This window comes from Strix uralensis, chromosome 3 (assembly GCF_047716275.1).
Source record: "Strix uralensis isolate ZFMK-TIS-50842 chromosome 3, bStrUra1, whole genome shotgun sequence".
NCBI classification, from domain to species: domain Eukaryota; kingdom Metazoa; phylum Chordata; class Aves; order Strigiformes; family Strigidae; genus Strix; species Strix uralensis.
In genome coordinates, this window is record NC_133974.1 from 28526171 (window position 1) to 28814528 (window position 288358).

The following is a 288358-nucleotide window of genomic DNA, read 5'->3' on the forward strand; positions in this document are numbered from 1 at the left end:
GTATTTTGAATAAACAAAAGTTTAAAAAAATCAAGAAGAATATTTTAAGAGGTAAAAACATTATGAAAACAAGTTATGAAGATGATATATATAAAGACTGAGTTACACAAGAATTCAGTCAGCCTGATGATACCACTCAATAAGTAAGATTGTGGGTAAATTAACAATAAGAGCTGAAAAGGAACTGGGAGCAGAGAAGGGACATTTTATAATAATCCCTGCCATCCATAAAGATACAAACATCCCAGACATGATGGATGAATGGGGCAGCTTGAAAGAGAGACTAGATATTGGTATCACCATGTTTATACTCCTATTAGCAGTGGTAATCATGCAAGTAAAGAATAACTGGGCTCCGACGGATTAGCACTGGGCACTCTGCTAGTTGGTATAACAAAAGTGGGAGTAGAAACTGTGCAATGATATACATTCAATGTGAATAAGGAATTTGTTTTGTGTTAATTAGGTAGCAGAACAGGTTGGGGTATGATGGATTGGACTGTGTTTGGATGGGATGATGTGGACAGTTCGACAGCTGACCATATGGATGTTGTTGTAAAACATTTGTGAGGTGGGTTGTTGCAACATCAATGATTCTGCTAAAAAAATACTTTAAAAATCAGTCCCTACTGGTAATGTTACTGTGGAATTGATGAAAATATACATGGAAAAAAGTAATCAAAATGCTACTGAAACTGTCTATAGGTTTCAATAAATAGTAAGGAAGTTTGGGTTATGAAATTGTTTGAATTGTGGTTTTGGGAGTTTTCCACTAAGATGATATCTTTTCACTCTTTGTCTGGTGTGTTTTTTTTTTTTTTTTTTTTTTTTTTTTTTTTTCCCAAGAAAAGGATTTTTGTGTAAAAGGGCTGACAAAGCCCTTGTAAGATTTTGCATTGCAAGATTTATTTGAGTCTAGTAATATAGATGTTAATTTTGCTTATTTTCTGTTGAAGTAATCATATGACTCTTTGCAATAATGTTAGTGTTAATGGTTAATTGAAATAATAATAAAAAAGGAACCAGGTTAGGTCTTCACCTAATTTCAGACAATTAGGGGATCATTACTCAGCATTAGAGAAAAAGAAACTAGCAGTGAAACAAACAAAAAAAGGCAGCTGCAGGCATAACTACTGACCTGTGAAAAATCAGCAGGACACCGTTCAATAGAAGAAACGATGATGGACAGCAAAGTGCACACCACGGTTTCTAAAAGTGTGGAACTACTTATGTGACAAACCCTAAACATTAATTGAAATGAAATGCAAATTGAAAACATTGCTTGTTTCTGTGGAGCGTTCCTCAGCGTTGTTGCACTTCTCCCCCTCCAGTCCAGGCCGGGTACAGCACTCAAAGCAAACGTGCAAACTCTTATCTTACTCCTTGGCTTGCCCCGGAGGGTGCACTGCCAGTCTCATTAAGATCGCTTGGATATTAAGACACTGGTCAGATAAAAGCAAAAGCTCTGCCTTCTTGCAACTACTAGGTGGATTTTGGTGGATTCACTCCTACTCCTGAGCAACTCGTGTAACAGCCAGGTGAAGGGAAGAAACTGTGCATTTATGAGCACTGGCTATTCAAAGAAAGTTGCTTTGGGTTAAAGTTGCTTTAATTATGTAAAGATATAAATTTGCTTTGGGTTAAATATAAAAAAATAAAATAAATATATAAAAATATATCGACAGCATGTTTTTTCCTGGAAAACTACAGAGAAGCCCTGGAGAGTGAAACTTGATTTTCTATCCTGTTAAACTGTTCAAATGGTCCCTTAGTAGAGGTTTGGCCCAGATCAAAGAGCACACTTCGCAGTTGGAGAATTAGCATGAACATAGGCAATTTGGATGTGGACACCTTGTTTTGAAGGGTAACTGGAGTGGGTTATTCCACATCAGTTGAACTCAGCACCATGTTTAATCTGCTAGTAGAGAGGCAGGCTGCAGTTTTAGGCTGGCTCCCAGTGGCAGTATTTGTTAAAGCTGCAATCAGATTACTTGGCAATGTCTTAGGTGTTGCCCAAGAACATGAGACTAGTATGTGTCCTGGTCCATGATCGCTTCATTGTTCTTAAGAACTTGCCAGCTTAATCTACTGATTTTCCTCACTTTGGGGGCATAAACTGTGTATCAGTACTGATTTTCCAACCCTTTATACTCTGAATTTCTGGCAAGATCATTAACCAACCTTTCTGGTTGGGGAAAATTAGCAAGTAAGTGGCATTTTGAGGGAGGGACACAAAAGAGAACATAACCTCATTTGCAGCAAAATGGTCAACTCAGCAGCAAAAATGGCAAATCCTGCCGTTATCTTGGAGAAATGACAAAATTATACAACTGTAGAACAGCGCAGAGTTTATCGGATCATAGAATTAAAAGGAGGTTCACTTTCAAACCAGCTTAACAGCATTGTGAAACTTAGTGATATAGTGAGCCTCGGCTGCGTAAGATTCAGATGATACTGCTGTTGCTAACATTAACAGGGGACAACAGTAGATGACTGATGAAAAACGGTAGTCGTGCCAATCTTGAGGACAGACATCGGGTGCGCGGGAGGACACCTCAGGCAGACCCTTCAGAGACAGCATCATGTGTGCCTCAGCCACAGGGCTTATACACCGTGGTTGTGCGGCCAGGCCCTCCGCAATGGCGGCCACCTGACGCTTGCTGGGGCCTGGTGCTACTGACAGATTTTACTCTGCTTTGGCCCCTGGGGAACCACTTTACTATGCTATCATTCAGTATGCTGAACACAGAAAATGCCAGCAAGCAGGCAGGTGGTGGAAGCGACCACCACCCAGACACCTGCAGCTATCTGGGAGGCTCCCAGGAATTCAAAGGTTGGAGAAAAAAAGAGAGGAAGAGGATTTGTTTCACAGAATCACAGAATCACCTAGGTTGGAAAGGACCTTGAAGATCATCTAGTCCAACCGTTAACCTAGCACTGGCAGATCCCAACTACACCATATCCCTCAGCGCTATGTCAACCCAACTCTTGAACACCTCCAGGGATGGGGACTCCACCACCTCCCTGGGCAGCCCATTCCAACACCTAACAACCCGTTCTGCAAAGAAATGCTTCCTAATATCTAGTCTAAACCTTCCCTGGTTTCACTTGGTGGCAAGTATTTTCAAAGATCTTGAGTTGTGAAAACCACAAACTAACAGAAAGTTAGCTGCGGTGTATCACACGCTGTCAGAAAATCCGGACAAAAAGACCCGTTCGATAAATTCAGGTACCTGGGTACCTGGCCCGGGCACCATAGAGCTCCCTCCAGGGCTAGAGAGGCCGCCGCAAGCAGCCCGCACGTAGCAGCAGCCGCCATGCTGGTTGTGGGCACCTTTCCCTGGGGCTCCGCCCGCTTCGCTGTGGCCAGCCAATTGCCGCACGGGAGGCGTGGCCGGGCGCGCGGGGGATGGCGGGCCGGAAGTAGGCGGGGCTGTCTGTGCGCGGGAAGCTGGGGTGCGGGGCCGGGGGCCGGTAGCAGGTGGGGGCTTTTTGCGTGGTCGCGGCGGGCGGGGGCTGTTGCCGTGGGGACGAGGGGTTTGGTCACTGCGGGAGCGGGCCGGAGGCAGTCCCGGGGCGGCTCGGTGGCGGGCCGGGCCTGTCCGACCTCAGGGCCGGCGGTGGCGGCTGCCTTCCCCCTCCTTGGTCCTGGTAGTGCCTCCCTCGTGGTTGAGCGCCCGTGTCGCCCGCAGGCCCGCCGGCGGGGGAGATGGAGTTCTCCAGCGGCCGAGCGAGGCAGAAGCACTCGCGGCTGGCCGGGGACCGGCGGGAGTTGTACCCTCACAGCCTGCAGTTCTATCTGGAGCCCCCCACGGAAAACGTCTCTCTGTTGGAGTTTGAGAGCTTTGCCATCGACCGTCTGAAGCGTGAGTAGCGGGTCCGGCAGTCCCCCCCCCTCGAAGATTTTGATTTTTCCTGTCACGGCTGTATGTATCTTTGGCGGGCTTAAATGCTCTCTCTGCCTGTTATTAATGTAAACTGGCTGCCTGCTCGTGCTGAAGTGAACCCCCTTTAAAGGAAAACGTGTTGCTTTAGGTATTTCAGAGAGCTGTGACTGATTTCACAACGAGTGTTTAGTGTAGAGCAGTCAGGGCTGTATAGTTTTGGTTTACACTGGTGGCTTTTATGAGTATGTTTCACTTTCTAGGCGTTGGGACCCATTTGATGTCTCTCTGTACAGCGATTCAGGTCTTTGTGGCTGGGAGCAAGGGTTTTCCTGAACTCCTGAAAACCACTGAATCTAAGGTTTCCATTATTACAGTGGAAACCGTTGTCTGAGACTGATCCATCAGAGTCAGCTGTCTCCCTTGTTGGCTCTATGGATCCCAGAGTTGGGCGAGCTGGGACTTTTGGGCCATACCTTATCCTTTGTGCTTCTTACCCCTTTGCTCCCCATACTGCTAAAAGCAATTCCTGTGGCCTTACCCAAGTTTGTGCATTTCCCAAGACATGATACAGTTATATTTCTTTTCAATATGTTGTCTCTAACATGGACTTTTTCTTTTTTTCCCCAGTGCTCAAAGTAGTTGAAAACCTTGGTGTGAGCTATGTAAGAGGTAGTGATTCATACAAAACTAAGCTGGAATCTGAGCTCCGGAAGCTTAAGTTTCCCTACAGAGTAAGTAAAAATCAACAAAGGGAAATATCTTGCACTTTATTTTCTTTACACCATTCAAGAATTCTGAATAAAAGTAGAGGTGATGAAATACTATTCTTAAAGCTTCTGTCATTTTGTCAGAGATGTAGTTTCTCTTTGAGAGTATATATATATATTTCTTTAGGACAACCCCCTTCTTTAATAGTCTTGCATTTATTGTCTTAAAGATGAGTATTAACAGCAATGATAAATTAATTGTGGATTTTTAATCTGGGAGAGATTATTTCTCTGAAATAATAATAATAATACATTCTGTAGGCTTTGGCTGAGGATGATTATGAGGCAAGAAGAAAAGACCATATCTCTCATTTCATACTACGCCTTGCTTACTGTCAGTCGTAAGTACTTTTTGGATTATGCTGTACTCTTATTAATTTTAAACATATACAGATACTACATTGTTTTATTATAGACACTACAGATATTTTAGAGTTGCATGGCTACTAAATAGAAAGGTAGGCTCAGACAGGGTTTTTTTTGCTAGGAACCTGATTTCAACTGTGATGAAAACGGATACTTGGGATCAAAATTGATACCCAGATTTTGTAATGCTAAAAAAAAAAAAGTATAAACTTTTGGGTTTCATGCACAGAATGTTTATTTGAGTCTTTCCTTTTGACATCTTTTTTGAGATTAAAGCACACCAATATTAAGTGTTTATCAGGCATTTGCAATGATTGATAATTTAAATTAACTGCTGCACATGCTTAAACTGTTGATTACTGACCAAAGACCTGACTATGTAAATAGGCTTTATATTATTGTCTAAAGAGAAAGCCTTGTTTCTGGCAAACTGAAAATACCATCTGAGTTTGAGGTTTCCTCTACTGACTTTGCTTTTCTTCCAAAATCATTGCTGTGGATGGCTGCACTGCAATTTTTTCATTATGTGAAATCTCAAGCACAAAGTTGGTCCTTGAAGGAATGCTTCAGCTGTAGGTTTTGGATGAAATTATAGAGGTTGTCAGTGCTTTATATCTTTAGCAGTTTTGTTATGCATCAGTGTGAACTCCTGACTCCTTGCCATTGCAGTCCTTTTTTAGAATTAAAACTGCCAAATATGAAGTGTGTATTGTTTTGTATTGTTAATTCAATTGCACTATAAATTGGAATATAGTTTGTTTAAATTACGTGAGTGTGGTAGAAAACTTATTATGATACTGTGATAGCTGACATGACTGAAGTGCTGCTGTGGATGAATACAGATTTGTAAGCAAAAACAGACCAGGAAGGTGAGTAGGAGGGATTGTGCTCTAAGCCAAGGTATGAAGCTGGAATGAATGCGGCTTTTCCTTGGAATGGGTCATGAGACAGTTGAGAGTTCTGGGGCAAGTGTTGGAGAAGAGACCAAGGCGGCTAACAACATGGTCGGTGCCTGCTACAGACCATCTGATCAGAATGGGGAGTAGCAGAGGCCTCAAAAGCCTCCAGATGGGGGAAACCTTGCCATGACAGCCCTTGGGTGACTTTAAACACCCTGAAATTTCCAGATTTTTCACATCCCACCATGTTGCGCTTTCAAAAGACATCTGGGCTGTGCGAAGGACAGTTTGTTGATGTACATGATCGATGAGCCACCTAGATCTGTGATGCATGTACAATGAGGAACACGTGGATGTGAAGATCAATAGCAGCCTTCACTGCAGTGACTGGTAGTATAGTCTAAAATGCTGAGAGAAGGGACCAAGTTGAGTAACAGAATTGCAACTGAATTTCCTTCTACCCTTCTCTATTCTACATGTATTATTTGTGATTATGAATAACAAATTTATTGGTTTCTTTCTAGTGCTTATGTTTGTTGTGTATATTTTTATAAACTCCCTCAGTCATACTAGTCCTGCTGAAAATATCTTGCTTTTACCTATGTTGTAAGTGTCTACCAAAACACCATAAAAGGTAGTATCCTTAAGTAGCCTGGGACTAAAAGGCCCCTGAAAACTTAGTGTTTCTTATGCAGCTAGGGGCATTTTGAATAGTCAGTTTGGTTTCCATTATTCTCTTGTAAAACTTCAAGTATTTAGTTATTATTTAGATGGGACCATTGCTTTTCTGTTGGAGATGAGACACTTTGAGGGTGTTGGTAGTGACACATTGGAAGAAAGTTGTGCTGTTCTGGAAGGTAGAATTGTCTGGTGGCAAGAATCTAATCTGGAACTCAAGGCATCTATTTTGGTTAGTCTGTGGCTTGAGGAAAAATGAGTTTGGGTCAAATTCACAGAAGGCAATACAAGCCATTTAGCAAAAGCCTGCAGGTTAGGTATTCTGTTCAGGAGTGGAATTCACTAAACTTTGTCCGCTGTGCTGAGAAGGGAGGAAGGTATATGTGAATGACAGTGGCTAGCATGCTGAGTGAAAGGCTGCCTCAGTCAGAAATAATCAAGCAGGGACTTGGCTAGACATTTGCCTTTGTCACTGATGTGGTATCTTTCCCCTCTGCCCTGTATCTCTATAATGGCTCTGGAATCTCCTGTAATTAATGATGGATGCAGATGTCACGTCCCGCTCAGATGAGGGAGACAAGTGACTCAGATTTGTAAATCCCCTACGGAGTGGACAATGGTGAGACAAGTCTCAAAGTCCAAACATTTATTAACTACCCACAATGTACTAATTGGACACACGATAATTGGCTAAGTATATAAAGAGTTGTGGCAAGCAATACAGTATGCCTTGCATTGCTTAATGGTAGTGAAGGGAAAGGAGGAAAAGGAAAGGAGGGAGATGGAGGAAATAGAGGAATAGAGGTCACTGGTCTGGGTTCCTGTGTCGATCCTGCCAGTGAGGGTTCCAGGACGCATCTGTCATCTTTGCTTCACTTCACTCTCTGGGCCCCCCCCTCCCTTTCCCCCCCTCGATTTATACACACTTTCCTTGGGTCCATCCCCTAGGTCGACCCACATACCTACATATCCCATGTACGGGGAGGGGTAAGGTGTTTCATGGATGATGTAATTAACATGATCTTGTTAGTCTTCATTTGCATATTTAGGGGTGTTAACTTTAATATGCATGTAATGGATAATGAAGCAAAGGTCATTCACCAGACAGATGGGGAATTTAAATTTGGCCAGGTGCACCAGAGCAGAGCTGTCCTGTCTCCACAGGGCTCCCTCCTCCAGCTGCATCCTGTGTTATTCTGGCAGCCTTATCAACTTTGACCTCCACACCATCCACCCCATGACTATAGTTTCATTACTTGGAAGTGTTTGGGACATTCCTTAGCTCGGAGGGCCTCCACTCCCCCTGCTAACCATTATGTCTTTCTCAGGCTGTTTTTCTCAGTCTTCGTTTCTCGCAGGCCTGTTTCTTTCAGGACCTGTTTTTACAAGTCATCTCTCACAGCAGATAATTGGACTATTTGCTTTTTCTCTGCAAGCTTCTTTTTAAAAGAACATCCTTGTCTTTTGTATGAGAGCTTATTTGACTGTAGTGCTTGCTTAAGAAATAAGTGGGAGACATGGTTCAGACCCTCTGCTTCAGGGAAGTATCTTAAGAATTAGGCTATAGGCAGGGCAGAGGTGGGCAGCTTGTGAAGGTGAACCACTGTGCGGAAATGAATACAAGCTATATTGGGCCACAGAGTCATCAGGAAAGAGCCTGGCTTTGTAGTCTAGGGGGAAAGACCCCTTCTTAGGGAGGAGGGGCCTTGGATAGAGCTCCAGGGCACTCTTTAAACTACTTGCAAATGTATTTTTGTGTTCCTGGTTATATACAGATAGTTTGATGCAGTGTTTCAATAAAGCAGCTTGATAGTTTCCACTTAAGCTAGCTTTTTTTGTTTCTTTGGAAAGGTAGACTTAGTGCTTACTCATAAAATCGAAAATAGTCTCTTAAGCACTGAGCTGACCTTGTACCCAGCATTCTTCATTCTCTTGAAAAGCAGCTATTTCAGAGATAAGATATTTCTGTGCTCTAAAACTGACATGTTCCCTAGAAGGTAAAATTAGGAGGCAAATAGAATATACTGTTCTCTAAGTTTTTATCATATTAGGTCAGAAAAATAAGCTTGACACAAAACATTAGGTTAGTTGATGAAGCCTGTTAGGGTAGGAGTGTTTGAAAAAGTGTACTTAAATAGTCATAACAGCAAACTAGGTTGAATTCAGTTCTCTGTGGCAGTTGTGTTTACAGGCTTGTTTTCCTATGACACCCGCCTCTTTAAGTTTCCAGTTGGCCAACAGTGCCACCCAGGGGTATGAGTTTACATCAACTTTTTTTTTTCTAGTCTGCATCAGTCCTCACTTACAAATTGGATTGTTTTGGTTTGGGTTTTACATGGTTTGAGGTGGCCAGCTCCACCATCCTTGTCAGTCAAGTCTGTAATGTAGTTATCATCTCTTGGCTGTCCTTCTTCTGCCTTCTGAAGTCCAAGGCTTTAAAGCTTACTCCCATATAATGTTGCTAAGGTAAGGTATATACAGTCTTGAGTGAACAGTCTCATCCATACCCTTCTTTCACACCTCTTGTAATGTCACTTTTATCTGTCAAGACCAGGAAACATAATAAGCTTGTTTCATTCACTTTCATGGCAAACACAGCTCTAAACAGAATTTTACTTTCATGTTGACCGTGACCATGCGTTTCTGCTTCTCTCTATTGCATCTCTTTTCACTTTATCAGGTTAGCTATGAAGAATCTTGAAAGTCACAGGAGCATAGTCTTCACTTAATTAAGATGGAAGAAATAAATCTTGCCTCTGCTCTGACAGCAAAACTCTTCTATCCAGGAAACTTTTAAGCATGCTTTTGAGTTTCTTTTCTTTTTCCCGTGTTGCATAACAAAGACATAAGTTCTTTATCAAGCTTAGCAAGGTTTTTTTCTCTTCTCATGTTTTTTCTGTATGATAAATTAGACTTGTGTGCTGAAATTGCTACCTCTTATGTTGACTAGCATTTATTTTTGTGTGCTTTCTGTACCTGAGTTCCCCTTGCTGTCTACCTTTTGAATCTTAAACTGTGAGGAATCTTCTGGTGTTGGTTGTCTAGTAAAACAGAGCTCTGGCCCATGCCCAGGCTTTTCACAGGTTAACATTAAGTTGTTGGTAACTGAACTCTCATATTTAATTGTGGAATGTGAACTACTAGTCTTAGGTTCCAGGTTTAGGAGCATTTTCATGTCTTTCTAAAGTACTTCAGTGTTGATGCTTCATAACAAATATGCCGGTCTTGCCTACCACTCCTTGGGGGGGTAAGGGGGATTCCTCCCCCCCCCCCCCCCCCCCCGAGTGCTGTTCACTAGTATGAAAGAGAGTGTTCTTTTATATTATTTTTCCAGTTGGGAATCTACTGATGTGATTTAAACTGTTGAGTAGTCAGCACACAAAAAAGGTAAGTGGCAAAAAACATGGAGATCATCTTGAGTGCCATTGCAAGTCATATAATGGACAACCAGGGGATCAGGCCTAGTCAGCATGGGTTTATGAAAGGCAGGTCCTGCCTGACAAACCCGATCTCCTTCTATGACAAGATGACCCGACTATTGGATGAGGGAAAGGCTGTGGATATTGTCTACCTGGATTTTCAAAAAGCATTCGACACAGTTCCCCATAGGATTCTCACAGAAAAACTGGCTGCCCATGGCCCGGATGAGCGAACGGTCTGCTGGGTCAAGCACTGGCTGGATGGACGGTCCCAGAGAGTGGTGGTCAATGGAGCTAAATCCAGCTGGCGGCCGGTCACAAGTGGTGTTCCTCAGGGCTCGGTGTTGGGACCATTTCTGCTCAACATCTTTATTGATGATAAGGACATAGAATGTATCATCAATAAATTCGCGGATGACACCAAGTTAAGCGGGAGTGTCGATCTGCATGAGGATAGGGAGGCACTACAGAGGGACTTGGATAGATTGGATCAGTGGGCCAATGTTAACGGGATGAGCTTCAGCAAGGCCAAGTGCCAGGTCCTGCACTTGGGCCACAACAACCCCATGCATCGCTACAGGCTTGGGGAGGTGTGGCTGGAGAGCTGTGTGGAAGAGAAGGATCTGGGGGTTCTAATTGACAAGCAGCTGAACATGAGCCGGCAGTGTGCCCAGGTGGCCAAGAAAGCCAACGGCATCCTGGCTTGTATTAGAAATAGTGTGACCAGCAGAAGTAGGGAGGTGATAGTCCCCCTGTACTCGGCACTGGTGAGGCCACACCTGGAGTGTTGTGTCCAGTTTTGGGCACCTCAATACAAGAGAGATATCGAGGTGCTGGAGCGAGTGCAGAGGAGGGCAACGGAGCTGGTGAAGGGCCTGGAGAATAAATCCTGCGAGGAGAGATTGAGGGAGCTGGGACTGTTCAGTTTGAGGAAGAGAAGGCTAAGAGGAGACCTCATCGCTCTCTACAACTACCTGAAAGGACACTGTAGAGAGGTTGGTGCTGGTCTCACAGGTAATTAGTGATAGAACAAGAGGGAACGGTTTTAAGCTCCAACAAGGGAGGTTTAGACTGGCATTAGGAAAAAATCTTTCACAGAAAGAGTGGTCAGACAGTAGAATGGGCTGCCTGGGGAGGTGATGGAGTCACCATCCCTGGATGAGTTTAAGGGTAGTTTGGATGTGATGTTGGGGGATATGGTGTGGGGGAGAACTTTGTACAGTAGGGCTAATGGTTGGACTTGATGATCCCAAGGGTCTTTTCCAACCTGAATGATTCTGTGAGACATTCCTAACATCTACGGTTCAACTACCTGCAACTGTCTCATTTTCAGCAGTAGCTTGGGTAGTTATCTAATGAGAGTGACATTGCTTTTCAGTTAAGGTTGTGGTTCTGATAATAAGTATTATTAATAATATCTGTCTGGAATGAGAGTGTACAATTGTAATGAGTATAAGACATGATTTGGGTTTAGAAATAATGTAAAATTTTCCAAAGACACAAGGGAAAAAATGAACATAGATAATGCCCTAATGATGATGTTTCTAGGAAAGTCAGTTTTAAAGTATATGCTGGACATACACAGTAATGTGAGCTAGTTCATCAGCTAGTTTGTCAACTGCAGGAAGAATCCAGGTAGGTGTGTGTTGTATTAGAGATAACAGTAATATTTTCTTGTTTAGGTAACTTAAGTGGGTAGGTGGGATTACAGCCTTTGATCTACTCTCCTGAAGGAAAGGAAGAACAGGAGACTGGCTGGCCTCCAAAGTAACTTTATATGCTTGATACTTTTTTTTTCCTTTGGAAGACAAAGACAGCATAAAGCTGATGAATTAGGAACAGAGTAAAACTGTCACATCCTAGAATTTTGTTACTGTTCAAGATGATCACAGAAGAACTGCAGATCAGAGGCATTAACTTCCATTTTAAGTTGCACAGATGATTAATACATCCCAAGCATGGAGACTGTCCATGGGGTTATACTTCACAGAAGGCCTTAACGCAGTCTTTCCATCTGGAATTATAATTTGAATCATAATTAATTTTCTCCAAACCATATTTCAAGTAGAGATTTTGTCTACAGAATCACAAACAACTCTGTTGTAATTTGCCGGTCACCTCTGGGAAAACATGCTTAAATATTGTAAGGAGAATATGTAAGACTGCAGTATTTCTGTGCTCTGTGAATTGTCATAGCAGTAGCCCACAGCGTAGCTCTCAGAGGACAGTTTAAAAGAATGCCCTGTAATAGCGAGATACAGTATCATCTGCATGCTGTGCTTGTACCTACAGGGTGGCTTTTGTTACTAGTATTCTGGTACCTACTTGCTATAGCTTTGAGAAATGCGCTGATGCCTGGGAGTCTGAGTGCTGGGATGTAAAGAGTAATATGAGTACTTAGAGACTGGCTTCAGTGTTATTTTTCTTTAATGTTGTCTACTGACTTCTGTCCCTGTGTTCTTGTTTGTTCTTGCTCACCTGCTGTTGCTAAACCCCTTTTGCTCTTTTGTCAAGTGTTAGATGTTCTATTTGTGTTCCTCACCCAAGTTCGTTGTCATATATTTTCCTTTTGCTTGCTTCCAGGCTATTTGTTGCCTAGTATAGAGCACCGTTATAATATCTGAGACATGTGCATGTTGCTTCAGCTGGAGATACCCCAAAAGTGAGAATTAAGAAGTAGGCTTCCTAATGTATTTGCCTCATCAGATTGATTGTGACATTAATTGTACAATAAAGAAATGTTGTGTCATGTTGCAAAAAAAAAAACCAAAGCTGTCCTTTAAATACTGAAGGAGAATCTTATCTGCAGTTGGTTATTCTTATCTAAAACAAGTAAGAAATGGTTAGTGCTGTTTAAAAGAGACTAACAGCTTTGATACCTACAGAACAATTTTTAGTGTTGACATTGACTACTCTGTTCTTTCAAAACAAAGAAGCATGACTGTCGATGTGTATTGTCTCTTCACAAGAAGAAAGCTGCCTGCCTTTTTTCCAGGCTCCTCAGTTTGTGGGTCCCATGCCAAAGTCAGTGTTACATTTAACGCTGTGTTCACTAGGTTTGACATCTATCTTATAAAGAAAGGATGCATAATCAGAAAACGTATTATGGTTTTTTTTTATTATTATTTCTTTGCAGTGAGGATCTCAGGCGTTGGTTTCTTCAACAAGAAATGGATCTCTTGCGATATCGCTTCAATGAACTGACTGACAGTTTAAGACAGAAATTCCTGGAACATGTTAACTTATCATTTGAAGCTGTAAGTATGTTACTTTCTGTATTTGTGTTATGTTGCATGTGCCTGTTTTTTTTTTTAAATTGTCATTAAGGTAGTTTTAGTACTTCTATTTAAAAAATAAAAAGTGCAGTTATGGCTTTAAAAAAACAGCCACACAAAACTTCTGAACTTGAAGAATAGTGTGCATGCCACAGAAATGAGGATTAAATTATACATTTTTGTGCTGCAACAAGAGAAGCTCAGTCTGCTTCAGTCAACCAACACTTGACTGAAAACTGTGTAGTTACAAAGGTAAGTTAACAATGTTTATGAAAGCTGATAGGAGGTGTTTTTGAATTAAGATTCTGGATAGGCTAGATCTAGTGTGTGTTCTTCAGATATGGCATTTGTTTGTCTCATCTGTCCATCAGGGCAAATAATACTCAGGTCAGAATTACCTTGTTTTCTTTTATGTGTAAGTGATGAATTGTGTGATAATTCACCTTAAAGGTTTCAGTGATAAGAAACTGATGACTGCGTTTGATTCTAACCTGAAGTGTGTGTGCAATCTATTCTCATCAGATTACTAACTTCAGTTGGAAAACATATGTTTTTATGAATAAACTTTGCTCTAGAACCTTTGCAATCTACTAACTACTTCTAAGATATTGGCTTCTTGCTATAGTAACCAAAGCAAACCACAGTGACCTTGGGGACTTTGTACATCATACCATTTCATGAATACTGATGTCTGGAGAACTATGTGAAAATTAACAAGACATGCATTCAAGGAATACTTCAGATAGATGTTGAGGACATAATTAAACTTTAATAATCAAAGTATGAAAATCCTGTATGGATTGCTCAAGAATGTAACTTACTGTGTAATTGTCACTGTGGGCTAAAAATAATAGGCTTCTACTTTGCAAGTATATTTTTGACACGTGGTTCTATGTACATGCTAAAAATAATTTCTATTCCACTTGTTTGCGCATATTATGCGAGTTACTGAAACTATAAGACTATGATTTAGCTTAAAAAAAAAGTAAATCTGGTATTAGATACCAGATTAAAATTTGCCTACTGTGTTGAGGGATTTATATATAATTTTAAAAGAAATGATCTGCAGTTAAATAACAGTTTTATTGTTACATAGACTTTACACACACACATGCACATAAATTATACTCTTTTCACTTAATAGACCATTTGATTTTGGCCCATTAAGTACATGCTACAGAGAATGCAGGATATAAATTGTGTCCAAAATTCTGTAAATGCTCTTATTCCACAGTTGCTTTCTCATTAGAACTTTAGATTCAAAGCTTTTTTCCTTTTGACTTAAACTCATTCTAGTTCTTTACGAACTTATGAAAAACCTTGAAAATACCAAATCTGTGTAGACAAACAGCTGTTGTTTTTGAGATGCTTTAGGGATATTATAAAAGAGTTCTTGCTGTTATAGACCACTTCATTTGTTTGAGCGGATTAAAGGAAAATGTCTGTCGCAGTTTCTGCGTTAATGATTTCAATAAAATTTTGCACTGCAGCTATGAACTATTTTGTTAGAAAGCTCCAGCTTTGCCTGTAGCTCTCAGTAATCTTACAAAAATTAATGTATAATCATCACTCTACTGAAAAAAAACCCAATAACCACCAACCCATTTTTCTTTTAAAATACTGATTAATTAGAAGAACTTAAAAATTCTAATATGTGGCTGATGTGCATTATATGTTGCTAGATTGAAAGATCAGGCACCAGTGCATGTTGATAATGAAAGATGACTTGTGCAGTGTTGAGAATGAATTTGTCTAGCTAAGTAGTAACTCATGGGCTTTCCTGGGTCTTCAAGAGACTATTAGAAATGTCATTCTTTGGTTCAACAGACCTTTCACTGAATGGTGTGTTTGTGGAGCTGTATTTCCATTGCTTATTCCCTGGTCTCATATTGTCCTGTCACAGTTTCAGCATTCAGGCTTGTGAGAATAAATCAATGTTTACAGGTTGCTGGAAATAGCTAGGAGCATAACTTGGTTCTGTGCTATTGAATGTGCCTTCAGCATGTCAAAATGATTAAAAAGGTATTACTTTCTTATGCCTGTTGAGGCAACAAAGAATCATTTCATTGCAAATCTTCTCTGTTCCTACTTTTTCCCCCCCTTCCAGTTCCAGTGGGAATTTAAGCAAAACTAATCTCTCCTTGCACTATCATATATAAAACATTTGGATATTACTAAGGAATTCCATACCTATCTGAAAGAGGTTTAAACTCTATGGTGCTACATAGGGGCCACTGTAAAAGCAGTATTCTTTTTCTCAGTGTTGTATTTGTAAAAGTCTTTAAAAAGGAAACGAAGACGGACTATCCTCTTCATACTTCTCTGTTAAAAGTTATGTTTTCATGCCTTACTGTGCATAAAACAAGACGGAAATCAAACTTTCTGCTGCACCTGTTAGAATGGTCTTCAGGACCTTCAGGTCAAGGTAATATCAAGTTCTGATACTACAATTCAGCTTCTATATAGGTAAATGGATAGAAATTCTACTATAGGATTTTAATTGCTTAAGCTATGCTGAGAAAGTTAGGTAAATATCCTTAAAGAGAAGACAGGTTCCTTGCATTTTCTAGATAATAATTCTGCATCTCAGAATTGTAAGCTGAGATAGGCCAGAGCTGCTGACGTTCAGATCTCGGCATAGTCTGGCATAGCAATGTCTCAATTTAACAATTCTAAGAACCACTGTAAGAAGCGATTCTCAGTATTTAATAAAAGAGCTGGTCAAACTTTTTGTGGGGAGGAGGAATAAGTGGATAGTCTTGTCTAGTTTTGTCACACTTGTCTTCATTTATAGCACCAACAAAGTGAACCTGACAGTGAGAACTCAGTAACTGTCACTTTTCTCCTTTTCATGTTTGCTTACATGCATGAGAAAGTGAGACATGTATTCATATAATTCTTTGCAGGGGTTTTGCAGAGATTTTGTGAGTTATGGATTGAGAATTACTGCTTTATAGAATCAAGAAGTCTTCAATCCTGCTCAGGGATAATACTTAAGCAGCTGTTAAATCTTCTTTGAAGATTTTAGTGCCAAAGATCTTAATTTAGCAACTTTTTGGAAAGAATGAAGTTGTTAACAACTAGAAGAAAAAATACCAGACTTTTTGAATTTTTATAAGATAGTCAGCTGTGGAGAGTTTGAAATGATAGTAGTTCTGATCTCATGATTAAAGAGAATTTTAATCAAAGGGCAAGAGATTTCTGAAACTAAAAATAGAAATGAAATTTAATGAAAATGAATGTTTTAGTTTTTATAATAGGATTTTTTTATGTCCTGTGACATTTATATTGCTGATGGAGCAAAATACATGGGAAAGGGTTCATTAAAATAAGTAAATACTTGCTCTGTGGTGTTTTACCTGATTATAAAATGCCCTTTACTTGCAAAAGGAAGTCTATAACTGTTCAAAGTATTCAGATTAAAGATGATGACTTCAGTATAATGAATTAGTGTTTGAACATGCATAGGATTATGATAATTCAAAATTTTTACAATGTTTGTGAAAATAAGCTTCTCTACATTTAGTATAAATTAGGGAAATTTGAAGCTTAGGTAAGTTCTTCCTTGAAATGTTTTTACAAAGCTGTCACTGAATTAAGGTAGTCTATCTCTCATATTTCTGTGAGAAGCCTCTGGAACCTGGACTTTCGGAAAAAAATGCAAGTTAGCTTTGAGTTTATCTCTGAGACACTTTTTTGAACTACTAACAGGTAGATTGCATTTTAATTACTTATAGGAAATAGCTTTGGCCAATCTGTTTTCTGGCAAATGTGGAGGATGCCTGGACTGGTGTTGCTCAGCCTACTGGAACATGCTTTTGTTTAAGCATGGATATGTTAGGTTGGATGAGAAGAGGTTGTCATGTCACTGGTGGCAAGGGCTGAGGTTGAGCCCAAGAACAGAGGCTGATGAGGATTATTTGAAATTTTACTATTGTTACTTCTCAGCAGGAAAAACTCCGTGGTCTCTTCTTCTGAGAGGATGTGTTCAACATCTCAGACAGTAACTTGTTTCAGCTTTTGCTTCTTGGCCAGAGTTTGGGACACTAGTGAAAGTATTTCCTTTTTTACTTTTGGTTAAAGCATTCTGTACAGTGTAATGAGTGTCAAGCTCTTAATCAGATCTCAAACCAAACCCCAACTCTTTTTTTTTTTGGGCGGCAGGCGAAAGATGTTTTAATGAAGTGCTACTTTGCCTGAAAATAATAAAAAATACAGACTGGTGTACTTTGTAGTATCTGAGACTAGTTGTCTTAACTAGTTCATTTCCATAATTTATTTTCTAATTTACTTTCTAAACATCTTCAGAGCTGTTTGTATTGCATTAGAAAATACATTGTTGAAGATTTGCACTGTTCAGACACTTTTACACTTTTTTAGGTATCTTTTAAAAAATTAAAACTGATTCAATTTTGAAGATTATTTCTATCTTAACAGTCATTTATACACCTTTCATGAATAGCTTCCCCCTCAAAATTACTGTATCGACATCTTACACAAGCTAAATGCTTAATTGTTTTTTCTCTGAAATAAGTTGTGGTTGAACCACGGTGTCAAAGGTGATGTTTACAATATAGCCTCCTTTCCAGTAAACAGAAAGACACTGAAGAAATGTAACTTTTGAACTCTACCTTTGACAGTATTAGAACTTTTGGAGGCAAACAGAAATAATTTTATATATGCACACACATGCTCACTCACTCTATGATAATTATTTGGTAGAAGTCCCTTCCATGTGTTTTCCTGGGAGTGGTTAGACTTGAATCGGGAGGGGTTAGGCTTGGCCTGGGAGCAGCATTTCTTATGTGATGCTTTTACAATAATAACTTTTAGGAAATAATATTTTGTTAAAATATTGTTATAGGTATTTACTAGCTCATTTAAAATGTAATTTTCTTAGAGCAGTGTCATCTAATTGATAGCCAGTTGTGGGGTCTTTCTCTTGATGTTACCTGTTCCCTGGGAAAATGACTATTTGAGTTGCATTTGCCTCATGTTAGATAAAATCCTGCTGTCTTGCAAAACGCATCTAGTTGTTCAGCTTAAAGCATTGGACTTAGAGCAACATTTGCTAAACTTTTCTGTTCAGTAATTCTGCAGTTCTCTTGTTCAGTAAAGCTTATTGTTATCCTTATTTGACACTTTAATTTCTGGACCTCAGTCTGTAAACTTGTCTGTCTTTATATAATACTTCATAGATGACTTGCTGTCAGGTGTCCACCAAATTTTGGGGAACTGCTTAACGGAGAAGACTGGTTAATAGTCTTGCCTCAAAACTAAGCTTACTTCCCCCCCCCCCCCCCCCAAAAAAAAAAAAAACCCCACTACACATGGATCTATGATTCACTCCTTTTTCACCTGGTCCTATATGTTTATGTTATTTTAGTGTTATGTGGCTTGTCAGCCTTTGAATATGTGAGATGTGAGACTTTCCTGCTTTTGATGTTTCCTTGTCCTGAAAGAGGAGAAGTGCTACATTGCCTTTCTTGACACTTTAATACAGGTCATTCAATATGAAAAGGTTCTGCTGTATAATTGTTTCTTTTTTTTTTTCTTTTTTTAGTGAGCAAGAAATACTTACTAATCCGTTCCCTGTTTCTAAAGCTTGTTTATCTTAATCTATAAGAATTTTTTCCGTTGATATGTTGAATAGTTTTGTATCACAGTAACAGGAGAATCATGGAATGCTTCTGAAGGTATTTCAGAATGTTTTCAGTCCATGCTATATTTTATATACTTAAAAAAAAAAGTAAAAGGCTTTTAAGGGACAGTGCTGTCATCATCCAGATAAATACTGAAGCTTTTTATGTATGGCATGTGATTTTCAGCTCTCAAGGCACATTAAATTGTGTGTAAAGTCAGTCACGTAGGGAGCACAGGAAATTCTTAAGCAGCACTCAAGAGAAGTAAATGCTGACATTTAAGGTGACAGAGCCCATCAAAGAGAATATGCAAACACAGGTGTGCAGTTGAAATTTACATTAATTTAGGAGATTAAAGCATTAAAATCTTACTATAAATGAGTAATTACATCTATGGTGCCTGACAGTTTCTGGCAGTAAAAGCCACTAATACAGATTTTTAAGATATTTAAAGAGAAATATAGTGAATATTTTAAATATTATAGTAATTGAAGAAAATATTTTAATCTCAAAGCAAGGTCTTCAGTATATGAAAGAATGATATAAAGTAAATTGTTCTACAGGTAAGTGACACTTGGGCTTTAACTAGAAAGTCATTTTTTCTTTCTTGCTACGAGTTGTGGGCATCTGTTGTTTTCCTTTAAGTTAGGTATGCCTGATTTTATTTCTGCCAGATTGTGATACAAGACCTGTTTAGAGTCATTTGACGTTGTGCCTATCCTCCATTTTGTCATGTAATCTTATCAGTGAGATTGGTTGTCTGTGTGGTTTTCCACATGCCCTGCTGTGTATACACCCCTTCATTTGTCCCTCTGTTCCCACCCCAACCTTTTCACTGTCCTTTTCCTTGTTTTCTTGTAGCTGGTTATGCATGTCTGTATCAGAAGCCCGTAAGAAATAACCATACTTACTCTTTTTTGTATCAGTGCTTTTGGACCTTCACTGTGTGAGATAAATCCTAGTTTATTGATTTGATATTCTGATAGCCTTTTTGACATAATCAGAGTACTTATGGTGACTGCCACAAGTTATTATTGAAAAGCTTTCAATGTGTCTGTAAGTTTGAGGAAAACTGCAAGTTATCTGCGTCAGTGGTGTTCCTAGAAATTACTGAATTAAGGTGTTGAGTTTCCTGTCATTCACATGTTTGGTCTTACAGGACCTAACACTGGGGAAGTAATCACGATGATGATGATAACCTGAAGCCGTAAAAGTAGAGTAAATTTATTCTTTCCTTCACTCTGTATGCTGCTTTTCTTCTTGCCCTTCAAGGCTGTGTCTTATATATGTCATATTGCATGTTAACTCCTAGATCTTAGGCTGGATTTTTGCATGCTTCTGAAATTTTAATAGGCACCTCTAATATATTCTGGTTTTTTTCAGCAGTTGTTTTAAGATATTTTGGAAGAGTGATGAGAGTATTCTCTTTAGAGTTTTATTTATACTTTTTCTTTCTTCTAATATATAAAACTTGTGCTTGATAGCATTGAAGGGGAAGTTGGGTCAAAAGTTACCTAGTCATTGGTAGCTTACCTTTGCTCTGTAGTTAGAAGTGGAGTCCCTTGGATTGACAACTAACATGCCAGTTACTGTACATTAGTATTTGGAGTAATGTTTCCTTAAAAGGAAACTCTACTAGCAGAAGTCTAAATTTTCTTTATTTTCATTCCTTGTGAATTTAACTTACATGCTAATTTCTGTAATTATTAACACTTTCTTTTTTCCATGAATTTGACTTTTTCTTCAGCTGTTGCTCAGTCCTTCTGTTCCCTAAAATGATAATGAACAGACCTTTCTTCTTCATAGAACTTTTTATATAGGAATTGTCACTTACCTTGTTCATTTTTAGACAACTGCCACATATTCTGGGAACTTTAACTTCTCGTTCCTGGAATAGGTCTGCTATACTCATTTTGCTATTCTCTCTTCTTTCTCAGGTCAGCCTAGTCCTCCTGTTATCACAAAGTAACCCTCTAACTTATCCATCTCAGCATCTCGCATTCCTACTTCCTGTGTACAAACGTCAGCAGAAGCAATGCTTAATTTTGCTCTTAAATTCTGGGACATTCTTCCATGCCATAGTCTGCTTCAGTGAAACTGATAAGGCACTTCAGCTGTTCATAATCTTTCTTTCGATGGGATTTAAACCTTGAAGAAAATTTAACAATTTGCCGTCTGTCTTCAGATAATGAGGTGTCCTGCCAATATCGTACTCAATATTTTATCACTAAATAAATTGCATGTAGCATTTTTAATGCTTGCTTTTTCTTTGTCCTAACTTCAACTGCAGGTTTTTCTGGTGTTTCTCAGCTACAGCTTTTTCTTCCTCTATTGAAACTACTTTCTAGTCTACTCAGTCATGCTTCTCTTCTCTCATTGGCCGTGGATATTTTGATTATTTTCTTTTAGCTTACACTTTCTGTGTTCTGTTTCTGTGGTGACGACAATAGGATTCAGTTCTTCAAATTTTCTTCTTTTTAATGGATGTGTGTGGTATCGCTGTTACTATGGTCTCAAACCTTACCTGATAGTTAAAAATACTTTTTTGCTACTAGCTCTTTGTTTTCAATTAGTTTTGTCTTTCCCACTTTCTCCTTTGGATGTTCTTCTAGTTTATGTCTTAAGTTTAGCAAAGCTGTACTTTTCCTTAGAATGCCATTTTCTACTTGGCACTGTCAGAAGTATTTCCTTTGAAGCCCTCAGTCTGAGTTTCAGCCTTTGTCTGATTTGCCTTGCATACTTTTAAGTGTCCTAAACCTACAACTTGCTCATAGACATCAAATGAAAGATCTGTCCTTTGAGCATCTGCATCTGAAGGTCTCTGTAGGTCAGTGATACATCTTGTGTTGATTTGGAAGATCCAGTGAACTTCTGGTTCCTTTCCACTTGGTTCTTGTGAAGATTGCCACAAAACTTAACTCATTTTAACCAGGCAGACTTCGTCTCTCTCTGGGGACTGTTTAAGGGTCTCTCTTCTGTTCACATGGACCAAAATGTTCTGTGGTTGCTTCCAAAATGCTGTGTGTTTCAGTAACACTCTGAAGATGACAGTTGTTTCATTTGCCTTGTGCATGAAAACTTCACAGCTTTTCTTGCAAAGTCCCTGGTACCTGTATATTCCTGTCTCATAGTGGTGGTCATCATTCTGCTGCTTTAGTTCCCTTATAATTTTTTTCCCTAATGTCAAACCTAACTCTACCTTCCAGTAATATAAGTCTATTTCTTCTTGTTCTGTCCACTAATTGAGAAGGGTGTGTGGGGGGTGTGTGTGTGGGGGGGGTGTGTGTTTGTGGGGGGGTGTGTGTGTTTGCCTTCTACATATAAGATGACTCTACGCTTTCTTGTTGTTTCTTGGTGTTTCTTGTTTTAGCCTTTCTTTGTGTGTGGTGGCTTGTCATTTTGGTGGATGTCCTTTGCCATTTTCTAGGGGGGCAACATCTTTTTTTTTAAGTGCAGTGTCAGCTGGTCAGAATATTCCATCTGAATCATTACCAATTCTAAAGTGACATGGAGATTAAATTCATGTATTCTACACATTTTCCTCCCCGCCCCCTCAGCATGATCTAGTGACTCCCAAGCTGGAGATGGGGAGGTTGTACAACTGCTTTTCTCAGCACTCCTGGTTAGTCAGCTCTTCTTCTGTTTGTACAGAACTGGCTTGGATGTAAAACTTTGAAGCGTCTCTCCTGAAACACATCCTTCAGTTTTAGACCAGAGTCTCTTACTGATCTTGTTCTCGAGAGCCCTTTCAGTGTCCCCAGCCTTAAGGCATTTAAATATATAATCTGCTTCTATGTTAATATGCAGGTTAGTAACTAAAATATTAAATTTTATTTTAAATAATTGTGGAACTTGCCTTAATATGTCCTCCTATTTTTGAGTCAGATTCTTCCATGCATGGCTTTTCCAGTTAGTTTTGCACACAGATTATAGGACACTTAGTGGAACTGTTTGGCCATTTGCTCTTGAACGGGTCTAACGAGAGTGACTTCAGGGGCTTTTGACACAATGTGACACCTGCTTTTTTTCCCTAACCCTGAGGTCTGTTGCACTGTCATAAGGCAGTGAGATTGACTTAACAAAATTTGTCTTTTGACAGATCCACGTGGGCTGTTACTTGTCTCCTGTGTTTTTTTCCTAGTGCTGTCAAATGTTTTGGTTTTTTTTGCCATACCTTTTTAGGAATTTAACTTAATATACTGGAATGTGGAGTGGAATAGAATGTACAGTTTTATCCTAAATTTATTTTTCAGTGATGTTCTGGTCATGATATTGACTGTTCTTATTTCCTGTGACCTTTTCTTCATCTTATCTTCAGACTGTTTGTTCCTTGAAATACATATTTTCTCTTTGTTGCTTCCACAAGAAATGAAAATTAATAGTTATTATCATGTCTTCATCTGTGGTATAAGAATGATGTATAATTGAATTTAGATTCCCTGTAATGCTTCTGTTCTGTGTTATCTTTCTGCAGTGTGCAGAATAAACTTCAAAGTGTAGTGTATTTCTTCTTGAATACATCTTTCTGTCTTGCTGTTTCCTCTCCACAGAGCATAAAAAATCCTGTTTAAATTATCTTAAAACTTCTTCACCTCTGAAAAGCCTCTCGAAATTTAAAAAAATATTATGACTTTTTTTATAACTTCTAGGTTAGATGCCTTATTTTTGGGTAACTGCCAATTGTTGCAAAATTAACCATCTTAACTTTTTTAATGCTGTTATAAAGAACGGTATTTTAATAAAATGCTTTGAATCAAAATAAAGGGGAAGGAACAGTGGATAGGAATAGTCAGTTGGGGGAGCTAGTGCTCTGTAGTGCATCTACCAGCATTTGAGAAAAGAGTAAGAACTGCAAAATAAAAGGGAAGAGCAAGATGCATTAGCGTTAGAGTTGTTTTTTTTTTTTTCCACAGTAGCTCTTTGATGTTGCGGTTGAAGTGCTTTTTTAGCAGCTTTAAGCAGTAGAAATTAAACTTCTTTAATTTCCATTTTTATGATCAGAGCACTCCTATGAGAGACTTTCTGATATCACTATTATGCTGTCTTCAGAAGCATTTATCTCAGTAGTGGGGCAGTTGTATAAATATTTGTAGTTTTAGCTTCTTGAAAAAAATCTTTTATGACTGCCTTTATTGGGTATGGAAGATCCTAAAGTCAGATTTGGATTAATGAGAATGAGACTAGTTTATGTCCTTAGTAAGGACAGATACAGGCAAAAGAAAATACTTAATATTGTGTCTAGCCACTAAAAGGCTGTGACTATAATTATCCATTTTGGTACCAGGTGTATAAACCCAAATGTTCTTCTGGTTGGGTTAATGATTTTGCATTTCGGAGGCATCAAATAGTATTTCTTCCTTTCCCAAACAGTATGGTGAAAAATGCTTAAAAGTGGAAACTGTTGAGAGCCTAATTTTACTGTGTGGAAATTTATGCCAAGCTAAAGCAGTATCTATGTCCAAGTAGGCTGCAGTTTGCATTTGTGAAGGAAATGGTTCTGAATTTTTATCTTCGTTTCCTGCTACTTGAATCTTACATTTGTCTCTTTGCTTGAAAATCAACAATGGTTGTCTTGCAGGTGACAGCAGAGGTCAGAAGTGATGTATGTCTAAGTGGGAAATAGTGCCAAAGTAAGCTGAAAATATGTATTCTGTCACTTAGCTCCATACTTGAAGTCATAATAGAAGCAAAATTGTATGTGGAAAGACTTAAGAGTAGGGTTTTTTTTTTTAAATGCTGGAATTTGTTAATAAGACACCGAAACATGTATATCAGCACTTTAAAAAACTTAACAGGTTACTCTCATCCTAAAGTACTTAATTGCAAGTGAAGTACTAAACTTCTCAATTTAATCATTCAAGTTTCAGAAGATAGATTTAAATGAAACCAAGCGGTGGCTTTCTCACAGAATTTACTGTTCCTTTTTGAAAATTGTTTTTTGTTCCAAATAAAGAAAAAAAAACCCCACCCATTGATATCTAGGTTTATGTCTACCTCTTGTAGTTGACTGTAGTTACATCTTAAGGGAAGAAAATCCTAGGGAGACCTCTTTCCTCAGAAGTATTAGCAGCATGGGAATCCAGTTAAACCAGTATGAACTGCTCTTTAGGCCACTGTACTGCAGTCGGAGGATTTGGTAGGCCAACTGGCAGGTCTGTTTGCAAAGTAATGTCTTTTGCAAAGCAGTCTTACTAACTGGCTGCAACCCAAAATAATTGGGTTGATTGCAAAGCAACCTGAGTATTCTAGTGAGCTAATGTTGTGAGGGATGGGTAGATGAGGTGAGGTTTGATAAAAACATGTAGGCTAAATGTATTGTAGTATTCTCGTACAGAATTTTAAAACAAAATTTGATTTATGGGAGAATCACGTATCTCATAAATCTAAGAGGGAGAAGTGCTTGCTGAAAGAAGGGGAGAATATGTACTTGCTATTTTTTTTTTTTGTGCACTGGAAGGATGGATGAGGAGAGGTCTTAATTTACCCTTCTCTAATGGACCCTTGAATTATAAGCATGTCTTTGTTATTAGTCATGAAGAAAACTAGCATTTTGCTGCAGTAATTCTAGTTGCATGTATTATTTGCACATATGGTGTTGGTGATGTTCTATAAAATTGTGGAATTAAGTAATAAATGTGACTGAAGAATATATAGCTACTGGGGATGTCCCTTTTCACCTTCATAAACATAATGAACAACAGTTTGTAAATGATGCAAAATGCTAATTAAAAGTTTTAATTTGGTAATCATCTCTTTGATTAGAAACAGATGCTGATTATCTGCAGAAATCTGAATGGACCCTTAGAAGATAGCTTTTATTGCTTAAAATTGACTTGTGAAACTAGAGTCAAACTAAAACACAAACTGTACAGTAACTTAGGCCCACTTTAGTGCACTAGAGCACTATGATTCTTACTAAATAGCTTTGTGTGGTTCATCATTTGAGTTAAATAGGACCTTTACAGTGCACTGTAAGGTTTAATCCTTCTGGACTGGGTGCTGTACACGTTCCTTCTGATTTGAAGTACATTCTCTTAGCGCTTTGAAAAAGTTATGTGCTTTGAAACAAAAATTGCAAGAAGGCTGCAATAAAAATGAATTGATGAATAAAACCATTCTTCCTCCTAATCTAGTGGAAAACAACCAGACAACATTTGGAATACAGTCTGAATCCTGAGGCAGTCGTTCCGCTGTAACCCTGGATTTCTGAAGTAATATGAAATGGTAGCTGTATCAGAAACGCAGGGGAGAATAGGTATCTCCTCCGCCATGTTCTTCAGCTTATGATAGAAGAGGTAGGAAGGGTACCCACACTACTTGTGTGATAATGTGCTCTAGCACTCAGTAGTTGACCAAGTCACATTTGACTGCTGTTTATCTAATGGCTTGGAAATGATAAAAGAATAGCAAGTCCTAACCTGATCCTTGTAGATCCTGTTTTTAGCAATTGATGATTTGGGATTCCTGGAAGAAACGTAGTATGGACAAGGAGAATGGTGTCATCAGGTGTCCTCTTTTTCTATAAATATTTTAGACATTCTTTTGGGGCATAAGGGAAGAGAAAATTGGAAAATCAATAGTGTATTTTCTAAAATTATAACCATAGTTATTCAAGAAGAAAATAAATTTCTTGGATAATCAAGGTGTTAAGTTCTTTTATATTGGTTAAGGTTAAGAATGTTTCCGAAATGAATTTACTATTCATATAGCAGTGAATGCAGTAACTTTGGAAATGTTTATATTGTTCCTTAGTTCAGCAGCATAAAAGCTGATAGGATAGTTTGTGCAGGATGTAATTACACTGCAAGTAGAATTTACTAGCTGCTGTTTTGGATGTAAGCTTTGTAAAATGGTCTGCAAACACTGAAATATTCTTCCCTGCTAATCCTGTGATTAAATCTAGAGAAGCATTTGTTAACAAGTTTCTGTGATTTGTAAATGGAAGAAAACTTGTTGCCGTATTTCTTATAAGGGCCTTCCATTAGCTCTTCAGTCATGTGCGACTCTAATATGTATGTGGTGATGCTTCTGATTGTATGTGGTGATGTTTTGTTCAGCTTTCCTTTTCATGGATGTAGGGGAATTGTTTGTCAGGAATGTAAGAAACTGGACCTATGTCACTGAGTTTCTCTGTGATTATGGTAACCACGAATTAACTGCGTTGTTGAGGAAGATCCATAAAATGTCCTTTCCGTGCCCACTCCTGATTTTAAAAAAAGCCCAAACAACATTTCAGCCAATGGATGAGAATACATAACAGTTCCAGGTGCAACCCATTATATTTTTAGGGATGCCAGCAACCTGAACTTGAGCTGAAGTAGTAAGTTGTAATACCACGGAAAATGCAGTTTTCTTCTTAATTCATTTGTGCCTGGCCAAAATGGGATTGATACCTCTTAAGAAATGTCATCGGATTTGTGAACAAGAGGTTTGTAAGCCTCTGGAATGTTTTATTTAAGGCTCTTCATGCTTTTAATTGGTAGGACAGCTGGGAATGATGTCCTTTCCTAATCAAGCTAGTGTTCATTAACTGGCTGAATACACTTTAAATTTACATTCTTAAATTTAATGGTATTTAGGTTAATAATTTTGTATTCTAGTTGTAGCTTAGTTTGTACTGTGATGTGTGGCAATGGACAAGATTGACTAGGAAATGATTGTTTTGACTGTTTCATCCTTAAACTGCAATGTAGTGCAGTATTGAGAGGCTGACTTTTTGAGAGGGGTGTTGTGCCATTTGAGTACCTTGTGGTCAGTGACTAAAAGCAAGTTTTTAAAAGTTCACTTTCTAAGGACACCAGTGAAGTGTGCACATAAAGACCTGAAGCTGAATCTTGGAAAAGGAAAGGTCTTGTGCATTGAGTTCTTGTTCCTTACTGGGAGACTTAGAAACAGCAGAATTAAGTAGTTGTGCATGTATAGTAGTATAATGTGTGCATGCATCTTTATCTCTTCATTAAAACAGAGTGGGGATATCAAATTTATTTGGAAGTTTTTGGACTGCCTCACTGCCAGTATTTGTTTAACCAAGCCTTGCATATTAAATTATTCATATTTTAATCTAAATTTATGTGTCTTTGTGTTTCCAGGACAATTCTGTGATTAAAAATCAATGAATAAGCTGCAGGTGGAAAGCAAGAAAACTAGAAATAATGCAACTTGTCCCAAATCTTTGCTTCCTTCCTTTCCTCTCATGCCTTGTTTTTTTATGTCTTGATTTTTTTCATTTTTCTAAGTCTCAAAAACTAACGATGTAAGATTGAATTGTTTCAAGCTATGATACGTGACCCACTGTCACTGAAAAGGAAAGATCCTTTTCATGATGTTACTGTTCTTTGCTTGTGCAAAGCAAAGACTGACTGATAAGCAGTTTCAGTTTACTAAACTGGCAACAAACTAACAAGGCAAAACTAGTGAATTGTTTTCTGTGAGGTGAGTTGAATCAGTTCAGTGTGGAGGGTCAGATGAACACCAGATAACACCCTCAGAAGAATTCTGTTGATATTTTTTTTAATTCTTTTGAACATCACAGTAACATTAATCTGCCGAACATCGAGTGCTGTCAAAAGTTAAGCAGTCTTGTTTATCTTTCCAATCTTGATTAGAATTCTAAAAGCTGTATTTAATTGTGTCTAATTTTTTACTGATTACCGGAATGTGTTTAGAGAGGGAATTATTAAATGTACAAACTGTAGTGTTCTTATCAAAATAATAAAAAAAAAGGCAAAAAAGAAAGTTTTTCCAGCTTCCATGAACCAAGAAAAATCGGGATACATTTTTCATGATGCTCTGTATACAGAGGTACAGGTATGACCTAACTGAAAGCTTGAGTCTGAGTTTAGACTATAAGGGGCTTATTTTCATTACATTGCATCTTCAGTCAGTTTTTAACAATTTTATGTAAAATGGTGAAATCATTAATGCTAATGCAAGGTTATTTTAAATGTTTCAGTCTTTAGGTAAGCAAGTTGTATTTTTCAATGCATTCTGGAGTCATCTCACAGCTTTAGTTAGGGGCTAGGGATATCCTTGTTTCTTCTTCCTCTCTCTCCATTAGCTGAAAACATGAAGGCAGTGTGAATTTGGTGAAAAGGCAAGGAGCCAAAGGGTTTGTAGGGCTGCTGAAAGTTTGCCTAACCTATAAGATAATTATTTATCAGTTTAAAAAGTATTATTTATTTATACAATAAATATTGTTTGTGTTTATTTTAAAAAAAATACAATTTCTGATGAAACTGTATTTTCTGTAACGCTGTCCACAATCTTTAGTCATGGCCCATTAACCTATTTTTCTGGAGGTTTCACCAGGATCACTTTTACCCCAACAGTGTTAAATTTTTTTGCAAGTGAGATCAAAGATAATCTAAAATCAGTGGTGACTGATATGTATGGGATTGATATGGTCAAATTACTAACAAAGAAGGATCTAAACAGCTTGTGAAGACTGCAGTTAGTATAATTATTTTATGCATATATTAAAAGATAAAAACCCCTTGAAATTAAATGTAATACTGAATATAATGGATTTGTTGATGAGAATGAGCTAATTGATTTTCGAAAAGCAAATAAGCAAGGAATCCTTGCATTTCTCTCTTCTCGTTCTCACCCCCAGTTTTTCAAGCCTGTCTGTAAAACAGTCAGTGGACTGTTTTAATGGCTTTCTGTTAAAAGAAAATCTCCATGGCTCAGTTTGATGTGTTTTTAGTGGGAGATCCTAGAAGAAATAATGCAGTTGTAACCACTATAGCTATACAATATGTTGTACTGTTTTTATTTGAAGACCGTTTCATTGAGGGTTTGGAATGGCAGGGTAGACCGGGCTCTCTTGAGCAGTTTCTACTGAGAAAGCATAAAACTGTTACATTTGAGAAATGGAAGTCACTATTCTGGAACTAAAATTAAAACTTTGGTTTATACTAGGTGAAAGACAAGCTTGAAGGCTGATGTGGTGACTTAGATTTATACTTATTTAAACAAGAAATATATCATCTGGAAGGAGTAGCAGGGTTTTGGTAGCACTGAGTGAAATTTGTATATAGTTCTAGGGTGTCACATTTGAAAATGCAGGAATCTTTCAAAGACTAACAAGAATAAGATTCTTACCGAGAGTATTTTATAGAAAGTGTTTTCTTGTATCATTTACACAAATACATTTAAATATTTTGATACAGCTATTTTCTTAAAAAAAAAAAGTGGTTTCCTTACAGGCTGTTTTTCCCTGGGCATTAGATTTCCACATGCAGAAGCATAACGCTAATGTGTATTTCTTGTGTCTTCAAAGTTACATTCCTCTGCCTTGCTGGCAGCTTCATTATTATTATTTTTTTAAGCTGATTTTCCTGAGAGAGTACTACAAATTACATCAAGAGGTGGACAGGGTAACCATAAACCTTCTAGACATTGCTGCCTTGGCTGTTTCATATGCAACTATCAAATCACTTTCACACAGAGGATTTCCTGAGCTACTCCTCTGTCGTGGGTTAACCCCAGCCAGCAATTAAGCACCAGTGGGATGGGGAGGAGAATTGGGGAAAAAAAAAAAAAGTAAAACTCATGGGTTGAGATAAGGACAGTTTAATAGGTAAAGCAAAAGCCATGCACACAAGCAAAGCAAACCAAGGAATCGATTCACTGCTTCCCACTGGCAGGCAGGTGCTCAGCCATCTCCAGCACAGCCGGGCTCCATCATGCGTAATGGTTACTTGAGAAGACAAACACTGTTGTTCTGAATGTCCCTCCCTTCCTCCTTCTTCCCCAGTTTTATATGCTGAGCATGACATCACATGGTATGGAATAATCCCTTTGGTCAGTTGGGATCAGCTGTCCCAGCTGTGTCTCCTTCCAACTTCGTGTGCACCCCCAGCCCACTTGCTGGTGGGGTGGGGTGAGAAGCATAAAAGGCCTTGACTCTGTGTAACCACTGCTCAGCAATAATGAAAACATCTCTGCATTATCAACACTGCTTCCAGTACAAATTCAAAATATATCCCCATACTAGCTACTATGAAGAAAATGAACTCTATCCTAGCCAAAACCAGTACATCCTCCAAGTTTGAAATTAAAGCGTTCTTCCTGTGACTTCCAAGAAAAGTGTTTTCTTCATTTTCTCAGTTTTTCAACTGAGAAGGAAAAAAGCTTTGTTTAAATGCCCATTTGACTGCATAGAAGTGTTAGTCAACAAATGAGATACTCTGCCTCATTCAGAGAAGAAACTGAACTGCTTGTGTGCATCCCTTTCCATGGAGAGGAAGGACACTGAGTGTCTTATCTTGAGTTTGGAGTCTGGGTATCTACTGCATGTGATATCCTTGGCTTGGTTCCTGATTAGTCTGTAAAAGCTATCTTGACTGCAGCCTTATATCAGCTCTCCATAGGTATTGGAGCACATGTCCAGTTTATGTAGAGCAGTGTCACACAATGTATTAGATGGGCACAGATGTCACCAATATATATGTTTTGGGAAGGTATTCTGTGTGTCTTTCAGTCAGGGACCACTTCCATTATACTTTATCAAGAACTTATTGTGCAAATATTTAAGACAGTTGTTGCATGTAGTTAAGTTACTAGGTATCATTGCTGGATTACCAGCATGTATGATCTTTTTAATCAGAGTGAATTATTTATGATTTAAATTTTTTTATAACTTTTTTCCTGCTTTTAAAGCCTGAGCTTAATCATGGTTTAAAGCAGAACAATTTGATTTCAAATTTTGTTGTTAATCGTTTTCTGTTGAATAAAACCCCCAAATCATTTATTGGCTAGTAAAATCATTACAATATACTAATTTTAAGTGTGGCTTTTCTGCTGTATTTGGTGCGTTATTAAGTAGTCACAAAACATAATTTATATATTTAGGTATATGCAGTATTTAAGTTTTTGTATTAGGAAGTGTAACATTGCCTATGATTTTTCAAGCTAAAAATTTTGGCTTAAATGCTTTAAGTTGTTAAATTAGAGCATTGCTGCTTAACTTACCTGTTTCAAGAACTGGAAGAGCACTAACATTTAGAGAACAGTAAGTATACCATTGTTCTCGCTCCTTGAGAGATAAATCCATGAATTCATATTCATGATGATGATATGTCATTTTTTTAGATGTCTGGATTTAAAAATGAGCAGAAACTTAACGTTTCTGTTAAAATCTGACAAAATTGTTTGAAGTCCTTACTAATTGCCATTGAGTTGTCATGCTTTGTTTTAGTGTGTACAATAAATCTGGATATGAGCAGGGCTTGTCCTAAGTTTTATTTTGAAGAGGTTGACTTCTAAAAAGCATGTTTTATACTTCTTGTGTTAATGTTTATTATATTTTCAAATCTGCACTACTGCTTACTTAACCTTCCTTCTGAAGCAAAACTAGTGTTTTGCTGGTTTATGCTTAATTAATTAGCGATCCCTTGTTGAGCATGTAGTTCTTTTTTTCCCTTGTCAACTAAAGTGATGATATATTTACAGATTAAGTAATATTTTAGCTCACATTCATTAACAAAAAAAGTAGCCTTTATTCTAAAGTATTTCAGCAGTTTTAAAACAAGCTCTTAATTTTAGATTAGTGAAGACCTGAAAAATGAATTGGTAAATGAGCTCTATACATCAACCCCTGGCCTCACCATGACTAAAGTAAAAGAACAAATGTTCTACAAGGTAAGTAGAAATTGCTGAGTTCAACAGATTTGTGTTCATTGTCTTTCAGTTAAACTTGGGAGTTACTAATTTTAAGTTTACATAATACTATTGCTAACAGTTAATCAAAGTATGTAAATTAACTGAGACTAATGAGAGTTTCTCTTCTTCATGTCAGTACAAGGGTAGAGGGAGGGACTGGGAGAATGAAGGGAGCTTTAAACTGCTATTAATGTCTCTGGCCTCTTCTGCCACCCCTTGTCTTTTGCCACAAAAACAGTCTTAAGTTTTATTGTATCCCAGACAGATGACTTAACTTGCCTGGCTGACAGACCGTTTGGAATGGAGATGTTCTCAAACATCTGTTGCTGAAACTAGGTTTAGTCAGATTGTATTAGTCTGAAATTCTTTTTGTAAGAAAGCAAGGGGAGAGAAAAGAAGTATCTAATGTAGTCACTGATTCTTCTTTAGAGCAAAGTTGGTTGGGTTGCAGATCTGTTTCCAAGACCTTTTATATGTAGCTTACACGAATCAAATATTTCAAGATGTCTGAAACAGAAGTCCATTTTCAAATTTCAAATCAGTAAGCAATGCAAAGCTACATAATTGGGTGAATAATCATGAATACAAACTTTACAGTAGCTTATTTTGCCTAGTTGCATGACTTTCTGTAAGTAAACAATATTTTTCCACCAAAATAATAATCAGCTATTCCAAAGCCAACATTTAATTTCCAAATCTTTGCGTTTTGCCTGGATAGAGCTTTGTTAAAAGACAGAAGATGACTTAAAGCTTTACTGGTCCATCCTGAATCTTAGGCATTATTTTGTTATTCCATAATGTGAGTTTTTCTTCTTCCTCAGGTTGGACTTGCGGATGCTGTGGATCTATTTAGAGCCAGAAGAGTGTTCATTAAAGATGGCTTTGCATATGTGCCACTTAAGGACATTGATGCGATTGTTTTGAATAACTATAGAACAAAGTTATCTAAAGCACTGGCGGTAAGTCTCATAAAGTCTGAATTTTAAAACTTTTGTTGAACTGTTTAGTGACACTCTTGGACAGTAGCCTTTTGGATTTTTAAATTTATCTGCTTTCATCTGAAGAATACCAGAAACCCTATCAAAAGTGCTGGTAGCACTAAAAAAAAGTTCATTATGCGCTGAGAGTTCATTAATTTTAAATACAATTTAGCATGTGATGTTCATTGTAAAGAAATTTCTGCTAGAAGATTTTAAAATGGTTTCCCACATAGAGAGTAACATGACTTTTCATTCAAAATGTTAGCCTCACACACAGCTGTTTTCGTATCAATCTTTTCTCCCCCGTTTTGCAACAGCTTTTTGTTGAGACAAGTAAATTAGTGATTTGTGTTTTTTTAATTTTTTCTCTTGTTAGAACTGAAATGAAGGTAGGTCAGAACATGTCAGGCAAAAATAAAGTCTTCATTGTATGAATGTTTGAGGTATCAAATCTAGTTAGGACACCTATGATAAATACTATGGTAAATACTGTATGTGAATGTTGTCCTGTTAGTAATTTGGTGATCAATTTAGGAATTGCTTGTTTTACAATATTACGCTCTTCACGGTGTTTAAATGTTGGTGATCATGTCTAATGCATAGAATTTTAGTCCTAGAAAATACAGCATTGAATAACATAAAGGTAGTTTGGATTGCTTTTTAAAAATGTTTTCAAAGCCTTATATTGCTATGTCACATTAATATCCAGGTTGACCATGAGTGTTTAGTAAACAAACAGTAAAGTAAAAATGCATACCTTTAAGAAGCTGCCAGTATGCTAATTCTTTAATTTCTTAATTTTGAATACAGCTGGAGTCTGTGGAATTATTTAATGTGCAGTGAAAATTGTGATACTCTTATGTGAATGTTTCATTAGAACTCTTTAATACAACTGCAGCTAGAGACATCCTTATTTCAGTTGATGCATAATGTTCTTGCTGAAAGCTGATAACACTTGCGTGGGATTTAAAAACAATGAATGTATTCTATAGAAATGTGGTTAAGTACACAGGTTATTTGCATCTATTTAAAATGCTTTTGAGAAGCTCCATGGAGTTGTGAAATTTGCCTGTTGTGTAAGTAGCTGAAGAAGTCTGAAAAACTGTAGGAACTGTAACGAGTAGGCTACCTGACTTTTCAGTTTGAGGAAAAATCTGCAACTTTTTATTACAAGCACACACTTTTGTATACAACTAATTTAACCCAGATTATGTATTAAAGATAATAGCTGCTTTATAGTAAAGAAGTACTTCTTTATGTTATCCTCTGTAATCATGGTTTGGAAATTTTAACACTCTCACGAGCTTGGAAAACTACCTTCTATAGAACTGCTATGTTTTAAGTTGCTGCAGTATTTCAGGTTTGCATTACTTTTTAGTGTTGAAAGAACGCAGAGGGAGCCCAGCCATCATTTAATGCACAAAGGCTCAACTTTATTAGTACTCACACTTCTTTTATATCCACAATAATTAGTTCATACATATTGCAAAAAGCAAGCTCCTTATAGGTTGCTAAGGTTAGATACATTGGTTGCTAAGGTTAAATACCAATCTCGCCCCTTATGATTTCTGCAAGGCCTTCTACATAGTCCTGCTTCTGTTCTTTGTTCTTCTTTGATACTTTTCGGTATTCTCCCATCACGTCGCCGTTGTCAGCAGTTCCTCGGTGCTGTGCCCTTTCTCACGTAGCCAGTTGTTAGCAAACTGCTCCACATCTCCCCCGTTTTCTTTTTGCACTTGTGCTAAAAATATTGCAGAGGCAGTCTTCTGCAGGGCCCTTTGCAGAAGACTGACAATACATGGCAACATCAAAAGCACAACCACAATTACCAAGATCATGACCCCCACAGACTTGATCAGAGATATTAACCATCCTGAAAGTCCCCATCCTTTAAACATCCTTGTTAACCAATCTAATCCATCATCTTCTGTTAAATGTTTGACACCATCCTTTAGCTGCTGTATGCTTTTGAAAATAGATTCTGAGTGGTCAGACAAATTCATGCAACACATTCCTTCAAAATCTTCACATCCATGTCCTTGCGCTAAGAGCAAAAAATCAATAGCTGCTCTGTTCTGTAAAGTAGCATGTCTAACACTATCAACATCAGTTAAAAGACCACTTAAAGCTAAAGAAGTAGCGTTAGTCTGTTTGCTAAGCCAACATCCCAACTTATTCAAAGTAGTTAAGGCATTTGCAACACCAACTCCTGGTGCCAATATGGAGGCTGTTATGATTTGGCCTGGATTCCAGAATTCAATGTTATCTCGACAAGAACTTTCAAACCGATGAACGGTCCTCGGGACTCGCTTATGTTTTCGAGTCATATTCAGAATCATTGACACATTTGGTGTTAATAACGTGAGACGTCCGAGGCTACACGGGCCTCCATTCAGTTTAGATGGGACGCCTCCCCAGGCACGATCTCCACAGATTAGAAACACACCAGGAGGTAATGCAAGAGGAACAGCAAAAGATCGTGAGATGTTAGTCGAAGTATAATTGCACCAAGCAGTTGAATTACGATAAGCAGCATTAGTTGCATTCACATTTTGCCCTCTCCGTGTGGTGTTATAGGAGTAATTAAAAAACACACAAGCATCCATTATAACAGAGCCTAGCAACTCTAGCTCTTGAGGTTCTTGCGTAACCTGTGGAAGGTGACTGTATACACCATCCCAATTATCTGTACAATTTTTTGGAGAGTTGCAAAGAGAGAAAATCTGAAGGGTTTGTGGGATTGGCCATGTGTCTACTGGCACTCCCACCAAACAGGTGGAGAATGGATTTTCCGGATTCGTAGTAGAAAGGCACAAGGTTTCTTGATGTGTCATGTTTGCCAAAGTTACCCAGACATTTTGTTTAGGTTGTGAAACCATCCAGCCTTCACCCTGATGCAGGTTCCAACACAGGCCGAACACACCGAGCAGGAACCCAGCGAGGGCCGGCATCTGCAGAGACACAAACATAACCCCTGCCCCAGGTTAATCAGTCGCTGTCGATGAGCTTGTCTCTCTTCCGGCGTCATTGGGAGGTGCGGCAGGTTTTGCCCATCTCGCTGGAACCCATACGGTGCCTGTTGGTGTAGAAACACAAAGATATCCCCTTCCCCATATTACTACTTTAGCTGGTCCTTTCCACAATCCATCTTTTGGATCCTTATAATTTACCCATATCTCTTTCCTTCCCTCACTTACTTTTGCCTTCTCATAATGTAACATAGCTGGTGGTTGTTCTGCGTCTCCAAATATACACAAGTGATTCATTACAAATAATGTTTTTGCTAATCTTTCCTGTACATCCTGTATTTCCTGATATTTTGCTACATAACGTTTCAAGGTACCATTTGCTCTCTCAACTATGGCCTGTCCTGTGGGAGAATGCGGTATCCCTGTTACATGCTTCACTCCCCACTTGTTTAAAAATCTTTGCATTCGACTTCCGACATATGCTGGTCCATTGTCTGTCTTTATAGTATTTGGGACTCCCATTATTGCAAAACAACATGTTAAGTGTCTGATTACCTGTGTGGCCTTTTCTCCACTCTGCGCAGAGGCCCATATATATTTGCTATAAGTATCTATAGTAACATGTACATATTTAAGTCTACCAAAACTTTGTATGTGAGTCACATCCATTTGCCATACTTCATTAGATTTCGTCCCTCTAGGATTGACTCCTATTCCAATACCAACCCCTTTATTGTGAAAACTACAAACAGGGCATGTTTTTACTATGGCCGTTGCTTCCGCCATTGTGATGCCAAATTGTGTTTTTAGCCCTTTTGCATTCTGATGGAATATGTCATGTGCTTCTTTTGCCAATTTGTCTTTCGACATGGGAACATGTATAACAGTGGATACCAATTTGTCCGCTCGAGCATTACCTTCCCCAAGTCCTATATCCCATTTATGACTCCTAACATGGATTACAGCATACGGTTGTTCCCTTATTTTTATGGCCCTCTGTAATTGTAAGAACAACTCATAGAGACGCTTATTTTGTACTTCCCTGACTTCTGCATCTTCTATCCTTGCTACTATTCCCGCTACATACATAGAATCAGTTACAATATTCAATGGTTCATTAAACTTAACCATCGCCCAAACTACTGCCAACAGTTCCAAAGTTTGTAGTGTGTCTTGTGCTGTGGCTTTTAATATCTCATGTTTCCATGTATTATCTTCCTGCCACGTTATAGCTGCTGTCTGAGATTTCTTTCCTGCATCTGTATAAACTGTGATGGCATTCGGAATCGGCGCCTGTTGTCTTTTTGGCTGTTCAATCCAATGTAATTGTCCTAACCATCTCAAAGGTTCCATAGATAATTGATCAGTTGACAACATCATTGGCCCATTTAACATGGCTTCCTGCAATGCTGTGCTATTTGCCAGGTACCACTGCATGGTTTCCTTCTGCATTGGACAGTATATGAATTGAGGTTCTCTTCCACTTATTTGAATAACTCGCACACGACCTTTCTTTACTAAATTTGCTAATGCCTCAATTTTTTGAAGTAGAGATTTTGATTGTTGTAATGCTGGCGTGATCCATTCTAGCACCCATGTCTCCCCCGTTTTCTTTTTAAACTGCGTAATAGCTCCGAGCAAATGCTGTGAACCCATCCACACAAGTATGTCCAGGGGGAGCTCAGCGTCTCTCCGACGCACTTGTCCAGAAGTAATACGATCCATAATCTGTTGTAGCACTCGCTTCTGGTCTGCTGATAAAGACACTACCTGTGCAGGATCATTTCCTTTTAACAGTGGTCTTAATTGTTGTAAAAGCTCGTTTGGGATGCCCACTATAGGTTTTAGCCATTGTAAATCTCCTAATAGCTTTTGAGCATCATGCAGTGTTGAGATTTCAGGATTAATTGTCAATTTTTGTGGTGTCACTATTTGTTTCATCAAAGACAATCCCAAATATTTCCATGGAGCTGTTTTTTGTATCTTTTCTGGTGCAATTACCAATCTTTGCTTTGCAAGGGTGTTTACAATGTCTTTTATCTGTGCTTCTGTAAATGGTTCTTTCTGTGCAAATAATATATCATCCATATAGTGATAAATTATAACATTAGTCCATTTTTGACGTAATGGCTGTAAGGCTGCATCTACAAAAATCTGACATAAAGTTGGACTATTTCTCATTCCTTGCGGTAAAACTGTCCATTCAAACCGTTGATCTGGCCCTTCTCTATTTATTGCCGGTAAAGTGAAAGCAAATCGGCGCATGTCCTTTTCATGAAGCGGAATCGTAAAGAAACAATCTTTTAAGTCCACAATCAATATAGGCCATTCATAAGGTAACATAGCTGGATTCGGCATACCTGGTTGTAAAGCCCCCATTGGTTCCATTTGTTTGTTTACTTCTCTAAGGTCATGCAAAAGTCGATATTTGCCTGATTTCTTTTTTATGACAAATATTGGAGTATTCCAAGGACTAGTAGATAGTCTTAAATGTCCTTGCTGATATTGTTCTTGTACTAGCAAGTGTGCTTGCTCAAGACTTTCCCTTTTTAGTGGCCACTGCTTTACCCATATTGGATCGTCAGATGTCCAAGTTATAGGGATCGGGAAAGTCCAAGCAATGGCCATTAGAATAAATGGTGATCATTTGTCAAAACTATTCCCATTTGTGCTAACACATCTCTTCCAATTAAGCAATTTATCCCTGGAGGTAATTGCACTACAGCAAGCACCGCTGTGACTGTTTGTTCTTCAATTGTTAATTGTAGGGGCGGCGTTCGATTAGCTAAAGTTAAACCACCCACGCCAGTGATGGTAGTGGTATGCTCTTGTAATGGCCAGCCTTGTGGCCAAGAAGAAGGCGACAGTATGCTGGAATCTGCGCCTGTGTCTAACAACCCTTCCACAGTTATTGCGTTACCTTGAAATGACAGGTGAACAGTCTTCCTAGGTCTCGTACTCAGATTCAGTGTTAGCAGGGTCAGGCTTCCTGTGGATCCGAAGCCTTTATTTCCGCGACTCTCCTCAGTTACTGGTCGTATTGTTTGAGTCACTTGTGGCAGAGGTACCAGCTGTGCAATCCGTTGTCCCTGTGCAATCTTTACTGGTGGATTCAGTGTATATGCCATAATATAGATTTCACCTTCATAATCTGCATCAATAACTCCCGGTAAAACAAATAGTCCACATTGTGATGCCGATGATCTTCCTAATAATAAAGCTCCCATGGCTCTCCCATTAATGATGATAGGTCCTCGTACATTCGTAGATATTGTTTGAGGATTATTTGTTAACAGAATAACATCTACTGCTGCTGCCAGGTCCAACCCGAGACTTCCCCGGGTGGCGGGTTGAAGGACTGCGCTGCGGCTGCAATTTTGGTCGTTGCGCGGCGGCCGGCGAACGCGCTCCGTGTGGAGTTTCCCGACCGTCTGCAGCAAGCCACCTCATTATGGGAGTTGGATCGGCAAGTTTGACACCATACATTTCTGGCTGTACAACTCTTTCGTACATGCCCTGGAGCTCCACATCGGTAACACCGCAGCTGCCCCTTTTTAGGTGTTTGCACTTTAACTGCTGTTGCTGCTGAAGTCTGGAGAGGCGCAAGGGCTGCCATAACCTGACTTTGAGTAGCCTGAGCCTGTTCTTTCATTCCTTCCCCTAATTTCTTTATTGCCTCTACAAGAAAAGCCTGAGGTCCAGTAGGTATCGAGGACGCTTTTTCAAGTGCCTCCTCTACAGTCCAATGTGCCCTTAATGTATTCAATAAACTCTTTGTAGCAGGATTGCCATTTTGTGAAATACATTGTTTTAAGAGAGCACCCTGCATGTAGAGAGGTACTCTTGCTCTTTCAATTGCATTTACCAACTTATCTACAAAACTGCCCAAAGTCTCTTCTCTCCCTTGCTTAATTCCCATATACATTGGAACTCCGCCTGGCTCTTTCACTTGTTCTATAGCTTCTCTCACTAACCTCATTGCCTCTCTCACCTTATCCGGACCAAGCAATGCTTGAGCTTCTACTCTAGCATAAGGTCCTAACCCCATTAATTCATCCATTGTAACCCCTTGTAATGGATCTCCTGCTTGCCGCTGTACCGCTATCGATTCCAACACTCTCGCTTGCCAATGCGCATTAAACAACAACCACTGACTAGGAGAGAAAATTAACTTTGCTATACCCCGACAATCTGCAGGCAAAAGAAGTTGAGTGCTCCAGAGATAATCTAACATTTGACGAGTCGGTTCACCAGTAACACCATAAGAACTCACTGTAGAGCGCAATTGTGATAAAAGCTTCCAATCTAATGCCGTAACAGTAGCATTTAGTCCACCAGCTGGGTTCGGCTGAAACTGAACTGGAAAAGCCATTGCTGTCGCCATCTGAGTCATCTCCTCATCCCCTTTTTCTAACCCCTCTCGTGCCAATGCATTCCAAGCCCGACACCTTTCTTTAGCGATCTCTATCCCCAGCCCATCTTCTGAGCCAGGAGTAGAATTCTCGCTTTCCGGCGTCACAGTCTGGCTGGACGCGTCAGGGCTACTCAGGGCAGAAGCGAGGGGAGCGGTAGGGAGAACTCGTTCTGAGCTTTCCTGTCCCGTCTCTTCGGAACGTAAAGGTGGTAAAACAAGCTCACGAAACGTAGGCGGTAATGGCCACCTAGTTTCCTCCTCCCCATATCTGGTGTTTTTCTCTTTTGCCGCAATTGCGCCCTGTGCAGCTCTTTTTTCAGCCTGATACCTGAGCAATTCATTATGAACCACCCTCCATAACTTTCCCAACTTTTTTGCTGTCTTATCATCATTCAATGTTAATTCCCATAACTTATCTCCAAATTTTCTCCATTCCGATAACTCATGAACTGTATGTGGATTAATAAAACAACCTTGCTCTACCCCATAAGCTAAAAGCCCCTGAAGATCCTTTTTTACATCTATTCCCTCAACCCGGCGTTGTGTCAGCCAGGATGCAAATAAATCATATGCTGCTTGCCTGTCCATACCTTAATTTTTCCGTTGCAGCCTTTCCAGGTCTCGGCAGCACGTATCAGCAGAGCTCACCTCTTGTGACACCCTGGGCGCGGGCCTTTTTAGTCGCCTTTCGCCGTCCTCGCTGCTTAAGGACCTGAACAACCTTCTCTGGTCTTTATCCTTCGTGGTGCCTTATACGTCCTTTGGCACGTATCACGTCGGGGTCACCATTTGTTGAAAGAACGCAGAGGGAGCCCAGCCATCATTTAATGCACAAAGGCTCAACTTTATTAGTACTCACACTTCTTTTATATCCACAATAATTAGTTCATACATATTGCAAAAAGCAAGCTCCTTATAGGTTGCTAAGGTTAGATACATTGGTTGCTAAGGTTAAATACCAATCTCGCCCCTTATGATTTCTGCAAGGCCTTCTACATAGTCCTGCTTCTGTTCTTTGTTCTTCTTTGATACTTTTCGGTATTCTCCCATCACGTCGCCGTTGTCAGCAGTTCCTCGGTGCTGTGCCCTTTCTCACGTAGCCAGTTGTTAGCAAACTGCTCCACATTTTAGTTTTAATATGTACATTTTATTTAAGTTCACCATTTTTCAGAGTAAGGAATAAATGATTAGTGATTTCTGTTCTATTCCAAAGCTTCTGATTGAAGTTGTGGGGTTTTGATTACTAACTTAGTTTGAGAAACCACATTTAATAAACTGTTTCAGCTAATTGAGGCACTACAGTGTACTGCTGAGAGATACTGGGAATATTATTAAATAGAATCTTTTGGAAATGAAGGTAAAAAATCCAGCATGTTCTACAGAGGTCAATCTAACGTTATTCTGTTATACCAAACAGAGACATAACTGGAGTGTGACACTTGGTAGCTGGAAAATGAGTGGAACAAAACTGTCATCATCAATTACATTTCAGTGAAATGATAAGAATACACTTTTAAAGAAAGGATTGTATATAAGGAATCTTTTTCAAAAGATGGTAGTGGTTGCTGTTCCACAACATACAAATTAGGAGGATAATCTTTAATGATTTTCCTCAGCCTTATCTGGAGTGAAGAGGCACATGTCAATAGACATTATGACACAGTAGCGTACTTGCAGTATTGTTTGTGAAAAGTAGTTCTTGCAATATTATTTGATCTAGGCCTAAGTTCTGCAGTACAGCTGGCTTAGTAGTGCTTGGTAATGCTTTTGTAGCGCGTGGATGTTTGTATGTGTCTGCTGCAAAAGAGAAATCAATCAAGAGAAAAGTGCTGAATTTCAGGCACTATGTTAGTATAGAGGTCTTCATGACTTTGCACAGAAGTTGTCCATCATGGCCAGACTTAATTAAGAAGTAATAGAGCCTTAAACAGCATCACTGATTTGTTAAGTCTCTTAATGAATGTATTTGATAACATTACTACTTTGCTAAGCATTACTTATGTGTGCTTTTGGGAGTATGTTCTAGTGTTTTTGCAGCATCTGGCTATTTATGCTTTGTTCTCAGCACTTTCTAATGGGCAATCATTGTTTTATTAGAATTTGAGAATTAAAGATCTTAATAGTGTGATAATCCAAATGAGCCTTGAATGCTATTTCTAAAGAAGGGGTTTATATCTTCACGGGGTCATAAAATTAGGCTAAATACTTGTATCTTCTATGGGGTGGTTTGACTTCGGCCAATATTTGTGGTTTTGACAGTCTGTTACAAGCTTTTAAGAGACAAAGAACCCTGAATATAGATAGTGGAAAGACAGTCTTTCAGGCACGTAGTTTTGAGGAATCTTTTCTTGTTAGTGGTTCAGTTCTGCAATATTAAAGCAGCGTAGTTTTCCATTGTAGGTTGTTTGTGTGATGTTACTGATTATTTGTACTGTGGTGCATGTTTTGCCTCTCAGAGGTTGTTTGGTGCTAGTCCAAGCAGTTGCCTGTTCAGGAATGATTATGTGATGGCGGCCTGCTCTGTATTTTCCAAGGTGCTCTGAAGCTGTTACACTTTACGGGAGTGTGCTTGTGCTAAAGCTACTCTTCCTAGCTCTCCAAAGCATTGAATAATTTTGGTGGTCGCCTAGCCTTGTTGTGTTGCTCACTACATTGCAGGCTCATGTTGCCACCCTCTGCATGTTACAGGGTGATTTTAGCTGGGGTTATAAAGAAGGTATATAATGAGAGTGAATTGATGTGTTCATACTGAGCTTTGAGAGAACAGTAAATAATTCATAACACTGACTTTTAAAAAAAGTTTTTTTGTTGACACTGGCACAAATTCAGTTTAGTTGGAGTTATGCTTTAATCACTTACTGGTCAAGCTCATGAAGCAGTCATATGTTTTGTTTCATCCTTTAAAAATAAGTTTGGCATCTTGTCTGTGTGGCTATTCCTTGAGGCTCAATAATAGGGGGAGTTAATATTATTCAAGCCTTCTTGACAATTGAAATGCAACTGAAGAAGTTCATTTTATGTGGAAAATCAATACTACAAAGACCTTCTTTCTGTATTCTCTTACTCAATGGTAAATAATATCCTTTGTGCCATTAATGGTGATTAAACTGTAGAAAGTCTAAACGTTTTCTGTAGTTCATGTAAGTTGTAATATTAGCTCTACAATTGTTTTATAACGTAAAGCAAACTTTTATTAATTCAAATTGCCTTATATTTTATTTATGAGCATTTCACTGTGTTTACACTAATGCACAAACATTTCTGCAGTAATGCTACGCTATGTTTTGGTAATTTCAGTTATAGCCATGTAGTGAACTTAAGTTGTGAAATTACTGGCAGTGTTGAATCTCCTTTTTTGAGGCTGGTTGTTTTAATTTTTCATTTCTTGAAATCAGAAGATTTATCTTAGTGTTGCGGTTCAGAGCTGCAGACCTGTATCAGATTTGTGTTACACTCAGTACTGGACAGAGGAGGATTGTTCCAGAGAAATCTGAAATGGGGCAAAAGGAGGAAAGAGGCTGCCAAATCTTGGGCTAGGGCTTGCCTTTATCAGCAGTGTCCTCAAGTAACTGAGAAAATGACTTAATACTACATTAGCAGTTGTCTGACTTTTTGAACTGGAGTTTGCATTGGGCAGCAGTTTGCCTCCACAGTTCCCGCCTTGTGTGTTAACTGCAGCGGGTGTTGGGGTGGACAACGTCCCCCACTTGCTGAAAGTGTTGCGATGTTCAGTGTGAGCTTCCCTGTAATGTCTGATCCCCAGAAATTATGTAATTTCTGAAGACGCGTTTAGGTTTTTTGAACTGCTGCTCTCTTTCATGTCTGATACAAATACTCTTCCTGTGTGATTGATCAGAAAATCTGTTATATAGAGATTATGGTTTTAGGTTGAGCACATAAAATGCTCTTTTTATTATTAAAATAACACTAGTAGTCTTGAGTAAGCATGTGGGTGCCCAGGCACTGGCAGCCTCTGTGAGGAGCAGCCGGGGCTGCCCCATGCTGGACACAGCCGGTTCCAGCCGGCTCCAACCCACCCACAGCAGGGCATGGCTGAGCCCCCCGGCCAATGGGGTGGTGCCTCGGGGAAAATATATTTTAAAAAGGGCAACACACCCGACAGAGAGATGAGGAGGGAACCAGAAGGAGTGAGAAGCAGCAGAGGGAACACCAAGGTCAGAGGAGCAGCTCCATGAGGCGGGAGCAGGTGTTCAGCGTACCCATGAGGATCCCACACTGGAACAGGTTAAGAGTTCCTGAAGAAGCTGCAGTCTGTGGAGAGCCCACGCTGAAGCAATTATTTTTTTTTTTTTTTTTTTCCTGAAGGAGTGCAGCCCATGGGAGAGAGCCTATGCCAAAGCAGAGGGAATATGTGAGCAGGCAGGAACCACAGAGAGGAGCTGTTATGTTTGCCCATAGCTGCCCCTGCCCTTGGCCCCCTGCACTGCTCAGAGTGGGAGGTCGAGGAGTCTGGAGTGAAGGAGTAAACCTTGGCTTGGGAGAGAGGGGAGGAAAGTCCTTGTTTTAATGTTTGTTTCTCACTACCTGAGTCTATTTTAATTGACAGTACATGACATAAATTTTCCCCAAGTTCACAGAATCACCAGAATCACTGCGTCTGATTTGCCTGCAGTGGTAATTAGTAAGCAACCTCCTTGTCTTTATCATGACCCATGAGCTTTTTTCTCATCCTGTTTCCCCCCATGTCCTGTTGAGGAGGGGGAGGGAGTGAGCAAGCAGGGTGGGAGTTTGGCCCTTGGGCTGTGGTGGGTTAACCTTGGCTGTTCTTCTAATTTTCGGTCTCTAGGCTTGTAGATCTGCTGAGGTTGGATATTGGAGGAAAAAGGGGGTTCAGCACTCTGGTTCCAGCTTACATTCCTGTGTTAGCTTCTGTGTTTCCTGGGCTGCTCTTCTGAAAAGCTCTTGAATAAATTCCAGAGGTGGGGGTAATAGATACTGAAAAACCTGACTCTGACTGGGATGCCTCCATAGTGTCAGGTGTTTGCATCAACTAGATTGAATCATTACATCATTCTTATCTTAACAAATGTCACAGTTGAGAAAATGTTTTGTCCTAAAGTGTTAGTGCCTGTTGAACATTACATTTTTAAAGCTATAAGCAAATGCTTGAGAATGTGTAAATATTCCTGTGTAGCATGAGTGCTTTTATTGTGGATTTGAAGAGTTTATTTTACAAAGACTTGTAATTATCAATGATAGCATAACTGAACTTTCCATTCATATTCCAAAGGCAGTTTTTCAGTAGATTTGTCATTCATACTTGCATTTAAATCCAGCCCCTTTTTCTGCCATCTTGAGCCTAGCAATTGAAGTAATAACCTGGGTGGCTTTTGTGTTATAACTTCACTGCAAAAAGCTGCTTTTGTGAAAATACTTTGTCAGAACATCATATAGGATCTAACCATCTGCAAATTAAAATATTAACTGAAAATAGCACACACTGGTGCCATAAGAGTTCAAGATTCCAGTGTTAATATGTACAATCTTGATAGCATGTGTTTTTCTTCCTAATTTAAAGCCTACACTTTTTTACTTTGCAATATGGTCATGTGTAATCTGATAAAATGTCTACAAATCATATTGTTGGGTTTTGAGGACTTAACACAAAAGGAAGACCTCACTGCTGTTTTCTAATTTTTATGGTTTTTTTTTTTAATTCCTTTCCCTATTTGGCACGTAATCTTCAAAATTGTTAGAAATACAGATCAAGTAAGTTGCTTCTAGCTTTACTAGTATTTGTAATGATTTGTCTTTTCAATATTAGTCAAATATGCTATTTTGGTTGATTGATGCTATATGTTCAAAGAAGCTGTGAATTTGGGAAACGTATTAGCATATGTGGCACTACCTGCAAAACATTTTCTTCGTAAAACAGCTATGTTTTCAAGCAGTGAAGCAGAAGGCTTTATGTAGTGGCATTAATGATGAGAAACTATGATTGATGATGGTCTTGTCACTTGAAATTCACTTCAGGTGTTGTGTTCACAGTGTTAACTTAAAGTAATTCACTGTAACATAAATGGATGATTTTTATAATGTGCACGTACAAAGTTAGTAAGGTAATAACTTTGGCAGTGCAGGGTAAAACGTGATTACAGTGACTTTGTCGTCTGCACCTCTCCGATGAAGGTTCACCGTGACAGTTTTGCAGAGAAGCGTCTGGGGTTCATTTCTGAGTAGTATTATATTGTAAGGTCATTGTCTAAGGCACAGATCTACTGAACAAAATGGTGGTATTCTGAGTGGAAGAAGTGAAATCAAGGGAAGTGACTTCACATGTGTGTGTCAGAGGACTGAAGCCTGTTTGCGGAATGGTTACCTGCAAGACAGAGAACCTCATTGGACTTTTCTCTGTGGATCTTCTTTTTGCCATGGCCCCATAATTGTCCCATTATTGGCTGTTTTCTGAAATCCATCCTTCAGTGTTTTATCTCCTCTGTTAATTGAAGTACATGTGGTTTTTTTAGAGACTACATAGATTGCTAGCATAATTATAAATAATATTAGGAGGCTAAATTAAATTTGTCTGTATTCAGTATTTTGTCTATTTCTTCCATCTGCTTCTTACATCTACTACAAAGTATAAGATTTTATTAAGTACTAAATTTGCAGTGTAAACCAGTGCTGTGGTCTCTGCATCATCCTCTTCAGTTTGATTTGCATGGAAATACTTCCATCTTCAAATAGGTGTTTCATGATAGTAAAACTAACAAAGCAAGATGCACAGGATTTAAAGCATGTGGAAGGCTTGATTAACTTTTGAGATGTTCCCCAAGTTTCAGAAAAACTATTGGAATAGAATGTACTAGCAGGAAGTACAATTTTATTTCTATATTGTATGATAGATGCAATAACCTGGAAATGCGTCGGTTAATATAGTACCTGTTTAATGTTATGTGGCAACAATTTATTAGTACGCTAGTAACAGTAATTTGGGAAGGATGTACTACAGTCAGTAAGAAAGAACTGTAATGGCATATGTTGGTTGGTAAGTAAACGGAAGTCAGTATTTCAGGATGACACTGTGTTAGAAATTTGAGTTTTCTCCTGATTATTTTTTTATGGGCTTCTGTGACCCATAGACAATTCTAAGTGATAGCTGTAGTAGTATCTATCTGGAGTTGGTTTACACTGGAGTTAATGACACGATTATTTTGTCAGCTGTGTTCTTTCCTTGGAGAAAACTAGTTAAGTTTCTGGAAGCTAACTGATAAGTTATCTAGCTGATGTTTACCCTGGACCCCCAGTGGAGTGGGACTTGAGTGACAGAGGGAGCCATCCACACTGCCAGTGCAGATGTACCTAGTGTGTTTCTCAGCCTTCCAGTGTTTCACTGTGGAATGAGGCTGATTTGTATCTGCAATTGTTTCCCAGGGAAAGTCGATTCATATATCATAGTAATGCTAGCTGAATCCCTTCTGTGATAGTGGGGACTTGGATTTCCCACCCGTCTATACATTGACAGAGGTTCATTGTTGAGATCCAAGTTTCACCCACTGACTAGTTTTATGTGCGGTTCAAGAGACACAGTTTACCTACCACTGCTATGTACAGTAAATCATAAACTTCCCTTGAAATGAATATATTGAATCTGCCTACAACATTGCAGGATTCTGTAAAGAAGCATAAATCTTAAATGTGCTTTGTCTAAACCAATTCTTCCAAGTGATGTAGTTGCTTTTAGAACAGAACAGTTATTCACTGGGTTTAGTAAATGCATTCTTAAATTCATATTGTTGTTTTAAAGCAATATTGCTGCCTCACTGACACATTTGAACAAATATGGTCAAATCCTGACAGTTACATTTCTATAACATTTCTAAAGAGCATGCCACTTCTGTCCCAACTTTCAAATTGTTTATGACTTAAACTTTGCAAGTATTTATGCTAAATTTGCAATTCCTGTAGAATATAAATAATAGCTTATTCTTGCTTGCCTCTTTGTCTCATTGCTCTGGTAGCTCATCACTTTCTGTTTGAAAGCTCTGTGGAGTACATACCCTTGCCCAGTTCTTAAAATTGGACTTTTTCTTTCTGCTAATCTCAAGCCTTGTGTGTTGAAAGAAATGTGGGGTTTTCGGGTGGTTCTTCCTCCTCCCCCCCAATTTCTTCATTACGCTTTAGAGTGCCTGCCTTGCATTTGCTTTTCAAAGTGATTATTTTTTTACTTTGCTCCCTTGCTAAAAGCTGTTTTGGAAGTAAAGGGGAGAGGAAATTTTTGAAAACTTAGCAATGTAATCCTAGAAAAATTGTATGATGGAAAAATCAAAAACAATGCAAGAGTAAATGCACCTGCATTCACCATAGTGATTTTTCATTATCTCTATTGTCTGTAATCATTGCTTCTCATGATCCTTGGTTAGATGTTAAATTCTGGCTAGCATATTGCACACTTTTATAAACCTACTCTACAGATATCCAAAGAGTTGCCCCTTGTTTATAAGCAGCAAATATTTTATAGCATACCCAGTATAGATGCTCATAGAACTTGATGTTGTGAGTAGTCACAATGAAATGAGTAGGTCTTGTAGCTGTTGAAAGCAACATGTACAGCAGTGAATGTCACACTAAGCATTCAGGAATGAACTGGAATCATACAGGTTATCAATTTACTTCGCAAATTATTTTGAGACCTAAATTAAACTCTACTGTATCTTAAGTTATGGTTACAGTTTGAGTTAACAATTTGGATTAACAGCAGAAAAACCTGCAACAAATATGGAATGTAGAAGGATAGGAGGATATGTTTTAAAATGTTTAATGCAACTCTATGGAGCAGGCAAAAAGAAATAGATTGAATCATTAAAAATTATGATGACTACCTTTCTGATTACACGATTTTTTTTTTTGCATACATTTCTCTGTGAAATACGGAGAGTGACTATTCTCCTGAGTAAAGTTTTATCATATCCCAAGCCAGTGACTGTTCATTGCATATGTGATGTTAACATGTTTTTGCCATTCCTAGTAATGATAAAGATCGGCTGACTATTGTGGAGGAACTAAATCTTAAATCCTTTCTTCAGTCAGAATGAAAAACGAGAAAAGACTGTCAAAGTCAGGTGTGAAATAAATTGAACAACTGATAGTTGTATCGGATGACAGTTAATTATTGTATAGAATATTTCTAGAGGTTGGAGCACTTCTTTAAGCAGCAAATGTGAGAGTTAAATATGCACGAGTCTTATCTCAGAAATGCCTGTGTCAAGACATGTTTAAAAGAAATTCTGCCAACAGACTAATTTAAAAAAACCCACTAATTTTACTCATTACACCAAATGTTTTGAACTCTTAAGAAAAACTGTATCAATGTGCTTTTTGAATTTACTAAATATTTATTTTTAAACTGTTTTAAATATAGATGAAGTGAGTATTTTTAGAAATGCTAGTAACTGTTGCTGCAGCTGATTTCTGGGTGGTCTCATTGCATGACTTTCCATTTTACTGCAATTTCCCAAAGGGACGTTCATCTGTTAATGTATTTCTTCTGCAATTAATTGCTAATCTGCATATTTATGGTAGAGGAGAAGTGGACATTTTTTATAGTTCTTGTAAATGAAGATTATCTGTCAGAATATTTTTTCTTGAAAACAGAGTATGTTTCAGAGGCAGTGTAGTTGAGCAGAACTTTTACAAAAAAACATACCCTGTTGTCTTATGACAGTCTGTACAGGCTGTCACTGAAATCACTGGGGTGTTGTCTTCCTGAAATATTAGAAATGTGATTTAATTAGGCTGCAGGTGTAGAGGTAGTGTAGTTAAACTTTGCTCTAGTAGTATTGGGCCTGTTGGAATACCCTGCCTGGCCCACTCCCTTCCCAGCTGTGACTTCATTTTGCAGTTCTGGGTTGTGAAAAAGCAGATTCTTATTTGAATGATTACTGGTCTCCATGAGATCACCAGGTGCCTCTGCATTGCTTGTACTCAGCTGGCATGCTCCTACTGGATCATCACTGTCTTTCCTCCTAGTAGCTAGTGACTCACCCACCTGAGGAGGGTCCAGCTTTATCCCTAAGTACCTTGACAGCAGGGATCCATTTTTAAAGTTGGTTAATCAGTGTCTTATGCTCAGCTGACTTTTTAGCTGTTTTCTTTTTAAGTTTCTCTTGGGTACTTGACAGGGATTTTGAAAGTATTTTTTGGTTGGCTGTTTTTGTTTTGTTTGGTTGGTTTGTTTTTGTGTGACCTCCTTCTGGATTATCTCTGGTTATTTTATAGTTCACCTCTGGTTTTTTTTAACCAAATTTCAGAATTAGTGATGTCGTCCTGGTTTTGGCTGGGATGGACCTAATTTTTTCTTCTTAGTAACAGGAATAGTGCTGTGTTTTGGATTCAGTATGGGATTTGGTATGAGAAGGATATTGGTAATATACTGACGTTTTTAGTTGTTGCTAAGAAATCAAGGACTTTTCAAGTTCCCATGTCTTGCTAGTGTGCAGATGCACAAGAAGCTGGGAGGGAGTACAGCCAGAGCACCAGACCCAAACTAGCCAATGGAATATTCCATATTATACAATGTCATGCTCAGTATATAGATGAGGGTTATCAGGAAAGCTTGCTCTCTTCCAGGGTTGTGGTTTTGGGATTTTGTTTCCTCTGGGATCGACAGCCAGGAATGGGCATCGGTCAGTGGGTGGTGAGCAGCTGCATTGTGCATCACTTGTTTGTATATTTGATTATTATTGTTTTAATTTTATTCTATTTAAATTATTAAATTGTTTTTATCTCAACCTACCAGTCTCCTTACCTTTACTCCTGTAATTCTCTCCCCATCCCTATCCACTGGGGTAGGGGGAGGGTGAGTGAGGGACCATGTGGTGTTTGGCTGCCAGGTGGATTTAAACCACAACAGACATACAGGGAAGTACTGACCCACTGATGCAAGCTGCCTCCTGTTAGGGAGCATACCTTCTAGTTAATTTTCAATTCTTTATTGAGGAGTGTAGCCTTGCATTTCCATGAGAGGTGTACTATATTGTATCTCCATATCCGTTTATCTCATGTACTCCGTTCAGCCTGAAGAAGGGTGTAGGTCGAGTTAGCTTTTTTTGAGAGGCCTCATTCTGGTGTGTTCTAACTTTACAGGTCTTAATCTGTCAGTGTTTTAAGTCTGCCTGGATTTATAAACACTGGAGTCCTCAAAGGTGACAGGAACTTCATGTGGAACACTTTGACATGGCTATGAACTGAAATTTCTTTGTCTGAAGTGGCTTTCTTCTGAGTTATGTAAGGAGGAGATGGTGTAGTAGGAATAACCTATGTTAGTAGGCATGTCCGTATGGCCTTACCTGGGCTGGTTTTTGTTATTCCTTGGATCTTCTATTACTGCAAAATAGAAAATCAGAAGAGGTTTTCCATAGATTCTATGTGGGTTATGTATGTTTTGTAGTGTGTCAAGTGTAAGTATATACATAAATGTTTTGTATCATCTTGTCTGTCTGATGATGATTCATCTGTCTGAGGGAGGAGGCACAGAAGTACTGTAATGTAGATGTGTTGTAGTAAAAATAGATTTTGAAAGGCAATGATGGATTTATTCAGCATCCAGGGGCACAAGAAAGTCTCCAGCTATAAGTGAAATTTTGTAAAAGCTTGTATGTGCTCTGTAGATTTTAAAAGGACACTGAATTAGCTGTTCATTGTCTGAGTTGTAAAAAGGCAGAAAATAAGATGAAGTATCAGGGAAAAACAGACTTGTGAAAGATCTCTTTAGCTATAAATTTTTTTCTGTATCTATGTAAACAAATTCCTTTAAATGTAAATACTAGTATTTTTCTGCTTGTAAGGATTGATGTTTAATTTAAATAATCTGTAGTCTTGAACAAATATCAGAAAGCAAAGGTTTTTTATCATCTGTTGTGAGTTAAGCAAAATGACATGGTTTATTAATGACTACAGCCTTTGTTTATATATGTACATATGAAAGAAATGGATTAAATTTGGATGTAGTGCTTAGAGCTTCTTAAGTAATAAAAACCCCATGAGTTTTCCCTGTTGTTTTCCTAGTTATGCTGCCAAAATGAGGTGAAGGTTGTTCTGTTACCAGCTTTGTTTATCCCAAAGGATTTGTGGGTTTTTTTTTACTCTTTTTGATGTATAGACGATAAAAATAAATTTTAAAATGTGGAAATCCCAACACCCACTCCCCTACCATGCCCCCCTAAAGCTGAACTGTGAATCAGAAGAATCCTCTCTGGAATACATGAAAATGTTGAATTACTTCTTTAAAAAGTAGAAATAATCCCACCAGTTGTTAAAGTGAATGATTAAAACTATTAATCGGTTCTTATTCCAAATGACAAGCTTTTAAAATAATTTTTGGAAGAGTTGAGTCTCCCAGACACTGTTGTAGAACGCTAGCTGCGTAACACCCTTCATTGTCAGAAAGCAAATACCTGTTTCTCAATAAAAGTTGATGGTATCTCATACTGCATGAACAAATAAGTAAAAGAAGTGTTACAGAGGATGTGGGCTAAAGAATAAGAGCTATGAATTAGTTCAGAATATATTTAAATTTAAAATCAGTATGTTATCTGTCACATACAAAAACATTTTTCCTTGTTTCATATTTTAATAAGTGTATTCAAAGGCAAATTACACTATTTCTTTTGAAATATGCTTCTAGACTATACTGAAATTGTTTCTTTAGATCGTTTTTACTGAACAGATTAAAATCTTGGGGTTAATCTGCTTTTAAATTTGGTATGTTCTCTGATGCCCCTGTGTAAGGAAACAAACGGCACTGCAGAGGAGACATCTTGATGCTGGTAGTTACTTTCTCTTTCCACTCTTACAGTACTTCACCACTCATAGTACAACTAGATAATTTTAGAGTAACCAGTTTTAAATAGTAAGTCCAGCTGGATTTTTGATCTGAAGCTATTTTGGGAGGAATAAAGAGGGGAGTGATATGGATCATCTGACAATGTGCATTTGCCTAAATTTAGGCTGGGGAGTAACTCTTGATTTTCATTATCAGTACACTTCCTAGTGGAAAACTGCTAGGCCCTTATGTCCATCTATGTATTTTTCTTATGGCATAAGATAATGCTGATTGAGCTTGCAATGAAAACAGAGAGATAATGGAAGTAATAGTTAGAGGGGTAATAATAAAAAATTCTTTGAAGCTGCATGCTTTTGAAACCAGCACAGATCTGTGACTTTGGGGAATTCATTATGTTCCAGGATAATGGGCAAGTCTTATGAAGTCCACAGCCTAGTACCTGGTTCTTTATGGAGTTGGATTGTTTCATGAGCAGATGTGGGGATACCTCAGTTCAGTTGATGCAAAGAAGAATAAATACATCAGACTATGCATGAGCATAAACCCGTGCTCTACCTCTGAGGGATTAAAAAGTAGCTGCAGAGTTGTGGAGAACAAAAGCTCCTGGCCTGCCCTGCACAGGGGGCTCTGCCAGCATTGCTAGTAAACCTGTGCAGAAGCAATATGAGCGTCACTGTGAGCACTTCCCTCAAGTGGGAGCCTTTCCTGTTTCTCAGGCATGAATACTATTATGAGTAGTAGAAGAATATGAGATATTTGCAAAAAAGAAAAACATCTTCTTTTATCTTAACCTCCTTTTTCTTTGTGACAGTGTCCAGAAGCCATAGAGAAACCTCCCAGGAATAGGAAAGAAGAGGCTTTTGCTTGTGTGTGTGCATGTTGTGTGTGGTGGTGTGTTTGGTTGTTTTTTTCAAAATATATGGTTCACCATAAAAATATACTACTTCGTAGAGCAGATGGTAACATGCTCTCATCTAATAAGTGATTGCTCCAAACTCAGTATTAGTTCTTCAGATTTCTTCCTTACGTTTTCTTGTGACTGTTGGGTAGGACCATCGAAATCTAAGTCATAGTCACCAAGAAATTCCCTGGCCACTGATCCATGTTCCTTCAGCCACTTAAATGGCATACAGAGACAAAAGCAAACACAATGGGATTGTGTATCAGTTTAATGAGATGCGATTTGACTTACATTTAAGTGATCCTGTTTCTTCAACTTTTACTTAAAAGCATTATAGTTTGGTTTTAGTGTAGTTCACATGTAAGCAAACAGTAGGTTCAACATGAGCCAGGGGAGCACCCTGGCAGCAGAGAAGGTTGACAGTATCTTGGGCTGTATCAAAGGAAGTACAATAGGTAGGTAGAGGAAGGGATCCCCCTTTACGTGGCACTCATTAGACTACATCTAGAATACTGTGTCCAGTTTTGGGGCTCCTGATACAAGAATCACAGAATCGTCTAGGTTGGAAAAGACCTTGAAGATCATCCAGTCCAACCATTAACCTAACAGTTCCCAACTACACCATATCCCTCAGTGCTATGTTGACTCTACTCTGAAACACCTCCAGGGATGGGGACTCCACCACTGCCCTGGGCAGCCCATTCCAACGCCTAACAACCCGTTCTGTAAAGAAATGCTTCCTAATATCCAGTCTAAACCTTCCCTGGCACAACCTGAGGCCATTACATCTTGTCCTATCGCTTATTACTTGGTTAAAGAGACTCATCCCCAGCTGTCTGCAACCTCCTTTCAGGCAGTTGTAGAGGGCAATGAGGTCTCCCCTCAGCCTCCTCTTCTCCAGACTAAACAACCCCAGTTCCCTCAGCCTCTCCTCATACGACATGTGCTCCAGACCCTTCACCAGTTTCGTTGCCCTTCTCTGGACACACTCGAGTAATTCAACGTCCTTTTTGTAGTGAGGGGCCCAAAACTGAACACAGTAATCGAGGTGCGGCCTCACTAGTGCCGAGTACAGGGGTAAGATCCCTTCCCTGTCCCTGCTGGCCACGCTATTTCTGATACAAGCCAGGATACCATTGGCCTTCTTGGCCACCTGGGCACACTGCTGGCTCATGTTCAGCCAGCTGTCAATCAACACCCCCAGGTCCCTCTCTGACTGGCAGCTCTCCAGCCACTCCTCCCCAAGCCTGTAGCGCTGCTGGGGGTTGTTGTGGCCCAAGTGCAGCACCCGGCATTTGGCCTTATTGAAACTCCTACAGTTGGCCTTAGCCCATCGCTCCAGCCTGTCCAGGTCTTTCTGCAGAGCCTCCCTACCCTCAAGCAGATCAACACTCCCACCCAACTTGGTGTCATCTGCAAACTTACTGAGGGTGCACTCGATCCCCTCGTCTAGATCATCCCTAAAGATGTTAAACAGGAGTGACCCCAAAACCAAACCCTGGGGGACACCACTCATGACCGGCCGCCAACCAGATTTAACTCCATTAACCACCACTCTTTGGGCCCGGCCATCCAGCCAGTTTTTTACCCAGCAAAGCGTGTGCCCATCCAAGCCCCGAGCAGCCAGTTTTGCCAGGAGAATGCTATGGGAAACGGTGTCAAAGGCCTTACTAAAGTCCAGGTAAACAACATCCACAGCCTTTCCCTCATCCAATAAGCAGGTCACCCTGTCGTAGAAGGAGATCAGGTTTGTCAAGCAGGACCTGCCTTTCATAAACCCATGCTGACTGGGCCTGATCATGTGGTTGTCCCACATGTGTTGTGTGATGGTACTCTGGATGAGCTGCTCCATCAGCTTCCCGGGCACCGAAGTCAAGCTGACAGGCCTGTAATTTCCTGGATCATCCTTCCGACCCTTCTTATATATGGGCATCACATTGGCCAATTTTCAATCTGTCAGGACCTCCCCGGTCAGCCAGGAGTGCTGGTAAATGATGGAAAGCGGCTTGGCGAGCACCCCAGCCAGCTCCTTCAGCACCCAAGGGTGCTATCTCATCCGGTCCCATAGACTTGTGTATGTCTCTGTGATTGCAGTAGGTCACTGACTGTCTCCTCCTGGAATGCCGGGGGGTCATTCTCCCAGTCTCTGTCTTCTGGCTGAGGAGTCTGGATTCCCTCAATACAACTAGTCTTGTTATTAAAGACTGAGGAAAAGAAGGCATTAAGGACCTCAGCTTTCTCCTCATCACTTGTTACCATGTTTCCTCCTGCGTCTAGCAGGGGATGGAGGCTCTCTCTGGTCTTTCTTTTGCTGCTGACATACTTAGAGAAACATTTCTTGTTGTCCTTGATTTCTGAAGCCAGATTAATTTCCAGCTGGGCTTTAGACCTCCAGATTTCCACCCTGCATAGCCTCACAGCATCTTTGTAATCACTGTGAGTGGCTAGCCCCTTCTTCCAAAGGCTGTAAACTCTCCTTTTCTCCCTGAGTTGCAGCCAAAGCTCCCTGTTTAGCCAGCGGGGTCGTCTTTGTCACTGGCTTCTCTTACAGCACCTGGGGACTGCCTGCTCCTGAGCCATTAAGACTTTCTTCTTAAAGAGTGTCCAGCCTTCCTGGACCCTATACCCTTCAGGACCGTCTCCCAAGGGATCCTGTCAAACAGGTGCCCAAACAAGACAAAGTCAGCACTTTGGAAGTCCAGGATGCCAGTTCTGCTTCCCCTTCTCCTGGCCTGCCTAAGAATAGAGAACTCTATTATTTCATGATCGCTGTGCCCTAGTCGGCCTCCAACCACCACATCATCCACCAGTCCTTCTCTGTTCACAAAGGGCACCTTCTCTGGTTGGTTCACTCACCAGCTGCATCAGGAAGTTGTCTCCCACACATTCCAGGAATCTCTGGGACTGGTCCTGCTCTGCTGTGTTGTATTTCCAGCAGATGTCTGGGAAGTTAGTCTCCCACAAGAACAAGGGCAAGCGATTGTGAGATTTCACCTAAATGCCTATAGAATATTTCATCCACCTCTCTCTCCTGGGTGGGTGGCCTATAGTAGACTCCCACCACAACATCTGCCCTGTTGGCCTTCCCCCTGATTCTAACACAAAGATACTTCACCCTGTCTTCACTACACTTGTACTCAAAGCAATCATAACAGTCCCTGACATACAGCGCCACCCCACCACCTCTCCTTCCTTGTCTATCCCTCCTAAAGAGCTTGTAGCCATCAACAGGCGCACTCCAGTCATGGGAGACATCCCACCATGTTTCTCTTATAGCTACTACATCATAATTTTCCTGTTTCATCACGGCTTCAAGCTCCTCCTGTTTTTTACTCATGCTGTGTGCATTGGTGTGCATGCACTTCAGATGGGCTGATGTTTTGCCCCCTTCCCGCTTCAAATCTAGTTTAAAGCTCTGTCAATGAGCCCAGCTAACTCCTGCCCCGAGATCCTCTCCCCCCTCTGGGACAGGTGCATCCCATCTAATGCCAAGAGGTCCGGCGTCCTGTACACTAACCCATGATTGAAAAATCTGAAGCCCTGATGGTAGCACTAGTCTTGGAGCCACAAGTTCATCCATTGAGTTCTCCTGTATTCTTCTTCATCCATCTCCCCAACTGAAGGGATGGAGGAGAACACAATTTGTGCCCCCGACCCCTTAATCAGTTTCCCCAAGGACCTGAAATCTCTCTTCATTGCTTTAGGACTTCTCCTGGTAATGTCATCACTACCTACCTGAAAAACCAGGAGAGGGTAGTAGTCCTTGGGTCTCACTGGAGTGGGGAGTTTTGCCTTGAGGTCCTTGACCCAGGCCCCAGGGAGGCAGCAGACTTCCCTATGAAGCGGGTCTGGTCTGCATATGGGGCCTTTGACATCCCTCAGAATGGAGTCACCCACTACAATGACTCTTCTGGGCTTCTTTTTAGAACTGCTTTTAATACCTGGTCCAGAACGACCCGGCCTGGTGGACCTTGGTCTTCCTCCTTGTTTGTCTCATTTTCTTCCTCCTTCTTTTCATTCAAAAGTTCCAGGGCCCCGAATCTATTGTGAAGGGACACCATGGAGGGTGAGGGAGGTTGGAAGAGGATTCTCCTGCCTCCATGAGCAGGGACCTGTTTCCAGCCTCCCCCATCTCTTAGGTCCCTTCCTTCTGCCTGGTAGCAAGAGGATGAGGGATCACCTGCCTCATTTGGAGCCTCCATTTGCTCCTGTTGTTTCATGGGTGCCAAGGTGCTACTCCACCAATCAATTTCCCTTTCACACTCCCTAATACTTCTTAATCTTTTGACCTCTTCTTTGAGTTCTGCCACCAGGCTGAGCAGGTCATCCAGCTGATCGCAGCACAGACAGGTGTTGTCACTGCTGCCCTCCAGCAGGATTGACAGGCTCAGGCACTCCCTGCAGCCCGGGACCTGGACCGCTGCATGTTTGCGTGGCAGTTCCGTCTGGGTCGCCACGTTCTTTCTGGTGGTGGTTTTGACACGAGTGGAAACCATAGCTCAGTCTACTTGTGGAGGACGATAAGATGAAACTAGCTCAGATAAGTTCTAGATCCAGGAGAGGGACTGTGCCCTGTCCGCTCGCCCTGCCTGCGCGAACTGCCGCGCAAACTGACGCTCCACAACCTTCTGAGTCAACTCTGAGTCACCGCTGCCCTTGTTCACAGCTCACTCTTCCCGCTCAGGGTGGAGGTGACTTGAGGCTGTCCCTCTTCCCTGGGCTTCTGCCTTCACATCTTGTGGTTTTGCTGTGGGTTTTTGATGCTTTCAGAAGGGTCCCCCGCTGCTATCCTCCTCTTTGGATCCCCTCTCCTCAGCAAGAAAGATGATCAACAGGGGCAAGTTTAGTAGACTTCTACCCTCTATATTTTCTGCCTGTCTTTGCTGACAAAGTTGAGCAGATTACCAGATCTGCAGGTCTTTTCCAGCAGAGCTGTTCCCCAGGCAGTTGTTCACCTGTGCAAGGATCCAATGCAAGGATCTATTTTGTCATAGGTGCAGGACTTTTCAGTTGTGCTCTGTGAGTTTCATGAGGTTCTTGTTAGCCCATTCCTCCACCCTGTTTAGATCCCCCTGAATGGCAGCACTGCTCTTCAGTGCATTGACTGTTTTCCCTGAACTGGTGTTTATGAACCCGATGAAAGTGTATTTTATCTCCTCTAGGTAACTGGTTAAGTTATTAAACAGCATAGCTCTCAGGATAGACACTTGAGGAACTCCATTTGTAACTGGCATCCAGGTAGTGTACGACACATTAACTACTACCCTTTGAGTCTGATGACTGTTTTTCATCAGGAGCTGCTGGTTTGATATCAGGAAGAAAGACAGTCAGACACAGTACAGTGTTGCTTAAAATGACATTTATCGTAGGTAATATGATAAAGAGAGGATAATACTGATAATCTTATTTCCTTTTGGTTCTGGGAGCTCACAGATGTGTGACATCAAATGAGCCACCAACCAGGGCACATCTCACTGTGCAGATCCTGTCTATGAAATGTTAACCCATTTTGGTCTTCTGAGCTATTACAGGATTTTTTTAATGCATCTGTTCATTGTTTCTACATGTTCACATGAGAATTTGTTGCCACACTTTTAAATAAAGACAAGGGCATGCAGGTGGAGCAGTTGCTGGTGGAAGTTGCCCACAGGCTGCTTCATTACAGTTAGCCAGCTACGTTTGTTCTGTAGCCAAGGGATATGTGTGGCACAACACCAGAAGGCCAAGTTACACATGTAGTATAGCACAGCCCAGGCCTGTGCCTACTCAGGTTTAGTTAAGGGAATCCCTAACTCCTTGATGTACAATGATCCAAAGAGTTTTTCAACCATCTAGTAGGTGACTGGACTGTAAAGTTGCAGCTTGGATACAGCATTCTACAGTATCCCTGTATCAAAAGTCTTATTAAAGCCAAGGCAGATGACATCCACCACTCTTTAGTCACAGGTCTACTCATTTAGTCTCAGAAGGCAGCCAGGTTGGTTAAAAATAATAATAATAAAATTATTCACCTTTGGTAAATCCATTCTGGTTGTTCCTGATGACCTTCTCCATTGTGTGCTCAGAAGTACATTCCAAGAAGACCTGCTCTGTGACTTTCCCAGGGTCTGAAATGTGTCTGACTGGCCTGTTCTGCCATCATCCTTATTGCTCTATCAGAAGATGGGGGCAAGGCTTGGGTTCTAGTCATCAGAAGCCTCTCCTGATTGCAGTGGCCTTTCAGCAGTCATAGAGAGCAGGCTCATAATGATGCTTGCTCAGCACCCTCAGGTACATTCCATCAGGTTCCATAGACTTGCATGAGAGGAGATTTCTTGGTAGATCCCTTACTCGATCCTTTTTGACTACTTGGTAGTTCTTTGTTTCCTTGAATAACCTCTATAAGGCATAAATGACTGGAAAACTTAGTCAGTAAAGATGAGCAGAAAATCTAGAGGGTAGAATTTGTCTCTAACTCTCATTTGTATTAAATGATTGTCTCTAATTTATAGCAGTACCCTGAAGCTAAGATACTTAAGATCTAATTTATTTCTATTTACATTTGGAAATTTGAAAAGGAAATATGTAATATTCTTTTTTTGTTTACTGTGTCCTGTCACTTAGCAAATGTAATTAAACTATGCAGTTTTAGTATTGCTTGGAAATGGTACAGCAATTATACTTCATTGACTGTATGACTGGACTCAAACAAAAGTTCCCTGTATTTGCAGGATGCAAAATGCTAAATGTGGAAGTAGCAAAACACATTTAGGTAATTCTGTCAGTTTTTAAGTTAGCTTTTAAAAGTTTGCTAGGGTTCTTTTTGTGTCTGAAGTCTTTATTCAGCTCTTTAAAGTGAGCTCTGTGAAAGCATTGTTTTGTGTTGAGCTTGAATTCAAAGAACCTTTATCTTTCAGAAAATAAAACCCAGACAAGATATTAAAAAACAAATGCTATGTATAAGACTTATGTCCAGGTTGCTGCAGCTCCACATTTTATCTCATGCAGTCTAATTGGACATTTTGCCTGCTGAGTGTGGAGTTGGGAGCAACTTTATTGGTTTCATGTTTTATAAGCTATGCTGTAAGCTTGTATGTAAACTACGCCGGCAGTTTTAGTTCTGGTCAACACAGAGTTAATGGGGTGAAGTTTGGGAGAAGATTCTGGCTTGCTATTGCATCTAGTCTTGCTTAAAATAAAATTGTCAATTAATTTTTCTTATGGTTCTTGGCTGACTCATGATGCTTACAATGTGTGTGCCCAGATGCTTAACTGGACTGAGAGATTGTAGCTGCACCTTGTGGCCATGGCCATCAGAGGGCACGGCAGGAGTGCTGAACGAGGGAACGGTGGAAAGTCGTGCCTGAAATGCAGCTTCTCTGTAGCAGTGCTGTTCCTTTAAGGAGGACTTCAAGACATGGGATTGAGTTAATTCTAAAGAACAGTGTGTTGTATTTGGTCTAATGCAGAAGTTATGTAAATGAGGTTGATTTTATTCTCTTGGTATACACCAAATGCAAATAAGCATTTCACTAAATGTCATTAATTTTTAGTTCTGTGATTAATTTCCCTGTATCTGTCAGTATAAAGTTAAGAAATGGCCAACATTTAAAAATTCTGATGTTGTCTTAACAGTAGCCTCACGAATCTGCTCACATATGTATTTTTATGTATTTGTGATGTGTAGCTTACTCTGTTTTTTAATCAGGTGTAGTAGATATCACCTGGTGCATTTGAAGTTTTCAGTGTCTGAGGTAATAATGTTTTGTCCATGATGTTATGACTGTATAGGCTAATTGGAGTCATTAGACTTCATTTCATAAAGTTTAGCATCAACTAAGCTGAGTGTCTGACCATAAATGAGCAATTATGTTTTTCTCTTTAACTATTGTTGAGACTGCTTAGCATTGATTTTTATGGGCAATTCCTGTTCTTGTTTTCTCTACTTGATGTCTTAGTTTAATTTTGTTCCTAATATTATTGTATTATTAAATGGGCACTTCTTGTTCCTTTTTTTAATAAGCTATGTTAAAAGCCTTGTATCATCTTTAGAAGATCAGTGATTCTTTCAGAGTAGTTTTTTACCAATTAATGGCAGTCTTGGAAAATAATGCTATTTGGATTTACCCATAAAACAGAAAACTGTCTTATTAATCAACTACCTACTCATCCATTTTGAAAACTCTGCTTCTGTTTTCATGTCTTTTTAGCTTTTTAAGATTATGACATTTTGGCGTTTTTCTTCAGCATCCTTTCAGGTTCCCTTAAGTCTTTTATAACCTGAAATACTGCAGATGTATCATCAGTGGACATCTGTCTATAAGAGTCATTCTGTGTTTAGAGCTTTGTTCTTGGCCTTGATGTGGTTATATTCATCACACCTAACCTTAATCTGGCTAGTATTCTAGACATTCTTTGCATGGTTTAAGATCTGTCTGTGTGTTTGATTTTTCCTGCAAATGTAGCTTATTGGATCTTTGCAGACCGGATTTTACCAGTTGGATGGATATTTAGAGGGATCTCCTGCCATCGATATTGTATGAAGAGCACAGACTATTCCTGATGCTCTGGAGTCATGGTGGTACTGTTTCCAGTCCCAGATTTTATTATTGTCAGCAGAGCTATGAAATTGCATGTCAGGTTTCTTATAGAAAAGACATATTTCAGGTTTTAGGTAATATCACAAGTTTATGTCTAAAACTTTTCAAGGAGAGGATGTAACATTCATACCCACAGTTCTGAGCTGTTGAGTTTTTTTTCACTGACCTGTGTCCAGTTCCACCCAGTGGGTTACAGTTACGAGGCGGGTGACTCTTTTGAATTCCCCGAGGGCCTACGTGCTGATGGAAGAGCCTGTCTCTGCTCCAAGTCAGGACAATGACTCAGAGGAACAATCAGATGATAACCTTCAGCTCAAGTGAATAAAGGCACTTTGGAACGATTAACTGATAACAGTCAGGGAACAAATAAAGGCACTATGGTAATGAGACTATTTTCCTAACAACCCATCATTGGGTTTACCCAACCTGATTACAATTCGTACAAAACTTATACACATGAATATATGTAAGAAAGAGAGAGACAGCAGAAAGAGGAAGGAGAAAAGAGAGGAGGAGGGGATAGGATCCCATGTTGTTGCAGAGTAGCCAGCTTGGTCCTTAGGTGGTGGGTCGACAAAGACCCATGTGAAGTGTTGTCTTACATAGTCTTTCTCACATATGCACAATAGGTTTTTCCAGAAGGTTCTTATTTTCTCTGGCTTGTACCTGCACAGTTAGTCAAGTTCTGTCTCTGGACAGCAACAGGAGGGAGCGGGAGAGAAATGGCCCACCACCCCACCTCCGCAGAGCTCGCTCTGCTTCTCCCCCACAGGGCATCCCACTTGAGTTGTTTGAGACATCCTCTTTACAAACAGATTTTTTTACAAACAGTTTGTAACAACTTGACCTCCACAGACCCCTGTTTTCAACCCATCATGGGGGAAGGAGGGGAAAGGATCTTACATGTAGAGTTTTTGAAAGGTCTTAAATTTTAACTATATTATACTGGGTCATGCTGGCAACTGGGAAGTTTTATTAGAGCTTGGGATAGCCTCAAGCTCTGTGTTTTCATAGAAGGGAGAAAGAAATTTACAAATCTTGCTCTTTGTCTAGATTTCTCAAGACTAAATATTCTCTGGTGCCACTTTCTCACACTGATTTTGATTTTGGTATTTTGATGAAACAGGAATCCTCATTACCACATGCAAATCCATCCATGTCTTTCAGAACCAGCAAGCAGAAAGTGTTCATGCATCCTTCTCATCCCTGTCAACTACATGTTTCCTTACAGATAAGTCTGGAGAGGGGTCTTGTACAGTTTCATCTTTTAATGTAGAACTTGTCAAGAAGCTCAACAGTCATGGGTCAGTTCAAGTCGTGAATGTAGCGATGCCAGTGGAAGTTAACTTCAGTCCAGCCTTGTCACTTGAACACGTTACAATCAATACCTTAAATGTGTCTATTCATTTCAAGTGTCCTTAATGCCCTGAATGACCCTCAACTTCATTTCTTTTTTTTTTTTGAGAGTTCAGTATTAAAGCTGATCTGTTTATGTATTTCAGTATTCAGTATGGATGTACATACTTGTATGCAATGATATATTTCAGTGTTCAAATTGAGTGCATACTGATATGGTCACCATTCCTTGCTCTGATACCTGGACACACATGCAAGAATGACATAACTATCTCTGTAGTACTCAAGAGCAATGTTAGAAGTTTTACCTGAATTCACTTAATTTTCAGTTATTTGGCTTTTCTATTAACCTTCCATTGTTCAATCACTTCATATAGCTTCCATGTCTTTTTTAGCAGCAGGCATAGGAGAAAACACAAGGTGCTGGATTATTTGTTGTAGTGGTCTTCCTCATCCTCAGTTTTCCAAGTCATTGCTGTAGTCAGAGTTTGATGTCCTGCATCTTTAACTAAGCTGTCTACTGTTCTAAATACTCTATCACCTTCTCTACATCTATTAGTGAAACCAGATCTTTTTTCTTTCATTGGGCCAGTAGTAAGATCTGGAATCAGCTTACCCAAGGCAGTTTACAAAAGTGTTAATACTACAATTATTTCTCAGAGACTTGTGCTCTATTTGAATTGTTCATTGTCATCTCTGTCTTAGGTTGTGTTGTGTGTTCCCTGCCTGGTGACAAATCCAATTCTGCAGCAAGCTTAAAAAACCAAAACATAACTCTATTACAGAGGTCTACAATAAAAATAAATAAATAAATGAACCACACTGCTTACTCCTGGTAGAGCCACAGCCTTAAAAAAAAGTTATGCTTAGGTGGTAACTGTGCAGCTTTCTGCAGAGATAACAGAATTAGCTACATGTGGCTGTTACCTTCAGCTCCATATCTGTGTTATATCATACTGTGACTGATAAGTCTGAGAAGTGGATGACAGTGGATGAAAGTAGTAACAGATGCAGTTCCATGCTAACATAATGATTTTATCCTTAGGATTTGTGGTGGTATCTCTAGTGAAGGCTGTGTGTGTCTAGCACACATGGAGGCAAGTACGTTCTGAACATGATTGTACATGTTATGACTTTACTGCAGGTCTATGCTGAATGGCAGTGTAAGTTCAGGTTGTCTCACATCAGGAATGGGTTGAAACCCTGTTGCTGCCGATGTTCTAGCTGGTAAACCAGTGAAGAAGTAGAGGCTTGAGTAACTACATCAGTTTGGAATGTGTTTATCTGCTTCTGCAGTTGTCTGCTCTTGTGTCAAGATAAAGCAATAAAATAGCCTTGAAAAATGTTTGACACATTTTTCTGATGTAATTTGACTGTAAGCAGCACTTATATAGCTTAGTTTTGCTGTCTTCTTCCTGTAACAAAGTTTCCTCCTGCAGTTTGCAACAGTCTCAAAGTAGTAAAGTAATAAGAGAAGTAGTACTTCCTCAATAGTAGCGATCTGACTTTATAAATCTTAATCATGTTAGTGATACCTTCGTGATAAAAGTTGTCTTTCCTGTGTTAGCTACTTGCATTTATAAGCCTTGTTTGAGAAGTTTGAGTCAGAATAGCAGCGTGCTTTGTATACTTGTGTACTGCATTGAATTGAAAATATAGTTTAATCAACTCGGTTATGATCCAGTTGGGCAGCATTAGATTAGAAGGCACCGCAGGGGACATCTGTTTAGTAATAGGCAACTCTTTCTAAAAAACAGATATCTGAGGATACTTTGAACACTTGAAAGGATTTTTTCATGCCTCTTGCTGACCATAGACCCATGAAACTGCAAGTCTTTATTGAAGAAGGGCAGTGTCAAATATGTTTATTTAATTGATTGTTATTAGAAAGATAAATTTTATTTATCTGCAAGATGAAAGGTCTTTGGCATACAAAGTGATTCTAAACCAACCCTAGAACTGCACTGTATGAGTTAAAGTGAAGGTATTCTAAATTTTGCAAGCTAGTCCTAATATATTTTTTTGCTTACAAAAAAAGTTAATCGCTATTTTTTGATGTACCTTACAGTGCTTTTAAATGCTTGTAATCGCTAAGAGTGCTATAAATTATATATATTTTAAATGTGTATGTTCAGGCATCTTTTTATTATCTAAAACTTGAATCAAAAGAATACGTTAATTTAGGAAAATGAAACAGACTTGTCAGTGTAGTCACTGAATTTACTATTAATTTAATTAAAGTTGAGGCTATGTATCACTGCTGTGGTCACACATTCATTGTGGAGGAGGCAGATTCATTTAGTGTTTGAATAGTAAAGTTCTGAATGTGTCATTCCTAAAACAAGATTTGCCTCACTAATGAAGAAGGTGAATGGAGAGAATGGTTTAAATTTGTTTGCTTATTATACCTTTTCAAGTTACCTATCAGTCCTGAGTACTTTTCTCAAAAAGGTGAGGACTCACCCAGTTTTCTTTATATCACCTAAGTCATTAAAAATTCTCTGGAACACGTAAGGAAGATTGACAATACAGAGTATCTCAAACAAAGATCTTAGTTTTTTGATAGAGATTCCAGTTTATTCTGAGCATAGTAGGCTGTCATGTAAAGCTCTTTTTTTTGTTTTGTTTTGTTTGGGTGGTGTTTTTTTCTTTTTTTTTGGGGGGGAAGAGTGTTCTTAAGTGTACTTGGTTAACCATTAGAAAACAGATGTAGGAATTAACAGATTTTTGTTTCTGAATATTTGGTAATATGCAAAAATTAAACATGCTATTTTAAAATTCTTTGCTGTATTCTAATTTAAAAAGACCCTGAGATGTCTCAGCTGATCACTTACTAGGTTTTTGAAATGTAATATTTGACTTAAATGACGATGTTTTATGAAGAATACCTTGTGTTTTTTTAATTTTATTGTCTCTAGACTTGACTGATTAGCTTGTATAACTGGTCTTTTATCACGTGTCTGTTTCTACCCAGAAGCCCTGATGGAATTCTATGACTTGCATGTTCTTTTGCTTTTGATCTCTCTGTTGTTTGGTGCAAGGTTGGCATGTCTTACTATCCAGTTGTATTACCACAGTGACATTGCTCTTGAAAGATCCTGATCCAGCAGGAGGTTATTTTACTCTCTTGAAAAGTGCTTTAGAGATTGCCAGCTCAAGAGCAAGGCAAATGCTCCTACAACATCACTTTGTGCTGAAAAGAAAGGGGGTCTAGTTTCTAACCCTTGACTTGTGGGAACTGAACTTTGATATTCACAACTTAAATTTGGGAAGATGATCTGGTTTGTGTTTCTGTCAGTGGTTCAGGAAAGGAGGTGCATTTATATCACTGGCAGGATGCGTACTTTCACATTCCTTGCTCCACTGTGATTGCCTAAACGTGGTTGATGAAGACTGTTATCCTTGTCTTTATCCAAGTTTTGAACTGTCTCAGACAAACTAAGTTGCTATTAACCTGTGTTTGTTCAGGAGTACAGTCCATGTGTACATTACCCTCTTCATCTGGAGTACTTTACAGATGTGACATTCGGTGAAGAATACTGAAATGGCAGAGGATGGCCGGGATGGAGCTGTAGTGCCTCTTTCTGGAAAGAAAAAGTACTGGGCCTTACCTGGCAGAAAACTGCCTCTTGCTAGATGATACAAAAGAGCTGCCTATCTTTAATACTACTTCACTGGTAGGAAGGCTTTTGTACTTTGTGTTTATATATAGATTATTTCATTGAAGCATATAGTAAAAGATAAATTAATTGGTAAAATAGTAAAAAACCTCCCAACAAATAGAAGACCTGCATGACAGTATACCATTAATATGCCTTTCTGAGCACCTAGTTAAAAACATTGCAATTTCTTAATTAAAACACTGCAATCTGATTATTTTTTTTTTTATATTTACTGTCTTTGTTTCCCATCCACCCTGCACAATTGGTAGGGTTGGATAAAGAAATTGGGAATACAGGAGTGAAGCTGAGCTTGGGAAGAAGAGGGCAGTCTCAGGAAGGTGGTGTTTTGGTTTTTATCTGTTTTCTCACCACCCAGATCTGTTTTAATTGTCAATACATTAAATTACTTTTCCCAAAGTTGAGTCTGTTTTGCCCGTAACAGTAACTGGTAAGTGACCCATGAGCTTGTGGCAGGTGCACCTGCCCAGTGAAAGCAGAGCTTCTTGGCTGCTGAAGTGTAGCAGCTCCTGATTGCCTGTTCTCGGGGCTTCACGGTAGTTGGGGCCTTTGACCAATGGGAGCCGCTGTTGACTACAGGTCAGATTCTACCTGGGTGTAAATGGAGTCCCCTGGGGAGCCATTTGGAGCTTGTCCCCTGGAGCAGCATGCTGTGGTCAAGGACTCTCCCCTTGGGTAAGGACACTGCCCAAGGAAACTCCTTGAGGTGACTTGGGTTGGAACACTGCCCTTGAAATGTTGCTGGAGGTTGAGAGTCCTCACTTGTTAGGTGAGTGATAGAGCGTTTTAGGTGGTTGTTAAACCCTGGGAAGTGGTGCTTTGTTCTCCTCTCATGCGCATTTGAACCTGCTGTTGAATGGTTGTGGAGAGCTGGTTAATTGTGTTGACAATAAAATTTTTAATTTTTGGTTGCTGTTTGTTTATTTGAGAACCTCCGTAACAGAGCTTTTTGATCTATTTTCTCCCACCCTCCTGCTGAGGAGGGGGAGTATGTGAATGGCTGGGTGGGAGTTTGGCCCTTAGCCAAGGTCCACCCACCAAACTGTTTTAGGGTTTCTATTTTATGACCTGCTCATGCATTCTGTGAAGAATACAGATCGTCTTCTCTTCTTGTCAAGCTGTGACTGATGCCATGGACTCTGAACAGGGCACTCCAGCTGGTCCAGGGGTTCAGGTCTTGGCTGGTGGCCTGGCTTCCATGCATAGTGCTTGCCCCTTGGGCTCAGCATTTTGCAGTACTGTTCATGTATGTGTCACCTCTGTCTATCCAGGGCTATTATTTTTCACTTATTTATTGTTTTCCAATTTAGACACTTGGCATAAGCTGTCGGTGGCCTCATTGGTGATGTTATCTCTTGACTTCCTCTGTATCTAAAGCCCACTTGCTGTTGTTACCTGAGGTGCTATCATTATTTGGCTTTCTGGCCCAAATGTGTTATAAGAATGTAAAGCTGTTATGAGTTCATCTGTGCTTCTTTGTTTTTGTCCTGTGCATACCCAGACCATTAGAGCAAGGCAAATGTAGTCTACAGGGCAAGCTTACCGCCATAACAATTATCTGTGCTTTTCTCATTTTCCCAGTGTATACTGGAATAAGCTAAAGAGTTAGAGCTGGACAAATGTAATCGAAGTCTTATTTTCTGAGTGATACTTCCAAGCAGGTTTGGACAATATACAGTTGTTTTTATCTGTCACTTTTTAAAGGCAATAGGTGCAGAAAGTTTGAAATAAATAAATAACAGCATTTTGTTGCATGTGCCCTTCTACTTTGACTTACTGAGTTGACCTTAAAGAGCAGAGATAATCTTTTAGACAAATAATTTCCCATTAAACCTTGCTTTCTAAAATAATGTTGTATATGGGCTGTGGGGTGACTGTGATTGCTCTGGCATTTTATTGGAGCTGTTTTCTGTTTTCTGCTAATGTGTAGCACTGTCTCTTGTACATATTTGGAAACAGTTTTATTTTCCCAACATCAGTAACCTTATTGTCCTTGTTCAAGATAATTTTTCTGCTGCTTGATTATTCTGTACAGCCTTAGTCCTAGTGAGGTGAAAAGAAGCTAGTTTTCTTATGCAAAATGGAGAGTGGAGTTTCACATGATTTTCAGTAACCATTAGAGAAAATGTTGTAAAAAGTGAAACTTAAGAACTGTGCAGATTTGGAGTCTGGGTTTTTATGGTCATTGGGATGATGGAATACATTGAGAACATTCCCGGGCCTTGAAGCCCATCAGCTTCAGCTTTACTTTAGCAGTTTGCTGTGTGCACTTCTGCTTTTACTTAAGAGTACCAAGCCACAGGCCTTAATAGGAGGTCAAACAGAGATCACACTGCCATAGTTAAGTTTTAAGGCAACAATATTCTGTTTTATAATTAAGGGTGGTTTGTTTTTTTTTTTTTTGGAAGGCTTGAATTTTCTGCCTCATGAACTTGAGCCTTGGGGAATGTGTTCTTATGTTAGAGTGTATTTTTATTCAGAAGTAAAATATTTGTAATAATTGCAAGCATAAATAATGTTTTAAAAAGGCAAATAAAAAAATTGCATGTTGCTGGAGTTGCTAGTAGTTTTCCTTAATGCAAATGTCCTTTTCTGTTTTGGAAAGAAAATGTTTAAACATTCACTCTTACTTGTATTTGGGAAATGTCATTGCTGTTGCTGGCAATTGAGAGTTGAGATTAAGTAAAATATTTGAAAATGATGATAAGTAGGCTCAGATTAATGCTGGTTTTTAGCAGAATGAAATCTGAGTGCCTGTCATGTTTTTAGCTCTATTCACTAAAGATAAGAAGGTAATCACTGGTACTTGAACATATGGGAAGCTGGGGCTTAATCAAAGGTTGGCAAGATTTGGTTTTGCTTCTTAAAAAAAATAAAACCCAATATTGTAACATATGCATAACTGAGAAAAAGTATTTTAAATCTTTTTACTTTTAGAAGATGGATATTTTCTAAGTTAACAACGAAACAATTCCTAGCAGTACCACATGTTGAGGCAATAAAACACTGAAAATCAAATGCTGCCTTCTGACATTTGAAAGTAAGAGTTTGCCATCATACACACTGTTGTAATAAAATCTTTTCTGTGTTTGTTGTTACTAAAGATCAAGTATGGAATTCTTAAGGATTACTTAAATCTATTTAAAGTTGTAGAGTGACTTTCTCAAGGAAAAAAAGTGAGTATATGAAGATTTGAGAAGCTCATAAAACAGAGAAAATGCTTTGCAATAGGATACTTTTTCCTTAGATGGTAATACCCTAGTGTTTAAAGACTGAATAGGAACATAACCTTGGGCAGTGCTGAGTGTGGTCCTGGTCCCTAACAAGTGTTTCTAAGATTTTTGTTAATTATTTTTCTCTGAAAGCAATCTAAGAGTAAAATGATCTTGTTTCTAAAAAATAATTTCTTTTTGCTGTTATAACTCCTGAAAAGCATTTAACAATCTTGTTAGAATTTGTGTCTAATTGCTAATCACTAGTAATTTTGAAAATTTTACTACATTGCAGATGAAAATGTGGACTTTTGAGGATGCTTAGGGAATGGAAACCAGGAATACTAGTAGTTGTTCAGAAAAATTTGGTACTGGTGGTCTGTATTACGTATTGTGTATTTGGTTTTCAACAACTGTGTTTGTGACCATCTTTGATACTTGGGCAGTTAAGATTCGAAGACTGGCAGGACTTGTGTGATCTCCTGTAGTTTTCACAGAATCACAGAATGGCTGAGGTTGGAAGGGGTCTGGAATGTCTCAATATAGACGAGGCAAGTACTCAAAATGAGTTTTATTCTAATAAAAATTGTTTAGCACTCCAGCAGACATCAGTAAACTACATGGCCGATTTAAGTTTAAGGTTTAGGGATGATGATCTGAAATGTGCGTATCACTCACCCGGCAAGGTGAGAGTTCTCAGCCTTGAGGAATTAATTACGTTGGGCAATGTCCTGATCCAAGGGGAGAGTCCCTGACTGCAGACCCGCTGCTCTGTGGAGGACTGGCTTAAGTTGCCCTCCAGTGGAGCTCCATTTATACCCTAGTTGAATCTGATCTGTGGTCTAGAAACTTCTCTTGACTGAGGCGTTTCATTGGCTGAAGTCCTTGTTGACAGAAGGGCCCTGCCTTTTGTATCCCTCGACTGAGATGTGTGCATGTCAGTCTCCACACAGCTGGGCAGCTTGATTCCCAAACCACAACTTCTAGTTTTAACTCTTTCCTTTCAGTGGTCGAGAAGTTTTGATCTTTATCTGGGTGGGTGCACCTGCCACAGAAGGGACTCTCGGGTCCAACCCCCCTCAGATCAAGCAGGGTCATCTAGACCTGGTTGCCCAGGATTGTCCAGGCAGGTTTTGAATATCTCCAAGGATGGAGACTCTACAACCTGTCTGGGCAACCTGTGCCAGCGCTCAGTCATCCTCACAGTGAAAAGGTGTTTCCTGATGTTCAGAGGGACCCTCCTGTGTTTCAGTTTGTGCCCATTGCCTCTGTTCCTGTCACTTGGCACCACTGAAGAAAGCCTGGCTCTGACTTCTTTGCACCCTCCTTTCAGGTATTTATATGCATTGGTAGGATCCCCCCTGAGCCTTCTCTTCTCTAGGCTGAACAGTCCCAACTGCCTCAGCCTTTCCTCATAGGAGAGATACTCCAGTCCTTTAATCACTGTCATGACCCTTTGCTGGTCTCTCTCCAGTATGTCCATCTGTCTCTTGTACTGGGGAGCCCAGAACTGAACTAATTGATTCCCAGTAGTAAAATTCTGTTAAGAAAATTAAATATCTCCTCTAAAGTTCTATAATAAAACTGATTTATAATAACTGATTTTTGTAAGGTGGCAGACATATTTATTTCCTGTAGTGCCTTCTGAATAGCATAGAGCTCTAGTAATAAGGTTTATCAAGATTAATAACTACATAATGGTTTTTTAACTCCAGATTTTTGTGATGCTCTACATTGTAGAACAATAGATGAAGCCCCACAATATAATGATGACTATGGAAAATGAGGTTTTAATTGAGTGGATTGGGTGGGTATATAGACGCTTGTTTCTTCTCTTTTTGACTGCATATTGTCTTCAGCATTGGAGAAGTTTTACTACTGTGGTTATGGTTGTTCTTAAAGCAGTTTTGGAACATAGCATTAGTGCTAGACTGATGAAGCTTGTGATGGGAAAAACCTACCATGTTTTCTGACAGTGACTTTGAGGGTGCTTAATGAAGCAATAATGAGTCTTTCATGCTTCCTAGCTGATTGCTTCTTGTGTGGTATTGGCTAGTAACTTCTACCAAATTATGCAGAGATGTTGGTTTTCTTAATTTCCTTCTCATGAATGAAGGGAAGAGGTGGGGAAAAACTTCAAAATCATAACATTAAAACCTTGGGGAAATCACCGCTGTCTGAGTGACCCTCTCCCCCTCCAATAATGCTCTGTTGATGCAAGTTAATTATAGCAGCAATGTATACTTGAACTGAAGAACAGATTCCAGGTTACCTTGGAGTACTGGAATCAATATTTAGTCTGTGAATCTGGGAAAAAGACAGCAAAAGGGAGAAGCTTCTGTTCATAAGTATTGCCAGAAAAAGAAACAAAAGATCTGCATGCACCCAAAGAACAGTAAACAGTATTGAAGAGATGGAGAAATATTTGCATGTATCAGAAGTTGATACTGAAATAAAGTAAATTATTTAATTTTCCAGGTTTGCTGTGAAGACAAGTGTTCCAGTACACTATTTACTTACTTTTAAAATTACTAGGTGTCTGGAACTAGATCCAAAAAAGACTGAGGACTAAATTAAAAGTTGAGAAGCTATTGGTAAAGGGTGAAACAGTTGATAAAAATTACTGAACAACCTTCACAATTATGGGAAGCAGTACTATTTAACAGAAGATTTGGATTTTTGCTAACAAGGTAGCTTTCTACGTGGCTACTTCAATCTACATATAGTTAAAGCCTGAAAGTCACTATACACTACTGTGAGAAAGATGGAACAAATAATCTGGTTTTGGGAAAAAAATCTAATGAGCCTCTTGGTAACTGTCAACTTTAGCTTTATGTTAGAATGCAAGAAAGTACAAGAGATGAGTTCATTTGCATGCTTTCACCCTAACATACAAATGAAATGAATACATGCACAAGTGATAATGATGCAAAAACCAGCAACAGTTCATTTACCAATTAAACAAGGTATAATTATTGAAAAATTTTGCTTTAAAGACTAAATATTAATTTTCAACCCAGATGTTATTTATACCTCAATGTGAATATGAAACCTGGACATTTCCAAATGGAAAAAAGAAATCAATTACTTTGAGAAGCAAATGCTTCAGGAAAACATTAATTATTATTCTGAGTGCATTTGACAAATGCTGAGCTGAAATTAGTGGAGTTCAGTTTCTTTAAAGTTCTTGAAGTATTAAGTAAACATCTAGGACAAGCTAACAAGGAAGTTCTTCACAGCTGTTAAATTGTTTCTTCTGTCCTTCGGCAGCTTGAATTAACTGACTTAAATATAAAAAGACATTAATTATATATATATATAAAATATTTATAATTTAGAATATATATTTTATAATATATTTATATATAGTTTTTAAATTGTTAGATATAGCATTTCAGCAACATTTATACTAACTGTTGTGCCCTCCCCTTTAGAGTCAAAAAAAAAAGAAAATTATAGTGCTAAGAATATAACTTAAATTCTTTTCTTTTTAAAATAATTCAGCTGTTGCCTTTGATTTTCTTTCCTTAAAACATAAAAGGCCACTTTGCATTCTCTGTGATTTTCTTTGGGCTGGTTTGTGTTATCATGAAGGGGATGTCTGTGAGAGGTAGTGGTGGGGAGTTTTATTTAATGAAAAAACAAAACAAAACCAAAAAACCAACTTCAGCCTTATATTGACACCTATATCAACCACTGGAGATTCAGGAGGGAAATTTTTTCTTGTCCTTTGAAAATGTCAGAGTTGTTACATTTGTACTAAGAGCCCAGTAATGCCAATCTGTATTATTATTTCCTTTCTTCCATACATTTGGTGGTGCTGTATGAGAGTAATCTCAATGCTTTATGTATTAAATTATATTGGCCCATTGCAAAAAAAACATTTGATAATGTCAAAAACATATTTTCTTAACATTTTTCAAAACTAACAAACTGTCTATCTCCTGTAATATAGATTGTGTGCAAACAATTCATGTGGAATAAATGTAATATTAATTGTTTGCTTTAGTTTTTATTGAGCATATTTCAGTGTAAGTGCTGCTGAAATAACTTTTAATAGCTGAAAAAGCCTTGGCAAAAATTACTTATTAATTTTGTACAACACTTGAGATTTGTAACATGCTGTGAAAGGTTAAACCCCAACTTTTTTCAAAAGAAAATTGATCAGCGCTAAAATGTCAACTGTCTAGGTACAGCAGCACACTGGCACACAAACACGGTTCTCTTATTTCAGGTTCCCCAGCTGCATAGCATTTGCATTGTGACATTTTGATACAACATTAGCAAGATAGCTGATGTTTCAAAATCAATCAGTTTTTGTTGGTATGAGGCAGCCTGCAACTTAGTTGGATGTTGAAGGCGTTTCTCTGAAATGTAATTAAACTGAGTTCTTGGGTTCTGGCAGTATCTGCATCGCATGACTTCTTAGTGGTGGCTGCAGAAGTGTTCAGTTTTGAAGACCGTGTAATGTTATCATTCTGAAATATCTTAAAAAAAAAAGGCAAAAGAAAACAATATGAAGAGTTTCTCAGAAGTACAAAACTTTTCTAGACATTATGGTTTAAGTTTATTTAAGACAGGTATTTTGGTGCCTGCTGCATTAAAACACAAGATAGAAAAATAGGTTGCCTTATTGGAGAGTTCGCATCCTTTAAAACTTCTTTTTAGGGAATTGCTAGCTAAAATTCAGGTTTTGTTGAAAATGAAGTTGTTTTGAAGTTTTAGAATTCTTATTCATTAACAATGTTTCTAATCAGACAGAAATGTATTAAGAAGCCTTGTGTGACTATTCCCCCATTTAGGCTGTATTCTCGAATAAAAGGTACATTGAATCTAGTGTTCATCTCTGAAGACAGGCAGATTGCAGTGGGAAAAAGATTTTACCTGAGCGATTTATGTTTAAAATGTCAGTATATAATAGAGTCTCCTTTTTTAAATAAAAGCATGGTCTTGATTATATGTGTTGAGAAACACTTGTAGTTGGACTCTCAGTATAAGGAAAACTGAGACTTAAAGGCTTGTTATTTACTGTAATCATGCTGGGTATGTGCATGGTTCATGTTGATCCTAAATACTATAAATAAGCAAAGAGTACTTCGATGTGTGTAGTGCATCTATAATGATATAGTGAATGTTATGACACAGTCCTTAAGTAAGTACAACTAAGATGTTTCTACAGCAATATTTTTAACCTGTTCTGTACCTTAAAATGGGGGTGAGGGGAGGAAAGCCTCCCAAATGCTTTTGTAGCATCTCCTGGAGATTATTTTTTCTTTTGGTCAAGCAGAGACTCAAGAAGGATAGCTAAGCTAGGTAGACCAGGGATAAGGAGAAAAATCCTGTATTAAGGTTAAAAACTTCCACAGAAAATATCTTACTGCCTTCTCTCATTTTTCAGATATCCCTGGTGAGGGGGGAAAGCTGGGATCTGTATTTCTGTCTCTGATAGGTCGTGGCTACTGTGCTGTCAATAAAAAAATGTGTATGTCTGGTTTTGGTTACATAAAAGCTGATACTCTGTAAGAGTGGTTACATCTGGAAAACAACTTAAAATGTTGCTGGCCAAACACATTGTTGAATAAAACTTGTCTAGTATGAAGAAGTTAGTTTGAATGAGTGTAGTGCCTAGTAGGGTTAAACAGGTATCTCTAAATGTCGTCTCTCTTTCAAAAAATTCAAGAGGAAGATGTGAATAAGTAGTGTTGGATTACCAGACTAAAACATAATTTCATTTCATTCCACTTGCATACAGTTACTTTGAATGTGTAACTGCTGCAGTTACCACTACAACATTATATTTTACTCATATATTTGTTTCCATTTATCTTTTACCTTATCTCCGTCTTGCACTTCACTACTGTGCAGGCTTATACTCAGTTGAGTGAGGTCTTTAACAGCACCAAATAGATGATAGTCAGAGGTGTAGGAAGGAAGACTTTCTGTTTCAAATAGATGTACCGCATAATGATTTTTAATCATTATCTAAGAATTGAATGGTTTGAGAAGCGATGCAGTTAATATCACTTCTGTTTTCTGCCAAAGCTTGTTTGTTAGATAAATAGATTTTAAATTCCTGAAAACAAGCTTCTTATTTAGTCTTTGATGGAGATGAATTGTTCATATCAGGACCTTTAACAGCAGGTTTGAAGAATTTCAGGAGAAGCTGTAGTTTGTGTGTGTACCACAAGTGAAAGGAGTTTCCCCTTCCTCTGTTGTGCTGGTCACCAGGTCAGATCCTGCTTTAGCTCGAAGCTAAGCTGAGTTTGATTCTGGCTAATCACAGAAACATTCTTGCAAAAAGTCACTGTTTTATTAAAACTCCCAGAAGGATGCAGTGTTAGCACCTTTTGTTGTTAAAATTAGGGTGGTCTTAACATGACTTTACAGAAACATGTTGGCATGATGTCACCCTGAGAAAGCTCTTATGATTCTATTGATGTATACTTCACATTGTCTCTTATTTTTGTCTATTTCATGTACTCATTTTCTACTCACTTGTTAACACTCATTAAGCTATGGTATAATTGCTATTGCCAACAGAAACACAGTTGTCAAGCATCAAGGTTTCTACTTTATTTTGTTCCTCAGATCTCTTGGGGAAAATCAAGTAGAGCTGTAAGTTAATGGTATGTTTAAATCTGCTGGATAATAGGGGTTTTTTTTGTTTGTTTGTTTTAAATGTCCTTTACAGGCCATTTAGAAATAGCTCACAAATTTAATAGCTTTTTCCCTGTCTGCTCCAACCTCAGCCAAAAAATCTCACTTGTATAACTTTGGCAATAAGTTTGTAATACTGCAGCTCATAATAATCAAAATCAGTTATAGCACACAATCTAAACTTTCATGCCCTTGTTTTCCTTTTAGATAACATGCCAGGCTGCTGTAACCCTTTGGGCTAATAACATGCTTTTCTGAACCATCATGTATGTATTGTGTCATTTTCAGAGCAGACAGGAAAGAATTATCTAACTAAATGTTTCAGGGCAACACTGAATAGGAAACTTCTTTTTTAAGGTTTTAAAGATGAGCTAACAAAAAGCAAAGGTCACAATTAAGACATTTTAACAAAAGAACACATTCTATGAAGTAGCATATTGCAAAACAAATGAAATAGAAAACATAAGTTTTAGCTTATTCCTTAGGCAGCAGTGATAGACTGAAATAGATTCTGTCTTTAATATCTGACCTAAGTAGGGGTTTTGTGGTTTGTTTTTTTGTGGGTTTTTTTTTTTTTTTTTTTTAAATCCACACAACGTTATTAAGGAAGCATTTTAGTGATGTGTTCACTCTGAATATGTTGAATTGATGTTACACAGACAATGTTTCTTTTCTCTCTTCATAAAAATATTTGTTAAATTGCATTAAAGCAATAAAGAACCATCTAAAGCTTTCACTTGGAAGGCTGAAATTGAAGTTCTGGTGTCCAAACTAATTTTGGTTTTCTTTATGCTCTCTCCTTTCTTATTGTAACAACTGGGAAGCGCAGGAAGGGGTTGCCTGTAGCGCTAAAGATGCTGAAGTGCATCATAGGAACAAATAGTTGTTGGGAGAATGGACTAAAGAGTACAGAATACAGTAAAAGAATATACTAATCCATAGTTTGTTTCTTTGCTTTCTAAACCGAAATTTCCTCTCTATACCTAACCTTTTAGCTATCTAATCCTTCATTTTTGTGTTCATCAGTACACATAATGGGAAGACACAACAGCATTCACAGAGTAAATTTAATTCTCATAAAAATATCTGTAACCTGTCATGTAAGATTCAAGACATAGAGTTTTGTTTCCCTTCTGATATTATTATTTCTAATTCCTGTGTTCTTATGACTTTCTAAATTTTGCTTCATAGTTATCTAATTGAAACCTAACAAAAGCCTAACAACTTCAGTTATTCTATGCTGCATCAAAATCACTGTTAAAGAAATTTGCTGTAGGTGTTTTTCACTGATGCATTGATGACATTTAGTTGAAGAGTTAGAGCATGGAATATAGGAGCGTTATTTCTGAATTCTTAAAATCAGCATATGGTACACTTGTCATAGAGCTTTTTACTTTGCTTAATCTACTGGGATTGTAATTGCTGCTACAAAGATTTGGAATTTAGTAATGAAATTTTATAAGGTAAACACTTTCCATACTTTTCTGCTTTTCTTTTTCATCTGTGTGCTTTGTTGTCTCCAGTGTCTGTTATTTCTTGCTACTGTTAATGGTATAATTGCTTCAAGTCTACTTCTTTTTTTTAATTTCTATGCGTAGAGAACAGGTTTTATGAACCTTTGTTGACTGATTTTCACCAAGGCTTAGAAACTGTTACACTAATGGTATAAAACATTTGTGGATGGTATTAAAGACCATTTAATTATCTTGTTAATGTTGTCCCTAGTAGCATTTAAAATTAGATTTGGTACTAATTTGTTTAATTAGAGCAATTAAAAATAAAATGGCAAAGCAACTAACCTGGATGTGATCTCTCCAACTTAAAAGTTGAAGCCCAGCAATGGAGTGGTGAAGTGTTAAAATGGTTGAACAGGAAAATTGTAGGGACATGTGCTTGGAGTTGTAGGGAAAAAATAGCTAAGGTGCAATACTACATATTGTAAGCACAAAGTGTTCCTGCATTGTTCTTTGACTTTTTTGGGAGGGTGTAAAAAATGTGCTCTAAATTAGTATATTAAATTTGATAATTAAAAATAGTATAATTTGTTAGTACCATTTCAAGTGGATATGGTGACTATACTTGCTACTTTTGGAGGTGGCTTCCTCAGGTCAGGTCTTTAGATCACTGAGGAAACAAGAGTGGGGGTTGAAGTTCAATTTTTTTTTTCTGTCTAGATGGGATCAACTTTCTGTATTTTAAAGGGGTATAAAAGACTTCATTTATAGTGGATTTTAATCCTTTGTATCATAGTTTCTAGTTAAACACGTCTCTTTAATTTTTCCCCCCCAAGTTTGGAATATAAGTCTTCATTTTTTAAAAAATTTGTCTCTGTTAATAGGGAAGACTTGCTGTTGAGTGTAAAAGGAGGTGGTATAGAACCATCTTCAGTAGATCTTGTGCAAACCATTAGCAACTCTTTTTGGATTCCTGTAAGATAGACAACTAAGCTTTCAAAATACCATGAAATCTTAAGCTGTGAAATCAGCTTAAGCTGAAATTTACCTTCTTTTTGGTGTGAAATGAGTTTATATATATATGTGGTGGATTGACCCTGGCTACTGACCTCCTGCCCCCAACCTTCCCTGAGGGATGGGGAGAGATTCAGGAAGGACAAAAATAAGAAAACTCATCAATTGAGGTAAAGACAGTTTATTAAGAGAAGGGGGAAAAAAAAGGACAAAACCACAAGTGATGCTCACCACCAGCAGACCGATGCTCAGCCAGGCCCTGAGCAATGGCTACTTTGGAAAAACTGCCCCTCAGTTTTATTGCTGAGCATGATGCTGTGTGGTCACAGGTGATGGTAAGCTTTTGCAGATAGCAAAGGTAACTGGATTTTTTCTGTTTGTTGATTTTGGGTGTTAAAGCTTTTTCTTTAGTTTTTAATGGCTGCCTTGATCAATCCATACTTTAACCTTATTTCATTTTTGCATTTGGATTAGAGCCATTCCTTCACACCCTTTGTTAGAGGTGTAACTATCATAGTAGAAATAAACAGAGAAAAACAGTCTAGGAAAATCTCTTCATCTGTGCCGCAGAAGGCTCCCAAACCCATGCCTGGTCTTAATCCAGACCTTGTTACACTGAGTAGTGGAGCATGTATGGAGGTGATGTTTGTTCTGGGATGACCTTCTGGGTGGAGATATAAGTTAAATAATTTAGGTAGCCTCTGTAGAGAAGTGCCTGTATTTCCAAGAACTGCATAGTGCCCGCTAGGAACTGTGGGCTCATCTTTAAAAGTACTATTTATTTCAGAGGTGTGTTTAGCACTTGATAGAGCAGTCCTCTGTTCAGACTCTCTGCAAGCATCCGTCAAGTAAGTATTGTTATAAAGCCTCGAGTTAGGAAGGAAGAATTTATTTGGGGAAAAAGCAAGGTAACTTTCCAGGGGCTGAGCATTCTCTGAGATAGCCTGTCCCTAGACACATTCACAGTGCAGTCACCTTAGCTTTTAAATAGGAGTCCCATATGATGTGAATCCTGCCTGTCTGGGTTTTAAAAAGAACTGAGGAGGCAAAAGCACGATAAGCATGCTTGTGCAGTGTTCATTAAAATATGAAAGAAATAGCATGAATACCAGCACAGGTAGTTCTAGGTTATTAAAAAGGGTTGGGCTTGACAGATTGTGTAGAGGCAAACCAGAGGCTGTTCATGTGCATGTGGACATCATGCCTTCAGATACCCCTTGTTGTTCTAGGAGTAGTTGACAGTTGGTAAGGAAATACTCTTGGTAGTAATTTACATTTTACATTCTCTAATGCACCCTCCTAAAGGAACTTTTTTTTTTCCTCCCTGGTAAATTGTAGAAAGACCCTGGAGTGATTTAGTAGCCTGCCTCAGGTAAAAGTAACTTTTGCCACAAAACCCTTCTTTCTGTGTTTTCCTCCTAAGCCTTCCATGTCATTTTTCTCAATGCCATCCAACTTCATGTGGGTTTTTTTTTTTAAATGTATTCATCAAATTGTCTGACAGCATATTAAAATTTTCTTGTGCAATATATATAATCAGGATATCTCATTTAGAAAGTAAAGTCTGTGAAAATAAAAATTCTCTTTTTTGTACAGAAAAACACTTAGAGCAAATAGGTCTCACATGATAACTTCACAATCAAGAAATTCACACACTTCTAAAAAATTGAGACAAGTTAATTGAGCCATGATAATCGTGTTCTTAATTGCCATGTATAAAAATGTCATTGCCTTCCTGATAGCATGTGGAGCTGCTACTTAGCTTCAGGCTTTGTGTAAGTTAACTTTTTTTTAAAAGATAAATCTTCGGTAACTTGCAATTTCATGTACTGGTCTCATGTTTGGATGGGGGGAAGAAAAACAGACCAATTCTTACGCATCAACCTATAAATTGTCATCCTTTTACCTTCATCATTACTTGAAGTACCACTGCCAAATCTTAAATAATTATAATGTTCATGTAGTTCTCCAATTGTTGTGTGCTTTCTGCGTTCTCAAATTGTTACCCTCTTGCTGCCATATGAAAATGTCATGTTTATTTGCCACAAAAGCAGCATAGTGAATGCTAGAGATGTGATTGTTGCATAGAGCTCAATAGAAAAGAACTCAGCTTCTTGCTCTTCTTTTAGAAGATTGCATAAAAATATTACTGAATTTTGTAAAAACTTTAAAAAGCTTGGTTTTGGAAATTCTGGTTACTTCTAATATATGAAGATTCTGGTTTGATTTTTTTTTCCCTTCCAATGCTTGTGCCTTTTTTTTTTTTTTTTTCCTGTTGCCAATCTGAATTGCAGCAAAGACAGCGGGGTGAGTGGTACTAAAGCTAGTATGAAGTTTGACTGACTATTGTCTCAGATTTGAGTTTAGTCATTCCTTTTCCACATATTAAGTATTCTTCCTCTTTTCTCAATTTAAAATGTTGTGTGATATTGATAACATGGTGCTTAATTTGCCTTAATGAACTACATCACTCACCCCATCTTTCACCATCTCAGCTCACTCTGTGGTATGTTCCATCTGCAGCTCACTCTGCCCGCTCCTCTGATCGTCCAGGCCTTGGGACTGGAAATATCTTAAGTCCGCAGTGTTTTATGTTCTCTGTAAATTAAACTGCTTCAGCATGATTAGAGTTTGGAGCTATGCTCCTTACTTGACATTTTGATGTCTCTCATGTATCTAAAATATTGAATAGTGAGTTTTTGCTTTTTTTTCTGGTAAGATGATCTGTAGAGATGAAGGCAAGGCTGTGCTTGCAGGAATTTGTCTAAATTTCATTTCAGAGTGATTGGAGAAAGTCTTCAGAATCTCAGTTTGGATTCTGTAATTGTGATTAGCTTTTTCTTTTATAAAAATACCATTGAAAATGACATAAAATTCTTAGCTGTTTAAAAACACTAGCATTAATTTACCACCACCTTTGTAAAAGCTAGTTTTATTTACAGTGTAGATCAGCTAGAAGAAATACAGTTGTGAGGAAAGATTTTATACATTAAAATTTTACCTTTTATTTTTATAATCCAGGTAAGTTAAAGGAAAATGTGCTCTTTCAACAAAAATTTTTCAAAAATTTTGATGGGCTCTCCTCAACTGTGTTTAAGGAAAGCTATCTTTAGTTTTAGATAGAAAAGAACAGCATCAAGATCCCATATCTTCCTGAAAATAAACATTTGAACTAAATGTTTGCTGTAAGAGTCAAAAGGTGTATGATCTTTTTTTCACAAGAGCATATTCTGTAGAGAACTTCATCTTGTCCTTCCAGGCGACATAATGGAGGAAAGCAGGGATTCATTTTGCTCCTAAAATTTGCAGATTCCATAATTGTTGGTGAAGCACAAGACAGTAAGAAAAAAAATTAAGGAAAACATTGGCCATGTGGATTCTCCTGTGTCTTTAAAGGATTATGTTTTTTTCCCCTTTAATGGTTCCAGAAACAGCCAGAATAGGCCACTTCTTCCATATTGTTTCATTGCAATATCAAGAAAAAGCTTGGTTAAACACCAAGATCACTACTTCTTAGTTCTACCTCAATTCTTACAAGTCTCCCAGATTAGTTTTAAAATGGTATTTCTGTTCACTGATTATGTTTACATAACAGCGGAGTTTATTGTATATCTAATTTTGACAATAATACCAATACTTTTTCAGGTTTTGAATTTTATTGGTTTTTTGCTTCTTACACCACTGTCCAGTTTGACTTTAATAAACATTGTCTTCTTGTAAATGTTTTTTTCCTGATTAAATGTAATATTTTAAAGTACTGTATAGAGGAAAATACTGCATGCTTGTCTCACATAAAGTTATACCTATGTATGTGAGTGTGCACACAGATATTGTTTTCCGTATCAGTTATTAATAGAAAGAGCAGCAGATGGTATTTCAGGTAATTCAGACTCTGTTCTGATTTTAGCTGAGTGGATTAACTTGGCTGGTATTTAGGGGCCTTCCAGGTTCTCTTCAGAAATAATTTCTGGCTTTCAGGTTGTGTTTAAAACAAATTTAGAAGGTTACTTTTATAGAGGACATAAATATAGAACATGTGTATTGGCCTTTAATACTCAGTGGTAAGAAAATGAATTTTTTTATCAAAAGAAATTTCTAAATAAATACTGAATTTTTAGTATACTGTATGCATCTCAGCCTAGCTCCATAAAATAAGGGAATGTGGATGATGCTTTAATTGCTAAGATACCAACCTTTTTTAAAAGAAAGATGAATGGATTGCTGAAACTGCCTGACTTTACTGCAGCAGTCAGATCAGATGAGTACACTTTGGTTACCGGAGACTGAGAAGAACTGCCTTTTGAAGCAGTGGTTGCTGCAGGTCAGAACTGGCTTAACAGATGAAATGGCCTCTTCCTCCTTCCCTGCTGTATTCAGTACCTTCAACTTTCACTTGATAGACTAGCTCTTTTGAACCTCTTCTCATTTAGCTGATGGTTGGTATTGCTAGCTTCAGGTGCTGGTTTAAAGTCTGGCCCCAGTCTGACTGCAGCAAAGGTTGTCAAATGGATGTGATAATTGGGTGATCTTTTGGGAAAATATTAAACTCCTCCATATTCACATGGTCTGCCTATGAGCTGATGGAGTTTGGCATGGAGTTTTTTACAGTTACAAATAAACCCCTTGTACCCAAACACCGAGCGCAGCTTTTTCTGGGGTATATTTATTTGTGGCTTATAAACAGAAGTTGCAGCCTGCTAGGCAGTCCTACTTCAGTGCTTGCCTTTATTTGTGTGTTGGAGCCAGCAAGGTGAAGCTACACTGTTGGTACTTTTTTAAAAATACGAGTATGTGTAACTGTATGCATGCTATTTTAAGTTACCTTTAAAATACTTAAGAACTTGATGGTAATATATGCAATGTGAAATATGTTGAAATTTTAAATTTCTACGAAGGCAGTTTTTGAAATACAGCCTAACTTGGCAGCAATAGAATCATGAAATGCATGTTATATTAAATATTTTATATTAGATGTATGTCAGCAGTATCAGAACTGCTATGCTTGTAACTTTTATAGGTGAAGGTAGATGTCTATATACTGATATTAAGCAAATTTAATACCTATTTCTCCAATTATTTTCGTTAATACACCAATTAACTAGTCTTCTCCAATAGTGTGATATGTACTTGTTGATTTACAGACAGGTTTATTTTGTCAGAAAAAGTTTAACGTTTTAACTAGTCATATGAAACAGTTACAAGAAAGAAGTATGTATTTAGAATGGTAAAATTACAAAATGCAGGTTACGCCCATTTAAAAAAAAAGTGTACACAGAGGCATGTCTGTGTAAAAGTCATATAGTGCTAAATATGTAAATTTTTCTATACAAATGCACATTGTATGTAATATGGCTTAATGGGCTACATTAACATGTTTGCTAGAAGGCTGTCTAGGTAGAATATGACTTCTAGTTCAAATATGTTTGGAAAAAAGTATACTACTTTCAGTGATGTCTGGTCATTTAATTCAAATAACATTGTAATTTTAGAAAAACTATTTGTTAAACTCTTTAAGTTTGTTAGCTGGTAAATACTTTTGGTAAATTCAGATTCTGGAAAGTTGTGCTTATTTACTGTTAATAGAAGGAAGTATATCTTATCCAATGTTGTGTAAAGTAGCAACCAGGGTGATTTCTTACCTCATTCCTGCTTTGTGCTATCAATTTTTTTGAAGCTAGTATTTTATTAATTGAATTTCTGTTTTCTTCTAGCTGACAGCACGATCCCTGCCTTCCATACAGTCTGATGAGAGACTACAACCTCTGCTTAATCATCTCAGGTAGCATAAACTGAAAGCATGAGTGTATTCTTTCGTGCAGATTAAAATAATTTTAGTATTAGAGTGTTTTAGCTACAGGTTTTTTTCAGACGCCTCATCTGTGCTTTGACTGGAAATAAAACCCTGAAAGCATCACTTCAACTTAACAAAAGCTTTATAAATTACATGAAACATAATTTACAGAGCTGGTGTTGCTTCTAAGTAACAAGAAAATATTTGTAACTTTTATAAAAACTTTTTTATAGTAAGGGCAAAGTCATTAAGTTTCTCTGAACAAAACAGATTCCAAATTATGCTGCTGAGAGTATGGACCTTCCTTGTTGCAAATATTTTATGCTCTGTGGTCTTTTTGGAAGATTTCTCCATCACTGTCATTGACGAATGGAGTCCTATTTTGTTCTTTTAATGGACCTAAAGAGAGCTGAAAATGTAGAGCTAAGAGTGCTCTACAACACAGTTGAAATAGCCTTCCTTTCTCTTAGTAGTATACAGTATATAGAAGCTTTGTACTTCCTTTGAACGTGTTTGGGGATGCAGAGTAAGAAAAAATACTTTTCTGATGTTCTTCAGGTTAAGCATAGATCTGGACGCTTTATTATATACATGATTGCTTTTTACCACTTTATATTGTTTGGGAAAGTTTTCTTATTATGGTAGTATGCTGGAGGACAAAGGCCATACAATTAGAGGGAGATGCATTGGTTTAGAATCACTGAATAATTTAGCTTGGAGTGAACCTCTGGAGATCATTTAATCTAGCCCCTACTCAAAGCAAATCCAGTTAGATCGGGTTGCTCAGGTGTTTATTTAGTTGAATTTTTAATATCTCTAAGGGTAGAAATGTACTTAAATATTGAATGTCGGTAATGAAAGCTCTGTTTTTGAACACATACAACTTTGCACTAAGATCACTGAAATGGTGTTGGATGAATTAGAAACAGAGGCAGTGAGGCTCTATTGTGACAGCACTGCACCAGATTTAGGATCCAGATCTAGATAGCATGCTCTATATTTCCTGTGGCGCTCGAGGTATCTGTGCCCAAAACCTGACATTGTATTTTGATTTAAAAAAAAAAAAAAAACCCTCATAATTTTTATTACATAGGAACAGTTTCGTGTTTTATTGCTTTTAATGTAAATCAGAATAGAAAAAATAGCTTTCATTGTATCTCTTCTTATTTACATATGATTGAATTTTGTTCAAGATCAATGAATGAAAAAAAGTATTGTGATGTAACCGTTACGTAGCTGGTTAGGGGATACTTCTGAATGCCAATAACCTTCTATGTTTTTATTACCATACATCTTACTGGAATTTAAAAAAATGTGCCTCAGTGACATACCTTTCTCCATTTGAAGCTAAAGAGCAATTAGGTTAGCTTTTTATAAATCATGCATTCTAGGAGTCATTACTGAGAAATTTTAAATTTCTTTTGATATATGCTGTGCATCTATGTAAGTGGAACAGCCTTCAGTATCACAGCAATCACAATCCTCTCTGTGCTTTTTTTTTTTAATATGGGAAAAGGAAAGGTTGCAAAAAAGCTAGTTTAACATCAGCTATTTTAACAGGGATACTGTTCTACATTTATGCAAAAAGGTATTTTTTGCACATTCTTATGTTAAGTTGGGTATGTATGTTTAATGACTGGTAAGTTACTTCCATTATGCCTTTGTGAAAATGGAGGGGCTACTCCCAGTGCGTTTTGTCACCAATTGAAAAACTACACCAATGCTTCCAAGTTGCCTTTTTGGAAGTTCCTTTAAAATAAACAAAATACAACAAACCTTACAACTTGAAAAACAAGCTCTGGCAGTGAACAGACAGATGACTAAATAGGTCTTCTCTGTTATTTATTTCTTTCTGTGAATCTGTGATTCGTTTTTGCTTCATCTTGCTCATAAGAAAGGAGAATATTAGTTGTAGGATTTTCCTTTACCTTCATTGTGTGAATTCTTACAGTAATGTTTTATTTTTGGCATATGTCAATAGAGCTTTACCAGGGGAGCAAAAGCTTACACAGAAACATATGAAAAGAGCATACAATTGAAGGTTACAGAGCATTGTTTGGTTGTTAATGCCCCACACATTTTTTGGCAGCTATTCATATCTGCTTGTGACTTTTAAATTAGCTAGTCCTCAGAAAAGGTCATTTTACTGTGGATTATGGCTGCATAGATATTTTAATCCATGCCCATTTTTTTAAACGAACATAACTTTTTTTTAATTAGACTGTTCTGGGCTAAATATGTATTTTATCTGTGACTTAGGTCCTCTTTTTGTCCTGTTCTGTTTCACTGGTCCTTTCTAATATTAGTTGTACTAGACCAAAAAAAAGAGAGCATTTTTAGTTAAAATGTTAAAATATTTGATGCCAGATTTTGTTTAGGGATTTCACATGCTCACATTAGGAGATTTAAATTGCTAGAACTTTAGCAATTTAACAGAAATGGAAACTTTTATGTCTAAATGCATGAGAAAAACACTTCTGCAACTCCTGCTTTCAAAGGAATTTATATGGGTTTTGTGATAAAATTCCAGGGTTGTAACACTCTATTGCTTAAAATCTTTAGCAGGATTAATTTTGAAGATAGACAAAAACTGTTGTATGTAATCCCATGAAACTACTATAGGACTGTGCCTGTACATGAATTATAAGGAGAAGCTGAGTTGACTTTGCTTAGTCTGGGGGAGAGGAGGCTTAGGGATGATCAAATAGCAGCCTGCAACTGTTTGAAGGGCAAACATTGCAGTATTGGAATTCTTGATGGTGCCAGAGGATGTAACAAATGGCAGTGGTCACATATAACAGCTTGGGAGGTTCAGATCAGACATTAGGAAAAATGCCTCTGCTAGAATGATAGGTGCAGCAGATTGCCCAGAGATGTGGAATCTTGGTTTGTGGACATTTTTAGGATGCAGCTAGAAAAAGCTATGTCTCACCTGACTAGTCTTGGCAGTAGTCCCAGTGGAAGTGGGGTATGGAACTAAATGGCCTTCTGACATCCTTTACAACCAGTGTTTTGTATGATTCTATTAGTTCTGTCTTCAAATGATAGTTCACAAGGTTGATACAGAAACCAAGTGTTTTACAAGACTGGATTTTTTTTTTTAATGGATAATGCAATACTCATGCAGGCATGTTCACCCTCTTTCTCACTTATGCTCATCTCACAAGCAAGTAAAGAAGAATGCACACCTTAATGGACTGGTGTCACATACTATTCTTAATATCTACAAAGTGCCCTACATATCCTTACCAAATCTCATTATATACTAACACATCTGTGAATGATACAGTATTTATCAGAACAGTCCTACAGCTGTCTGAAAGACATAGATCCCTGTTGTGGTTTGAGCTCAAAAGGCACCTGAGCACCATGTAGCCGCTCACCCACCCCTTCCCCCTCAGGAATGGGAAGGAGAAGGTAAATCAAAAGGCTTGGGAGTAGAGATAGGGGCAGAGAGGGATGACTCACTCATTATGGTCATGGGCAAAAGACAGGACTCCTTAGGGGAGAAAAAAGAACATCAATTTAATTCAAACACTAACAACAAAGCTTAACAAAACAGAGTAGGACAGTGAGGAATATAACCACATCTTAAAAGCACCTTCCCCCCCCCCCCCCCGCCCCTTCTTTCTGGGCTCAGCTTTTCTACCTCTTCCCGCAGCGGCGCATGGGGCAGGGAATGGGGGTGTGTGGTCAGTCCCACCACTCCTTCCTCCTCAGGGAGAGGACTCCTCCCACTCTTCCCCTGCTCCAGCGTGGGGTCCCTCCCATGGAAGACAGTCCTCCATGAACTTCCTCTGACGTGAGTCCCTCCCACAGACTGCAGCTGTTCCTATGCTGCTCAGGCATGGGTCATACCTACATGTTGCCGTCCTCCCAACGCTGAACTACAACGTGGGCTTCCCTCAGAGTCCCGTCCTTCTTTGGGCACAGCCACCTGCTCTGGCGTGGTGTCCTCCACGGGCTTCAGGTGGATATCTGCTCCACTGGTGGCTTCCATGGGCTGCAGGGGCACAGCCCGCCCTCTCACCACGGGAGAGCTTCAAGAAGCTTCTCGAAGGGGACCACCACTGTAGCCCCCTTCCCCGCTACCAAAAACCACACCACACACACAAATCCAACACAATCCCACTCCTGGAAACATTGATATGGTAGAAGTTTCTTCTTGGTCAACAGTGGTGTAAACGTATGTATTGATCTATGCAAGATATGTTTAGAAAACTTCTGGTAACTAAGATTTTGGATTTTTAGAAAGACAGTTGTTGAGTGATTGAGTCAGTCTGAATGGTGAGAGACAAGAATTTATATACAGAGGTAAAATAAAACTTTTTTAAAGTGAAAAGTGAAGACATTGCTGCTTGCATTCCAGTCAACCACAGAAAGAAGTTATGAAGAACTGTAGATACTTCTAGGTGATTAAGAAACTTGATCAGGATCAGGAAGTAACCTCAGAAGCCGCATTGAATAAAAGAAAGGATGAATCCAGAATAAGAGCTAAAACTGGAAGCAAAAAGAAGAGAAGAAAGTGGGGGTGATCACAAGCGTGGTTGGTTTGTGTTGTAATGTGTTTTCAAATCAGCAGTAGGAAGCTGTTTGGCAACATTTAATGACATGAAAAAATGAGAACACAGACCAAAGGATAGTCTCTCTTTTTTTTTTTTTTCCCCAAGGTTGTTGATAATTTTGAATAGAAATGTAGAGAAAATAATGGCAATCTGTGGAGAGAAAGTGTTTTCTTGTGATGAAATCAAGGGACCTGCAGAATCTCTCCTATAGAAAATCAGAAGACCTGGCACCTAAAATGGCAAACCCAAAAGCTCTAGTCCCTTGAGCTCCTTGGGACAGGAATCCAACAGCCAAGCTGCCTAAGGCCACAGAACCACTGTTGGCCTCTTTATGCCCAACTGCAATCTGCCACATATTCTGGATGGCTAAAACATACTCTTTTTCAGAGCACAGCCTTTGAAGGTGGTTTGTATGGTTCAGCTCACTGGTGAGTGGTGTCAGGTATCAAAAAACTTTGACCTCACAAAGATCATATTCTACTTTTTAATGTAAAAATAAGCAAACATTTATGAAAAACTTTTCCTGTTTACTTACCATACTGATAACATTTGAGCTTCTCAGAGTCCAAAAAGTATTTCTTCTTCTCCCCCATAACCCCCCACCCCACTGCCTCAGCACTGGGACTTCTGTCCTTGCAGTAAAGTTTCCCACCAAGTCCAGATGTAATGGTCAGCAAGATTCAGACAGCATGTTCTCTTTTTAGCAGTAATTTCTGAAGTCTTACTTTGTTCACCTACTGTATAGGAAAACTTTTGTGTCTTCTCTTTGGGCCTCCTCTTCACAGGCCAGTTCTTTCTATGGATGCTAGGAATAAGTGCTTTTCTTTAGCTTAGCAATGTTTTTTAGTATTGTTATGATTCTAATAAATACTATAGGGTACAAGCAGATGATCTGAAGTGATTATGGTAAAGCAGCTGAAGAAGTTACCAGCACACATCCTGGGATGTGATAATTGACTGAATGGTCATTTGTGTAATTGTTTGTTTTTCAAAAAAAAAAAAAGTTGCCTAAGCAGCAGCTGTTTTCTGTTCTATGCTTTGATTGTAATATCTTTGGGACTGTGGTTTTTTTTTATATTTTACCTAAGTAAAGTGATGCAGATCTGGTTCTACAAGTAAATTTAGATACTTTTTTAGTAGAATCAGTAGTAATAGACATACACAGCTCAAATACTTTTAATTATTTATCCATGGTTGTGTAATTAAAAAAATCTATGAAGTACAGTAAGCTTGCCTGGTGCTTCAGTGTGTGCCAGAAATAAGACTAAAGAATGAATGAATGCATGTATAATTAAACAAATTTTTTGTCCAGTCGTAAAATCAGCTCTTACTCTTTTCACACTTTACAGTATTGAAATGTCACAAAATAATCTGTAGCACCTAGTGTCATAATTTAGCTAAATTCCTTTTTTTCTGGAGGTAACCTCTGTGTGCCTTCAGAAGATTTAAGAAATGTTCTTTAAGTTCCTTGTAAAATCCCTCTTGCATGAAGAAATTTGTCCTTACTCAGACTTTTCAACCTGATGTTTGGACCAGCATGCTGTATCTGAAGCCCCTGTTGGCTTTATTGCCTGCTGTACTCTCAGCTCTTGAGTTTGGTTGCATTCTGCTCTAAGCATTTCTCTTGGCTTATTCTGCAGCCCTGCATAAAAAGCTGGGCATTAAATGCTTGTGTTTGACTTGCAATTACTTTGGTGATGATGTCTACATGACTGTCTCTGCTATAGTCTAGGGTTACCTGAATTTAACTCAAGTATCAGAAGTAGCTTCATTGCAGTATGAACGAAAGATGAGGTAGCACATGCAAAGCCCTGTGCTATTTTGGTTTAATAGCTACAGTCAGTCAGTTTGTAAGTCAGTACTGCAGTAAAAGCCTTCCCAGCTTTTTATTGGTACACTTAATTAATTGTTTTTGAGTTTTTACTTTTCCCTCACTGTACATGTTCATAGTGATACATTAGTTTGTTTTGTTTGTTTGTTTTTAAATGCTACACAAGTAGCAAAGTACAGGAGGTTTTTGATTACTGGAAGAAAGCAAAAGTGAACCCTGCCTTCACAAAGAGTAAAGAGAAGGATCCAAGAAACTATAGACTGGTCAGCCGCATCTCAGTTCCAGACATATGAAGGACAAGAAGGTGATCATCAGTGGTCAGCATGGATTTGTGAATGGGAAATTATGCTTGACTGACTTCATAGCTGGTCATTTTATCATAGAAGGCTAAATGGATAGGGGGAAAGCAGTGGAAGTTGTTTATATTGACTTTAGCAAGGTTTTTGACATTGTCTCTTGTAACATCCTCATTGACAACTGATGAAGTATGGGCTAGGTAAATGGACAGTGAGATGAACTGAAAACTGGCTGAACTACTGTGCTCAAAGATTTGTGATTAGAGGCATTAAGACCAGTTGGAGGCTAATCACTAGTGGTGTACCTCAGGGATCAATACCGGGTCCTATATTGTTTAGCTTCTTCTTTAATGTCCTAGATGATGGGCTGGAGTGGGCACTCAGCAAGTCTAAGATGATACGAGGAGGAGTGGTTCACATCAGATGGGTGTGCTGCCTTTCAGATGGACTTGGACAGGCTGGAGAAATGGGGTTACAGAAACCCTATGAAGGTCAACAAAGGGAAATACCAAGCCCTACATCTGGGGAGGAATAACCCCATGTACCAGTGTAAGCTGAGGGCTGAATGGCGTGAAACAGGGTTGCAGAAGAGGACCTTGGGGTCCTGGTGGACGACAAGCTCACTGTGAGACACCAGTGTACCCCTGCAGCAAAGAAGGCTAATGGTATCCTGGGCTGCATTAGGAGGAGTGCTGCCAGCAGGTCAAGGAGGTGATCTTTCCCCTCTGCTCAGCACTGGAAGCATCACATCTGAAGGACTGTGGCCAGTCCTGGGCTCCCCAGTACATATGACGAGAGGCTGAGAGAGCTGAGATTATTCAGCCTGGAGGAAATAAATTTCAGGAGGGTGTGTGTGTGAATCTTAGTGACGTATATAAATAGATGTCTGATGAGGGAGAGTGAAGAAGATAGAGTGAGACTCTTCTCAGTGGTATCCATTGATAGGCCAGGAAGCAATGGGCACAAACTGAAATACAGAAGATTCCGCTTAAACACAAAAAACCACTTTTTTTACTGCCAGGGTGGTCAAACACTGGAACAGGTTGCTCAGAAGGTTATGGTGTCTCTGTCCTTGGAGATGCTCAAGACCCAGCTGGATGAGATGCTAAGCAACCTGCTGTAGTTAACTGTTTTGAGCAGGGGATTGGACAAGATGTTTTTCGGAGGTCTCTCTCAGCCTTAACAGTAGCGTGATCCTGTGATCTGAGTTCTGAATCACCCTTCCCCCTCCTCTCGGATAAAGGGAGGGAGGGTTTCTTTACCATGTTGACTGTAATGTTGGTTTTATAAGTCTTAATTACTTCAAATACTGTTTTCTTGGTTTTGCCTAATACAAAATACTTGCAACCCTTAATTGGTAAAATAATTTCTTTCTAAATTTGTAAACTCAAAAGAAATATTTTTTTGAACAGTTTTAAATGATGATGTACTATTTGCTTTGTTTTTCAGCCATTCTTATGTTGGCCCAGATTACAGCGTGCAAAAGAACACTGGAAAAATTTCTCTAGAACAGATTGATGCTGTAAGTCCTCTATGCTTATTGAGCTATATTGTATGTTGATATGTAACTTTTAAAATTTAAATACTCTATGTACAGACAACATATAAAATCTTGAGCTTTTTTTGATTCATATTTGCTTTGTAACTCTTGAGAACTACTTGAATGAAATTGTGATAAAGTTTAAAATGGAGCAGAATTAACTGAAAATGCATCTCATCAGAATTTAGACTGTAGCTATAATGAATTGCTTAATTTGCTGCTTAATTTTGTGTACTTTCACAAATACCTCACGTAATTATAAACTGAGTTTAACAAAATTTTCCTATTTAATAATTTTGCAGCCCATGATGTTTAGCTTATGATTATTGCGTTGCAATGTTAGTCTTTTCAGTGCTGGTTTTTTGACTTACAGAAGGGTTTTTCAAAACAAGGAGGTAAATGAAATGGATTGTAAAACCACCTCAATGGTGCAGAGACAACTAAAACCATATTACAACTCCTTTATCTGAACTTTAGAAACCGTTTGTGTTTTCAGTGTCCATCTTAACAATGACACTGTTCCTTTGGTAGTGAATTCCACAACATGACTCAAATGTTATAGATAAAAATGCAAAGCACAAGTAAACTTGAATGTTACAGTTTTTTCTCTCTGAGATCTTGCTTTGTAAGAAACAGTATTCTTCAGGGAAAAAACCTGCAGATCAGTTGTAATGGATTTTACTCCTGCTTGTAATTTTTCAAAGAATGTTTAAAAAAACCAAGCAATCCTCCTGCCTGCTTCCAACCCCAGAATAATCTAACAAAGGTCACCTTGCCATTCCAGAAACTAAGATAAGGAAGAAGCAAGAAACATTGGAGTCATAATGGAACTGTGGATATATTTTTCCTGATGGCAATTAAACCTTTCTTACTTCGTAACTGAAAATAATTTTGATACTACCACCTGTATTACTCTGTCCTTTGGATTTTGTTCTTGAGATGGTTATTGGATGTGATGGCTTAAGGACACACTTGTGTTGTCAGTCCCAAGGTACTTTGCACATAGAATATCTTTTCTTCCAGCCATTGACATTGTCAAGTGGAGCTAATTAATAATCGCAATAAGCATATATTCTACAATTAAATGATCAGTTTGCCTTAAACACAAATTTTTCTCTCGACAGCTTTCTGTGAAATCTTTCCCTCTTTGCATGCGCCAGTTGCACAAAGCCCTACGTGATAACCATCATCTCCGTCACGGAGGCCGTATGCAGTATGGACTGTTCTTAAAAGGCATCGGCTTGACTCTGGAACAGGCACTGGAATTTTGGAAGAAAGAATTTATCAGGGGAAAAGTGGATGCAGACAAGGTAATTCAACAAATCAAAAATATCTAAATATGTGAATGTGAGGATGTAGTTAATGTGTACATTGTGCTACTTGTTTGGATAGATGCTTGTTAAAGTAGATAATTGGGCAAAAGGCACAGTAACATCTTTTAAAGGCAGGTTTTTCTTCTCTCTTTGCTTATGACTTTATTAATTTTTTTGGTCATTCGCCTGAAGCACGGGGAAAAAAGGCAAGCCACAAAGAGGCTTTTTATAGATGAGGACTAGAAAAATCTTACATTACTACTAAATCACTAGGAAACCAACGTCCTTTATCAAATACTGGTACTATGTGACTAATTTAATTCACCAAGCAGGTAAGTGACCACAAATGGTACTATCTGGTTAGCTTTTTTTTGTTGTTTAATTAAAAAGAATAAATTAATTGGACAGCTGTGTGTAAGGTGAGCTTACCTTAGCAAATTTACAGTGTTAAGAATAAAAGAAGAAACAGGAGGTGAATGAAGACAGAAGAATCTGTTCAAGGAATTAGTGAGAAAATGCTGTTCAGTGCAATGGGCAATATTATTCCCTTCCAGTACTTAAAAGGGGCCTACTGGTAAGATGGGTAAGGACTCTTTATCAGGGAGGGTAGTGATAGGACGAGGGGTAATGGTTTTAAATGGAAAGAGGTGATTCTCGGAAACAAACTTCACAACTCAGAGAGAGTTATAAAGCAGGTATGTTTACTCCGGTGCTGGGGTGCAAGGGGATTTCTCCACAAAGCTTGCACACCAACAGCACATTTTACCAGAAACTTATAGAGTGTGAATAGACATACTCATTGGATTACACAATACAAATATACATATGCATAAGTAAGGCTGGGTTAGTTCGAAAGGCTGGTGTCAGCAGTTTATGTTATCTTTGCGTCTGTGCATTGCTTCCTGGTGGGCATCTTCGGGGGTCTTTTGGAGGAAGGCTCACAGTCTTCTTCACCTTGTACTTTTCCTTGGAGCATGCGCAGATTCTCTTAGCCAATTTCTTGAATAACAAGAGTGGTTCCCACTGGTTTACCACCTCTATCTTATCTAAAAGCACCAGTATTTTAGTTTCTACCGCCCATATATGGCTATCTATCCACTACAAAGACTAAACTAGTTAGACCACATCTGCTTTCCAAAGACATGTTTCTTATTTTTGCTGAACATTGTAGTTCTTGGTAAGTTTCCACAGAAAACTGCTTTGTTTTGATGAACACAGTAGTCCTTGGTAAGCTTCCACAGAACAGTCAGGGGAAGCAGGATTATTAAGCAGTATTCAGAAATCATTATAAGTTGCTATAAATAAATAAGTTGCAAAGCAGGTGATCATTTCCTTGTATCAGAGGGTAGATTTAGATTAGATCTAAGGAAGAAATTCTTTACTGTGAGGGTGATGAGACACTCGAACAGGTTGCCCAGAGAAGTGGTGGATGCCCCCTCTCTGGAAGTGTCCCAGGCCAGGTTGGACGGGGCTTTGAGCAACCTGGTCTAGGGGAAGGTGTCCCTGCCCATGACAGGGGGGTTGGAACTGGGTGATATTTAAGGTCCCGTCCAACCCAAACCATTCTGTGATTCTATGTTATGATTCTATGATTGACATACTAGTCATTGGTCTAACCCTTGCTAATATTTTTGAGAGTATCATGAGTGAGGAAAGTGTAACATACATGTGCTGTCTCTTTAAGAGCATGAAAAATGTTTGGAGGTTTGTGACCTGCTCCTAACCTTGAACAGCCAAGGTAGAATCAAGCAAGCTTCCACTCTAATCTGTCTCTGCCTAGCCCATGGTATGTGTTAGAGCAGATGTTTCAGACCTTATGTCTGTTTTCTTTGAACTGTGTTACTTTGCATTTAATATTGTGAAATCTCAACTTTCCAGAGTACTGTGAAGTATTTTGGAGTGTTTGGTAGTCAATCTTTTGTTAGATTAGGTTCTCTGGCACATGGCTATTTATACAAGATACAGGGCAAAAAGTAATGCTGGCTACAGTGAGTTATGGTATGTATGTCTCTTTCAAGCCACGGAAGTTAGATCAGATATTTTTGGGAGGGGGAAAGGGATTTGAAGGTATGATTTGAATGAGTACCTAAACCTCTGTAAATCTAGCTCCTTAAATGGGATGTGATTTAAGAGGAGGTATGTATTTTGTTAAAAAAGAATAATCCAAAATTCATTTCCTTACAAAGGTTTCAAGAAAGGATTTGGAGATGTAATAACTTAAATTTTGCAGTTGAATACCAATTAATTACTAGCTGAATTCAGGAAAATACAGACTTTTCCCTTGTAATTTCTTGTGCTTAAATGAAATTGAAAGAATAAAAACAAGCTATCAGAAACAATAACAATGTAAATATATACATTTATTATTTCTGTTTTAAAAAAATATTATGTGAACAAGTCTGATTCCACCTACTTGTGCTTTGACCCTAGGTGTATGCACACGTGTGAACACATGTATGCACCTTGGATCCTGTTCTCAATCACAGGATTATGACTTTCTACTGTAGCATCACTCTTGATAGGCCCTAGAAATAAATGAAGTTTTATGGTCCTGTGTTTAGCTTTGAACATTAGAAAGCATATTGTGAATTAAACAAGGGGTTCTAGTTACTGCATTTCTCACAAGCAGGCTGCTATTTCTGTGTAGTTGTCGTTCTTTTCAAGTTCTAAAGAACCAACTTCAGACTGGGGTAAAAAAAAGGTTGATTTTTCATACCTGTAACTGAAATCAGTGGCCTGTGGTTTTTCACGTAAAATGTCATATAATGTTTAATGTCCTGAAAAAATGAAGATTAATATAATTCTTATTGGTACTTTCTTCTTTTGACATTTTTATTTTCTGACACTAATGCCATTGTTCCTTTCCTGTAGAGTGGAGATAATGATACTGTTTTGTGTTACTGGAGCATTGTGAAGATATGTGCATGATACTTGCTGAAGACTAAGGTTAATTATTTGTTACTGACTCTTGCATTGCAAAGAGGGAGTGTTCAGTTTGCTGCGAATGGTTATGGTTTCAAAATTGTGTGATCACATTTGTCTTTAATGGCTGCAACATTTATGTCGATTCTCAATCCAAGAATTCTTGGCACACAACTTCAGCAGGAAGGAAGTTACCTTGAACACATCAACAGTGCACTGGAGTGCCTACCACCAGGCTAAGCATAAGCATATGGAAAATTTGCACCAGAAGAAACTCCTCCTGTGCACTGATGTGGACATACCCCAGGGCTCATTAATAAAAACACTGTAGGAAAGTTTTTTAAGAAACAGTGTTTTACTTTGAGAGAGGAATCTGTAAAATATGTTGTAAATGAAGTGTGAAACCATGTATTCAGTGGGGAAAAAAAAAAAATCAAGCGCCTACAAAGAAAGCACTGAAACTGGTAGAGCTGCTCTGTTAGAGGAGAGAATGATCATGTACTGGCAACCACGGGACAAATGCAGAGTACAAAATAAAAGATTTTTTTCTTTAGGAACTGTAATTAAAATTACTCTGCAAATTGCTAGTCTAAGAGTGCCTAAACGGTAAATTATTGTTGTTCAGATGATAGAGTCGGCTGTCAAATGGTGGTAGATGTGTTACTTCTGACTGAATGCTTATGCCAGTTGGCTTCATAACCTCAGTGTTATTTTAAGGCTGGTTTGTTTTTTCTATAAAATGTAATCTTACTCTAAAAAGATACTAATTCCTGTATGTTCTTTCACATCCTGTTCTTGTTGCTTAAAATATAAGTCCCCTTCCCACCCCAAAAAAGAGTGGGGTAACTCCAGTATGCTTTTAAAATACTTGAAACAAGAAATTAATAAGGACAATCAAGATGAATTAAATAATTATAGTACAGTTGTAAAAATGCTCTTGATATCTGAAAATAAAATTCTCTTGTAGTGGAGATTGTTACTTGGCTGTTACTGTTTTCAGATCTATTTGTATTATTAGTCTGTGAATGTGAAATCAGAGACTCGATGATGAGGTGTTTAGAACAAAGGAAAGAATGAAAGATGGATCAGTTTCTTCAAGGCATTGTTCAGTTACTGCTTTAGCTAATAGCCTGTGTCATGGTTTAACCCCTGCTGGCAATTGAGCACCAAAACACCACACAACCACTTGTTCATTCCGCATCCCCCAGTGGGATGAAGGTGGCAGTTGGGAGCAGGGGGGAAAAAGTAAAACTCATGAGTTAAGATAAAGACAGTTTAATAGGACAGAAAAGGAAAGGAAAATAATAATAATAATAATGATGATACTGATAATAATAGAGTATACAAAACAAGTAATGCACAACACAGTTGCTCACCATCTGCTGACTGATGCCCAGCCCATCCCTGAGCCATGTCCCTTCCTCGGCCAGTTCCCCTCAGTTTATATACTGGGCATGATGTCATATGGTGTGGAATACCCCTTTGGCTCATTTGGGTCAGCTGTCCTGGCTGTGTCTCCTCCCAGTTTCTTGTACCCCACTCCCCACCCCGCCTCCACCTCTGCTGACGGGGCAGTATGAGAAGCTGGAAAGTCCTTGTCTTAGCGTAAGCACTGCTCAGCAACAACTAAAACATCAGTGTGTTATCAACCGTATTCTCATCCTAAAACCAAAACAGCATTGTACCAGCTACTAGGAAGAAAAATAACTTTATTCCAGCTGAAACCAGGACAAGCTGGAATCAAGGTTTTGATACAGATGGATGATTTTAAGGCAGCCCATCACTTTCTGCTTTCCTTTGCTTCATATATACTTGTGATATATATTCTTTTTCTTAGCAGTATTTGGTGCATGGTGGTACAAAATGCTCTCTTCTATTACTCTGTACTCTGATTATTTACCAACAGAGACAGTTTCTAGTTGTGCACTTCTGTGTTGAAAAGCAATATCAATTGTAATTTGATATTGCACTGATTTTTATTATTGTTGCATATGCTGCTGAAGTGCATCTGAAAATTGTGCAAGAGTTTAGTTTTTATTTATTGATTTATTCAATAAATCTCTAAAACCTAAGCATTACTATATTTACAAAATAATCCTGATGACAAAACAGCTTTCTTGTCCTTGTGACTTCTTACTGAGAAGGAGACATGGCTGTTTAGCCCCTGTGTTCTAGGACTCTTTCCTGGGGGATGTGGTGGCATTCAGGCTAGTGAAGCTTCTTATTCTTCCTCACTTAATTTTCCAGATCATCTTACTGCAGTTTCATATGACTTCTTGTTTTCTGTAGCAGTTGGTCAAAAGTGGCAATGGGCAGGTTATTTTCTAGTTGTCAGAGGTTCCTGTCTGAGATATACCTCTCGTGAAGGTCCTCATGACAGACATTTTCCTGGAAAAAGGAAGCGAAGTTTACTCAGACTTAACCTTGCTCAGGCTCTGTGACTGCTAAAGAAGCAAACCCTTCACAGTGAAGCTTTTGAGCTTCAGTTGATTATTAATATATTTTTAGATGTTTCTTCCACACACGATGATCATGTATGAAACTGAGGACAGACAACTTGCCAGCCATATACTGCATCAATATATGAAGGAATACATCTCCTACAATGTCAAGAAGTGATAAAACTTTGAGGTGGAGATACATCACAATTGAGATAGTTCCAGTAATTTGATTTTCCTGGCTCCTCCATTTCTTTTCCAAATGATCTTAGGAGGTCCATGAATCTGGATTCAGGAGTGAGGCTTTACCTTGACTACAAACAGCTGGTGGTGAATGTTTCTACCAGGGCCAGCCACAGATTCCATGAGGGGGGAACTAGAGACCTCCTGAGGTCCTTTCTGGCCTGAATTATCCTGTGATTCTGTGTACGGGTCTGAATACAGATAGAAGTGCGTTTTTGTGAGGGCCAGCCACTAGAGGGAGACAAGATCATAAGGAATGAACAAGTGCATCCTATAGATGTAAATTAGACGTGCTTATGCTATAATGCTTTGTAGATCTATGCACTTATTTTATAAAAAAGCCCCGTGTAATTAAATGAAAACAGAAATAGGCACTTGATAATCTGCAGGGCAGTGCTTTTAAGCATTCACAGCTATGCCCAGTGCAATTTGTAATGCATGGATGATGTAGTGGTTCTTTAAAACAACCTCCACCTCCTTAAATCCCCAGGAATGCTCTTTTCTAGGATATAAAAAAATATAATAAAAATTCAGCATATATTACCTGTAGAATCTTATCCCTCTGAAATCTGTGGAAGTGGAAGAGTACGTCATGGTAACAAAGTATTAATATAGTTAAGCATATTGCCCTTGCTTTCATTGGTTATCAGGGGACTAGATAGACAAGTTCTTGATTAAATTGTATATTTGTGTTAAACTCATCATAAAATGAAATAGAATTTTTTTTTTCCTTCCACCACTGACTGTAAAAATTAGCTTCAGTAGAACCACTTGCTATTTGTATTTCTCTTTCATTATTTGGAAGTTATCATTTCATATTCTAGTTGTAGTGAGATAGAACAAGTGAATTTTAAAGATTTTGAGTGAATCATTTTTATTCTGTATTGGCAAAAATGACATTCTTTCATAACATTATTATATGTTGAATGACTATGCCTACCTAGTATAACTGAGCATAAAGAAAATCAAAATACTTTTATGATATGTTTCCAGATCTTTTGTATTCTACAAAGTTAGCTCTTGAAGGTGCTTTAATAGCAGGCTAAAAGTGATTTAATTGTCAGAAGAAACATGAAAATGGATTTTAATTTACATGACTCATTTTCATTCCCAAACTTACTATTGAATTTCCATTAAACCTTTTCTTTAAATGCAAGTTTGAAGAAAAAAACAGTAATGTGCAATTTTTATGGGACTTCCAAGACAGTAGATGCTCCAAGTGCATCCTAAGGGGCATGTAGGCTTGAAGTAAAAATTGATATTTAATTTGAATTTCAACCCCAAAAGCTAAAGAAAAGGACTTTCAGATTTCACTGTTCCTGAGTTCTTTTGTGTAGTTTTGGTTTAGGTTGGTGGTGTTTTTGGTTTGTTTTTTAAGTATAGTCCTTTGTGGCATTCCTCTGAACAGCCTGGTCTGTGAAATCAGAGTATTTGTGCAAAACTGGGTGGTTACTTGACTAAGATGCTGGTTGTTAGGAGCTGAACATGGCAGGGAGGTTGGAACTAGATGATCTTTAAGGTCCCTTCCAACCCAAACCATTCTGTGATTCAGTTGCCATTAAAATTGGATTATTTTTGGCAATAAGTGTATCACAGTAAGTACGTTAAGTCTATGCAAGATTCTTGATGTCATATATTATCATTTTTATTGAAAGTTATGTTTTATAGATGGGAATTTGTTCTTAGTGTCTTTCATGTCCTGTGCACACTTGTTTATGCTTGCTAGCCTTCTGTTCTCTTCTCTTTGGAGCACTTCAGAGTTTTGAAACACTCAGATGAGTACTGTTGGCATATTACTGACATACTGGTCTGCATGGTTTGATGTCTTCAATTTGTGTTGTATATTTATTGACCAAAGCAGTAGAGCTGTAATGGATCCTGGAAGTGAGAGGACTGAGAAAGCATGATCACTTGCATTTGATGGGGGTTGCATTTGATTGTATTCCAAGAAGTATGATCAAACATGAATAACTTCTTGTGGAGTCTTGTTCAATTCTGCTAAGTCATAGGAAGGAGCTGGGATAAGATTCCTCACTGACTGTATCAAATGTAGAGAATATTAGCAGTGTCTCTAAACATATAACCCTGGCCCAACGCTAAAGGGAAGGCACTATCAGTGTTGTCAGTGTTACTTCTGTTCAGTGTTGTGGACGCAATCATTCTGGAAAGACTGCAGAAGATTAGTGCATCTAGTTAAAGCAGGAGATAGCTGTTTGCTTCTTGTTTAATTAAGCATCATGAAATCAAATCAAAATAGTTTAAAGTTGTTTGTATCAGATGGTGATTTTTATTAGGACTTATGGTTAAATAGTGGTATGGAATTGCTGTCATTAAAATAACATGCCATGTTGTAGTTATGGACATTACTGCATGATATGATTATTAATACAGTTTTGCAAATCAGTTGATGCTATTTCTGCTTGAAATCTTGACTTTGCCACAAAGGGATTTACCAGTAGCATCGACATTGTTACAATACTCACACAGATGTTTGCAAGTTTGTAGGTATTGCTGCTCTGACCTCTTTGTTAAACAAAGAATATAGATATGTGTTCTGTAGCTCTTTCTCTCATAGTCCATTTTACTATTTTTTCCAAATTAGTCAAGTAAATGAAGCACATCATAGCTCCAGTTGACATGTAAGAAGTCAGATGTTGAGAAACCAGATGAGAATGTAAGATTAGATGTTTTTTGTGATACATGGTAGAAATATCCTGCCACTTCAGCAAAAGAAGATGAAAGTAGTAAGTTTTTCATCATTTCTGCCCATATACAATGTATGTAATCATCACTGAAAAGGTACTGTTAACTTACAATTTTCTATAAACATATAAATAAATGAATATGGAGTGTGTGTGTTTATATATGTATATGTAGCCTGCACATGATTTAACTGTAGTCTAAACTGTAAGTTTAAAAATTTGGAGTAAGAATAGTAATACATGGTAAGTGACGCATAGTTTTGTGCTATTGAATTCAGCTGGTAAACTTGGGTGGTATTTAAAGTTATAGGTAGAATATTCACTGGTAAAGGGATGCTGCCCCCTCCCCCACCCCCTCAAATTAATGATGCTTTTTAGTATCAGTTAATGGAGTTATTGGCATTTCCAAAATTAGCCATGTTCACTTCACACACACACCCACCCCCCCCAAGGTAGACACTCATCAATTCCTTGTACCTTTTGGTGGGCAAATGCCCTGCAACTTCACTTGGTACTGTTTTCTTTCAGTGTGTGTTCGAATTTTGTTTTGCTTGCCAGATCTGGACTTCTGAGCAGCAGAAGGAATAAACCCAAACCAAAACCTTAGCTTTTTACTGTTTTACTTGTAAGCATGTATTTTTCTTTAAAACAATATTGCCTGACCTTTTAAACTCGAGGCCCTTACTCATTTGTCAATAAAGCTAAGGATAGTAAAGAAAAAAGTGTCTTTGGGACATAATTATGTAGATTTAAGAGAGTGATGTAGTTTTAATTATGCCCTGTAGCTAATGTAGATGCATATTAAACTCAGTCATGCTTCTATGTATTTCCCTCTGAAACTTTCTTTTCTCAGGCCTTAAATTACTGATCAGCATACCAGTGTATCTTACAGATATCTAAGCTTACTATTGACAAGAATCTGTTTCACTATTTGTCATTTTATATTTTAACTTTTTTTCATAAGACAGTATTTTTGTTAGAAAAACCCCTTAGAATTTTTTAAAAGTTAATATTTGTGTAATAGATTTGAAATCTGAAAGTAATATTTCTTCAATGAAATAGAGCTAGTATAAAAAGATTACTTTTCACCATATTTTTGTTTCATGGTTGTTATTCAATTAGACACAACCGATGATGATACTTGGAGGTTATTGTATGGGCACATAAATATTATAGGAATCACAGTAATAAGTGCTATGGTAAAAATCTGTGCTTTTTCATTCCAAACACAATCCCTTTTCAGTTGCTACCAGATTTCTCAATAATGCTGTTTTAAAGCTAGAATTCTCCAGTCTTTGTTGTGAAGCCAAAGTTACAGTGGCATTTTCCTATGATTATTTGCTTTAAAGTACTTTAATTTGTTCAGCCTTTTTTTTTTTCTTTAACATGCTATAAATGTATCTGCCCTTACTTTGGATTTTCAGTTTTCATCATCTGACTTACATTATAGAGGAAAATTTTGGACGGTCTTTCAGCCTGTGGCATGTCTTAAAGACAGAGAAGAGCTCTAGCTACACAATCTCTCTCCCAGGACATTAATTACAGTGCTGGCATAATTTTAGTGATGTTTTTTAACTGTACTAGCTACCATAAAAAGAAGTAGGATCAATTTTCATAGTTGTTACATATTAGACACTGAAATCTGTATTTAGTAATCTAGTGTGTGAGCAGATTAATGATAAGGTTCTTGCACTGACAAGAATGAAAGCAATAAATATCTTTCCTGTACTAAAACTAATTTAGATCAGAATCTGTCTCTTATGACTTGTTTTATTCCTAGCAACACATGTTTTCTTTCCATACTGCAGTATCTTTTTAGAATTGTATGTATAAAAATGGATGTCAAAGCCAGACCTTTAATTTTCTAAGATACCTGTTGTAGTCTTGAACCACTTGTCAGACTTGCACTTTATTATCTCTGTAGAAAGACTGTGTACTTGTCAGAAGAGGTTTCTGTTTTATTAACCATCAGAGCAGCAGCAAGTAAGTCCATGACATTTTAAGAAAAGATGGATTTGCCTATCCGGTTGCCAGATTTCTAAGTTCAGCAATTGTATCAGCAAAAAGTATCTGAGTGTCATTAAATATGGTCTTTAGCAGTCTCTGTTGAATACCTTCCTAACCATACAGCTCTCTCTTTCTAACCATCTGCTGAAAAGTACCTCTTATGTGTTGCCACACACACCACCAGTAATGTATTTAAGCTCTTTAGCTATTTACCCCAAGTTCTGAGACAGGGGTTAACTGTTTTTGAGATGCAAATCTATTCATCTCTATCTTTTTATTACCTTCCAGGACAAACTGAATGACATAGCAGGTCTCTTCCGGTTGTGTTCCCGTGCTTTTTGAACAGAAAAGTTTTGGTAGAATAGTTTATTAGTCTTGTGTCCTGGTTTCAGCTGGGATAGAGTTATTTTTTTGTTCTTAGTAGCTAGAATAGTGCTGTGTTTTGGATTCAGTATGGGATTTGGTGCGAGAAGAATGTTGATAATACACTGGTGTTTACGGTTGTTGCTAAGAGATCAAGGTTTCTCCAACTCCTACAAGAAGCTGGGAGGGGGCGCAGCCAGAGCACCAGACCCAAATTAGCCAATGGAATATTCCCTATCATGTGATGTCGTGCTCAGTATATAAAGGAGGGGTGGCTGGGATGGATTGGGGTTCTCTCTTGCTTCTGGGATTGCGATTGCAGGATCTTGGTATTTCAGGATCGCTAGCTGGGAATGTGCTGGGTATAGGTCAGCAGGCAGTGAGGATTCGCGTTGTGCGTTACCCGTTTGTACCTTCTATTATTGTTGTTGTTTTATTTTATTACAATTCCTAAACTGTGGTGTTTTTTTTTTATCTCAACCTATGAGTCTCCCTTTATCCTCCAATTTACTCCCCCATCCCCTGGGCAGGGGGATGGTGAGTGAGTGGCTGCGTGGTGTTCGGCTGTTGGCCAGGTTCAAACCACAACATCTTGATATATTTGTTTGAAAGAATACTTCTAAATTATTTTATTAAATGTTCAGATTTTCTGTAATTGTATAAACTGGCTTCCAAAACAAAACCCAGAATCCAGTATACTTTGATTTCTCTTTTGGTAATGTCCATGTAATTGTAACAACATATAGCTGTCATATTCCATCTGTCTATATTCAGCCAGCAAATCGGGGCTGTATTTCATATTCAGTCATCCAGAAAAGCAGCATGTTGTATCAAATGTGCACTCTGCTGATATACCACATAGGCACGATGCAAATAAAAATGTATTTTTACATTCAGAATTGATTTAACATTCTGCTGCATGTCTTTGAAATCTATTGAATCTCATGAATAAAGGCAGGACAACTCTTTTATACGTTATTTGTGCTATGCACAATTTATATTTTGGAAATTTAATATGTTGATTTAGGAAAGTTACATTACTATGGTAGGGCTTAAGTACTTCAGTGTTATAGAGGTTACTACTTCTTGAAAGAAGGTTAGGTTCTGATTTTATATTAAAACGTATAATACTATTTAGCTGTGAAACTGAGTTCTGCATAATATGGTGTGCTCTGAGCTTTTCCTGTTCCCTAAGTCCCTTTTTAAGTCCACTCACACAAGGAGAAAAACAAGATATCCCTCAAATACCACCCCCCCTGCCCCCACTGTACATGGGGGAGCAGAAGCTAGTGGTCTTTATGGCAAGTTTTGTTGCTTAAATTATTTTTTTTTTTTTTTTTTTTTCTAATTCAGGTACTTAATGGAGTTGGGTTTGGGGCATGAGAACTGGGGCAATACCAGTGAAACTGAGGAAAATTTTTGAAAACAGGAAAGGTTGGTTTTTTTAGATGAATTACAGTGGTGTTGGGCTCTTTCTTGTGTTTTGTTATCAGAGTTATTGCCCTGTTTTTAGAACCTTACAGCAGGTGCTGAAAATGGGGTGTATGTTACTTATTGAGACAGTTGAGAGCAGTCTGGCAGTAGAGCTTCTTTATTTTTCTGTTTGCATTTTCCCTGCAGTCAACTAATCTTTAATAATGAATTAACAAAAGTAATTTTAAAATAAGTCTTGTGTGTTTTAAAACAAGCTTTCTTCTGTTGTTGAATGCAGGAAGACTCTTGTCTTGCTTTCAGTCTAGAGTTCAAATATGTCTTGATTACAGTGCACTCTGTGCATAAGATAGAATATAAAAGGGTTTTTATATGTAAACAGTGCTTATGACAGCAAGGGCTAATATCTTTTTCTGCACTTGTTTCCTTTGATCTTCATCTTAAAATGTGATTTTTTTCTTTTATTGTGCTGTTAATAAAGAAAAAAATGTGCTTTTATGCAGAGATTTTACAGAAAGAATGCCATCATTCTTGAACCAAACTCTGCTGTTTGGAGAGCTCCAATATCTAGCTAACTCTGTGTTCATAGTGGTTGATGAACATCAAATCTCCATGTACAGTTTTGTGTTTTAATGCCTTGTTGCTATCATCCTTTTATGACTGTATCAAAAAAGTTAAGTCTACATGTTTCAAGAGTACTTAAAGAGTACTTACCAGTCTGAGGAAATGTATTAATTACTCAGCCTCCTTGTAGTTTTATTTTCAGAATTATTTGATTTTTTCCAATGATCAATTTATCCAGAAAATGATTATTATTTTTTTAATCTGCGCTTATACTGGGGATTTGCCGGTATCTTGAGACATTACATGATTGGGCACTTAATTAATATCCTCCTGTTCTCACACCTAACCATATCGCACTAAAAAGCACGATTTTTGCCACAGTTGTAACACGTGTTGATAACTTTGTCACTTGGATTGGTTGAAGGGAAGTTCTCCAGCCCAAGTCACCAGATCTCTTTGAATGATGCTTCTTCTTCTACAAAACTGAGGCTTAGGGTAAAATTGAATCTCTTGGACTTTACTGTATCTCATTAGACACTATATGGGGTCAGTCATAGCTTTCTAATGAATGAGGACTGCTTTGCTGGGGGACTGTTATAACCTGATGGTAACAACAGTTTATCACTTGATCTCATCATCAGTGAAGGTCTGCCTTTGTTTTTTTAACTCACCTAGCTTCTTGCATGACTTTTGTCATCTAATGCTCAACTTTGATTCAGATGTCATTCTGATCAGCGTATAGACTGAGGAATAACAATCTATAAAGGATTCCTAATAGCACTGCTACACTGCAAGGGTGCTTGCAAGGGAATGCAGTAATAAATTAACAAAGTAATTCAATAATATCTAATCAGTCAAGATGAGGACCTTACTCAAGTGAGCTCACTGTGCAAGGTATGTGGTTTTAAAAGGGGAGAACAATTCCGTCATTAAAATAGTCCAAAAGGTGTGCAAAACCTTCCAGTCTCTGCTTCAAAGACTGTATTTAGGGAATGCTGCATAGTTCAACCAGCTTGGAAAATACAACAATTCAGTGAGCAGATGATGCCTGCCACTGTGTCAGGAGATGGTTGCTTTTTGGAAATGATGCATAGACAGAGAACTTCAACTGTTGTGATGAACTTGCTCAGATCTTTTGACTCTCTGGCAGATGTACTAAGTAGAACTAGAATATTGGATAATGAGCCAGACTCCCTTGGATTAATTCCAGTATCCTCTAGAGGTGTTTGAAATTGGGAATACCCTAGTATAGGTGAATTGCAGCACGTGCCAGCAGCAGCACTTTTCAAGAGCAGATCAATATGCACTGTTCCTTTGGACTCATTTCATGGTTGAACATGTCAGTTGTTTTAATTCCAAGAGTCCTGTTCAAAATGAGGCAGGTCCTGCTAATTTTGATTGCCTGAAATGGCTGAGACAGTTTTACCTCAGACCTTGTCTCATTTGTGAGTTTCTCTTCTGTTATCCCAGTGACCTGCTAAATTTCCAGTTTGTAGTATGGCTGCTTGGATAGCTTTGCTTTCTGGTATGCTCTTTTTCCTTCCATATGAGGAAAATTATTATTACTAGAATGAAGGAGCCTGCTATGCCAGGCTGTTGAGTTAAATGATAATGGTTGAACATGGTAACACATTGCACTATCTTCCATGAAGCAGAAGATATCCCAAATATCAAGGGTATGAGCTGTACCCAAGAGTAGTGGCTCTCTTCTAACTCTCTTCTGAAGTCCACTTGGCTGGCACTTTGGCCTGTTGCAGTCTGGTCTGGTGAATGCCTCTGTCTTCTCATCCACAGCTTTAAGATGTTGTGACGGGCTAGTGAGAATAAACCCTCTGTCGGTGACCAGTCTAAACCTCACATCCCAGTCCTGCATTTTACTGCTGGTTGGTCTTATAGCTAGAGTCCAAATGGATACATTTCAGGATTTCTTCACAAAGTGGCAACATGTCTCCATGCTGACATCCATTTTCTTTCCTATTTCTTCCCTAAATGTTTAGGTTTTTATTGTACATTCTGCTGTAGGTTACCTATATGTTACAGTACAATAGATCATAAGCTACATGAGACTGTAAATGCATTACATGCTCACTGTGCTCAGTGAGCTAATAATAAAACTATCGAATATCATATGAGAGCACTCTTGTTTAGAGTATTGATAGAGCTTGGATAAGCAGTAGAAATTTAGCTTTTGGACTTTGCAGGGGTCCCTGTCCAGTCTTCATCCATCTTCTCTGAAAGCCTGTAACACGTGCTGCAGTGGTATACATATAAGTATGGATTTCTCTGAATTGTGATACAGACATACTGAATTTCTTTTCTCCTTGGTATACATATTCTTTGCACTAGGATCCTAAGCTGCCATTATAATCGATAGAGATCTAGCCTATACAGTCAATAGTGTCTAGAGAATGATTTATTTAATGAGCCTGTAGGTGCCTACGTTAGGGTAAATTGAATTGCTCCCCAGGCTCCTCTGATTGCATTGACCTTCATCGACAGTAATGGGACATGTCTGGATTTAGACATCTGGAGCTGAATCTTATTCCTATAGTTGCACACAGTTAGTTACTATTCTACTTCTGTTTAACTTAGTCATTTTTTATTGTACCACATGCCAAATTTCTGTCTACTTTGCAATCTGTTAACACTCTTACATCTCTTTCGGTGATAATGCTTTCTGTGTTCTCCTTTGCCATTGAATGTTTTGGGGACTCTTATTCTCTGTCTGCTCCTTCTGATGAAATGAATAGCCCCGTTAATTTACTGCTTACATTCTGCAGAAAGATACACTTCCAAGTTACCTCAGTTATCTGCTCTAAATATATGAAATGACAAGGAATTCACCCCTCTATGTTCAGTAACACTCAAATGTCAGCGTGATATTTTCAATAAGATTGTGTATTAATTTGTTAGAGGAATTCTGACATGGGTGAAATTGTCACCCACAAACTGTTTTTTGCCTTAAAATGGCTGTTCTTTCTCTCAGATGTTTCTTTTTTTTTGGTAGTGTTACTCACTGAAAATTTTGCAGTAGGTTAAGCAAATATTCAGGAAAAAGTAATGATTCTTGGGAATATCAGAACAGTGATATTCTTAGAGACATAGTGTTTTCATCTTTTTCTAAGTTTGTAATTTTTGGAAATAGTAATGATATTAGAGAAGATGACTAGTATAATTAATGGAGTACTATGTGAAATGACTTAGGCATTGTAATCCCATAAAGAATTTGTTGCAGTGTAATATGGAAAGGATTTATGTCTTTCAGATAGATATATCTTCTTATACAAGAAAATGCTATATATAGGTGATACTATACCAAGAAGATAGGACATTATGCTAAGGGAATCACATCATGTTCTGTAGAAATAATCTTTAAACAAAGACTGCTGTATAATTATATAGTCACAAAGACATTTCAGTTTACCAGAAGTAGAAATGAATCAAGTATTATAATAAAAATCACTTAGGGTTTTTTTTCCTACTCCTACTGGTGAGCATTAAAATGAACTCACAATTTTACATGCCCTTAATTGTTGTTTAAAGTAGTTTTTAAAGTAGCGTTTACCTTTATGACCTCCACAAACTGTTATACTCACAGAAACTTTTAGTGGCAGTCTACAAAAGAATAGACTTCTGTGCCAGTTTCTTGTTCAGAGGCTTCAGTTGGAAACCAGCTCTTTTATTGTTTACTCCAAACATTCAAATCTGAATTAAAATGTATCTTCTTTGATCATATGTTTTGAAACGCATTTTCTGTATCTGAATTTTTTCAATATAATGTACGTGAAACATCAACAGACTAAAAAGAAAAAGTATTCCTAACTTAGATACAGAAAGAAATGTTGCAGTGTCTTGAGGTAGCTAATAAAATCTTTCATAGATCACCAAGCATGTGCCTAAGAAAAATCACGTTGTTATAAGGAGATGGCTTTAAGATGTGTTGTGTTAATAATTTGATGCAGTGTCTTAAGGCAGAAGATAGGCTGCTGTAGTTTATTTTATACTTTTCCTGGTTCAAAGTCTTGGTCCATGTAAATGTGTGGAGAAACAGTGTACATAAGTTGTGTATTTAGTTAAGTTATCTTCAGGCAAGCTTAGATTGCTGTAAATAAAAGCCTACATTTTCGTATTTTTGCAGGAGTGGTCTGGGGTAGCCCAAAAAATATTTCATCAGCCCCACAGTTTACATTCATGTGGGTAGTATACAAGGAGTTTGATCAAAACTTTTCTGATTTCCTTGTGGTAGATGGAGCCATCTCCAGGGCAAAGCAGTTCTTGCATTAAGTGGTTTGAAAAACCTGAAATCAGAGGGGAAGAGATTTTTTTTGACTGCAGCACAACATACTAGAATTTTCCTGCTCAATTCTAGCTGATGTCTCTAATCTATACCTTTAAGGTAGAAGTTGTGCTACAGGTTGAGAATTTAGGATAAATTGAAAATTTTGTTGTTGGCAGATAGAGAAGCATTTATTTGTGCTCCTAAATGGCAACCGTGCTTGAGAAAAGATAATCTCAAGTTGCGGTTATTTTAAGAGTGAGCTTAAAAAAAAAAAGAAGTTCTTTGGAAAAAGATGTGCCAACTAAGCAGTGTCAACAGTAATGATTTGAGCGACTCCCTAGGCAATGGATGAGAAAGTGAACCAATTATTTCAGAAGATACCAAGTGTGTGCAATAAATTTATGAGTTTGAAGCTGTTATCCATACAGGCTCAACAATTTTAGACAGGAAATAACCAATGACTTCTAAAAAAAAGGTGTTAAACCATTACTTCTTTGAATTTTGCAGAGTTGGAACTAATCTGGTGGTCAGCCAAGAAGCTAGACAAAATTACTGCAGTCATTTTGCTTAGTTGTTAGACTTTAAATAAATCTCTCAATACAGTAAGGAATAGATGCATAAAAACTTACACAAGTATATAAAAGCAGTTAAACTGAAACATGAAAGTTTTATGGAAGTGTGAACCTCAGCATGCAGAGGTTGGAAGACCTGTCAGCAAATTATTTTCCATCCTGATACACATGCTGATTATCAGAATTGATAACAAAATTTATGGAGGACCTAGTTCTATTTCCACATACTAATCTGCAAATATGACAAGTGATATAAAGAAAGTAACTCTCAGTGATGACATGATACTTATTCTGCAGTGGCTGGAATGCCTTGGGAATGTCACTTGTTATTGTTCTCTTGAAAGTCTATTCAGTTGTATCAAATTTATAATTGAGGCACACATGACCCATCCTTCCCTGCTTTGTTCAATGAAAGCTTTTCTTTAAAGGAGAGCATATATCTGCCAAATGGTCCAAACGCCAATGATGCATCCTCATTCCATATCCAAAGATCTTGTGTTCATTCATGTGATCAGAATTTACTGAAAATAGCATTTCCTTAAATTCCTATCTGGAACATAGTAATCTGGTATTAGGCTATACCAGTTGCAAATTTATAGCTTATATATCTTTTTCTGAATACCTTTTTATTTATACCTTACTTATACCTTAATTTATTACTTGTATGTCTTCTAGTGCAGGCTGTCTAATACAGTATGTGTGTCTTAACTAACAGTTATAAGGCAAATTAATCTGCATTAGTCTGATACTCATATGCATATACCACATAAAAGCAAAATGTAAGTTCCTTGCTACAGTACACTCATCTATATGCAGTGAACTGTCCCCAGCCTCTTTGATTCTGGCTTCAGACTACTGGTTTAGTCCCACTAATTAGTGCTAAGAGCTTAGTTTCTTATAGGGAGAAGTCTTAAGAAAGCCTCAGTGTCACCTGTTCCAGGATACCCAGGATCATCATTAGTACATTCAGTATCATACACTGGACACCTTGGTTCATTACAACAAATACTGACGCATAAAAACTCAAAACCACCCACTTGTTACCAGCAGTGGACTTCAGACCAGACATCACATGCATCCTGCAGCCATGCCTGGAGGAAAGAGAAGTCCTCAAAAAACTTTTTATCTTCAGGAATCAAGTTAAAGCTCAGACAGGTGACTTGCAGTCTTTTACAACAAAAATTCACACAGCTGTTAATCCCAAGATTTGCACATTCCGACATCAAAGTGACAAATTTTGATAGAGATGTTAAAGGGTTGTGATTGCCTGAGCCTCTTGGCTTCAGTGTGAACCAATTCATTGCTTAAACGAGACATACTTCGTGATCCCTTTCTCCCTCACTGAAGCCATGGCCCATCCACCCAGCACAGAAATTATGAATGCCTTCCAGATTTTGGAAATCTTAGCTAAATAGAGGAAAAATAACTGAGATAGTTGAGATGTGGATCATACAATTAAAAAGTTGCAGAGAGTCCATGTTCCAAAGTGTTGACCAACAGTAAGTGATCTAGTAGGTGTAGATACTCAATAATACAATGATGTTGCTTTAACATTGCTGTTTAATAACTTTGTAATATTGTAATTTTGGCTGTAAGTTTCCATTGATACTTAGCACAGACTACGGTGGGATGTATGTGCATACTCAATTTTTCTATGAGAATAGAATAATTTTTTGCTTTTGTATTCTTGTGTTTCTTTTGTCTCAGTGGAAATTGTCAGACAGAATACAAGGTAGATGCACCCACTCGTGCAGCATCTTTATTGTTGAGCAAGTTCGTGTCAGGCTTCAATACAAACCTTGAAAGTTCTCATAGGGCCATCACCAAAAAAAATGTTTTTTTCAGATCACTTAATTCGAGTTTTCACCTTTTACAGTTTTGCCATAAAGACCTTATAGTAGATTGTAGTTAGAATATACTGTAATAGTAGTTTTACAGGTTTTTAAACTGTTTTTCTGAAATAGTTTAAAACCAAGCAATTTACAAACAGTTAGAATGACCTTGCGAACACCTACATGCATGATGTGTACTGCACATAATTTGTTTATTTTGTTCAAGGAACTGTGAAAATCCTACCGCTTCAATTAGAATAAATAGGAAGGGACAATTACCTACCTTTGCCTTCTTGTTTTTGCACTTTTCAAACATGTCTAATTATACCTTGGTGCTTTTGCTGGCAAAAGGGATTGCTCCTGAGGGGGATTTTTCTTTATGCAAATCCTAGAGTAATGGTATTAGGAAAGAGTAAGCCTAATCATGGAGTTCATCCCCCAATGTACAGAGAGGGCTGTTCTGCAGGATGTTTTTCTGAAATGAAATGCCACAATTCATGGTTTCTTCCCACTGAGGATGACCACATGGCCCTGGATATTGGCCCTGCTAAAATCCTGTTTCTTTGATCAATGATAAGAAATGTTGAATCACAAGGATGAGAGAGCTCTTAGTGAAGCATGTAACTGCGCATGTGCTAACTTGCACCAGGTAGCTGTGTTATTCTCTGCCACTGTGAAAACTCTTGAGATCCAAGCAGGATTACAAGAAAGCAATGTGAAAATATCCAACCTGTCCCAAGGCCATGTTGTGTTATTATGTAGCTGTTGTTTCTATTTACTGCAAGAGCTGCTTCTCAGCATAAAATAATGAACTAGGTAGTAAAAGTAATGTCTGTGAGCATTAAGGCAAGCGATGTGAGAAGTACAGCTCAAGATTTTAGTATACAGAACTGTTAAAGAGGGGTGTTAATTTTCTGGCAAACTAAGCAATACATCCTGAAGCATTCAAGATTTGCTTTTCCCTTACAAAAAACTAATTTAATGTAATTTAACTGCTTGCTCAAATATACTTTGTTAAGCAAATGAAATATGCTTTCATTCACCTTTTGCAAAGAAGGAGGAAAGGTTCCAGAGCTGCTGGGTGGAAGAATAGGTGGCTCTAGGATCACAGACTCCATCTTCAGTTTAACAGGTTCACTCAGAGGTGCATAGTTTAATTCCCAACATCTTTGTATTTGATGTTTGCTGTTTTTCAGGAGTAAATAGACAATTTACAGCTCCTCCAGGAGCAGCAGCAGGACTCAGCCAGCAGCTGCTTCTTGCCCTGCTAAGGGGAGCGTACCTGTTCCACTGGCCCTTCCTAAGTATGTGCACACACCTATAGCAGATCCTCATACAGTCTTGCTCTTCTTTCTAATGAAGAGTTGGTAAGCCCAACTCTGTTGCTAGCAAAACCAGTGTTCATTTGCTATCCAACCAACCAGTTCTTTTCTGAGCCAAAAGGGTTGACTAGATAGGAATATTCCTACATATTAGATCCTGCTTGTGGCTGTGCTGGAAAACACAATGCTCTAAGTTTTCTCCCTCTCTTTTCTCCCCCCACCCCCCTGCCTTTTTTTTTTTTTTTTTTTTTTAAATCTTTTAAAATAGAGTAAAGTCACTTTGTCAAATGCACAGTAGAGATTAATCAGTCAATATTTGTTCAGAGCTTTGGATGTCTTGTTTGGAATGAGTGCTGAATATTACTCTTCTTGATAGATTGACTTGATTATGACCAGCATCTTGATAGAGAAGTTTCTTTTTAACCTTCTGAATCAGGTGCAATTTAGGATTTTATTCTCAAAGGTTGTGTATATTTTTAGACATATTTATTATGTGTTTCATTTTATGTTATAGATTTTCAATTATTTATGTTTTTCAAAAAAATTAAAGTGTTTTATATGAAGAAAAATATACTTATTTTTCTGTTTTATTTTAGACATGTTTTAGCAGATCAAGGTATTTCATAGGTATACGAATATTCTGCATTACTATTTGGAAGTCCACAGACCAAACAGAACAACTTTTATCTGAGGACATGAGAGTATCCTCGAAGTAGTAATGTTACACCAGTTGATGCTTGAATGATTTTTCTCTGTATATTACACTGTCTTGTATTAGTAAAATACCAGAGTAAAAAATTATTTCAAAGTTGTTTTTGAGAAGAAATAATAAATTCTTATGGGAATTGTTTATACTTGGGCACAGAACTTTACATAAGGTTATTACTAAAATTTTGAATTGAGCAAGTGCACAGTTTTTTCTTTTTTCTTTTATGTGTCGTCATAGCTTTTTTGAGAAGAGAGACTGAGGATGTCTAATTCTAAATGTGTTTCATTATTTTATCCTGTTTGGGTTTTTCAAGACTAGAAGTATGGTATTTGAAAAAATGTTCCTTCATGTCTTACAGTAGCTAATGCAATTTAATGGAATCCATATGTTAAATTACATGATTCTACTACAGATTTTGTCACCTGTTGCCACATATAAAATAACATGAACTCGTGTCATTGAGTGTTCTTCACAGGACTTATCTAAAATGATATACTGATAGCGCCATGCTCAGATGCCAAGATAAATGTTTGTTTACTTTAGAAGTAAACAAACAAAGTATTACTTTAGAAGATTTCGATTTATTGAAGGAGTTGGTAGTCTATCAGTAGACAAAAGAGATTTGCTAAAACCTTTCTCTTTTATACAAGTGAAGTATGTTCCATTTTAGAATCTAACAAATTGAACTTCAGTGCTGAAACAGAGTATAGGTGAAGCATTATGCTTTGGGAGAACAAGAATGTGAACCTGAGTAAAGAAATCTATATTTCTATTTTTTTGCCCAGATAAAGCAATTGATTTATGGACATTTATGAAAGATTTTACATTACTGCATTTTCTCCATTTACTAACATTGTGGAATTCAAAATTTTGATCTTTGAATCATCTTATCTTTAACTGCATCAGCTGAAAAGACCTTAAATCAATGCAGTTACACACCTCTCTTGGGATGTGCCTGTGTCTTGTATATGTGCATATACAAGACCATGTAATATAAAAATCAAAGCTAGCAGCAAGCAACTTGATTTTTATTTTCTCAGTTTGAATATGTTTGGAAGATTTATTTTGTTATCCAATATTTGTGTTTACAGAGTAGATAGAATCACTGGCACTATATGTAAGAATTTATTCTTTTGTTTTTATTTAGTTTGACAAAGGATATGCTTACAGCATTCGCCACAGCTATGGGAAAGAAGGAAAGAGAACTGATTATACCCCATACAGCTGCATGAAGATTATCATGTCCAATCCACCAAGTCAAGGGGATTATCATGGTGAGTTCCTTAAAAAAGAAAAAAAGTTTAAAAACGGTGGAAGCCCTTGTCTAGAGAAGTTACTCCCTCCTGTAGTCTCTTAAATTATGTATTTAATTTCAAGGCCAGGGTGGTCTTGCACTGTTCTCTTTGAATCACACTTGATAGCTTCTGGTTTTGTATACATTGTGTCATGCAGTGCAAAGAGACTTTAAATGTACAGTGCTTTAAAAAGTGACCAATTAGAGGTGTTTTGAGATATGAATTCAATCATACAGAAATTCTGAAGTTTGTTAGGGTACTTTAAAACCTCCTACTTCCGTGTGACTAAATGTGTAAAACCTGCACTGGCTTCACTGCTGTTATTCTAGTGCTAAGTTGTTCATTCAGCTGTGTCTCAAAACTAATTCTGGGACCAAAAAACCCCACTCTTATTTAAAGTGGTGGAACTTTCCAAGGTATTTATAAAATAATATTTCTACAAAGGGCTATGCTTTAAAGAGCAGTTGGCTCTCATTACGTGTCTTTTCCATTTTTGGTTTTTTTTTTTTTTTTTTTCACAGGTATTAAATGTATCATTGTTAGTAAGGAACTAACTAAAACTCTTCCTGTTAGTAAATGAGAATTGTGGCCTGTTTATGTTGGGATATTTCATGTAACTCTTGAGCCTGTGGTGCCCTGATAACCATGCAGTGGAATAAATATTACCAAAAAAAGGAAAAATATTTTAAAAAGTAAGGAATTGTACACATGGGTAATTAACTTTCTTATTAATAAGCTATTAGACACTTAGGAACAGCTTAGCTGCTCTCTTGAGTGCCTTACTGCACTAACTCATGGGTAAACAGCCTTGTTTGTGAGCTTGCTTGTTTTTTACTGTCAGGGTGCCCATTCCGCCACAGTGATCCTGAGCTATTGAAGCAGAAGCTGCAGTCATACAAGATCTCTCCCAGTGGAATAACTCAGGTAAGGCATATTTTGTTTGACACTTTCATTAATAAGGCACTGCTTTTCAATTTTGCTTTCTATTTGTGTAGGAATGCTATGTGCAATTTGTCAGTATGTATTGTGAAGTATTTCTTGTTATAAAAGGTTTAAACCAGAATCTTGGCTTTCTGGCTCCAATGCTCCCACTGATGTGTTGATTATTGTCATCACCTTTTATTGTTTAGTATTATGAGTTGGTTTATTACTATAGTGGATACAATGCGGAATTTTGTTTTACTTTGTTTTACTGCACTGTGATAAAAAAAGAGTTTAAATGAATGTGGCAATATTTTAGAGAATTTATTTTCATTCTTGCAGTGGCTTGTGGAAGACTCTACTGTATAGTCAGTAGACATAAGTAATTGTTTTATGTAATAGACTTCTTAAGAAAACATACATTCTTAATCATCCATTGTGCTTACTTCCCCTAAACAAGAAAAGCACATGAAATGCCTAGTGAAATCAAGCAGAGATTTTTAGCAGCTTTTTAAAGGTAACATTAAATTGAAAACCTATATTATATAGCAAGGACAACACAGGAATTGGAACTTTTTGAGATGTATACTGAAGGATTGTGACTCCCATTGCTTGCTCTAGCAAGAGGTTGAGGCTATAAAAGGATGCCATCGTCTTCATTAGGGGAGGACGTATGGGTTAGAGTTAAGCTGAGACAGTTCAGCAAAAAATTGTGTATGTTACTGCCTGAAACCTGCTTTAGGTCCATAGGAAAAAACTTGTATATGTTGTCATTTTAGTTCATGTGAAGTGTCACTATTGGCTTGTCAGGCATCAACAGAGTGTTGAACAAGATAGAAAGGAATGTGAAAGTTCCACTTAAAGTAGTCTCCCTTGGAAGGAATAATTAAGATACAAACTAAAAGAGAATAGTTTTAAAGTGTTTATTGTTCACTCATAGTCATTCTTGACAAATTCTTGAAATACTCTAGGAATGTTTTTTCTTTTGTATTTTCCCCTGGTTCATATAAATAAGCATTTGACTGTCTTCCATATATCTGACAGGCACTAGAGGTGCTTTCCTTTGGCTTTTTTCCTTTTTATATGCATCAAAAATTGATGCTGCTCTGAGATTTTTATCCTGCTAATCATTGCAAAGGTTGGTGAGGATTTACTGTTTTAGCTGCCTTGCTATGTGTGAGCAGGATTTAGTAGAGGCTATTTCTTCAGTGAATTTACACTGTAGGGCAGTATTTTTATATTTAACATAGTTCCTTACTTGATGTGAATTGGGTTTTACTTTTTGTGTGTTGGTTTTTTCCCCTTGTAAAGTAGGATTGAGAGTCACTAGGAGTCTTAAATTTTCTTATCAAAAGTGACTAAGAAAAACTCTGTCAGCATTCTCTTTGCCCTGAAATGGACGCTGTCCTGTCCACAAATTTTGTGGTGTCAGTTTAAGTGCAGCTGGGGTACAGGGCTCTGCAGTGGCCACTCCTAGTGTTAAACCAAAACACACCCAAAACAAAACACTCTCCACCAGAAAGCTAATAATAATAATAAAAAATAAATAAAAAAGAAGTTGACTGTGGCTGGGTTTTCAGAGATTGAAAATTTACATCAGACAGTCTTTGAGATATTCAGTAGAAAAGGAGGATTGGTTCACATATGTCTCCAAGATCTCATACAGATTTGCTACTGCTCCTTGTTGCTACATTTGCATGGTCCAATAACATTTGCATGACTAATAACAGTTCAGGATCCTTCAGTCCAGACAGTGGTTTTTTAGTCTTCTTTGATGCTGGTGATAGTTGCTGGGTATCAGAAATGTTGTTTTTTCTTTAGCTCAGTGAATGATTATTAGGGGTGGATGGTTTGCCAGTCTTTCAAAGCCTCTGATGTAGTTGCTTTTCTAGTATCTTGGCCTCAAGATTGACATTCACTCAAGCCTTACCCTTCAAGTCTGTTAGACATCTTGTTAACTCCAGATCAAATGAGAGCTTCCTTACAACCTGACAGGTTCATGGTTTTAATGAATGATTCAGAGCTTGACCTTTCAGCTATGTATTTTAATGAATGGCATGTTTTTCCTGGGGCTCAGGGCCTCTTACACCTGTTCCTTGCTTTGTTCCAAAATTCTTTTGCTGTCTTCAAATGTGACTTTGTTTAGTGTCTTCTCTTGCTCTATATGCTCTAGACAAGTAGGTTGTCACAAAGTGAAAAACTCCCTTCTGTGTTTTCAAAACCAGATCAATGTATGTACCTAAATGCTTTTTCAGTTCTCTCTGCCTGGTTTATGGTCGAGATAAATGTGTTGTTCTGGACTGAGGGGATACTCAAGTGGCCACATGCATAGGACAGTAAACTCAAAAGGAGCAGGTGTTTCTCATCAGTTTTCCAGGACTCTCAGCTGTCTGCAACAAGTGAAAGTCTCACATTCACTTAATGAATGACAGCGTACAAAGTAGTTGAATCATCATCAAATGTGTGTCATGGTGTCACAGGTGAAACAGTAAATGACAGCTTGTAGTGGATCTGGATACTGGTTTGGTTTTTGGTTTTGTTTGATTGTTTCTTTAAGAATCAAGATGATTAGAACTATACCCCTGCTTGATTGTCCTACAGAGTCCCTCACTTGCTCCCCACCCTGATGGTGTGTTTACTGAGGTCTCAACTTTCCTTCCCACCACTGCTGGTCTGGGAGGACGGGGCAGAGACTCATGTCAATACCTGCTTTGCAGCTGCTTGCAGTTCACAGTGTCAGGCATTACAGGCTGTGGTCCCAGGGCATTCCTCAGCATTCATCTCCATGCATCTCCAATCTCCAGGGTCATTCTCAGCTTCCCAGGATCTTCACCCTCATCTTTCTGGACTGTCAAGCCTCTATTTTTCTTCATCTAAATAGTCTATCTGCAAAACCTGTGGTCAGGTTCCTAACTGGTAGTTCTGTGCGATGTCTCTTTATTAATGGGAAGATCAGAACATGTCACTATTAGTCTAAATATTATCAAAATTTACAACCAGCCCATACCAGTTGCAGCTAGCTAGCAGGTTTGTTCCTGACAGTTTGAAAATTCAGTTTTGTATGTTTTACAAGACTCTATATGAAAACTGTGCAAAAGTAACTTGAACAAACTGTTGTTTGCTCAGCTGTTTCCCAGCTTACTTCTTGATGGGTGACACTGAGGGAGTTATGAGACTCTGCAGTGGTAACAGGTTTAAGATCATGTGAACTTTTGCTTTCCAGATTAGTAGTGATACATGCTTCTCTGCAGCTAAGGAGTGGCTTTAAGAAATTCAAATGAAAGCTCAAGACTTGCAGTCCCTGCTGAGCGTAAATTGCAGCAATCTGGAAATCACATTGAAAGGTAGCACACCAGACCTTCTGTGGTGGGTTGACGCTGGCTGGATGCCAGGTGCCCACCAAAGTGGCTCCATCACGCCCCTCCTCAGCTGGACATGTGAGAGAAAATATAATGAAAGGCTTGTGAATTGAGAGGAGCCCTCCCTGCTTACAGCAGATATTATATCACTACCAAGTTCTGTATCAGCAAAACAAAATACTACAAGATCTGTGAAAGTAATGCACTGAGCAGTAAAACCAAACATATGTATTAGTACATAAACTTACATATGTAATGGATTGCAAGCAATGTGGAAAGGTATCTTAGAAGTCATCTTTTATGAATGGGGCACTCCAAAATAGAACTGTCCATCTTGAAATCTAACAAGAAGTGCTATTATTTCTGTTCCTGGGATGGACAGGTGGTGGGACTGCTGTCAGCTTCCCTACTTGGGAAAACTGTTCTGTGCTTTTCCTTTGATACTTCTCTTCAGCAAGAATGCTCCTGCTGCACAAAAAAATCCAAGACAGTTTGGTATCAAGCTACTTCACTGTGGAATCCCAGGATTCATTCGCTATGCCAAGACCTTCTAATTCTAGGGTCTGGACAAATTTGCTGTTTAAATGCCAATCCTGTTTGGACTACCTCATGTTTGACTTTAAAAACTAGAGTATTCCTACTCATTTCTTAAGAGGGTGTCTTTGATTAACATCAGGAAATATTCTGCTGGGCATAACTTGTGACCTGGAATACCGCTTTTTTTCTTGGTGTATGTCAAGGTCACTATCCTCCTAATATGTGATTTTAACCTATAATTTACAGTAATTTACTGAATTTGAAAAGATACAACTTTCTGAACTGACTCAGCCAACAATTGGCTACATAGGGATCCTTCATCTTCAGAAATGGTTTGATTTTATTGTTTTTTTCTAAAGGTTTAGGTATGGCATTTCCTCTGTGAGAACCCAGTCTCCCAGCAGCAGCTCAACTTAGCTGTTCATAGGTTTTTTTGAACTAATGGGCACTTGCTTCGTTTTTTGCCTTTCTAGGAATATGACCTTCAGCTGACAGTAGTTGCAACAGAACAGTAGAATACTCTTTTTTTTTTTTTTAATTCACCAATTCTATCCATTTTGAGATAATATTAATCCTTAAAATGAACTGTAGGTTTTGCTTATAGTGGTGTCTAAATTTTAGGAGATTAATCTTTGTTTTATTTAGTACTATATTTTTCATCTAAACTAAATGTTTTCAGGGCTACAGATTACTTGTATGCTATATGCATAAGGCATGCTTCTTTGCAAGAATGTGTCAATATCTATACCCAGGAGATCTCTTGGCTGGATGGTTTCTGCCCTAAAATTTTTCCTATGTTTACCTGACAATGTGCAAATCTTACATAGCCATTGTCATGGAAACAAGTGAGGTTTTTAAGACATCTTCGTGCTGGATCTCAAGAAGCATATCTGTGCGCGAGGTCATGAGATCTTCAGAGCTCACACCTACAGTTATGTTTGCACGCTCACCAAGTGTTTTGTTCTTGTTGAAACTTCTGTATGGTCCCATAGTTTTTGTTGAACTAGATACTCCAGGGCACTCTTCTGGGCAAATGGTATTTGTGACAGGAGTCAGTGTCCAGCCCATATGGTTGTGGCTTTACCCAAGATGTTTGGTTTTCCAGTGCTGTTCTCAGTCTTCTGTTTCTAAGGCTGTCCTTCATACTCTTGAGATAAGGAGAACACCTTTTCCTTTTAGGTTTGTAAGATCAGTAAGTTCCTGAGTTTTTTTCATACAGATAAAGCATTTGGCTGGTCTGTAGTGGAAACAAACCACATCCTCACAGTGTTTTTCCAAAGGAATTTCTGCGCAGGCTAGGTGTGAAAAAGGAAAGCTGGAAACCTCACGTGACTTCGTAAGCAGTCTGAGCATTGGCCTGCTTTCATTGCAGTCATTTTGTAGTACAGTCAGTAATGAAAAAAGTGATCAGAGCATTTGAATATGTGAATCTGCTTGCTGTCAAGGATCTAGATCCAGCCCCACTATCCCAGTCCAGATTCTCTGGGGCTGTATTTTGTCTGAGGTTGTATCTTCTGAAGTCATCTTCCTGAGGTAATATCCATGTCTTGCCTAGTTATTATATAGCCTGAAGCAGAAAGAATTAATCCTGATGTTTATTCCAAGAACTGAATTATTTAACTTGTATTATTTCACATTTTCCATACGTTAGGCTATTTCTTTATTTGTCACAGTAGCTTTTTTTTCTTTGTTTTAAAAATCCTTCTTGGAAAAGTAATATGGTTAGCTGAGCATCTAATGTGTGAATGTGTGATTGTATAGCATTTATAGTATATTTCAGATCCCATTTAATTTCTGTCTTTAGTGTTCTGCTAATCAGGTAAAATCTTTATGAATTGAGGTTTGCCAATAGCTAATCAAATTGAAGAATATAAAGATTAAAGCATATGTTAAGATAAATACATCTGTTGTGGTGCTGTACTAATATACTGTAATATGTTGCGTACGTATCTCAAATAGAAAAATAGATATGATAGGCTTTGAATTGGAGTTCTTTCAAAATATCTATTCTTTGTTTCTGAAAGCCTTCTTGGAGAAATTACCTTTTTCCTAGTTCACTTCTATCACAATAGCAAAAGCAAAAGGTAGTAAAAATTTCTGGTTCTACAGTCAGGAGAAATAGAGGGTGTAAGACTCATCCTTTTTGCTTTTGCTCCAATTACTGTTTTTTCTTCAGGGAAAAATGCTTATGTAAATGAACAGTAGATAGCTTCAGAAGAATGATTGTTCTTTCTAGTACAGTTGTTCTCAATTTAAAAAAACGCTTTTTTCCATAATTGGATTAAATTAAAGGTTTTGATTGAGTCATTGAACTTTGGCTAATGTTCTCTAACAAATTTAGTGTTTTGGGGGATTGGAGAGTCTTTACAGAAATGGAAATAAATAAGCTAATCTGTGCTTAAGCCTCTGATATGGCTATATGTTTCCATGAATTAAAAAAACTCCAACAAAACACCAAGCAAAAAACTCCCAAACCAGCAAAATCCCCCCAAAACCCACCACAGTGAAAAAACCCAAAGCACACTCTCGCTTCTGATGATCTAATATTAGAAAAATTTTAGATCATTGCTGGCTGTAAAAATATTTTCCCTTGCAGCTAAAGAATTTTGCCCTAACATCAGTCATCTTAATGGGAGTGCTTTTGTAAGTTCTGATTAAATAAGAGCAAGTACTGTTTAAGTAAGAGATTTTTAAGTGTTTAAATAAGAGATCTTTTATTAAGTCAGTATTTATTGTGGAAATATATAAAATTGAAACAAAAATACAAGAACATTTTCATATTCATGATATAGACAACCTTATGTGATACCCATTTTATTACTACAGTGAAATTTTGTACATCAAAATTCCTTAAAATTTCTTTCAGCAATTCCAGTTTGAAGTCTTGTCTTTTTCGACTTGTGGCTATAATAAATACTTAATTGATGAAGTTATCACATGGCACTTCATATGTATTGATTTACCTCTTTTCATCAAATTCACATTTTTACATAGAACACAGATTTTTGTGAGCTTTTACTGGGGAAAGAATCCCACCACAAATTAACTAGTTAAAACTCAAATCATAAAACAAGGTACCCTTACATATTTGTTGCCAAGAATTTTTTAGAAGCATTAGACCTTGAATCCAGAAATTGTACGTCATTCAGATTTCTCAACTGGTGGCTAAGACCCCTTCTTCACTGTCCAAAATCTCTCAGGTAGTTATTGTTTTTACTACATCAAAACCTGTAAATGCTTTAAAATGATTAAATCTTTCAAAGTGGAGAGTGTAAAAGCCTCAGAAGTAAGTTTATCCAAGGAAACTTCATAGTCAAAATAAATCTTTGTGGCACTGTGGTGTAGATTTGGGTGCTGAAAGTTTCCACGTATTTTCTATAGATGGGGAACGCTTATCAATGGGAGGCAGCATTCAGCCTTTCCATTATTTTGAGAATAATACTTGTGTGTTAGGAGTATGTCTTCCCCATTTTATCTGAGATTATACTTTCTCTGACTTCTAAAATTAACTGAGTTTAAATTAACATCTGTCTTCATTTAATAAGCTGCCCAGGGGTTGCTGCAGCAAATATGGGCACATATTGACATATTCTTTTCATTCTGACATTCACTTACTCTTTTGTTAAGTATTTAATGAGTTCCTTACTGACATACATGAAGTAAGAACTTCAGGCTAGAAAAACTATGCATTAAAAATGGAGGAAAAAATACAGGTATTTTTGAGACATTAATAAAAAATACCTTCCTCTAGATCATCACTGCCTCTTACTTTTATAAACTGTGCTAGAATACAATTAGGTTTTGTTGTTTGACAGTTGTGAAGTTGTGATGCAAATTGCAGGGTAGAAATTGATCTCTTATGATGCCCTAAGTATTGCCATGTGCAATTCTGAACACTCTCTGATCAAGTACTATTCACTACAAAAGACAAGTCAAAGAATATAAAAGGAAGAGGGGCTCTGGCAAAGCTGTAACAATGAAACAATGATTTTGTAGCTTGTAAGCGAGTCCATGAGGGAAACCAGCTTAAATCTGAGAAAATTGTGCTATACATGCATAAATTATGAAACCTTCAAAATCAGTTTAAAATATGAAGGAAATATCTGAAAGTAGCAAAAAGAACAGATAGCTGTACTGACCAGGAGGCAAAGGGCACTGGAGAGTCCCGGGGCAGGACTTGGTGCTGAGATGGTCACAAGCTGGCCTGAAAAAGAAGAAAACTGGAATGTGTTCAGATACATTCCAGCAGTTGCACCCAATCATATCTTCAGTCACCTTTGAAATGAAAAGAAAGTTAGAAATGAGTCATACTTACCTGAAACTATAGTGGAAAGATTTTCATTTTGAAAATATAAGTTAATTCTGCAATTTTCAAATAAAACTGTTTAAGTGAAGATAACAACCGATAATTACAGACCCCAAACTATTCTGCTATGCAACATCTTCGCTTTGAATGCCGAGGATCTATAAAGCAGGTGGCTGCATACAGCTGCCAAACATCATCTTAACCTCATTAGTAGTCGGTAAAGCAACATCAGAAAAGCAAGTTGCAGATGGTAGTGAAAGGAAAGGCACATAAGATCTAACAAAAAGAGTCCTTGAGTGTGTACCTGTACTTGCAAAATAAGGCAATGTAGTGTAAATATCTTAATATATATAGGCAAAAGATTGCTGCTGTGAATTAAGGTGGCTTTGACTGGAGGTCTGTTTCTGGGTAACACTAGTGAAAAAAAAACAGCTGCAAGCTTGCTTTCATTATGTGCACAAATGTAGTAGGAAAGATAATATTTATTATGAATGATAATTCTGTTTTATTTAAATAGAGGATTGTTAGTTTCTCTCACACAGAGGACTCCTAGCTGAGCTCCATTCTATTGACATTTTTAACCTTTTTTTGTTTCTTCTCTTAGCAACTTGTTCTCTGTTAAAGCCAGCTAATCTACTAAACTGTTTCTTTGGATATGTTTAATGTGCCCCTTATTCCTCAACCCTATCATAGATGCAGAAGGTAAACCTGGCTCACCGTGTTTAAATTTACATATGTGCTAAATATCAGGCTTATCACTTGGCTGCCTTCTGGCTGCCTCTCAGAATGAGTAGGAGCTGAATTATAACTGCTTTTTTTCTGAATGAGCCACAAATGTTGGTCTGGCTTTTCTACCCAACCACAAATTTTAATCAACATGTAGGAATGTCTAGCTTTGTCATCTCTACCTGTCAAATTTGGCTGAAATTGGCCAACCAGTCAAAGCTGGGCAGTTGATGCGGTGGAAAGGGTAAAGAAGCAGGAGTGAAAGGATGACTACCAGTGCCATCATGCACATTAATAAATTTAACAAACTGGATGAAAGTCTCTGGTCTGTTTTGGTGAGCATCTGTTCTAGGGAGCACTCTATCGATGTCGGGAAAAGAAGTGGCATGAAGACCTAGTTACCAGACTTCACTGGAGTATGCTGGTAGAGGTTCCTCTAACAGCTCTTCTCCAAGATATATGTCTTCATAGTAGTATAGCAGAAAAATTTGTCTGGTGACCTGATAGCCTCTGAGAGGTCTGAGAAGGCGTCTCAAGGGAGTGGGACAGTGGTTCCTTGGTGAAATGGAAGTGTAGCTGGGCAATAAAGATTGAGATGCTGCAAAATGACATTGTTGCTCTTTAAGAATTTAAAAAGTGCCTCAAGGGTAGCTCTGATAACATGGCCATTATAGCTTTCATATATCAGCAGCATCGATTCAATTAAGTTCTCTTCTCCACCTTAAAGGTGGGTCAGGATTTTCCCAAGGATGAGTCAAGGGCTTAAATGGGCTTGGTTTCAGAATAGTTTGCTCAGAATAATCTCTCCTACAAAACTGGAATTTATTTATAAGTGTCCCTTTATTCTGTCATCATCTGTGCTGTGTCGATCAGCAATCCCTCTTCTGATATCTGTCTCTTGAAGTTACCATTTTTCTGCTGAACTGTCAGAGAAGACAACAGCAGCTTGATTTCGCATCCTGTGAATCATTGTGAATTGGTAAATCAAAAGCTAGCTTTGATAATCCTTGTTTTTTCTGCTTTTCAGAATAGTTGGATAACAGCATAATTGATACAAAAAGCAGCTGTAACCGGTCTGCGATTCAAAAGTTAAACAAACCGCAGAATGACTACTAGCCCTTTAACTGATAATTTTTTTCAAAAAGTTCTCTTAAATTACAAGAGAACCTTAATGCTTTTAAACTTTTGGGGTTTATATTCAGAATTTGTCCATACTTAAGTTTTTCTTTGCTCACTTAAGGGCTGAGTCTTAAAATATATTTACACTTGAATTTAGAGAAGTTTTTATTTATATAATTTTCATTAGATGTAATCTTGATTAAATGAAGAATAATTTTGAGAAAACCTAAAGTATTCATGAACTAGATTAAATTAGTTGACTTATTTCAGCTGGAAAATCCAGGTTAGAAAAGTCTGAATGCTACAGAGCATTATGAATGTTTCTTTCAACTAACCAAAGACATATAAGTTTTCTAATCATTACTCCAAATTGTGTGAAAAATACTTTGTAAAAAAGTACATACATACAATGTAGTTAACATTTACTTAAAAATAGATATAGATCTTTTGCATTGCGTAGATTTTATTGTGAGGAACAAACAGGAACACATAAGGCAATATGTAATTGAAGTGTTTTGAATAGATGAATTTTCTTCAATCCTTAACTACTTAATGTGACACTAATTTTTTCAGCCAATTTCAAAGGAGGGAGGAGGTGAAAATAAAAAAAAAGTGTACACAGATAGTGCCAGATTTCAGAGTTCATTGCCTAGTTGGCCTTGGCCCTGATCTTTTACAGAAGATCTAACAGAAGGTGGCAAGAGGGATAGAAATGTAATCAGTTGGGCTATTACAGAGAAACAATATGGCTAAGTACTTTCTTGGCAGTGTGTTGCTGTTTTTATCCATGCAGCAAATGTAATTTATTTATACATCTGTCAATAAATACAAGGCAGCATTCAATAATGAGTACAGCAGGGATTTAAGCTGGAGTGTATTGCTGTGTTTGACACAAAGGTCAAGCTTGGGAAAGGGGCTTGAAGTGAACATTTCTCGAAAACTATTTTTCCTTCCACTGAGGCTATCTCTTAATTCCGGCAATTTTCTCTGTTTGATAAGCAAAAAGAGCATACATTTTGATTATAAAAAGGAGGGAGGAGGTGATGAAACTTTAAAAAATTTCAACTGGCATTGCATTCTGGTGATAAGAATGGGACTTTATGCGGCACAGAAGAGATTACCTGAAGCAGAATTGGGAAGCAAATTGTATTTACAAAAGATGGCATGATTTTCCTAATAGGTGTTCAAAACAGGCTATTCACTCACATATTCTGCTGAGCTTGACTAGAAATAACTTCATTTCAAAAAGGACAAATCTGATTGAAGGTAAAAGCATTACCCTCTCATAGATACTTGTCTAAAGGATTTGCATTACATTTTCTTGATGGGAGCACAGTAGTATTTTATTCTGCATCTGCATGAACTGATAATGTGGAAAATAAAAATACAAATTGTGTCTTTGATTGCTTCATGCTTCAACCACTTGAATTACTAGATTTATGTCTGCAATTATGGAAGAGATGTTGCATTATGATAGTTTGACAATAACTGTCACAATTATATTGCCAAAATACAGATTCAACTTATTCTTGAAGTTGAGTATTGAAATTATGTTTTAAGGACCAGGCATATTTTCCTGTGGTTTTATCTTGTTTTTAATGAGGCCGGGGTATTTTTAAAGAACTATAGTATGTCTTGTCAGTTATTAGTAGGCCACACAAATGTCAAAGACGTCATGTACTGCAATTTTCCATGAGCTATTATACAAGGCTGTTGTGAAATATCTTGTCATGGTAAGTATCAACAAGATGTAAGTGTGCTGCTTCTGTATCCGTTACATTTTTCTTCCTCTATATAGATCCTAGAATTGGTGAAGGGCATGCATTACCAGCTGGCCTGTCAGAAGTACTTTGAGTTGACGCATGATGTAAGTAGCTACTAATTTTTGTTAAACTGTAATCACCGTCTTTGTCTTGAGGAAGGCCTTGGAAATCATGCATGAAGCCCAGAGACTATTTGCAGTTCTCACATCCATCATTAGCTGTCTTTCCTTGTTAGTTTTCATTGCAATAATTTTAAATATACTTTTGTAATTTTCTGCATTTATATAGTGACATTATTAATACCCTGAATGTTACAAGATATATTAAAGATTATGCTTTCTTCCTGAAAATGTCAATATTGTTGAATTTTATCTATTTCAAGCCACTTAACTTTTTCAATATCCTGGTTTTTATCAATTTTGTGTTTTTTAACCTGTTATGCAAGTTTGATATTTTGAGATATACCTTAAAAATTAAAAAAAGGATCTAAAAAGTGTAATTAAAACTCTAGTCTCCTAGCACATACATAGTTAATATTGTTAATTTTCCTTTGATATTTTTTCACAGTTTTAGTCTTGTGTGATTTGTTTTTAAATCAAGATGAACATTCTCAGGGCTTTCCCATTTGCTTAATCATAGGCAAAATTAAAGTGAGATTCTTCACAAAATTGTAAGATAGCCAGTGGCCACAGTCCATCTCCTGTGTGACTTCCTGATTCAAAGAACCAGTTTTTGCATTGGTTCAAGACTCCTTGTCATCAAGGAAAATAAAAAGGAAAACACAGCCCTTTTTATACCTTTGTTCTCTCCACAACTCAAAAAAGGGAAACATCCCATTCAAACAGCAGACTATGGAACAGCCTTGCTAAAGATATTGATGAAGATTAGATGATCCACCCAGAGACATTTACCATTGGCTTTTTTGTTCTTACTGGTTTTCACATTTGATTTAAATGGGGACTGTTTGTCTCCTCAGATTTCCAGCAATCATATGTGTGAATGTATAGCAAAGGTATACTCTGAACCAGTATCCAGTGTTGTTTTGGCAGCTGTAATTTAAGAGGAACACTTTGTCTTACAGCCTTAGAAAATGATGAAGCGCGTCTAATAATCTGGAAGGAAATTGAAAATTATGTACAATTTCAAATTTAGATAACACTTGCCCTGTGTAAGGCTAAGTCAGTAGAAATAATATTTTCCCAAGATGACCATAGACCCCTAAGGTCAACATTCACCAAAGGATAAATCAGCACAATGCCGAATATCTGTTGCATTTTAGGAAAGCTGTCTTTCCATTCTTCTATGTCAAATTCCAGAAAAGCATTATTTTTTTCAGTCTTGTGGTAATATAAATATCTGTCTTTGCTGCTTGTATTAAAAATCATCTTTGTACTTTGCTGTTGATAAGTCTCTTACTTCAGTGAGAGAAAGCAGAATGCACAGAAAGGCACTTTCTGTAGTTTGAATGGCAATTTTTTAGAGAATTTAGCTGCTGAACTTGTTACCAACCTGCTCAGAATGAATTTTCTGTCCTAAAACTATATTCTTTAGTAATGTTTCAGTTTTTTTTTTTCCTGGGGTGGTCAAAAGATGTATCTCTGAAGCTGGTGACATCTAAGCAGATAATCAAACCCTTACTTTTTCCTGTATATCACTAGCAGAGTTTTTCAGCGAAGGAAATTTCTGAAGAATCAATAAGCATTACATTGTTACTCTTTCTTCAAATAGGTGAACAATCGTAAGGAAAATTTCCCTAGAAATAATGGGCTGGCTCACATGGAGAATTTCAGCTTCAATTATGTAAAAATTTTACCAAGAACGTGTTTGATATGTGTTGGGCAGAGCTGTTTGCGTAACCTATAATTCTTGAAAGTTACAGCACGTATGTGGGTTAGATCTACTATGAATGACTTTGTAGTGGAGACTTGCTTATGATTTTTTTCTAAGTTCACAAGTGTCAGTTGCACACTGTGTCTACTTAAGGACTCTCTTTGAATTTCTTTGCCATCATCCTCTCTCAGGTTTCTACTACATCTTTTACTCATGCTGGCAGCAGCTTTGCTGTTGGCTTCAGTAGTATAGTGCTTGGCACTAAGACTATGCTAATAAATCCATCTGGACTAGAGTGAGAACGTTTAGATCTTTTTCTTTTTTTTTTTTTTTTTTTTTTTTTTTTTTTTTTTTTGAGGGTGTGAGGGATGTGTCTTTGGACCTCAGTGCTACTGGTTTAAATAGCGCAGGTTACCTAAAAGCTGCTTCTCTGCATATTCTGTGTTAACTGGGTTTATTAACTGTAATGCTACACCTCTCCTGAACTTTCATTTCACTATCTCACAACCACAGAACAAAAGCAACCATCATTCGTGTGGTCCAGTGCATTGTTTGTCTTCAGACAGGAACTAATGTGTTAAGGAAATGTACGTGTATGTTAAGTCTTGTATTTGTTAAGTCTTTCAGTAAGTGTGGGAAAGGAAAGCACTACATATATGCATGAATGATTTTATATTTTTCAAGTTTTGGGATATTAGGGCATACTCCTTTTTGGGAAAGTTATTTTCTAAATAATAACACTGTAATTTGATCAAGACAAGCTGTTCTATGTATGTGAAGAAAAGAGAGTCTTTTGACTTTATAGAAGTATGACTGAATGGCCTGTAGGTTAGATATTTTCAAACATTATCATATTGTCATAAGAGTCAAGAATAAACTATATTTATATGGTAACTAGAGTAAGCATTCAATCAAACACTACCAAAATACTAAAGTATCTTTCTTGATTTGGATTTTAAGCCATACGGAAAGCATTTTAACTGTTTGAAGTTTTAATATTTGTACTTGAGTTCATAATAAGATATTTCATGTTGTTATCCCGTTTAGGTAAGTTTTTATTTTGTACTAAAGTGAGGACACAAGGCAACTCATGTAAAGTGGAAATGAGACGCCCTGAAAATGTAAGCAGTGTAACCATAACCCACAGTAAATAGTCACAGTAATGAGGAATGCCTTTCATGGTCACAATAGCAGCAAGAGGTTTTTTTACTTTAGTTGGTAGAATTGGATGGCAACTCAAAATAGAGAAAAATAATTCCAGTCCAGTTTAGAGATCTTGGCTACGTATCAGAATCCTACCCTTGGCTACCTATCAGATCCTGGCTTGTATCAGAAATAGCGTGGCCAGCAGGGACAGGGAAGGGATCTTACCCCTGTACTCGGCACTGGTGGGGCCGCACCTCGATTACTGTGTTCAGTTTTGGGCCCCTCACTACAAAAAGGACATTGAATTACTCGAGCGTGTCCAGAGAAGGGCAACAAAGCTGGTGAAGGGTCTGGAGCACATGTCGTACGAGGAGCGGCTGAGGGAACTGGGGTTGTTTAGTCTGGAGAAGAGGAGGCTGAGGGGAGACCTCATCGCCCTCTACAACTACCTGAAAGGAGGTTGCAGAGAGCTGGGGATGAGTCTCTTGAACCAAGTAATAAGCGATAAGACAAGAGGTAATGGCCTCAAGTTGTGCCAGGGAAGGTTTAGACTGGATATTAGGAAGCATTTCTTTACAGAACGGGTTGTTAGGTGTTGGAATGGGCTGCCCAGGGCAGTGGTGGAGTCCCCATCCCTGGAGGTGTTTAAGAGTCGGATTGACATAGCGCTGAGGGATATGGTGTAGTTGGGATCTGTCAGTGTTAGGTTAACGGTTGGACTAGATGATCTTCAAGGTCCTTTCCAACCTAGGTGATTCTGTGATTCTGTGATTCTGTATATGCAGCCAAGTAAAAGACACTGATGATATCGGCTATGAACCACTAGTACGTTAAATAAATGTTCTTGGGACTGCATGCCTGTAGAAATAATGAGTGCTTTAAAATCTGATTGTGTATAAATCCACTGTTTGAAGAGCCTGAGCATTATGAATAAATAAGAAAGCCTAAGTGGCTAATGCCTGTGTTGCTAAGTTATATTTCAAAGGAACTAATGATGTTAATGTTGTTTACATGAATACTGCTGTATTAGTTACTTGTTACAGTTACAGCTGTAACAGCTGATTATTTATATATTGATATTTATGTCTAAACATTTCATTCTTGAGTACTGATATTTTATAATCCTTGTATATTTATAAGAAGTAAATGAAATCTGACACAGCAAACTTTCTGATACAGAAGAATCACTTTTGAATAGTTCATTTAAAAACATAAGCAAACCCCATTTTTCTTAGTCCTTTGTGATCAAATCACAAGAACACTGGACTTTTTCTAAAAAAAAGGGTGCAGTTAATTGATATCGTTTACTGTAGCACCATGATTGCTCACATGGTTTTTCTGTAAAATCAACTCTAGCCTTATCAGCTGTCATTTTAAAAGTTCCTGGTTAAAACTGAAAGATACTATAGCTACAAAATGATTCCTTTGGGTTTTTCAAAACAATATTTGCTATAGTGGAAATACAAAACTAGAGTTTGTATGAAGACCAGTATGTGCAAAATGTGTTGAATCAAAAAAAAGTCTTGTGTTAGTATTATCTGCTAGATGCAATAAACAGTTCTGTCTGAAGTGACAGGCCTTCTCACTTGGATCAATACAGGTTATAAGCTTAAATTTTTGCCGGCACAGAAAATACATTTTTCTTTGGGCGTAGTGGCTTCCAGATGGATTTACAGGTGTGAACGGATAAAGCTGTTTGAGAAATCAAACTACTATTTCTAGTAGTACATTTCAGGTAACTTACAGCTAAGTTAATGATGCAGCTTTTCAAATTGATGTGCTTTGATCTGTATTACCTAAAAGCATTGGAAAAACTTACATAAAGTAACATGAGCAGTCTAACATAAAAAAGCCAGGAAATTTGTGTATGCTTCAACTCGATTTTTGTGGTCAAATTTCATGTGAATTTCCAGCCAGAGCAGAATATTTTTATTCAGAGAACCTTACTGAAAATGACGCAGAACAGAATTTTTTATGTATCACTATATCATAAATGAAGTTGATGATGATGATGACCAAAACTTCCTCTTTCTCTCTTCAGGCTCTCAAAAAAAGGTGATAAAATGAATGAGCAGAATTCTTTCAATTAAAAAAGGAGTCACACTGCAATTTTAATTAACAATCTGTAAATACCCTTTTGCCAGATGCTGTCAGTCACCTCTGAAAACATGGTTGTAGGCTCCATTCATACAATGAGCTGCTTCTACAGGTTATTCCAATTTGTTGGTGAGAGAAGAGTTTAGAACAAAGTTAAGAGTTACAAAGTGAATCTTAAAATGGTCTGAAGAAAACTTGAGATTTTCAGGTTAAAAAAAAAATAGAACTGGTTAAGAGCTTCTTCTAGGAAAGCCAGCTTTTCACTGTATTACTTCTTTTTAAGCCTTTTTGGTGTAAAGAAGTAATTTAGTTCCCACATCATGGAAATTGGAGCATGGATGAAAGCTGACTGGATGAAACTCATCCAGATAAGACTGAAATGAAAGTCAGTGGTGGCTTCAGGTTCCTTTTTTTTTTTACTTTGTGTGTTTTGAGTGCCAAATTACTGTGCTAGGCCTGTCATTTAAGATCTTTTCAAGCAGCGTCACTTACTACAGTTGCTAATGTCTTTTTCATGTCTGAATTAGATATTGTTATACCTGTTGCCATTTTTTGATGGAGCTGAGCTGGATGGTGGTAATGCATTGAATCAGGGTTCCATTTAAAATGCGCGTTGATTCTCTGCTTTACAATTTTTCACAAGCGGCTGAAATTTAAACTGATGGATTTTGGCATATTAAATCAGCCACAGTATATGTCCTCATGAGATGCTGTGTGTGTGCAAAGTTGCTTGTTTTGCTTGAATTGGCCCCACCTTTCTGGGAAAAAGGGAAGATAGTGAGAGCAGAAAATTACCAGTATATGGCTCCTAGTCTTCCTTGGTTTCTTGTATCCCAGGTTTGTGAAGTTTTCCAATGTTTTTTTAAGAGCAGTATTTTTCCTGAAATGTTCTTAGTATTCACATGACCTGACAGGCAGATAAAAGGTGCAGATTGCCTGCATAGGAGGGGAAGCACCTTTCAAAGTAATGATTTCCAACTTCTGAGCCCCTGAAAAGAGATGCAAAGGTTATCACTGAGATTTGTCGTGAATATGTCAGAATAGCTTACTTTCAAAATGGAAAGCTTTGTTGATTTGAAGTATTTGATGAGTATTAATTTAATGTTCATTTATCAAATAATTACAGAAGCGAAAGAATGCACCTGCCAAGTAGAAAGGAGCAATAAAAATATGCTGCACCTTATGCTAGCTTTCTGTATTCTTTTCCACTGAAGACTAAATGTTCTTTGGTATTGGTTGTGCATCTAGTTTTAGGATGCTGATGCTGGCGCTGATGAAGTAGGGATAAGCTTGATCTATTGGGCTTCTGTCTTAGCCTGCTGCTTTGTAAATATTGCATCTGTGGCTACTGGAGAAAACAGGGAAAGAGGTGAAGCTACCTCTTTCCATTCACAGTTTCACACTGATACTTAAGATCTAGATTTATATTGTGCAGTTGTTACAACTTTTAGTAGTATTCTCTACTGACATTAGCACTCGACCTGTCTCAGTCCCTCTTTTGGGTAGGGAAATGCTGTTTTAAAGGTGTAGGTTCAATTGTCCTACATCTGTAAAGCTATACCATTTTGCTTACATTGTTTTATATGTTTTGCGATGTTTTTCTTCTTTACTGCAGCAAAGATAGTGTGAAATATTGTTTGAATATGCCAAAAGAGTCATTTTCTTTCTAACATGAAGGAAGAAATTTTGTGATGAAAGTAAACCTGTATCATGCTAATATTTACTGGGATAGTATTTACAAACTGATGCCTTTTTTCTTCAACAAAATTGGAACTTACTATATTGCTAATGAATTTGTTCTTGAGTGTGAAAAAGATTACTTTTTGAAATAAATATAATTATTCACTGTTCCTTTCCTTTTATGTGCAGGTTGATGACGTTGGGTTTTCTTTGAATCATCCTAATCAGTATTTTGCAGAGAGTCAAAGGCAATTAGGTGGTGGTAGAGAACTGAAGAAGGAACTAAGTAATTCAGGAAACTCTCAACAAAAAACTAATAGTCAGGAAAGCATGAATTCAAATTCTACTCCCACCTCTTCAAATACAACAGCTGATGCAGAACTGGAGGGACTGGAGGCATACTTCACTGAAGACTAAGCAGCTGTGTTATTTGGGTTTTTTTGTTTTGTTTTGTTTTCTTTCTTTCATTCTTTCTCTTCTCTAGCTGAATTTGTCCCTATATTAAGGAATATGCACTTCACTACCTGGAAGACATGGGCATTTAGTGCTTTGAATAGGCTGAAGTAAAGGAATATAGATACTGAAGATATAATTGCATCCAGTACTTATTCTCAATGCTTTAGGATACTGGTTTTTATGGCATGTTGAAGGGTGGGAAATTAAAGTTCCTTCCCAATTATTAGGTGATTTTTGTCTGATTTACCTTTTTTGATTTTCTTCAAAAGGTTTAAATATTTTTATGGCATTTTGTGTTCACTTTTATATGTTTCCTCTTAATAAATAAATTGCAAATCAAAAGTTTGTGGTATTTTCTTTTTAGCTGTATTTGGATGGTAATTAAGTAGGAGTTCTTATGATCAAAATTGCCCTCTGGAGGAGTCTGCCTGTCTCTTTTCTATATGAGGAGCTGAGGGAAATCAGCTTCTTAATTTGTGTACCTTGACACTAAATTTAGAGAACTGGTTTTGGTGCTTGAAATAGAACATAAGCAGAGATTAGATACCTGTATGTGAGAAGGTAATCTTTAAAGCTGACATTCCACCAACTGACTCATCTTGAAGAAGCTAAAAATTTATTAGCATATATTCCTTTTCAATTTTAAAGTTTCCTCAATGTCTGAGCATGACTGGAGCCTCCTGTGTCCTGCTAAGCTAAACAGCTGACTGAATGCAGGTTTGGGTCACCTAAATTCCACCCGTTTCCCCAAAGCCCAAGTCACCTAACACACGAACGACATTCAGTCGAGCAGTGGCCACTGTGCAGTGGCTGGAAGCTTTAACTAGAGCTGGTATTTTATATCATGCTGTTAAGAGTATTCTCCTGGGGATTTGAAAGGCCTGACTTTTATCTGATGTTTAATGAGTTTCAAGACAACATTTCCCCTTCTCTGGAGAGTGACCTAACTACTGCTATAGCCCTATAACCACATAAACACAGTATTGTCATTGCTAGTAGCTTCTATTAATTCTGCAAGGCCTTAGCCTGAAGACTCACTGAGCTTCATTTATCTAGGTTTATCTTGCCCTACCTGAAGCCTTCTCTTAGCTGTAACAACAACTGTCAAATGAGAGTCTAACTTTGTACAATTGCGTAGTGTACTGCCTATGTTTATAATGATTTTGATGTATTTTGGTAGCTAATGGCTAGTAATTAGTTATTTTGTGTAGAATCAATTAATCTGTGATCTTAGGTGCCAGAGGCCCCATGGGTATAAACAACTGCTGATCCTTAAAGAAATACAACCTAAGAGCTGAGCAAAACAAGTTTTTAGGGATAAGAGAAGAAAGAACAAGCATACAATGTCAATAAACCATTCTATACATAATTATTTGGCTGTAATGTGGAATTGCCAGACCAATGAAGAAAGGAGTAGAACATTTTTGGATATGTGTACTGTTACACCAGGTGCACCCTAGAGAGAAGAAAGAATAATCCCCACCATCAGCATCCTCCTACTCCTGATGAAATATGCAGGACCCTGACTCTGTGCTGTTGATCTCAGGACCCCAAGGGGCAGCGGAAAGGTGTGTGCAACACTAGAGAAAGGGACAGAAACAAGGGAGTGTGTGAAAATGTAACATTTGCTAGCTGTATTATGTTAAAGGTTTTATTTTCTCTACAATAATTGACTGACTTAAGACTATTAATATCGTGACTGCACTAAAGACTATTTGATTACTGTTAAGATTTTGAGCTGACTATAAATCTTTGGTTTGTCATATGTAGAGTGTTCCTTTAAGGACACATAACTTGCACAGGGTTAGTGCAACACAAGGCTTTAAAAAAACCCCGTTGTTTGTTGGTAGAAGAGGATCTGCCAGGATTCATCGTGCATTAATGGAGGTGTCTTAGTGGACATAGTGGATCCTTTTAATAGAAGTGAAACTGTTTCAGACCTGCAGTAAGATTTATGTTCCTGAGTGAAACAGCTGAGAGAGGAATGAGGTGATTGAGGCACTGAATGCAGGTGGTGTTTCCCAGCCAGGGGAAATTGTAATTTCTGATTCAGTAGAAACATTTCTGTTACAGCCTAACCCCACTCATGTAGATATTGTCACACGCTGTGTGAATAAAACTCCTAGCTCCTCATTTCTGAGCTTTATATATACTTTGAAATCTGTTATGTTGGGAATGGGCTGCTTGTTCACATATTTTACAATGGATTGATACATTAGCAGAATAAAGTTATTTTTAGGAATTCAAGCATAACATTTAAAAATAAGTCTCTTATTACAAGGAAGAGAATATAACCACACAAATCCTCTGAATGAAAAATCTTAATCTGAAATGCAACATACATAACAATATGCGCCAAAGCCTTTGTCCTTCATTGGCTTACTTTATTATTGTGAGTTTACCTCTCTTGATTAATAGAACCACAAATCACTTTAAACTGTATTTTCTTCCCTTTTATTACCTGTCAGGAGGACTATAATCAAGTATATAACAGAAAAATGTACAAATTATAGCATACACTTACAAGTAACTAGCAAAGGATTGAAATGAATGTTTTTGTTGCTATTTGAAGAAAATGATAATTTATTTTCATATTTCACACATTTTGACCATTTTGATTTTTCTTTGAAAGCAGAATATTTTAAATAGGATAATGTAGAAAAATCCAACATGAGGATCCTCCTTTGAGCAGTTGGACACTGAGGAGCTTTAAACTCTTACTGCTTTGTATATTTAGTAAGAATCACTTGTTCCTTGATTATAGAGCTGTTAAAAGGCAAAATCACTAAGAATATGTAAATCATTAATTTGAAAATATTTCCTGCATTGTAGTAGTGCTATTAAAAATTGTATTTAGTCAGAAGATAAGGATTCTGAAAACAAAGTGACCTTGATATGATTGTGCAGTAGTAAAAAATAACAAACCAAATAACCAAATAAACCTCACAAAATCCCAAACCCTATTCTTTTACAAGTTGACGAGAAAATGTATTTCTGCAGTAAAGCATTGCAGATGGATCTATTTGCAAGCATCAACTCTCCTAAGTGAATCTTTAAAGTAAATTTTGTTACATTTTGCTACTTGAAAAACACTAGGAGACACAAACATCTAAAGTCTGAAACTGTTCTGGACAAGACACTTCTGTATTCTGGGTCAGTAAAGGAGATACTAAGATAATATCTGGTTGCATTTCTGAGGGGATGCCCTGTGCAGCCATGATGCTCATGTAGGAAGAACCCTTCTTTACAACATCTGATCTTAAATGTACCGCAGTTAACTTTAGAGGTGGATGCTTCAAAAGGAAGGCCGGTCCATAGTTTGTGATCTTTTGAAGTGCAGGCATCAAAGACAATAAAACAGTCTCTGCCTTCAAAGCCTTTCAAGATCTAATGAAGAAGAGAACTTTACTATTGGGTGTTCTGCAGAAGGAAGGGGGAGGAGCTCACAAGTTGGGTGTGACTTACAAAGTGCTCTGCTGAGATGTGGAGCGATGCCCTGGCAAGGGGAATGGCGAGAGCAGCCAGTACCATCATGGCACGATAGGAGCGGATCCATGCAGCCAAACCGTTGATGCTGAGCATGTGGCATTCTTTCTGTGCATGTTTTGGGAGTTTTACAGTGTGGCTGGAGTGGTCATTAGCAGATAGAGGAGCGTTGCAGAGTGTACCTTTTGGGTGAATTTCGTGCAGAAGGAATTCAGTCTGCATGCTCTCAGGCCAACTGGCAGTGCGAGCCAAAGCAGAATAAGTGGGGATGACTGGGAGATTCCCTTGAAGATGGTGACTTTCAGTCAGTCTCAAGCCCATGTAATTGAAAGACACATGGCAGCAAGAATACATTTAGAGGATGAGATAGGGCGACATCTTTGTGAGGCAGGGGCTCACTCTGTAGTGCCATTGTTTTCATATGGTTGAGAAATGTAAAATGTAAAAAATTGTCCCCAGTTTATATAATGAGCATGATGTCCTATGGTATGGAATATCCCTTTGGCTAGTTCAGGTCAGCTGTTCTGGCCATACTCCCTCCCAGATTCTTGTGCACCTCCTCGCTGGCAGAGCATGGGAAACTGAAAAATCCTTAACTTTAGCGCTACTTAGCAACTACTAAAGCATCAGGGTGTTATCAACATTATTCTCACACTAAATCCAAAACACAGCACTGTAACAGCTACTGGGAAGAAAATTAACTTTATCCCAGCGGAAACCAGGACAGTAGATAAATCTATTGGAAAACAGCTATAAAAATGGTTGGAATAATGTCGAGTGAATTGTAGTTGGGTAATATATCACAGAATCACAGAACCATCTAGGCTGGAAAAGACCTTGAAGATCATCTAGTCCAACCATTAACCTAACATTGACAGTTCCCAACTACACCATATCCCTCAGTGCTATGTCAACCGAACTCTTAAACACCTCCAGGGATGGGGACTCCACCACTGCCCTGGGCAGCCCATTCCAATGCCTAACAACCTGTTCTGTAAAAAAATGTTTCCTAATATTTAGTTTAAACCTTCCCTGGCGCAACTTGAGGCCATTCCTTCTTGTCCTATCGCTTGTTACTTGGTTAAAGAGACTCATCCCCAGCTCTCTGCAACCTCCTTTCAGGTAGCTGTAGAGGGCGATGAGGTCTCCCCTCAGCCTCCTCTTCTCCAGACTAAACAACCCCAGTTCCCTCAGCCGCTCCTCGTACGACATGTGCTCCAGACCCTTCACCAGCTTTGTTGCCCTTCTCTGGACACGCTCGAGTAATTCAATGTCCTTTTTGTAGTGAGGGGCCCAAAACTGAACACAGTAATCGAGGTGCGGCCTCACCAGTGCCGAGTACAGGGGTAAGATCCCTTCCCTGTCCCTGCTGGCCACGCTATTTCTGATACAAGCCAGGATGCCATTGGCCTTCTTGGCCACCTGGGCACACTGCTGGCTCATGTTCAGCTGGCTGTCAATCAACACCCCCAGGTCCCTCTCTGACTGGCAGCTCTCCAGCCACTCCTCCCCAAGCCTGTAGCGCTGCTGGGGGTTGTTGTGGCCCAAGTGCAGCACCCGGCATTTGGCCTTATTGAAACTCCTACAGTTGGCCTTAGCCCATCGCTCCAGCCTGTCCAGGTCTCTCTGCAGAGCCTCCCTACCCTCGAGCAGATCAACACTCCCACCCAACTTGGTGTCATCTGCAAACTTACTGAGGGTGCACTCGATCCCCTCGTCTAGATCATCAATAAAGATGTTAAACAGGAGTGACCCCAAAACCGAGCCCTGGGGGACACCATTCATGACCGGCTGCCAACTGGATTTAACTCCATTCACCACAACTCTTTGGGCCCGGCCATCCAGCCAGTTTTTTACCCAGCAAAGCGTGTGCCCATCCAAGCCTCGAGCAGCCAGTTTTGCCAGGAGAATGCTGTGGGAAACGGTGTCAAAGGCCTTACTGAAGTCAAGGTAAACAACATGCACAGCCTTTCCCTCATCCAATAAGCAGGTCGCCCTGTTGTAGAAGGAGATCAGGTTTGTCAAGCAGGACCTGCCTTTCATAAACCCATGCTGACTGGGCCTGATCATCTGGTTGTCCCGCATGTGTTGTGTGATGGTACTCAGGATGAGCTGCTCCATCAGCTTCCCGGGCACCGAAGTCAAGATGACAGGCCTGTAATTTCCCAGATCATCCTTCCGACCCTGGAAATTACAGGAATCTGTAGGAGTTGATACCTAAATATTAACTCGTTAACAGAGGAAGCACTGGAAGAGTTTAAAAGTGGGTTGAGGTTGGTGAAAAGTAGATTAATAGCTGGAGACAGGAAGGCAATGTCAATGTAGATCTGTCAACGGAGAGCAGGACTTGGTGATTAGGCTGCAAAAAGCAAGAAGGTGTATGAACTCAGTATCTCTTAAAACAAAAATAACCACAATGAAAACATCACAAGATGTTGTATTTCTAACAGAAATGAAAGTTCTCAGCCAAGTTGAAGATATTTTGTCCTATAATCGTAAACCTTAATTAAGAAGGTTCATGAATACGGTATAATGAAAAGGACATTAGTATAGCAGAAGCAGATATGGCAGAATCTTAATGTTTATTAACATTACGTTCTACTAAGGATCAGAGTTGTATCATGAGAGGTGTTACACAAACAGAAGTCTCTGTCAGGCTTAATGGCAGCACTTATAAAGTGAACTTCTGTAAAAAACAAGTTAGATCAGAAGAAATGTCTTTGCTCAAATTGAACTAGTCAAATTGGTGCATGAACTACTGGATGAAATGTAATGACCTATGTCGCACTGTTCAAAGTAGATCATCCGACTGGCCCTTTTGGCCATTAAAGTCTATGATGCTTGGATTTATTTTTATGTTTCATAAGAATTTAATCTTTCAAGCTGCGGAGTGTCCTTGGTTCAGACAGCTGCTCTAGTGCTTTTGGGTAGAATATAGAGGCAATCTAAGTAGAGAGACCTAAGCATTAGAAATGTGTGATTCAGCCACTCCGTGTCCAGGTCTTTGGAGTATCAGTGGTTTGGCCAACTACAGTTTTCAAAGAAATGGTTGGCTGTAGAAAAATACCAGGAAACCTGCTGAATGACATTAATTCTACTCTGATTTCAGGTGTTAGAGCATAATCAAAAATATGTAAATTTCTCAACATGCTCTAGGTAAAAAACACTTGTAATTGCTGTTCTTATATGATTTTGAGTGGAAAAAAGGAGAATCCTTCTCAACTGTGACTTAGAAAGGAGGCTAGGTGTTTCTTACACCATCTCTTAAATTGGGAAGCACTGTTGAAAGTAGTGGTCTCATCTACAGGCGATCACATTTTTCTCTTTATTATGAAGTCCTAAGGGGTGATTGTAAAAGTGCATTTTTCAGGATCTATTATTAATAGAAATATAATTTTTGACAGTTGGGGGAACTTTTCTTGTGGATTTACTTATTCACCTAAGGTCTTGCTTCTCACAATTTCATCACTATTACAGCATGTCAGGAATAACAAGTACAAATATCCGAATCAACATACAAATAACAAAAGTAAATTGTATTAAATATATGTTTCAAATCAGTTGTAGGGTGTGTAATAAGAGTTACAATAATTGGATATGTTGGTAGTGCAGCTATAGTAATCTGCTGAGTGCAAGCATATGTGAAAGAAGTGCAATACTCCTCTCCCTGTCTACTTCTACTCACTATGTTTAGAAATGAGCTTTGAAAAAAAAATACCTCTCCCCTTTTTAACATTCATTTAAAGAATATTATAATTTTGTTTTATAAAATACAAATGTTTTATGCAGTGGAAAAATACATTTGAATGTCCTTTTGAATTTAATTACCGATTTCTGTGAACTTTCTGTCTATTGCGTCTATATTTTGGCTTAAACTGACTTCTGTGAGATACGTAAGGCCTTACCTTGAAACTTCAGGATTTTGCAATTTTGGATTGAAGAATGCCACTTAATTCATTTTCTTTTCATGCATCAGCTAGAAAAAAGTCCCTACACAATAAAAATGTTAAAGACCTTCATAGGCCATATGAAATTAACTCCTCCCTTTGCCCTTCTAAAGTTGCCATGAAATGAAATAAGTGCATATAAATAAAAAAATCCAAGTAAATTTTCTTCTAAACACATTTGACGAACTTTCTTTAGAAGTTCCCCTATTACACCCAGGAGGCCTCATGACAATAGATTTATGCTAGCTCTAGATGCAATGTTTTTCTTTTGACCTCCAAATTACTTTGGAGCATATGTAAATGGGACTTCACTTCTGAGGGAAAACCAAACCAACCTCACTATCCTTATCAGAAATAAAAATAGTAGAATATTCAGCCTGCTTAATTACTTCCAAACTGAAGGCCAAAGTGATCTGAAGCACAGCCGCCAAGCTGGCATATCCAAATTGATTATCAAGCAGATTTGTAGCAAACTCTAGAAATGCTTTCTTCCTTATTAGAATTTAGTGTTGTTTCAAAAATTTTACTTCCACTCTTCAGCTGTAGCGATACAGTATTTCTGGGTAATGTTAAAAAAAAAAAAAATTTAAAAAGCTTTTAATCACATTTAAACTCTTTCGAAAAATGCTGCATTTCTTAATTACAGTGTCTTACTGAAGTTTCTTAAAGTCAGTTGGAGCTTATTGCCAGTGATGAAGTTTGTTCCTAATAGGTTACTTTTTTTCCCCTTCAATCTGTCCAGGTCATTAGTCTTCCTCATTGAGAATGGCTTCAAGAACGATTTTCTCTAACAAAAATTACCTGAGGAGTGTTTCTGTAGCCTGCAAGAACCATATCTTAAAACAGGAAAGAAAGTAGTACTCCTATATATAGTGTTACTTGTTCAGTTGTCACCTTCTTAATAATCATAACTATAGAGAACATTTGATTACTGAGATCTGATCTTGTCCATAAACCTGGAAGAAATGCCTAAATGAGTGCATCCCAAGATTTAGTAAAGATGATTTTTAACAGACATTGTTAAACTGACGTCATAAAGAAGTGAATAGACCCTTTCTACTTTACTGAGCAATATTTATACTGGAGTTGGCATCAACTGATGTCTTAACAGAGCTGTATCAGGCTGAAGTGTTTGTTCTTCATGACTTTTTTCCACTGAGGATTATGAACTCTGGTCTGCCAGGCAGGTGGACTGTGCAGCATACCTTGACCAGCTGCTTAGAAAACTCAGAGATCTTACATGAAGTTGAATGCTCAGTGCATAGCTACACAAGGAGATAATCAAGTTGATTGGGACTAATGTTTTTAATTGTGTGACCTAAAATTAAGTGGTAGGAATATACTAGAAGTATCTTACTTCCTCTATCTACCAGTAAGTTGAAGGTTGTTGGCATTCCCTTCAATTCCAGATGTCTAAATATTTTAACTGAAGTCAAACAAACATCACCACCACATGCTCTTCATGGGTACTTTTGAAGAATTTTAGTTTTCAACTGTGGCTGAATGAAAAGTTGGCTCTTCTCTGTGCTCTAAATAAATAAATGCGTATCTTTTCAATGTATCATGGTGTTAATGTCTTCATGGTTCACTTTGGTGAGAGTCTTACGTTCAAATCCTTGAATGATGCTTAACCTAAATCTACTCTCTGGAAGTGTTTTTTTGCTTGCGTGGTAATTTGCAGTGCTTCACTGAGCAGAATCTACAGCGTGAATTAGCTGTATGGCTGAATTGTGCCTGAGGAGGAAAAATTATTAAAGCCATGGGTTACTCTGCATCTGTTTCTTCTGCCAGGTGGAAGACTGAAGTCTGATAAATGTATATTTCTAAACTAGTCTCTGTGGGATGTTTGAAAGTGACTGGTAAAAACTTCCCATGGGTGAGGAAAGGAGTGTGAGGTTTCTGTTGGCAATCACTCCTGCTGCTGCTCGTGATTCAGAGCAGTTGTTAGCACTGAAAGGAGTCTGGCCTGGTCCTTGGTGTCACCAAATGGCTTTGGAATAGGGAAAGGAGTGATAAAAGCATCAATATGTTTATTTTCTGCGTGAATGAACTGGTTGTGGAGTAGTGAGCTAAGCGGGACGTGGGCTGTTAGCTGCATGCATCAAAAAGAGCCATCAGATCCCTAGAAAAACAAGGTGTTGTGGGTGACATATAAGGGGTGTTGTTTATAACTCATGGTTATTAGAAGACAAATATCTCAAAAAAAATTTCCTGTATAGATTTTCATTTCTATGAATGCAGAGAATCACACTATCAAAAGAATTGTGACATTAAAGCCGGTTGTTTAGTGTAAAAATAAAATATTAAGAACACACTTGCCCATAAGCAAAATAGTATGAAGTGATCACTTCAGGGCGTAGTATTCATGATTACATGCTGCTGTTACTATTCACAGCTACTAATGGATGGGTGATTCAACCCCAAGAGCTTTTTTCCTTTGGCAGGCAGCAGGCCTTTCCATTTGTGCATGCTCCCTCTGAGTAGGGTTCCAGTGGAAAACACTCCTTAGATGGGTTTTTGATGTCAGGTTTGCCCTTCAAAACAGGTTTGGCTTAATGAAAGTTTCAGACTAACTTCATGTTGTCATTGTCTTGTTTCATGTGTTCTGTGTTCAGGGAATCGGGAAGAGGGAAAATATGCACCAGGAATGCATGAAGACACATCTGCTTCCTTCATCGGTCTGTGGGAAGCTGAGGGTTGCTTAAATGGTAACTATTCACCAGAGTTGCAGCATTTAGGCCATTAGATGTTTGAAAGATGGTTTTTTCCCAAAGAAGAACACAATTTCCATTTCTAATCTCCAGTGCATTACTGAGATGCCATGTACTGTGGATTGCTACCCTGTGACTTCAGAGCATCGAGAGACTGGAGCGTGACAAAAACAAGGCATCTTTCCCTGAAGGACAAAACCTGTCCGGATGCATTTAATCTGCTGCTACAACACACTTTTCTCTATAGAAGATGTATGCTGTAAGGAGCAGGCAGTGCAAAGTGCAAAGAGGTGCAGCACTTGGCATCTTATTCACGTTTTAATGCAAATCAGACAGCAGCTTCCATTGCCCTGCTTAAAAAATGCAGCCAAAAATATGCTTCAAAATGATAAGGAAGTGGTTGGAAAGTTATAATAATATTATTACGTGTATTAATTTCCAGAGAAGCTATTGTGGCAGGATCTCATTGTTCATAGTCTCTTTGCACAAGAATATGCAAGTCAACAGGACAACAGCTTACAATTTAAATTATGAGATGTTGTGATGAGTGAATGTAACAAATGTGAGGGGCAGATGATAAAAACAATAGAAAGGACTGTGACCAGAAAGTGGGTTTACATTGATGTGTTGTTGTATAAATTGAAGGTTTGAGGTGGGTTGTTAAAATAGACATGTTAATTATGTCCATAGTCTCAGCTGGCCACTTGCCTATCCAATATGAGCTGGCAATTTACCGTAGCTATTGTGGCAGAAATGGGTACTGAGGAAGGATTTGAAATCAATGGATACAAAGCAGGAAAATGCATGAAATCAAATTACATGCTAAATAACCCTGAGCTGAAGTCCATGCCTCCCTTACTGTCTGAGTTCTTGCTGTCCACAAACTTTTCAGGATCTTTGACAGCGCAGAAGCTCTTGTTTGAATAGGGGCCCTTACTTGCTGGCTCTTTGCTTTGTGTTATTGATGTGACATTGCAGCAATAACAAAAGGCACAGGAATGTGCCTGTTTCACATACATGTCCATGAAAAGGATGCTTTGGTGTGTGACAAGACCTCCATTCATAATGTTGCTCTTCTCAGAGCCCAGAAAGGTCTACCTGTTCCCTTGCCTAGGACTTCTGGAGAAAGAACAGCCCAGGTCTTTGATTTACTGTTGTCCAAGTCTCCTTCATTCGGCTTTGTAATCTATTTGTCAGCTTATAAAAGACCTTTTCATTAGCCTTTATGGTTTGTTTTCCAAAGAAACACTTCTGTCATGTGAGCATTTTGACACACAGCAGCCCTGCTCCCATGTCCAACATTAATGGCACATGCAGATGGTTTATGGATTACTCCAAACGAAATTCTTTTGAGTCAGGTTTCTCTTTGCAGACTTTTCAGCTGTACCTTGTTCAAGGAAAAAAAACCACAGTAGCTGGCAATTCTAATTTGATATGAGTAAAAGTACATTCGCTTTGAGTGACACTGGGCTAACACACATCATGAGATGACATTTCAAATTTGTCATTTCAGCTATGTTAGCTCTCAGATGTCAGTTCATAATTATTTATAAAGATTATTTTAATGTATTGGGCTTTGGTGCACTAAGTTGCATTTATGAATGATCGCAAAGACATCCAGAGCCTGGATTTCTTTGTTTGTTTCAATCCAAATAAAAATAAGTAAATACTACACACACAAACTAGTCACTGGCACCTTCTGTTTTGAAAGACCTTCTATTTCACAGAATCACAGAATCACAGAATTGCAGCATCACCTAGGTTGGAAAAGACCTTGAAGATCATCCAGTCCAACCATCAACCCAACATTAACAGTTCCCAACTACACCATATCCCTCAGCGCTATGTCGGCCCTACTCTTAAACACCTCCAGGGATGGGGACTCCACCACCTCCCTGGGCAGCCCATTCCAATGCCTAACAATTTTGAAAGAAGCTCTGTAATTCAGGTGAGAAATACTGGAGCTGCCTGCAATCTCTCAATCCCAATTCACAGCATAGGACAGCAATAACAAGTTTGATATATACTTATTGCCTGTTCAGTATATTGTTTATTCTGATGGACAAATCTTAAATTTTCATTGTTATTGCTGCTGCTTTGAACTCCCTGAACATTTTGAATTGAGATTAGTGCTTTCTACCTAATGAAACAAAGTGAGTCAGTCCTATAGCTTCCTAGTCCATATCTCATCCCTGGCAGCTGTAACTGGGCGGATGCTTAGGAAAAGGAAGAGGACAAGTGGGCAGTGATCCTTCTCTGGGCAGACCATGAATTTTTGAAACAATTTTTGAAGTAAATTATATTTTTTACCTTCATGTGGTTGTGTAACGATATTTCCCATGATGTAATTATGTATTATGTTAAAAAATGCTCCCTTTTTGTTATTTTAAGCTCGGTGTCTGATTATACGATTATGTGTATGATGACAAACTGCAACTAACTGTTCTTTTCCCCTTCTCAACATAACAGGTCCTAGCTGTCCTTCCTCAGTTATTGTTTTCCTAAACTGAAGAGTTGTCCTGTTTTTAATATTTCTGCACGTGGATGTTCTTCTATGCCTTTGCTATTTCTTCTTCCTGTGTCTTTTTTTGTATGTGGTTTATCTCTATCCCAGACTTCAAGTCATGTTTTCAGTCCCGGTGCTCCAGAGACTTGCTCAGTCGCTGTTACAGTGCTGCTAATGAGTCTCGCCACACACCCAGAGGCATGAGTTCATGTCTCACATCGAACCTGCATGAAGGCTTCTGCCAGCTAACTTGGCTGTAATTGTGTACCTGGTAATTTTGGCTGGGGGTAACCAAAGGTGGCTGGAACAATATGAAGAAAATTACTCTTGTGTTTTCTTGGGTCCAGAAACTGAGATGCCTTAAATACATCTGCCTGATAAGGATCTGTACTTGAGGCTGACTTGCGTGAATATTTATTAGGGTATATAGACCAGCGAATTATCTAGGCAATGCAGTGGAAGCAAGTAATTCTGTAAATAAGAGTTTGCAACAGCACATATTTTTTCTAATTTAGTCTCTCATATTGTTCTAATATTTACCAATAAAGAAAACAAACATGTCTTGTAACTAGAATCTATATGTAGAAGGAGGTAGTAAATTAAACAGACATAATAGGAAGGATTTTTCATAATACTGTTTTTCATAACAAATCTAAGGCATTTTAAACTTTGTCATACTTCATGATGAATGTTGAGGTTAATATAATAACTTCATTTATATGAAGTATAATCTAGACCACTCCATGGAGCCCAGAGTGCTCTGTTTCAAACACTTCAAACATATTCTGCCTCAAGCAAAAGCTTCTAAGAAATCTGCCACTTAAAAAAGGGTCTATTAAAAAAGTTACTTATTAAAAAAAAGAAAAGGAGAGGTGGATTCTGTCTTCAATTCTAGCTCTCAAAGAAAGGATAAATATAGGGCATCTAGGGTTCTGTAAATTGTTACATCTTTTGTTTTCAGAAAATTGGTTGTAGGTGTGACAAACATGATTTGTTGTCCCTTTGGACTGCATACAGATAGTTGATTGATTTCAGTGTTGCGAAAGCCAAATCAAGCCCTGTGTTTTAGCACCGTCATCCTCTATGAGAGATCTTGAAGATGAGTTGAAATGCCTCAAATATAAACTATTTTTATAATTACTGATTGAACAAAGAAAAGGATTGTGTATAATTTGTAAACACCTCCTCTTGTTCTGAGATGTCATAATCTCTAAACACAGGTATTTAAGGTTCATAAATGTCTTTATATTTGAATACTGTGTTTTGTATTTAGTTTTGTGATTTTACAGCCAGAGCAAAACTCTGGCTTCATCAGATTTCAGACACTAGCTTGTGTGCTGCAGCAAACGATTTTTTATTGATGCCATAACCCGGGTCTATTTCATATTTTAATAATAATTTTCTAATTGTAACTATTAACAATTTGTAATATGCAAATTATTACACAGCCAAAAAAAGCAACAAATATATCTTTTGCTTGACAGATTTGGTTGACTAAGGAAAAAGACAACTCCTGTTCCTTTTAACTTATCTGTTTAAATGCAACCTAATCATTTATGACAAACAATTTTTTGATACTTGGATATCCGAACTGGATACTTGGATACTTTATTAATCTTTGACATGATGACTGAGTTATCTTGCCCACTCTAAATAAGTTCCCCTTATGTGTTAGGGTTAAAGAGACATGTCTGGAGCTAAGCAAGAAGCATATTCTGTCTCCTGTTCAATTCTTCCTGGCCATAGAAGTTTTTATTTTCAGAGCTGTCAGTTGAATATGTTCAAGATATTTTATGAGCACTGGAAACATGTTCAAAACAGTACTCCAGTCAATTAATTTATTTATTTCTGCCATTCTAGAACTGCTTTAAAGGAGAGCATTTTAATTTTTTTTAATTTTTAACAGTACTTTCAGGAACAGAAGCTTGTTAGAGAAATGGAGTCGCATAAGGAAATTTATGATCCTTGAGCAGGCTCCCAGTTGTTTGGCTTTTACCTTGTGTTTCTGATTTGGAATGGGTGTTTGAAGTGTTGCTTTGTGTTTCTCCACAGGTAGTCCAGTAAGCAAATGCTTTTGTGCCTGACAAAAGACTGGAGAAGAATAAAAATTCAGTTTCCTGTATTTGCTTTTTGAGCTTTCAGTTCCAAGGACACAACATCAAAGAACCTAAAAAAATACCAAACAAAAAAGTCAAAAAGGAAAAATAGTTTTTTGACCTTACTCCCTTAAATAATGTCTGAAATTTACACCGGAGGGAACGTGTTTCCATCATCCAGAAACCTCAGCCTTTGTGGGAGAGGGAGTGTTTCCTCTGCCTGCTGAACAGCATCCAGGCTGGGGAGCTACCTTGCCTTTGACTGGGGTTGATCATGTATGCAGAGTCAGTCACTTGCTTCTCCTTTTCAGAGTAGGCATATATTCTTATAATCTCTCCTGATTTGGAAGAAGTCAATTTTCTATTTCCAGAACATGTTTTGTTTGCTCTCCACTGCTGATTAACATACAAAATATGCCATTTTCTGCCAGATGTTCTGCCTTTTGCCTCATGCTTTGAATTTTAGTTGTAGGGAGAGGTGCACATTTGGGTGCTATTCCATAGCCATTTTTTTTTCTTAAATGATAGGGTAAGAAGCTGTGCTAATGAGGATTGCTCAGGATGTAACACCACCAGTGGCAGCTGTCAGGTTGCACAGAGAGCCACAGATGGTGGCTGAATACAGTCAGAAATAAATGCTTTGTCACAACAGATTGTGGGCAAAACGTACTACTTCTGTGTTCTGACATACATATTTCTTATTAATGCACCACAAAATGGCATACCTTAGGCATAAGTATAGGTAAAAGCAGTCACTAAACATGATTTTTTTATTTGTTTTACTCAGTATTTAAAAAATGAAAATACTCTAGGGCCTGGAGCAGAAAACAGTTTTATCTACCTCCATTACAAAAGAATACAGAATGCTTTGCAAAGAGAATAATGAAAATCTGTGGAGTCACATCTTCAGGCTCTGTAAGCAGGTACAGTATTCAGCTTGTGTGATGAAGTATGGTGAATGGGGCCTAGGTCGGTAATCCTGCCAAGAAAAAAAGGTTCACGTCCCATCAGAGGTAGGTGGAATAGGGTTTTGCTTTGGTTAACTGGGGGATGATGGAAAGACCATTAAGATATGATGAGAAAAATATTGTCTTGCCTGCTTACCAGAAACTGCCAGAGTTTAATGCCGGATGTGAGCTGAAGGCCAAATGTTTTTATAATTTCGACCTGATTGCAAACCCCTCTATCCATTTACAGTGAAGTTTTGGTGGGGCTGAGCCTATATCTAGACTTCTCTGCTCATATATCTAAAATAGTGTGCTCTTCTTAGGAAGTTGTGGGAAAGGGTAAAAATATGCAATTTGATGTCTAAAGCTCTGAAGTGGTGAAGCTGCTGTAACAGATTTTGCTGTTGACACTGGCTTTTCCTGCTCCATTAATCTTTTCATCACTCTGTGATGCTTTGAGTTCAACAGCACTGCTCAGTGGGCTTCATCGTGGAGTCAGGGCTGCACAAATGTGCTGTTGGTGGGCAGGGGACAGCTTCTGACACAAGCAATCGTGTTTTGCTTTCATTTCATTCCAAACTTGAATTACATGAAATTTTCTGCATAACAGGAGTAAGCAAAAAATGACAGCCTCTGATTGCTGGAGCCTGGGGCGAGGCTGAAAATCTTGTGGCTTTGGTTGTGTGTGGAAAGCTGCTAATTTCACAATGCTTTTGCATATGCCTGTTTTTCATCTGAAGGGACAAATTCTAGGAAGAGCTTGACATTGAGCTTGACTTCATCTACCTGGATTTGTGCAAAGATTTTGACACCGTCTTGCATGACATCCTTGTCTCTAAATTGGAGAGACATGGATTTGATGGATGGACCACTGGATCGATAAGGAATTGGCTGGATGGTCACACTCAAAGAGTTGTGGTCAACGGCTCGATGTCTCAGTGGAGAGCAGTGACGAGTGGCATTCCTCAGGGGTTGGTATGGGGACCAGTGCTGTTTAACATCTTTGTAAGCAACGTGGACAGTGGGATTGAGTGCATCCTCAGCAAGTTTGCTGGCGGCAACACCAAGCTGTGTGGTGCGGTCAACACACTGGAGGGAAGGGATGTCATCCAGAGGGACCTTGACAGGCTTGAGAGGTGTCCTGTGCAAACCTCATGAAGTTCAACAAGGCCAAGTGCAAGGTCCTGCACATGGGTCAGGGCAATCCCAAGCACAAATACAGGCTGGGGGATGAGTGGCTTGAGAGAAACCCTCTTGGGGGTATTAGCAGGTGGAAAACTGACTATGAGCCAGCAATGTGCGCTCCCAGCCTGGAAAGCCAACCATATCCAGGGCTGCATCAGGGGAAGCGTGGCCAGCAGGTTGAGGGAGGTGATTCTTCCCCTCTACTCCACTCTCATGAGACCTCACCTAGAGTACTGTGTCCAGCTCTGGGGCCCCCAGCATAAGACGGACATGGACTTGCTCAAACGAGTCTAGAGGAGGCCATGAAAATGATCAGGGGGCTGGAGAACCTCCCTTATGAGGACAGACTGAGAGAGTTGGGGTTGTTCAGCCTGGAGAAGAGCAGGCTCCAGGGAGACCTCATAGCAGCCTTCCAGTACTTAAAGGGCACCTACAGGAAAGATGGGGAGGGACTCTTTATCAGGGAGTGTAGTGATAGGACAAGGGGTAACCGTTTTAAACTGAAAGAGGGCAGACTTAGATTAGATGTGAGGAAGAAGTTCCTCACTGTGAGGGTCGTGAGACATTGGAAAAGGCTGCCCAGAGCAGTGGTGGATGCTCCCTCCCTGGATTGTTCAAGGCCAGGCTGGATGGGGCTTTGAGCAACCTGGTCTAGTGGGAGGTGTCCCTGCCCATGGCAGGGGGGTTGGAACTAGATGATCTTTAAGGTCACTTCCAACCCAAACCATTCTATGGTTCTATGATTATTACAAATGAAGGAGAATTGCTTGTAGGGCTGTTCAAAGGGAGAGGAAAATGCCTTCCTACAAGGTGAAGGAATGGGAAATGACTAATGGAGCCACAAGCTCCCATGTGCCAGCAGTGGGTAGAGAAGCCCTTGTGTGGGGACATACTGGAAATGTTGGGACAAGGGTGAGCAAAATGCATTCATTTTCCCTTCTTAATAAACATACCAGATTCGTGTCTTAGCAGGCACAACCCCGTTGCTGCTGTTAGTGCTGACCCACTGAACATCACCTTTCTCACCACTCAAAGCCCATGCTGCAGAGCATGGGAAAGTTTGTGTTCAATCTGAGATGTGTCCATGGATTTCCCTAGTGATCTGTGGTAAATTGCCTACCTGCCTCACTTGCAAGGTGGAGGGAACCATCCCTCCTTACCCCAGCTCTGTCCCATTTGCATCAATCTATACCATATGTATTGTATCTCCTACTTAGTGTAGCATATTGAGAGGATTGTCTCAGCTGGATTCTCCAAGCTTGCCTGCAATGACAATGAGTAATGATAAAAGTTCTTTTTCCAGGCACTTGATATGTAAAGGTGTATTTTACTTGAGCAATAACTTCAGATTATAATAGAAACAAATATTCCAGGTGGCCTCCTCTAGCATCCTGATGTTAAAAGTTCTGGTTGTTTCAGGCACTCCTAGTTACTAATTCTGTAATGTTTTGGATTTCTCATTGGTTCAGGGATGCTAGATTTCCATCTGCCATTTGATATTACCTTCAAATCTCCTGTGTTTCCAGCAGCTCACCTGAAACTGTTCCCCCTCCCCTATCACAGCATATCCACTGCTTTGCTCCTAAGGGCCGCATACTGTCTGTGTGCAAGGGCTGCAGCATGGTGTACGTAAAGCAGGAAATGAAAACTTCCTTCTCACTGCAAGGATGATGCAGGCTGCTCTTGCCTTGAGGTCACTCTTCTGCTCTGTTGTTCTCTTTAATAGTCAGTTCAGATGCAGCCATAAAAAATCTGTCATGAACAGCTCCATCCCACTCCTTCAGAGTGTGAAAACCCCTATTTAAGTTATTTGCAGTGTTGCAGATATCCAATTATTTTAAATGTTCTGTTTATCTGTGCTTGCTTTCCCTCCCAGTGCAGCCAGCATGACTGTGTCTGAAGCTTGGAGAAGAGTATCCTAGCTGGATGCTTTTGACCAGCTCAGCTGTTCTGTCTACTTCTGTTTCCAACACAAAAACTCTGGAAGTTGGTTAAATACTTCATGGATTTCTTTCCTACCTTAGTGAGATGATGCAGGGACATTCAGGTCAAAACAAGAGCTATGCTTGGTGTGTGGATGCCAGCTTGTCATAAGACATTCCTTTATGTGCAAGATTTAATTACTTAAACTAAGTTTAGTTTAACTATCTAAACTAACCTACCAGCTAGGTTTGAGGGAATTCACAAGGCGGAAAGGAAGACTGATTTTGTATGGACTAGAAAGAATTCTAGTGAAGAAGGGCCCCAGAAGGAAAAGCACAGTAATCAAACCAGGACATGACTGCCTTCAAGGAGGAAAAGAAAAATAATAGATTTTAACAGATTTGACTGACATGGGCTGTAAGACAGGGAAGGAGGAACTGGAGATGACCCTTGAGACATAGGGCCAAAAATACAGCATTGTGGATGTGACATTTCTAACAAAGAACTGGGGGAGAAGAAGACAGAGGATGAATTACAGTTTTGATTTTATTTGCACTAAGCTTGGGATGTCAGAGAACCTTTCAGAGGGAGCTACCAGTGAGACAACACAACCTGCAAATGTGAAAGGAATTCAGTTCTTTAATGGCTGCAAAATTTCTGAGTCTTAATGAGATGGCAGCAAGGTTGTTATTTATGATGTCTCTGGTGCATAGTTCAAAAGAAACTGGAACACAACTATGAATTCACTGCACTTAAAGGGAAGGAGGGGTAAAAAAGATCAAAAAAAAAAAAAAGAAGTCATATAGCTTCCTAAAATGATGCCCTGGGGCCTTTTGGCAGAGCTTGTAACTTGTGATTCTGCATTTTGCCTATTTTGTTAGGAAATGTTGAGACTGGTTGTCATCTTGCAGATTGCATGATGTACCCAAACAGCTTTGGTCAGTCTTGCTTTCACCTGCCCAGTGAGCACTTGGTATGTTTCAGAGGTTTAATTGGGTTTGCATTTCTCTTTGGTGGTTCCTGAGCCCTGTAGATATGGCATCAATTTGTCCTTTTTTCTCCAGTCCTGCTCAGCATCTGTTCTGCTTAGTGGGACAACAGGAGGATTAAAATGGATTAAAGTTGGGTAAAGTGCCAAGGTGCCAATAATAAATACAGGAAAGAACAAAACTTTCAGATATAACTTATGAAAAGGTGGGGTGGCGAGAAGGGAAACACGGCTGTATTTTTGGATGGAAATCCTGACGGGTCTATCAGTCAAGATGAAATCTCACATTACACAGTGTTTGTAGTTCAGAAATTCACCCAACTGCTTTGCTGAAATCTTTTCAAGTTGATTTGCAGATTACATTGAAATCGTTTCTCTCTCTACTGAAATGTCCTTTTTGCTAATAATGGACATTTGAAACAGGAAATGAATAATGTACAATCCGTTTGAAATTTTAAAGGTGAGTTCATGGAGGCAGAATGTAATCTGCCAGGCAGAAGTGAGGTTGTTACCTGCACTCCTCTGATAAATGTCACAGGGTGTTTAACAACTGTGGGAGGGTAGGTCTTTGCGGTGAACTCATCCTTGTGGATTCAAATCAATTTTGAGGTATTTGCACCAGTGTTTGTCATATTATGGGTTGAAATTCATTGCCCTATAGTCTTTGGTCAGGCTTTCCTCATCCCTGTCAAGAGTTTACTAACATCAAGCTAACTGCTTTCTTACTGCTGGAATAGGGAGAATGATTTTTTTTTTTACATAGCTTCCTGGAGCAGGACTTGCTATGTGGGGTCTGGAGGGACCCACTGCTCTCTGACCTCCACCAAGAGCTCTTCAGAGAAGTCCTATGGGAAGTAAACATGGTCAATCATGATTTTATAAGGTCCAAACATCCAAATCATTTTATACAGCATGTGTGCTAAACTATCTACACCCATTGAAGACGTGCTACTTTATAAAATGCATTTCAGGAGACCAAACTTTTTTTGGCAATTTCCAATAAACAGTTAGAAAACTGCCTACACTTAACTAGGCCACAAAATGTTTTAACTTTAATGAAATGGAGGTGTAAAAGCCTCAGATATTGTTTACATTAAAGAGATGGGCTGTTGAGATTTCAGTAACAGCAGCATCAAGATTCAAAATATAAATAATTAGCTGAATTTGCAAACACTTGGCTGAATTGCAAATTTAATATAATTTCATTGATTCTCCCCATAGCTAATATACATTTATATTTATTTCAGCAGAGAAGGGGAAGAGAGCAGAACTGGGAAGCCCTTACCTTAAAGTAAATCAGATTGATTTTTACTTAACTTTCTCAAGGAATGCTGAATAGTTTAACAGGAATTGTACCCCAGTGATTATGAAGAGAAAATAATTGCACTATTAAAAATAATCACTGCCTGGGATTTATATCTGAGTGCTTGCCTTATGTGTTCATATAAAATGGTCTGAACAATAGAAAGCAACAAGCAATAATAGGTATTTCAGTGCTGTTATAATGAAACAATTGCTTAAATGTGAAGTCAGACTTTACAATGTTTAAAAAGAATATATATTTATTCTCATAATAATTTATAATTCAGTTTGGTTGTAATATCTCACTACACTGAGGCTTTTTTTTCAGTTTTCCAGTTGAATTGTTGATTCTAAAGCTTACAAAACCCAAGGATTGAAGTGCTCCGTGCAAACTGTGTATGCCTGTGTTTATTACAGGTGATTGGAAAGTTTTTGATATAGGGAAATTCTCATCTGTTGAAATTAAAAGTTTTGGGCAAACGCTTCAAGGAGATGTCTGTTACAAAGGCTCCTCAGGTCCTGGCTTGGTGCGTGCAGCAGAAAGGTTGAGAGAGCCCTTGATGGCAGCAGTGCTTGCAAGTGGCTTCATGAGACCGCAGATCAAGCCTCGTGATTTAGGTTGTTACCACTCCCATTAGCCTGTTTAAAACTTCATTTAGAGAATTCCAGTATCTAGCAACTTGTGGACACCAAAAAACTTCCCACCCAACCATAGGTAGAGTGTAGGAGCTTGCTTTTGTAATCTGCTTGGACAACTTAAAATCACTCCATGGATTCCTTACAAGTCTAGAGGCTGCAAATTGGAAGCCATCCATTTCATTCATATGTGCAGGGGGGAATACTGATCGTATGGTATCATGGCTAGAGAACTGCTGGGAAATCAGGCATCTCAAGGAATGGTGATTTAACACTGGATATCTGCAGCAATTATTTTACCACCATGTTTTTCTCCTGTCCCTTCCCAAAGCCATGCAGTTGTTCCAGGTTCCAGTTTATCCTTGTGACAGGCAAAACTCAGTGGCGAAATATGAACCATTTTGTTAAGCAGAGTTTTCTTTTCTGGACAGCCTCATTATAAATGTAAGATGGTGCATATGATGCACCCAGTAACAGGTACATAAGAACAGGTGACTGCTCATAAACAGATGTGTTTATTTTCATGGCATTGCAGCTGGGTGATTAACATGACTTGTTTTCTGGATGACACCAGGGTCACAGTTCTAGCCTAAGGGACATTATTACTTACTTACTGATTTTTTTTTTCTGAAAAGGATTGCAACTTGAGCCCAAAATGACAGATGAAATTGTTGTTTATATATAAAATTGGTCACGTTAGCGTTTGGAAATTAGCATAACAGATATGAAACTGCTGCTTGAATTTCAAAAGACAGCTTCCTTCTGCAGCCCTCTATGGATCACATTTGAGGTCGTTAAGTCATTAGCAGGCAGCAGTGAAATTGCAATTTTGCTTTTTGTCAATCTAACTATTCCTGTGTGCAGCCCCTTTTCTACTCACGTTGCCACTTCTACTCAAGTTGATTACTAACATGATCTCTGAATAAACCTACTGGTTAACAAGAAAAGATGAGAATCTGAGTAAAGCCATTAAATCTACGTTTATAAAATTATCTCCCTGGACTTAATTATCACTATCCTGTTGGATGCTCTGATTCTACACTTGCTTATCCCTTGACTTCATTCTCATGTTTGATAATACAACTTCTCATAATCCACGTAAGCCTTGCAATATATTTCACTCCTTGCTGACATTTCACTTTGTTGTTGATAGTCATTACTAGGTATCCCAAAAATGCCTGTCAATTAATCAGTCATCAGTCTGCAGAGTGTTATTAGAGCCAGGGACTAAGCACCCGGCTTTCAAATGAGGCAGAATTTATCAATTTATGTGGCTCTCACTGTGAAAAAAAGAAAAATCATACCATGTTGTTGCCAGCAGCCTTTAGGATGGTTAGAGCACAAGGCAAATTCTGGGCCAAATCCTACTGGAGTTTTCTGAGATATCTTTCAACTTCAGTTTTGGCTCCTTCTTGCCTTATCTGTTATGATCTGCCAATTATTCTGTCTCATGATTTAAAAAAGTCTGTAATCCAATGTGGCCTTTAAACACTGTTTTGAAAATTATAATTTCCATAAATTTTAAGAACATGAACTGACTGAAGTGACTTCAGAAATATTATACGTTAACTTTTCTTCAGACTTTGGAAGAAATTAACAATTGAAAAGCCACTTTTTGGTAATCCTCCCCCCACTTTTCCATGTACAATTTCATGTTTTCCATCTGTTCTATGGATTGATTTTTTTTTTTTATGGGAGCAATCTATTTCTGCAAGAATGAGCAGGCTTCTGAAAACCAACAGAACAATGACCACAGATGGAGTGTGAGTGGAACGGCACAGTGCAACACCTGGGGCAGGGTCCTCCTCCTTCTGCTGTTTCCTCCCACCAGACTTAGCTGTGTCAAAGGAGAAGCCAAGAAAGCCTTTCTCTCTCCTGTAAGAAATATTGGTGCATTCTGCTTAACAGAGAGCAGCCTCCCAGACAGTGGGTTACTTTCCAATCCCACTCTCCACTTGTCCATTTGCTATCAAAGCCCCAAGCTCAGGACTACTTGAGAAATGACTGGCTGTAATTGAATGAGGGTGTGTCCATTTGTAGTAAATATGTTTTTGTTAGTCATCTAAACATTGGTGTTATCTGTCCATGTTCATGCACAGTGTAATAATTAGTGGTAATGTATTTGCTTCCCCCAAATACATTCCCAGCTGTGCTCCATCCAAGGAGTCTTATGGCTCTGTGTAACATGTAGTCAATGAAAGAAATGCTGTGCTGGGTCTGTCCAAATGTAAGGTAGAATTTAAGGGATACAGAGTGCTATATAGACCTTTGGATTTATGAACCCAGGGGAGATTGTAAAGCTTTTCCTAGCACCAGTAGCTTGTGGTGTCTAAAAAGGAGGAGTGGCATATGTGTGGAAACTCTGCAGATGTTTCCTCATTGCTCTTCAGCATATGCAGGGTCCGTGTACATGCTGCTGACATAGTTAAGTAGGAGAAATGTCCCCAGTTTCTCATTAATTACTGTTTCAGCAAAGATACCTGGGAGGCTCAAGCTCTGCCAGGCTGGTTAGGGCAACTGAGCTGATGTAACCCCAGAGCTGGCTCAGAGCTGCTCATCACCAGAAGCTGACCTAAGCATTGTTATTCTGGGGAGGAATGGCCAGATCCTCACTCCAGGGAAGGCACAAGTGGCATGAGAGGGGAGGTGAGGGCTTGTAAGAGCTTCATTCTTCTGCTGCTGTTTGGGGGAACAGACAGGTTTTAGGACATCCCCCTTCGCACAGGCATGAGCACAGCCAGGGGATGAAATGGTTGGCTCTGCCTGCACTCAGGGCTGGCTCTGCTTTCAATGAAAGATTATTTTAAATATACATGTTTCTAACCTAAATGTGAGTTGCTATCATTTTCCTCCTTATCTGATAGTCTGGGGCAGAATTTTTATGTCAGAGGTAAGTTAAAGATGCTGCCAAATGGGTTTTTTTTGGACTTACTTATGAAATGTGTTTCTCAGAGGGAATGGGTTTCGAAGGTAGGTTCCCAGTCTGAAAGAGGCAGAGGGGGGATTTAATTACCATCTTTCTCATTTGGGATACATGTTGTGATTGGTATAGTAGTAATTTTAGAGAAATATATGATCTGTAGTTTTTTTCCAAATTCCCTTTCATCAGGATGCAAGAAAATAAAGCAATCCCAAAACCTTTGAAAAATTTTTGCAAGACAAGGAAGTTATCCCATCCAGACTTATTTAGCTATTCCACAATATCTCTTGAAAGTCTTTAAGTGATATAATCTTTCATGGGGCCTTCTTCAGCCCTTGTTTTTGACAACACAGAACATTTATTCTCTATGGTATTTGATGAGTAATGATATTTGATGAGTACTTGAGCACTGGTTGCTGTAGAGATGGAAGCTCAGTGTAGAAATCAGAGGCAAACAAATGCCAGTCATGAAGTTGTCAGATGAGAAAAAATAGATGTATAATTAGCAGAGATGTAATTCAGATCCCCACAAAATCTTCAGTGCTGAAGTGTCAAATTTATTACGTGCATAATAACTTTTTATCTGTTTTGTACTTTATTGACATGATTTTAGGCAGACCAGAAGTGAAGGGAGGTGGCAGCAGGCAGTGGAGCAACTGTCACCACTGTCAGGAGCTGCTGGGAGCTGCACATGCCCTAGAAGCAGTTGAAGGCAGGGGCCACAGCTGGAACCAGGGCTTGAGAGTCGGGATATGTATTGTACAGACACACATTATCTATACACACATGCATGGAGCTTGCATCAGGGATGATTTATTATGGAAGCAGTGCTGCTGCAGCAGCTGTGCTGGCATTGCATGTCTGCTGAGCCCTGTGGTAAAGATACAGACATAGATGCTGCTTTTGTTACACTATTTCCTCAAACAGCTCAGCTAAGCTGATAAAAGCACAGCTGTACCTACTCTAGGGGTTCCCCTGGCAGAGCTAAGCTGGCTTTGAGATACAATTTGTATTTATTTATTTATTTATTTAACATTCATAACCAATATAGCTGTTCCAGCAAAGCTGTACAGGATGGCCTTAATCTTGGTAAAATGACCGCTGTACCGCTAACCTTTGCACAGTGCTGTATTTTAGGCAGGGCTCACTCTATTTTTAATGGGATGTTCATTGTAACATAGTACTGCAATCTGTCAGTCAATAAAAATGCTATTTTTTCCCCAGGCTATATGTGTGCTCACCTGTTATGACAATATTGAAATGATGCCAGTTCTGTTGTGTTTGTAAACAGTGCCAGATTGGGACTGCATGCTCCGTTCTGTAGGATCATGTCTGTTGAGGGATGTGGGAATCATTCCATTAACCAGCTCCCTTTGTTTTCCCTGGATTTCTCCTTGGCATTTACTCCTGGGGAGGCAGATCCTACAGGCAGCTTTATTTGTGGCTCAGGAAAAGGACACACTTTAATACGCTCCTGCTGTATTTATCATCATCTTGCCCGCCTTGAGAAGGAAGCTGCAGACGTTGTGATGGATGGAGGACGACTTGACCAATTTTGCTGTGGTTTCTGTAAGTGGCGTTCTCCATCTTTGGACAGAGAGACATGGTGTAATTTCTTGTAGCTGTGCCGCACAGCAGAGCTCTGATCTCTCGCTCTTTACTCTCTCTGCAAATAACCACTGCCTTTTAAAAGAGGTTTGGCCTGCTCAAGTACTGAAGTTGCTCTACCGTGGTGTTTGGCAACGGTTCAGAAGAGAGCCTGCTCCTCACCCTTCCACTCCTGGTTCTCTGGAGGTAGAAGTACTGCGGCATCAGGTCGGGATCATGTATAGCATAAATCCCCCCCAATAATTTAGTTGCAAATTAGATCTACAAATCCAGGGAAGAGGATACTAATGAATTCACATTAATAGAGGACTTTGTCATTTAAACTGAACTCTGGTAACAGCTACCCTTATTTATATTAATATGATTTTGAATTGTTTCCAGTGTATTACCACTAAGGGACATATTGTTAGATAAGAATATTAATGTGCTCCTTGAAGAACAGAGTTCAGTATTGTCTTCTTATTTGTTATCTCACTTCGCTTCTCACCATGGATTTATTCTGTCCCCATCTGCCTCGCATTCCTTTTAAACAAAGCTCTAAATAAATGACTCCAGATAGACATAATTTTCCCCTGGCTTGTCTGTGGCAACGCTTTCTCGGTGCCTGTGGCGAGAAGGATTTTCTCAGCCCCTTGCTGCCTCCTGGCTCTGCAGGAGCTGCGCTGCCTGTGGGGTGGGGGGAGCTGGCAGCGCTGGGACAGTGGCTGGGACAGTGGCTGGGGCAGACCCTTGCTGGACCCCGCTCTGGGGGTGGTGGCACCGCGGAGAATGGGGGTGCAGCAGTGCAGGGCCATGCCATGCACCTCCCCGCTTGAAGGGCTGCGCAGAGGCTGATGGAGGGTCGTTATGGGCCTAGTGACTTGGCTAATCCCCTGCTGAATGCGTGGTGTTGGGAAGCGACTTTTTCTCCTTAATCAGATGAATGAACACAAAATGAGACTGTTCCCGACTGGCTACATTGTATTAAGTGCTGAAAAAAACCCCAGAGATTAAATAACAGCTCCAGAAATCAATCTCACTAGTATATTCAGGTTTTTTCCCCCTTCTGATAGGGAGTGAAGATATAAAAGCCTAAAACTGCAGTAAAAAAGGTCAGAAGATGAATATTCTGCTTTCAGACATTGAATTTCATTACTTTTTTTAGAAGAAGGAAATTTCTGTATGTAATTTACAGAATTGTGTATTATAAAATGACAATGAAGTAGCTTTGGCAGTAGAAAAACAACTGGTGTGCATTTTATTTGTTCTCTACTATTCTTGGTTAGGGAATAAAATGTCTCTTTGCACCATGAGGCTCAGCTATAGGTTTTAACAAAAATAATTTGGGATCAGTTCAGAAACAGTGATGTCTGCTTGCAGTAAGGAAATATCTCCTATTCAAGAGAGAGAGTCGTGGAGGAAATCCTGATATTTCTCAGCTAACAGCTTTAGAAAACTTGCCTTTCAAGACGTTTAATAAAATAGGTAAATCTGTGGAATTAAAGAAGATTATAGACTTTGGGTTAGAATGCCCTACAAGATTGGTCTAACCTGAACCAGAACTGTACCCCTTTCTTCCCCAAAGTGGACTGCACAGCCAGGCCTTTGGGTATCTTCGTGCCCCAGTATGCCAGACAGATCAGGTCAGATGGAGAAAATCAAAGCCAAGCTTTTTCCCACCACTTTTGAAAGGTCACTGCGCCCCGCCCCCCCCCCCCCCAGCCCCCATGCTAAACGGGGATGTGACTGGTGGCTGTTAATTAGGAGTTATTTTTACTTCCCACCCCCTCAAAAAAAAAAAAAAAAATCATCAAAACCCTAGGCTTATCTAAAGGAAAGCAGAAAAACGTCAGTCTTACTGTGCAGAGAGTAATCGTGGAGAGATGCACTGCTCGGTCGATTTGTCCCACTGTGTACAGTCAGGCTTGTGGCTATGTTCAGGCGCTGGACTCATCCAGGTGGATATCCATTAGGTTCATCTGTTTCATGTTGACATAAACTCAAGTGCTCTCAACAGGGGCTTGTTGTGCTGAGACTGTCACCTTGAGTAATGGCTGCTCATGTGATAACTCAATGTAACTATTGGATAGCAAATGACTTACCGAGGCTTTTTGTCGAAGCATTGTACAGCACAAATTCAAGTTTTTATAAATGGGGACCGGTGCCTGTTACAATAAATCAGTGTTTGTTGCTCCCTGTACTTCCAGCATATTTAATTTACACCCATAATCAGACAAACCCATTGTGATTACAGACTTATTTTTGCTGTTGAAGGTGACTGTGGTGAAATGCATCTCTAATCGTCTTTGCTTTCAAAACTCTCCAAAATTTGTCCCAGCTGTCCCAGGAAAAAAAAAAGTTGGCCAGCACGCTGCAGGGCACGGGCTTGGCCCTGCTGTCCTGTGTAACAACATAGTTGCCAGTGGGGAAGGACTGCCAAATTATTATTACAGCTAGGGAATGAATCTCGCCTTGCATGGGTATGCCCTTTGCACTATGCAAAGCAATAGGTTGCACTGCTGATTTTGGAGCTTTCTCCCTGTGTGGCAGCCTTTTGGACCCAAAAACCAATGAGGAGAGACTAGCAATGAAGAGAGGTGGGAAACAGAGCAGGTTCATGATCATGAAGGGATGGAGTGGGTTTCAGGAGTGACAAGACTGAGGGCCCCAAACAATTCTGTCTCTCTGGTCTTAATTTCTGTGGAATGGTTATTGCTCTGGCAGTCAGCAGTGTTAAATGAACATTTTGTTGCACAGCTTTTTCTTTTTGGGATGTAATACGGTACCTTTTTCTAGTTTTACTAGGCCAGGTAAATTTCTTTAATAGCCATCAGGATATATGGGTTTGCTTTCTCCCTTTGGCTATGGCCTTTTTATGGCATTCCCATATCTGGTCTGGAGGGAATTTGCTCAGGGCATTGTGCAAGGTGTTTACATAGCGCAATCTTCTTGTGGTTGTGGCTGGCAAATCTGACTTGCATGGAGAATGATAAAATAGCTCTGGTGCCTCTGTTACACTGGTGATGGTGGTGTCCCCAAAACCGAGTAAGAAACCTAGGTGCTGATTGCCTTGTTTTTTTATAGAGTGGACCAACATGTAGGCTAATCTGTAGCTTTAGGTATTAGTTTCACCACAGACTGTGTTAACAGTGAATCATGGTGTCTCTCATGTTGCTAGGCTAGTGGGATACTGAAGTTGGGCATGCTGGGAGCAGCCTGTCACATGTAACACTGTGTTTGGGAAATATTTGCTTGGTAGCAATTTTAGGAAAAGAGGCTTGAACAGCCCGATATGTAGGGCTGCCATAGACTGACAAGATCACGTTTTTGCCCCACGTGCTCGCTCTGACTCCATAGAAATGATCTTGCACACTGGCAACACAGTGGGTTAGGCAGAAGAGGGGACAAACATTTGGTCTTTGAAATTATTCTGTATTTAACTCTAATGGCTTCTGAAAAGCATTTGCTCCCTCCAGGCTTCTTCCATTTCTTTACTTCTATTGTGATGAGGGGAAAAGACTGATGTTTCTTCTTTTCTGATTTACAATGGGAAATAGCTTGGTTATAGTTTAGTGTTACTTCTCTCATCTCATCTCACCTCAATTCATCCCATCTCATCTCATAGTGTTTAGCGGAGGAGCATTTACCTCAGCACCTGAATTCCCACTGCACAGTCCACAGACCCCGGATCTGGCAATTTCAGCAGTTTTAGATGAAAGATATTTTCTTCCCACCTACATAGTCTTTCTGCAGGAAGCTTCACCCATTTAGCTTCAGTACGGATACTAGGATGGTTGGTGCTTCACAGGTGTAAAGCACCGTCTCTCTTAGTTCCACTTCTCATGTGGAGAAGTGTTTTTGTTACCCAGTACGAAGTATGAAGTCTGCATTTAAAGTTCATTGACATTTCTGGATTTATTGATGATCACCTGATTGCCAGGCATTTTTTTGACACAGGTAGTGTGGGATGAATGGCAACACAAAAGACTGTAAACCAGATTCCATATTTTAATCTGGTTTTCCTACAAGGGGAGAGAGATTGTTTCCTGGCATTCCTCCACAGCTCCACACAGCCTAAAATTAAATTACTAGAACACAGCCCTAAGAGATTATAATTTACATTTCAATAGTCCCAGGTAGCAGTTAGTAAATATCCTTGTTGGAGTAAGCTTTAGGTTCTGGTTAATCATTGGTTTTTGATACTGGGGAAAAATAGGTGTTTAAGGTATAATTTCCTTTGCTGTGGAAGGGCATGAGCACAGGAACTCTGCCCCTCTGTTAGAAGGGTTAAAAAAGTATCAACCCACAGGTTTTAATTACTGCTACCTCACTCAGCTGAGGAGTGACACAGGAGGAGCAGACTTGTGTAAACCAACACTGCTCAGCCTGTGTGCAGAGAAGCGCTGCAGTCCCTCCTCCCTTCCCATCCCTACCCCACCTCGTGTGATTTATTAACTCACTGGAGCCAAAAAAAGGGGGCCAAAAAAGGTCAAGAAGCATAGTTTCATGCATAGACAGAGGAGGCAGGTGCCTAGGAAATTAGGGGTATGGCCATGGCCTTGTTGCCATGTTCTGTTCCTGGCAGAGCCCTGGAGAGCTGCTGCAGCGGCTCCCGGGCTGCGCATGAGAGGGGCAGCTCTGGCCGGTCCTTTCTCTCCATGAGACTCCCTCCTCCTCTGTCCCTCTACTGAGAGCGGAGGAAGTTCTCCAAGGTGGCTGCTGTGCTGGCCCTTCATCTTATTGCCAGTCCCTTTCTGTCCTCCTGCCCTGTCCCTTGTTAGTCCTCTATCCTATAGGACTGTATTGCCTGCATCACAGAGAGGCAGCAAGACAGCTCCATGCTTTTGACGGCTTGGACAACCTTAAACAGTGTGTTTTTTGCTGAGGTTAGTGTAAGAGATGTAGCAGTTGGTGGAAAATAACTGAAACATGTTCACAGCATGGGCAGCACATGTCATCCTGTGCTGTCCACTGCCTGGGCAGCTGTGAGAGGTGATGCTGCGGTGAGGAAATGGGTCTGTCAGACAGAGTGAAAAAACAAATTACTGTAATGGGAAAGGAAATACGTTCCAGACTTACTGATGCTTAAAAGAAGCCTGACTGCTGGTTTCTGCAGATCCTTTTCTCTTTCACAAGGGAAGCTTTCCCTCACTACCCAGACGTCCCTGGTACAAGGAGGATGCAGTGGGGAGTCACGTTCAGATCTGACAGTGGCTTTTCCAGCCTGTGCCTAGTGTCTGTGCCAAGGGAGAAGGAGATGTGTACGTGGCTCTGACAACACTTGATAAGGACACCCTAGGCTGCAGAGCAATGCTGTGGTGTATGAAGCTGCTGCACCTTTATCTTTAAAAGTCTCCTCCTTGGACTGTGACTCATCTGGGACTTGCTTCTGTAGACAGTAGGTGCAGTGGATGCCTGTCCCATTGCAATGCCAGTATCTAGAGGTACACTCAAAAAATAACAGAAAAAGAATAGGGAGGACATCCCAGTAAAAAATCCTTGTAATAAGTTAGTCTGAAGAATCCCACTGCGCAGCCCTTCTGCGGAGTTACTCTCTTTCTACCGTTGTTGCATTAGTTTTACATTTGGTAGGAAAAACATATTGCAATTGTGGAAAAAAACCCTTCCAATGAAACCATGCTGAGCAACTCTCAGCTAGGATCAAAATGACTTTTGATACAGGCGGCTGAACTGTTACAAGTTGTATTTCCATAAAGTGAAAGTGCATGTTAGATGGGAGACTATTAATCTGAGCATCAACACAGAGTTTTCTCAAGCAGAAGCAAAAAGATAAGCTCCAAGCATCCATCTGATTAGAAGCTAAAAGAATCTGATTTTACCACTGGTCATGCTGTGAGGGGGACCTTCTGGGTGTTCCCCTTTTCCTCCCCCCTTTACGTCCATTTATCCTTTCTCTGTTGTGTTCTGTTGTCCTTCCTTAAGATGTGTTTTGTGTCTTTTCTAGAAAATAAAAGCCCCAGTCTCATTTCTCAGACCCCTGTGTGCACCACCTGCTCTGTGAATCCCACAAGTTTCTATGTGTGTTGGAAAAATCAGCTGGACTGACAGATAAAAGTGCAGTATGTTTACCTTAAACCTAGAACCCAAAGCCCCCAAACCTAAGAAGCTTCTCCCTCAGTAGGACTATAATTCCTTGAGAGTCAACTCGCAGATGATCCTGGGAGCAGCTACAGATGTTGACAGATGCCCTAAGTGCTCTATGACATTACAAAAAATGGAACCAGATACTATGTGTGGGTTACTGTAAAGAAGTGCCTTGCATGCTTAAAAAAAAAAAAAATTATAGCAAATGAACATATGAGGCAGTCAATGACCTCTGATAGTGTAGATCTGACTCCCTTAATGCTTGACAAATGGTTTAAGCTCAGTGACTGGCTTTGGAGGAATGGAGCATGCACTCAGCCCAAGCGTAAGCATTTTTTCCAGAATAACACAGAAGTTAATGTGCTACACTAAAAGCAGCTGCTTTATTTAATGACCCATTTCATCATGTAATTCCTGTCTTTAGCTGTGAAATGCCAGCAGTTTTCAAGAAGGCTGAGAGTGTCCCAGCAATGATGTGCCTGTTATCTTATGAGGGAAGGGAAGAAGGAAATGAGAGCTGTAAATGATTTCCATCAATGCTGGGGGTGTCCTCTTCTGACTGGGCCTGGCATGGTGGCCCTTGGGTCATCTCTATCTCATGTCAAGCAGAAATATCTTCCTTGCCCCTTTCCCTGTTCCCTACTGCTCAAAATCATTGTGTGTTTACAGGTTAAATGCCAAAAATGTTTTAGAAGAGTTCTGGTGTTGGACTGCAGATTCAGCAGGGCAGCACTGGAGTTTCTCTCGTGCAATGCAAATGGGATTAGATGCTGCTCTAACACTTGCCACTCCTTTCTTCGTCCTCTGTCACTGAGAATAAAAATTGAGGAGCTCTGCTCTTACTGTCCGGCAGCTAATGTGGTAAATAACAAACAGTGATCATAAATTATGCTTCTCTATGGAATACACTGGAGCAGATGGGGTCAGTTGCCTACAATCATGCATGCTCTTTATTTCTCCAGAAAAAGGATATTAAAAGAATGAGGTACAATAAAATATAATTATTCAACAAGTGTTACTAACTGGAAGATAATGCACTGCAGTTGTAGCTTTTGTATTTAAAAATGAGAACAGTTCTGCGTTTCATATACTTCTCTTGCTTGTTCTTCATAGTTGATTCCTTCAGACACTGCTTTATGGTGCTGTGGTGCTGTATGGGCTCAGTTCAAAATGACCATAGCAGAATTCCCAACAGGTTCAGAAAAAAATGTGAAATGTGCAAAGGTACATAAAAAGCATAAAATCCACAAAGTTAATTTTCAAACTGTAACATGCCTAAGCAGTCATTACAGCTCTAATTGGGAAAAAAAATAGGAAAAAAAAAGTTTTGATGAGGCAATTGAAAGTAAAGATCTTGGCCTGTCAGGTAGCTCATCCAGGAGAGTTATTTCAGTACGGATCATTTCTGTAGTCCATTTCCTAGTGCAGTTCCATGAGCGTCTCTGCTGTGCAGGTGAAGGGGCGGGTGCAATGGAGAGAAAGGATGGCCTTTGCATCCCAGTGTCACCAGAGGGGCTGTGCTGAGTCACCCAGGTGTCAGAGGCTCTCCATGTGATGAGGATCCCTGGGGACCTGTTTGGCAGTGGGAAGTGATCTGCAGCAGATCAGTGGAGTCATTGTAAGTGGTCAAACCCATGCTTTTCCCAGGTGAGTGTACCCATAAAGCTGTGTGTTAATATGTGAGATAAGATGAATATTGGCTAAAAACATATAGTAACTTCTAACCTAGTTAAACATGCAACTTTCTTATCTGATATGCTTTTTACAGTTTAACTTTTACTCTGGTAGTTTTTATGATGTCCTGTCTTTACACACTGAGGAGTTGACCTTCTTTTCTCCATTAACGAATTTCTATCAAACAAGCAAATATTTTTTCCTGTATGTTTTTCTCCCATGTAATGTCCTCTTTTTTATTTGTCTTCCAACATGCCGCAGTCCCCATGATAGTCTCCTGTGATCGCTGCATTGGATCAGAGTTGATTGCTTTCCACCAGACACTCCCCTTGGCCTCTTGTTCATATACTCACTTATCTACATTAAGTAGCTAAGAGCTCTTTTTCTTGAGTCATTTCTTATCTGTTTCCCAGTTTACTAGAGCCTGGTTATAAAACTCTATTAGGTTACTCTTCATTTGTAAGTAGCAAAAAGCCCTTTTTTTTTGTGGTGACTGGAGGTAGAATAGCCTCAGGATAAAGGAAAATGAAAATACAAACCATCCCTATTATGGTGACATGACCTTGAAGGAGTTCCCCTTTATCACAAACTCTCCCTGCCCCTTGTGTATGGGTAGGTCTGCTAGGGACAGCGGAAGCGGTGTGTTTATTTTCTGAGTTTGTCTTGTAGTGCCCAAGGTGAGTAATTGGAATTTCATTCTCTCATTGCTTACCCCTGATGTCCAGAATTCACATCTTAAAGGGCAGTTTATCTCTAGAGAGCAAATATATAAAAGCGGTACATTCTTATGGAGCAATTTCATTTCCCATGTGTATACAGTTTTGGATTTAGTTTTGCTCATTGCAGATGAATTTCCTGATTTTTTTTCTGCTTATCTTCTTCTTGCTCTTGGCCCTGCAGATGCACCTGGAAAGAACTGAAATAGATTTTCTTCTGACTTTCCCAAAACAAGAGAATCATTAAATAAGTTCTTGTTTGTGGTGCCAAATTGAGGCCCCACTCTGTGGGAGGACACTAAAGACACAGAGAAAAGGTGTAGCCTGTGAAAACTTCAGTGATGGAGGTTCTGTATGGCTCAGAAGTAACACAGAAAGAGCTCTGGGTTAGCTGGAGTCAGAAATACCTATCTCCTTATTTCTGAAATGAACAACTTTCATGTAAATCATGAGAACATGACAAACCCTTTGATGATGTTTGTGCAGAATTGGTTTGCAAAGTTGAGTTGTTTTTGAAACAAGGTTTTGTTAGCGACATAGCACTGACACCCCACCCTGAAGATGAATAGAACTTTCAGGCATGTGGAGGGACACTTCCCTCAGCAAGCAACTAGTTTGTGCCACTGCATCAGAAATCAGATATGCAAAACACCAACAAACGTGGATTTTGTTAGCCAGGAGAGTGTATGTTCAGGCACATTTAAAGGTCCCTTAAACACCGCCCCCCTCCCATGTTGTTTAAGCTCCCATACAAAATCATATCCAATTGCAGGTATTGGAATGGAAAAATAAAAATTTCTAAACTTTTCCAGGCTTACCTGCAAGTTCTCAAAGTATCCACAAAATGAGCAAAGCTCCTGTGTTTTTAATAGAGAAATTTACTTATGAAAATTATTTATGAAAAATGTTGATACTAGAAAACTGAAATGCTTGTAGCAGACTCCTGTGCCTGAGGGAAATGTTAGTTTCTCAGGGCCCCAGATTATTTTAGCAATAAGCATCCTCCACCCAGAGAGGCTGGGCTCTCAGCTGGGCCCAAGAGAGCATCAGGTGCAGTTTTGCTCAGCCACCAGGTGCAGTTTTGCTCAGCCACCAGCTGCAGCCCAGCAAAGATGTTCCTCCCTGATCCCACTCTAATCCACCCCCAACAAGCTGCAGAGCTGGGAGAGCAATTTATGGAGAAACTGCAGGCTGATCTTCTAGCAAAATGAACCTTTAGTAACAGAAAGAGTAGTGGAAACAAGGGAGCATAGAAGGCAGGAAGGACTCTGTGCATCCCCTCTCCATCATGCTGGGATTTGGGGCTGCCCTGCCTCCCCCAGTGGGAGTGCAGGCACCCACTCCTCCTCCTGACAGAGAGCATGGGGTGGTTTTGGTTCCATATTTCTGGCAGGACATGCTGAAGTTCTTATAACTGTTTCTCAAGAAGAGAAAAACCAGTACACAGATTAATTTTCCTCATCCTGCCCATCCCAAGTTAAACTTGGCAAACCTGCATGGAAAGCATCACAGCCTCATGGACATTTCCAAGCACAAGTTTTGTGACATAAATGTAAAGCCCTTCTTTGAAAATTATAATCCTAATCTGTTTTTCTTCAACATAACACCTGCTTTAATAATGACTATCCTCTCATCAGTTTTCATCTATGGACAACTGAAGTAGATAAATCTATATTTATTTGTATTAACTACAAATTGGCTACAAGTTGTCACTACAACTTCATTAGAAAAAGGTGGGGGTTTTTTTAAGCTTAAACTACATGGACTTTATCTTGTTGAAAAGAAGTGGTAGATGTTGTTCTGGTTATTCTTGTCCATGTCGATATTGTACTAGTACACTATATGGTAGCACTGATATAGATAAGGTTCTCTTGACATTTCCTTTCTCATTTGTATTCATGTGCATTCCACATGGTTAATGATGGCTGGCACTTTTCTGCTTCAAAAACAAAATCAGAAGCTAAAATCTCAAATTTTCCATATCTATTTCCAATGATTGAAATGACAAGGACAAAAATCACCCTCATGCTGTAGACAGTGGTTGCATCAAATACTTAACAGATCTTCTGTTGCTTAGTTTGTTGGATCTTCTGAAAATGCTTATTAGTTATACTGCCACAATAATGATGGATATGGCAGATGAAACCCCACCAAATAATTAAATATATATTTCTCAGACAAAGCTGTAGTGCTAAAGGACAATTCTGAGTTTGACTCTCTGTTCCATGTCTTATTGCAAAGAATGCATAGGCATTCTGTCAATCACTAGGTTGCCTAGGGGTTTGAGACCATTGGCTAAGAAACAAAGAAAAAAGTAATGTAATTTTTAGTTAAAATGTTGTATATACTCTCTGAAGCCACTGATCATGATATAATATCACTCACTAAATGCTAAAGGACAGAGCTAGGTGCTCAGAGTGTCCTGTACCTACTTTATATTTAGGGGGATAATTTGTGTTCAATAAAGGCTACTGGTGGGTGCACATGTTCATGTATTCATGATGACTTGCATAAAGGTGTTATTTGGTGTGGATTTTTTAAGTAAGATGTTTACCTGTCACTGCTTTTTATAACAGCATATTCCAGCAGAGAGCCCTTGCCTGCCCAGACTGAAACCCATCTCCAGGAGCTAACCACAATTTCAAACAACAGAGGAGTTTCAATATGTTACAGAGTCCTGCATATTGGCTGGCTGCTTCTCAAGTTAAAGATTTATAATATATTTAATACAGATGAGAACTGGAACTATGAGTTGTAAACTATTAATGGAAGAGCAGTAGACTCGTACAATCAGGTAAGGTCACTTGCTATGCACCATCAGGAAAGAACAGATTCGATATCATTCAGATCAATGCGCTTCAGTACATTCTCTTAAAACATCCCAATTTCCAGGCAGCCTGTAAACTCTAACCATTTCCTGAAGCAATTAACAAAGTATAATGCAAAAGCAAAGCAGAGATGAAAACAAAAATGAAATATGCACTGTAAAACATGGAGTAAACCTCATGTCACTTCTCGCTTAGTCATAGCTAAGTGCTGTTAATCTTCTACTCTTTGTAGCGCTGTCAGGTGAACATCTGAGATTTTAGGTGATTTATATGCCTGTTGTTCACTTTGCAATGCAAATGACTCGAAGTGCACGTGGTCTGTTGCCAAATGTCAGCTGGGAAGAGGTAACCTGCAGCTTTTTGTGCTCTAGGAGTACCTCAAACTGCTCTTGACTCATTCCCACAGGATGTATAACCTTTTTCTAATTTGAGTGTAAACATCTGGTTGTGTAAGTACTACTGTACTATCAGAATATCTCATCTTTCCAAATCCTGTAGCATAACTCTTTGTACTGTAAATATGTACAATAATATATGACCAAGCTCTGGGGTGATGCATCTGGTGGTATGGCTACTGGCATTTACAGACTGAGGGCTGAGCATAAGCATTTTGTACAGCTAAATTGAAATGTGTTTGCTTTGGAAGGAATAGATCTAAAAGAAGAATAAAAAGTAGACTTTTGTGTGGACAGACAGGATAATAAATAATGCTCTTGAAAAGGAAAAGATTGTTTCAGCCTGTCATTTTTCTTGTACAAGCACTAAATAAACCTACTGGGCCAAATGGTTCCCTCTCTGACTCTTCCAAGGGAGCATGTACCCTAAAGATCATCTCTCTGTTTCAGAAGTATCTACAGCAAAGCTCAGAGCAATGCCTGTGTTGAAATGTAGATGTTTTATATATGTTTATAAGCTGCTAATCATTAGATGTAAGTTCAGACTCCACGTTGGTAAAAGAAGCTTGGCCTTCATCCTGCCACAGGATAGGAATTCCTTGAAGCTGCTGGGCTCAAGCCTCACACTGCAATCCTCTGGTGCCACAGAGATGGCTTTTAAATGATTGAAGATAAAAACCTGTGTGACATTAAAAAAAAAAAAAGGTGAAACCTTAACCTTTAAGCTGCCATTATTCTTTAGGTGTTTTCCCTTGAAGTTACCTTTATGTCCTGAACTTGTGTAAAACCCCAGTCCTCTCTCAATATCTTTAATGTTGATTCAGTTATTTCTGAGTACCTAAGGACAAAATCTGTGAATCACAATAATACCAAGAAATACCTACTTGTTTGTCAGCAGCTTTTTCTAGCATTGTGTTCTCTTCAAGCTTAGCATAATCTAGTGCTCCCTTAGGTAAGAGATAGTTTATGAAACTTTTTTGCAGGGATGTCTGTACTTGGCTCAGTTGTCTCATTCAGTTTGGCATTCCACAATATTTTGTGTTTTAAGAGAAGAATAATACATTTTTGGCAGTTACTTTAATGGAGGAATGCTGAGCTGCTTTTGGAGAGAGCTACGTATTTTCTGTTCTCTCAGGGTAGTGTTGTCTTGCTGTTACTATTTACTTTTTGGGTTATTTGTTAAAGGCACACGAATTGTATGAAAACTACCAAAACGCTGTGGGAAAGCCTGCTCTGAATGAGCTATATATGCTAAAAATATGATGCTAAAATAAGCAACATTAAAAAAAATCTGTGAAGAACTACCCAAAACATAGAGGGGAAAGAGCCCCATAGAAACGTGTTACTAAGGAGTTACTAAACGTTTTGTTCAGCTGGGACGGGTAGCTGACTAATTGGCTTTATCTGAAAATAGATGTAATGTTATGAAATCCAAAATCCATTGCTGTCTTGACCTGTAATGGTCCCCAGAAGACAAGATGTGCTCAAAATATCACCTTTTACAGTTCAAGTAGAAAAGAAATTATAATTTAATTTTGGAAAAATTTATATTCACATTCTATCGTGCAGCCTGAAAATCTCCACATTTTAATGAAAATTCCTGACAAATTTCAGCTTATCTTTCTGGATTTACAATTTTTTGAGCAACCAGCATGTACAGACTTGTGTCTTGTAGTGAGGGTGTCAATGACTTGAGAAGTGTAATTTCCTGGATGCCTGCAGAGTTCTCTATATATTTTCAGATCTTTTCTCCCTTTCCTGAAGCTTTGCCAAAACTTTTGTGTTAATCTGTAGTAGTTTTTCTATGTTCTTTAATGTTTTATAAGCCTATTTAATCAGTCCATTATACAACAGTATAAAAGTCACTTGAATAATATGTTCTCCAATAGTCATAACTTGGCTCAACACCAACAGGATAAACAGCTCCATAGATCTTTCTATATCACCACCTGTTTATTCTTTTCTCGGACATGACTTAGGGGATAGACTTCATTTATTTCTCTACATCTGAGCAGCGACGCCATGTACCTCTACTCAGTTAACAGAGCTCTTCAGTCATGCTTTGATTATGTTTATCTTCAAGTTTTTCACTTCACATTACCTTGTCATACACATTAAAGGTGGATCTAGAGACCATTGAAGTAAATCTGAGGCTTTGCACTGACTTTAGCACCTCATTTCTGTCCTCATGGGAACATCCAAACATTTATATGACAAAGATAAGTTGGACATACCATTGTCTGTTATCTGTTAAGTAAATTCATGCTTAGCATTTATTTAAAGTAAAAACATGTCATCCTGACATCTAGTGAATACTATGTCCTAACAACAGAACCTTTTATTAAGCTGACTCTTGCCATTCAGAAAAGCTGTTTTAAACTTTTCAATTGGTTCTAATTCTCTACACAGCTTCCTGAATTGTAGTAATATATTTTATGAAAGTCTGTTTTCTTCACCATTGACTGCTGGGATTCAATGCAGTAACATTAACCCATCATTACACATTTCAAAACTTGACAAATTAATGTACCATTTAAAAGGAGACTTTCCCCAGTTCATATCTACAGAAGTTCATATTTGTTCTGCAAGTCATTTCTCACTTCTGAAATTCATTCCCTGCTATGTGCAAAGGTTGTTTTAGGTTTCTGCATGTGGTTTCAGATTTATGGCTGCAGTGGTATTGCTAATCACAGGAGGCAAGTCTGAGATGGAAAAAGGAGTTAGGAATAGTTGGCAGTTCCATGAGAAGCTATATTAAATGTTCAGGTATGAATCATTTCAACGTGGAGGAAGAATACGAAGTGCTATAAGAAAAAGGTTAGCAAATTCTAAGTCTAAAAAGAGCAGATATTGAAATTTGGTCAGGTTACTAAGGATGAAATGTAAAGAATGAAATAGGACTGAGAGAAAAAATTCAGAAAACCCAAGACATACAAAGTTAAGTAAACCAAGAACATGCAGTATAAAATACATCATTATATAAGTAAAACAGCAGGAAGAAAAACCTTCCACTCAGTGAAGAAGGAAACTTGTAGACAGATGAAACCTAAAATACAGAAATATTTAAAGCTTTTTTAGTTTCATTCCCCAGATTATTATTTGGCCAAATGCTGTATAGACTAGCAATAAGTGGATGAAAGCTCAGGTTAGACCAGTGGAAAGACAGATGGGAGAACACTTAAAGCAGTTTAACAAATTATCTTGATCATGACATCTGTGTTAGGATATTGGAAGAACTGGCTGAATCAATCATGAGTCATTATTAATCTTTGGGAATTTGTGGAGGTTAAGTGAAATTCTGAAGGAATGAAAACTTCGTACCTATCTTTATCTTCTTAGGGAGAGAAGGTTTTTATTCTTTATTCTGAATAAGAGAAAACCAATCCCTCCAAATATTAATTTTTGTTCTCTCAGGATAGGACAAAAAGAAATGGGCTTTCAGTGCAGCAAGGCAAGTTTGGATGAGACAGTAAAGCATAAAAAAATCCCCTAAACATTTCTAATGTCAAACGGGTACTTATTTGTGGAAACAGGTTGCTTAGAGAGGTTTTGAGAGTACCATCGTGGTGCATTGTTAAGATTAGATTAGACAAGCATCTGCCAGGAATAGTGTAGTTATATCTGATCCTGCTTAAAGGTAAGAAATGGATTATATTGCCTCTCAATGATTCTTTCAGGTTAGAAGCCTGTTTTTTATAATGTCATTATTAAAAATCTATATTTTGGGTATCCCTGTATCTTGTTGTTTACCAATATATAGAAATTCTTGCAGCTGAACTCTGTTGTGTTTTCACATCTGATATTACCTATTTGAAAACCAGACCTTTTTAAAATGATCACTTGTTGTTTTTTTCCCCTGCTGAATTGTATGAAAACATACCAAAACATTGTGGGAAAGCCCTCTCTGAATGACTAAAATTAAGTGCCGTGGTTTGAACTCGGCCAGTAGCCAATCACCACGTGGCCAGTTGCTTACTTGCCCCCCACCCCACCCTCCCCGGTGAAATAGGGGAGGGACAAAAAAAAGAAATTCGTAGGTTGAATAAAAAAAAATTAGTAATAGTAACAAAACAACAGTAACAATAGTAAGTCCAAACAGGTAGTATACAATGCAGTTGCTCATCAACCGGCAACTGGTACGCAGCCCACCCCCAGCAGCGATGCTACCGCACCAAAGATCCCACCACGCCGACTGGGAAATGGAAATGAGAGAGCACTTGTCTCCTTTATATACTGAGCATGACGTCACATGATATGGAACCTCCTCTGCTCCTCGGCTTCCTGACAAGGCACAGACCATGTTCTGGCCATAAAGGCAGAGTCTCTTTTTCTCCTTTGCTGATTATTGCAAAATGATACAAGACTGGTAGCTTTTATCTTTTTTTAATGCACTAATGCTTCAGCACTTTCCAGGAGAGCTATGGATTCCTGTGTAGTCTATTTATTAGTCTGTTTATAACAGAATGCTGCTTTGAGTTACTTTTTGTGGACCTAGAAATATGAATTTCCTGGGAGTCTGTAGGCCATAGAAGGAAAATCACTGCATTAACCACATAGTGTAAATGACGACTGCAGAGGGCTGTACAATTTCTGTGATTGATAATGGTCCTTGTGTTGCAGGAGACCTGGATCAGAAATCATTGTTGTATTCTGCTAACTACAAAATTACCAAATCTTCATGTAAAAGATGGTCTTTTTTCTGAAGGGTTTATAATCTATGTTTTAAACCAGTGGAAGACCTTTAAAAGCATGAGGTGGGCAGTGTAACACAGATGATTATGTGCAATTAACCTGACAGCATTGGTCACAGACTGTCTTCTGCCCTCTCAGCTTCTGCTTAACTGTGGCCTATGACTGCTTTTATCAACAGGTCTCAGATTTTCTTATCCCTCAGGCCTTCTCCTGTCTTCAGAGGCATTTTCAGAGCCTTTAATTTCCTTTTTGGACCTTTCCATTTCTTCATAAATTTTCTTCATACCTCCTCACGGCCTTTTTACTGTTTTCCTCTGATATTCATATCCTTCTTAGTTTTGGTCTACTAATGTAAAATACCTCACATTTCAAACAAAAGTTATAGGAAATAACCACTATTAACCTTTCATTGTGCCCCCTGTCTTTTTCGTTTGTAACACACCTTCTTTTACTTGGCTGCCTGTTACCTCTTTAAGTTTATGATTCTTATGGCAGAGATTGGGATTTTCTGCAGCACCTGCTGAAATAGGATTTAAATCTGTTGGCACCTAGTTGCATTCTTTGTCAAATTATATTAAAAATAGAATTACTAGAAGGTTTTGATTATGAATATACAAAAATCAAACTGTGTAAAAACTTACTGCAAAAGAATATGGGGACTATTGGGTTTGTGTGGCAAAGTTTTGGTAGTGGGGGGGGTTACAGGGGTGGCTTCTGTGAGAAGCTGCTAGAAGCTTCGCCCACGTCTAACAGAGCCAATGCCAGCCGGCTCCAAGATGGACCCACCGCTGGCCAAGGCTGAGCCCATCAGCAACAGTGGTAGAGCCTCTGTGATAACATGCATAAGAAGAGGAAAAATTGCTGCACAACAGCAGCTAGAAGAGAGGAGTGAGAATCTGTGAGAACAACAACTCTGCAGACACCAAGGTCAGTGAAGAAGGAGGGGGAGGAGGTGCTCCAGGCACCGGAGCAGAGATTCCCCTGCAGCCCGTGGTGCAGACCATGGTGAGGCAGGCTGTGCCCCTGCACCCATGGAGGTTAATGGAGGAGCAGATCTCCACCTGCAGCCCGGGGAGGATCCCATGCTGGAGCAGCTGGATGCACCCAAAGGAGGCTGTGACCCTGTGGGAAGCCCACGCTGGAGCAGGCTCCTGGCAGGACTTGTGGCCCCATGGAGAGAGGAGCCCACACTGGATCAGGTTTGCTGGCAGGACTTGTGACCTGTGGGGGACCCACACTGGAGCAGTCTGTTCCTGAAGGACTGCACCCTGTGGGAGGGACCCACGCTGGAGCAGTTTGTGAAGAACTGCAGCCTGTGGGAAGGACCCATGTTGGAGAAGTTTGTGGAGGACTGTCTCCTGTGGGAGGGACCCCACGCTGGAGCAGGGGAAGAGTGTGAGGAATCCTCCCCCTGAGGAGGAAGGAGCAGTAGAGGTGTGTGATGAACTGACAGCAACTCCCATTCCTCATCCCTCTGCACCATGGTGGGGAGGAGGTAGAGAAAATAGGGAGTGAAGTTGAGCCCGGGTAGAAGGGAGGGGTGGGGGGAAGGTGTTTTTAAGATTTGGTTTTATGTCTCATTATCCTACTCTTATTTGATTGGTAACAGATTAAACTAATTTCCCGAAGTTGAGTCTGTTTTGCCCGTGACAGTAATTGCTGAGTGATATCTCCCTGTCTTTATCTTGACCCATGAGCCTTTCATTGTATTTTCTCTCCCCTGTCCAGTTGCAGAGGGGGAGTGATAGAGTGGCTTTGGTGGGCATCTCGTGTCCAGCCAGAGTCAAGATGCCACATGGGGTTTTCTTGATGATCTTAAAGGTCTTGTCCAACCTAAACGATTCTATGATTGTATGATTCTGTATGTGAGGTCTTCTTTTTCTCCTTTGGTTTAACTTCTGCCTCAACAACACCTACATAAGCCCAAAAATTATGTCTTAGAACTATCCTTATACATCTGGAAACAGATGTATTATTGTAATCCAAAAGATCTAACCTTTCAGGACAGGAAAAAATCAGTAAGGTGCCTTTATACAAGTTTTGGTAGTGTCATTCTGTCTTTTATTTAGAGGCTCGACCTTCCTTCCTTCCTTCCTTCCTTCCTTCCTTCCTTCCTTCCTTCCTTCCTTCCTTCCTTCCTTCCTTCCTTCCTTCCTTCCTTCCTTCCTTCCTTCCTTCCTTCCTTCCTTCCTTCCTTCCTTCCTTCCTTCCTTCCTCCCTTCCTTCCTTCCTCCCTTCCTCCCTTCCTCCCTTCCTCCCTTCCTCCTTCCTTCCTTCCTTCCTCCCTCCCTCCCTCCCTCCCTCCCTTCCTCCCTTCCTCCCTTCCTCCCTTCCTCCCTTCCTCCCTTCCTCCTTCCTCCCTTCCTTCCTCCCTTCCTCCCTCCCTCCCTCCCTTCCTCCCTTCCTCCCTCCCTCCCTCCCTCCCTTCCTCCCTTCCTTCCTTCCTTCCTCCCTTCCTTCCTTCCTTCCTTCCTTCCTTCCTTCCTTCCTTCCTTCCTTCCTTCCTTCCTTCCTTCCTCCCTTCCTCCCTTCCTCCCTTCCTCCCTTCCTCCCTTCCTTCCTTCCTTCCTTCCTTCCTTCCTTCCTTCCTTCCTTCCTTCCTCCCTTCCTCCCTTCCTCCCTTCCTCCCTTCCTCCCTTCCTCCCTTCCTCCCTTCCTCCCTCCCTTCCTCCCTTCCTTCCTCCCTTCCTTCCTCCCTTCCTTCCTCCCTTCCTTCCTCCCTTCCTTCCTTCCTTCCTTCCTTCCTTCCTTCCTTCCTTCCTTCCTTCCTTCCTTCCTTCCTTCCTTCCTTCCTTCCTTCCTTCCTTCCTTCCTTTTAAATTAGTTTATTTTTCACATATTTTTCACTGTGAGCATATTAAATATAACATGGGGATGATCAAAGCAGCTGACGTTTAGACACCGCATTTCCTTGCCAACAATTTATAGCCAAGCAGATGTGCATGCAAATTACACCTATCTTAATTCCAGAGATCACTATCTCAGCCAATTACTTTAAAATAACTTATATATTTGAAACATAAAATGTAATAAAGAAGCTTTAATCTTGGATAAGGAAGGTGTCAGTAACTACCTAACCAAGGGCAAGACAGAAACATATGGTCACATTTTCCAGGCTTGGATTGACCTCATGGGAGCTCTCAGTAACAAATCAATGACAAGGTCTTTTCTATGTATAAGAGTAAAAATTGTCTGCATGTGTGTCAGAGGTAACATGTGTCTTGTATTACAGATGATTTGCTTTTTGGGCAAATACATTCCAAAAATCATGAAAAACAGTGTTTTGTCTACCTGAAAAAAGCAGTGTCATTTTAACTGAAAATGCATCAAAAGAAAAAAAAAAAAAAGCTTCTACACAGAAAAGTACAGACTGAAGCATCAAAGTCCATGATACTTTGTACAATTGATTTTTCCACTTTCCTTTGCTCACTTATGCCAATTTTATTGCAGCACCATCTCAGTAGAAGCCCCTTGTGTTCTTTTACTCACACTTCTGCCTCCTCAAAAGTTAGTGCGACCTCCATTACTCTCAAGAGACAGTCTCTCCTAAAGACACCTGTCAGAAAAGGCACTCAGTAGTTCTGACAAATAACTGTCAAGACTTTGATTTCACAGAGTGGACTAATTTGTAGTCTTAGCCTTTCATTCAGCAAGTCCTATTGCCTGAGCCCTTCTGTCCCCAGTTGTCAAGCACGTATATTTAACCCATTATTTCTCACATGGCAGATGGTGTAATTAAAACCATGCTGAGCGCTAGCTGTTTTCAGAAATCCCATAAATGCTTGCAGTCTTCCAGTATCTTTTTTACTCTCTTCTTAAGGCACAGAGAAGTTCTGCAACTAGCACCATTGACAGAGAAGGGGTATTAGACTATTCCCAGCAAAATTAACATTTTCACATACTGAGCAGGAAGAATTCAGTAACAGCAGGGTGATTTTGCTGTGGGAACAACTATGTGGAAGAGTAGGCCTCCTTGCACAGACCTATATGCCGAGTACTCAGGTTGTTAGTGCAAGTAAATGCACCATAACCCTTAAAGAGTTCAATTTTTTTAATTTTTTTTTTTTTTTAAGTCCCTAGTTTCTATGTCCTTTTAATTTGGTATTATCTTTTCCCTGTCCTATCCCTTTCTTTGTTATCCTAATTACAGCTGCTTCAACGACAACAAAATTTTTAACATCTTTCCTTTCTGCTGGACATGGTGAGTATTGATTTAACACGTGCTCTGCGTGTGCTTCTTTTCTTGTTCCAGTGTTTACTGGAAGGCAGATTGGTAGTTAAGAAGTGCATTTTTTTTGTTCTCTGTATGTGAGACCCTGATAGGACACATAAACAACTGCTGCTCCATTTCTACCGAAAACAAAACAAAACAATGTTACTAAGTCATACTCCAGTTGTATCTCTAGCACTCGGCACAATAACCTTCCTGAGCATTTCTGTTTGATGGCAAGATGCTGTGAGTAGGAAGCATTTTCCCCCCATCATTTCTTCATATCTTCTCTTTTAATTTCCTGGGTTTTATTTGCAATCAGCTTGATGGTACGTTCTCCCAAAATCTGGAATATTGTTGTTACACTGCTGCTTTTAAAAACCACCAGGTTCTGATGAAAAAGAGATATCTTAGAAGCCCAGTCTGGTGTCCACAGTGGGTCTTTCCACTGATACGTCATCATCCACTGGTTGAACAATGCACAAATATGTTCCCAGGAAAAGGTTTTTGAATAGGAAAAATCCTGTATATATGTCTAGTAGAAAACACTTCTGAATAGTAAAAATACAGTGCCTGGGAATTTATACATGGCATATCTCCATTGAAGAGAGTATGAACTGAATTATTCCTCTATAGCATTAAGCAAACCAGTAAAAAGAACAGTTCCAGTTTGCTGTGATATATATACATCCTTCTAGTGTGCCTGTACCTCCGGTGTTTATCTTTGATTTTTTTTCTCATCCTATTGTTCTCCAGTGAATTTATGCATGTACTCATGCATTGTCAAGATGGCTTTGTCTTGCCCACTCTGTTTTGTTCTCACATCTTTTATGCTTGAAATGAGTTAAATATAAAAGGAGAGAGAAAACCTCTGTGGTAGATTTTCCTTCACATTATCTCAGAAGAGAGTAGTTCATTGCTGTGCTAATGTGGAGCACGTGGCACAGGGTAATTGTTACAAAATATTCCTTGCAGACATCTTTCATCTTTTATTTTCAAACACTAAATATTCTGCTCACAGTAAGAATGTAATTCAGTCTGGGCAATAAGACGCCAAGCTGCATGCTACCCTACTTGCAACAGACCTCTGCAGTGTTTAGCCATGGTGGTGCATGAATAGAGTCCACTCAATAAACCACTGTGCTGCAGTGCAGGTGCTGGCAGTAACATGTACTCAGCTGACGAAGGTCAGCTGTGAAATGAATTTAGAAGAGAGCTTGGCAGGTCATGAAAACTCTGATTTGATTCTAACAGGACTTATTTACTTAAACTGTGTGTATGGCATATGATTATAGAGAATATAATGTGTGTAGTAAGGGTATGGCTACAATAATGCTCTACAGAACTGGAAAATTTCCATATTCCAGCCAGAAAGAACAGTCTTGACCTAACCATGAAGTCAGACTAGATGATCACAGTCATTCCTCATGGTCTTAAAATTTATGAATAAATATGGAGTGGTCCACAAAACCTACTAAAAACTTAGCTAGGCAGACCCGGTTTACCTTGCAAGCATGTAGATAAAGCAGTAATGGTTGCTATTGGGAAAAAAAATAAAAATCTCTTGAAGCTCCTTTGTAAAATGAAGGGATAATAATCATTCTGAACTACCCAAGGGTGTTTTGTGTCTTATTTAGCATTTTCACTACACGTTCAAGATTCTCCTATAAAAGGCACTGCTATATGTAAGTGCTGAGTATTGCTATTATTAATAAAGGACCATAATGGTTCTAAATTTAGAGTTATAGTTCAATATAGAGTTTAAGCTCTTTGCCTGGGTTACAGCCACGAGGGTCTGCAAGTAAGCAGTCTCTGTCAATTACCGACAATGACATATGTAAGATAGTGCCTGCTTGTGTCTCATCATTTTGATTTGAAGACACCGTAGCAGGAACATTCAGAATGCTAAAGCCCCAAGAGAAGATGAACATGCTGATAACATGAGCATAAAGCTGTCAAAGGCAGAAAACCTCGAGTATGTCTCCAAGCAGGGCTTTTGCAAACCGCAAGCTGAACGTGCCCTTTGAACACTGTAGCATATATTGTACTCTACACCCTAAACATACACACGCTAGCAGAAAACCCTCCCCACCCTATAAAAATACTAAAAATAACGCTTTCTGTTGTGTTTTTGTATACTGTATGTTTAGAATAGCCATCATTTGAAAAATATAAAGGTTAGCTTACTTGTGTTGGCCTTTAAGGCTGTCTAGAAATGTAGGGGCAGCATTAGGAGTTTTCATTAGTTTGTAATGGGCTATTAAGTATTTATTAGACCACACGTGCTTGTTTGGTCTTAACTCCAATGTACACAGCCACTGGGACTAGTTTGGAGCATGAAATTCACTTAGGGTGTGGAGAGGGGAGAAGGCCCTTGAGAAGCACAGGTAGCAGGCAGGCAGTGGCAGCACAGCGATCAGGATGGAACAAGGGCAGCAGGAAGGGGACACAGGACCCATCGCTGCCACCATCGTGTCCAGTGTGGTGGCCCCACTGCTTTCCTTGGTGAGAAGAAGGATTGTTCAGGGAAAGTCTGCCTGGTGGGTGTAATACTGTAGAGCAATTCCTGCCCTGCAGGGACAAGAGTCAGAGGACCTCCCATTTATCACAAGCTGAGGGATGTCTCAAGATCACTTCCAGTTGTATCTTCTGCAGATTTACTCTAGAGTAGCTTGTATGGATTTGGAAGGTTGATCAGAGAAATCCTGAAAATGTGGTTAGTGCTGATAGGTTATCACCAGTGTTCCTCCACCAAGTACTTTCAAGTCAATCTACTTAAGGGGGAATTAAAATGATCCTTCCATGTGTTTATGAGAAATATTTTGTTTGATGTGGGCTAATGTACACCAGATGTAAAACATACTGCAAGTAAAACTTCTCCTGGGAAAACAGTCAATGAGTCCATGTTTATTGGTTAAATTATTTTTGTGTTGCATCAAGCTCTTGCATAAATAGAGATACTTGCCCTTCTGTCCTCTATTAGAGGAAAAGAAAAGAAAAAAGGTATTTGAATAGCACAGATACCCTTCCTTAGTAAACGTTAGACGTGCTGTTAACTCCCTCAAGTCCTCAAAAATAAGTACATGTATTTGACAACCACTATTTTTCCCCATAAAAGAAACATTTGTGCTTTTATTTTTGGAATTCACATTTTGACTTATTCAATAAAATATAAATAAGCACTAGTGTAGCACACACTCACAGCAAGAACAAAACGCTGTCACAAAAGTGATCCACCACACAGGAGCCTGCCATTGCTATTTCTTTACTCTGCAGGCTCATGCTGCTGAAAAAAAAAGTGATTCAAGCCTAACCCTTTGCAATCAGAAAATAAGATGGTTGAATTATTTAACATATGAGAGACCGAAGTGATATGAATGCAAAAGGCCAGCAAGTAAGATCAATTACAGTGTTGAGGATTGTCAAGAGTTTCTAGTCTCCAGAGACATTTGTAAATCCTGTATCCATTAAAGTGATATAGTATTTATCTAGGTCAGGCTGCCAAATCAAATATATATTTATATATCTTCCATTCCAGGCTAAGCTTCATGTCAAAAATGTCATCAGGAAATCTGAACAAACACATGGTGATAGTACCTATTTGCTTTGTGGTTACATTACATTTTCATCTTAAGGCAGTTGATTTTCCATATCTAGGTATGCCCATTTGTGTACCTGATTTTCAGGCACATGTAACTGACTCTGCTGAGGTGTGTGGTTGAACTAATCTTCAGTCTCAAGACGCTGGAGTTTTGATAAAAGACTTTTTTAACCCAGGCAACTCTCCATTTCTGGATACTTCCTGCACTCCATGATTTCTTCACTCTCAGATATCACAAACACCATCTTTTGCAAGGGCTCCTGCCTGAAGAGTGGCAGAGGGCAGGATGTTCCAGGAGGGAATTTCAGGGTGCTAATGGAATTAAATATATATTTGTATTCGGTTTGCATGGCAAGGTTTTGGTAGTAGAGGTGCTAGAGAGGTGACTTCTGTGAGAAGTTGCTAGAAAGTTCCCCCATGTCCAATAGAGCCAATGCCAGCTGGCTCCAAGATGGACCCACCGCTGGCCAAGGCTGAGCCCATCAGCAGTGGTGGCAGAGCCTCTGTGATAACATGCATAAGAAGAGGAAAAACTGCTGCACAACAGCAGCTAGAAGAGAGGAGTGAGAATCTGTGAGAGAAGCAACTCTGCAGACACCAAGGTCAGTGAAGAAGGAGGGGGAGGAGGTGCTCCAGGCACCGGAGCAGAGATTCCCCTGCAGCCCGTGGTGCAGACCATGGTGAGGCAGGCTGTGCCCCTGCACCCATGGAGGTTAATGGAGGAGCAGATCTCCACCTGCAGCCCGGGGAGGATCCCATGCTGGAGCAGCTGGATGCACCCAAAGGAGGCTGTGACCCTGTGGGAAGCCCACGCTGGAGCAGGCTCCTGGCAGGACTTGTGGCCCCATGGAGAGAGGAGCCCACACTGGATCAGGTTTGCTGGCAGGACTTGTGACCTGTGGGGGACCCACACTGGAGCAGTCTGTTCCTGAAGGACTGCACCCTGTGGGAGGGACCCACGCTGGAGCAGTTTGTGAAGAACTGCAGCCTGTGGGAAGGACCCATGTTGGAGAAGTTTGTGGAGGACTGTCTCCTGTGGGAGGGACCCCACGCTGGAGCAGGGGAAGAGTGTGAGGAATCCTCCCCCTGAGGAGGAAGGAGCAGTAGAGATGTGTGATGAATTGATTGCAACCCGCATTCCTTATCCCCCTGTGCTGCTGGTGGGGAGGAGGTAGAGAAATTGGGAGTGAAGTTTAGCCTGGAAAGAAGGGAAGAGTGGGTGTAAGGTGTTTTCAGATTTGTTTTTTGTTTCTCATTACCCTACTCTAATTTTGATTAGTAATAAATTAAATTAATTTCCCTGAATTGAGTCTGTTTTGCCTGTGATGGTAATTACTGAGTGATTTCCCTGTCCTTATTTTGACCCATGAGACTTTACATTTTCTCTCCCCATCCAGCTGAGGAGGGGGAGTGCTGGAGCAGCTTGGTGGGTACCTGGCATCCAGTCAAGGTCAACCTACCACAATATTCCATTAAAATATATGTCTGTAAAGGGGAAAAGTGGGTTTTGTTGTGGGGCCAGGCCAGGGACAGAAGACAGTCCTGCCAAGAGGTGGACTGCTTTATTCCTTAAGGAAACTAAGTATGTGATTTTCTGCAGATCTTGACCCTGCTCTTGACAGCCTTGTCTGACTCCCTATTTTCTCAGCCTACAATTTGATCAGTTCTCCAGCCTGCTTTTTCTCTGTTAGGATGAAGACGTGAAACACCTTTGAAATTGGTATAAAACCTCTGCTGTCTATGCAGAGCAAATAAGCTTTGGCTGTTTAATGACCCTCTGGAGGTCAGCTGTAGCAGTCCTAAAGCAATCAGGAGTGCCTTTGCATGTAATAACTGTGAAGTAGCCTTCATCTTCCACTCTCATACTTTTGTTATGCACGCGCATGGCCTACTTCCTAAGTGTCATTGAGTTGCAAAATCACCTAAAAATAGGAAATGCCATAAAGGAAGCTGAGAGAACTGTGAATTAGGGAAAAGACAAATTCTTAGGTGAGAGAATACTACTGTCCTGGAGGGAGAGAAAGTATTTTCTGGCCTCTGCCACAAAACTTCTGTCTGTTTCTTGTCCACTGACTTTTCTCACACAGTCATTGCCTGGAAAGGTCTTGTCTTTTAGTGCCTGACTGAATACGTCTAAGTCCAATATTCAAAACTGCTGAGCACTCAACTGCTGCTGAAGGTATTAAAAGCAATGCTTAAGATAAGCATATGGACTCTGGAAAAAATATAAGGCTATAAATATGGGATTTATCCATCTAGACGGTGTTAGCACCTTGGCTTCTTTTGAAGGTGAGAAGCAGGCACTTGTAGGACATGATTTATTGTATCATAAAGCAGGTGTTTCAACTGGGTCGCAAGAATTGCTTCTTAAAACCGCCAATATTTCCTCCATTGCTTTATAGAGAAGGTAGGTGGCCAGGTCAGGAATGGATGTCTACAATGAGGGCGTTGAAACCTAGATAAGTCCCAGCCCCTTGGTTTTTGTTGGTAAACAATATCGTAGCATGGAAGGCCTGGAGCTTCACACTGAACAATGAAACCAAAATGTGTTCATTTAGTTGAGTACTGTTTATTTTATTCACTAAATGATGTGGGAGAGCCAATAAAGAACATGATGTCATATGACCCTGTAGTTGTTAACTGCATCATAGTGAATTTGCACAAAGTGATGCTGTCTGTAAAACCTTAATTCTACAATTTGTTAACTTTTAAATCCTTGACTTTGCAACCTTACTCATTCTTCAGAAGAATTGCCTACCTATTCTTGGGTTTTAGAAATCAGCATGAAAAAACAGAAATTTTCCCATGAGAAATTGTCTATTGACAGAACTGGAGCCTTCTATCACACAGATCTTTTCACTTCAGCAGCAGAATAACTGATAGCAGTATCAGATTGTCATCGCCTGTGTTTACCAGCAGTAAAGAAGAATGAAAAGTGCCCTTTTCAAGGTGCTTTATAGCCCATGGTTAATATCAGGGGAGTGGTGAGGTGTAGGAAGTTGGAGTTGCACTCTGCATATTGAAGAGGAAGTTCCTTTGGTGGTTAGAGATCATTCTTGACTATATCTATCATGGTCTCTTCCTCAGTCCTCTGAAGTCAGTCCTCTTTCTCAGCTAATCTCAGTCTTACTAGCTTCTCCTTCATCTTTAGCCATTGCTTGTCCTAACCTAGTCCTTCCATTGTTTCCTTCTTGTCCCCTGTTTTCACATCAGGTGGCAGTCTTCTCCTTTCTGCTTGGGTGGCAGAGGTGGGAGTGTTTGAGACTGCTGAAGGCCATGTCCTGAGTTTTTGTTTTATTGAAAAAAATTCAGTGAGGTTTCATAAGAAAAGCAAGACACTCTACTATCTTTGCATATGCCTTGCAGCTTGCAATGCTACCATGGAAGTAGTCTTTGCCCCTTTCCATCAAGCTGTCTCTGTCTGTGTGGTCTCTGTAAGGATGCGGCATCTGGTATAGCAGCCATAATCTGTGAGAAAACATAATATATTTGAGGGCTCATGTCTCAAATTTTTTTAAATGTCAAGCTGTTCAAATCATCTAAGAAATAGAGTTGGTCCACCCTGCCACTGGCTTTTCTGAGCATCCTAATCTGCTGCAGCACTGTGGGAGAAAGGCCATGGCAGTGAAGCACTCACAGTCCTGTTTTGAAATAAGGCACAGGAAACCTCAGATTGTGCTAGACCACCCCAAAGGAGTAATTCCTGAAAGCTTTGCTTTAAATGTTTCTTGTGCTGTGCTGCAAAAAGCAGCTGCCAAACCATTGGCAGGCTTCGTGTTGAACAGTGAACTTAAGCTGGGAAGGGACAAATCATTTAATAGTGACACCACATAATTTGTTGTTACTGAAGTCCATATTTATTCTATTAATAAAGAGTTTGACATTAACATTTTGTGTAAATGAGGATAATTTATTAAGTGGAAAAAATAGAAACCAAGGAAAACAGATTGCTCCAGAGAACAAAGAAATATATCACTGCAAACAGACATAATGAATGCAATTTATAAAGCACTTTTAATTAAAAGTTTCTAACTTGAATTATTTCATCTGGTTGCAAAATATGAGCATGTTTTAGCAGGCCAAACTTCTCAGTTGATCTTTAGGTCCCTTTTAAGAGGAAATAACTATTATGTTTATATCTGTCTGTTTGTCATTAAGGAATTGTTTATTTCAAATTTACCAAAGTGGTGTAAGCATGGCATTTGGGGCCTGTGCTTTTTTTCATCAGTGTTTCCACTAAATTCATTTCCAGCTACCTAGACCTTTTAACAGTGATAATTATTCTTCTTTATAGGACTGATGAATAATACCAATACTTGTGTCCTGCTTTTTATAACAGACTGGAATAACTGTCCCCTAGCTTGGGAACATGAATGCTTACTGTCCAACTCTTCAAATATATGCTATACGTTATCATATGTTTAAATACACACATAGAAAATATGCATCTGCTACAATGAGGTGTCTGGTGTCTTCAGATGGTTGTTTGCTTTGAGCATATTAGCGAAGAAGGTTGTCTCACCTCTGTCCCACAAAACCTCTGGTTTTACATAACAGCTTGTTACACGGACTGTAGCAAAACTGCATTCCCAGCTTTTGAAAGCATTGAGCAAATGGAGAGGAAGTTGGGTACGAATGGTAAAGTGTTTTCTACCTTACAGTCTTCACTGCTACCAACAACACATATCCACCTGAAATGGAACCATGGACAGCTCTGGGAATGATCTATGCCCTCCTCCTTAATTTTAAGGTTCAGTATCAACAACTCAGGAAAACCTGAAGCTTGAAATAGGGGTTGGATGTTCAGTCAGGAAATTGACTTGATATTGCTTTGAGATATTAAGCTTTAATGGAAAGTAAAAAAATACTGTACTTAAGCAGAAGTTTACCTACTTATCTGGCTTTTTTTCATGTACATGTGCTATGTAGCCTCCCCCTATGGTTCTTCCTGACCAGTAAAACAGGCTTGTTCCTTTGATTTTTGGGTAAAAATGGTATACCTTGTATTTAGTATCCTTGGGAAGTGCTAGGTGAAACAGAGAACCCGTGACACATCTCACTTACTAATATTGCCTCCTCCTGATACCAAGCAGATTTAGATATTGATTTATTCCCTGATCAGCTTAACTTTTGGAGTAGGATCTGTGACACTTAGCTTTGAACCAGGGAAGAATGTTTCTCTCCCCAGGATTAATGGAATATAACATGCTTGCCTACTGCACCACTGCAGTGAGATTTGCCCAGGTAGACTCTTCTTCAAAGGCTGAAGATCAGAGGGATCAAGTCTGTCCTTGGAGTGTCATTCTGTACTCCCACAGAAGCCAAGTTCACTCATGACACTTTTTTTAGTGAATGAGCAGGTTATCCTTAAATATCCTTTAAAAATTACTAATAAATTAAGTCATCATAAAAATAAAGTCCTTGCATCTGTGTCAGGAAAAAAAAGGTGCTAGCCCTTGCTAATACCTGCAAATAGCTCTTCTATTGATGGGTATTAGAAGTGGTATTTGGCCACAAGAAAGTGGAGGGAGCTATATAAACCAGAAAAAGAAGAGGGCTCTTGAGAACCTTTTCACTGAAGTTTGAGAGTGAGAAAATTAATTTTCTAACCTTCAAATTAGAAGACCTCTGTGCAGATCCTGAAAGTTTGCTGTTCAACTTTCATGAAATGCTGAAGTTTGCAGCTTCTTTCTAAGACATTAAAGTTAGGATTTCTCCCTGATTTTTTTTTTTTTTTTTTTTTTTTTTAGTTTTATTTAAAAATGCTAAGGTTTATTTCCCCTCTGTTTTCGGACCTTAATCTTTCCCACAGACATAAAGAGGTTTCAATTTGCCTGTTGGCCCTCCTCCTGGTTACCAGCAGTTCTGCTTGAGTAATCACACAGCTTGAAAAACCTGGGTAAGTATAATATAATTTCATTTGGTATTGCAAGAGTTTCTTTCCTTTTCTCTCCATGTAAGTTTTGAGTGTCAGGGAGCATTTTATGCTTAGTGATTTCCCTCCTACATCATCATTTTGCACTGTCAAGTGTGCAAAGAAAGATCTAGGAAGCTGTCTTGGTCCTTTTCATAGTGCTGATAATCAACGTGCTGCCCTTTGCGAAGCCGTCATGTTCAAGTACAGGATCCAACACCTTCTAAAGGAAACTGCCAGCACTTATCTTTGAATTGCTTTTTCTCTGCTCCAGACAAATGCTGACATTGCTTTTCTGGCTTTTGTAAGGAGACCACATGCAGTCTTAGCTACACTAATGTGAGGAGAAAGCAAAGCATGGATGTACTCAGACTTTCTTACCACAAACACTGATTATACATGCTTCAAAATCTCTCTCAGGCCATTGCACTAAAGTTTCAGAGTGCTTTGATTTTCAGATGACAACATGTGATGTGGGGAGAGCTTTTGGTCTCACTAGTCTCACTTTTGGACTCTCCTAGTCCTTATGTGTCAAAGATGTGTGTCTTGGTGTGTTTATGTCTCATCCTGCTCCCTGCCATGGTGTTCGTTCAAGGTATTGACTACCGGTTAGACCATCATTCCCAAATAGCAGGGACATATCCTGGTACCAAAAGACTATTATAGGAACTGGAAATATTATCATTAGTGCATGAACAGCATGATTTTTGCTGTTTTTTCCCATACAGAGATCAGATATTTTTTCTCTCCTGCTCTTCTTTAGTTCATAAATCTCTGGAGTTAGATAGCTGCCAGGAGGTGGTGCTGATGTACTCCTCTTGTTCAGGAGCTCTGTGATGCCTCTGAGCACACTGGAGTGAAAGAGAGTTTGATTTTTGCCAGACACTAACAGTATTCAGTTACATTTTTAAATCAGTTAAATTTCATGTGCTGCTTTATTGACTGTACTGTGGGGGAGAGCTGGACTTTGGTCTGTCTTCTGCTTCTAAAACACATTGCACAGCCTTCCAGGTACCAGGTTCCTCATCTGCAGGATGGCAGTCAATATCTCGAAACTCCATAAAATAAGCATTAGAGATTAAGCAACCAATGTTCAGATCAGGCAATGAAGATACGAACTGCAAGTGCAAGTTGCTCATTTTGTGAATACAAATGATTTGGGAGAGGGTCTCAGAGTAATGTATGTCAGTTTGAGTTTGAGTACTGCATGGGAAAGGTGGTGATGTTTCCTTTGTACCTCCCCGCGTTGGTGTGTTCCCATGGGATCTGGAAGCTCTGTGGAGCCCATTTCACCTAGTGAAGCAGACAATGTTTCAAGTCAATGCAATCAGGTCCAGCATGATCTTTTACTCACCTTCAATAGTCCAAACACATCCCTGTTAGAGATTTGCCCTGGAAGAGTTAAAGCCCATTTTTTCCATGACCATCTCACAGCTCTTTGGCCCTTGCCAGGCTGCTGCTTCAGGCCCAGCTAGTCTGTCACAGCCCCTTAGTTTGCTGCTGTGGCTTCAGACAATATCTGCTCACCTTGGACTTCTGGGAGATGATCACGTTTTTGAAGCTCTTCTCATTCGTGTTCTGCACACTCACCATGGCCCATAGCACCAGGATCCTATGCCTGCAGCTCCCATGAGCTCCTGCTTGCCCTACTACCCTGAATATCTTTCATGCTACTTGGCTGCTGCTCTCCTTTTTCTGCCTCTTTCTTTCTTCGATAACTAATATACATGTATACAGATCTTTCAACTACTTGTAGAGCTTATTCTACAGAAATCTGGCCAACAATCAACAGTCACGCTGGCAGGCATAAGCTGAGGAGAACTGACATGGAAGAGCCAGTGACTGCCTGGTGTATCAGCTCTTCAGGTTTTCCTTAGATGATCTTTGAGTAGACCTAGCTTGCATCACTTGTTGTATAGTTAAATCATTGTTGTTTCTCCCTGTGGCTTTTCTTCTGTTGTTTATTGTCTGACATAAAATAATTCTTCATCCAAGTATGTTTTCTTGTGCATCTTTTCCTATAGGTAGAACTTATCTTCTGGCTGAAGGTCTGCTTCACAGTCATGCTCTGAGGCTTGTTGTCTGTCTTCAAAATGGCGTAAACTGTAACAAATGTACCATGTAAGTAAGTTAAAAATACACTGATCTTTATTCCTACTCTGTGAATGCTTGGTAGGCAAAGAAATATTCAGGAAGCCAGTGTCATAAAACTCTTGTGAGCACACAAACTAAAACCCACTAAATATATAAGTTAAGCCACTAGTATAAAAGCCTTGATCCCATAAGGACAGATAAATCTGCGTGTCACGTAAATTCCCTCTCTGGACACTAATGCTCAGATTCACTGCTTCCAAGTACTTCAGAATTTCACATATGTATTTTTTTCTTTCACATAAAGTTCTGTCTCAGCATGACATGGCGTTTACTCCTACCCTCTTTTGCAAGTCTATACTAAAGTTAACTGTAAATTCAGTCTTGGAACTAAGTTTAACTTACAGAAGAATGCATACTCTTCAAGGAATTTTATGGCATTTTCTGAGGTTTAGTTCTCTTTCAAATGGCCCCATTCAAAATACTAGACTATAAGGCAGTCTTGAGCAGTGAAACTCATAACCTTTCATGTTTCTGCACGGATGGAAAGAAGCTGATGCTCTGATTGGTTTCCTACACAAGTCTCTGGAGAGATAAATACAGCAAGGGAAATAGCAAAGACCTTGCTGTACAATAATCTGTTTCAGTAAAGTCTGCTCTATAAGAAGGATTAAAGAACTGTGACCAGGATCAAGTAAAATGTGAGCATATGATTGCTAGATAGGAGAGGGGCAAAATATCTGTGACTGGTATTCTGTTGAAGTCTAGAAGAATTCATAATATCCTCTGGGCTTCTGTTGCAATGACCAAACAAATGCCTTTGGGTTTTTTTGTTTTTGTTTTGTTTGGGTTTTTTTTTTTTTTGTGTGTGTGGGTTTTTTTCGTTTTTTTTTTTTTTTTTTTTTTTTAATTTTTGTAACCCTATTAATTAGCTTAGCCTGGTGGTTACCACCCTGCCCTTCCTCCAGCCCCCTTTCTCCAGTAGCATTAAAGCTTTTTTCATAAAGGTAGTTTTCAATGAAATTTGGTTTAATAAGTGCAAATAGCTTAATTCCTTTTGGGTCTGACTCCCTGATGAACTCAAATATCTCCAAATGGTTATGTCAGGAAATATTTCCATTAAAACAGACTTACTTTCTCTCATCACAGATCATCACTAGACCAAGTTTTCTAAGTCATCTTCTCAGGTTGTCTCTGACCCTATCATGTAAGATTGGTACAAGTTACTCACTTGTATCTCAACACCATCCTAAAAAGAGGTGTTTCCAAACATCTTTCTCATTAAGAAATGGCGAAGTTTTCTATCCTTGCCTTATTGCTGGATTATGTTTGTGACAGTCCTATTTGAAAAATTTAAGTCTCAAATTGTTTAGGGTCAGGCTTTATCTTGGAGTATGGCAGGAGCACGAAACAGGATTGCTCTGGAACTAGTAATTTATGCTGTGATTTACTTTCTGCCGAGAGACTAGAATAAATTAGTCTAATTTACATCAAGAGAATAGTTTAGATATTAGGAAAAGCTTTCTCTCTAGAGTAAATGGAGCATGCACAGTTATAGAGCATCTTAGGTTAAGTTCATGCAAGCAAATTGGATGTGTGGGGGTCTGGAGACAGGGGACTGTGCGTTGGTACAAGGAAGGATAGGGTGGATGAGAAGTTTTCAGCGTGGTGTCTGTCTCTGGCTTGCTCAAAAGCTTATTCATGAGGGTGCTAGGGTGACATTATGGTGCAGCAGTGGTCTGCTCTGGGACAAAGTCTTTCTCAGCTTGCCTGTACCACACAGGTCCAGGGCTGCTGTAGGGGCAGAAGGAAGACACTGGGTAGGTGCACCTCATCCTTTGCTCTGATAAACTGGGCTTTCTGCACCCGCAGCCTCGGTCTCCAGACACCAGGGGAGGTGTGGCGGGATGCAAAACTTCCCCGTCCTCGAAGGAGGAAGTTAAATGTCTCACCAAGGACTGTCCTACGTGACCCCTTGAGCACCTTCTGGTTCTGCATTTCAATGAATCCATTGCACAATAAGCCAGGAAAAAATAAAACTCCAAAAATACATCACCTATGACCCTGGAAATGGTAGTTTTGCAGAACTGCTTTCCTGTGTTTTTCATTCAAGGTGTATTGTGCTGTTCATTATAGTATGTCAGTGTGACAGTAGCATTATTCTTTTATTTACAGTCCTTCCTTTCTCTTCAGCAGTGAAAATGAAAAGGAAATCAATGCCATTAAAGAGAATAATGACAAACTCACCTCCTGCAAGGTCTGTGCTCATATATTTATGTTTTTCTGAATTCTCATCTCTGAAGGTACTTATACAGATGTGATGGAAGGGTGGAGGAAATGGAGGAAACTCCAGAAAAGCACCACTGCAAGAGAGAAGTACTGTGGTAGGCCACTGCATTTGCAAATGGTTGAGAACAATCTGGTGTCCTGCATCCCCCTCTGCCCCACTGGCCTTTACAAAAATCTGCTGTACAATTGGAAATGTCAGGGAAGAAGTTCAAGAAAGATCAAATTAAATGACACAGGAAACAAGGGGAGCTAGTACAATTCTGTACCAATCAAACAACACTTAAATTTCAGTAACATCATTGTGTCTTCTAGTCAATCTGTGCACCACACTGTTAAGCCTAAAATCAAAGAGCTGTTAAAGATCCACCCAAGAAAGTTCTCCATCAGACAAGAGCCTGTGGTCTCTCACAATTTATTAAGTCAGCAAAGCACCTAACATTGAACTGTGCAAGCAGGGCAGTATTTCATTGCCTTTTCTGTGCAATTCTGAAGTAAAACCCTTTTATGAATTGCAAGATTGTGCACAGAGTGTACAAGGAAAGGCACTATATTTGGAAGCCACTTGGGCTTTCAGAATTGAGAAGGCTACAGTGTGACTAGATTCTCTGTAAGAGCCTCTTTCCTCTGTGCTGTGTTTCTCAGTGAGCTATGTTGACTGCTTAGTTCTTCCCAAGCATGAATTTTACTGAGGAATGAAGTAACAGGGCTAGAGGGCAGCATGGATATCCAGCACGATGCCTTTGCTCTAACGAGTGGGGCATCCATAAAGCATTTAGAGTTGCTGGCTATAATGGATGAAACAAATTCCATTTGCATACTACTCTCAGGGAGGGTTTTTCATTAGTGAGGTTCACCCTTTTCGTACTGTACCAGTCACCACCTCTGAAACAACCCTGCTGGGCTGATGGGAAGCAATATAGATGGGCTCAAAAATGGTTCAGTAAGATGAAAATTTTCAGTGGATAATTACTGGGCTAATATTTCATAGGTCTGACTGCTTGCTAATTAACATACCTTGACTAGATCTGCCTGCAGTGAGAGTAGAGCCCATTAGGGACTGAGCTACCAAATTATGTAGTAAATACTCTGAGGTAACTTAATCCAATGACAGGCTGCTTATGTGTGATATAGCTTGGAGGTGCTATATTTTGGCTGGATGAAAGGAAAGCTAAGCTAAGCTGAAATGGAGAAACATGCAGCAGGCAGCTGAACGCTGATTACGAAGAACAACATTGGGGCAGACAGTGATGGGTGGGGGCTGTAATCTGGGGTTAAACATGGAGAAGAGCACCTAGAGCAAATGATGGTCCTGGCAGAGAAGCAGAAAGCGATAGGGTTTGGCACAATTCATAACCATTACAGTAACAACGCTCCACAGCAGGGTCCTGGCCAGCTGCATGTGCTTGCAGAGTCAGGACTTCTACGGTCCCCAAAGGAAAGAAGAGCATATAAAGGGCTGTTGTATGCAAAGTGTGTGTGAGTTTGGTGAGACAGAGAGAGAGAGAGAGAGAAAAAGGGCTTAGTTAGTCTCTCTTGCTGAGAAGGAAAATTGCTGTTGGCCTCCCTGTTGAAACAGAGAGCCTGCAATTGTCAGTGTAATAATTTCATTATAGCATGTTCAGGTACCTGGCAGTGATACTCCCAATGTACAGAGGTTGCACACCTTGCAAGGGAATTTGTTGAGACTTTCCTAGTAAGCACTGCATCCTGTATCCTCATCACATTTCCTACATCATGGCTGGTTTCCCCTGGGACAAAATATTTCTGTTTCAGCTGCATTACCCAAGAAATACACCTGCTTCTTTATGTAATCAGCACCATCTCTACAGAAGAGTAAATACCTACACATTTACTTGACATGGCAGATGTTAAACACGCTTGTAAAATGGCAAGTAATGATTGAGAATTAGCTCTGCAAAATCCTCCATAAATGTTATAAAAAAATAAAATAGGTAAAAGACACACCTTTGTGCAGTTTTGTCCATTCATTTGCATTTGTTCTGCTCATGAGTAGCAGAGTCCTAGATAATCTGTGCACATGTAGAAATGCATAACCATTTGTCCTAAACTCCTGTAGAACTGCTGTATGCTGGGCATGTGGGTACACATGCATTAGAGAAGTACATTTATAAATATGAGGGTAAATAATTTGCACGTGTGGCATGTAAGGTTGTCAAAGGAGCAGAAGAAAAAATAGATTCACTCCCACTTTACTGCAACTTTTGAAACATTTTCATTGCTACCTTCAAAATGCGGCCAGTTCTTTGATTTGATGGAAGACTTTGCTGAGGAGCAAGATGGGAGTCACCAGCAACTTGGTGGTGTCTTGTCTCTATGAGAGGGAGTGTATCCTGGCTCGGAGTATCTGAGCTCAGCAGTCACTGGCAGATAGAGGAAAAAGTATATCCTTGCCTTCTTTGTAGCCTTGCAAACCTCTGTCTTGCATGCAAGTGTGAGACCATACCATAGTCCTATTTTTCTTCTCCCGACTACCTCAAACTTTCTTCATGCGGCCAGAGGAAAGATGTGCTTAAGGACCTTAGCTGTAATTTCCCTGGAAACAAGCTGTTACATTCTCTTCTCACATAATAACACATTCATATTACAGAGAATGTATATCTATATATAGTATGTGTGATTTTATATGTACAGGGTATATATATATATATATGATCTTTTAGATATATACACATGGATTCACATTTGTGTGCATACCTGCATCATTTTCTAAAGACTGGACACATATAGTTTTAAAATAAAAAACTGTAAGTGTTTTGCATTTAAATAATACAAAAACTATTTCTGTTCTATATCATATAGTGTTGATATGGACGATTAGAGGTACATGTGTTGGGATACCTCATGTAAACATGCTTACCTTACATAAGGCATGATTACATTATTGTATGTGTGTATAACATAATTCTGTAATGCAGGAGTATGTATACATTTATATATACTTTTAGACTAACCCCACCAGACGTCAGGCTAGGTTGTTCTCAACAGTTGGATCCTAGTCTGAAAGCTAAGGCACAGCATGTGCTGTTTATGCAACACAGCTACTATAGGAGAGAGAGCTGATGTTTAAAATCTGTAAAAAAGATGCTTCAGCAGCTGCACTATCAGCCAGTGAGCAGGGCATTCCCTTGCTGCTCCCTTCAGCCACAGAAGACCGTTATTCAATAGCATGTGAATCCTTTGCTGCCTGAAGCAGCCAGGCAGCTGGCCTAGTGGTCCTTTCAAATTGGGGTTTTTACAGTTCTTCCTAAGCCACAGGAGATGCTGGTGCTCTTCTGCTTTGTAAATACAAGCAAAACTGCAGCAACACAAAATTGTGGGAGGAACAGCTCAGGAAGAAGCTCAGCACAGCAGAGAAATGGGGACAAAACCCCTGCCTGTTACATTACTATATAGTAACACAAGTAATACAACAGTCATGGAGACTCTCACCCTTTCTTTACCATCCTCACACATGATCCTACCTCAGCCCTTCCAGGAAGAAAGAGGGTTAATACCCTTTCTTGCCATCTCTGCCCTCAGACGTGTTTATCTGGGTCTTGTCTGGGGATAGCGCTGGCCGCTCAGCTGCCCTGTGGCTGAGGAGGGGTAGGAAACATCTCTGTACAAAAGTCCTCGAGGAGAACCTCACCTTCATAGAGATGCAGGAAGGAGCAGCCCAGTCCAGGCAGCATCGCAGAAAATCCTTTCCACCCCCAGGCTGCTTTTTGGAAAGAAGCAACCTTTGTTAAGGGTTACCCTGTGGTAGCTGCCTGTGTCTCTGTGTTGCTGCCCCTTTCAGATTGGAGAGTCACAGGGACTACTGTTCTTCAAGGGAAAGTAATAAAACTTTTCTCATTGTTGCCAGAGACCTCTAAGCGAGTTGCCTCTCCAAGTGCTGTGACCATGTGTTCAGATAGGCATGTTCAAAATCAATTTGCCTCCCCCCTGTTTTCTACAGGTTAAATTCCCGTTATTAATGAAATGAGCTTTCCTGTCAGCTAGACTGAACCTTCGGTTTGTGCTCTGTTTACTTAAGGAAGAGGCTTAAATGGTTATCTAGTAGAAAATATTGTATTTTCCTTTTTTCTTGTATGGCAAGTCGTTATTTAGGGCCCAATCCAGCAAAGCAGGAGCTCCTGCTACCCTGTCGGGAAGTTAGAAGTAACATTACACTGCTTTTGTGTTGAAAGTTGTATGTGCTCCTAAATTATCTGCCTGGATAGGTACCTCACTGGTGTCACTGGAAAGTGGATGAAAAACACTTTTTTTGTTTGGCTGCATTACATTTTGTACATATGTAAAAGATTTCAGGATGAAGAGCAGTATGGAGTCAGAGCCATTCTGCTTTGTTTTTCAAAGTATTTTCTGTGTTTGAGCTGTAAGCTCTAACACTTGGATAAAAACTGCAAAGAGTGTGGTCTTGTGAGTTCTATTTCTGTTTCAGCATGATTTAAAATCTCTCTACCAACAGTTGAGTAACTGGTAGCATCCATTAGCTGAACTTAAGTATGGGATGATCAATAAAACATGAAATTCTGTAAGTACCTTGTGCTCAGAGCATGTAAGGACATAGAAGAGGAAACACCTCTGATAAAAGATTGTGTTTGCATGATGAGAGTTTTCCAATTCCTTCCTTTCCTGATTCCTTCATTCTCCTCCTACAAGCTAGTGACTGCTGGATACAGGGCTTTTAAGCCTTTACGGTTGTTTCTTTTTTGCTTTTGACTAACAAATTCTTGCAACGCACTGAGATAGTCACATTCTGATCTCCCCACCCATAGCACCGATACAAAAGAGAGGGGATGGTGAGCAGGACCAAGCGCAGAGCGATCACCATTCACCAGCACAGCATGAAGCAGCCCGGAGGGTCTCTTTCTGCAGTGTGCAGGGGCTCAGCCACACTGCTGTTAGACAAACAATAATAAATCAGGCCCAAAGAGAAACATATTTTATAGATTTTCTCATGCTCTCCCCCATGCTCATCCAAACACCGGCAGAAAAAAACACTCCTTCCTGGTTTTTCTAGGGAGGTTTTGTTGGGTATGACAGTACTGTAACTGCTTCTTGTAGAAAATAGGTTAGATGTGCAATAAGCTTTGTATTGCCACAATGTGCTCTGATACTTTAATTTACAGGGAGATTTTAAAGATGCATCTCAACTCATTTACTCCACTGGATGGTCACAGACTTAATATGAAAATTATTTCTGAATGTTGTTGTTGTCCTCTCTTAGATATTGCCTGAATAGATATTGCCTGTTTCTTTTGTGATAGGATTTCTTCGTTACTTTAGCATTTGGACTGTGTACTGTTTTGAGTTTGGACTTGCAGGACTCTTCAACAGCAAAATCAAAATACCTAATGGCTCTCCTGCTGGATTAAAGAGCCACCATGAATATAATTCTAATTTGTCAGTTAAAAATGTGAAATGAAACTATTCATGAGTCTGTATTTTCACTAGTATGCGGGTATATTTTATAAGTTAGTCTAAAAATACTTCTGAAGATCTCTAGTTGGATACTAACTTTGTAGACCCTTTTTTAGACTCAAGAAGGTGCCAGTGTACACCAACATCTTGCTCTGATATTTTGTGGCTTCTTTGAATAGACAATACAGCCTTTTGCTGTATTGGGACAGAGCTCTGCTGTGCCACCCTCTGGGATGTATCCTGCCCCTCAGCTCTTCTCCCGACTTCACCTTTGCAGCACGAGAGTTTGGCAGCTGCCCTGCAGCAAGAAGGTAATGCCAGATTTAGAAAGGCTCCCGGGTCCTTCCCACTCTCCGTTAGTTGTGGGTACTATCTGCTGTGTTGCAACAGCATTGAGAAGTACCTGGTGATAAAATTACTGACTACTATGGGCTGTAGAGCTAAAAATAAGGCAGACACAATTTTCTTCTGCTCTCACCAGAGAACGCAAGCCCTACTACCAGATGTTGGTTACTTGATATTTCCAGCCTCTCTGGGCTGGAGAATGAGTTTTCAAAGATTTGTTTGAGTGTTGCTAGCTCTGCTTCCAGATGAGGAAGAGTGCCTTCAGTTTTTAGGCAAGCCTTCAGTCTAATCTGAAAGGCCCAACAAGCTATTGCAATGTCATTTCTTCAAAAGTCACACCCAACCATACTTCCAGCTTCTACTGGAATGCAAACACTTCCTCTATTTTCCAGGGGAAAGGAAAGCAAATCTATCTTTTTTTTTTTTTTTGGTCTTAAACAAACTGACTGTGAGATAAACCTAAAAAATGAGGGTGGCTTTGAAAAGTGTTAATTCACCATTTTCATTTTGTGTTTGGGATATTGCACAGGCCCATCAGTAAACAATTGCTCTCTGATTTCCATTTCTATTTTATTCAACCGCACACTTTTTATGAAAGTCACACAGAGCTACGTGTACAACAAGATGCCTCTGTGACAGAAAATATGAAGAATCAGAAAGATTAATGTAATGGTAAAGTATAATACAGTGCCAAAAATAACAGTTCTTTGAATGTACATTTAACAGATGAGTTGCTCATTGTACAGTAGTTGACTGTATAAGGCTATTTATGCATAAATCACTTAGTTCAGCCTGACTTCTGCATTGATGGGACATAATTGATCTTTAAAAGTTTTATGAAAGAATCACAGACTGTGAAATTAAAGGAGGTTCTGTTGTTTAACTTTGCATTTCTATCAATTGCCAGGAAAATCGCAACAGTAGAAAAATACCTGTTTTCTCCTGAGAAAGAACATTTCATAGACAGCATTAAATTTGTAATTATATTAATTTATTACTGAAAAATATTTAGTACCATGATATTTTTCACTTTGTATCTGGATTTTCTGGAAAAAAAGCCAACAACATTGTGATAAATTGATTCATTTTCAGGAGGAATGATGGTAATATTTCATCAGCATCATACCTGAGTTGCAAGGCTCTTTCAGAACAGCAACTGACAACTCAGGCATTGGAGAGATCTGAGTCTTGTGCCTATGGGCTACCTGCCTTGCAGGCTTTGTATGTTGTTATTTAGGAAGTTGGGTCTGGTCAGGTTGGGATAAATGAGAAAACATTTTGCTTGTTCCCGTAATTTGGGAGCAAATAAACAAGGGAAGTGGAATGGGTAGAATCACACTGCTCTTCCACTGGTCAATGTGGGTGTGATAATTTAGCACAAAACCACTCCAGCAGTAAATCCCTTTCCTCTGGGATCTAGGAAGGAACAATGGTCTCCTGAACCACAGCATCTATCCCACAGTATTCATGCTGATACAACAGCACCTTGCTATTGACTGTGTCCTTGTGACAAAAAGAAGGCATTATCTGTTGCTGTACTAGAGATCATGATTAAGGTACTGACAATAGCTTGCTACTACCTGCATTTTTAATGAATGTAGCAGTTTCCTCACCTCCTTTTGCATCTTAGTTTTGAAATAATTACTCAACAACTTAATCTTCTCTGTTTTCTAGGCTTTTTGTAGGAGGGACAGTAATGAATAGTCCCTGCACACCCACCCCTTTATTCCTCCAGCTCTTTATTTTTGAATATGCGTCAAATACTTCTGCACATTTTTCCAAGATGGTTAATGCTTTGAAACTGAAAAAACAGGCAGAGAGCTGTGAGGCAGCCTGGCAATGGCTTTAGCCATGTATTATGTACTTTAATGTGTATCAGGGCTGAACAGAAGTGGAGAGGGAGATGGAAATTATTCCCAAGGCCCATGTACTTGCATGGACATGAAAAAGAAATTACTTAACCTTTTAGAAGAACCTTGTGTGCTGCAGTGGCTTGCCTCAGACCCCAGTTGCAGATGAAGCAGCCCTTCCTGCGGTTTGAACTTGCTGGGTTTGGAATGGCTGTACACAAAAGCCTCCAACGATTCAGTCTTATCCTCCTCTGTGATAGTCCCAAATCCTTCTGGACCCTCCTTGTGGCTGATGTCCTGGTGACCTGATGGTTCATTCTTAGTCCTTATGTAGGGGTGGGAAAGTCAGGGTTGAGGAGTCTAAAGAGGATTTCTGTGCAGCTGAAAGGGAGTGATCTGGGGCCAAATGTCCTGCAAACGTATCTTAAAGGCATTGCATACAATTACTATAAATTATTGACACAGAATAGGAAAAACTACACAATGCATCAAATAAAACAGAATGAAAATAGCTGTCTCCTTCCCTTACACTTTGTCTCTTACTCCTGTCACAATCTAACATGGGGTTTCCACTGCAGACAAAATTACAGCAGAAGGGCTATTTAACCTAGACAGGGGTTTGTGTACACAAACATCGCAGTATGTGATGCAGGGCAATCCGTTGTAACACAGATAGTCCTGTCTCTGGTTAAACTTTTATGCTGTCAGACTGTATTTCCCTACTTTGCATGGTAATAGTCTTTTAATGTGGTTAGGTGGCTGCAATGCCCAGTCTTATAGTTGTGTGATTTGGCACACTTGCTACGCTGTTCCCTGCTTCAAGAAAGTAATTTTCTTTTGGTAGGATTCCTGCAAAGACTAATTCTATGCAATGATCCAGCCAGGCATACAAGGAGCATGCCCTCAACCTTGCTCTCCTAATGAATTGATGTTGGTTGAAAGAAGAATTGGAGGGTTTTACATAGATCTCCAGAGAAAGTCACAACAGACTTCCTCTTGAAATTCATACAACAGGTACAAAATAATTGTCAGTAAGAGAGTTCAAAGAAACCTAAAGTGTCACTGTATTGGGACTGGTGACTCAGCTATGGGGGAAAAAAGGTGATGACTCTGTAAATAGATGGGATGAATTATACTGAAGGTGGAAACATGGGCTGTAGAGGTATTGGCAGATTAATAGGTGTAATTATCATAATTCTACGGGACTCAGTTGAGTAATGACAGTATCTGTCAGGTAAGTGAAGAAAATAATTCCTAAGCCATTGGCAGGGATCCAAGTAGACTGTAAAGAAGTGTCCAAAAAGGAGGAAAATGGGTCGGATCAAAGAGAAGTTTCAGTGCAATTCCACTCAATTAAGTGCACCATTATGTGTAAAGCATTTTTCTGAAAAACCTTCCTTCCTCCTGTGATTAAATCCTGTGGCTGTATAAACTGTAGACTAGCTGTTTGGAATAATTCACCACAATGCATTTTAGGATTACCTCCAACAACCATCAGAAAAATAAGTGGCCTGTTAGTTTTTAATTTTATAAGATCAGGCCACAAAACCAGGGGAATGGCCAAAATAGATGGTAATGCTCAGGGTGTGCGCACCGTGCTCTTAGGTCCATGATGCTTGCAGCTACCTTCCTAATAAGAGCAGAGTGTAACACACTGATGTTGCTGTTTCGGAACTATTTCTCAACACGGACGGGTGGTATTTAAGAAAGCTGATGAGAGGATAGACTTGGCAAAGAATGGCAGAGTCAGAAGACATATCACAGGTGTCCTGTTGCATAGGGATGGAGAATGGGACAGACATGTCCAATTAGTGCCCAATATTGTGGCTGTAGGAATACCTTTTCACCAAGCAATGATCATGTACACCCTTCATCTGCTCAGGTGGGTGCTTTAGCATGGAGAAGGCCGAGCTTTATCTTGTAAATGCATCTTCCTTCAGCTGCTGGCATTGGCACATTTTGTTGTTTGCTGTGGTTGAGACTCAGTTAAAACATGACAGGCTTTGATAGACTGCCTCAATTGTCATTTTTTTCTTTTCTTGATAACACCTATTGCATTTGCAGTACTCTGTAAAAAATGAAGGCTGTTTGCTGATAGTAAGAACCAGTCAGAAGAGAAACCTGTCATACACAGAAAATGAGTATTGTTTATGGATTTGACAATGTTGGCTCAAATGTCTGCATAAAAAGTTCCCTTTTGATTTTTGTCAGAATCATAGTCACATCAAATGGCTTTTCCACCTCAGGTAAAATACTCACCTCATGGACTTTGCCAAAACTTTTAAACAAGAGTAGAAAAAGCAAAATTTATGATCCACCAGAGGAGGCTCAGTAAATCCTAGAGGAGCCAGTGCCTCTTTGAATGCAATGCCTTTTCAGCCTCTGTTTTCCAGGCTCTGCTTTCTACTTTCTAATTTGGTAATTTCCTGTACACAGTTCTGGTTTTGCTCCACTGAGCCTGCACTATGGGAATGAACTGGCTTTGCTTTCTGCTTGGGCAGGCTAAAGTTTCCTCGGAAAACGTGGCTGGGAGGCACAGACATCACTGCAGCCTGCAGTCACAGCATTCTGGCAAAGTGCATATTGTTCTCACTTTACAGATGGGGAAACGAAAGCAGACGAGTGAAGGGATTTGTCTAAGGCCACATAATGAATCATTTGCTTGTGTCCACAGGGAGACACAGGGTCGGTTTTGCTCTGCTAGTTTAGAGGACATGCAGGTGGTCTTACACAAGACAAAAATAATCCTGCTGCAAATTGTTTTAAGATACTTTGCTCTCCTAACACAAGGTGGCAGCTCTTGAGGAAATGGTTTCTGCTTGCATGGTTCTTGGCACTGTGAACTTTATGTCATTGCAAAGAGGTTTTAGTATCTTAATGACATTTTTCTGATATTGTATGGGTTGACAAAAATGTGCTGGGTTAAGCCATGGAAGTCTGGATTTCTTTCCATATTCTTTATTCAGACACAAAAAGTAGAAGTATATGTGTCTTACCACACAAAACAAAAGCTAGGGTAAAGGTAAGATCTGCCCATCATACAATATGGGTTAGTTAAACATATCACATAACTTTACTGAAGAGGACTGACCCAGAGCAGGGCAATCATCCTGCAAATTCTTCCTCCTGGACACATGCCCACTTGGTCTTTGGTGGGCTGACAAAGAGCAGTAAATACTGTAGTCAGCAGCAAGTGTTTGGAGCACTGTGCTCGCAAGCTTTTCTGTTTCCAGCAGGAGAGCTGCATGTTTGCTCTAGCAGCTGGGGAGGGTTGCAGGAAAGGGTATATCACAAAACCAGTAGAAAATGTGAGATGTACATGTTTGAACAGGAAAACCAATACCTAGTGTGGGAGCAGAGCTGCCTATGACATGCACTGGAACACGTATCTAAAAAGAGCATGTTTCAGGAATAAGGAGAGAAGCAGGGAGAAACCATAGAGGCAGCAGAGAATATCTGAGAGGCAGAGATGCATGCCAAGCAGAGGAAGGAAAGGATTTGTTCCTGCAAGGTTCTGAGCACCCTTAATGTCCACTGAGTTCAGGGGAAGAAGGAGAAATCCTGCAGTCATGTCTACATCAAGTTTGAACAGCTCCTGAAATTTCCTTCTTATAGTTACTGCAATTTCACTGCAAGCAACCTATTGCGAGTAGATCCATGGGACTTTTTTTCATCTGATCTTTGCAATGCTAATTTGTTATATCTTTCTGACAAAGCTCATCCAGAAGCATACAGCAAAAAAGGTGACTTTTGCTGCTGTTGTTTTTATTGCCTCAGTGAATAATACAAGAGAGAATTTTCCACCCCTGAAACCCTGTTTCTGGCTGGCCCACATAGTAATGTCAGCTCTATAATGTTTTGCTCCCTAAGAATGACATTATTAAAATATTCAGTGGCTTAAGTAGGATCGTCTCCATAGAGAGGCTGCTCTGATAAAACACCTTTCTTTAAAAGTGTTCATCTTCAGGTCCATACAAATATTTATTATCGTTTGTACACATGAAAAACACAACTACTCAGACTGCATGATAATTTTGTATCCAGGATATAAAATATGAAATGTTCACCTATGTCCATAAAGAGTGAAATCTGCTTTCCTTCAGGCTTTTTCTCACCTCTGTTTCAGTCAGTGGGATGTGAGCAGGGAGGGTGGGATGAAGCCCTACAATAGCCATGGGAGTGGCACTGCCACCTGCAGAAATTTCATTTCTGTTGTTCCCAGCTGGAATGGTGTGTGTTCCTCTGTGCCTGCAGATGAGTGGTCACCCTGAAATTGCCTTGCTGCTTGTGGCTTTTTTCATAGCAGTGAGATAAATCAGAGCTCTGCATGAAAAGCAGCACTCCATCACACCTGTACAGACTTGTGACACTGTCAGGACGGTTTTTGTTTGTCAAGCAGTCAGTGCATTGCATGGAGGCAAAGATACATCATTTCTGGTAGATGCAATCTTGCTCTGCAGTCCTGTTTTATGCAGAAACAAAAAAAGTCTTCATTTCCAATACTGTACTGTTATGCAACACCTGAAAAAAAGCACAAACCAACCAAACTGGTGAAAACTCCATGTGCAGAGTGTTTAAAAAGTGAACATTGCAGATATTTACATTTTGCAGGGAGGTGTATGATTAGCTGCACAGTAATATAGGTTATTTATTCAAAAGGAGATTGAAGAGCTATTTCTTCTAGTCTCCCTTGATGTGCACAGGCTTCTGATTTTGCATAGCTGGACTGCAACATATTGTTGGCTGCCACAGCTCTGACACAGTGCAAATTGTTAATCACAGCCACTTCCATGGGACGGGCTCTCTGTAATCTGGAGACATGACTTCTTCAGCAGAAGATCTGCTGCCGTTTAATATATGAGATCAGTTGACAGAGTCTTCTACTGCATAAACCTGCAGTGCATCACATATAAGTGCAAGTATATATATAAAATAGCAATATATACATATATATTCATATACAGATACTTTATATATAAATATAAACTTAGTTTTACATATATAAAATTTTAATGCAGCAATGAAATGCAGTTTTTGGAAGTAATGTAATTATTATGCTGTTATGTTAAAAGTCATTCAATCCTTAAAAGTTTACTGTAAAAAAACTAATGATGACTCCAATATTACATCAGCTAGATATCTTTTCCTTCATACATTATTATCTCTGTATTGTATACGAGGCACTTTTACAAAATGGTGTTAATTTGTAGTGGCCCAATTCAGCTTATACATGAAGATCTCTTTTAGCACAATGTCTGCTTCATATAGCAGTATTTATTCTTTGGTAGGAATTTCTAGGGATCCCACTGTGTGGTTTTTATGCACTTTTAAAAAAAATTTTTCTTCACTGTTCCTTTTTTTGGTAAAAGTTTGAAATCAGGATTTGGGCACAGGCCACCTTCTAAACCCAAAGTGACCATGGCTTTCTAAAACATGATGCTATGAACTGCTCCCATTGCCAAGTCTCAACATGAAATTAACGTTGAGGGTTGAATGCAGGCAGTCCTTTGGCCATGAATCTTCAGGGATGTAGCATCATCTTTCACTTGCTTCCAGAAAATGTTGTGCTTTGTCACGGTAGCTCACTGCTGGGTTACTGTTTCAGGATGACACAGCAGGGAGGTTGAAAAAGCAGCTGAACAAGTGTGTTTGTCTTAGAGCCCAGAGAAACCCTTTCATCCATGGGAGCATCACTTATCTCTCTGTTATTATTATTATTATTAGCAGCAGCCCTGCAGAAATCTGAGGTACACACCAATGCACTCAGTGTTGTACTTGCAGAGGCATTAACACCTTTTTTGTCAGAGGCAATTCTATCAATATAATTGTCTCCATGGTGGTGAAGAAGCTGCAGTCAATAAGTCTTGAATACCGGACACACTGAAATAATAAGGTAAATAAAATTGCACAGACAAGCTAAGATGAAAGGGTGAGCGAACATCACCCACGCATTGTTTTAATACCACATCCACCTGAAAGGGCATGCAGAGACCTATGCTCTCATTTTTTTTTTTCTATTTAATATTTTTTTTTTTTTATAGTAGTGTTGCTGTGTTGATACTGTAAGCAGCCATGGAGACTTGGAGTTATAAGAGGCCTGAGCTACTCTGCGGCAGAGAACCAATCTTTTTTTTTGGAGTGTAGGAGACATAAGTTTGGTGGGTTGCTGAAGAGGAAAGTTATTGTCTGTGACCTTTTCTTGTAAGAAGCAGGGTCTGAGATGAGTAATATGAGAGAAGTAATGTCCAGTAAAGTAAATTTCAATTTTATGGCAGGGCTATTTCTAATACATAGAAGAGAAAATTAGGGGTTAAAAAGCAGGAGGCACTTAGTGGAAGGCTTCCAATGGTAGTGTTTAGGGGCTTGATACTGAGAGACATTGAGTTTTGAGAGGGGGGAATGTGAGGGATCTGGAGCAAGAAAGAAATATATAGAGTCATCTGTTGTCTCTTAACATTTATTTCTAGATTTTGTAGGGTTAATGCAGAAAACTATTTCCTATTCTGCTAGCCATTTCTATGTGTTAAGTCGAATGTTGCAAGCACATAAAGAAACCTGTAAGTATAACTGTTTCCTATCAATTTTTATTTGCCAATGTGTGTGATCTTTAGTGGAAAGAATTGTTTGAGTGTTTTTATAGGTATGTTTTTGTCTTATTCAATAGTAAAGTGATTATGATTGTTGCTGGAAACTTCTAACAATTGATTTATTTAAAAGTAATGCATTGCCCTTGATGGGATTTTACACAGGCTCTGAGAGATATAAATGAACCTTGAGAGCAGCAAGTGAAAAAACTTGATTTGAATTCCTGCAATTTCTTCCTACATGTAGTGAACTCTTTGCACTGGTGCAATAATCATATCCAAGTCATAGGACAGAGTCCGAAATAATGCAGTCTTTGGGTATATGTTTGAACGACCTTACATGCCCAACAGACATTTTAAGAACCCTCTTCTGAAGAAATAACTGTTACTGAACTCTCGGCCTTCTTCCAAGTATGTCGTGTAACCCAGAGCCCTAGAAACTTTCTTGTGTATATGGTGTTATAGAGAGTTATTACAGAAATGTTAAGCCTGGGAATATCTGTGTGTGGAAGCGGAAGTGGAAGCACTGAGTGAAAGTCTGAAGGGCTGTGGGAATGGTGTGTGTTGATGGTTATCAAAATCCTAGCACACATCTACCTGCAGCTTCCCACCAAAACTGGGAGACAAAGGGCAGCAAATCCTGATGAAGGTGGAGATGGGGATGGAGAAACTAACAGTTCCTAATGGGTACAAAAAAGTACATCTAAAGCCAACTCATGGTCACCAGAATAAGAGGAACCTAGAAGATGTGAGAAGGACTTGACAGCTGGTGTTCCTTGTCCCCCACGCCATTGCAAGGGTTCCTAGATGCAGAACCTGCACATATATATATGGCCTCTTCCCTGCATGGACAGATGACTTGGGTTCACATATCTTAGTGTTGTGAGTAAGTGGATATGAGAAGGTGAGTATCAACAGCTGAAACTGGTTTTGTTTAAAATTAAAATCACCTCCCCCTCCTGTAAGTCCTGCATTGTGATTTCCTACGTGGCTGCTACAAAATTGTGACATTATTTCCTACAGTGTTGCCTGCTGTTCTGTGGGATTAATGTATTCTGTGGATAAGAAAATCAGGCTCTATATTTAAAACAATGTGCTTATCGTGCCTCTTCTTGCAAATTATATATTGCAGTAAATGTGCAGTGTAGGTTTTTTTTTTTTTTTTATTTTGGATTGTATTTATAGAGAACTCTGGAGGAAGTCATAATGAGTGTGGGTGGATCCTGTAGGAGGTGAACCAAGTACATCTGGTTGTGGAAGATGATGGCAGTATTCTTCAGTACAAGGATACTAGCAGCAGAAAGCAACCTGAAGAACAAGACAGGTAGGAAGAAGGTGAAGGGTCAGCTATGGCTCTCTGCCAAGGGGTGACACAGAGTGTGTCTGGGTTAATGGGGAAGACCATTCAGAGAACTGCTTGTCTAAGGGATGATGAGAATATACCACACTTGTAGGGGAGGTAGTATTTCACTGTACAGAGGAGGGACAGGAGGATACATGTCAGGAATGGCTGGCTGAAATGGAAAAAATGGACTGAAATGAAGAGAAACCATGGCTTGGAGAAAGGAGATCAGATAGCTTTGCAGAATCTCTTTTGTGTGGTTCTGTGAAATAAATGTCCCTTGGTTTTGTGTTGGAGTGGATAGGACACATGCATGAATGGAAAGAAGCATAGTAAATTTTCTGGTGCCAAGAAGATAATCCAGGAGATCTAAGGACCACTGAAAGAAATATCATTCCTTTGGAGAAGAGATGAACGGAGCGGGAAGTTACCTTTTAATGTAGAATCTTGTTACAGGATTGGGTGTCGTATGAAATGATGCCCTACACAGATCATCACATGAAACAATGATGCCCTACACAGAAATATCAACCAGTTTCTGATTCATAAAGTTGAAACAGGACAAGGCTTAAGTGCAATACTAATGCTTCCTTCTTGGCTCCGCTGAGTAAACCCTAAGGTGCTACCAGGTGGACAGCAGTGGACTGCATGTTTACTTCTGCATGTGGCTCCTCATTGACATAAATCTATAGTATGCCACATGAACATCTTAAGCTTTTGGTCATTCAGAAGCATTGTGAAACACTGAACAGATTGGATCACTTGGAGACAAAAGTCACTGCTGTTTTGGCAGTTGTGATTTTCCTGAACAATTTTCTTTTACAGTAAAATGGAAATGTAACATATTTTTGTTTCTATTTGAGCAGTGATTTGCAACTTAAAATTTGATGGTCAATTGCTTATGTCTAAAAGGTTCTGAAAAAGAGAGCCATGAAAACCAAGCTGGAATAAGCTTAAACTTGCTCTACAAGGGTCTCCACATTTCTCTGAAAAGTTTTTAGGGCATTACAAGTTGAAAACATCTGACTTAAAATGGTGCTGGAGAAACCAGATGATGTGTCTATTTTTCCCCTGGCATTTGTAAAAGAAGTCTAAACGAGGTTGGTAGATCTGCACACTCATTTTGTGATGACAGGAAAATTTATTTTTTCATTGGTGTGCTGTGGTGGTTTAGTCCCTGCCGGGGTCTGAGACCACGCGGCCACTGCCCCTCCCCCACAAAGGGAGTGAAATACAAAGCCCCAGGGCTGAGATAAGGAGAGGTTTAATACAACAGTGCAACAGCAACACAACAAACAACAACAATAACAATAACAGTAATAACAATGAACAGAGCAAAATATCTACCAATACAGCAGTGAGAGCAGAGGAATCGCATAACACACGCGCTCACCGACTCTCCCGCGCTCCTGCGCTCTGGCGCCAGGATGTGACGTCAGCATGGTATTGAATAACCCGGCTAGAGCTTCCCCCCACTGCTGGGGAAACTTAACTCTATCCTAGCTGAACCAGGACATGTGCCAAGCAGGATTGAAATAGAATCAGTGTAAGAAAACCTGCAAAGCTTCCTATATTAATCATTCTGGATGGTAGGGATATATAACTTAAAATTAATGTATACTGGATTTTGGTTATTTTCAGTTACTGATGGCTTATACCTACAATCATGGGAAGGACTGAATAATTAGCAAAAATGCTAAAATGTTGTTTTTCAAATCTCCTGGTAGACATGATCAAGATGGAAGGAAGATGCAGGTCATTTACTTTACCCAAGGCAATCTCATACTTTCTGCTCTTGTTTCTCTTCTAGTTACCTTAATCACTCTGCAGCTACAGCACAAAAATACAGGAGCATTCAATTTTGCTACTCTCTACTTTGGTTTAATTCTTTATAGTGAAGACAAGCTTTTATTAGAAAAGCATAAAATTGTGAACAGATGTATTGTTCCTGTATTGTGACCACTGGACTCCTGTATTGTGACCATGTTGAAGTGCAGCTTTAAAATTGTGCTGCCTTTTAAATCTGTCCAATGGGGTTTATTTTCCATTGCAGTGAAAGGTAGTTTAGCTATTCCTAATCCAGACAAGTTTAAATTTAGCTGGATTAGTTTAACTCATGAGTGAAGGCAGCTGAAATGAATCTGGATGACTTTGTCCTAAAAAGGACTATTAACATTGTCACAGTTTGCTTTGGCACTTCTACCTGTGGGGACAGGCACCCAGACAATGCCATGAACTACTCATGCTGGAGTTGCCAGAGGCTGCTTGGCTACAGACTTATTAACGACAGTGTTTGTAAGCACAGCTTCTTGCAATTCTACATCAAAGCAGTTTACAGACACTTAGGCTGTGTTTACACCAGTAAATTAAGTGCGTTCAAGACCTTTGTCTGCCACTGAGACTGACTGACTTGAAACGACCTCCTAATAATTCACTATTAAAATCTTTCCTTCACTACCCAGTGTGCCCAGTGAGCATCATTTTTGGCCTGTGCTAATTGCTGATTAAACCCAGAAATTGCCTGGGAGCAGAGGCCAGATCTGTGCCAGTTTCCACAATTTTCTGCAGAAATAACTGAGTGCCCAGTTATATTTTCTGGGACCATTCGGTTTACTAGCATAAATATAGTGCAAAGGGTTACACAGCTCTCCTTCAAGGTGTCTGTTTTACAGAGAAGCATTCAAACTGTGCACCCACCACCACCAAAAAAAAAAAAAAAAAGAAAAAAAGCAAGCCAAATCTCAGTATAGGACTCAAGTCCTGGCTGTAGCACTGAGTTTATTTTAAGGGTTTTGGTTGCTGTGGTCCTACACTGCTTGTTTGTACCCTGTTCATGGTTTACAAAGAGTTTGTCTGCTCTGTCTGGAATTTAGCTGTCATGTTTCTGTCATCCACACAGGCTTCCTTGCCATACGTGAATTATTTCCTTCTATGTGATGTTGCAAGACTTAGATATTAAAAAAAAACCTATTTTTTTCACATTAAATATCTTTCTAGGACTGTAGCTACTTTCCTGAGTCTCTTGTGATGTTGGGGATCAGACACAACTACTATTAAAGTTCCACTCATTTTTCATTCATTTTCTGATATTTTTGTCAGGATTCAGTAACAATTTCACTGGGTCAGTTTTGACATTAAAAAGGTAAAGGAATAAGGAATTAATCCTTCTTTAAAGCTAAATAGAATTGTAAATCCTGTAACTAGTGAAATGACTATTCTCATATTTATGATGTTTTTTTACTTTTGAGGTATGCATGCATGACACTGCTCCAGTGGATCATTTTTGTATTTGGTCTTAAGACCTCATGAAATATGTGTTTTCTGTGTGATGCTGGGTACTGACATGTCGTGAGATGGAAACCATCAAGAGTGGATGGTTTCAGAAGCTAGTTTCCTGTGAGCTGGAGCTCCTGCCTGTCAGGAGTCACAGCCTGCCTCAAGGACAGACATCCTCTGGGTGTGACTCCTGGCTATTGGTTGTTACATGCTGCTGTAGTCAGCATGCAGACAGCAGGTAGCTGTGTTTGTGTGAAACAGACACCCTCAGACCATGTGGGCTGTCTCAAGTCCTGCTGTTGACTTCATTCATGTCCAGCTCGGCTCCTTAAGCCTTGCTTCTCTTCCAGCTTCAAAACTCACTTTATTTTGGCGAAGATTTCTTACCTGCCTAGAAATGCTTTCTCCTGCCTGTTCACCTTTTGCATGGTACCTTTGGTTACTGTAGACAAACCCTGATTTCTTGAGCTTTGGACAAGTCTTTGACTATTCTCTTGCCTTGACCTGCCTTGTGCTGTGACTCCCGGGCTGCTGACAGGATCTGGGCTCCCATCAACCCGCCCCATATAGGCTCTTCCTCTGTTGTGCTGCAAAAGTACTATGAGTTTGCTATATCCATTACATTTTGACTTTTGCCATCTAGGACAGTATGGAAGAGACAGCTGGCAAATGAGAGTGTTGGATGGGCTGTAAAGTGTGTGTGATAAGCAGATTTTGTGAATCTGTCTGGTTGTGTTAAAATTGCCTGGTAGGAATATGCTCCTCCATAGCTATGAGCAAATTATTTTTCTGACTCCAGAGTCAGGAATCTGCTTTCCAGTGACACACTGTTTCTTTTGCTAGTCTGACTCTGGTTGGCACCATGGTATGTGAACAGAATGGAAGTGTTTAATCTAGAAAAATCTGACACCAGACCAATATTGAATCTTATCTGGTCTGGACACAATACAAAGATAATTATATTCAGGGTAAGGGTGGGGCTTGAGAATTTAATTGTTCTCAGGATGCCTTACATTTAAATCAAAATCAGAATCCTAAATTCAAGCTATAATCTGATTTTTTCTCAGTTTTTAAATTGTAATTTATGTACCATTTATAAGTTTTTTTAGTATTTTTTGAAGACTATGAATTCCCTGCTTTTGTAGGAAATCTTGACATTTGGTAAGGTATTTGGTGAGCGGATCCCAGTGCTGATGAATATAGGAATCTTTCCATACAGTCCAGAACTTTTTACTGTTTTGTGTCAATTGGCAGCTTTGTACAGGACATGATCCAGTCTGAAATTACTGGGATTTTCCCTTGAGACTCTTCTTTTTCTGGGGAAACTGTAATGTAAAAGATCAGAAGTGAGCACAAGACTTCTTGCAAGACTCCATGCTCCCCACATCTCTCCTGAGAATGTCTGACTACTGTAAAAGTTACAAAATCAGGATACAGAATACCAGGGATACAGTTACCCATACAACTTTTGGTTCTATACACAGAGATATGATCTTTAATTACATAACCATTGATTAATGCTTAAGGGAGTAGAGTGCTGTTTTGGAAAAATGGGTTTTATTCCTGCCTTCTACCAGATAGCTGCCACATGGCACCGGCTAAGTCAGTTAAATCGTTAGGCCATGAATGTGTCCCCAGTGTGTTACACTGAGGGACAAATCTGCTGAAGTGGATAATGCTTAACATCTCCAGCTATGTCTGCTGGAGCTGGGCTTTGAGCTTGCAAATATGAAGGATCACCCTCCTATATGGCTGAACTTGGGAATCAGCAATTAATGAATGCTTTTGACAATTTTAACTTGAATATCTGTGCCTCAGGTTCCCAACTAGTCAGTGTAAAAAGAATAGCATCTATCTCAGAACCACTGTATTGGGGAGAGAAATTAATTAATGCTTCTAAAGCACTCAAATCATCTCAAAGGAAAAACCCAGGAGGAAATAAATAATTTTGTGATCTGTGCAAAGCTTTTGTATATATGTTTAATAAAAAAAGAAGAAAAAATCTGAATCACAAGCTGAACAAGAAGTTTAAAACAAAATACTTAATAACAATGCCTGTACTGAATGAAGTTGTGATCCCATGGAGAAAATGCAAAGTGATAATGTAATTAAGGATTAGAAGAGAAGATCAAAGGGGAGCATGCTAAAGGTTTCTAGATATGTGAAAGACTGATGTAAACCCTGTTCTTCATGTTGGGATGACAGGACAGGAAAAACAAACAAAAATGCCACATCAGAGATCAAGATTGATATGGAAAACTTCCAGGTGAGGAAAGTTTTCAAAACACAAACATGGGGGATATAGAGAGTCCCATTTTCCATGTTCTTTGTTAGTTTCCTACCAGTTTGTACCTTGTTTTTTCTCTCTACTTGTCATACTAAAATTTTGGTTTTGCCTTTTTTAAACTGACCTTGTCACCATTTCTATACACCTCCTCCTTGCATTTGAAATCTGTGAAGCACTCATGATTTAGCCACATCAGTCTGTTGGTTATACTTATTTTCTTTCTTCTGTGGTGGGATTGTTTGCATATTTACCCTTAATACAGTTTCTTTAAGGAACTCAGCCTCTTTAACAGGCTTCCACTTTGATTAACCTTCCAGGAGGCTGTATCTTGAAATTTCTTCAATGCGTTGAAATCTGTCTTCCTAAATACTGCTGTTTATATTTGCCTGTTCTTCTTTCTTCTAAACACGTCATTTCACTCTTGCTTTTTTCCAGGTGCCCTGGAATAATTTCCCCCATGTTGGTTAGAAAGTCCTAATGGCTTTCTGTGCTATTTAATTTCAAAACAATTGTCAAAAGCATAATAAAAATGCAAATTTTCAAAAGAAATTATCTACCAGTTCCTCCTGGCTTGGCTCTGTAGGGAAAGCTCCACTGTTACAGCATCTGTGGTCTTTTCCCCTTTGAATGATACTTTCCAACAGGTCTGTTTTGTTGGTGGACTCGAGAGGTAACATATGCTCCTTGACATCTTCCTTGATGACAAGATAATATCTACATTATATGAAGTAGTCCTGTGATATGAATTAACCCACAAAGTCTCTTATTTTGGTTAAATGATTGTGCTGGTTTTGGCTGGGGTAGAGTTAATTTTCTTCATAGTAGCTAGTATGAGGCTATGTTTTTGATTTATGCTGGAAACAGTGTTGGTAATACTGAAATGTTTTAGTTATTGCTGAGCAGTGGTTACACAGAGTCAAGGCCTTTTCTGCTTCTCACCCCACCCCACCAGCGAGTGGGCTGGGGGTGCACAAGAAGCTGGGAGGGGACACAGGTGGGACAGCTGATCTCAACTGACCAAAGGGATATTCCATACTATATGATGTCACGCTCAGCATGTAAACCTGGGGGAAGAAGAAGGAAGGGATGGACGTTTGGAGTTATGGCATTTGTCTTCCCAAGTCACCATTATGCATGATGTGGCCCTGCTGTCCTGGAGATGGCTGAACACCTGCCTGCTGATGGGAAGGGATAGATGAATTCTTTGTTTTGCTTTGCCTGTGTGTGTGGCTTTTGCTTTACCTATTACACTGTACTTATCTCAACTCACAAGTTTTCTCACTTTTAGCTTTCTGATTCTCTCTCCCATTCCGCCTGGGGGGCAGTGAACAAGTGGCTGCGGTGCTTAGTTGCTGGCTGGGGCTGGGCCACAACAATGATCCATATCAATGGAATAGACTTGAGTCCAAATTTGTATATCTTTCCATTTTTGATGCAAATTGTTATTTTCTTTCTTAGTTCAGGTACATTTTGTAATACTTTCATGTTGTTGAGGGTGACCTTTATTCTACCAAGGAAAGAAAAATTATTAATCATTCTCTGATTTCTTCCAAGTAAAGGAGAACAAGAATTAAAAAAAAAAAAAAAATGTTGAGATAATGAAAATGTTGGTGGCTGGGTGAAAGGTGTGAAGGGAGTAAGAAAATACAGTGATGATTAGATCTCGATCATGACAGGAATATACAGGGAATCACAGAAATGTATGTAATCTTCACCCAAATTGTTATAAGGAAAAAGGATCAAAACACCATCTGCAAAATCCTTCATTTGAGCTCACGGTTTGAAGAAATGCTTTGATATCAACAATATGAAATAAGGGCAAATACAAAGTACTGTTCTTCAGAGGGAAGTATCAAACACATACTTAAAGGTGGAAATAAGTAGACAGCAATACTTCTGACAATGGCAGGGATTATCATGCAAGGTGCGTATAAATAAAGCTGAGGAACAGTGCTATTGCCAGGAACCTAATCCTATTCTGGAATTATCATTATAAGAAAGAGGTTATGTCAGACAGGGGAGGTAATTATTTAACTCCACTTGGTGCTAGCGAGGTTATCTGGGGAACTGTGTCCAGTGTTGTGTAACGAACCTCAAGAAAGATATAAACAAATTGGAAAGCAACCAGGAAAGAGCATTAATTATGAGAGAATTATGAAGCCCAATCAACTAAAAAAAAGATTGAAAGAACTGCAGGTGTTTTTTCAAAAATATGGAAGACTAAGGAGGGACTGGAGACATTTTCTGAGATGTTAACGGTTTTTATAAAGATAGCTGTGATCAACTATTCCACATAGTCACTGGGAAAAAGCGAAGAAGAAGGCAATTTAATTTGAGGGAAAGGTGGCTTAAGGTGGATATTAAGAAAATCTTCCTCATTGTTAAAATTGTGAAAGTCCAGAAGAGGCTGCATTAAGGAGCTGGTGGCATCAGAGATTTTGAAGAACAGCTGAAGGAAATAGTTGCTAGGGATGGTCTAGGAATTCTTCAAAATATTCCACTGGGCTTAGGTGCTTTCCAGTCCTCTGTTCTTATGATTTTTGACTGTGTCTGCTATCTGTAGATACAACCTGTAACTTTAAAAGAAGGATATGATATCAAATAATTTACATCCAGCATTGGATGAGCTCTTTAGAGCCCCTATTTTTTTTTGAGAAAAACAGCTTCAGTGTTCTCCAGCTGGGGTATTCCTGTTTTTCAACCCAGAATGAATAGTTTCAGGAACAGGGGTTGAAAGCAGGATCATGTTCTATGTTTTGAACGCGGAAGGAAACTGAGCACCATCAAAGCCTCTCGCTACTCACTCCTTCTCGCTTAGGGATGAGGAGGAGAAAATGCCACAAAAGGCTGGGAATCAAGATAAGGACAGACAGAAATGATTCACCCATTATGGTCATGGGCAAAAGACAGACTCAGGGGAAGAAAAAGAACATCAATTTAATTTGAACACCACGACCACTTAATTTTCGAATCAAACAGAGTAAGACAGTGAGAAATACAACCACTTCCTAAAAACACCTTGCCCCCACCCCTCCATTCTTTCCAGACTCAGCTTTGCTCCCAATTTCTCTACCTCTTCCCCCTCAGTGGCACAGGGGGACGGAGAGGGGGTTGCAGTCTGTTCATCACACATTTCTGCCAATCCTTCCTCCTCAGGGGGAGGACTCCTCACACTCTTCCCCTGCTCCAGTGTAGGGTCACTCTCACGGCAGACAGTCCTCCATGAACTTCCTCTGATGTGAGTCCTTCCCACGTGCTGCAGCTCTTCATGAACTGCTCCATCGTGGGTCCCTCCCACAGGTCACAATCCTCCCAGCAACAAACTGCTCCAGCACAGGCTTCCCTCAGAGTCCCGGTCTTCTTTGGGCACGGCCACCTGCTCTGGTGTGGGGTCCTACACGGGCTGCAGGTGGGCATCTGCTCCACCAGTGACCTCCATGGTCTGCAGGGGCACAGCCTGCCCTCTCACCACGGGCTGCAGGGGAGTCTCTGCTCTGGCGCACCTTCCACACCTCCTCCTTATTTTCTTGAACTGACCTTGGTGTTTGCATGGGTATTTCCCTCACAAACCCTCCTCGTCTCAGGGGCCACTGCTGTAGCCCCTCCCCCACTACCAAAACACCAACACACATACAAACCCAACACACATGCATATATCTGCATTTCTAGAATATAGTACTTATGTCACCCCATGTCAAGCTGCATAAATATACTCTGCAGGGAAGGGAAGGTGACAGCTACAAGCAGCCTTTTTGTACTGAAGTATAAAACAGTTGGTCTGTAGCCTTAAACAGCTATCTTAGGGGTCTAGAAAACATTCCCAATTTTGCTTAAATTTTCAAGATTAGTGAGTGTTTTATAAGCATCACTTGTATGTGGCATGAAATCATTATTTTAGTCCTAAAATGATTCAAGGTAGTATTTTATCTCATGTTACTGCAAAAGTCCTGGTTTTGGTTGTGCTGAAGGAATGTTCATTATTCTGTAGTTGAATTTATAACAATTATAGTTTTAATTGACAAGAAAATCCATTAACAGCATGGAGCTGTTTTCTGTTTCAAACTGAACAAGAGAATCCAATCCTAGATGAAAGGTGGGCAAAATGAGATATCTGTGAATCAGTTGCTTTAATCTCTGAAAGGAGATTTTAGATCTTTAGATGTTTAGAAAATGTATACCTACAATACTTCCTAAATTAAATGAATGGGAAGTTTAAATATGTATTACTAAGAAGCAGTAAAAGTTTTCTGTGTTTAAAGAACAGATTTCAGTTTCAAATCAAAATGTTAGCTGAAGAAGAAGAAAGGGAAACTGGAAACGCCTTGCAAAAATAAGTAAAACTAATAAAATAGATTGGACTTTTTTGACTGTTTGGGTAGTGTATAAAGACCTAAACATTGCAAGTGAACAACTATTGACAGATAAAACCCCTCCAAAACTATGAGACCCTAATCTATTAGCTGTAGACTGTACTCCTGCATTCAGACTAACAGTTCTGGAAATACTGTTATTTGCAGAAAGAACCTCTGTTATCACTAATCTCTTAAAAGTCAAAGTTGGCAGTGCACTATCATAGTTGCAAAATGTGTTATTTCTGTAGAGAGCTTGGTCAGTTTTTTCACAAGGTTTAATGTCTCTTCTTGAGTGGCTTCTAACTGTGAAATCATTCTGTGATAAATTCTTACAAGATTAGAGGGAGTGCTCTGATACAGCACTTTATCAAATTAATACAATGACTATTGTTTCAGTTAACGTATTGCATTATTTGCTTCACTTCACTCCCTAACACTTCTTTCTCTCTGAAGAAAAGCTAAGCAGTGTATTACATCAATTATAACATGGCATGCACAATAGTCTGGTGTATGGGATTTGTTTATCTCCTTGTTTTTCAATACTTAACCTTATGGCTCAAGAATCATTATGTGCCCAATTAACTTTGGTTTATATGCTCTGTGTGTTTTAACTCTGCAGTGTTGTTTCTCCAGAAAAATTACTTTTCTACAAAACTGTGATCATTTCAGCCAGCACAGGCCACACTGAGTCTGGAATTTTATTACCTTATCATGGGTCAAAAGAGAACAGCTGTAGCTACTGAATATAGGGTCAAGAGGGGATAGATTAGGTTACGAAAGGCAGTCATACCTTAGCTTCTTCAAGACTGTACCAGATACTTGAATGTTATTCAGGGACCTTTAAAAGACAGAAATAACCTACATTATTTTGGCCTAGCACCTTTAATAATTGGAACTACATGTTAAAGGCTCTCAAGAAATTAATAAAGTTTAGTGCCTCTAATTTCTTTTGAACAAGTAACTGTTGAGAAATCAGACTATGAAAAGGTGCCCTGTATATTGTATTGGGTTTGCGTAGCAAGATTTGGTAGCAGAGGGGTATGCTGGGTTTGTGTGATGGGGTTTTTCTTAGTGGGGGAAGGGGCTACAATGGTGGCCCCTGTGAGAAGCTTCTTGAAGCTCCCCCAGCTCCAAGTCAGACCCACCTCTGGCCAAGACTGAGACAATTTGTGACAGTAGTTGTGCCTCTGTGATAATGTATTTAGGAGGGGAACCTGGGAGGAGTGGGAGTTGTGAGGAGGCGTTGTGAGGAGGACAGCTATGCGAACACCAAGGTCAGCGGAAGAAAGGAGGAGGAAGGTGGGGGAGGTGTGTCAGTTCAGAGAGCCTGCCTGTATCCCATGATGAGATGGCAGGGCCACCCCTCCTGCCACCATGGAGGTCCACCAATGGAGCAGAGGACAACCTGTGGCCTGTGGAGGACCCCACACTGGAGCAGGTGACTGCACCTGAAGGAGGCTGTGACTCTGTGGGAAGAAGCCCCTGTTGTAGTTCAGTGTTACTGTAAAAGCCAGCAGAGGAACTGTCTAAGACTCGTTCTGGAGTTTTAGAAAGCAGACATTCTTTATTGCAGCGCTGGGCACACATGCAAATAGCTTCGCAAAGGTAAGCGTGCCCCAGATCTGTAAGTGGCAGCTAATATACAGTAAGTTTATGCATATTCATAAAATTTCCAAGAAATGAGTTACATATGCATTAGATTTTCTGGAACCAATTACAATATCTGCATCCTAATTACGCATGTGCTTTCTTGCTGGGTGGTGGTCTCGAGGGGTCCCTGGTGGTCATTGGTAGTCTTCCTCACTGTGTCTGCTGGTTGACATCAGTGCTCATGCATGCTCACAAAGGTCTGTTTAGGAGGTCTTGTGCAGCTGTGTTGTGTGTTGAGCTGGTTTGGTTTAATTTGTCCTGTCCTTGTTCCTGTTATCTTCAAGAATAGGCCCCAACTGTCTTATTTATTACTGACTTATCTTCAAACCCCTTTCTTCTTCACAAAAGCACGAAACTTCATCTGTGTCTGCACATACCAGAAGCTACATTGACACTGACCTAATTTATTCTCAGTAAAAAAATGTTAAACAAGATAAAAAAAAAATGTTAGCAAGACATTTCGGCTTACAGAAGGATTGCAGCACATGGGGGTGACTCACGCTGGAGAAACTAGGGAATGGCTGCAGCCTGTGGGAAGAACTCACACCAGAGAAAGTTCATGGTGGACTGTCTCCCATGAGAGAGGAACCACATTGGAGCAGGGGAAGAATGTGAGTTCTTCCCCTCTCCCTGAGGAGGAAGGAGTGTTGGACTGACCACACCCCCCCACTCCCTGTCCCCTGCACCACTAGGGGTGAGGAGTTAGAGAGATTGGGAAAAAAAACTGAGCCCAGGAAGAAGGGAGGGGTGGGGTGAGGTGTTTTTAAGATGTGGTAACGCTTCTCACTGTCCCACTCTGTCTGTTAAATGGTGGTGGTGTTAGTTTTTGAATTAAAGTGATGTTCTTTTTCTTCCCCTAATGAGTCTGTCTTTTGCCCATAACTATAATGGGTGAGTCACACATTTCTGTCCTTATCTCAATTCTCCAGCCTTTTGCTTTATTTTCTCCTCCCCATTCCTGAGGGAAAAGGGGTGAGTGAATGGCTGCGTGGTCCCCAGTTTCCCTCTGGGTTCAAACCACGACAGGGGGCCACAGGGTTGGCTTCTGTGAGAAGCTGCTAGAAGCTTCCCCCATGTCCAACAGAGCCAATGCCAGCTGGCTCCAAGACAGACCCTCTGCTGGCCAAGGCTGAGCCCATCAGTAATGGTGGTAGCGTGCCTGTGATAACATACTTAAGAAGAAGAAAAAGTTACTGCACAACTGGGCAACTGCAGCTGGAGAGAAGAGTGAGAATATATGAAAGCAACTCTACAGACACCAAGGTCAGTGAAGAAGAAGGGGGAGGAGGTACTCCAGGCACCGGAGCAGAGATTCCCCTGCAGCCCATGGTTCACCAGGGTAGGTGAGGTGAATCAGGCTGTCCCTCTGCAATCCATGGAGGTTAATGGTGGAGTATATATCTACCCTTCAACCCATGGTGGACCCCACGCTGGAGCAGGCAGATGCCCAAAGGAGGCTGTGACCCCGTGGGAAGCCCACACTGGAGCACGCTCCTGGCAGGACCTGTGGCCTCATGGAGAGAGGAGCCCACACTGGAGCAGGTTTGCTGTCAGGACTTGTGACCCCATGGGGGACCCACGCTGGAGCAGTCTGTTCCTGAAGGACTGCACCCTGTGGGAGGGACCCACACTGGAGCAGTTCATGAAGACCTGCAGCCTGTGGGAAGGACAAAACATTGGAGAAGTTCATGGAGGATTGTGTCTCATGGGAGGGACCCCATGCTGGAGCAGGGCAAGAGTGTGAGGAATCCTCCTCCCGAGGAGGAAGGAGCGGCAGAGACAATGGGTGATGAACTGACCACAACCCCCATTCCCTGTCCCCCTGTGCTGCTGGGGGAGAGGAGGTAGAGAAATCTGGAGTGAAGTTGAGCCTGGGAAGAAGGGAGCAGTGGGCATTAAGGTGTTTTTAAGATTTGTTTTTATTTTCTTATCTCCTACTCTGATTTGTTTGGTAATAAATTAAATTAATTTTTCCCCAAGTCGAGTCTGTTTTGCCCATGACGGTAATTGGTGAGTGATCTCTCCCTGTCCTTATCTTGACCCATCAACATTTCATTTTATTTTCTCTATCCCTGTCCAGCTGAGGAGGGGAGTGATAGAACGGCTTTGGTGGACACCTGGTGCCTAGGTATCATATAAATATATATTAATATATAACATAATAATTACAATAAAGATATATTATTATATTACACATAATCGATAATTATATGATTATATTATTATGTTTGATATAGATAATATAAAGCTAATTTTTTTCCATTTTCTTGTTCACTGTGGATGAAGTTTATTGCTAAGCTGACAACACTTAAAAAAAAATAATTTTCTAGGAACCTGTAAATAAAACTTTTGATTTTTCAGTTTCTGCGGTTTCACCACAGTGTTGTGAAATATTCATTACCTGACCATTACTCATATTTGAGTGAGGTGGTCATTACTTGAAATATAAATATACCTTTAAAAATGTACATTCATTTTGAAAGCTGAAGTTCATTATACTGTCTGAATTTATGTATTTATTTAGATTTCTGGAACACTAAAAAGACATTTTCTGCATATGCGCTCAGAATTTTTGACATAATATAAAACTTAGTTGTTAGGGAGGTTCTCAAATAATCAAACAACCACAAAAAATTAAAAATTTATTGCGAACACTATTAACTAGCCCTCCACAACTATTCAATTACAGGTTCGAACGTCCGTGAGAGGAGAACAGAACAACTTCCTAGGGTTTAACGACAACCAAAAATGCAGAACAAAGCACCAATTCCCAGGGTTTAACAACCACCCAAAATGCTCTATCACCTAACAAGTGAGGGCTCTCAACCTCGAGGAACTTCTCAGGACAGAGTCCCGACCCAAGTCACCTCAAGGAGTTTCCTTGGGCAGTGTCCTGACCCAAGGGGACAGTCCTCGACCACAACGTGCTGCTCCAGGGGACGAGGTCCAAATGGCTCCCCAGGGGACTCCATTTATACCCGGGCAGAATCTGATCTGTGGTCAACAGCGGCTCCCATTGGCCAAAGGCCCCAACTACCGTGAAGCTCCAAGAGCAAAGGCAATCAGGAGCTGCTACACTTCAGCAGTCAAGAAGCCCTATTTTCACTGGGCGGGTGCACCTGCCACATTAGTGCATCACTGACAGACATCTCTGCTGAAAAATCATTCCTCTGAACATTTTTAGTCTCGTCTATCCTACTGGAAAAAAATTAGGTTGTGCAATGTAATCTGGATGTCATCAGAGGTGGAGTGTTTCAAGCAAAGAGGAAAGTATAATTTCAAAGGCATGGAGCACCCACTAAGAATGGGTTGCAGCATCCTCCTTTAGTTTCAGTCTATAAAGCTCCTGTTTGAATCCCCCTACTAATTCTAAGTAAGCAAAGGTGGCCTCAGAGAATAGAGAGTCTCCTCAAGTAAACCTACAGTTGGCAGTCAATGTCAGTACCTAATTTAACCTAGGCAAGTGTAAAGTGATACCTCTAGGCTATTCCACCATGACTGTTTTGCTTTTGACTAGTGGTATTAGAAGAATGAGTCTGTGTATAGTGATGTTTTAGGATTCTTTGCCAATAATTACAAGACAATATGTCTCTCCTTTTGGGTGGAATTGTGGAAGTGTAAAGATTGTCAGTACTCAAGTGAGTAGCCTTCCACCTAAGAACATACCAATTCCAGTCAGAGTTAAAACAAAATTTGACTTGTAATCTGCAACAAGACATCCAGCCAGAAAAAAATAACCAAGTTACAAGGCACCTCCAGACTTTCTTCTTCCCTTGTGTGAAACACTAGACCAAAAAATTCAAGATTATATGTAGTGAATGTCTCAGATAAGAATATGATAATCCTTTTAATACAGCAAAGAGTAAGCACATTAAATGGTGTAATAATTTGTCATCCCAAGAGAATATGTGTGAAAACTCATGGAAATGTGATAATAAATTCTGATGATGATGTATGAACCTTTTTCAAAATGTATAACCTCCATGTTGCAGCATGCAGGACTGTTCATACTACCTCATTTCAGTTTAAGCCTTGGACACTTATTTAGCAATGGGAAGCTACCAGGAGCAATGGGAAGCTACCAGGATCTCTAGGTGGATTATTCCCTTTAGAAAAGGAAACATAGCAATGAGCTGTATCATTGAAAAGAGAAAAAAAGTGTCACTAAACAAGTGAAGTTTTTGTGGTATATGCTAATTTTGAAGATTATTTGTAGAATGTTTTACATTCTAATAGAATGCATAGGAAGACATTTTCTAATTCTAAACAAATAGGCACTCTTGAATTTTAAGTGTTAACTATTATCAAAAAGCAATTAGTGGTAAACTGAATTAAAACAAACAAGTGTGAAGAAAGGATAAGTAGGAGGTTTTGTACTGCAATCATCCTACATGGCAAAGTTGGCTTACGGTTCCTCAAGGACTGATTAGTCCTATAAAAATTTTCACAGTAGCAGAACACACATATTATTAGTTACAGATTTATTTGAAATTCAGCTCAGCTGGTGGAACTTATTTTCCCCAAAATACTTTTTTTTTTTTTTTTTTTTTTTAAATAAAAAACGTCTATAGGGGTCTCCTGATCCAAAATTACTATGATGACAAAACAGGTCTCTGAGCATAAATGTCTGCAGTAACCCAACAGAACAGACGCTTACATGTTCAGCATTGAATATCTATCAAAGGCTGACAGCATGGGCATGGGTTTCCATATTCACATGAAAGTACAGGCTGCTGTAACAGTGGCAAACAAGCTAAACCATGCATGCATGGCCTGTGGAGTCCTCAGTTCTTAGCACTGCAGAAGAGAGGTCTTATCAGCAATGCTTGTTAAAGTCTGCTGGAATGCAGAAATATAACAAAAATCCATTAATAACTATACCCACAAAGAGAAGGTGACTTAGCATGTTTTATTGCCTTATATTTCTCATGTTGGAGAGGAGGACAAAGTGAAAACTATATCCATAGAGTTACAGATTTCGACCTCAAATTGGTCTCTATCAGACATGAAATCTGCTTTACTACGTAATCTAGAGCATACCTGCTTATTCTCCTGCTAACACTGCTGTTAGCTTAATTTGTTATTTTGTGCCACTTTCAAAGAGAAAGTTACTGAACTTGTCTTTGGTTGAATGAGTAAGCTTATCACTTGTGAAACAATGGAGAAAAGAGTAGAAAAACAAACTCAGTGCCAATTAAACTATTTAGCTGGGCTCCCGTCTTGTGTTTTCATCTTCCCATTCTTGCTCTCTGCTAATAGACTCCTTTCTCCTTCTGTCTGGGCTTGCCTCAGCAACACTTCTTAGTACCACTAATTTTCATTGCCCTAAATACATTACCTCTGCTAAGAGTTAGCTGCCAATCGCAGAATGTGGATAATTACATCCTACTCCCAGGGGTAGCTTAAAAAAAGTGGAGATGTGGAAGTTCCTTTTTCTCTTCCCCCTTTTTTTCCTCTTTCTGCTGGAAACTTTCTAAACTAAGTATGTCCATCCCTAGAGGGAATATTCCTCAAAAAATGTAATATAGATAATTCATCAAGTTGAAATAGAATAGCATAATAAAAGTGGGGGAAGAATATACTGTAATAGAATGCAGGAAAGGCAGGGACATGGTGACATTATTCATATAGACAGACACTAGTGAGATGGAAGTTTAAAAAGCTGTCTCTTGCTGTAGGCATGTTTTGGTTTGCTGTTCTGTACAGTTTTCCAGTGTTTTCGTTGCTGTTGCTGAAGAACAATAACAAAAATAGCCATTAGAAACACGGGATAAAAAAAAATCTTTTTTTTTTTTTTTTTTTTTTTTTTCCCCCCACCTCTGACAACCTTATGATAACTCTCCTGGAAGAAGATCAGTCAGACTGTACCTAATTACTCATCTCTCTATTGCAATTGTGGTTTGAGTCCTCATGGGTTCCTGCAAGGGTGGCTGTGCTTGTGTGTAGGCTGTAGTGAGTTAATTTTTTTTATTCCTTCGGGTGCCTAGGTTCTGACTTTGCTTTTAGTTTGGCACTTGAAGTGTTGTACTACTGTCCTCCCAGCCCGTTATTTTTTAGTGATAAGTTTTCAAGTTCCCGTATTAGGTTTCTGTCAATGCACAGTCTAGTATTTCCCCCCAGCGGAGAGATTTTCCATTTGCTTTTGCTGTTTTCATTCACACTATGTGACTAATGTGGTAAGATCCAATGGGTGAAGTCTTGTCATCCTGTTTCCCCATGCCTTTCTCAACCTCCTAAGTTAGCATAGCTGTAGATGCTTATCGCAGCCAGACAACCCATCTCTTGCTCCATTCATTTTTCATCTTTGTTTCTCCTGGATAAATGATGTCAGAAGACCTCTGAACTCTCTTATTGCATTTATTCCCTCTCTCATGCCCTCAGAATCTCCTTTGAGGACAGGACTGGGCATGCTGGCAAGTTTATATTTAAGCCCTTTTAGAAAGTTCTGTGTTTGAATTTTCCTGCTGCCACTGCCACTAGTATTATTTAACCTTCTTTTAACCTCTCCATTTTGCTAGGTTGGAAGTTTTGCCATTCCTACCTTTACGGGCTTCACTCCCATTTCTACACTTTGTTTTTCTGGGACATTGAGAAGGAGGGAAGAGAAAACTAGAAAAAACTTTTAAGTTCTGAGCACCTTCTCCACCCCTCCAAAGGATCTGAGAGCCCAGAAAGACAGCTGTGTTATTTCTGTGGAGATTTGTTTTTCATTTGATCAGGCTAAGATCAGTCAGGGTGAGCAAAAGGTGTTTGAGAAGTAAAACAAAAGTTAAACCATGCTTTTATGTGAGCTTTATTTTTTTCCTTGAGGATTTGTTTTTTTCATATTATGAAACACCAATAGTGCTGTCAACTATAAAAGATTAGATCTTGTGGTGCAATGTGCCAGGGTTTATAGGATCAGGCAGGGCATGGTGAGGGTTTTTCTGGTCACATTTTATCTTCATAAATTTATAACATTGCTTTTCTGTGCTTGGCTTGAGAAATGAAGGCTAACAGCTTCCACTGCATTCTCTCCAGTAGCAGAAAAGCCTACTCCTTCAGTATCCTTCTCCTCTTTCCCAGCTCAGAGTTTCAGGTGAAAGACAAGTTCCTGAAAGCCTCTATGACCTTTTCTGGTTGTCTTTTCTTTACTGGAATTCAACCCCAAGGATTTGTCAACTTTGGTTTTATTTAGTTATGGAAAAGCAAAATTAATTCCAGGTTCAAGGTGATTTCAGTTCTCTGCTTGGAAATAATGTAGCTTTGATCAATACTGTGTTAAAGGAATTTGTCCAGATACAGTGGGCTGACTTCTACTAGTTTGACTGAAGATTTGAACACTAAAACAGTTCAAACATGATATACATGGAATTTGGGGTTCTGGGCACAGCAACTTCAATGGAGGGGCAGCATACTCTGTGTCATGGCATGATGATATCCCCAATCTCAGCTCTGTCCTTCTCTGTTATAAAGATAACACAAAAATAACAATTATGGAAGAAAAAAGGATGAGAAGACACCATATGTTCTTAGTGTGGGAAGGAGAGACTGGAATGACTTGATATTTTCAGTAAGAGTCTAGGGTTGTGGAGACACTTGATGTGCTGGTGAGGGAGGAACACGTTCATCCTTTTTGTAGGTGGAAGCTGCTGGAGGTTACTGGATCTGGTCAGCTTCATGATCTAGGGGGTTTCTGCCTCCTGGTCCACTGGAGCCAAATCTGGTGGCCATGGGGACTGCGGGGATTCTTCCCGACCCAGTCCAGCAGAACCAGACTGCTGCTATTCCCATTTGTAAATTCAACCAGTATCACAGAATCACAGAATCATCTAGGTTGGAAAGGACCTTGAAGATCATCCAGTCCAACCATTAACCTAGCACTGACAGTTCCCAACTACACAATATCCCTCAGCGCTATGTCAACCGAACTTTTAAACACCTCCAGGGATGGGGACTCCACCACTGCCCTGGGCAGCCCATTCCAATGCCTAACAATCTGTTCTGTAAAAAAATGTTTCCTAATATTTAGTTTAAACCTTCCCTGGCGCAACTTGAGGCCATTCCTTCTTGTCCTATCGCTTGTTACTTGGTTAAAGAGACTCATCCCCACCTCTCTGCAACCTCCTTTCAGGTAGCTGTAGAGGGCAATGAGGTCTCCCCTCGGCTTCTTCTTCTCCAGACTAAACAACCCCAGTTCCCTCAGCCGCTCCTCGTAGGACATGTGCTCCAGACCCTTCACCAGCTTCATTGCCCTTCTTTGGACACAGTCGAGTAATTCAATGTCCTTTTTGTAGTGAGGGGCCCAAAACTGAACACAGTAATCGAGGTGCGGCCTCACCAGTGCCGAGTACAGGGGTAACATCACTTCCCTGTCCCTGATGGCCACGCTATTTCTGATGCAAGCCAGGATACCATTGGCCTTCTTGGCCACCTGGGCACACTGCTGGCTCATGTTCAGCCGGCTGTCAATCAACACCCCCAGGTCCCTCTCTGACTGGCAGCTCTCCAGCCACTCCTCCCCAAGCCTGTAGCGCTGCTGGGGGTTGTTGTGGCCCAAGTGCAGCACCTGGCATTTGGCCTTACTGAAACTCCTACAGTTGGCAAACAGTAGTTAGACTAAGCATGATTCTGCAGAAGGCACCCACATGCACAGACACACGTTAGGTGGCCATGCAAATCACCACAGATGTCGGTGCTTTTACCAACGTGAAAACAAACAACACTCACATGGCCATAAACTGCAGAGACAACCCAAACCTGTTTCTTGTTGTTTGCTTATTGGGGTTGAAGTTTGCATTGGACGCACATACACACACAGACACACACACTGTGGGTTGTCCAAAAGCTGGTATTTGATGCTTGCTCTACCTAGGAACTGGCCTCCAGGTCCTGGACTCCTCCAGTTGCTGACCTCAAGACTCCCGAGCCCCCAGACTTATGGTCCCACCTTGGTGGCTGGCACTTGGACCTTGCTCAGCGTCCAGTCTGATTTGGAGGTCGCTAGGGCTCACCCACATGGGATCAGAAGAGAGAATGCACCCACACAGAAGATAGTTAGAAAAGGGAGTTGGTAAGAATAGAGGAGAGATTTCAGTGATCATACACAGGGCTCAGTTAGACAAGGGCACTGACCAGCAGCTGTTTTTTGTGACTGGCTTCTTTCATCCCCACTACTCTCTGCTCCTCCCTGCTTCTTTCTCTCCGGTTTGCCCAGTTCCTGGAGGAATGGAAGGACCACCTGATGCTTGAGCAATGGCTGTGGACTGAGAAAGCTACAAAGCTCCTGGTCACAGAACTTATTTCCATCCCAAACTCTTATTTTTTCTGCCTGATCAAGCAGTCTAGGAACTAAAGGGACACTTAGCACTGTCATGGTGAATGCTGCCATTTCTGTGCTGTGTGTTAGCTGGGATAGCCTTAGTCAAGTGTCCATTATGTCACACAGCTGACTAATGGTAGTCAGTGGCAGTTGTGCCAACATGACCTCCAGATTGACCAAACTTCCTGTTGCTGGCAGTGTTCCCCTGGAACAAAGCAGTTGCTGTGTTTTGCTTAGTATATTCATCCTTCTCCCAGCCTCCTCACCCTATTTGTCCTCAATATACTTTGCAGAGATGAACCTAGGGACTTCTATATGTTTCCTCATCCAGGGAACATCTTCCACAGAGAGGCTTATTTGAGTAAAGGGAGAAGAATGAGGCTACAATTATGTTGTCTTAATCTATAATAGTAATCACAAATGAGTCATGATATCAGTGTATGGTGATAAAATTCTAAGGGGAGATGGCAAGCAAATGCTGTTCTTTGTTGATCATGTAACCTCCTTTCCTTGAAATGTAAGTAATCACTTCACATGGATCTACAAGGTTAAGGAATGGCCTAATGACACTGTAAACTAGAAGGCATCCATGCCTGTAAAATAATGATCCTTTCTCAGACATTTACAACATTTACTAGTAACAACTCACGATGACCCTTTGAGATGATCTTATCTGTGTTGGACAGAATGGGAAACATGTAAGAGAATTTGAAAGAATGGAGAAAAGGACAGAGAGTGAAATTTGTGAAAACCTGTATGTCCCTGTTCTAGCTCTCTAAGACAATGACCTCCCCTATGTCCTTCAAAGCAATCCATAGTAGTTTTGTATCTTTAACATTTCATTCAACATAGTGTAAGACCATGAATAACAAAGTTTACACTATACAGGGAGGGTAGCTATTGATTTACACAAGGTATGTCTCATTTATTAATCTGTAAATACCATGCAAATATATGCATGACAAGAAATTAAATCAATTCCTGTCACTTATTCTTCCAGTCTGCATGCTTTTATGATTATAAATTTGACATTAATATCAGTTTACAGGAATGTACTTGCTGAGAAAGCAATGATTTACACTGGTGTGCAAATCACTCATATGGTCTGAAAGCGAGCTTTTGAAAACAGCGTGTGTAACCTGGACCTGTTGTCCCTTGAGTGACATTTTATAGATGATCTTAGATCCATTCGTCATACAGGTTATATAGTATTAAATTGCAATTGCTTGCTTTTACATTTTCAAATGGTGTGATTTTGAGGCCTGGCACTGGAACACAAAACTGAGGGTAAGAAACATCACAGAAATGAGGCAAGCAGCTTACCACCTCTCAGATGAACTATCATTAAAATCCAACTGTGCTTTCAGCCCATCTGAGAAGTAAACAGCGTTAGCTTCAGATGGCTGTCCGAATCCTAAATAAAATGGTGTTATCATGTAAAGTTTGCAAATGAAAGAACTCCAGTAACACCCTCTTTACATGAAACATGAAGACTACTCCCATATTCGTACTTCAACTCAGCAGATGCTCTCCTCCAACTGCAGTGTGAAGTGAGGCATACACATACCACTCTGCTACTTGGTACAGGAGTAAGTTCTGCTTCACCTTATGGGGCCTGGGAGTTCTCAGCATTTCTCCAGTGTTGCTCTGTACTCAGAACTAAAATTCTTAGCTTGATTTTGGAGAGGAAACTCTTAAGAATTTACTTTTCCCAGGTAGGAAGATGGTGGTTCCTAAACAAAAGAATTACTTGGATAACTTACTGTTATGTGCAGCAAGGGAGAGGAACGAAGTGTCCTGTTTTGATCAACAGTAAAAGGCCTTTAAAAAGATGTAATGAGAGATGAGTGAACCCTAAGCAGAGCTTTATGGACAAATGGCAGAAGGTCCAGAAGTCCAGAAGTTGAAGGATGGTGCAGAATAGTAGAAGATGGTAACAGGCTCTTCACAGTGCTGTGTGGCAAGAAGTTATGAGACTGCAGGCATAAGATGAAATGAGAGAGCCAGACTAGGAATAAAATAAATAAATAAATGAATAATAAAAATAGATAAAACAAGAATTTAAAAAAATAAATATAAATAAGAGGAAAAGGTTTTTCACCATGAGAACAGCTAAGCAGTATATCAGGTTGCTTAGAAAGGTGGTGCAGTCTCTGTCCTTGGAGTTTTTCAAGACCCAACTAGATAAAGCCCTGAGGAACCCCGTAACTGATCCTGCTTTGAGCAGGGGAGCGGGCTAGAGACCTCCTGAGGTCCTTCCCCACCTACGATACTGTTGTCTGCTAGGATGTCCCAACTGGCTACTAACAGCAGCCCAAACCACGTGAAGCACCCGCTTGTATGAAATGCCAGTGAGGTTTTATATGCTGAAAAGAAATCCCTTACCAACTAGATCTTGTGGTGACAATAGTGATGACAAGAACAAATATTATAATGAGAGAAAGTGAAAACTCACTTAATTTTTAAGATCTTATGAACAGTCTCTTAACCAGAGAAGAGGAAGAGTTAAACATTAGGGTTGGGCAGGAGACATGCATCCATTAACTCATGCCAGAGAGAAAGTCCTCCAGATATAACTGTAGATCCTACAATTATTCCCACACAGTTTGGGAAGTACTGCTTGGTGGTGATGGGAGGTAAACATCTATAAGGAATTCTAGGAGCAAATATTTGTGGGGTTCTTCCTCGCTCTTCGCTGGGTAGCATTGTGCATTTCACTGTTTTCAGAATGCCTGATGATTTCTTAATATAGGGTGGGACACTGGGAATTGGTGGCCTATGTCTGAGTAATAACTTCATTATTTTGGTGGTAGTAATTTTAGCATTTTGCTTACTGATATATTATGAAAACAGACATTTTCCATATCTGAAAGTGTCTGAGTTCAAGCAGGGTCTGATACATGTTTTGTGTGAGAAAAGGAATGCTTTTTCTAGATAGTTGTATGTAATGGAACATCTGCTAAAGGAAGGCATTGAGTTGCCATGTGATAGAAACAGCATGAGCAAATTTAAGATACTTGTTCTTAAGAAATATATGGGTTTATTTCTCTAAATTGGTTTTTCTTTCATTTTTAAATCGTGTTTCTACCTTAGCCACCTTTAAATATCCTGAAACAAGCAAGATGAAAAAGTGCTGATCTGGAGATTGTGCTCTGGGCATTTTTTGCATTACTATGAGGTGGAAGTGTCATAATAAAAGAAAAATCCCTGTTCTCATGAAATACATTTTTTTTAAAGCACAGCTTTGAAGACTCTAGAGGTTCAGATAAGCATCCAGCATGAAGATCTGCACGTTTGAATCTCAGACTTCCCTAATGTGATGACCCCATTTCATTACAAATTGGTCTCTGTACTCAGCTGGTTCTGGGTTAGTTAAAATCAGGTTCTTTCTGCTAAGAGTCCCCCTTCAAAAATTCCTTCAGAAGTTTTCACACTGAATGCATTTGCACCTATCAGTTCAGGAACCTATCACTGTCTTCCAGGAACAAAAAACCATCTGAACTAACTGTTGATGGGGTTTTATGACTCATTGAAGCCTAGAGCTATGTGGAACTGTCTTTAATTTCTAACAATCAATAATACTTCTAAGCACTGTGTGCCTCTGATAGTCTTCTTACCCTAGTGGAGAAGCAAATGTACTCAACATAAAAGGTGAAAATAGATTTTCATTCAATTTTAGGCTGAAGTATTGTTTCTGAATACAGCTCTGATGATAACAAAGCTCAGTTGTTGGGTTTAAGGGAAACAGTTGTGTAACACGTTGCAGGCCTCTGAGTCTGCTACAATGGAGAAGAAAGATGAACCTGACCAGGGTTTGGCAGAGAGGAATTATGATTTAAAAATAAAAATGAAGACTTTCTGGAATTGAATCACTTCCTGATGGGTTGATAATGCCATGAAATTTGTTTCTGGTTTTTTTTCGTCCTTTTTTTTTTTTTTTTTTTAATATTGCCTTTTTCCTGGTGATATATGGAGCCCATTGTGTGCCACAAGCAGTCATTTGATGGCGTGTGAGTCACAGCACAATTTCCTTCCCACTGCAAGTCTCTTGTGTCAGTCAGAGAAAAGGAATAACAATCTATCCCTGGGTTTGTATTGTCCTGTTTAGACCATTTTGGAAAGCTACAAAATGTTCTGGATAACAGAGCTTGAATGAAAAGTTTTCATAGATTTCTCAGATACTGCAAGCTTTTCATGCAAACCCAGTTTAAAAAAAAAAAAAAACTATGCAATTGATGTTGTACCCTCCCTGCAAAAAACTTGTATACATATATAACCGTCACATTTCAGAAGCCTGCATTTGCACTGTTTATTCTTCAGCTAAAGAAATGCAGCACATTCTTGCTGTGATCTCTTTTTTGGATTCTCACAACAGTGAGAGTTAACATCCCTGTGGGCTGCACAAACAGGGTGGCTTTGTCCTTCGCTATCTCCACTGTAGCTTTCAGCCCTTGGTTACATCTCCGTTAAACCATCCTCTTGCTTTGATACCAAATCAAGGTTCTCAATTTGCCATGCTGTCAGTATTCACTTGTTAGCCTGCCAATAGCTTTAACACTTTTAATTGATTTACCACCAATTCTCATTACCAGAGGAGTGATAAAAGATTACATGAGTACACTGTACAAGTGAGTTGTGTCTCTTCTGTAGTATCACCTCTAAACACTGTGGAGGATCTCAGTCTGTCTGCAGTTTGTACATTTGGTAATTAGAACAAGAATGATGTTAATAACAAAACCTGGTGATACACCATGAAAGCACAACATGAAAGCAATACTTTTCCAAGGTATTGTGAATTGTTTAGGATATGTTTCAAATCTTTAAACCAGTTGACATAAAGTAATTAAAGAAAGAGTGAAAAAAGAATGAAGCTAAACATTGTATGTTTTTTTTTTTTAACTGATGTTTGACTTTGTCTAATCTCCAGATGTCAGAAAAAGAACAACGCTGCCATAGCAAGAGAGAACTGGTGTTTGCTACAGGAAAGCTGATAAAGAGTTTTGACTAGAGTCCTGTAAATATACGTTTGTAAAGGGGTCACAGAAATTCAGAACCTGCTGAAAGAGTCAGAAGATAAAACTGGTTTGGTGCAGAGTTAATTTCATTACTCCATTAATCTTATTTCTGAGAGTGTTTAACAGAAGCAGATTTGCAAATGACTTTGAATTTGTCGGGAAGATAATTTTAATTTTATGGGGCACTTGTACTCAGAGAAGTAGGCGTTTTGCAGATGAAAGCATATGGTGTTGGAATTCTCCCTGTCTGTTGTCAGGACCGGATGATGCCAGCCCACTCCAGCCTTCAGATGCTATGGCACTTTGTAGAGTTTCTGCCTATAAATAATACACTCTCTTACAGAAGAACTCACTAAAATAAGCCAGCCACTGTGAAAAACTTGTTACTGAATCATGAATAACTACTCTCTGCTATACTCACCAGCCTCTAATAGCCACTAATGCTTGAGAGTTTTCACTAAGATTAACCACTTTCTCAGGGTTTTGCAAAGCACCCAGTCAAGAGCTGTATGTAATTTTGTGTGGACAAAATACCAAAGACACTTCCTTTAAGATGCCAGGATCTGTCTTGCAACAAAACAACTGAAAAATAGAGCTGTGTCTCTTCAAAAGCTCTGGACTGTGTGATATTCAAAGCCTATAAAGGGTTTCTGCATCAGTTCCCATCCGTTGTTAGAAGGAGCAATTTTAATCATGGAAATACTTCATGGAGACTCCAGACCTGATCATTTAGCACCGTATTTCACCTACTGGTTCATTCATATTTTTAACAGCAGTTATAAAAAAAATAACCCTCATAATCATGTCCTTGCTGTAATATCAGACCTTTCTTTTTCTACTGAAGTAGGAAAATGTAGGTATCTAGCACTGGAGGTATTGTAACTTCCTCAGATATGGGGTTGCAAAGCAAATTTATTCTTGCTCATATTCTTTGTAAAAGTTGCCAAGATGTGATGCGTTGGGTAGTTTGTTCTGCAGTTCTGTATACTCTATTTTAGTCTCTTCAAGGCTGTGTAACATGTACATGATATAGCAGCAAGTTTCTGCTATTCAGTTCTTCCAAATAAAAGCTGAATATAAAAGCAGAGTACCGAGATGCATTAAGTGCATCTGAATTAATCAAAAGAGCATGTTTTATGGATATGCTTAGTGCTTCATTTATCAATGAAGAACTCCAGATGCTGTGAGATCTGTAGTGTATCCAATTTAAAGTTGTTCTTAGAGAGGAGAATTTGTTTACTTCTTATATGGGTATTTAATCATAGTAAACTGATTATAGGATTCTTTTCTGTCTTTTCCAGTTAGCTAAATCTTACTATTATCACTGCCTCTCAAAACTGTAACAAAAGCTGCACTGACAGATCCTGCCATTCATGAGGAGAATTGATTTCATCTGTATCTTCTAATTTTTAAAATCAGTATGTATTCTTTATTACCTATTTATTATATGCCAGTAAAATTTTTCATGAATACTTTTTTAGTAATGCTACAATAAGACAAGTCACTGACACTATAATTTAACTGGAAACACTACATGTGTACCTAGTATCCTGTTGAAAGACCAACACCTATATCTTTTCCTTGATTCTTATGGAACCTACATCTGTCTACAGCAAAGTCTGGTAGATGTTTTAGTGCAATTGTTTTTAGCTATTTCAGTTACCAGTGAATGACTGATACAACTATCTGGAAGTATGGAGCTAATTTCATGCACTAAACTGAGAGTATTTGAACACATGTTAAGTTTCAACAAAATCTATAAATTCATCAGTTTCCTTTATGAATTAGAATCAAGTATCAAAGCATATCAAAGTGCTATTTTGTAAGGTTTAACTGTTATTATTTTTAAACAGCTCTTATGTATTTTGTCTTGAAAACAAGCAAATGAACAAACCCAAAAAGCAAATACACTTCTATAAAGTTAGAAGAATCCTCTGCTCCTGGCCTGGATACACTTATGAATACATGAGGATTCAATGACGATGAAAAGTCGTCTTCCTCCTGGAAGACAACAATTTTTCCTGAATCTTGACTCTAACTTGCATTCTCATTTTTTGTGCCTGTTGAAACCAAGGTCTGAGTAACAAAGACACCATATATGGCATTTCAGTCATTACTGCTCCTGGTGAAAAATACAAGATTAATTTATGATCATTTACCTACACACTTCTGTCTTTACTCAAGTGACATCTCATCCTGAGGAAATCTCTGTTGACATAGCTAAAGGAGGCCATCACAATCACTTCTTGTGATTTGTAAAGCAGTTTGTACAGCATGCACTAGAGCATGTAGCAAGGCAGGAGGTGGTTACAGTGGGTGCTAACCCTTCTGGTGTCTGTTTTATTAAGGCAGGCTGGTGATGCTCAGTTAACTGAGATGTCAAATTGTTAAGAGTATAAAATTGCAGATCACATTTCACCAGCTAGAAAAGTACATTACTGTCACATTTGCTGTTTTCCATACGTGAATAAACACCTGGTGTATACAATAATAAATAAGAGATTAAGTGACCTCTCTGGCAAAAACTCCTGGATATTTTTCCCTTCCAGTTCAGCTTTCTTAGGAATTCAAGAAACCTTTTGTTTTACTGAAATTTGTAACTAATTTTCCCCATTCAGCACTAATTATAGCTCCCTGTCAGTTTTCTCTAGTTGTCTCCCCCTCCACCCCCAATTTTATCTGATCAGTACCTATCACTTGATTAAGAAATACCATGGTATCTTAGGTACCATAGTGTGGCTGCTGATGGTAGGTGCTGCTTGTTTAAACATCACTGTAAACTAATTGGTTGCTTTGCTGGTCATTCATTGAAGTTTGTGATAAAGTTTTTGGTTACCAAGGAAACACACTGTGACAAAGGAAATATTAAATTGTAATGCAAGTATTGCCTTTAATGGGAAAGAGTTAAAGCTATTTTCTAATTTTGTGACAAAACTATTACAATAGGAGCAGTTAAGTAACTATTGTCTCATACTGTATTTCCACAATGGATAAAGTAGTCATGTTATGTTTCCTCCTTTGTGTAAAACAGATGACTTCAAGTAAAATGGATTATTTGGCTCCTACACTGATTTCAGTGACACTGCTTGGAAAAGACATTGCTAATAAGCATGAGAAAGGGTGGCAGAATCAAGCAAAAACCTATAGTGTCCATGAAATTATTAGGCTATTTTGCATCTTGAAGAGAGAGACTCTCCATTGAGGTGAGATTGGATTTTAAATTCTCTCTGTTATTTATAGTGATTGTTTCCACAGTATGGTGGGTTGAAAAGAACTACTTATTTAAAAAAAAATATCATGGGCAGTCAGTACACAACCTGGCATAAGTAACTCCCAATTAAAATAAACAGAACCCTGTGAGTAGGAGGAAAAGAAATTAAAAGGGGCAACTTAAAAAATGAAATACCACTTTTAAGCAGTCAGATACTAATGCAATTAAAATTACTAACCTGAAATTAACATTCTGCTAAGGGAAATAAAGTAATTTAAGAGACCAGATCATTTTTGGTTATATTAATAATGTCACATGGTCATGAACCATCCCCTTATCTAATATAGTAACATTTTTTCAATGTGGAACACACTTGCCTTTTTAATTACTTAGCTGTTAAAAAAAAATACACTTTTATTCCCAGTGGATGGTTAAAATTGTGATTTATGCTTTGCTTTGTTAGAATTGGATAAACGTGACCTTGACATACTTCTTTCAGCTTCCTCATATGCACTCATGGCAGAGGAAGAAGTTAATGACTGTGACTTGCTGTGTGAATTCTCCAGCACCCTCCAGAACATTGCAATGGGCAGATAATTTTTTTTCCCTGTCTCTGCCTGTTACTGATGTTTTTTGACTTTCATACTTCTGCTTTGTATGTGGCAACTCCAGCTTGGGCACATTAAAGGAAAAGTTATTATGAAAATAAGCTAAGTATGTTTTCAAAGCTCAATCCCTATCTACCTTGTGACAAAATAAACCAAACACAGAATATTCTTCTCAAGTTCCTGCCTGGAGGTGGTTCTTAAGAGTACAAATTGGCAAAATAAAAACCCAAATTGTTTAGGATTATCTGGTTTATGGCTTGCATAGCCATTTCCTATTACAATGTGAATAGCAGAAAAAAAAAAAAAAGGAATGCCATGCCTACCTATTATAGAAGTATACATACTCAGAAAAAATCCAATTCTTGTCATTATCCCCTGATGCTGCTTAGGAATAAGGCTTTTAACTCTGCATAAACCATGACAGCAAGATCTATGACACCATCCCAACAAATTGTGACTGCTAGTGATTGTATATGAATGTGCATGCCATAGGCTTTCCTGGTTAGTAAAAGAGCCTCTTTACTGCAACCCAGGTTTAGGTTATCCTTGGACAGGGCTAGAAAAAGTTTTCTTCCTCTTATGACAAAGGGCCATGCCCCAGCTGCCTCTCTCAGGCTCTCCTGTTGGTGCCAGGAAGGAGCGTATGGGGGCAATGGAGTGAGATTCAAGCCCTGTTCATCTCACATTGACAGTAAGAACACATATGGATTTTGGGATGTGTCACAGGTTTGACAGATCCTTTGGGTATTTTGTCATCATTAAGGTATTTTCCCCAGGAATATCCTTGGGAATTATTTGGTGCTGAGAGTTTTGCACTCTGCCTCTGTTTTTTTTTTTTTTGTTTTTTTGGGTTTTTTGTTTGTTTTGGTTTTTTTTGTTTGTTTTTTGTTTTGTTTTGTTTTGTTTTTTGTTTGTTTGCTTGGGGTTTTTTTTGTGTTTTTTTTTTTTTTTGTTTTGTTTTTTTCCTGGCTTCATTATAAGCAATTCCATTTTTTAAATAGAGGTTTTTATATTTCTGTCTTCAGAGGTTTTGTGCGGGGGCATGCACGCCACCTATGTGCTCCATGTGATACTGAAAATATTTAACAGAGACACAATTTGCATCGGGGCACATAGTACAGGCTTTATGAGGTGGTTCTTCTTTAAAGACTGTGTTCCTGAAGGGCAACCATCTTTTTCCACAGTGGTTTAAGATAGAAAAAAATAAGAAACTGTTTTCACCAAAAATGAATGTAATGCCTCTTGATTACTGTTGAAACAAACTGGTGATCTGTAATAATTTCAGGATGCAGTTGGAGTAGCATCTAGCAAAAAGACAGTGGAGTCTTAAGCAATCTTAATTCAGTTTGACAGTTACCAGTGGGCAACTGCCCCTATCACAGACATGTGAATCATTCATCCCCTCATCCCATCACTTCACCCAAAGCAAACGCAACTTGTGTAACTTCTGTGGTGGAGTTTGCGCTAGGCCATTACCATCTGTACCTGTCAGCAGCTCTAATCCTGTTTGCCACTGGCTGCTTGTGGTCTCCTGCCCAACCAAAACTCTTCTATATACAGCTTTTATTTTTTCTCATTACAGGGGATTGACTTATCCTCTTCATCAGGTTGTTTTAGTGTTCTGTAGTACACTCCGTTATTAGACTCTCTTGACCTTCGTTGTCATGCAGATCTGTACACCGATACGTGCAGAACCTGCTGCTCAGAGTCCTCATTTACTCCACGAGAAATGTTTTCTCTTTCATGTGGCACATCATACCACCCACTCATCTCTTTTTCCAGACATACCCCAGTGATTTTAACATTCCAGACACGTGAATTATTCTTCTCGGATTTAGTGCTGCCAATTAAATTACATTTGTCTTATCCACAGGAATTTCCACTTCACCCTTCTTGTTACCCTGCATTTGGTATCTGAGAGACCGAACAATTTCTTGTATTTGAGTTTGTTGTCTTTATAGTTCTGTTAGTTGGCAATAAATTGATTGTGACTTTATGTCCCTTTGCAGCCCTCTCCCCATATGTTAGCTGTCTTGCAGCTGGCCTCCAGCTAGGACTATACTGCTCACATATATGATACAAACTGCACAGTTCATACAGGCCTACCATGTGCACTTTCTTTTCTGCTTGGAAAGGAAAATCAAACATAGCAAAGGCAGGTCACAGCAGCTGTCTCCCCAGTGGCAATTTATACTGACTAGTTTAGAGCTATCCTTGCAGAGAAAAGACCAAAATATCTTCTATATCTCTCCTGGTGTCTCATTCACCTTTATGAGGGAACCTCTGTGTATTTCTCACCATTACCCTTCTTGTGCATTAACAAACAGTGAATCAGATTCCCCAGATTAATTTTTAATAAGTTTAAAAATAAAAATAGAAAAAACCCAAGTAATAATAATATTTGTTTTGGGGTTTCTAAAATGTTTGGGTGTTCTGAAGTCTCATTTTCAAAATTTCCCTTTCAACAGAAAGAGCTAGAAATCTGTTTTTTATATAATGAAAACTGAGACTCATTTTAGGAGCTGGAGCTTGAAGAAAAATATTACTATAATGATAAAAATAGCAACAATGGGGGACCTGGCAATCTTGCGTGCATCTTAGGAGTTTTGGCAATCATGTCACAACTCCTTGTTCATAAAAGTTTACTAGTTGACCAGAACAGACCTTCAACCTCTGTGTAGCACCTGGTGGCTTGGCAAAATGCATTCAGCTAGGTAAGCTTCTAGCTGGGATGATCTGGAACCCTACATGTACTCCAAATAAAAATACTAAATCTGGATATTCTCAAACTCTGAACTGAAGTTCTTAGTTCTGGATTTGAATTTCAGGCATGATTCATATGTCCAAACTGGTTTAGGTCATAATCCTAGGTATAAACAGTTCTAAATCTATGGGGAAGAGAAAGACATATTTGAAATGCAAATGCAAATACTGTCATTCTAACTCCCTCTAATGCAAATTCAGCCCCTGCAGTAAAAACCCGGAGTTTCAGTGCTGATGAAGGCAGTTCCTTCATGAATTGTTGGCAACCATTCCCCTAGAAAGATGTTGGTTCGGCAGCAAGACAAAGTGACTGTCCAGCTTCTCCTGAACTCTCCTTTTCATGTGGCACAACTTCATTGTCTCCTCCTAGCTCTTTCCTTGTCTACCTCAGTTTTTGGAAGTTCTTTGCTGTGACCAAGCAAAATAAGTTACTAATGCTGAATGACTGATTCTGATCTTAACAAAATGGCATGCAGATTACTTGTAGAAATGTGAGAGCTGACTTTTTGGGAAATACACAAAAGCAGATTTTCTCTGCTCAGTGACAGTGGAGGTGAAAGAAACCAACAGATAGAGTACAGGTTGTCTTTTTTTTTATTGTGCTGGGTACCTGTAGCTATGACTTTGACAGCTAAGGGTGCTCAGCTGTTCTGAAAATGAGCCCCAAAGCTCTTGCCCTAAGCAAGCTTTTATTGCCTTAGCTCTGATTGATGGGTTCAGGGAACTGGAGCCTAAAGATAAGTCTTTAATGGATCACTAAATTGTGACTGCCAAGCAAATTATTGTGTATGGGCTTTACAAATTGTGCTACCTAGAAGACAGCATATTTCAGGAGTGAAATTTTACACTGGAGGGAAAACAAAACAAAAGCGTTTTCAGTAGTGGTTTTAATGGTTGATTTTGTTCAGAATACTTACTTGCTGCTGTCTCATTTCTTTGCTCAGTCTTCACTTAAGCGTCTCTCCCTTCTGACATATAAATGCTGAAGTTAGTTAGAAGGCCATTTTACTACTCATATTATTTTGCAGCTGTAAGATTTTGTTTCTGAAGTTATCAACACTAAAATGAGAAGATTCCTTTATAGAAAGGAATATTCACATATGTCATATAATGGAGTTATTCTTCTTTATGCTTATTATCACATCTTATTTGTGATACACTCCTTTTGTCACTACCATCTTCATAAACATTTACTGTGATGCAATATTTAATGGCTTGATATGGCTTTTCCATACTGGGGTAACACTCATTAAAATAGTTTTCACAGCATGTTCATGTCATTTATGTGGACATGGATCCTAATTTTATAACAATATTAGTGTCCAATACCCATTTTTGTGTTGAGTATGTGTTGAATTGCCTTTGATAAGCGTTGGAAGCAATTTAGTCTAACTAACAACTGTAACACCTTTTCAGGCATTGCTTGTCTGTGAATTGTTGCTATTGCTATTAATAACAAACCTGGAAATAATACACACCTAAAGAACTTGAGTCATTAACTGTTATGCTAACAGGCCTGTTTAAAAGTTCAGAGGATGGTTCATTATATTTTGAGCAGATTTATGTTTTGAAATTAGATTATTTCTTTGTCATTCTTTTTATGAACTAGTTTGTATATCAAAGGTTTATTCAGTTTTGTGTGATTTATCTCTGATGTAAACTTGCAGTCATAAGGAAAAACATTGTTTCAGGGTTAAGAAATGTATATTAGTGTCCACTGATTGTAATGCATAACAGACAACATTTTTTAATGTTAAAATGAAAAAAAATTTTACAAATTTTTAAAAAGAAACTATTAGATATGCAGGGAGAAAATGAATTTATGGAAGGTTTTTATGGAGAAAATGCTGGTAAAAATTTTTAAATGTAAAGCATGACTTTGCCTCAAAAGCATTAGGAAATCAGAAGTCAGCATTTGGTAAACAAAGCAAAAATTAGAAATCGTATACTAATTCCCATTTTAAGATTTAATACAGATGGCAGGTATGTGTAGTAAAACACATGACAAATTTTGCTCTACAGGACATCATACTACAGATTTTGACTTAAAGATGGACATTAAGCTGACTTTGATTAGCTAGAGAAAGAGGAATATTTTGCTTCTAGACCTGCAAATGTCACTTTTGTGTTGCTATTGGCAATATGAATTCAGATGAAAGGGAAAAAAAAAAGGGTTACACATTCACATTCATTAAGCCAACAAAATACTGAAAAGAATAATGCACATTTTCCAAGGGCAGTATAGTAGACTTCTGGGTACCTTAGATGAGTTTTAGTGTTATTTTGCTTGGGTAAGCATTTTGTGATAACCACAAAGCCCTCATAGCAATGAAAAGTGCAGAGCGAAATGAGAGTCTGAAATGAAAATCATTAGTTTGCCTCAGATATCTCCAAGGGAACACAGAGATACCAAGGTTTGCAATATGTTATCCTCCAAATTATAACATTTGTGCATAGCAGAGGAGTAATAAGTCTCATTTATACCAGGAAAATGAATCAAACCTTATTGAATGAACAGTGATGGACAACTACATCCAATATAGCGGTCATTTTTGCTTTGTATATTGTGCTTTTATTGTTAAATTAGCTGGGTCGTATTTTGTCTTTTCTGTGTCAAACACCTGCAATTATAATCTGCTGTTTTAACTGAAGTAAGGACTTTATAAAAGAAATGTTTAGCTTAACTTTGCTGACGATGTGAAATAGTACCAGACTTTGAAATCTTTATGTCTTTCGAACAGACTTGTCATGTTTGCTGACTTCTGAGGTAGAATAAAACATATTTTTGATGCCAGAATATCACAGCATATTCAATAAGGGCTCCTGAAGCATGGATAAAGGGAGAAACCCATTTCTTAGGAAGCCTTAGAGAGGTGAAAATGTTAGTGGTCTCTCACCAACAGATGTATCTGTGATACTGCAACACTGACTTAGTTGGTGTAAGTTCTCCCCAGCTTCACATACAGTATATGTAGACAGATGGAAGAATAAAATTTTGTTAGAGTCAATACTGGAGAGTAAAAACTGGGAGCGCCAGAGAGGAATTTTTTTGTGAAATTGTACTCCTTTGTTTTTCCCCAAACCTTTTTAATGATGTGGTTGTCATTATTGTTTTTATGCTGTTAGGACAGACAGTCTCATTCCTGGAACGGGCAGACAACCTCTATAGGTGCCTAGTCAGCAGATTCTTCTGAGAACACAGAAACTTGAAACATGATATATATTGAGTGCAGACCTGTCTTCTTCAGACAATAGGAAAGAAAACAAAAGTCCTAATAATGCTTATCTAGAAAAGTATAGAGTAATACTGAATGTAAATAACCTAGATCAAAGACTCATCTGAAAGGAGGTATCTTGAAATCTGTTCCACATTGTCTGTCCTACAAGGAAGTTAGGGTTATATGAAAACTATTAATACAGACAGAAGAGAAGGAGAGATGCAGAAGTGAAACCTCACAAAATGAAGTGATGGTAATCACAAATGTCTTTTTCAAAGACAGTGAACACAGATTTTGATGGAAGAATATACAAAACCCCCCTTTGTAGTTAAAGCATTTAAAGCAGTTAAAGATTTTCAAAAGCAGGGAAAACTGTACTAAGATGTAGACCAGCATGGCATAAGATGAACAACTTGACAAATCGGTGTTTGCATATAGTTTGGTAGTGTGTAATAAAAAAAAGAAACTGAGAAAGCTTACATCTTAGGGGAGGAGACATCATCTGGATGGTATATGGTGAGTAGGTTGGCAGTAGACAGATGAAAGCTCCTGAGTAGATGCAGATGGCATATTCTTCCAAATTTTACCCTGACCTGATCACATCAGTGTGACAAATTTTCAATCCAGTGATTCCTCTGCTATTTTCCATTCATTATCAGAAGAACAGAAGAAGTCATCCAACATAAAGTGTATGAGACTCTTGAAATCCTGATAGGACTGAAATTTCATACCCATGATATTTATATTTTACAAACACAGGAGATTAAAATAATGCAATGCAATGTTAAAAGAAGCTTTGAAACAAGTGCAGCTATGAGTCCAACATTAAAGGCAGCAAAATGTGTGCTGTGAGAAACCCTGTCACAGTAGTTAGGACACGTGATTGATAAATGTGATAGCAGAGACATAATAAGACAAAACACATAGATGAAATGCCACTGTTTACTACTAGCATGTCAGAATTTCTGTGGATCTTTGATAAGATAATATTGTGTAGCAAATTCAGACCTTCTGTTTCCTCGGAAGGCCAAGTTCTTTATGAACCACATAAAACAGACTTTGTGTCCATCTGGGATAAATCACACAAGCGTGCCTTTGAGGATTTTAAAAACGGATTGATCATATCTTCAGCAGTGGCATTTTATACTGTTTTCCAGTCTCCCAGGGGAGATGTCATTCCTGTTGCACTGAGATGACAAGGAGCTCACAGTGCACTGCTTCAGGTAGCCTGAAGAAATTGATAACCAATGCATCAATTCTGATGATGCATTCCTGGTTAATATATGGACTTCCAAGGATTTCAGTGAAGCTTTGGAGTATGTTATTAAAAATATCTTAAACACATGTTGAGAAATGTTAAAAGACAAACCCCAGGTTGTCCTTAGGATGTCAAAAACTTAAGAGTTCAAATCTATGCCTGTAAACCTGCTAGCTAGCAGTAACTGTTCCCGGCACCTGCTCATCTGTGCATGCCCCAAAATGCAAATTTGAAGTGTACAGATAAGCGCAATCTTGTTTGTTGCATGAACAGTATTATGGCTGGGTAAATATTCTACAGGAAATGATCCTGTCCTTTTCGCAGGAACTCTCAGGTTTGGGCAGATCTGTGTGTTTTAAAAGGTGCTCAATACCTTAGACCAATCTCACAGCAGCACATGGATGTCGGCATGCCCACTTGTTTTGGTTTGCACCATTTTGCTGGACTGGCCCTAGGATGCTCAAGGTAGCAAGGTCTCACCCAGCTGGTCACACCTCCACTATGTATCATTGATTATGGAGTAGGAAGGAACATATTTCCAGTATGATCTCAGTGTTGAAACTGTTCACCTTGCCACCCCAGCAGTACCTCAGTGGCACTGTACATCACCTTTTCCCTGAAAGACCCACTTCTGAAGAGGGCAATACGTAAATCGTTTTAGAGAATTGATGTACTGCATATGCTGACATGCCTATAGACATCAGCCTGGAGAGGTAATCAACTCTACATAGAGCAAAACTGGGGGAGCAAAATGGATCGAGAAGGTCCAGTGGTGTCCACCTCCAAAGAGAAACACAAATTGTTCTGAATCATGTTTCTGTCAAATGCTTATGGCTGGTCTAGCCAGTGCCTGCCCAGAAGCCAGCTATTTCTATGTAGCGTTGGGCAGCATCTTCTGCCTCAGAAGCTTGCCAGCACTGTGACCTGCAGTAAGAGAAATGTTTTAGTCAGGAAGAACAGATCTGGCAAGTATTAAATGAGAGTCTGGATCTGTTCAGCCAAGGGGACGTTTTGTGTCCCAGTAAATACCTCTGTTGATTGACTTCTGTGTGTTTGCATGCAGGTGGTGAGCAATCCAAAATTGTTGCTGTTTTCCTGCCTCGCCTTTGGCCAATCAAGAAATCTGGTCTCAAGAGCATCAGGAGGGGCTTTCTTAATAGAACAGAAACAGGCATTATGTTTGTGTATGTGGTTTTTCATTTCCTTGCACAGTGGGATTCTTTAGTTTTTGTGTGGCACACTGGGTGCACACAGAGGCCCATGGATGATCTGAGTGTAAAATAACTTTGAATGATGATTAGTCGCTTGGATTTGAAGATGTTAGCTTTAGCTTGTTTGGTTTAAGTCTCTCCATCTGCATAGCACACAGACTTTCCAATGATGAAGATACACAGTAAGAGGTTATTTATATACTGAGCTATTTTTGAATGACATTTGATAAGCTAAAACCTCATCACCTGTTGTTCAGAGTTTAGTAACATTCAGAATTGAAAGGGCTTATGTACTGTGCTGAGTAGCTATAGCAATGGGAAGAAACAAGCCTTTCTTTTTAAGAGGGAAAAAGAACAGGAAAGGAGCTTAGTATTGCATGTTCTATTCCCCCGGTTTCAATAAAATCAAATTGACTGGGCAAATATGCAAACAAAACTACTTTGCGTGCTTATGAAGTATGGAAATACACTTTCAAGAGAACCAAACACCTGAAGGCCAACTATTCTTTTCTCAGGCAAAATAATTACATAAATCCATATATAAAAATAATTATAAATCCATAGATATATATTCATATATATAAGTGCACAAGTGAAAGTGACAGTGATGATGCACTTCAACTCGAGATCATAATGGATTTCATAGAGTTAATTATTTATAGACTGTGTTACTTAATAGAGAAGATTAAAATTGGTGTTACTGGAAAGTACAGAGAAAGAAACCTGAAGGTGTGTCTAAATACTGAGATAGGTGACCTGATTTTTGGAGAGGAGGAGTACCTGGAAACACTGAATCCCAAGACCCTCACTCAAGTTATGAATGTGATTTTCTTTCATGTGAAGTTCACAGAAAATTTGCTGCATTTAAGACTGGAGGTTTAAAAACCTAAAAAACCCATCTGTGTATAAAGTATTACAGAAACTTTTGAAATGCTACCAAAAATCCTTGTGTAGTTGGCAGTTTCAAATGTCAGATCTTTGCTAGTCTGTCATGTTTTGAAGTTGGGAATCTCTTGATCAGCTCTCTTGTTTAAATGGTGCATGATTTCATTTTGGGAGTTTGAAAATAAATGAAAGCTGTCTTTAGATAAGACTGAATAAATGTTATCTTTGCACTTAGTAGACACCTCCTGGTGCTAAACAGGTTGTCTGCCTTGGCTATGCAATGGGCTTTTATCCTGTTCTCTTTTCATTAATAATCCATTAGATCTTTTAATACAATTAGCGTGATAGTTGATTTTGGGTATGAACAAGGAGAACCCAGCCAAAAAGAAGGTCAGGCAACACATTGATAAAGAAAGAAATCTCAGTCTGCTTTTTTTTGGGTATTATTTCATTAGAAAAGGCTGCAGTGCATCCTGGTCAAATCTAAGCATGAATTATGATCTCATCTCAGCAGTTAGAAATTCTCTTTTGATGTCCAGTTACTAATTTCTAGCAGAGTTGCCAGTGTGAACTATCTATGTTTGTGCCTCCTGGATGAGAGGCTTGCCCTGCTGATTCGCATGTTAGTTATCAGTAGACAGAACTGTTGGAATTAACTGCCTTTGTAGTAAATCCATTCTGCTTTTCTTTTTAAGGCAAAATAATGCTACTTGTCCTATGAGTGGAGTGAAGATCACTTCTGTGCAGCTCTAGCTTCAGCTGGATGAAATTCAAGTGCTGATTACTGCTTAGAAATCTAATGCTTTCCATTGACTGGACTCTTCATTGCTCTGCTGTTGATTTGTACCATTATACTGGGTTTAGGTGATAGGAAGATGACCTGAATATCTCTGGGAATACTTCACCAGTGTAGCAGCAACTTTCTATAAAAGCAACAAGCTACAGCTGACTGCCTAGTTCCAGGTCTTTTTATTTTTCTTTATCTATTTGCTTTAAAAAGGGATATTTTTTCCTTTTCTGATGGAATGATAATGTTATGATAATTTAATAAATGATAGGTATATTAAAAATGTAAATTATTCCTCTGTTTTGCTATTATTACAAAACTTAATTTTCTTTTGAAAATGACAGATGTCCTGACTAGTTACAGACTTTAAAAGACTGTGGATAGTTTCTGAGGATAAGGTTCTAGTCAATAGTCAGTGTAATGATGAAACAGGTTTATCTACATTCATCCCATGTTCCCAGTAGGAAATTTAGCTTTCATTTATTATCCAAAATAGTTATATATTGAGTGTACTATTAAAGAGCTTCTGTTCTTCTGCTATTAAAAGTGACTCTGACCTAGACAATACTCACCTCTAGTGCTTTTTATTTTATGTCTGAAGATGTAACTAGACTGCATATGTGATGAAAGATAATTATGTGAGTTCCTAGAAACCCTAAAGAACAAGTACATATTTATGTTTCCTTTAGTGAATATCGTCATTTTTTCCTTTTTTTCCCCCCCTTCCATTTATAAGATCTGAGGGACAAATTATAGTGATTATAGTGATCACATGGAACAGGTATAAATGCCTACATACAGTACTCCCTGTCCTTGCACCTGGAAATGCTGTCTGAAGAATGATTTGAATAGACTTTGTCCTTTCAGTGCCAGTTCCAAAAGTTTTGGTGTCAGGAAGCAAAACCTATTTTTTACTGTATGATACTAGAAATTATTTTTTCTCTTTTTGCAATTGGAAGTTTTGAAACAACTAGAAAAAGAAGGATGTGTTTGGTTCTAATGAGATTAACGTCACTGCTTTTTTCACAGTAGAAAAAAAGGAAAAGGCTTAATACATCTCTAGTTGAGAAACATTAGATGCACAGATGGGGCAGAGATGATTCTCTTTGATAGGATACACACTTGGCGTGCAGGCAAGAGAGGTTTGGGATTTGGGATTTAAATTTATTCAGTATGAACACTTTGGTTGCTTATTTGGTACTCTGGTGATGTGTGTAGTGTGAATCAGAACCCTTTGAGCTTGTTTGAAACTTGGGTTTCATATGCAGACTTTTACAGTGGGATTTAATTCAAAATAAGAAACCTAAGTTTAGGTGTCTACAAGCCCTCTGCTTTTCTGAACTCCCGTGTGGACATCTAATGTGCGATTCAGCTACCTTGTTATAGCAACTGGTGCTACTTAACTGTTTGAGATTTACTGCCCGGGCATGACCCGCCTCTCCAGGAGGTAAAAGATCTCTTGTGAGTCCTACATCATGTCTGTTCATCCTGTGCAAGTGTCTCGGGTGTCCTGTGGCATCTTGGACACACTGTGGTGTTGGCAGCTGGATTCTGCTCCCAGCCAAGGGAGTCTGGAGAATCACCTCATCCAAAAGTGGACATACAGGCAACCGTTTAATTTCATGCCTCTTTTATAGGTCTTGGATACTTTTGCCAGTCTGTGCAGATTTTGGACACAGTAGAAAGGATCTGTGTGCATGGGCAACTGTACTGATGCACTTGCAGCTGGTCAGCTCAGTATCTCTCCAGGCAATTTTGATAGTATTGGCTATTTCCATAGACTACAAGGGGAATTTAGAGAGCAAGGGTGCCTATGGACACTTAATTCAGGTGTCTATGAGTAAGGTCAAACAGAATCCTGGCCATTCTATTTGTTGAAAGGCCAGAATCTGGCCCATAATTTCTAATAACACTGAAACTTCAAAGAAAGCTTGACCTTGGATTCAGACTCATGTCTTGGAAAATTTGATCACTTGGGAGGAAACCGATAACAATTTTAAAAGTGTGTTTTTATCCTTCTTATCAAATGTATTTCTGCATTCTGGAGTTTTCATATGCTCGTTTCTAACACTTCTTTTTGGAAAGGACATATCTGCTTCTGGTTTACTTTCCAGTAGAAGTCAGGCTGCAAGGGTAGAATAATTATGAAAGGTGAGCTACACAGTGGAAAAAAACTGCTTGGGAGAAAATATTCCTATTGCCTTTGTTTTCTCTTCTGCCTAAGAGGTTTTGCAGACACTTAACATATGAAAATTGAAGCATTAGACAGGAGCTCCATTGAGCTTCAAGCTCTCTTTCAGGTAGAAAAATTACTTTTAACAAATTTTGATACATGCAAAGAAAGAAGAGAGAGAAAGAAGAGAGAGAAAGAAAATGCATCACATCACAGTCAGACGTGGTAAGTATGACTATGCTTTGTTTCCCTTTCAGGAATAGCAAATTGAAATTAAGGGGACTACGGAAAGACAATGTAAAAAGATAACACTAGAGCTTTAATGTGGAAACAAAAGTCTTGATTCAACACACAGTTATCAGTGATTTCATTCTATATTCCACCATATGTCATCACATGTTGCTATCAGGTTTTTTTATTTGTAACACAGTGTTGTTTCCTTGCAGTTTGAATCTTCACTGAAAAGAAACCTTTGGCTGTCCCTTGTAAATCTTTAGAAGAAATACATTACTTGGGTTTGGAGAAATTATCAATGATCACATTCTCAGAAGCATTCTGTATTATGGGTCAAAACTGTACAAAGCGGTCTCTGCATCCCCAGCAATCCTCTCTTTTTGTAGTGGCCCCTTTGCAGTTTTACTAATTATTCATTACAAAAACACTCTCAAAACACTTTTGGATTGAAATGTTTTGTTCTTGCAAAGAACCATGCCTTCTGTATTCTTATAGCTGTTAGCTATTACATTAGCTAAACATAGTTTAACTACAGTTTTCATAGTCAATTATTAATGAATATTTTATTCTTTGTACTGTATTACTTTGCCAAATGAAACTGCTGTGAAGTTAATTACTGTGCAGGTTTTTTTCAGGTGAAAATGAAAGAAATTGCTTTTGTAGCAAAATTCATCTATAGAATCTGTTGTGTCATTACAGGATAATGCCAACAACGTACTCTGGTGAGCAAGCAAAGCAGTTCACAGCCTTGTCCTGTTGTTAAGGTGACTGATTAAGCACTCGTATAGCTGAGTCCTGGCAGGGCAAAAACCTGCAGCTTTGTAATTCAGGCTGCATTCAGTTCCACTGGTAGACTTCCATGTGCTTTGAAATATCAAGCTCTTTTTCATGTTTATATTTTGACCTACTCAGGTCCTAACGCTGATTTTAAAGTATGTTCTTTCCACCCATCCAGCCACTCCAGGCTGTAGTGGCTTTCTGCAGGCAAAATTCAATGGGAGAGGCTCTTTTGTTCTCTGCAGCACTCCAGGGATTACTGATGTTGGCAGCTGCTATTTTTTTTTGAACTTTCAATCCTCTCATGATGTTTTCAAATGTCTTTTTGCTGAAAGCAGTTTGAGTCCAATTTAAAACACATATTTCTGCCATTACAATTGACATAGGTTTTAATTTCAGACTGAAAGAACATTGATTTATCATTTAGCTTTTCATGGTGCTTTTATAAAGGCTATGCTCTGCCTGCTCTTCTAGGAAAGGGAGCACTTGGAAGGCTTTGGTAGAAAGTGATAGGTGGCTTTGGTGCTGAACTGGAACCTACAAACACCTGCTAAGAACCCCTCTGTCAGGACCCCTTAGCTCTGCATAGCCAGAAGATGGGTTCAGCTTTATCTGGACAGGGTGAGAGACAAGGAAAAATTTTGTAGTCAATGGATGTCTCCCTGGGAGCCTGTTTCAGACTCTCTGTAGCCTATTCTCTGTTTTAATTCACTTAGCTTGAAGAACTCATCACAGCTGGAAAGTTGCATACTAGGAGGTGTCTCCATTAGCTAGCTAGGCAGAAGTGAAAGTCTTCTGCCAGCATGGGTTTCCCTTCTTCTTTCATGCTTTAAAAATCCAGAAATTAAGCCATCTTTTAGATAGTAATCCTTGATGATCACTCCACCCCTTTTTCAATTAAATGAACAATATTGGGTAACCTCCATTCCCATATATCCTTTACTTTTTGGTATTCAGTCAAAATTCCTGGGGTTTTCTCAGTTAGATAGGTATACACTCAGTTGATGGTATCCCAAATATTATCTCCATCTTCCTCTTACATGAAAGATTCTTTATTAGTGACAAGAGACCAGTTTTTAATCTTTTAATCAAAGGTGATTTCTTACAAAGGAACTCTGTTTAGATTGACGTTTTCAATTGACAGATGAATTGCACTAATATTGCTCTTTGTTATGTAACAGATCATTATAACAGCAAATCAAAAACATCAGGGAATTGTATATTTGAGCGGCAAAAAGTAGTGTAATGATTTTAGACTCTTGACAACACTTTTGTGAAATACATGTGAGGATGTGATTGGAGTCTTTCTTCTGACAAAGCCTGACTACAAAACATTTGAGAGGTCATGGGGATCTGTGTCCAAATTTCTTGCTGAAATTTCTCCGCTTCATGCTGGATTACGAAAAAGAACAGGAAAAATGGCCCCAGGCCCTCCAGTCATGCTGCTGCCTTCCGCTTAGAATGGGAAATCAAGATTCAAGTGTTCAAAACCTGGACTATGTCAAGATATAATGGCAGAATTTGAATGCACTTACTCAAAGCTCCTCTCAATCATGCAGCATGCATCCCCATTGGTTTGAAGTCAGAAAGCTTAAGTTGTTAAAAAAATTATATGCAAACTCAATCATCTCTTCAGTCTAGAATTTGAATAGCCAACAGAACAGACCAGTTTCCAGTGATTTCAGACAATTGCTTGGCTCACACTGGGACAGAATCACTGATAAATGTTTCCAATTGTACACTTCATTACAACTTTTCAATGCATCTTTAACTTCTTGGAGCTACAATTCACTGTGTGCATTTGATTGCAGCCCAGTGTCTGGGTGCTGATAAACCCTGTTTCTTGGTGTAAAAATGCTCAGTATAATTAAAGACTATTCATGACAGCTAGCAACACAAATCCTTTTCCAGATGTTGGAACTTTCACAGCACTGCTTGTAATTTTTTGTAAAGTAATTTGTTACATCTCTCAAAAAACTCAGAGACAGTCTTTTACAGCTGAATCTGTGTCTTCACCTTATTATAGCAAACTTTTAAAGTCTTTTGACTAAATTCTTAAATGGCAAACAATTAGGAAAGGAGAGGTGGAGAAAATTCAGCTAAAAACATTTGTTGATGTCTTTGTGCATTGCACTGCTCTGTTCTAACTAGAATGCATGTGAGGCAGAGTCAGTATTGATGCGTTAGGCAGGGAGAAACAACACTTTTCAAATATTAATAAAAACTTTGCAAAACTGTCCCCAGCTTAAATATGGATTCTTTCAGCAATTAGTCTCCATATCCTGCCAGGTCTGTCATGATCTATTTTAGCATTTATGGAAGAAAGGTTCCACACCAGACTGAGGCATGGGCAACCTTAGATACTTCACCTAAGACCTCTCCATTTGTGTGGTGGATAATTGGGATGATAAAAGCAAGATCACCACCCTGAAAATTGACAAAGAGCTGTTCCGGCTTCTGCAGGCCCAGGAATTAAAGTTTCTGAAATTGGTTTCAGGCATTTCTGCTCTGCTGCAAGCAGTAGTTTCTGACTGTGTGCCAAGGGTCTTACTGCATAGGGAAATTATTAGGGTACGGTACAAATTTAAAGCATCACTGCTATTCTATAGTAACTGTTGTCTAGATACGTGGAAGGGGATATGGGGGTATAGGTGGCCTAAGACTCTTTCTGGATGTCAGTAAGAAAGGCTCAACAACAAGTGGCATATTAAAATAGCTCCTTCAGGAAAACAGAGCAAAAAGAGGGATACAGGTAGTGAGTAAATCTTACATCCCTTCAGGTGCTGGGAACCCTGATTTCATGCAGGATCAGATGGACTGCAGATGGATTTTGTCACAGTATGCCATGCAGATCCCATCCATGGACAGGTTCCCAGCATTTGAAGGGACATAAGATTTACTCTTTTATCTATAGTCCTTTTTATTCTATTTTCTTAAAGCATCTATTTTAATATGTCATTTATTGTTGGGCCTTTCTTACTGACATACTGAAAGAGCTCTGCACTCCCTTTCTCTTTCTCTCTTCCCCCTTCCACTCTGCCCAGTGCAGAGCAATACATTTGTTCTGGAAAACAGTATTGTCCCTGTGATGAACTCTCTTGATATTCCAGAACAGCTACTCTGAAGCTTTCCCTTTATAGACCTTGAGTATCGGTTCTTGGACTTCAAAAATTGATAACCCTGAATTGCCTGTACTTTAAGCACAGAGAAAAATTACTGATAGTGTATACGTAGTTATGAATATATTTTAAGCACACATTATTAGGTACTGAACTGAGCAGTATTTTTCATAAGGACTTTCAGTGCTCTGCTGTTCTTATGTATATGTTACGACAGGACAGTAACCTGACATTGTACACTTTGGTGTATCAGCAGGTACCCTTAAATTCACCTCTCTTTAATCCTCTTTCATTTATACTTCTGTGGCTTTTGTAGGGGTTTCCTATTGTGAATAGGCATATTACGTGGAGTTTTTAGAGGTTAAAAAGGCACCTTGCCTTCTTTCTGAATATTTGGTGGTGTTGGGCACTTGAAGGTCTGAGAAGCTTCACCACCTGCCACCTTCCAGAGTGGTGGGACAGCACTAAAAGTTGACTGGGCACCCTGGTACCTGCTGGCTGAAGGAACCTGCAGCTTATACTGGGGTAGTGGGAGTCAATCCTGGTGGCACAGTAAGACTGTAACACAAAGGGTTAGAGCAAAATGAGAACAAAATCAGAATGAATTCTATGGTGTGATGAAGACAGGAAAATATGAGCACCAACTACCTCCAGAACAATCTGACAAATAAAAAAAGAATATGCGCTGATAAATATCTTCTTGCATTTGCCCAGGCATGCGAGCAACTTCTGAGACTTCTACATTAAAACTGGGCACAAATGATTTTGTACCCATGTCCTCGATGATATAGCTTGACTCTCTTTTGTGCGTGCGGTATAGTAGGTCCCATATGATACACAATTCTTTTACTGGGCTTCTCAGGGAAGACTCTTGTATGGGTGGGGTGATATCACAGAGTTAATCATTTGGGACAGGTGACCCAGGGTTTACAGAAACAGGCTGCCCTTGTTTCCCTCCAGATGCCAGGTGCTGTCTGAAATCTGATCAGCACAACAAGCTCCTCAAACACACTTTCTGCTCATGAGGCTCTGTCAGGAGTCTTCCACACACTAAACCAGCTGGATTTGCTGTGTGTTTGGATCCCAGTCAACAATTTCCTCTGAAAGGTGGTGTGATGTTGAAGGAATGTCATTTAATCATTCCTGTGAGCATGCAGGGTGAAATTATCTGTGGATTTTATGACAGATATAAGGATATTACTAAGTGTTGGGCTTGGGCTTGCCAGGTGCTCATATGGTGGCAGTGGTATGGACTGATCACAAATGAAGATGGTACTGAGGAGAAAATAAAACATATTTCTTAGAGATGTGTGGAGTGTGCCAGGAACACCATCAGCCTGGCTCAGTGGCCTGCTCACATGTTGGCTAACTGTGGGGGAGAGTTCTCCAAGATCATGTATCACCAAGTCAGCATATGGACTGCTACAGAGAAGTCACAACTTAGCAGTCCATGCAGAGCAATTAATAGGACTTTGGCAGGTTATTAACATTTACAATACCACTTCTACCATAAACTGAACCACTTGCAGCTTATTTTGTTTTAGACTGTGTCAGCTGGCTTTTGAAGTAAGGGAAAAGTATAATAGTTACAGAGCATTAACTCATAGGTTTCTGGTTTTCTCTGGGAAATACTGGAGCAACAAGTTTTTGGTGGGCTTTGCAGACAGTTCACGCTAGCTGAGCACACAGTGAATTCACACAGATTCCAGAGCTTTGTGAGTGTCTTCTGTTTAAGCCAGGAAAACAGCAGCCTTTGCAGCATTGCTCTTAACATTGTATTTATAACTCCTGCCCTTGCCCTGTGCTCTGATGGGCTCAGTTCTCAAATAGTGTCTGTGGGGGACTGGACACCTTATTTCTACGACAGATGTTTTTCACTGAATCTCCTTTGCAGTATCAGAAATTCCTAGGGAATATCTCTCGTAGTTGCTGTGGCTTCTTCCTTGAAGTGTTTCTATCTTTCTGGTGGTGGTATTTTGGCACATGTGCCAAGAAAATAATGATTTATATAAAAGTTCTGGGACTATTTTGAAGGGTTTACTTCCCCTCCTCTTACTCAATATGGCTCAGTATAGTGGAATAAAGCATTGTGCTTTTGCCTCACGAAGAAAGAAATCATCAGCTCAGTCAGGGTTGGGCTGATACACTAAATACACTGACACACTTCCTATCAACCTTACAGAGGTGTCAGAAGATGTTGTGGCTCTGTTGTCTTTAGCTGTGTTCTCTTTGCCTTTCTTAAAATAAGAGTGCTGCTTTGCCAGCCTCTGTAAACTAGTCTGAACTGTGTGGTGCTGGGCATGTGTTCTTACTACAGCAGGACTTCCCCAGTGAATGAACCAAATCATCTTTTGGCTATAGGACATCAGTAAAAGACTGACATGATTCCTTCCTCAGCTCTGAACAGTATAGGCATGTTCCTCTGTTGCCATATACACTATGGTGAGGGATTGGCATACATGGGAAAGGGTTGCTTCTCCAGAGAATGCATGCCAGATAAAGTGGGAATTTCTGGCTACTTGTAAGAAAACATCATCTGAGATTACATAAAGCTTAGTGTTTTAACTGTTTATGTAGCTGAGTAGACAGAGGGATGTAGAGAGACTGTTGCTCTAAAAACTGTAACATTGAATTATTCCCTAAAGCAATCATTGCTGTTCTTGATTTTTAAAAACGCATACAACACATTGAAACAACAGGAAAAACTCAAATGCAGAATAGAACAGAAACCATAAATCTGCTGAAGTTACCAAAGCTATTCTGAAGCTAATTATGACTGTATGCAAAGCAAATGAAGTGAAAACTGAATTAATGAAGACTAGCTACCTCCCACAAGCTAATGAGGCATGCTTTATACCAATAGCTCTTAAAATTGAAAAATTAACCATGCCACAGCAAAAAGACAGAAAGAAAGAAAGAAAGAATTATTTAAAAAGAGTTTATTAAGAATAGTATAGAAGATAAGAAAATACACGCTCCCTATCTGTTTAATATTCTTTCTTGACACACTTTTCTGAGAATCTAGTTACTTTTGTCTTTTTCTTCTCTGCTTTGATGGGCACTTTTAGTACCTTTGGGCTAAAAAAACCAGGAAAACCCTGTTGGTTTGGGGAAAGTTTTTTCTGTCTTCCTTGGACATTTTCCATGGTATTTAATTTTAAAGATATGTACCTAACTGAGTGGCAGTTGAGTTGGCTGAGGCTGATTCTCTGCCTCCCAGTATGACACGCAAGGATTATTTTTGGCTGTTGTTCTGTGGTCCACTCCATCCGCTCCTCATTAAGCTTTTATTTCTTCCTTTTTGTAATCTTCTATTTCATTTTATCTGTCTGTTGTATACTTTTATTTTCATAAATCAAGATTTCTATCTTCAGCTTATTTCTTTTCCCTGTTGCTGTGCATCTGCAGCCATATTTTTGCCTGGTGAAATGGGGCATCTTTACCACTCACTAGGAGAAATAATAATAACAAAGTGTTTGGATCAATATCTCATCTGTTCAGAAGAAATGTGTAAATTTATGTAAAGGGGCTACGTACCATCTGTTTCATTGAACAGCATATTTATCCACTAGATTTTATTTACATGGGGAAATTTAATTTCAAAAGCAATGAAAGTATTACATAATCTTATTTGTTAATGCCAGAATCTAAACTTGGAACATTTCTCTGAAATATATACTACTTCTAAAAGGCTTCTGAATCATCTGCAGCCAATATTGTTGTGTTGTAGCTTTTGTTAAACGAAACTGAAAATTAAACAAAAATGAAAAAAATAGAAAGGTAAACAAAATTAAAAAGAGATATTTAGTAGCAGCAAGGAGGTGAACAGGTGACTACAAGCTACCACAATTCCCTTACTTTATATATATATTTATATATATCTCTATGGTAGAGTCTATTAGTTAGATTAGTAAAACCGTCTTAGCAACAGAAATCCACTCTCATCAACAGTGAAACAACTCAACAATTATAAGATGGTGAAGAATCACTTTTTCTATTACTATCCTTAAATACTTGTTTAAAGTGAAGAAAAACTATTTCTGGAATGATTTTCATATAGGAAACAGGCCTGAAGGGAAAGTCACAATTCCTTTTCACGGGCCACAGCTGAACCAGCTCTTTTTAAATGATTCCTGACAGAGTTATGTTTTACCTGTTCCTGAAAATACAAAACTAAACAACCCACCACCTCCTCCAATTTCTGTTATCGAAATGTTCCTACTGAAATGACAAATTATACCAGTCCTTGATTATTCTTACATTTAGAAAGTTTTCCTAAGGTTTAATCTGTTAATACTGGTAAAATAAGAATTGATCTTTTGGTGTCAAATCTTCTTACAAAATATTAATAAAACCTGAACAAGTTATGAAACATACCAGTTACTTTCTCCACTCACCCCCCCCCCCCCATTACTATGCTTGTTTGTTCATGTGTGCCTGCTACAAGCTTATTTTGTGCTATAACCAAAGGTATGAGGCCCTGGAAATTCTGGGGGAAAAGCTGGCTAGCATCCCCTTGTTCAGTTCCAAGAAATCTGTCTGCTTTAGACAAGGTATTTGAACTGCTATAGCTAATGTGAAATCAGTCAGTCCTTCGGAAGCATCTTGCTTACAAATAATAACAATTCTTGGCTAGACTTAATTTGCTTTGTGGCTGTTGTAAATCCCTACTTGGCAGAAAGTAACCTGGTAAGATGGAGCGTTGTTTAACCCCATTCTCTTAAATGCATGTGAACTTAAGAGGAGCATTTTATTTGATTTATTGGTTCTTACTTCCTACTTGCCATATCTTCCAGCAAAAGACCAATAAAAGGGAGTTTCAAAGTCTTCACCACTGCATTGTGGAATTAGTTAAAGTACAAATACAATAAGTCACTTCTTAATCCTAGCATATTTTAGTTTTAGACTTTGAAAAACAATTTATGGCATTAAGGAATTAAGGTCTGCTTGAGACTTCTGTATGAAACTAGAACTGATTGGTTAAAAGGTGTGAAAATAACAATATTGTTTCCAGATGTTTGTGAGAGCTGTATTCTTGTAATTGAATCATGTATTTGCATGGTTCTTTATCACATTACTTCTCAATTCATGCACAGCGACATTAATTTCAGTATAATGCATGACTTACATCTGTTTATTTATTCCATTTCATCCCCCCTATCACACTTCTCACTAGGCTTTTGTGACATACTTAAAAAAAAGGTTAACTCATCTTTCTGATGAGCTTTTTGAACAGCAAATTTAGTGGTGTTGGCTCTGACATAAGTATATCAGCAGACATGAACAAGACTGTTTCTGTTCTTTCACGTTTAAGTTGGTTCAAGCTGTCAGGTTGAATGATTTCTACATTGCTAACCTTAGCTCAGGGGAAAGCCTTGGCCCCATCTATAGAACTGAGCAAATCAGTTCTCCTCCACAGAAAGGATAGTTATAATTGCCGATTTTTTTTTATGGAACTGAAAACTTAAAGTGTCATCACATATACCAATTTTCAAAATTAATCTGAAATATCAGTACAGCTTTTTCAGATGTGTGCCTTCTCATACAGAGAAGCAAAACATGAGTGCTTAATAGTCCAGGGAACAACTTTTAAATAATATCCAGAGAATGAAGGTAGTTTTTTACTCTTTATCATTACTGGTTGCAAAGATATCATAGATGTGTCTGTTTATACATACATGCACACTATATACCTAGACAAACAGGATTATACTTCATTACACTTTCTTCCGGAAATATTCCTTTACATGAAAACTAGTGTGAAAATATTTCAATCACTTACAAATCAAGTCTAATCTAATATATTCGATAAGCTGTTGGCTTCTTTTTTTTTTTTGGGGGGGGGGGGGGGGGGGCATTTGCTTTAAACAAACTTTATCTCAAAACCAGGAGATACTACGATTTAGCTAGCGTAACTTTTTGTGAAAACTCTGTGCGTTGACATGATTTACACTTCTAAAAAAAAAAAGTTACTTCTGATTCACTGATTCAGATAGCTGTCCCTTCTGTATTAAGAAGGAAAAAATCCTTTTTAAAGTGTTCATGAACATAAATCTAGGCCTAGATTTATCCAACATAATTTTTTCCAACTAAAAGTTAGAAGCAGAGACTTTGGGATTAACTCCTGGCTCTGAAGAGGAGCAAAATGGGTGCTTCCACATTCATTCAGATTAAGACTGGTAGGATGAATCATGCTTTAAAAGAACATCTCTCTGAGTGTAGAGAGAGTATAAACTGGTGGTTTAGACATGATGTCTAATGTTTAGAAGACTAATAGCAAGTGAGATCAGTTCAAACTCAGGAAGCATGGCTACACTTAGTGTCTGGTTTCTAAATAATCATCATTATTTATGATGAACCACAACACAAGTAGCTGCAAATGATTCCCAAACCTTGTAAAACAACAGTTCACTGCACTTTCTTTAGCTTATTTTTGGACAGTCCTTTGCTTCAAACAAATATTGTCTTAGCTATAATTCAATGTATCCCTGGTAAATAGGGCTGTAAGGATGTTTAACATTTGTAAGTGGCACATTTTTTGGTTTATAGCCCTGGCAACCTTGTTTTCTCCTCAAACAGCTATAAAGACAACGTTCACCACACCATTTAATGAGGAATAGCTGGAAAACCATCTCTAAAAAGACAACAACAGTCATCGTTCAGATAGTAAATTCTTAAAAATTGAAAGTTTTAGAAATAAGAAACTGATCTTGCATTTCCCCACCCTGGAAACTTTAGTTCAGTTAATGTTGGTGGAATGAGTGTGTCCATAAAAATGAAGAAAAAGAACACAAACCAAACATGCTAATGACTACTTATACCTTCTGCTGTCAATCCAGTTCTAGATAAATCCCCTAATATTTTTTTTGTAAAAAGGATTGTCACACAGATATCTCTCTAAACTTGACCTTGCTTGCTGATAAACTTAGATGAAAAGAACAATTTAATGTATCTGTTGTGGTATTGTCTTCTCTGAGATATGTTTTTATACCTTGACCATCTCTTCAAAGGCATCCTTGGAGAGGTTTACCTACCAAATACATATTTGAACATGGATTTAGTACGTGTTTTTATGCCTTCTGATATGCTGTACCTAAAACTCTTTTTTTCCTCTTGTTTTTTATTTTTTCCTCTTTCTTTTTTCTTTCAGTACAGTTTCAAGTTTTTGAAATGTTCCTTCTTATTTTAAATAACCTCCACTATTGTGTTCTTTAGTCATGCTGACTTCCTTCTCTGTAATGTTTCTAAAAGCATTTTGGCAAATGGTGCACATTTGTTTTGAATTTCTAATGCGTTGTCTGCCAACATTTGGCTTCTTTTCATTTATCTCTAGAAGTTTTTCTAATTTTTAATGTTTTTCATGCTAATGTAAAACATTTTAATGTTTTAATATTTTTAAAAATGTTTTTCTCATTTTGAAATTAAACACTGATTACAGTGGCTGTATTGTTTTTCTTACTCCTGAAAAGATAATTGATATTTATTCATCAGGGTCTTTGAAAGTATATTTTAAACCAGGTCTGCAAAGCTGTCATTCATTTTGACTGAAAAACTGTCTTAGTTTCACACACAAAATGTGATTTCTATCCAGTCTATATTACAGTAGATGGAATATCATTCTTACATTTTTCTCCTTAGCTTCCAATCACCTTCAGCCTCTCACTGTCACTGTCACTGTTGTAGATGAGGAATCTTGATACTCTACTTTTCCTATTTGGACCTTGAATTTCTATGCCTATAAAGATTTTATGTTGCTTTTTATTCACCCATTTACCTGATTTGACCGTGATTTACAGATGAAACTATCTCAAACCAGGATAAAGCATTTTGAAAATAAAACAGGCAGTGTAACAGAAGTTAGTCAACCATCTCAAAGTCCCATCATTTTTAGATGAAAGGTATGTCTGGTGAAAGTTAGGAGTCTCCCAGAAGGGAAATCTTAGGGTCTAATTCCTTATAGAAATTGTAGCTATATATATCAGTACCATATGCAAATGTGTGTTAGTGTAAGATGTAATTCTGTGTACTGTTATTTACTGTAATTATATCTCTGAGTTAGAGGTTTCTTCAAAACTTCTCCAATAAAAAATAACCTAAATATTGTTAAAGACATCTCTGCTATTGTGAGATTTCAGGCAAAGCAGGTGACAAAAATATAAGTAGGTAGACTGCAGCAATAGTCTAGAAATCAAATCAATAATCTAGAACACATAATAAAGATATGAGACTGGTAAACAACACCTTTCCTGTGCCTCAATTCTCTTTATTCCAGAAGGAAAATATGAACAAGACTTTACATCCAGTTGCTCTATTAATTGGAAGAACCATTTTTCCTGTTTTATCCAAAAATCCCCAGAAATGAAGAAAGTAAATACAGCAAATTAGAGAAAAAAGGAGAAACTTGACCTAACTTAGAAGAAGGGCAGGCCAGGAAAAATTCAGTCCACCTCTGGAATAGTTGAGAGCTTTACAAGCAAGAGTACGTTTAAAATCCAGGGGAGATAAGAGGAAAACTGAAAGGCTGAGAATACCTTGAGCTCTCTCCAACAGATAACAGTAATATTGCCTGCTGTTCCCAGCAAGTGAAATTGAATTGCTTTCTTGCTTTTAAATTTAGCAGTATTAGTGTATTACTCTCAATAAATTGAAGTTTGGATGATAAATCCCAGTGTAAAAGCTACTTTCAATTCCCCATTTACTGGAAAGGAAAAAGCCTTTGTGTAAGACATGTCCATTAGAGTTCTCTGATTTGTCATACATCCCTTAATGGAGGATGTTTAACTCACCTTTAAGTTCTGCTGTTATCTTGCTCAAACAAAACAGATAGATACGAAGAGAAATAGAGGAAAAGAAGCAATCTGGAAAATATGGCTTTTTGTTGACATTTGCAAGACCGGAAGGGACTAACATTTCTGTCAGCAATCCAGACTCTGGATTGACAGTCAGCCAAAAGAGTTATTCTGGATGCAGACTGAATTTATACATCTGGTATCATCTCATTAGTCTTATCTCCAATCCTTTTTTTTCAGGTGAGTTCAAATAGGCAACAGTCTCACGTGTTGCGTCGGTTCCCTCTAGGGTCCTCAGTAGTTCAGGGGTGATGGTAACATGCTTGCTGGGAACCTGGTAGCACACAAAGCTTGCTAGCAAAGTGTACCCTCTTCACCTCTTTCTCTTACAGTGCTGTGTCAATTGCCATTTTCATTAATGGTTCCAGGTTACCAGAACATGTTATGAACTTATACCTGCTTACCTGTACTTGACCTCACAGTCAAGATGTACCTGCTAAACCTAAATTCCTACAGCATCTGTTCATTGGTGAGTCTGCCAGTCCTTACAGGAATCAAAGGCTGGTGTGAACTTCAAGGAGCAAGGCATTAACCCATTATATAGGTGGGCTGAACTACCCATTACAGTGGATCTGTTGTGCTGAGTCTGCTAAAGGATATTACAAAAAATACAGTAATTCATAAGAAAGTTTTAGTCTTTCCTGCCCCAACACTGGACTGTAGAAAATACAGATGTATTCCATCAGCCAAGCAATATTTTCTTATTTCTTTTACAAATGAGCTATGGACTATCTGTTTATAATGAAACCCAGCTTTCACTAAAACAGACAATTATCATGAATAAGTTTAACTTTTCCCATTTCAGTCCAGAAACACCAGCTTTTCTAATCCTTTTAATTATAAGGGTGAGCAATGATCCCCTGAAGCAAAAAGAAGTTACTCCATGACATTTGATGATATACCATACAATGACTCAGAGGAGACTGTATGTCATTGTAATTCAGTGCTGCACATTTTCTGGTGCCTATGCATTGCGAAGTGATGAAAATTCATTTTTCACTTTATCAGCAGAGGTAAAAATACTTTTGATAAATTAGAAGAGAGAAAACATCAATAATTTAAGATTATCTTCTTAATACTGGCTTAATTTTAATGAAATTTAAAGATGAGCACATTTTGATTAAAATGATAAATCACATGGCAGCACTCTTCCAGACTGCTTTGTTAGTCAAAATTGGCCATGTTCAATTAGTATCAAAAATATATTATACCTTTTTATATATATATTCTACATATTTATCAGTAGAGGTAAAGTAAAATTCTGCAATAAACTCAGAGAGATATAATATGAATAATTAAGTATCCACCTCTCTAAAACAGGATTAGCTATTATGAAATTTAGAGATAGAGCAACTTACTGAAACAATGAAGTTTATTCATAGTATAATGCGCTTCTTTCTGCTTTTGTCAATCAAAATTCACCTAAGCTTCAGAAGAAAATACATCATTATTTGGTTTCTGCTTGTATCAGTTGAAAAATCTCATGTTGGTACTCAGATACAGAACGACCTAAATTAAACAAAGATATTTGTATCTAAATCATATTTTTTAGATTGTTTGAGGTCTTCTGTTGATCTCCGGCTTTTCCAAAGCAAGATTAAGTAACAACATATTTCTTACAGAGACATCTTAATGGGGCAAGTGGCTGTGACAAGCAATCAAAAGCACCAGAATTTCATGAGTCTTAGAAGAAGAGATGTTACAAAGTCACAGCTTTAAGTCACTGAAATGAAGCACAGGAAAACAACAGACTGAGAACTGTGCCTCTACTTTGCTGTTATTCAGGTGTTACACAACAGGAATTGCAGCCACTGGGGTAGTTATAGCAGTTCAAATAAAATGGAGGCTACATCGACACAAGTTGAGTTTACTTCAGATATCTGACAACATGTAAACTGTGCATTGCACAGGAAAAACCTTTTTCTTAACTTCAAGGGCCTATGTATCCACTGTAGCCTAGATGGAGAAGTCAGGAAGGTATCCACAATACTTCTTTAAACACAGTTCAGATGGAGAGTAGCTGAAATCTTCTATCAGCCTTCAGACTCTATTTCATAACAGTGCAGACAGTCCACGAGCATTCCCTTGCAGTCTCCTTGAGGCTGTCTTGCTCTAACTGTATAGATTTTATTTTGGGATATCCACAATCCAGAAATGAAGCAGTGAATGTTTCTGTGAAATAGATTCTAAATGAATAAAAACTACAACCACTGTTCTGCACTTAATATTTGTTTTCTTCACATGCTAAGATGCAAAGATATCAGAAATAAAAACAGACATAATAATAAAAGAAATAAAAAACTTCAGGCTTAGCTCATTCTCAAAAACTGTCCCCACACTACCTAGTAGGAAAAGTGCTTTATGCTCTGAAAAATACAGTTTCTAAATATAATTAATATGTTCAGAAAGTCTGTCAGAATTACGACTTGTGCAGTTTTTCTTAATTTATAGGAACTTCAGAGGGGAGCATTACAGTTGTATCAATACAGCATAGTGCCTAGCTTAATTAGTCCCAGTGGCTGCATCTATAATATCAAGCTTAGAAGGGCTAGGGAATAAGACTGAGCACACACACCCAGCTGTGCAGCATGCAGTCCCTGGTGTGGTTTTGGCCTAGGGACAGCTAGCACGCTTCCAGATAAACTCCAAACCATGCCTGAGCTTTTGCATGGGTTGGGGAGCATTCTCAGCAGGCAGTTTGGTCAAGCTGCCATGTTCTGGTGGATAAGCAAGTCCAGCTGTATGGCTGCAATCCATGGTATACCATTTGATTCAAAAGCTAGAGGGTGGCTCTGGACTGTTTCCCAGGATAGACATAGGTGGCAAGTCCCTACTGTGGCTGTATTGCTTTTGGAGCCCAAACACAAAAGTGGCTCTTTCCCACATTATGTGGCTCTACTTCTGGTATTGTTTTCTCTAGTCCCACTGTGCTGTGTAGACCCAGGCTGATATGTCTAACTTCTTGTGTTTGTCAGGCTACGCCTCTGTCTCCCTGTCTCAGTTTCTTACCCACAAATTGTGGACTATAGCCATTACGTTATCCCACACAATTTATAGTGTCAAGTTACAATGTAAGTTTTGCTGACTGAAATTATTTACTAAAAAAAAGGGCTCATTTAATTTGTGTCAGTATGATACCTTCTAGATGCTGGAAGCATACACAGGACACACAGTAGTAGACAGGGTCCCTTGGTTCACTAAGGAGATCACAAAGCAATCACAAACAAGTATTTGTGTAATTCCTTTCATAAGTTTATCAAGCTGACAATTGACATTAAAACAGTTTGTGTCCTCACTGCTCCAAGAGGAAGACTGCTCCAGAACTTCCCATGCAAAGTCAGAATTTCACTTTGTTATTTGGTCACATGTTTGCACGATTTGTTAACTCATATAGTTCTCTGTTCCCCACTTGGTATTTAATGCCTGCTGTAGTTTTAAAGCCAGTCTCCACAGGGTCTTATATTTTGTTGCATAAACAGACTGAACTGTACATTCACCTGGGCCTGTGCGAACAAATGAGAATAAGGATTTCCTCAGTTATTGGTTTCTTTTTTTATTTTCTAATTTAGATTTATTCACCACCAGCTTACCCTCCTTTGGACTTGCACAGGGTCTGCCTTTCAGTTTACTTTTTTTCCTTTATACTTATGTTCTCGGTGTATGTAGACATAGCGTGGAAGTACCTGAAAGCTCAAGATGTGTCATGAAGGAAGTTGCACAGTGCTTATGATAAAAGGGATCATAGTATTAACAAAAAATTACCTCTTGTCGTCTGGTGTTCTGAACAATAAAACTCAGATCACTACTGGCTTGAAATTCTAAAAGGAATGGGTATGTATTCAAAAGCAGATGTTATACCTGGGCTGCAAGATAAATAATGACATTGATAATGCTTAAACTAATTTACGGCTAGTTTACATTTATTGCAGCATTTTTTAGACTTTAGGCAATTGAATTGCCTCATCTGATTTTATTTTTTAAATTGTAGCTTAATTTCCCACAAACAGATTTTGTTTTCTCTACTAAATAATGCATGGCAGAGCTAGCTGAGTTTTTGCCTTTGTTCCCCAACAAATTTTAGAATAGTGCCAAGATATCTGAAATTTTCTCCAGCAAAAAACCATATGTTCTTACATTTAGGGTTCATTAAAGGTTCCATTATTTTTTCATAAGAAAATTACAAGTGATCTCATAATCCTCCTTTAGGAAATACGGTGTACTGTATGAAAATAAAGACAGATAATTTTCTTGTTTGCTGTCTGCTACTCTGCAAACAATTTTAGAAATATCAACTTTTCTAATGTAGTTCTCTTTAGCAATGGCACTTCCATATCATTCAGTGAAGGCCTAAGATAAAGTCTTCTCTTTAATAACAGAAATTTAACCCAGCAAAAGTATGGTAGCAAATACAGCAGAATACAGTTACTGACAGTAAGTGACCCTTCTTTTTTAGTGTTTGAGTAGAATAGTATAAATATTGTAGACCCCTCTTGGGGTGGGTTGACCCTGGCTGGACACCACCAAAGCCACTGTATCACTCCCCTTCTCAGCTGAGGAGGGGAGAGAAAATGTAATGAAAGGCTCATGAGTCAAGATAAGGGCAGGGAGAGATCACTCAGCAATTATGTCATGGGCAAAACAGGCTTGACTTGGGGAAATTAGTTATTTATTACCAAACAAATCAGAGTAGAGTAATGAGAAATAGAACCAAATCTTAAAACACCTTCTCCCTACCTCTACCTTCTTCCTGGGCTCAGCTTTGCTCCTAATTTCTCTACCTCCGCCCTCCAAATGGCACAGGGGAATGGGGAATGAAGGTTGCAGTCCTTCAGTTCATCATGCATTGTCTCTTCCATTCCTTCCTCCTCAGGTGGAGGACTCCTCACACTCTTCCCGTGTTCCAGCATGGGGTCTCTCCCACAGGAGACAGTCCTCCACAGACTTCTCCAATGTGATTCCTTCCCACAGGCTGCAGCTCTTCATTAACTGCTCCAGCGTGGGTCCCTCCCACAGGGTGCAGTCCTTCAGGAACAGACTGTTCCAGCGTGGGTCCCCCACAGGGTCACAAGTTCTGCCAGGAGCCTGCTCCAACATGGGCTTCCCAAAGGGTCACAGCCTCCTTTGGGCATCTGCCTGCTCCAGCGTGGGATCCTCCCCAGGCTGCAGGTGGAGATCTGCTCCTCCATTAACCTCCATGGGTGCAGGGGCACAGCTGCCTCACCATGGTCTGCACCACGGGCTGCAGGGGAATCTCTGCTCCGGTGCCTGGAGCACCTCCTCCCCCTTCTTCTTCACTGACCTTGGTGTCTGCAGAGTTGTTGCTCTCATATATTCTCACTCCTCTCACCGGCTGAAGTTGCCGTTGCGTGACAACTTTTTCCGCTTCTTAAATATGTCATCCCAGAGGCGCTACCACCGTTGCTGATGGGCTCAGTCTTGGCCAGTGGCAGGTCCATCATGGAGCTGGCTGGCATTGGCTCTGTCAGGCATTTGGGCAGCTTCTCACAGAAGCCACCTCTGTAGCCTCCCTGTTACCAAAACCTTTCCACGCAAATCCAATACATGTCTAAATAAAGATATCTTGAAATAGAAACCTCTATAGAGTACAATGCAGTGTTTCATAAGTACCTATAACAAAGTCCTAAAGGCACTTACTAAGCAACAAGAACTGATGTAGCTGTGTTTAGGGGTGTCTATATTTTCAAACAGATCCTCTCTCTGTTTTGGTCCATAATAGTGCTAGTACTATGGTTATCCATGCTGCAAAAATATATATCATTTCATTCCCAGGCACTGGTATAGAGTGAATCAGTTAGTGCCTTTGGATGAGAAAGCCCAGAGAGGAAAGGAGAATCTGTACCACGCTTTGCACCCTGCACATACTGAGTTTGTCCACATCATGTGCCTGAGAGTCAGGCTTTGCCCATGTTGACTACAAGAAAGACAGAATATACATGATATAGTGCTTTGTCCAGACTGGACCTGGAAGGCTTCTGCCCTTACCTAATTTGCCATCCCTACATTTTTCCATGCAGGTCTGTCTGCTGCCATGGGTATCACTCATGTTCCAAAACTGGAGGCTAGGCAGAATGCTGCAGTTTACTACCATGTTGGGTATGGCTACATACACTGCAGTACACTAGGAAGTTAGAGATTATTTCTTTCTTTGGGGTAAAAGAACTGAGAATGACTTACTAAAAGCTCATGTAGCAGAAAAAATTGGTGGCAAACTACGTTCTGGTTAGTCAGCTACTAAGCCGTTAGTTATTAGTTGGTGCTGTTAGGTAAAAGGTAAAGGATAGGAAATGACAGCCATTTTCCCTGTCTTGCAAACTGGGAAGTCAGGTCCTTGTTTTTTCATAGCCATTTGAAAAAAAATTACATCTAGAGTACACCTACAAGGATTATTGTGCACAACCATCACAAGCTTGCTTTGCTCATTTGCCAAAACAGCAGGATACCAGCTCGCTTCAATCAAGAGATGTGTAACTTTAATTAGAAGTTAGTGCCATACTGAGTCAAAGATAATACACCCGCACTTGGAATTGCATAAGAGGGTCTATCTGCATTTTGTTGTTTGACATGTAGACCGAACATGCTTGTGATACTATATAGACCCTCCTTTCTCTATCAAGTCCTATTCTGGACAAACTGTACTCTTAAGTGTCATAGTTTTCAGACAGTGAATATTGTTGGAAGAATATTACAGGCAGGTATCTGAAAAGAAACTGCTGTTAAAACATGCATTGGTTTACTAAAAAATTGTCTCTATATAAATTTATATATACAAAGATGTTATATATGCCAAAATATATTTAAATGTTGAAACTGTCCTTTCCAGCACATGGCTCTGAAAATTCTCCAGAATATTGCCCCAAGACAAAAAGTGACTTTCAGTGATGCAGATGGAAACCATTTTTGAACAATTAGCAATTCTGGAATTTAAACATTGTTTGATGTGACAGACAAGTGAAAATAAATGGCAGTTGTCCCTAAGTGTATAAAGAAATAGATGATAATATGTATCTAGTATCATATAGTACTTTTCATCTGTAGTTCTCAAAGAGTTTGCAAAAGGAGATCATGACAACTTTAGAGGTGTTTGGAGTTTATTCAGAAGTGACAGAATGGAGTTTTGTCACATTTATATTCTACAAAGTGGTTTCGGAAGGTTTCTGAAGGATAACACACCTGAGACTTGCCAGTGAGAAAAGGATTACAGCAGGCAAAACTCACAAATAAAAGAGAGAGAAACAATGTATTTTAATGTTGTTTTTTACAGGACTTTTTGTGGGTAAATTTTTTTTTTAATTTAGTAGAATATACCTGTTTATATATCTTTGTCTGCTAATAAGAGATTACACTCCTTTTAAAACATAAGTTAAAATGAATATTCTTTGCAAATTAGGGTTAGATGCTGAAGAGTATTGAATTTATAATTATTTGATTGTTGTATTCTGAAAAATTCATACCTGCTGAAAGACTTCTTAAATGTCAGATAGTCCAGATTTTAGCAAACCAAACAAGAAACATTACTCATAGTTCAGCAGTGAGGTTTATGAGGACAGATACAGAAGCTCTGGCCAGGGATGAGTACTTGTTGGAGGTGGAATATTTGGTATGTGGATACTTGCAGTCAGCAATATGATGTCTTACTATCTCAGGAAAATCCTTATAGTATAAATACATCTGAGATACTTTTAATAGTCTGAAGTACAGAATAACAGTTACAGAACCCTTTTCATCCATGAGTACATATTTCTGTAGTCTTTCCCAAATTAATGTCTTTTAAAAATAAAACTGATGAAGGCTCCATGATAGAAAGCAGGCAGATGTCTATTTGAGTAGAATGGACTAAGCAAAATCACTGTTTTTTCACTCAGTCTTTGAATGTATTCATGGATCTGCATGATCCAATGCTAATTATCTGAACCAACAAAGGGCTGAAATACGAGAATCACAAAATAATAGAAATGTTTGTTGGAAGAAACCTCTGCATGCCAAGTAGTCCAGACTCCTTCATGAGTCAATTCTATCGACATTAGATCAGGTCAGCTTTGTTTTTGTCTAGCCAAGTGATGGACTTGGCTCTCTAGGCAACATGTTTCAATGCTGTACTATCCTCATGGGAAAATTTTCTTCCTTAAGTCCAACCAGTACCTTCCAAGCCACAAGTTTATGTTCCTATCACCTGAGAGTACTGAGAAGAGGTTGACTCTTTCATGTTTTGCACTGCTTTTCAAATAGTTGCAGGCAGATATCAGATCTTCCCTTAATTTTCTCTTCACAAGACTAAATAAGCTGATCTCTCTTCACATGATCTCTCTTTACCTCTCTTCAAAGGCCATATCCACTAGGTCTCTGACCATCTTTGTAGCACATCTTAGAAAACTGTGTACTCTTTAAAGTCTGCAAAATGGCTAACTTTTCTCTTAGAATAACATTAGTCAGTTAAGTGAAGACACAGTAAGCTAACTGTAGGTGATGTAACTAACATCAAAAGGAAAGAAAAATCTTGTGCATAAGTGCATTGTGTGTAGGTGGCAAGGTTTTGGTAGCAGGGGACTGCAGGGGTGGCTTCTGCAAGGAGAGGCCAGGGCTGCCCATGCTGGACACAACTGGTTCCAGGCCAGCTCCAGTGGACCCACTGCAGGACAAAGCTAAATCCCTTAGCTAAGATGGTGGTGCCTCTGTGCTGACATATCTAAGAAAGGGTAGAAAATACCTCCCAGGCATGGAAAAAAGGGAAGAAAAATGGTGAGAAACAGTAGTGTGAACAACAAAGTCAGATAAGAAGAGGGGAGAAGGTGTTTTAAAGTTTGTCTTTGTTTCTCTCTACTCAAATCTGTCTTAACTGGCAATAAACGAAGTTACTTTCTCCCAAGTCAAGTCTGTCTTGCCTGTGATGTTACCTGATAAGTGATCTTCCTGTCTTTATCTCAGCTCATGAGCTTTTTCATCCTATTTTCTCCCCCTGTCTGGTTGAGGAGCAGGAGTGAATGAGCAGCTGGGTGGGCAGCAGGCTGCTGGCTGAGGGTAACTCACCACAACAAGAAAGGACAATAATTGTTTATGCAGCTTAGACAGGATTCCTGCATTAAACTTACATTAAACCAAGAAACAGTAAGTAAATAAAATTCTGTATTTCAGCTAGTGATAAACAACTAATTTTAGTGAAGTCAGTGAGCCACTGACTGCAACAGGTTGATGATCTCCTTCTGTTTCAGTTCCTGAACCACTCTGACTTAATCACTATGAAAATTTATCAGTGGATATCTCCAAGTGTTATGAAAACACATACTCATTTTTTTTAAAAACATCACACTGCTTTGATGGACACAGATGGTAAGAGAGGCAGAAGATATATACTAGTGAGCCTTTTTTTTTTTCCCCAGTGCTTGGTGATTGCATTAGAAGTGGGGTCCATTATTAGAAATTACTATGTCGCGGTTTAAAACCATCTGCCAGCCAAACACCACACAGCCACTTGTTCCCCCTTCTCCTCCTGGGGTATGGGAAAGGGAATTGGAGGGTTAAAGGGAGACTCATAGGTTGAGATAAAAACAATTTAATAATTGAAATAAAAAAACCCAATAACAATAATAGAAAGTATAAACAAATAATGCACAATGCGATTGCTCACCACCCGCCGACAGATACTCAGCCTGTTCCTGGCTAGCAATCCCAAAGAAAACCAAGATTCCGAAAACACAATCCCAGAAGGGAGAGATAACCCCCTCCATCCCGACCATCTCTCCTTTATATACTGAGCATGATGTTACATGATATGGAATATTCCATTGGCTAGTTTGGGTCTGGTGCTCTGGCTGTGCTCCCTCCCAGCTTCTTGTGCACCTGTGCACAGGCAGGACATGAGGAGTTGAGGAGACCTTGATCTCTTAGCAACAACTGAAAACATCAGTGTATTATCAACATTCTTCTCATACCAAATGCCCATACTAAATCCAAAACACAGCACTATTTTAGCTACTAAGAAGAAAAATTTACCCTATCCCAGCTGAAATCAGTACATAGTACAATGGAGGGTTTTCCTGTGCTTGCTTTTCAAAACGTTGTTCTGCCCTAAATAATTCTAAAGCAATGTCATTGATCCCACTGATCCTTACTCAGGAAAATTACCATTATTGATAGATGTGAGCTTCCCTGCAACACATTTCAGTAGACAACTTCTGGGGTGGGATATCCTCAGAATTTCAACTGTTTGGCATTACTGTTTGTGTGTCTTACACATTAATCCAAAAGCCATGCCACCAGCTGGGAGCCAAGCTTTCTTTAGAGACAATGCTTCTAGACACCAAATAGAGTAAGCAGAAGTAGATTTAATCTTACCTGAGATTACGTGTCACAAGATAGATGTTGCAGTCTGACTATACATATCCATGTCTTCCTGTACAGTCAAAAGAGAGAACAAACATTTCTTCTAACACAGGTGTCTAAGATGCAGAAGATCAAACTCTGCAGCTGCTCTTACTTCTCTGTTTGCTAGATAGACTAGCTCAGGGTCACATGCTCTTGTTAATAAAGGAATGCAAGCAACATTCGTCCTTTACCTTTTTTTTTCAGTCCATGCAACTTGTCTCAGTCAATAGGATTTGGCACATTCTCTCTTCTTGAGCCATTCTAACTGTTGCACTTGCCCCTGTCACAGACTCGAATCCTACCAGATAAATTGTATAAGGGCTGGTGCTACACCAAGCAGAACACCATGCCACAAGGGTGGATTTGGTAAACTGCATTAGTGCAATGGATCCTGAGGATATTTGGATGGAAATCCAGACCAGACTGTCTTGGGCTCTTTCCTTAGATTTGGTGGGGCTTTGCTGAGCTGAGCGCGTTTCAGTCAAAGCAGTTCCTACAGCTTTAGTGAATAACATACACACATACAGAAAAGGGAGTAAAAGGGCTTCACATCCTCCGAAGTTTTAAAGTATCTTCCAGACTTTCAGGCTTGCATTTATTTTTTTCCCTACAGTATATAGCTACAGCTGCAAAAAATCTCTTTCCTTTTCAAGCAGAAGTCAGTACAGAAACAAAGTGCAGAATTTTAAGGCCTCAGAATATAACAAAAATTATTAACAGTAATGAGGATGCAGGAATAGATAGAATTGTTAACAATGGAATAATTTACTTGCTACATACCTCAGTTTTCTACACAGCAACTTCTCTCTGTTACTTGCAAATGTGCTTGACAACCAGTTAACCATTAGTTTACTACAGTGAAAACCCATGCTACAAATACCAAACTGGTTCAAGGACCAAGATGTGTACTTTTGAATTATAGCTGTTCTGTAAGTTATTCTCTACCCTCTTACTCTGATGATGGATGAGCTAAGATCTGTAAACATTCAGAACAGCATACAAAACTGGTGCATTTTTATAAGGGACTAAAGGTTAATTCAAACCTACCATCTGAGGGATGCTGTCAGTTTGGATTTAACACAGGGATTTCTGGATTCTTTTCTCATTTTTTATGCTTGTCACATAATTTCCTCCACATGCAAAACCTTCCAGCACACACATGCCCTGACTAAAAAGGGCAAACCCAGTTTGAATCCCAGGGTACTTCTTGCCTCCTGTAGTTTTATTCTTTCTTTCTTTCTTTTTTTTTTTTTTTTTTTAAATACAAGTCTTCTGATACTATTTTCCTGATAGCCAAATGCCCATTCTTTCCCACCTGTACACCTTGTAGGAATAAAATAGACAACCCAAGTCATGTCAGAAGGAGTTGCACTTTACTCCTCTTGGTCAGCTCAAATTGGTCACTTTATTGTGTGAGGCAAAATCTCCTCTGATTCAAAACAGGTCTCCTTGTTCTGATTCTCTGTGAAATCTCAGAATGGTTTTACTTATCTTTTTAGCTGGCATTACTGATCATGTCAGGTGCCTTCAAAACATGAAAAAGTATTCTGTTGTCCATTCTATGCTTTGTCATCACTCAGACTAGGACTGAAATAACCGTACAAGGATTACCAATGGGATGAAGTGCTGTTAAAAATATTGCTTAATTTCCAGTGGAGATCTTCAGTCAGATCTTTCTCTGATGTTCATGAAGGATACCTACAGAGACTGGCTCAAATTAGGGAAAGCGGATCTTACCCTTAGTGCTGAAGTATTTTTAAGATCTTGGCTTTAGTATCTCAGTCTCTCATGCTAACACAGCAGTCTGTCTGCTGCTGTTTTGTAAGCCATTGAAGTTGTACCTCTTAAAAAAAATGGTGCATTTTTTCTTACATCTTACACTGGACAAGGATTAAAATACACTTTAAAGGTTAAGGCAGCAAGTCCTAAGTTTGTGAAGTCAGGAGACTTCTGGAAAACAACTCATACCTTCACTCCCCAGAAGTTCTTTGTTTCAGGATCTTTATCATATCTTTGGTCATACTTAAACAGAGATTTATTGCATTTTTTTTTATTGTTTAAAAAATTAAATTCACTAGTATAAGATACATACTCAGTAACACTGAAATAAGTTTGAGTCACAAGTAAAGAAAGTCTTAGGATATTGAACTATATGATATACAGCTTAGTAGCACAGGACACTGTACTGATATAACAGTTGCCATGGGAAAAATATGAATATTTATAGAAAAACTGCATTATCCATTAGTCAGTCCGCTATACAATAATATTATTCATATGAGTGGACCTTTTAGATTAAACACTTGATGTAAAAAGTTGAACAAAAGGGAAAAATATCAGAAAAGATAAATTTTCATTGCGTTTCTCTGATAGTACATAGATATTCATGCAGTTTCTAACCTGGCTGATTCAAACCCGTTGAATTAACAGGAGCCTTGACAATGGTCTAGGTAATTTTTGGCAACAGTCATCAGCTCAGAGTGTGCCCAGAGTATGTACACAATCATGGATAAAATGAAGAATTTTTTTGCACAAAACCTTTTGCATGGATTTAAGTATGTGTTTAACTGCTTTCCTAAGCAGAGAAGGTCTTAGTGGTAGTTATTTTCTCTGTTGATCCTTATAACCCTTTGGTGTTATCTGTTTTTTGACAATTTTAATGTTTAGGAGTTGATCGAAAGTCTCAATTTTACAAGTTCTTATTAACTGGCACATTTTACAGTCAGGGTGAGATGAACCTATTGCTGTCTTCTGACTTCTTTGACAATGTTAAACATAAATACCTTGCTTAATTCAGGTTTCTAACTGAGGTGAAATCTCCAGGGGTCAAGCAGAGAAAACATCTGCAATAATTAGCTCTTTCTGTACCCAGACCATGTTGATGAGTTCCTTACTAACATGGGGAAATGAAAAGTCGCTCTCTCATATAGGGCTTTACAGACTATTCTCTTTGGGTCCAGTTTTCACATGAACCTGCATTCTTAAACTTTATATATTGCCTGGTAGCATTCATATCTAACTGGCCTGGCATAAATTTGCATACAACTGCAGTATGCTTTAGATTGTTTCCCTTTAGAAACCTTCATGGTTTGTTTTTACAACTTCTGGTGCATTAGCATGTATACTAAACCTTACTGCACTTGCCAAGTGTTTGTTTTTCACAGATGTCATTATAAGCATTTAGGTCCTTCAGCACAGCTTCTCCCATTAATCTCTTGACCAGAAAGTGCCTTTTTTCTGATTTTGCCTGTCTAAATATTAAGTCTCTGCTTCGTTTTCTTTATCAGTTTTCCTGACCAGCCAGAATGGGTAGGCAACATGATGCTGTTACCCCATGTATGTGTCTGAGCCCTGTGGGCACCTCCAGCTCTGCCTGTCCCCTGGGGCTCCCCTACACTGCTCACACCCCAGGACCCTGTTTCAGCCCCCCATGGCCATCAATCCTCCCCTAGTGATGCTGCAGCAGGGCCAGTCTCCAGCTCCTCACAGCCCTGCCCTGCCTGGCCATGGGCCCCACCGAGCTGGGCCCACCCACAGGCCCATGTCCTGGCCCAGCCTCTGCCCAGCCCAGTCTCCAGGGAGGCACCCAGTACCTGGGGCTGGGGCTGCCCCCCAGCTGCCCTGCCCCTGTCTGGGGTGGTGGGACAGGCCCTGTCTGCCAGGCCCTGCCCTGACAGACCCTTCATGGGGAGCCCCTGCTGCTCCTGGCACCTGACCCAAGGGAGCTGATGGCTCCCACTGTGCCCTGAGATTATGCTCCTCTTTCTGCAAAGCAACCTGATTCTTCATTGAGGCTGTAACTAAACCCCCAGTGCTGTCTCAGGATCTTACAGAAAAGAAGTCTAAAATTTTTGTGAAATCTGAATTTTAAATCTGATCATTAGCTCCCAACATCTTCAAAGAGAAAAATAAATGACACAAGTGTTTGGTATATTCATAAATGGATTTCATACTTATCCACACTTATGATAGCATTTTAAGCATTCTGACATTTCTTTTTTAATGAACCATATTGGTAGTTTAGTTTTAAATGTCTTTTCTTGCATAAAGGACTAGAAACATTTTTCTGGTTACAAATTCAGATTTCTGGAGTAAAACCACTAACTGGCTAGCCTATCAGGTAGAGAGCACTCAGCAAATTGTTCACTAATTTTTGCTTCAATGCAACATGCCACTGCTGATTTTATTTAGAGATCACTTGTAACTTTGAGAAAGCTAGTATTTGTATGTCATCTCTGTTCTTTGGTTATCTGTCTGGAATTGGTACTAAAACTCTCATTTCACATTTCTTATTCCATTCTCACCTAATAAAAATCCCAAAATGCCAGCCATCCAGTGATGGATGTTCATTGTTTTGTGGCATAAAACACTGTTATGTTTTGGTTTCTGAGATGAACAGAGAGAACTCACTCAAATAGTAGTGCTGCAGAGGCTAGAAGCTGCTAGACGTCTACACCAACAGAAAGTTTCAAAATAGTAAGGAAGATCAGAAAGAAGGAAAAAATTCCTAGAAGAAATCGTTGGTAAAAGACATATCTACCTTGTTCTCAGTTTTCATGTAGTGTTCCTGTAAGAAGCAGGACCTGGTAGGACAGAAGGTTGCAGGAACTGCACGACATGAGAAAGAGAAGCAGAGAGGCACAGCAATGTGCTGGGGGCTTGCAGTTAGTACAGACACTGACAGAATACTGGAAGGAGAAACAAGGGGACTGAAAGGCTTTGGGAGCTATGGAGGAGGAAGAAAGTATCCCATGGATCAGAGGATATTGTGCAGATTTTGCTGCATCTCAGAAAAATCTTTGAGTTAGGCAACTGAAGTCAAGTCAGCAAGTAGAGGTCCATTGGGCAAGCTTATCGTATCCCAAAGCAGCATGGTATCCAAAATCACATGCTATTCAGATTTTACATGATACAATTCCTTTGAGTATTTTGTACTCAAATGTTGCACAACAGCAGCCAGAAGAGAGGACTGAGAATATGCAAGAGAAACAGCTCTGTAGACACCAAGGTCAGTGAAGAAAAGGGAGGAGGTGCTTCAGGCACCGGAGCAGAGATTCCCCTGCAGCCCGTGGTGCAGACCATGGTGAGGCAGCTGTGCCCCTGCACCCATGGAGGTTAATGGAGGAGCAGATCTCCACCTGCAGCCCGGGGAGGACCCCACGCTGGAGCAGGTATTTACACCCAAAGGAGGCTGTGGTCCCGTGGGAAGCCCGCGTTGGAGCAGGCTCCTGGCAGGACCTGTGGCCCGATGGAGAGAGGAGCCCATGCTGGAGCAGGTTTGCTGGCAGGACTTGTGACCCTGTGGGGGACCCATGCTGGAGCAGTTTGTGAAGAGCTGCAGCCTGTGGGAAGGAACCACATTGGAGGAGTCTGTGGAGGACTGTCTCCTGTGGGAGAGATCCCCATGCTGGAACATGGGAAGAGTGTGAGGAGTCCTCCCCCTGAGGAGGAAGGAATGGAAGAGACAATGCATGATGAACTGACCGCAACCTTCATTCCCCATTCCCCTGTGCCATTTGGAGGGAGGAGGTAGAGAAATTGGGTGCGAAGTTGAGCCTGGGAAGAAGAGGAGGGGGGGAAGTTAGGTATTTTTAGATAAGTAGAGTATTTCCCTGTCCTTATCTTGACCGATGAGCTTTTTGTTGTATTCTCTCCTCTTGCATTGTTGATGGAGGGGGAGTGATAGAGTTGGTTGGTGGGCACCTGGTGGCTAGCCAAGGTCAACACACTATACAGCGTAAGAACGTCAATGCTTATCATCCTCTTAAGAGAAAGGAAGAGATCCATGCAGGCAGTGAAGCAGACAGCAGCCATGTGTATAATGTGGACAGCTTTATCAACTTATGAGACTACATCATCTTTTTATGTCAAGTTGCTATTCTAAGAAGATTGAGGAAATTATGCTTAAACTATGTGGTCTTATGCAACTTACATGTGATACAGAAGGGCAAGGAATCTCCCAGATTGCTCAAAACAGGCAAGTTTCTAAACATTCTTTATGCTGAGGAAAGGTGGATCATCAAAAAGCTGGCGAGTCAGTTAAATTTTTAAATGAAATTTGCAACCTGCTGATGAGACCATATTTGAAACTGAGTAATCAGAAAGTGTGAAACAAATAGTTGTTGATGTGGTGAGGAAGGGAAAGCTCTGACTATTGAGGTCCATCTGTTCCATTAAAGATGTTTGCCTGTTAAAGATAGTAACCTGAAATAGAGTGTCAGACCAGGGGACATAACAGAGTGCAAGAAAGGGCTCAGTAGAGGACCTTACAATAAGTTGGTTTCAGTTTGAGATTATGATGCCTAATGTAAGCGTCCTTTGTGTTTAAAAACATTTCCAGTGTCTTAAAATATTATTCTAGTCAGTGGAATCTAGTCAGTACCAGGTGTCCCAAGAATGATTCAGTTGTCCATTGTAGGAACCTAAGAGGTGTTCAGTTTCCTAGAAAGATGCATCTGGATGTTCCCTTAATGTCCTTGACTGTCTAGGACATGGGTCTGTTAAGTGTGACACAGACCTGTCCTTCTGAAACAGCAGTTGAAGGCGAGGTAGGATGTCGTACATTTCAAACAACAGTAGGAATCTGTCTACATTAGTATTTTATTTTAGATAGAGTGCTCTTTTGAAGCAAATCTCCAGTGATTCCCATCTTAAAGCTTTGCTTCATGTCACAACAGCAATCTTGGATCACTTCAACATGACTTTTCTCAGATGAAATTAAGATAGAAAGTGTACTTCTGGAGTGCACTTGTGTTCTAGCTGCCAGCAGGAGCTTAGTCCATGGAACTGAATTAGAGCTAGCCTGAAATAAGTCCGCTGAAAAGCATTTGGAAGTCAGTCCTCAGCACCTAATGTTTTTCTCTGAATGTCCACTGTTATCATACCCCAGTACTTGCTAACATAGATGCAGTTTTTGTTTATGCAACTACTCTTTGTGTTTCTGATCAGCTGCAGACCCCTGAATTTATGCGTGGTAACTTCAGCCTAAGTTTATGTGTGGTAACCTCAAACTGAATTCCACACCACTTGATAAAATCAACCAAAGGGATGTCTAACTTCATAATTCCTATCCAGGACATAAATTTGAATGGCATATTATTAATTACAATTACCTAATTAAAAATTGACTTGTAAGGATGTTGCCATAAATTGTCCCCCCTCAGGCCATAAGGACTTCTCAAGATCACAGGTATTAGGTGTCCACAAATTTTGTTTTATAGTACATGTTATTGACATAATCTATGAAGCTTTGTTCTTTGTAGAATGAAGAAAAAGAGTGATCCTAGTCAGAAATATTAAATTATATTCTATATGGTTCAAGAATGGCTAATACTTGTTGAAATATTAAATCTTAAAATCTCAGGTGGAATGATCCTTTTTTTCTATTAAGAATTCAGGTGACTGATGTATAACATATCTAGAGGAATGTTAAGTAATCTTGTCTACAGAATTGGAGATTCAAATAATATATATGAAAAGGAATTAATGTAAAAATCATCATATTGAATAGCACAAACATACTCATGCTACATCTTAAAAAGGACTGGAGTACCTAATTTAGGGCCTCTGCCCAGAAAATTGAGATTGTCACAGAATTAGACTATCATTGAGGTTGGAAGAGACCTGGAGATTGTCTAGTCCAACCCAGAGCAGGGTCAAACAGAGCAGGTGACTCAGGGAGATGTCGAGTCAGATTGTCACCAAATGGAATAAAAGAACTTATTGACACCAACGTGATGTAGATGAGCAGACGCTGAAGTCTACTGCTCTTCCCTTGTCCATTAAGCTAGTAATTTCATGGTAGAAGGCTATGAGGTTGGTCAGACTCTTTCCCTTCATAAATCCATCAGTTTCCCTGTTCAGATACAGCTTAATCCTGAAGGCATCCCAGGTCTGTAGTCACTTTAATTTTTCACCATGGCAGTCTGCAGCTGACCATATCTTTGCTTCGGAATTGCTTCTGGTTTGTTAAGAATTAGTCCCGTTTTACATACTTGCCCTGTATGTAAAAAACCCTAGGATCTTTTTAATCAGCATTCCTCCTATCTTGACTCTTAGAGCTGTAATTAAGATAAGTGTTTAAATCACTGGTCCAGGATGTAAAATACCTTGTTCACTTCTCCTTTCTTCCTA

The 288358-nt window shown here is 39.0% G+C and overlaps 1 protein-coding gene across 3 annotated transcripts; it reads left to right on the top strand.

Annotated features, from left to right (window-relative positions):
• The first annotated feature begins 3393 nt into the window (after positions 1-3393).
• On the top strand, positions 3394-138916 carry PRIM2 (DNA primase subunit 2). 3 transcript variants are annotated; one of them, XM_074861780.1, is made up of 14 exons: positions 3394-3423; positions 3693-3866; positions 4515-4618; positions 4916-4995; positions 13153-13273; positions 32482-32577; positions 33420-33557; positions 86331-86398; positions 94552-94624; positions 95767-95952; positions 118487-118613; positions 119476-119558; positions 131401-131469; positions 138308-138916. In XM_074861780.1, the coding sequence occupies exons 2-14, from the start codon at positions 3710-3712 to the stop codon at positions 138533-138535; spliced, it is 1530 nt and encodes a 509-aa protein (XP_074717881.1). In that variant the 5' UTR covers positions 3394-3423; positions 3693-3709; the 3' UTR covers positions 138536-138916. The 3 variants fall into 3 exon arrangements, with proteins under 3 accessions (XP_074717881.1, XP_074717880.1, XP_074717882.1); XM_074861779.1 differs by lacking the exon at positions 3394-3423 and adding an exon at positions 3450-3481; XM_074861781.1 differs by lacking the exons at positions 3394-3423; positions 118487-118613; positions 119476-119558; positions 131401-131469; positions 138308-138916 and adding an exon at positions 98827-99853 and having other exon boundaries at positions 3517-3866.
• The last annotated feature ends 149442 nt before the right edge of the window (positions 138917-288358 follow it).

Coding starts and splice junctions, on each gene's coding strand:
- PRIM2 (XM_074861780.1), top strand. CDS start 3,710: ATGGAGTTCTCCAGCGGCCGAGCGAGGCAGAAGCACTCGCGGCTGGCC. Junction 13,274..32,481: donor TTAACTTATCATTTGAAGCT/GTAAGTATGTTA, acceptor TCTTAATTTTAG/ATTAGTGAAGACCTGAAAAA. Junction 32,578..33,419: donor AAGAACAAATGTTCTACAAG/GTAAGTAGAAAT, acceptor CTTCTTCCTCAG/GTTGGACTTGCGGATGCTGT.